At 40.2% G+C, this 288,358-nt stretch overlaps 7 protein-coding genes and 1 long non-coding RNA gene across 10 annotated transcripts; 4 read left to right on the top strand and 4 right to left on the bottom strand.

Moving 5' to 3' along the window:
• Window positions 1-18,771: 18,771 nt before the first annotated feature.
• ZDBF2 (zinc finger DBF-type containing 2) lies at window positions 18,772-42,189 on the bottom strand. Of its 3 annotated transcripts, none has more exons than XM_079923590.1 (6): window positions 41,903-42,189; window positions 36,377-39,211; window positions 35,593-35,671; window positions 33,929-34,033; window positions 29,674-29,801; window positions 18,772-26,187 (listed from the first exon to the last, which is right to left on the bottom strand). In XM_079923590.1, exons 4-6 carry the CDS (start codon window positions 33,986-33,988, stop codon window positions 19,068-19,070), a joined length of 7,308 nt encoding a protein of 2,435 aa, XP_079779716.1. In that variant the 5' UTR covers window positions 33,989-34,033; window positions 35,593-35,671; window positions 36,377-39,211; window positions 41,903-42,189; the 3' UTR covers window positions 18,772-19,067. The 3 variants fall into 3 exon arrangements, with proteins under 3 accessions (XP_079779716.1, XP_079779717.1, XP_079779718.1); XM_079923591.1 differs by having other exon boundaries at window positions 36,377-36,430; XM_079923592.1 differs by lacking the exon at window positions 41,903-42,189 and adding an exon at window positions 41,706-41,763.
• LOC307187479 lies at window positions 42,091-71,588 on the top strand. Its single transcript, XR_013828617.1, has 3 exons — window positions 42,091-42,199; window positions 47,616-48,297; window positions 71,338-71,588. It is a non-coding gene; the product is annotated as an uncharacterized lncRNA (long non-coding RNA).
• A 6,596-nt stretch (window positions 71,589-78,184) lies between these two features.
• CMKLR2 (chemerin chemokine-like receptor 2) lies at window positions 78,185-123,447 on the top strand. The gene is made up of 2 exons (XM_079924680.1): window positions 78,185-78,668; window positions 122,184-123,447. The coding sequence occupies exon 2, from the start codon at window positions 122,212-122,214 to the stop codon at window positions 123,277-123,279; it is 1,068 nt and encodes a 355-aa protein (XP_079780806.1). The 5' UTR covers window positions 78,185-78,668; window positions 122,184-122,211; the 3' UTR covers window positions 123,280-123,447.
• Window positions 123,448-132,127: 8,680 nt separating this feature from the next.
• EEF1B2 (eukaryotic translation elongation factor 1 beta 2) lies at window positions 132,128-136,080 on the bottom strand. Its single transcript, XM_079925412.1, has 6 exons — window positions 135,676-136,080; window positions 135,083-135,205; window positions 133,343-133,469; window positions 132,999-133,065; window positions 132,455-132,580; window positions 132,128-132,342 (listed from the first exon to the last, which is right to left on the bottom strand). The coding sequence occupies exons 1-6, from the start codon at window positions 135,753-135,755 to the stop codon at window positions 132,188-132,190; spliced, it is 678 nt and encodes a 225-aa protein (XP_079781538.1). The 5' UTR covers window positions 135,756-136,080; the 3' UTR covers window positions 132,128-132,187.
• Window positions 136,081-136,186: 106 nt separating this feature from the next.
• Window positions 136,187-163,983, top strand: NDUFS1 (NADH:ubiquinone oxidoreductase core subunit S1). The gene is made up of 19 exons (XM_079925411.1): window positions 136,187-136,389; window positions 139,907-139,971; window positions 140,497-140,588; window positions 142,636-142,743; window positions 143,441-143,517; window positions 144,170-144,251; window positions 144,332-144,462; window positions 144,917-145,102; window positions 147,430-147,564; window positions 148,241-148,355; window positions 149,270-149,415; window positions 149,780-149,908; window positions 153,668-153,797; window positions 156,817-156,977; window positions 158,937-159,091; window positions 160,701-160,876; window positions 161,559-161,693; window positions 161,797-161,869; window positions 163,629-163,983. Exons 2-19 carry the CDS (start codon window positions 139,911-139,913, stop codon window positions 163,718-163,720), a joined length of 2,184 nt encoding a protein of 727 aa, XP_079781537.1. The 5' UTR covers window positions 136,187-136,389; window positions 139,907-139,910; the 3' UTR covers window positions 163,721-163,983.
• Window positions 163,984-165,538: 1,555 nt separating this feature from the next.
• LOC307187829 (uncharacterized protein) lies at window positions 165,539-199,256 on the bottom strand (the record flags this gene model as incomplete). Its single annotated transcript, XM_079924361.1, has 8 exons — window positions 165,539-165,659; window positions 168,112-168,371; window positions 169,480-169,534; window positions 189,748-189,801; window positions 192,147-195,160; window positions 195,248-195,349; window positions 195,505-196,052; window positions 199,252-199,256. The coding sequence occupies 4 exons, from the start codon at window positions 199,254-199,256 to the stop codon at window positions 194,976-194,978; spliced, it is 840 nt and encodes a 279-aa protein (XP_079780487.1). The 3' UTR covers window positions 165,539-165,659; window positions 168,112-168,371; window positions 169,480-169,534; window positions 189,748-189,801; window positions 192,147-194,975.
• A 15,694-nt stretch (window positions 199,257-214,950) lies between these two features.
• INO80D (INO80 complex subunit D) lies at window positions 214,951-256,431 on the top strand (the record flags this gene model as incomplete). The annotated part of the gene is made up of 9 exons (XM_079925410.1): window positions 214,951-215,183; window positions 220,136-220,878; window positions 227,577-227,685; window positions 239,018-239,242; window positions 245,445-245,554; window positions 246,960-247,093; window positions 252,442-252,659; window positions 253,752-253,909; window positions 255,266-256,431. The coding sequence occupies exons 1-9, from the start codon at window positions 214,966-214,968 to the stop codon at window positions 256,429-256,431; spliced, it is 3,081 nt and encodes a 1,026-aa protein (XP_079781536.1). The 5' UTR covers window positions 214,951-214,965.
• Window positions 240,328-241,174, bottom strand: LOC307187751 (large ribosomal subunit protein uL15-like). Its single transcript, XM_079924220.1, has one exon. It carries the CDS (start codon window positions 240,888-240,890, stop codon window positions 240,366-240,368), a length of 525 nt encoding a protein of 174 aa, XP_079780346.1. The 5' UTR covers window positions 240,891-241,174; the 3' UTR covers window positions 240,328-240,365.
• Window positions 256,432-288,358: the final 31,927 nt, after the last annotated feature.

Raw genomic sequence — 288,358 nt, 5'->3', positions numbered from 1 at the left:
ATAGAAAATTTTCTCGTATAGAAATTTGGTTTCAAGAATTTGTACCCAAATGCCCATCACTGGTGAATGGATAGGCAAAATGTGGTATATCCATACAGTGGAATGTTATTTGGCCATAAAAGGAAATGAAGTACTGATGCTTGCTACAACAAGGATGAACCTTGAAAACATTATGCTAAGCGAAAGAAGCCAGATCTAAAGGCCACACGTTGTAAGATTCCATTTATATGAAGGGTTCAGAGCAGGCAAATCTATTAAGAGACGTAAAGTAGATGAGTGATTGCTAAGGACTGGGGTTAAGGGAACTGGGGAGTTGCTGCTAACAGGTATGGGTTTCTTTCAGGGGTGATGAAAATGTTCTGAAATTAGATAGTGGTAAAAGTTGTACAACTTTGTGACTATACTATAAATCAGTCAATTATACATTTTTAAAGGGGAAGTTTTATAGTATGTGAATTATATCTCAATAAAAAATTACATTAAAGGGCTTCCCTGGTGGCGCAGTGGTTGAGAGTCCGCCTGCCGAGGCAGGGGACACGGGTTCGTGCTCCGGTCCGGGAAGATCCCACATGCCGCGGAGCGGCTGGGCCCATGAGCCATGGACGCTGAGCCTGCGCATCCGGAGCTTGTACTCCGCAACGGGAGAGGCTACAGCACTGAGAGGCCCACGTACCGCAAAAAAAAAAAAAAAAAAAAATTACATTAAAAAAGAAATTATAAACCTGGTGCATTAGTTTCCTGAGGCTGCTGTAACAGACAACCACAAACTTGTGGCTTAAAACATCAGAAACTTATTCTCTCACAATTCTAGGAGCCCAAAGTCTGAAATCAAGGTGTCTGTAGGGTTGTAGTCCCTCTGGGAGCTCTGGGGGAGAATTCTTTCCTTGTCTCTTCCATCTTTGATGGCTGCTGGCATTCCTTGGCCACATTAATCTCTGCCTGTCTTCACATCACCTTCCCGTGTGTGTGTGTGTGTGTGTGTGTGTGTGTGTGTGATATTCCTCTCTCTAATAAGGACACTTGTGACGGCATTTAGGATCCACCTGGATAATCTCATCTCAAGATCCTTAACCATATCTGCAAAGACTCTTTTTTTCCAAATCAGGAAATATTCACAAGTCCCTGGGATTAGGAGGTGGACATATCATTGCAAGTCATTATCAACCTACCACGCCTTAGCTTATATATAAATAACTGATGTAGTATGGTAGCCGTAGAGGTGTGCCACTTGGATCTGCCAATCAGCAAAAGGAATGAAGTTAGCGGACAGCCTCCAGCTACAACATCTTCAGGATCTGCCACACTCTGCCTGGCAGCCCCAGGCCAATGACTGAGCATGGCATGTGTGCAAGGGGCTGGTCATCTCCCAACATGGGACCCCTCTACCAGCAGTCCTTATGCCAGAGCCTTCCATTGAGCTGAGATTTAGCTCTTCCTATTTAATTCATCTCTCTTCTCCCTCTTTTTACCTGCCTTTTCCTGTTGCCTCTCCCTTTATAATTCACAGAGTCACTCTCATGAATCTCTTTCATTGCCAACTTGAACTTGACATCTTCTTCCCGGAGGATCCAAACTCAGTCAGTTGATCCTCAGAGTGGTCCATCCATGACAGCAGATAGCAAAATGGACTTTCAGGACTAGGTTACTCATTGCCCAGCTGCACATGAGGACCCCCATGCCCCAGTGGCATGGGTAGTCCCCAGCACAGTGACAGCTTATTCACTAAACTTTTACCAGGGCTGACACAGGAGAGTGTTCTGATGGAGCAGACTTCTCTGGCCAGTGCAATCATTCAGGCATTTGAGAGTGAACAACGCATACAAGGACAATGGAATTGGCCGGTTATTAAGGGATACAAAGGGCTAATGAGAAACCGAAGGCAGTTAACACTTAAAAACTAAGTGTATGAGTCAGAGGACATCTTTGACAGCTTATAAAGAGATGTTATCTCCTGCAGTTAAAGAACAGACACAGCTGTGGAGCAAATTCAGCATAGCCAAATTTCAAAGACTATTGAACACACAGCCAAGGCAAGTCTGTTGTGCTAAGACCAGGGCTCTGGCTAGAAAATACAGGACACTAAAATATGGCATAAGAATGGATTTCCCCAAAAGACTTTGGCTCTGTTGACTACCCTGAACCCTCAGAGACTGCAGAGGCTACCTACCCCTCCCTATGAAGACTTACCATTTCCTGCATGAGGCTCTATTCTGAGTTAGCACTTCCCCTATGAGAAAGACACTGCAGAGACCTCTCCCCTGCCAGCCAACCAGCGCCCCACCTCAGAATCTGTCCCCATCTCCTCACTTGGCTGATCAATAACTAGGGTGAAATCCCAACCTAGTACAACTGGACACATGTTGGAAATAATAAGGGAAGAAGAGGTCATACCCTAAAGGACCTGCAAGGATTAGCTAGGATATACTAGTAGAAGCCAAAGGACTGGATTTTTGAGTGTGTTTGATCAACTCCTGTACAAGCAAGAGTTTACTGACTTAGGGACACTATATCAGAATACATGATTTAACACCCTGGCAAGGACCCAAAGGGATGAGAGAAACTCACTGGTAGGGTGGCTTTAAAAACCTGGAGAAAGCATTGACCCACGCTAAGTGAATTTGAAATGCATGAGTTGCCCTGGCAGGCAGTGGAAAAAATCATTTAAAGCCTCAGGGAACTGGACAGGTTGGGATGCAAAGATATATGTGGGACCGGAAGATCAATCAGAGAATAATATTCCACAGGAAAACCTAGAGGACACACCATTCACAAAGGCCATTAGAAATGCAGTGGGGAGAGGGGCACCAATGTCACTAAGAAATTCAGTGCGGTCCTCCTCTGCAGATTAAGGCTGATCGTCGGAGAGGCAGTCACAGAGAGTGGCTCAGAAATAGCAATGGTGATAATGGGTCCCTGAAATAGTAGAGACCAGACACATAACCGCCCAGCAGAAGCCCCTTATAAGATGGAAAAGATACGCCTGGGATCAAGCTCATGCAAGACAAGAGAGCATGTGTAAGTTGCATGGGGAAGTAGTTCAGACTCCTATTTGCCTTTCTTGGTTGCATCAATGTTCCTCCTTTAGCTTACACCTCATGGTCATATGGAGGGTCCCACATGAACAGCTGAACCAAGAGGAAAAAACCTGAGCTTGGTTCACAAGTGGATTGGCTCTGAATGTGCAGGAAAGCTGAAAATAGATGGAGGCTTCATTACAGTCCCATTCAGGGTTGACTTTGAAAGACAGTGGTGAGAGAAAATCTTTACAACGGCAGGAGCCTCACCTGGCACACCTGATCATTCACTTGTGTGGAAGGAGAAATGGTCCAAGGTGAAAATATACACAAAATCATGGACAGTAAAGAATGGCCTGATAGGCTGGTCAAGGGGTTAGGAGGAAAATTCTGAGTGACTGGAGAAAAGAGGTCTGGAGTAGAGGCAAGTGGATGGGCAGAAGGGAATGGGTCCAAAGTATAAGAATTTTTATATCAAATGCTAACCTCCGCCAGAAAGCATCCACCACAATGGAAGCAATAAACAACCGAGTAGATAAAATGGTTCAGCCAGTTGACATTAGCCAGCCTTCATCAACAATCACTTGAGAACTGGAAAGATGGACATACAAATAGAGTAATCACCATGTCAGAGATGGAGGCCCAACAGCATGGACTTTTACTTACCGAGGTCCATCGAGGTACTGCTATCTCTGAATGTCTAACCCACCAACAACAGAGACCAATGTTGAACCCATGATTTGGCACTATTTCTTGAGGAAACCAACTAGCCACCTGGTGGCAAGTTGACTACTTTGGACCCCTTATGTCCTGGAAAAGCCAGTGATTCTTCTCTCAAGAATACTTATTTCAAGTAAAGGGTATATCTTTTCTGCCTCCACCTTTCCTGCCAACATCCATGACCTGGGGGCTTAGAGTGACTAGTCTGCAACCATAAAATCACATACAGGGACTTCCCTGGTGGCACAGTGGTTAAGAATCCGCCTGCCAATGCAGAGGACACGGATTCAATCCCTGGTCCGGGAAGATCCCACATGCCGTGGAGCAACTAAGCCTGTGCGCCACAACTAATGAGCTTGTGCTCTAGAGCCCACAAGCCACAACTACTGAGCCCATGCTCTGCAACTACTGAAGCCCACGCGCCTAGAGCCCACGCTCCACAACAAGAGAAGCCACCGCAATGAGAAGCCCGCGCACCGCCACAAAGAGTAGCCCCCGCTCGCCGCAACTAGAGAAAGCCCGCGCAGCAACGAAGACCCAACACAGCCAAAAATAAATAAAATAAAAATAAATAAATTCATTTTTTTTTTAAATCACATACAGCTTAGCATCCAACCTACCTCACAGCAAAGGAGGTACAGTAATGAGCTTATGACCATGGGATTCACTGGTCATATTACACACAATACCATGCAAAGAGCAACCAGTCTGAAAGAGCAGTGACATGGTTTGTTAAAGTGTAAGTTTAAAGGCAATACTCTCCTCCAAATGTGATTGGAGAAGAGGATTTGCACAGCTCAAGGCGAGGACTATGGTAACCATGGAGATGCATCTCTCGGATCTCCCTTTAAGAGGAACTCACTGGTCAGCAACCAGGAATGCAGTTAACTGACAGCCTCTAGCTGCAGCATCTTCAGAATCCACTAAGTGTTTGAGCCGAGCCCATAAGCCTCCTGGACAGCCCCCAGCCAATGACTGAGCCATTGCTACCCAATGTGGAACTCTTCTATGGGTCATCTTTACCTTGGAGCTCCATTTTGGACTGGTCAAGACTTTATCAGGCTGTACCACAGTGGCTCTTCCCACCCAACCCTCTTTCTTTCTCCCGCTCCTTTCCTAGGTGTCAGATATACACTACATTTCCTAAGTGTCAGACATACACTACATTTGAAGACTTTCTCTGCCTACTCTTACTCCCTCCCTCTTTATATTTCACAGGCATTTTTACTTGACAAGCATGTTTCACAACAAGTCTCTAGTTGCACTTCTAACTCTATCCCAGTGTTTCTTCCTGGAACACATGCAATAATTAAATTTGTCTTATCAATCAATAAAGCTAAATTAACTTACATTTCCTGCCTCACCACTACCCTACCAATGGGCCTCTACTTAACACCATGCAATTCAAGCATTTGCTAATGACTTCGATATGTATTGTTAGCTACAGCACCTATAAAAAGCCCAGAGTCATTAATTTATTTATTCCAAAATTATGTATTGGGCTTCCCTGGTGGCGCAGTGGTTGAGAGTCCGCCTGCCAATGCAGGGGACGCGGGTTCGTGCCCCGGTCCGGGAAGATCCCACATGCTGCGGAGCGGCTGCGCCTGTGAGCCATGGCCGCTGAGCCTGCGCGTCCGGAGCCTGTGCTCCGCGACGGGAGAGGCCACAGCGGTGAGAGGTCCGCGTACCGCAAAAAAAAAAAAAAAAAAAAAAATTATGTATTGAGTACCTACTCCGTGCTAGATACAGGCATTGGAAATACAGTGTTAAACAAACCAGAAAAAAGTCCCTCTCTTCATGGAGCTTACATCCTATGGGGACAGAGAAACAATACGAAAGACAGACTACCAGAAGTATGCCTATCTGTATTATATCGCTTTTTTTCCTCAATGGAATTTCCTTTCACAATATGACAGCACAAAAACTAGCCTCAGCTTTTTATTATGGACCAATTTAAGAAAGAGCCATATGTTAAATCTCTGCTGCACTTTTTTGGTAGAGCAACTAATTATAAAACCAGTTTAGTCTACATTCGAAAAAGCACTTGAAAATGCACATAGGCTGTGTTGCAACAATTTTACTTCTAGGAATTTATCCCAAGAAAATAATCATGAATATTCAAAAAGCTTTATCCACAGGAATAGTAGTTGCAGAGTTTTTATACTTGGAAAAAATAAACTGAAAACCATCTAGTATAGACAATCTAGAATTATTTAAATAAACATTTGGCCGTCCATGCAATGGGATACTGCACGGCCGTTAAAAAGTATGTTAGTCAAAAATATGGCAAGGAAAGATGATCACAATGTGTTTAATGGAGGGAAAACTAGTCACAAAACAATACTCCATACACTATTTACAGGGTCATCCCATTAAAATGAATCTGGAAGAATATAAACCAAAATACCAAAACTGTGTTATTTCTGGATGATGAGATTATGGATAATTTTAATTTTCTCAGTTTGCTTGTCCATAGCTTCAAAGTTTTCTACAACAAACAGGGAAATTTATTTTATCTGCTACCTTAAACTTATTAAAATTGTGCTTTCATTTTTGTTTTTGGTAAAGAAAAGTCACTCAACATCTCTGACATGAACATCAATAAGTAAATTCGTCACATGACTTCCAGATAGTTAAGAAAAAACACACATGCGAACACACACACATGCACGCACAAACATACTCACAGGATCCTGCAATAGCAAGTCATTAGAAAGGACTTTGTAATGAAATTCAAGGAAGGGAGAAAAAAACCCTCTTCTGCATAATAACGAGTCAAAAACTGCATGGCAATTGACAAGAGGTTAACTCTTCCAGAAACCCAATGTTTGAATTTTAATATATAATTTACATGTATTTTTATATATGTATAATTTTTTCCAAGGCCAATCATAAAGAAAGAAAAAAGCATGCTGCCACTCCAAGTGCACACCCCTCAGTGAATTTTCCCCTCTCCATCCTCAGGATCTTCTACTTCAACTTCCAAAACTGGAAATAAAAACAAAAAAGATTCATACACCACACCAAAGTTTCAAAAATTAAAAGGTATCTACGAGAAATAACCAAGATGTGGACTTCAAAGCATGTGGGCGGAGTCCTGCAGAGGAAGGGACGCACGGCCAGGCGAGGGGGAAGCGCGCCACACATTTGGGCTGAGAGGACTCCCACTCTGGGCTCAGGGCCCTGTAAAGGACACAGCAGCAAGAAAGGCCAACGCTGGCTACCAGATTCAACTGGTAAAGACACATTCGCTCTTTTTAGAGTTAGACAGTTCATTGTTTACGCTGGAAGCAAAAGAGTAGCCAAGACTCCAGCTCCTTGTCATGCTTGTTCCACACAACAGAAAGGAGGACCCACTACAAAAACAGAGGCCAGAAGATTGTGACACAAGCTGTGAGACATTCCATTGGTGCGGACCCAATTCTGAACTGCAGCTGAGGGAATTTCCTGGTGGTCCAGTGGTTAAGACTCTGCGCTTCCACTGCAGGGGGCACAGATGCATTCCCTGGTCGGGGAACTAAGATCCCGCATGCCACACGGGGCGGCTGTAGATATAGATAGATAGATAGATGATAAAATAAACTGCAGCTGAGTGGTTTTGGAGTCTGCAGCTCTATTCTGAAGTGGCAAGGCAGAAAACTTTATACATCGTTAGTACCCCGAGGCAATGAAAAACTCAAGAGTGATGGCCTTGGGCCAGCTCATCACAGACCTTCCTTCCACTCGTGTTCTGGGAGAGTAATAAAGTGTTCGGCCAAGACTCAGATTAGCTGTGGCTCAGGTCTTTGCCTGCATGACCTATGTAGATACGTGTAAGGTTGCTAGGGTGCCATGTGGAGTTGTTCCCCTACAATCTCCACGTACGTTCTATCATGGTGAATTTTATGTAAAGACTCAAATAAACTTTTGGAGCTCTGTGAATACTCATTTGTATAAGACAGGAAGAAACCAATCACTTGACCAACCATACTCAGTAGGGTGAACCAGGGAGGCCCAGAATTTCCTGGCCTAGAGATCATCTGATTGTTAACCTGCGTAGTCTGCTAACCAAACCAATTTTTCTAATGGTCTTTCCTACCTCCAAGATAAGGAAATTAGTGACTGGATTATAGGGATAATGATAGGCATCCTAGACTAATTAAGATAATATATATAAATATAGTACAGCGCATGATATAGAGCAGATGCTCATCAAATGATTGTTCCTTTCATTCATTAATTTGTTCATAATTTATTCATTCAACATATATTTTTAAAAAGTTACTATCAGCCAGATATTAAGTCAGATGCTGGATAGATATTGCTGAATAAAGTAGACAAGACTCAATTCTCTTGAAGTCTCCAAGCTAGTGAGGAAGACAGGCACACAATAAATATACATTCACAAATTATGTATGCTGTGTGCTAAACAGGAAAACTAGGTATTACACTAGACACATTGAAAGACACAAAAATGTAATTGACATGATAACTACTACATGCTTAAGAAGCCTACATAACCTACTAAGGAGGACAAGATCAATAAGCTTTTAAAGAAAAATGTGTGAAAAACTTTTCAACTCTAGAATTTCTCTTTGGTTCTTTTTTCCAATTTCTCTTTATTAATATTGCCTATCTGGTAAAACATTGTTTTCATACTTTAATTCTTTAGACATGGTTTCCTTTGGTTCTTTATATTTATAAATACTAATTTCTATACTTATATTATAGATTGCATATCTATACTATATATAATGACTGACTTAAAGTCTCCAGTAAGTGCAACATTTGGGTCCCCTCAGGGACAGTTTCTATACACTTTTTTTTTCCTGGGTATGGGTCATACTTTCCTCTTTTTAAAAAATATTTTAAAAAATTTTACTGAAAACTGAACATTTTTTCTTTTTACTTAAGCCATAGAAGTTTATTTTCTCATACATCTGGAGGCTGGAGAGGCAAGAATGAAGGTGCTGGCAGGACTGGCTTCTGGTGAGATCACTCTCCCTGGCTCGCAGACACCTGCTTTCTCTGTCCTCCCATGACCTTTTCCTTTGTGAGAACACATTCCAGGTGTCTCTTCTGCTTTTGATAACAACATCCATCTTATTGGATTAGGGCTACACTGTTATAACCTTATTTAGCCTTAATTACCTCCTTAACAGCCCTATCTCCAAACAAAGTCACATTCAGGGGTAGGGTTTTAACATATGGATATTGGGGGAACAAAATTCAGCCCATTTATATTAACCTCCCAATTTGAAAACTGGACATTTTAGATATATACTGTGACGACTCTGGAAATCAGATTTCCCCCACCCCCAAGGGTCTGTTATTATTGCTCTTTTATTGTTATTGCTGCAACTCTTTGTTAGTTTAGTGGCCTTCCTGGACTAATTTTATAAATTCCATATTCTCTATAGTTGTGTAGCCACTGAGTTCTCTGATTGATTAGCTTAGTGGTCAGCTAAAGATGGGTCATATATGTCCTTAAATGCCTTGAACCAATAAGCGTTCCAGCCTTTGCTGAGAAGCTCTGTGTGTAGGTATGTTGGTACATGCCCTTGACACACAGGCAGTTTACATCTCTGTCTTAGCTGTCACTTCCTGCTTGCACAGGGTCTCTAATCAGCCAGAGGTGAGAGACTGGGGCCCTCTTGAGTCTTTCCCAGGCATGCACACAGCCTTTCACATTTGTAGAGACTTTTAGACCCCCAAGAATATATCAGAGTTTTTCAAAACCCCTGTGGACACCTCATTCCCCAGATCTGCCTTTTAAGTTTTGACCAAGCTCTTGTTTGCCCCCAACTGGTACCATAGCTTTGTGATGTTACACAATTGTACTGGTTGTTTTTGACAAATGCCCTGAGTATGGGCATTTTCCACAGATTAAACTCAAAGTCAGGACAAAAAAAAATAACTGAAACAAGCAGTTCTAAGAGGGAGGTTTATAGCAATAAAGCCTACCTCAGGAAACAAGAAGAATCTCAAACAACTTACATTTACACCTAAAAGAACTAGAAAAAGAAGAATAAACAAAACTCAAAGTTAGTAGAAGGAAAGAAATCATAACTATCAGAGGAGAAATAAGTGAAATAGAGCCTAAAACATTATTAGAAAAGTTCAATGAAACTAAGAGCTAGTTCTTTGAAAAGATAAACAAAATTGATAAAACTTTAGCCAGCCTCATCAAGAAGAAAAGAGAGAAGGTCCAAATCAATAAAATCAGAAATAAAAAAAAAGAGAAGTTACAACTGACACCACATAAATACAAAAGATCATAAGAGATTACTACAAACAACTATATGCCCATAAAATTGACAACCAAGAAGAAATGGACAAATTCCTAGAAATGTACAATCTCCCAAGACTGAACCAGAAAGAAATAGAAAATATGAATAGATCAATTACCAGTAATGAAATTGAATCAGTAATTTAAAAACTCCCAACAAACAGAAGTCCAAACTAGACAGCTTCACAGGTAAATTCTACCAAACATTTAGAGAACAGTTAACACCTATCCTTCTCACATTACTCCAAAAAATTGCAGAGGAAGGAATATTTCTAAACACATTCTATGAGATCAGTATCACTCTGATACCAAAGTCAAACAAAGATATTACAAAAAAAAGAAAATGACAGGCCAATATCACTGATGAACATAGACACAAAAGTCCTCAACAAAATATTAGCAAATTGAATCCAACAATGCACTAAAAGGATCATACACCATGATAAAGTGGGATTTATCCCAGGGATGCAAGGATGGTTCAATATTCTCAAATCAATGTGATACACCACATTAACAAACTGAAGAATAAAAACCATATGATCATCTCAGTAGATGCAGAAAAAGCTTTTGACAAAATTCAACATTCATTTATGCTAAACACTCTCCACAACGTGGGTATAGCAGGAATATACCTCAACATATTAAAGGCCATATGTGACAAGCCCACAGCTAATATCATACTCAATGGTGAAAAGCTGAAAGCATTTCCTCTAAGATGAGGAACAAGACAAGGATGCCCATTCTCACCACTTTTATTCAACATAGTAGTGGAAGTCCTAGCCACAGCAATCAGAGAATAAAAAGAAATAAAAGGAATCCAAAATGGAAAGGAAGAAGTAAAACCGTCACTGTTTGCAGATGACATGATACTATACATAGAAAATTCTAAAGATGCAATCAAAAAACTACTGAAGCTCATCTGTGAATTAGTAAAGTTGCAGGATACAAGATTAACGTATAGAAATCTGTTGCAGTTCTATACACTAACAACAAACTATCAGAAAGAGAAATTAAGGAAACAACCCCATTTACAACTGCATCGAAAAGAATAAAATACCTAGGAATAAACCTACCAAAGGAGGTAAAAGACCTCTACTCTGAAAAAAAAAAAACAGATGGAAAAATATACTGTGTTCTTGGATTGGAAGAGATAATGTTATTAAAATGATCATAACACCCAAGGCAATCTACAGATTCAATGCAATCCATATCCAAAGACCAATGGCATTCTCACAGAACTAGAACAAATAACATTAGTATAGAAACACAAAAGACCCCAAATAGCCAGAACAGTCTTGAGAAAGAAGAACAGAGCTGGAGGTATAACCTTCCCAGACTTCACTATACTACAAAGCTACAGTAATCAAAACAGCATGGTATTGGCACAAAAACAGATGCAATAGATGAATGGAACAGAATAGGGAGCCAGAAATAACCCCATGTACCTATGGCCAATCAATCTACAACAAAGGAAGCAAGAATATACAATGGAGAAAAGAGGGTATCTTCAACAAGTGGTGCTGGGAAAACTGAGCAGCCACATGTAAAACAGTGAGATTAGAACACTCTCTCAAACCACATATAAAAATAAACTCAAAATGGTTTAAAGACCTAAATATACGACTTGAAAACATAAAATTCTTAGAAGAGAACACAGGTGGGAAACTCTGTGGCAAAATTGTAGCAATATTTTCTTGATTCTGTCTCCTAAGGCAAAAAAAAAAAAAAAAAAAAAAGCAAAAATAAACAAATGGGACCTAATTAAACTTAAAAGCTGGGACTTCCCTGGTGGTTCAGTGGTTAAGAATCCACCTGCCAATGTAGGGGACATGGGTTCAATCCCTGGTCCGGGAAGATCCCACACGCTGCAGAGTAACTAAGCCCATGCACCACAACTACTGAGCCCATGTGCCACAACTACTGAAACCCGCGCGCCTAGAGCCCATGCTCCACAACAAGAGAAGCCACCACAATGAGAAACCTGTGCACCACAACGAAGAGTAGCCCCCACTCTCCACAACTGGAGAAAGCCCGTTTGCAGCAACAAAAACCCAATGCAGGCAAAAAATAAATAAATACATTAAAAAAAAAAACTTAAAAGCTTTTGCACAGCAAAGGAAACCATTAACAAAATGAAAAGACAACCTCCTGAATGGGAGAAAATATTTGCAAATGCAACCGATAAGGGGTTGACACCCAAAATATATAAATAGCTCATACAACTCAATATCAAAAAAGCAAGCAACCCAATCAGAAAATGGGCAGATGGCATGAATAGATACTTCTCCAAAGAAGACATATAATGCACATGAAAAGATGCTCAACATCACTAATTATTAGAGATGTGCAAATCAAAACCACAATGAGAATTACCTCACACCTGTCAAAATGGCTATCGCCAAAACATCTACAATTAATAAATGCTGGAGAAGATGTGGAGAAAAGGGAACCCTTGTACACTGTTGGTGGCAATATAAATTGGTGCAGCCACTATGGAAAACAGTACAGAGTTCCCTCAAAAAACTAAAAACAGAACTATCATATGATATAGCAATTCCAATCATGGGCATATATCTGAAGAAAATGAAAACACTAATTCGAAGAGGTATATGCACCTCAATCTTCATAGCAGCACTATTTACAACAGCCAAGACAGAGAAGCAACCTAAACGTCCATCAACAGATGAATGGATAAATAAGATGTGGTATAGGGCTTCCCTGGTGGCGCAGCGGTTAAGAATCCGCCTGCCAATGCAGGGGCCATGGGTTCCAGCCCTGGTCCGGGAAGATCCCACACGCCATGGAACAACTAAGCCCGTGCACCACAACTATTGAGCCCACGCACCTAGAGCCCATGCTCCACAACAAGAGAAGCCACCACAATTAGAAGAGTACTGCGCACCGCAACGAAGAGTAGCCCCCACTCACCACAACTAAAGAAAGACCATGCGCAGCAATAAAGACCCAATGCAGCCAAAAAAAGAATTTTTTTAAGTGGTATATATATACAATGGAATATTACTCAACCATTAAAAAGAATGAAATACTGTCATTTGCAGCAACACAGATGAACCTAGAGAACATTATGTTTAGTGAAATAAGTCAGACAGAGAAAGACAAATACTGTATGATATCACATATGTGGAATCTAAAAAATAATACAGATATATGTATCCAAAGAGAAACAGACTCACAGATATAAAAAACAAGCTTGTGGTTACCAAAGGGGAGAGGGAAGGGGGGAGGGATAAATTAGAGGTATAGGATTAACAAATACAAACTGCTATATATAAAATAGATAGGGGCTTCCCTGGCGGCGCAGTGGTTGAGAGTCCGCCTGCCGATGCAGGGGATGCGGGTTCGTGCCCCGGTCCGGGAAGATCCCGCATGCCGCAGAGCAGCTAGGCCCGTGAGCCATGGCCGCTGAGCCTGCGCGTCCGGAGCCTGTGCTCCGCAACGGGAGAGGCCACACAACAGTGAGAGGCCTGCGTACCACAAAAAAAAAAAAAAAAAGATAGGCCACAGGGATGTACTATATAACACAGGGAATTATACCCATTATCTTGTATGACCTATAATGGAATGTAATCTGCAAAAATACTAAATCACTATGCTGTATATTAACATAATATTATAAACCACCTATACTTCAATTAACTTTTTAAAAATTTTTTTAAAATAAGCATCTGATGAAGATATCAACTTTTCCTTAGGAAGTCATTTTTGTGCTGTGATTAAGATGGGTAACTGAGTCTATATAACACTTCATCCTGGTGCGTCAAACCAACACAGGACAGACTGTTCATAATAATGCAAACACAGGAAAGCAATCTTTCCAGGTAATCATGAGAAATGCCTTGCAATGGGCCTCAACGTAGAAAGTTGAGGAATTTTTCAATGCCAAACAGCAGTATCTTGTGTTATCTATACAGGTTTTTTAATGATCTTTTGAAAGCCTAAGAATTATGTTGTAATTCCAGACTTACCACTATTGAAATTGTCTTTCACTCATATCAGTAATGAAAGTTAGCAACTAGAGACCTGTTTGATTGATGTTTGGATCCTTGGCACCCAGCATAGGGCAAGGCACATAGTAGGGGTCTAAGTAATATTTGTTAAGCGTATGAATAAGTAACTGTCTTATCTATGATCGGGTAGATGATAAACATAACAGATAAAATATTCACAGTTACAATTGCCTCAAAGCTCGGTTGTGAAAAAATGTAACTATTTGTTGATAACTCATCTTACCCTCTATAAGAGCCCCCATTTCAGATTATTAAAAGCTTTTAGTCTAAAGCATGAACAAAAACTGGATATCTTCAATCACCACATTTATTCAAATTGACATCACATGGCTTCTGTTATGATACACTGAGAAGTCCACAGAATTTCTGCCCTGCCCCCACAAAGAAAAGCATTATGAAGAAACATCACACAAACTCAAAATGAGGGACATTCCACAAAGAAACTTGTTTGTACACTTCAAAATGTCAAGTTATAAAAAATAAAGGCTGAGGAACGGCTCCATACTGAAGGAAACTAGAATCACGACAGTATGTGACCCTGAATTTAATCCTGGACCTATAGAGAATATTTTGGAACAATCTGTAAAATCCGAACAAGGCCTGTGGAGTAGAGGGTTGTATTGTATCAATATTGATTTCCTGATTTTGATGATGTACACTGTGGTTATGTAGTACAGTAATTTTAAACCAGAACTTTCACTATGACCTGTACATCATCAACAATTCCTGGCTTTACTGCTCATGTAGGTTAGAATAAAGGGCAACTTGAATATGAATCTCAGTTTGGTCACTTGCAAGCAATTCATAATGAAAGGATTGGGAACACAGAGTAATGTGTTGACACTGAAAATGAAAATTCACAAAGCACAGTGAAAAGAATGCCAAGATGGTCAGTAAAGGAAATAAGAGTCAAAGACAGAGGAAGCATAAAGCATTCAAGTATGCAATAAGAGCACTCACAAAGGCAGATATGCAGGTGGTCGTGGATTTGGGGTAGTGATCGAGGATAACAGGTGTGAGAGGCATAAAGGAACATCTAGCCTCAAACCTAACAGTTTTTATCATATTTGTCATCAGAAGACCAGTGTTCTGTCACCAGCTTCATTAAAAACTAATTATAAGTATTATTCAGCAATTTAAAAAAGAAGAAAATACTGATACATGCTACATGAATGACCCTCTAAAACATTTTGGGAAATGAAAAAAGTCAGACACAAAAGACAACATATTGTATGATGCCATTTATATGAAATGTCCAGAAAAAGCTAAACTATAAAGACAGACAGTAGATTAGGGGCAGCCTGGGACTGGGGATGGGAATGGGGATTATCTGTAATCCCCATTTGATTACAGTCAACATTCATTTGTAATCCCAAAATTGAGGCTCTATGCCTTAATTTTCTCATCCGCTATTTAGTCACAACTATAGTACCTAACTCAAAAGGGCTCTTTGAAAATCAAATGAGATAATACAGGTTAAAAGTCTAGAACAATGCCTGGTACTTAGTGAAGGCTCAACATGTACACATACATGTCCAGTTTAAAAATTCAGAAAATAAAATGCATGAAAAAAGCAACATCCATGTAATAAATTATAAACATAGAGAAAAGTAAAAGTTCATACTTCAAAGATTCAGCAACAAACTATAGTTCATCCTAGACAACTCCTTAGCCAAGGTAAATAATTTAAAATACTTTGGGAGAAATTTTAAAATATGTATTGTACAATCAAGTATAAGAAGAACAAAGGAAACATTAAATATACTGTTACTTCCCTACTATTTACGGTCTCAATGAAGTATAAGGAAATGTTGAGACTCTTCCTCAGCCTGTAATCTTCTTACGTTGACATTTTGATGTGTAATTTCCTAATTACATGATTTTTCACATATTTCCACATTTTTTTCTATACATAAAAGTCCTTTATTGAAAATGAGCTTCCATCTTACATTTTTACTCTATTAACTTTTTTATATAAAGAGAAGTCTGTTGTTCATCTTAACAATATAATCCTGGACCAAAAACTCTAGAAGTCAATACTGCTGAGGCCAAAGGCACTGACCTCACTGACACAGATACACTCTTCCATGTTTTCTCGTTCTTTAAAACATACGCTATGGTATTGGAGGCACCAAAGTTCTCTCTTCCAGTAGGTGTCAAATAATGATATAGATACTGCCTCCTGAACTCAGTCCTGTTCACTGACTCTTCCAATACAGGTATACAAAGTAAAAAGTTGCTAACCCACCACTCCACCAAAGAAACAGTTGTTTAATTTTAATCCTTTGAAATAACTACTTCATTGAACATAACCTGCTTATCTTTGGTTAAACTATTTTCTCACCAGCATCAACATTTATATTCCTCTATTTATTATCTCTAGGACCATTTATAAAATGAACTTCTGTTTTCATTAATCTATGATTCCTTAAGTATTCCCAGATAAAGTTCCTAACATGAAGAGAAAGTAGAGGCAAATTTCAATTATTTGATCAATTTTATCTTGATAACTTTGAAAACAAACTTACTCTTTAAATTGCATTATAAAAAATACATTACTCTTCACATTAGTTTTACATGGAAATATATAATTATTTGAATATTTAAATATAGTTTCTCTTTAGCAAAAAAACCTGTCACTCAGAGCCCTAGTTACACAAAAAAGTTAAATGCACAAATCCAAAACACACTTCACACAACGTTGTCTACATACTGCACAATTTGGAACAATTATAGTAAACATCTATGCAAGATACTGAACAAGGACAAGATTAATAAAAATATTCACTATGGTTATAATTCGATTTTTTACTATTAAAAGAATTTAATGCATACTTGAATACACAAAAAACATCTAATTTTTACCTAATTCGCAAATTAAGCCAAAACAAATTTTGACAAAGGGGCACTCTTGTATCCTACCAAATTCTGAAAGTTATTCACTATTTATTTAATTTCAATTATAACTTTTACAATTTCAAGTTTTCAAGCCTGTCTAAAATAATAATGATTATAGGAACTTAGTAAACATTTCCAAAATGTTTTAAAAAAATCATCAGGACTATTTTATACTTTAATATAATTCAGATATAAACCTTTTCCTCTAAAAAAAAAATGGTACTTAGAAGTTTCCAATGTGAAAAAGGTGGTATTTTTTTTCAACTTCAAGTTTTTATCACTTGAATTATAAGAACTATTCTCTGTGCACGATGTAATCACAATAGATATGATACATCATAATTACATGGTACATTTTTTCCGTATGATCTCTTGCTTTTAAACTGACACTAAAAGATGGCAGAATGCCTACCAACAATACTCAAGGGAATTATGTGTCTACTTCACAAGGAAAAAAAAAACAATACCCACAAATAGAATATTTTTATGAATTAGCTGCTTGTTTACTTCCTAATCAGTAGGACAGTTTTCTTTCTAAATTCAGATTGGAGGATTAAACTAGTGGTTTACAGATATTTTAAGAAAGGAAATTAAAATATTTGTAGATGAGGCAAAGTTGAAGTTGCTTTGGAACTAAAAATATAAACATTTGTCCATTTTTTTCAATATCATTACTGTTTTAAATTTACAAGTACAGAAATTACAACGTGACACCATAACATACCCACAGGTTCAATAATGGCCCCTGAAATAAAACTACATTTAGAAACCAACTGTTACACTATACTTAATTCTAAGATAACAAATTTTTATCTCTGAAATCATGGTACACTGATCTAGTTTCAATAAAATATGGTTTATACAATGTAGTAGCTGAAATTCATGTTTCTCTTTAACATCAGTGATAGAAAAGGATCCAGGATCCTTGACTTAACAGGATAATTATCTGTACCAGCTCAACCAGTATCCCTGAATAAAGGATCTAAAGACTTTCTGAGTACCTCAGACCTAAACTGCATATCTTGACATTTTTATGTGAACTACCAAAATCAGTTAGCAAATTGAAGGAAAGCCAAACCAATGCACAAATACAGTTTTTCACTTGCAAAATGGGCCACCACTTAAGTTATCAGTTTTTATTAGATCTTTTGAATTATTAAGATTATAACTTATTAGTAACAACAATTAATGATCTGCCCAAATTACCAAACCAGTCATTTCAGTTCAAGCTATTAAAAAGGATATGGAAACATCTAAAATATTTTTAAGAGATAAGGCCATAAGATAACTGGATTCTCACATTAAACCACCAACCCTTCAGGTGGAGGGGAGAAAAGGTGGTAGAAAAGCATAATCACACTGGCAAGATCATTTTCCCCTTAAGGTCTAATAATGCTAAAGAAAAACCTGCAGAGATTGCATGTACGCATGTGTCCAAATGAGGAAAGTTAGATACCTGCAGATTCAGTTTAAATGAAGGAGGAAGAGTTTGTGTTATGTTTGTAAAATCACCGGGCAGTTTTTTAAACTGGATTAAAGTTTATGAAATCTCATTCTCTGGAATGCTTTTAAAAGAAAGATAAATTATATTTTGTGCGTGATTATTTAGGTTAATCCCACTCAAAAGCTGAGATAATCTATTAGAGTTTCTTCTTTTTAATTATCTAGTTAGAATATGATATTGACAATGCCACTCTAAAACACACAGAAAATAACTACATATTCATTTGTTCCAATTTTTAAAAAGTAAAAGCATTTTATGTTTGCCACATCCATTTTTGCAATAATATAACCTGCTGACATGAGAGACACAATCATAAAAAATAAATAAGAGGGACATGATTTGAGGGAGAAAGTTGTATATACTGTGCTAAATTATGTGATATAAATTAAGATGAAGCTCTTCCACAGCAAATGGACAAAGGAAGTTTTTTAATTTGAAAAAAAAGGACCCTAAACACTAACTTTAAATTAATATAAAAGTTCTGAAAAATAAGTCTATAGCAAAATAGTTGAAGGTGCATTTTTTTCACCAAAGTTAGGAAAGCTATGTACACTAGGTACCAAATATATTTTCAATTGAAGTACTGAATCTTCAACTAGCCCTTAATAGAAACACCTCTAGTTTACCTCATTACCTCACAATTTGTTAGAGAGCCGTGTCCTCATTCTATCAGAATATGGTACACCAGAATACATACTTCTCAAAGCATATGTTCTAACAGGTCTAGAAGGTTTTCTTTGTTGTCTTCTAGGGCGTTTTTTATTACCATTCTTCTTACTTCCTGCAACGACAGAAGAGCCCCGCACAGGTTGCTTGGGAGAAGAGCTTGCTATAGCTCTTGACTGCTCTTCAGCTCCAGCTGATGGAATCGAGGCATTTGAAAGAATTTTAGCTGGTCTCTTTGCCTTCTTTAACCTACTGACATCAGAGTTTTTCTTCTTAAGATGCATCCTAACAAAAGTGCTCCTGGACCGATATTTGTGACGCAAAAACACAGAGTATTTTGGAATATACTTTTTAATTATATCACTTAGTTTGGTCTGAATCCAAATTGACCGTTTTTCTGAAGCAATTCTGGATTTTTGCTGGGGAATAACTGGTCTACAGTCTTCTTTGGGAAAACCTGGCTTATTATTAGTTGTCAACTTCCTTCTCTGAATTTTCCTTTTATTTTCCAAAAACTTATTTCTAATTGATTTCAGAGAAATTTTGGCAACATCATGATTTAAAAGAGTTGACTGGAAATTACTTTCTTTGGAAACCTCACTAGAATTCAAAATCTTGGATTTTTCCAGAAACACAGATTCACTGGCCTCCTGATGTGCCATTAATTCATGTCCTACTGACACTGTCATAAAAGGTGCCGAAGCAGAGCTTTGTACATAAGTATCATCATCTCCTGCATTAGAATTTAGGTGGCTAAAATGAATTTCCATACAGTTATTCCTGTCAGGCCCCGGTACTTCTATGTTCAAAGAAGGATCAATTACAATCTGTTTATTCAATGGGTCATAACAATTAAAGGAACTCTGGTTAAATTTGTACTGTATGCTAAGATCCCAATTATTTCTACTACCGTGCCTCCTTTTAGAGAAGTCGTTGGATTCACCTTTCTTCAGCTTAATATTTGAAGAAAGAACATAAATTAAGGCATTTGGTTGCAAAGGCTTCAAAACTGTAATACAGGACTCAGGAAATTCAACTTTTCCAATTTTTACTTTCTTTCTTGTTTTTCTGTCATTCTGTAAAAGTAAACGCTTCCTTACTGGAGAGTCTTTCTCTTGTCCAGTTATTCTTCTTTTTGTCCCTGGGTGACTTGCAAGATTGGTTTGAGTTCCATGGCTGACTTTTATAGCCTGGCATGGAGAAGCCACTCGGCATGTTTGTTCAAAATGCTTCTTTGCTGAAGGATAATGGCTAGGTTTATCTAAGGCCACTGAAAAGTCATCAATATCTGAAATACCACCTGCATTATCATCACAATCCGAAAGAACTTGAATTGATGTAGTGTCCTGATTGAGGTCACTCCAGGTAACCTTTTTTCCTTCATTCGATTTTTTTTTTTTAATTTTCCTGGTCTCACAGTCATCATCAAAGTAACAGTGGAAACGACCTTTCTTAAATTCCTTCACGACAGCATTAATTTTCACGTCACCTTCTCTCATTATCTGAGACCATGTTTTCCCCACAAATGAAGGAGGGACATGAGGCAAGCCTTCAAGAACTGGTTCATCAGGATCATCTTCCGTGACTTCCTTTGCTTTTTCCAGGTTCCGTATAGAATCAACCATGGGAACAGAGCCTGAATGGGAATTATGGTTTGTTTCTTTCAGGTCAAAAGACGTCTTCTCAAATAGGTCTATTTTATTAACAGCTTCTTGAGGCTGGTCATTGTCAGACTGAAGAGAGGGATCACATTGAAAATTCTTCCCAGAACCACAAGGTTCACAGCTCATACTTTTTAGATTGGTATGTTTTAACTTCAAAAGGTTTTCTTTATCAGGCATTTGATGAATCACCAACTCAGGAGACTCATTACAATCCACTGCAGAAACACTCGATTCACAGTTCTTATCTTTTAGGCCAATATTTTCGACATCTTTCCAAAGGTTGACTCCTTTGTTAGCCTTCTGGCGTTGCTGAGTCACTGGCTGAGAAGTCTCCTCCCGTTCAAAATTTCTTTTAGGACGATTAGATTGACAGCTCTTATCTTTGGGGTCAATATATTTGGCCTTTTTTTTCCCAGGCTCTTGTGACTGGGAAGTCATGGACTGATGAGAGGCATCAATTTGAAAATTTAGTTCAGAAATATAAGGCTCACAGCTTGTCTCTTCCAGAATAATATAGTCTTGCTTCTGGTTTACTACTTTAAAGGCCTTTTTGGAATGGTTTGTCACTGATTGAGGATATTCTAGTTCAGAATCACAAGAGTCACAGTTCTCATCTTCTGGAACAAAACTTTCTTCATTTATACAGCTGATTTCATTGACAGTCATCTGAGGTGAGTCAATCACCGGCTGAAAATGGACATCAGAATCTGAAATCATTTCACAATCGTTATCACTGGTCATCAGGTCCACAATTAGCATCTTCTGAAGATCTGTTTCTTTGTCTGACACTTGTTCGTTTATCACTATTTGAAGAGGAACATCAGAATCACACACTATTTCAGAATCACTAGGTTCACTGACTCTTTCTTCCATGCCAAGATGCTTTTCCATCTGAAGGTTTACTTCTTTGCAAACCACTTGAGGTTGGTCAACTTCTAACTGAAGATGAACACCAGAATCACATTTTATTTCAGAAACACTAAATTCACAGTTCTTATGAAGGTCATGATCCTTCTCTTGCAAATTTATTTCTTTGACAGCCACAGGAGAATGCCCAGCTATGAAGTCAACATCAGAATCATAACTTACTTCAAAATCACCTAGTTTATATCTCTTATTTTCCAGGTAAATATGGCCTTCCTCCCAAAGACCTATTTCTTCAACAGCTTTTTGAAGCGGTCTAGTCACTAACTGAAGGGGATCATCAGAAACAAAACTTATTTCAGGACCACAAGGATCATTGCTCTTATCTTCCAAACTGGCTTGTTGCTCTTCCAGTATGTGTGGTTGCTCAACCACTGATTGGAGATGGGCATTTGAAACATAAATGACTTCAGAATCATTGGGTTCATAGCTCTTGGTACACAGACAAACATGTCCCTCCCTCAGAAGATTTATTTCTGGAATAGCCTCTTGAATTTCATTAGCCACAGACTGAAGAGGTTCATCAGAAACAAAATCTATTTTTGAATCACTAGGTTTGACCACCTTATCTTCCAAGTCAACATCCTCCTCCCAAAGGTTGATCTCCTTAACAACTTTAGTTTGGCCAGCCGCTGACTGAAAAAGGACATCAGAATCATACACAATTTCAAAACACTTAGATTCATCTCTTTTATCTTCCATGTCAACTTCATCCTTCCAAAGGCTTACTTCTTTAACAGTTTCTCTAAGCTGGTTGGCCACTGGCTGAAGGGGGTCAACAGAATCAAAACTTATTTTAGAGCCACAAGATTGATTGTGCTTATCCTCTAGCTCAGTATGCTCCTGCTCCAAAATAGTTATCTGAGCATGATCAACTACTGACTGAACCAAGAGATCAGAATTCAAACTCATTTCAGAACCACTATATTGGCTGTTCTTATCTTCCAAGTACACATGACCTTCGTTCTTGAGGTTTATTCGTTTAACAGCTACTTCAGGTTGATCAGACACAGACAGAAGAGGAATATCAGAATTATGTATTAATTTAGAAGCATTAGGTTCATCAACCTTATTCTTCTGGCCCATACCCTCTTCTTTCCACAGGTTTGTTTTTTCAACCACTTCCTGAAATTGTTCAGTCAATGGCTGAAGAGGGTCATCAGAATGAAAAGCTATTTTACCATCACTAGATTCATTGTTTGTATCTTCCAGATCCACATGTTTTTCCTTCAAAAGGGCTAGTCGAGGTTGGTCAATGACTGAATGAAGAGGGGTATCAGTACCCAAATTTTTTTCAAAACCTCTATGTACAGTACTTTCATCTTCTGGGTCAACATGGTCCTCCTTTAAAATGGTTATTTGAGGTTTTTCATTCATTGACTGAAGAGGGACATCAGAGTCCAAAGTTATTTCAGAACCACTATATTTATCACTCCTGTTCTCTAGAACAACACGTTTTTCTTTCTGAACATCTATTTCTTTAACAGCTATTTGAGTTTCAGTCATTGAATAATCAGAATCTAAGTTTATTTCAGAACCACTAAATTTAGCACTTTTACCTTTTAACTTAGCTTGCTTTTCTTTTTGAAGCCATAGTTCTTTAACAACCACTTCAGGTTTGTGAATCACTGACTGAAGAGGGATATTGGAATCCAAATTTGTTTCAAAAACACTTAACTCATTACCTTTATCTGCTAAATTTACATATTCTTCTTTTTGGTTTACTTCTTTAATAGCTATGCCAGGATGATCAGTCACTAAATGAAAAGAAACATCAGACTTCATACTGCTTTCAGAAACAACAGATACATTACCCTTACTTTCTAAGTGTATAATCTCCTCTTTCAGAAGGTTTCTTTCTTTAATGGGATCTTCAGAACATCCAGTCACTGAACGAAAAACATCATAATCAAAACTTAATTCAGAACCACAAGGTTCATTTTCCTTATTTTCTAAGGGTGCCCACTCTTCTTTTTGAGGATTTAGCTTTTTAACAGCTTCTTCTGGATGGTTAACCACTGAGTGAAAAGGGATATAAGAATCCAAACTTATTTCAGAATCGGTGGGTTCATCATCCTTCCCTCCTAAGTGTATATACTCTTCTTTCTGAATGAATGTTTCTTTAGCAGCTACTTCAGGTTGATAAATCCCTGAATGAAGAGGTATATCAGAATCAAAAGTTATTTCAGAAACACAAGATTCATTACTCTTATTTCCCAGATCAATAGACTCCTCCTCATAAATGGCTACTTGAGATTGGTCAACTACTGAGTGAAGAGGAATATCAGAATCAAAAGTTATTTTGGAGCTAATTGACTCAAAGCTCTCATCTTCCAGGTTAATGTGCTTCTTTCTTATTTCTTCAACATCCAGCTCAGTATACTCAGTAACTGACATAAGAGGAGGATCGGAATCAAAACTCAACTCAGAACTGGAGCACCCATAGCTCTTAATTTCCATATCAACATTTAACGCTTTCAGATTTATTTCACCACAATCCCCCTGAGGTTGATCATTAGCTGATCGATAAAGAGAAGCATGAGAATCAAAACTTAGATCAGAAATGCTAGATTTAACACTCTTATTCTCCAGGTCAAGAGCTACTTCCTGAGCGTTTACTTCTTTAACTGCCACTTGGGATTGGTCAGGCACTAACTTAGCATCTGTTTTCATCAGATGAAAATTCATCTCAGGACCATGAGACCCACAGTTCATATCCACAATGTCATTCTTCTCTTTCAGAAGATAGATTTCTTCAACAGCCCTCTGAGGTTCATCAGTCATGGTCTGAAGAGAGACATCACAATCAAGATGTGCTTTAGCACTACTAGGCTTACGATTCTTATCTTTCAGATAGACAAGCCTATCCTCCAGGTTTCTTTCTCTGACAGCCAGTTGAGGATGGTCAACTACTGACTGAAGAGAAACATCACAATCGAAACTTGTTTCAGAACAACTCGATCCATAGTTCTTATCAACCAAGCTAATGTGAACCTTCTTCCAGAGTTTTGTTTCTGTGACAGCCACTGGGAATTGGTCAACCACTGACTGACGTGAGAAAACAGAATCAGCACTTATTTCAGAGCTACCAGATCCATAGTTCATATCAACCAAGCCAACGTGTGCCCCCTTGGGAAGGTTTACTTCTTTTTCAGGCTGTTGGGGGTAGTTATCAGTTGACTGAAGTGAGGCATCACAATCAAACTTCATCTCAGAATCACTAGATTCATAGCTTTCATCAACCAGCCTAATATGCATTGCCTTCTGAACACTTACATCTTTAACAATTACTTGAGTTTGGTTGGAAGTCAACTGAAGGGAGCCATCATAATCAGAGCTTATTTCAGAAACACAAGATTTATTGTTCTTATACTGCAAGTCAGCATGTACTTCCTTTAAGAGGTTTATTTCTTTGGCAGTCACTTTAGATTGGTCCGTCAGTGAATAAGAAGAGGAACTGCCATCAGAACTCATTTCAGAACCTCTTGATTCACAGTTCTTATCTTCTTGGTCAATTTGTTCCTCCTTCCAAAGGTCTGGCACAGCCTCTTCATGGTGATCAGATGCTGACTGAAGATAGCCACCAGCAAACTTCATTTCAGAACTCACTGAGATCTTCTGTTCCAAGAAGGCTGACTTGTTAAAGACCAAATGCTTTCCTTCTTGGGTATGATCCATATTAGGAAAGAATTTCTCATGATGCTTTGGAATGCCATCTTCAAAGATTCCTTTATTAGAAGGCATGTCAGTTTTATTCAGGTTGACTGTTGGGTTTACTGTAAATCTGGAAAGAGATTCCAATTTTAAGAAGCCTTCAGCACCCACAAATTCACGGACTTTAGAGCCAGTTGACAAAGTTTTACCCTGAGATTTTACATCTTCCTGTATAACCAATTTATCTGAATTTATACATAAAGATTTCCTGTTTGATTCTTTAGGTTTCTGATAAGTTATTGAAGAAGTTTCTGGATGGGATGATAGCATAGGGTTTTTAGAGCCCCTGTCTAGCTGTTTAAAGTATTTGTCAACTTTGTCTGGGTCACATTTGTTAACTGAATCCAAATGGGATCCTAGTGGTAACCCAGTAGTAGCATTAGTTGTAATTGGTCTTTCATGAGAACTTTCAGGTAAACAACTAACAGAAGCATTAGAAACCACTGATGAATATATTACGTTTTGTCTACTATTTGTAGCATGACCAATACCAACTGGGTTAAATTCTTTCATATGGCTCCCAATTTTATGAATGAACTCCAAGGGCTGCTGCTGTCCTTTCTCCAGTTTTTGAATAACTGATGGCCGAATTGAAACACTCTGTATATATTCCTGAGATTTACTAGGTTTAGAATACAGCTCTTCAACAGGTTCAGAAGCCTTGGAAGACATCTCTTCTCTGACTCCAGTAGCATCCTCAGTCATTATTTCAGGAACAAAATCGTCATTCGGAACCACTCCAGAAGGTGACACAGTAGTCATATGAAGTCTCTCATTTTGCATTGATCTAAAAAGCAAGGGGGAAAAAATCCATAAAAATACTCTAACATCTGTTTAAGATTTTTATTAAATGCATAATAAATGTTATTTTCTTCCTACCCTGGGCAAGATTCCTAGAGGACACAGTCTCAAATTAAAATTAATTTTGTAATATTTGGCTAAGAAAAGAAAGGAAGGCAGAATCATAAAATCAAACAAGTTGGAAATCCCAAAACATTTTCATCTGTATTCATGTGTGTTTAAAATTAACAACTAAATAAATAAATAAAATTAACAACTAAATCACAATCCGTATTTCTACTCATTTTAAACTAACTTTACAACAAAAAAAGGCCTCCAAAAATGTAACCATTAAAGGTTAAAAACCACTCTTTTATATAACTCTTATGCTAAAAAGGAAAACTTTTTAAACTATCTACAAACAAAATAAATAACTATATATTAAATTTATGAGATGTGATCAAAATGAAAACTTCACACTTTTAAATTTCCCATTAAAATAGGAATTAGTAAACAGAAATTAACTAAATGAGCATCTAATTCAAAAAGACAGAAAAATAACCAAATCCCCCTACCTCAGGAAACTTGAAGATATAAATTAAGAAAAAGACCAATAAATAGGAAACAAAAGTAAAGCAAGAGCTGACTTTCAAGAAGACTAAAATAATAGAAAAACCAACAATGTCTAGACAAGGGGGGAAAGAGAGATGAAATTTTTTAAAGATGAACTATATAATTCAGAAAGCTTATAAACATAAGTAATGTGGTACTGGCATGGGATTAAAACCATTCAATGAAAGAAAATGGTATTCAAAATCGAATATATAGATATAGAAGTAGATGTAGATACACACACACAAATACAGGAATTTTATGTTACAGGTGATGTTTTATATCAGTGGAGGTAATTAGTATATTTAAAAAGTAAGTACTGCTATATACCACTTATAAAAATAAATTCCAAGAAGATTAAAAATATTTAAAAGAAGAGAAAAATGGAATTAAGAAAAAGACATGAAAGAAGCCATAAAGAAAAATTCTCCTTAGATTGTGTCAAAATGTTTCTTTCTATATGGTAAAAAATAACATATAGTTGATAAACACATGATAACAGAGTTGATAAACACATGACAGATTCTGATATTTAAAATACAAATAACATTTAAAATACAAAGAACTATTATTCATAAATATTGCATACAAACCCAAAATATACAAACAATTCAATGGAAAAATAAGCAAAGTATATGAAAAAACAATCCATAGGATAAATATATTTCTAATAACTATATAGCAAGAGAAATTCTACTTTACTCATAAATAAATAAAGGTTAATTAAGAGACACTTTTTGGCCTATTATTTTAGGGAGAAAGAAAGAGGTTGATAATCGCAATGTTGGCAAAAGTGACAGGAAATGAGCACTGTCATATACTACCGGTGTATATACATATATATACAATTTATGCAATAAATTATATATAAATTGGTATAGCCTTCCAGGAAATGTCTACCAAGAATTAAAATTTTCTTCTCTAAATGTCTGGTAGAATTCACCTGTGAAACTGTCTGGTCCTGGACTTTTGTCTCTTGAGAGTTTTTAAATTACTGATTCAGGGCTTCCCTGGTGGCACAGTGGTTGAGAGTCCGCCTGCCGATGCAGGGGACACGGGTTTGTGCCGTGTCCGTGTTGAATTTGACAAAATTCAACATCCATTTATGATAAAATCTCTCCAGAAAGTGGGCATAAAGGGAACATACCCCAACTTAATAAAAGCTATATGTGACAAACCAAAGCTAACAACATGCTTAACAGGGAAAAGTTGAAAGCATTTCCTCCAAGATCAGGAACAAGACGAGAATGCCCACTCTCACCATTTTTATTCAACATAGTTTTAGAAGTCTTGGCCACAGCAACAAGAGAAGAAAAAGAAATAAAAGAAATCCAAAATGGAAAGGAAGAAGTAAAACTGTCACTGTTTGCAGATGACATGATACTATACATAGAAAATACTAAAGATGCCACCAAAAAAAACTACGAGAGCTCATCAAAGAATTTGATAAAGTTGCAGGATAGAAACTTAATAAACAGAAATCTGTTGCATTTCTATACACTAACAATGAACTACCAGAAAGAGAAATTAAGGAAACAATCCCATTTGCAGCTAAATTTTTGTAAGCCTGTAATTATTCCAAAATGAAAAGTTAAAAAATAAAAAATATTTTTAATGTCCATAAACTTTAGCCCCAAAGTTCAAATTCTAGGAATCTACTCCACAGAAAAAGTTGCATGTACAAATATGTTTGTTGAAGCATTGTTTATATACACTATAAACTGGTAATTTATACTGACCCCAAGATAGGCTAATTCCATCTTTCCACCAGCTAAGAAACCACATAATTTTTTTTAACATCTTTATTGGAGTATAATTGCTTTACAGTGTTGTGTTAGTTTCTGCTGTATAATGAAGTGAATCAGCTATATGTATACATATATCCCCATATCCCCTCCCTCTTGCGTCTCCCTCTCACCCTCCCTATCCCACCCCTCTAGGTGGTCACAAAGCACCGAGCTGATCTCCCTGTGCTATGCAGCTGCTTCCCATTAGCTATCTATTTTACATTTGGTAGTGTATATATGTCCATGCTACTCTCTCACTTCGTCCCAGCTTCCCCTTCTCCCTCCCCATGTCCTCAAGTTCATTCTCTACGAAAACCACATATTTTTTCCTGACTTTTTCCCATTAAAACTTTTTCGCCATTTACTAAGTTCTAGGTTGGTGACTTGCAAAGCGTTCAAGAAGTTTATCCTTTTTTCTGCTGCTAGTGCTGAACTCAAATAATTCTGCACAGATGTGCTAATGATCTATTTTGCCTTATCTTGTATAGCTGTAGTTGCAAACTCACCACAGTACATAATCTGATTTTCTACCAAAGTTCTTCTTTAACATAGGACATTAACTTTTTTAAATGTTATCAAAATATTTATTTTTATTAAAACCAAAATAAATTAATACAAGAGTAAGCTATCAAGATACTGACAAATTATAAAAAGAGCCAATTCTATTTGACAAAATAGCAAATAGTTCCATTAATGTGGAATTAACTTAGTTTTTACCTTAACCACCCTTACTTGGCTACTGTCACCAACTTTCTGGTTACTAATCTCGTAAAAGTTATGTTTGCTCCCACCTTTTTACCGTGTTTAATCCTGTGACATCCTTACAAAACACCTTAATGATATATAATTATTTATTGGCCTAAGACTTTTCTTTAGAAAAAGCACAGTGTAGTCCATAACTTTTAGAGTGAAATTTCTTACCTAAGCTAGGAAAAATTTTTAAATAATTGCAAAGGTAAGTTACTAGATAAAATTTCACGTTATATTCCTTGATTCAAAGGTTCATTTTAGGAAGTATTAGAACAATTAACACAAACATTTACTGTAACATATAACTAACTTTGTGCTAATATTATTCCACTCAGTTACTTTACCTGCTTTCTTGATAATGATGTGGGTGGTGCCTCAGAACATCCTGCAAGAAACGATCCATCAAACTAGTGGTAGCCATCAATTGTCTACTCTGTGTGGTCAAGTATCTGTGCTGATCACTGGATATATGCTATAAAGTAAAAAGAAAATGAATATTTTTAAATGGGTAATACTCATTAGTAGTGAGAGTGTCACAATATAAATTCATTATACACCTAGTAGAAGTATAAATTAATATACCCTTTCTATAAAGCAATTCTAAAATATGCATCTAAAAACCATAAGGGGGGCTTCCCTGGTGGCGCAGTGGTTGAGAGTCTGCCTGCCGATGCAGGGGACACGGGTTCGTTCCCCGGTCTGGGAAGATCTCACGTGCCGCGGAGCGCCTGGGCCCGTGAGCCATGGCCGCTGAGCCTGCGCGTCCGGACCCTGTGCTCCGCAACGGGAGAGGCCACAACAGTGGGAGGCCCGCGTACCGCAAAACAAACAAACAAACAAACAAAACATTCTGTTTTTCACTTTCTGTACAGTATTCAATAAATTACATGAGCTACTCAATTATTATAAAATAGGCTTTGCATAAATGATTTTGCCCAATTGTAGGCTGATGAAGTGTTCTGAGTAATTTTAGGGTAGGCTAGGTAAGCTATGATATTCAATAGGTTAGGTGTGTTAAATGCATTTTCAACCTAAGATATTTTCAAATTACAATCAGGATGTAATCCCATCATAAGTTGAGGAAGATCTGTATCATCTTCCTCTCTGTGGCTTGCCTTTTCACTTTCTTTTGTGTATGTGTGTGCATTTAATTTTTAAATTTTTCTTAAATTTCTCTCAATGTTTATAGTTTTCTGTACAAAAATCTTATACATATTTTTTATACATATTCCTTAAAAGTTGATGATTTTTGATGCTGTTGTAAATATCTTCTTCAAATCTCATCTTCTATGTGGTGTTTATATATAGAAAGACAATTTTTTATTCTTTTTTTCTAACTATTTTTTATTGAAGTATAGTTAACTTACAATGTTATGTCAGTTTTATGTGTACAGCAAAGTGATTGCTATACATATATATATTTACTCTAAGAAGACAATTTATTTTTATGTTGGCCCAAAGGTTTTTAAAAATCACTTATCAATTCTAATAGTTCATCTAAATATCTTTAGGATTTTCTTTGTGCACAATCACACTGTATACAAATAGTAACAGTTTTATTTCTTCTTCTCTAATCTTTATCATTTTCTTTTCTTTTTCTTTCTTTATTTCCCTGACTAGGACCTCTGATAAAATATTGAATATAGTTTAATTCAAGCATCGTCTATTTTCACGTAATTTATTACTGATACATTTGTAGTTAATTCTTGTTTTTATTTTTAAATCTGTTTTATTATTCTATTCTTGCCTACACAGTGTCCCTATTTCTCTGCTTTCTTATTTTCTTGTGGACTACTTTTTATTATTCCAATTTTATATAGACTACAAAGATCTATATTTTATATAGACTTTTTCCTAGTCTATTAGTGGTAACAGACTATAACATGCAACCCTGACTGATCAAAAGTACTTGTTACTTTTACTCTCTCTCTCTCTTTTTTTAATTTGGCCATGCCTCATGGCATGTGGGATCTTGTGGGATCTTTGTTCTACTGACCAGGGATCAAACCTGCACCCACTGCCTTGGAAGCACTGGAAGTGCCAAGTCTTAACCACTGGACCACCAGGGAAGTCCCCACTCTCTTCTTGAACAATGCAAGGTCCTTAGGTATTAGCTCAATTTACTCCCCTTCCAATTTATATGCCACTGTTGTTAATCTCACAAGATATTATTCATTTACATTGCCCATCTATTTACCTTTCCATTGCTCTTCGTTCCTTCCTGTATCTCTGAGCTTCCAACTGGAATCATTTTCCCTCTACCTGAAAAACTCGTTTTAGTACTTCCTTTAATAAGTGTCTGCTGGTGATAAATTCCCTTAATTTTTGTTTCCTGAAAATATTTTATTTCACCTTATTTACTGAGTATAGAATTCTAAGTTGGCAGTTGTTTTCTTTCCTTTGGCTTCCATTATTTCTGTTGAATATTCTGATCAATATTCAGCTAGATCTGGGCCCCATATGTCTTCACTGCCTTAGTAGTTCACCAAAGCTTTGAATCATATATATACATATATATGTGTGTGTGTGTATTTTTTCAAGCTTTTATAGTTAGTACAAATTACCTCAGCTACCATCAACAGAATCTTTTTAAATGTCAGTTTAGTACAGGAGTATCCAAATGTCTAAAAATTATTATTCTAAACCTTAAGCAAAAAAATTATACTGAATGCTTATTGACTAGAACTTGTAGTTAAAGCATAAACATGTTTTATCACTAGCAAAAGTTCAACAAATAATTTTCCATTCAAGTGATGATATAATTTCTCAATCATGAGAGAAATATTGAAGAGAACTTGAGATTTATTATCTGCCTCCTCATGTTTATAACCAGCATTAAAAATTATTTCTTTTTTAAAAAGGCAGAGATGTAGAAATCACAATAATAAAAACTCTTCCTAGTATGAATTTAGGTGTTTACTATTAGATCATTAAACAAAACAAATGCTACTAAACAGCATAATTTTTATATATTATAAACTTGTCTTAGATATCATCAAAGATCAAACAGTTTAGCACTAGCAGAAGCTTCATTATATGATTGCTTCACCTATGAGACAATTCCACAGCTGAAGAAAAACTTGAGAATCTTCTAAGTTAACAATCCTGGTCAGAAAGCTGCAGCTACTATGACCATGAATACTTATTTCAAAATCTCCATACTTGATGTTTCACAAACTCTTCCAACAAAAGGAAGAGAAAGGAATACTACTCAACTCATTCTATGAAGCCAGTACTACCCTGATACCAAAACCAAACACATCACAAGGAAAAAAAGCTACAGATGAGGACTTCCCTGGTGGCACAGTGGTTAAGAATCCGCCTGCCAATGCAGGTGGCACAGGTTCAATCCCTGGTCCAGGAAGATCCCATATGCTGCAGAGGAACTAAGCCCTCACACCACAGCTACTGAGCCCGCGTGCCACAACTACTGAGCCCACATGTCACAACTACTGAAGCCCAAGCACCTAGAGCCCGTGCTCTGCAACAAGAGAAGCCACCACAATGAGAAGCCCGTGCACCGCAAGGAAGAGTATCTCCCGCTCGCCACAACTAGAGAAAGCCCGCACGCAGCAATGAAAACCCAACACAGCCAAAAAAAAAAAAAAAAAAGCTACAGACAATATATCTTATGGATATATATGCAAAAATCTGCAACAAAATACTAGCAAGCCAAATCCAGCAACATATAAAAAGAATTATACACCATGACCAAGTGGAATTTATCCCAGGAATGAAAAATTGGTTTAACATCCAAAACTCAAACAGTGTAAATGCTATAGACTGCACTGCGTCCACCCCTCCCACCTCCGCCAAATTCTTATGTTGAAGTTCTAACCACTAATGTGGCCGTATTTTTAAAAGACAGGGCATCAATCTTCATGAACTTGGATTAGGCAATTTTTTTTTTAGGCAATTTTTATGACACCAAAAACACAAGTAACAAAAGAAGATAAGACAAATTCAACTATAGCAAAAATTTAAACTTTTGTGCATCAAAGCATAAAATTCAAAGTCCTTACCTTGTCTTACAATGACTTACAAAATCTAATGCTCTGAATTCCTCACCTGTCACTTAACTTCCACCCCCCACCTGACCTCCACTGCAGCCACATTGGCCTCCTGGCTTTTAGTTAGCATGCTAACCACTCTTCTGCCTCAGGGTCTCTATCCTTGCTCTCCTGTCCCTCTACCCAGAAATTCTTCCCCCAGATATAAGCAAGCCTGGCCCCTGCATTTCATTCAAATCTCAACTCAAATGTCACTTCCTTAACCTTACCTGGCCACTCTACCTAAAATTGCACACTCTTCCCTATTTTATTTTCCTCATAACATTTATCACAATCTGACATACTATGTACTAAACTTATATGACTACTTACTTTCTGTCTTACTGCACTAAAGTATAAGCTTCATGAATAAAGGAAACTGATTTTGTTCATGGCCATATCCCTAGAAACTTAAACAGTATCTGCCCATTAGTAGAGTCTCAATATAGTCTGTTCAATGAAGGAATAAATGAATTTAATTAAACGTAAAAGAAGGGAAAGTTACGACTAGGTCCTTTGTGGTATAACCATAGTAATAGGATCTTCTCACCTGTTCCAGGTTATTATAGTGCACACAGCAATAGCTGCAATATCCTGGTCTGTTCTGCATATTGAATAACCAAAGTCAGATGGCTATTGTCCTTGAACACTCAAACTGGAAAAAAACAAAAATGGCAAAAGCACAGTAATTCCTTATTACCATAAGGAAAATAGCTATGATAATATCAGAGACCAGAAATTCATTCTTGGGTCCTACCCACTCATATTTCTAATAATTGCGAAAACAGACAAGGCTACCATGAGCTACTGAACCAATCAATGAGCCTGGAATAAAATGAGACCTCTGAATCTTCTTTTCTTTTTTAATTGAGGAATAGTTGAGGCACAATGTAAGTTTCAGGTGTTCAACACAGTACAATTCACAATTTTTAAAGGGTATATTCCATTTATAGTTATTATAAAATATTGGCCATATTTCCTGTGTTGTACCATATATCCACGTAGCTTATCTATTTTATACATAGCAGTTTGTACCTCTTAATTCCCTACCCTTATCTTGCCCCTCTTCTCTTCCCTCTCCCCACTGGTAACCACTAGTTTGTTCTCTTTATCTATGAGTCTGTTTCTTTTCTGTTATATTCACTAGTTTATTTTTTAGATTCCACATATACGTGGATATATATGATATCATACAGTATCTGTCTTTCTCTGAGACCTATGCATCTTCTAAAAGAGTAGTGTGTTGCCAGTATTTGAAGCCTAGATGACTACATTTTTTATTGATTTTCTAAGTTGTTAAGAGTTATCAGAAAGTGATTCAGTATTGAATACAGTACTCAATTTATAAAGACAAATTACTATTTCTAAGTTGTTACTATAGTATATTTACTATACTTTAACAAAGCTTATTAATTTTCCCATTATGTTTCTACACAAAATCCCAGATTATGTGAACTCTCAGTGTCATATATAACATCTTATTCTCTAGCATGAGAGTAAAGATACTACATTTATTTTCTGCTTAATCCACAGAGGCAGATTTTAAAGTAATTTATCCAACAAAGTTGCTAAAAAACAAAATAGCAACTAATACAGCCTCTGAAACAAAAGACATTTCTCTTCTGACAATTACATAAACCAAACGAATATGAAGAATTTTTTTCCAATTAGTGCAATAAGATTTCTCTACAAATAAAGAATAGTTTCCAAGTTTCTACCCTCCTCCCCAAAACTATAATCCTTCATCATTACATACTGCATTACATACTGGTTTCCAAACCAGGCTGAATATAAAAATCATACCCCAAAATTCTGATTTAGTAAATCTGAGAATAGAGCCTAGAATTCAGAATTTTTTAAATTTCCCAAGTAATTATGATACACACACAATTTATTCACATACACAAAATATAACAAATTTAAGTAATAAATTAAATACAATGAGTTTTTTTTGCTGTTTTGTGAAAGTGAAAATAGGATTTTAAGAGAAAATTTCATCAAGGTTTTAATTCTAATTATTTTAAACACTCTTATCTGTCGAAAAAAATAAAGAGAATGATCCTATAACGTTATGAGTGTTTCTGATAAGATTATCCTGCAACAGAAAAAGTTTATTCATTAAAATCAATGTTCAAAAATTGAAACCACAGCCTTAAAACCAATAAGAATAGAAAAGCTTCATTAAATCAAAATGCTATCGTAACATTCACTTACCCATTACTTTTTATTATGAGAAACTTTGACAGTTTCTGACTTCTCACTTATAGGGAAAATAAATCAATTAAACCAGCTTCTGAAATAAAGAATATATAAGAAATTATTTACTTAAAATTTCGTCTTTTTTCCATTAACTTACGTCACTTATTAACCTGAAGCAACAAAATGAAAGAAAGTTTAAGTTGTATTCATAGATGTGGCAATTTTCAGGCTGAGAGAACTCTAGAGTTTAAACCTGAACTCTGAAAAATCATTAAATAAACTTTTTAGTGCTTTATTTAAAATATAATTAAAACATTCATTGAATAAAAGGCAAAATGAAAGCATGAGTCTAACATCACACACACACACACACAAAATTTAAAAACTTTAAATATTTTTTGATCTTTAACCCTTATGGACTTTAACTCCCATGGCATTATTACCTGCCATTTCATCATCTCTAGTGCCATGCCACAATGAAACAGAGCTACAGTAAACCAAAAGCACCTGTTGGCATTTGGAAAAATTCACATGCTAAAACCCCAAAAACTTATGGAATCAAAATCCCCTGGTGGGAAGCCAGGCACATGCATATTACACATATTTAAAATGTTCCAAGGTGATTCTGATATAGGTTGAACCAATAATACGTAATTTTTCATGTACTAACAAAATTCTTAAAGAGATCATTTCTTTGGGGCCCGGGATTACATTACTTTACAAGACCAAATGGGTCTTTTTATACAAACTCTGAATTCTATTGGTACCTGGTATTTTTATAAAGTAACAAATCATTTACCTTGAGCAGAAAAGGTCAGATATTTCATCAGCTATATTTAGTCCTGGCAAACATCTATAAATTAAAATAAAACTGTTTAACAAAAAATGATAAGCCCTATGAGTGTCTACCATTAACCAAATTAAATAAATACCCTCGTCACAATTTAAGTTTGAAGACTGACACGATTATGTTTCCAGTAATAGGAGAAAAACTACTAACTTTTGAACACAAAGCACTTTACATACTATGACGCACTGAATCCCACATGACCTCTTAAGATGTTCTGGAACAGAGTAACTCTGAGGGTGCATATAACCCACCGTCAAATACTTCAGATCTCTGGGTTCTGGGAACAGTAGCTGTAAGAACGCGAGGCACACCTGTGCCTCTGGGAGGGTTAAGAACAGAGGCCATCAAACCCAAAATGAGCTTCATGAGAGACTTTTCAAAGAAATATTTATGTGAAACTTAAGTTTGAGTCCTGAACTAACTACACAACTCTTAGCTTTTGTGTTAGTTTTAATAAAAACTACTGTCAATTCCTTATCACCTATCTATATCAATTGACAATTAAGCCAAATTATCCTTTTTTTATTCGTCCACATTGTCGTGGGCAAAGTGTTAACCCCCCTACCGAGGATCACTGGTTAACAAGAAATTCCAGCACTTGAACTCAACACTTGACACCACCGTACGATCAAGGAATAAACATTTAGCACCTACCCTGTGCAGGGTTCTATGCTAGGAGCGTCAAGGGATAGAGAGAAATATAATACAAGCTTTCTTGCTCTCAAGAAGTTTAGATGGAATTGGGAAATAAATGCAAAAATATCAGGTGGTATCTGAGAAATGCCTAGGCACAAATAATAAGTGCAAATAGGTTTAGCTGCAAAATTCAGTTTTAGCTGGAGGAACCAGGGATGTCACGGTGGATATGTTTTTTTTAACTGGACATTGGAAACTGGGTAGAATTTGTTTACACAACTGTCAGGAAAAGCTATTCCAAGTAACAAAGAAGCAAAGTATAAAAGCAAGAAAGCACAAGATACTTTTGGAGATAGTGAGTTGACAAATTCATCTGGAGCTAAGTTTTCATTTAAGAATTTAAGGGGCAATAAAGCAAGAAAAGTAGACTGAGTTTTGACATGATAGGATTTAAAAGCAGACGAAAGATTTAGACCATATCTTCAGGCAGTGTATAAATTTTTTGGAAAGCAGTGTACTCAAGGAGGGCTTTAAGAAAATTCTGGAACAACAGTTCTTTCCTACTCAAAGATGCTTTTCATAGGATAAGGAATATAACTGTTAAACTATTCAGCACTATTTCCTAGAATATTGGAGAATTAGTTAATACCCAAAACATCCAAGTTCAAAGAGTCAGTATCCCTTAGAGCAAAGACTTAGTCTCATTTATACTTATAAATTAGGAAAACACACATTAATTTTTTCTTTAAGAAATGACTTTTATTAATTTTATGATATTTATTAATTTATTAATTTTTATTATGAAAGTAAAACAAAATGATAGTACAATTATAAAAATTAAGAAATAAAGAGCATAAAATCAGCCGTAATTCCACTACCCACCATTTACATTTGCCATATATTCTTCTTTGTTCTAAACATGTTTTTACAAAAATGGAATGGTACTACCCATTCTATTCTATAGTCTCCTCTCTCATTTAACCATATATGATGAGCACCTCTATATGAGATTATATATAATTCAAAACAGTATGTTTAAAGATTGCATACTATTGCATACTATTTCATTTTATCAGTGTAAGATAAAAGCCCTCTTATCTGATAAGACCCAGTAGTTGGTGAGTTAACTTTTTAAAAATTGGTCAATAAGATGATTTTTAAAATACATACACACATAACCTTAATATTTTATCTAACTTAAAACATACAAATGAATACATGTTTGATTTAAGGTCAAGATAGACTTTTTTGTTCATTGAGGGCTTTTTGTGGATAGGACAGCTAGACTTCCAAGTCTTATTTTTTTCATATTTTCATAAACACATCATGATTTACCCTCAAGGAGTTTCTGAAACCAAGTCCCCCTAAGACCAAGTTCCCCTGACGAGTTTATGATTAACCTCTCTATCCAAAACTTTACTCCCTTTCTTGTCCCACCCCTGCTCCCTTTAGGATTGAGAAGTATCAACGAAAAGGGGGGACTGAGACCAAGCAGGACCCTGTGGGGCCCTCCCAGTTACAAAAGCCCCTCCATGTCCCCCATTTCTTGTTTGTAGAAAAAGGCTTTAGTCTCCTAGGCCTTCCCTGGTTCCAAAAAGCAGACTCAAACAGTTACAAATTAGGGAAGTGAGGGAATGCAGAAACAAAGGAAAAGCAGTTAGGCAAGAAAAGTAATGATAGCTTAAACAATATTTCAGCAGTAAAACAGAGTACTAGTTCCTCTTCAAGGGATATACATAACAATCTGAAGCATATCTTTGAGTTTTTCTGCAGAAACTAAGACCCCCCCACCCAGTGGAGGATGGTGACTACATGCTAACAGGAAGGCAGACCCCAGACTGGTTGGAACCAGAAGGTTAATGATTAAGAATCCCAAAAAATCACCCTGTTACCTCACCACCAACCAATCAGAAGAAAGTCCACGAGCTGCAACCCTTGCCCCAAATGTTGGCCTTAAAAAACCCTTCCCTGAAAGCCATCGGGGAGTTCGGGTCTTTTGAACACGAGCTGCCTGTTTTCCTTGCTTGGCACCCTGCAAATAAACGCTGTACTTTCCTTCACCACAACCCGGTGTCAGTAGATTGGCTTTGCTGTGCAGCGGGCGAGCAGACCCAAGTTCGGTTCGGTAACATTTCCATTTTGGTTCCTCTAAAACAGAATAAGAACTTAAAGACATTTTCAAAACTGAGAGAAGTATTACAATTAATGTTTAAGATTTCCCCCAACCTTTTACAGTTGTGATACCCAATTAAGTGCTTTTGCAACAGCCTTTTTTTGAGGCCAAAGCATTTGATTTATTTTTCATAAAAATAAAGTGCTATGAAAAATGACAATGCTTACACTCTTATTTCATTGGTTTATGTAACATTTAAAACTGCAAAACCAATCTGGGGCAGTGAAGAGAGATCTTTGAAATGCCTGAGATAACTTCAGCAGAAGTGTCACAAAATAGAAATAAAGTGCTTTTTTTTTTTAGTATTATTTCTTGCATACCTGAGATCTTTACCTACTGCAGAGATAAACAAACACATTTTTGAAGCGCCTTGAATTATAAGCGTGTGAGTTTCTCAAGCTGACAGTGGTACTGAATAAGAGCTAACAAAACCCAGAATCCCTGTGGCAAATATTTTTCAGTTGCTTGACAATAGAGACATCAGTTCAATAATAAATAAGTAAGGACAATAGAAGGGCATTTGGTCTACTGAATAAGATAATCTAAATTACTTTTCTAGCAATAGAAAAACAATTGGGGAGCAGTCACAAAACAATGGCTAAATGATATAAAAAGACCATCTTAATTCAGTGTCCCTTTCCTTATAACATTATTAACCGATTTTCAATTTCCCCCTCTTTTGGATTATCCACCTTCTATGGGTTTACCTCTGGCGACAAGAATTATCCTGGATACCTCCGTTCAGTCTTAATAGCTAACCTGTAGTGAGTACTTAATCTGTGCAGGCACTAAATCAACAGTTTCACATGCATTATCTCATCTGAATATCAAACAGCCTTATATAGCTGGTGTTCCGGTAACTCCCACTTTACAAATCAGGAGAGAAGCACTATCTTGTTCCAGGTCACACACAAATGACCAGCGTAGCTGGGATTTGACCCTAGGTCAATCTGAGCAGTTTATGCTCTTAACCTCTGAACTTCTTTAAAAGGCTTTCTCTCTGTATTTTCAGGAATGCTAATTGATTGTTTTAATATTAGGTGAAAACAAATAATTAAGATGTAATTCGCTACAATAAACACTGTCACATGTTCCAAAGAAAAAAGTAGAACTATTGTTAAACTTAATTGCATCATCACTCCCATTCTTTTTTTTTTTTTCCCTCCCTTTCTGAGATGAGCGCTGACAGTACCTTAGTGACTGTGACTTTCAAATTTGATTAGCATGGCACACGGGAAGCAGTACATTTTATATCACAACCCAGCATATGTAGACACACATGCACACACCACACACACATGCACACTTTATAAGTTTCACAAAACAGTATCTTCATTACAGGTAATGCATTCTGGTATTTTCTATGTTATCTTATTTCGGCTTATGAAACCAGTGGTTATGACCCACTACATTAATCTCACAATTCACTAATGGTTTGAAAACTGCCATTTAAAAAAACACATTGCCTCAAATTATTAAGCGAGCAAACAATACTTCACAGAAAATGATTGTTACCCTGAATTCAGCTTATTTCTATCCAACATCTTGGCCACTGCAGTGATATTTTATTAAATCTTTTAGGAGTTTCTTTGCTAAGGTTGGCCACTTGGTCAAGGTTCAGGGAGAAGAAAATTCTTGCTTTACAGGCTTTGGGTCCAAATCAGTGCAAGTTGAGAAGGCAGTGGAAAGATGTTTATGCATTGATATAGAAAAAGTCCTTCATGTATTAAACAGTAGATCACATTAGCACCCCATTTATGTAACACGAATATCTGTTTATGTATCCCAAATTGTTAATAGTGACTCTCTCTTGACGATGAGATTGCTATAGCTTTTTCAGCGATTTTTCCCCCCCGATAGTACATAATTGCTGTAAAAAACAAAAACAAAGGTAAACAAAATTCAATTTGAAGGGGTAAAAAGCGTTTTAGTTCCGTGAGAGTCAGTATCTCTCCCACGCGCTGCCAGATTCATCGCGCCGGAAAATGTTAGGAACTGGAAAGGGCCTTAGGAGCACGTGATAACAACGGCGTAATTTGACCAGATTTGCACAACTGTTGCACGACAATAGTAAAATGATTGTTAACACAAAAATCTAACGTCTCCAAAATAAATTCTGATCGCCAGAGGCCGGTAAAGGCTAGATTTGGGGACAGCTGGACACAACGCAGGGCACTGGGAGAAAGGGATTTGTGGACAGGTGGCTCCGGATCTCGGCCCCATAGGTGCCCCTGCACTTCCCGCGGGCACAAAGCCCTAAATCCGACCTCCGCAGGCCGCCTCCTCCCCTGCCCCTGCCCAAGGCCTAGTCCGCGAGCCCCTCCGACCTGGGGCCCCCGACAGACGGGCAAGGCAGCCTGCGCGCCACCTCCACCCACGCCCCAGCCACCTCGATCCCGGCCCGGGGACGCCGGCCCCGCTCACGTAAGAGGGGCAGAAAGGGACTCGGGGTGAGGGGAAGCCAAGGACCTGCGAAGCGGGCGCTGGAGCCGGGCGAGCAGTCTACGCGTCCGTCTGGAGGAAGAAGTCTCCCCGCGAAAGAGGCGAGCAGGCCCCACCCCCGGCCGCGCGCTCGGGGCCCGAGATCTTCTCCTCTGCTGCGCGCCTCCCGGCCCCGCCCCTCCCGCGCTCGCCCCGCCCCCACTCCGCCCTGCGGCCGTTCTCACCTCGGTGGAGGCCGCCGTGATTCCTTCCCGGCCCGGGTGGAGGCCAAGGACCCAGGGAGTACGCTCCCTTCCTATTCCGGATCCACCACGACGCCCAGACCCCCGGGCTGTCCGGAGAGCCGCCCGCCGCCCGCGGAGCCAGAAATTGGAGCCACCGTCTCTCCCGCCAGTGCGGGAGGATAAGCAGAGCGAGAGCGTCACTCGCAGGACCCGGGTCCCGAATCACGACTCAGCCCACGTAGACGTCCACGGGGAATGTAGCGTTGCAGCCCTCATTAAGGTTTGACGTCAACGAAGGTGCGAAAACAGGGGCCCCTCTGACGCAGGAGCCACGGGACCGCCCCCTGCCCACCCCCGCCCCTGGTGGTTGGAGTACCCTTCCTCCCGCCGCGCTGTCCCGTCCCCACATCTTGAAAGGGAACACTTCCTCCAGGGTCAGGGCCCCAGTCCGGAGCTTGTGAAATCAAACGTGTTCCAACCCAAAAGACTAGGCTTATAACGCAGGATAGACATCAAGGTTTTAGCATTTGAGGGACCAAATAGAAATTGCTTGCCAATTCAAAGCCACGTAGGAACTGTAGAAAATGGAACTAAGAGAGCTAGTCTTTCGCGCTGTTTTCGTGTGTTTCCCGCGTGAGGTGCACCTAACAAAAGCTGCTGTTTAATGAGCGCTTACTTTGTGCTAGGCATCGTGTTTAAGGTTTACGTGTGTATTCTTGCAATTCATACTCAGGGCAAACCTTTATAGGACCTTAGAACGAATGCTATTATGACCCCCTTGGACAAATGAGAAAAGTGAGGTTTAAAGAAGTTAGGTATTCAGAGACCGGCATTGCATACGAAAGGGTGCCGAATATTGACCAGAATCTACTCAGTCATTTAATTATATTCTGTACCACTCACTACAAGTATAGTGGTGTGCAAAAACAGTTTTGTGTATAATGGATACAAACCTAAATCAATCACAGTACTGAATATATCATAATAATCTGTGATAAGGAAAATTATCATACCTAAAATGAGAGGGCCTCCAGTTGGAGAGCTTATGTCTTACGTAAAAATAATCTTAACATGAGCTACTTTGCTCTTTGGCTCTTGCTGTAACTATCATTATGCTTTTTTGGAGAGCTTGTGACATTGTCCCCCTCCCCTTTTTTAAACCTATGCATTGCTTTGGCATCCGTAGTTTCCATTCTTTATGTAATTCTCAGCTCCTGCCTCCCCCACTATATCTTTCCCCCTGTTACAGCTTTCTCCTCCGCTTTAAATGAGGGCTATTGCAACTGTTCGTTCGTCAACCCCTTTAGATTTTTTAAACACACCAAGAAGTACTGATTTCTTTTAAGTTAAGCCCTTTCCAAATCCCAACCTTGGAACGGATCAAAGAAAACCCATCACCCATTAACCCAGCCACCATGACATGATGTATTTCACAGATGCTAAGACACACATTTTTCACTCTTTAACATTTCTGAAATCGGGGTGCATTTTACAAACTGGCCTCAATATTGGCCAGGTGGCTATTATATTAACCTAGTTGTCCTTCCCTCCACACATAGGAACTTGAATGTAGCTGTTCACATTGTCCTTATTTCAACTGAATTAAGTGCATTTTTTAATATAATAAAGCCCACAGCCCTCAGAGGAGGAAATTAACAGGAGGAGAAATTAAGGGGAGGGAGAGACACAGGAGTCTCTCAAACTTAAAGGGAATTTTTCTTAGAAAAAGAGGGAAGATTTTCTTAGAAAAAAGCTGTTCACATTGTCCTTATTTCAACTGAATTAAGTGCATTTTTTAATATAATAAAGCCCACAGCCCTCAGAGGAGGGAATTAACAGGAGGAGGAATTAAGGGGAGGGAGAGACACAGGAGTCTTTCAGACTTAAAGGGAGTTTTCCTTAGAAAAAGAGGGAAGATTTTTCCAAGACCAAAAAGAGATTTCTCCAGCACTTACAAAAGAGAGAGATGGCACTCGCTACAAGCTATTAAACCGTGGGAGCCCTGAATTACTCACCAAGTACATTAGTTCTTAATGCACTTTGGAAACCTATATCTGAACAGTTAAATAGTAAGCCTAACATCCCCCCCCAAAAAAAGTGAAATTACATAGTTATTATTCCTGATGGTATGGTTAGTCAGTTACAACTGCTCTTAAGTTTTAGTCCAAACAAATCATTGAAGAAGGAAAATGAGTCTGGATGTTACCTGAAAACCATCCATTGAACTCTTCAGGATAGATCAAGAAAGTGCTGGCATCAAAACTTGAGGAATAGGATCTGCAGCTTGGAAAAAATCCTGGATTTGGTAATGGAGCACTTTTTGAAGGCTTGGTGCACCACCAACACTTTTGGTGGCACAAAAGACAGTACTGTATGGTAAACCACAGCCATTAACAATTGATTCAAAAAGTGATTTAGAAAAGTTGGAAAGTGAAGAAATTTGGGGAACACCATAACCAATTTTACTTATATTTCCTTTTTTATGCATGCACAAGATTGATACATAGCAGTCTGTATCTGAGTCTGAAACTGTTCTTTCACTAAGTATGAAATAAAAATACTAAGTTACAGGAAACCATTGCATGTTAGTTTGGTTGGCTGCATTTTTTTCCAACGTGACACTATCATGTAAAATTAGAGGAAGTGCTATCCTGCATCAGATTAGCAGTCCTTCCAGACCAGATTTCTGTCAAGTGGCAATGGGTGCATTTTCGACAGAGTTTAATTATCTTTAAGATGAAGCTCTAAAACTTGTAATTTCCCCCCAATCCTTTATTAATCCACTACAGATCTAAACCCATACATTCAGCAAATATTTATTTAAAGGACCCTAGGAATCAAGGTTGGGATTATATGTATTCCATTCCCTCCTCAGGGAGAAAAATGATCCTATGTGTATGTTATTTCATATTCTTTCTTCAAAGGAAGAATAAGAGCTTCTCTTTTATGTCCAGAAATCATTCCAATAATACCTGTATTTTGTGAACTGTGTAAGCTAACATTAGGCTAATGTCTTAAGGGAGAAGGCTATAGGGAAAACCTAGATCTCATTCCTGAGTCATAAAAGAGTTTAGATTCCATAGGTTTAGTGTTTGGATTATATTTCCCCCAAGTTCTGTTATTGTGCCTATCTACCTATTCACAAGTCAGATCATTATGAAGGTCTTATCCATTAGCTTGGCATTTTACCTCTTTAAAGGGTATAATGTCATCTTTAAGGGAAAAGAATTCACGCATATGCCCCATTCAACTCACAATTTAAAAATTAATGAGAATGGTCACAAAATACATCCATTCATTTTATCTTGTTCTTGATTCTTTCCTGTAAGATATTTCCCATCCTTGACAAAAATTTCATCTAAAAGAAGAAGGAAGGGGCTTCCCTGGTGGTGCAGTGGTTAAGAACCTGCCTGCCAATGCAGGGGACACAGGTTCGAGCCCTGGTCCAGGAAGATCCCACATGCCGTGGAGCAACTAAGCCCGTGTGCCACAACTACGGAGCCTACAAGCCACAACTACTGAACCCATGTGCCACAACTACTGAAGCCCACGCTCCTAGAGCCCATGCTCCGCAACAAGAGAAGCCACCGCAATGAGAAGCCCATGCACCGCAACAAAGAGTAGCCCCTGCTCGCCACAACCAGAGAAAGCCCGTGTGCAGCAACCAAGACTCAATGCAACCAAAAATAAATAATAAAAAAAAAAGAAGAAGAAGAAGGAAGGATGAGGAAAAGATAGTAGTGCTAATGTGTTCATCTTTCTGATTGTTGGAACAAGAGGTTCGTGAAAGGGAATGAAAGTTAAAGTATATAGCTTAAAGTTGCAGAGGTATATGGCGGACCGAGGTGAATGGCAGGGTAAATACGGGGAGGAGAGCACAGGGGGAGACAGTGCCCCAACCCCAGCCTTGTTCGAGTCAACTGCATAATGTCTAAAGTTGGCAAATCACTAAATAGCAATATAAGCCTATTTCTAACTAAGCGTACAGACGATCCACCAGAACTAAAGACCAAAAACATTTTTGCTAGTTGCTTCTGCTTGTCAGGAGTGGATGTAGACAAAGGCATGGCACCAGGGCAAGCGGCTACACTTTTAATATCATAACATTTTCCCCCAGATCAATTTAAAATTATGCACAGTGAGATTTAACATCTCTGTTCTAGTCTTCCCACCCTATTCTTCTTTCAGTCTAATCAGATCAACTCTATTCCACTTTTACAGTCTGTGGAAACACCTGTAATACACCTTCATACAAAGACAAAGCTGGGACATGTTTGGCATAGTTCGCAATAATTCTTGACCAGTTTTTACCATACTCTACTCCTTTCTCTTTTTTCTTTCTCTCCTTCCCCTCTTTTGCTTCCGCCTGCACATTTTTTCTTTTCCTTCCTTTTTTCTTGCTAGCAGAAACATAGGTTGTAGCCTTCAAAAACAGTGCTTTCAACTTCTGGTAATGATCAGGACCAAAAATGTCATTAACCTAACACTTGTTCCTTTCTTTTTTTTTAAATAAATTTATTTATTTTGGCTATTCATTGCTGCATGTTGGGTATTCATTGCTGCATGCGGGCTGTGTCTAGTTGTGGCGAGCAGGGACTATTCTTCACCGCGGTGCGTGGGCTTCTCTTTGCAGTGGCTTCTCTTGTTGCAGAGCACGGGTTCTAGGCATGCGGGCTTCAGTAGTTGCGGCACTTGGGCTCAGTAGTTGTGGCTCGACGGCTGTAGAACGCGGGCTTAGTAGTTGTGGTGCATGGGCTTAGCTGCTCTGTGGCGTGTGGGATTTTCCCGGACCAGGGATCAAACTCGTGTCTCCTGCACTGGCAGGCGGATTCTTAACCACTGCAGCACCAGGGAAGTCCCCTTGTTCCTTTCTTTAGCTCAAAAATCATGGCAAAACTTATGTTCTCTGGAGTTTTAACTTTAAAAAACACAATAATTCCTATTGGCTTTCTGTATGATGAAGTCATCAATATGAGAACTATATTCTTGAGCCTTTTCCTCTAAGCTCCCAGATGTTTTCACTGGTTGACTTGCAACAATATTAGAAGTATTCCATTGGAATACAGTTGCTATAAGGAAGAATTTAGAGGCTGATGTGAATTCCATAGACCCTATTTTTTAAAAATTCACTGGTGACATTTGATTATTTGGAAAGAGCTCCAGAATATATTAAGAGAAAAAAGCAAAGTATAATAATTTTGTGTTAGAGAAGGAGAACTAGGAATATAAATATATACAGTAATTGTATTTTCACAAAGAAACTCAAATGAAACTCAGGAAATTAATAAAATCATTTATGACAGAGCTGAGGTTGTGAGAAATGGGAAAGATGACAGTGAAGAGAGTGAAATTTTTCTCTGGTGCTTATTATGTTATAGTTTATGAGTTATCTGAATTTTTTTCTATGTGAAATATTAGCTAAATTAAAATTTAAACTAAAGTAAATTAGACAATGGAGAAATAGAGTTCTGATGTTGGACTCTGGAACAGGAGCCCGACTCAAGAGACTTTTGGAGAAGAGGGTGTAGGGATGAAAACTTTGGCATCCTTGGAAACACCATTTATGAGTATTTGCTCCTAAATGGACCTCAGAATCCCTTGTACATGACCATACAGTGAATAACAAACTGGAGTCAGAACTGGAGTCATTTTGGTGGTGGTGGTGGTGGTGGTGGTGGTGGTGGTCATTGTTGTCATTGCTGTTGTTTTTCAGAAACTGAGGTGCTGCTTCCCCACCTGAACCTGAGACTGCCAGAACAACTTGTCCAGACCACCAGGGACCTGAGAGCAGAGAGAATATCTGCTGCCTGGCAGCCCTGCGTGGGGCTTTCCAGCATCAAAATAGACGAACCAGGGCTTCCCTGGTGGCGCAGTGGTTGAGAGTCCGCCTGCCGATGCAGGGGACACGGGTTCGTGCCCCGGTCCAGGAAGATCCCACGTGCCGCGGAGCGGCTGGGCCCGTGAGCCATGGCCGCTGAGCCTGCGCGTCCGGAGCCTGTGCTCCGCAACGGGACAGACCACAACAGTGAGAGGCCCACGTACCGCAAAAAAAAAAAAAAAAAAAAAAAATAGATGAACCAGGGTACAGAGGACTTTCCACCTTTCAGAAAGGATTTTGGCTCACTGTTGGAAAGGACCTTGCCGCGGATAGCATCACCCCAGCCCAGGAGTTCACTGCTAAAGAGGACTTCGCGTCCTCCTCAAGCTCTTACGCAGAATTACCCCTTGGACTCAACCCAGCTGTGTCGCTCCACACTTACAGCAGCCTCTCCTACTCCTCCCCTAAGCGTCTCTGGGACCATTTACAGCAATATCACCCATGGGGTGTCTACCTTCCAGAGCTAGCAGCTTACTTCCCCCGGGATCCTGCTATAGTCTACCCTGCCTGGTAAGCTGTAAGTAACAAACCTTTCAAACTTTTGCTAATTTTACTGATAGGTATGTTAGTGATCCATTGCCTGCTTGTTTGCCTCGTAAAATACTGTAATAATGTAGTTCCCTACTGTTATATTTATTTTATTATACTTCATTTTATTGTGGTAAGAACATTTAATGAGATCCACCCTCTTAACCGAGAGTCAGGTACACAATACTGCATTTTTATGTGTACGCAGTGTTGCACAGCAGGTTTCTAGAACGTGTTCATTTTTCGTATCTACTATGACTAAGGTATCATCCTTACCGCCAAGCCTCTGAGAAATGCTTGAGTGCCACAGGGTCAGTTGTATTACTGTACTGTCTTATTTAATGTACTCCTAATTCCCTGGCATTTGGAGCCTGTGGACACTGGGAACCAGCTCTCCAGGATTAACTACATCCAAGAGATAACAAGCAACTTGCCCGCCAGCAAAACTTTGATATGCAAGCAAACCAATTCAGAGTCCATACCCCCTTGCCCAGGCGGATCCTTTTATCAGACCTCTGCAGTCCAGGACTCTATCCCCTGCCCTAATCACTGCAGGGCCAGGTGTGAGACTACTGGAGACCAACCTTATGGTCCAGGGTTCCTAGTAACTGTTCCAACTCTCCAATCATAGTTCCTGCTCTTGTTTATCTTGCCCATCCCCTCTGGAGAAAACCTCCAGAAAGGACCCTGCCCCCCGTTCACCTCTCTCTTCCCGCTGATCCTGCAGACTGTCTTCCCTGGTGGCCCTCCTGTTTCTAGGGGACTGTGAAATTAGTACAGGACTTCTTCCTCATCACAATTATTTTCGCTGCGCGAGTGTCTTACTATTTATGCTCAAAACAAATCCAGAGGGCTTCCCTGGTGGCGCAGTGGTTGGGAGTCCGCCTGCCGATGCAGGGGACGCGGGTTCGTGCCCCGGTCCGGGAGGATCCCACATGCCGCGGAGCGGCTGGGCCCGTGAGCCATGGTCGCTGAGCCTGCATGTCCGGAGCCTACGCTCCGCAACGGGAGAGGCCGCAACAGTGAGAGGCCCGCGTACCGAAAAAAAAAAAACAAACAAAAAAAACAAATCCAGGGTAGGTTTTTAGAACAACTGGCACTGCATGGCAGAGTGGTTTCACCAGACGGAGATGGTAGGTCCTCGGACTGCTTGGCGCATCAGTGGGACCCAACGGCAGCAACCACTGCCTAAAGGGCACCGCTGGCGCTTGGCTGGCTTGCTGCTTGATGGCTACTGCATCGTGTTGCTTTTTGTCGGGTGTTAGTAGTGTGATTTCCCAGCCTCAAATTGTTTAAGTGGCAAGACATGTCTTACTCAGGAACATAGCAGTAGTACGGGGACTTCTCTAATGGGAAGTGGAGAAGTCCTTAAACCCTTCAAAAAAAAATTGAGTGTGAGGGGCTTCCCTGGTGGCGCAGTGGTTGGGGGTCCGCCTGCCGATGCAGGGGACGTGGGTTCGTGCCCCGGTCCGGGAGGATCCCGCGTGCCGCAGAGCGGCTGGGCCCGTGGGCCATGGCCGCTGGGCCTGCACGTCCGGAGCCTGTGCTCCGCGGCGGGAGAGGCCACAGCAGTGAGAGGCCCACGTATGCAAAAAAAAAAAAAAAAAATTGAGGGTGAGTAGGTACACCATTCTAGAAAACACAATGCAGTTTCCATAAAAAATAAAAAACAGAACTACCATATGATCCAGCAATCCCACTTCTGGGTGTATATCCAGAGGAAATGATATCTCACAAAGTCATGGCAGCATTATTTACAGTAGCCAAGACATGGAAACAACCTAAGTGTCCATCGATGGATGAATGGATAAGCAAAATGTGGTGTATAGATATATACAATAGAATATTATTCAGGGTTTAAAAAAAAGTAAGTACTGGGGCTTCCCTGATGGCGCAGTGGTTGAGAGTCCACCTGTCGATGCAGGGGACACGGGTTTGTGCCCTGGTCTGGGAAGATCCCACATGCCGCGGAGCGGCTGGGCCCGTGAGCCATGGCCGCTGAGCCTGCGCGTCCGGAGCCTGTGCTCCGCAACGGGAGAGGCCACAACAGTGAGAGGCCCACGTACCGCAAAAAAAAAAAGTAAGTACTGTTATTTGCTGCAACGTGGATGAACCTGAAGGACATTATGCTACGGAAATAAGCCAGACACAGAAAGGCAAACACTGTGTGATCTTACTTTTCCGTGGAATCTAAAAAAGTCTAGTTCATAGGAGCAGAGAGTAAAACAGTGGTTGCCAGAGGCTGAGGGTGGGAGAAATGGGGAGATGCTGGTCAAAGAGTACAACTCTGTCTCCTTGCATGGCCCTGGAATAAACCTTTCTCTGCTTCAAACTCTGACATTTCGGTTTGTTGGCCTCACTGTGCATCCGTCACACAAACTTGCACTAATAGTGAGTCACGGGGAGGTGTGTGTAGAGAAGCAAAGAAAGGCTGGGGGGCTTCCCTGGTGGCGCAGTGGTTGGGAGTCCGCCTGCCGATTCAGGGGACGCGGGTTCGTGCCCCGGTCCGGGGGGATCCCGCGTGCCGCGGAGCGGCTGAGCCCGTGGGCCATGGCCTCTGGGCCTGCGCGTCCAGAGCCTGTGCTCCGCAGCGGGAGAGGCCGCAGCAGTGAGAGGCCCGCGTACTGCAAAAAAACAAAAAAAAAGAAGGGCTGGGAAGCTAAGGGGATGAGGGCAGATTCAGCGTGGCAACTACAATGCTGCAGGATGACAGTTCAGCAGGCCTCAAGCAATTAGTGGACCGTGGGCAGGGCACCTCGTGGACCGTGGGCATCTTGTGGGCTGTGGGCATCTGGTGGACCGTGGGCAGGGTACCTCGTGGACCGTGGGCAAGGCACCTTGTGGACTGTGGGCATCTGGTGGATCGTGGGCAGGGCACCTCGTGGACCGTGGGCACCTCGTGGACCGTGGGCATCTCGTGGACCGTGGGCAGGGCACCTCGTGGACCATGGGCATCTGGTGGACCGTGGGCAGGGCACCTCATGGACCGCGGGCACCTGGTGGACCGCGGGCACCTGGCGAACCACGGGGAATTGGCAGGACTCTGGCAACTGGCACACCGTAGTTCAACAGCAGGCTGTACTCTTTTTACCCAAAGGGGTAGCTAATGATTTTTGGGTGAGTCTGCAGGTGCCAGACCCCCCCTCCCCCGACAGAGACCCCAAACTCAATTTCTTAGACCCCCAGGACTCAAAGCGGAGAAGGATACAGCCAGTCACAGGCAGACCCACCTCGGGCTAAGAGAGCCATTTGCAAAACAGTAAGGGGCATTTGAGCCTCCTTTGGAATTCAGTTGGCTTTTGAGTTTTTTCTTCTTAAAGAAACAGGGTGTCCCCAACAGGCTTTAAGGAGCTTCCCTAGGGATGAAATTTACCAAGGCCATCTTGGAGAGGCTTTGCAGATGTTACTACTCTTGCCCCTTTGCTCCAGGTGGGAAATGAAGAGCGTACCCAGACCTTTAGGTCCCTGAGACCCGGAGAGTAGTCACACGCCATTTCAAGCATCAGAGATCTGAGCAAATGCTGGGAAACCTGGGAAATCATGGTGAAATGTGGTCACAAATCATGGTCTGGCAGGCGTGGAGCAGGGAGGCCAGAGGAACCTCAGAGAACCTCAGCATCTGAGCAGGATTGCGGTGCTGGGTACTGCCGGACCGCGGGCTACTGGCGAACCACCGCCCGAAGGAAGTTGCTGCTCAGAGTCCAGCAAATTCTGCAATCCATATTTAGAGCCAGCAGCATACAATTCCTCTTCACTTCCTAGCTACAGGCAGCCCAATCCTGTACTTGGGCTCAGGGCTTTTGGTGGTCTTGGGGGAACCCTAAAGGGACCAAACTTTATCAGGAATCCCAAAGCTTAATTCCAGGGTTGAAAAAAGGCGAGTTGTGCTCTCTTTGACCAAGGAGTGAGTCCATTCTCATTCTTTGGGGGGCTATGTCCGTCCTAGTGCTCTGGCCTCTGGTAGACAGAGTCATCACGAAGCAGCAGGAGGGCAGTAGGTAAAAAAGGAATATGGTAATTCTTTTGGCTCTTTGGTCTTTTCCTACCCCGTGGGTCTTCTCTTAAAGGGGCAGAAGATCTCCAGCCAGGCTTAAAGGGCAGTTTAAGTTTGAAACACCGAGTTCAGCCTGGGAGAAGTGGAGGGCAGCGGGGTGTGTGTGTGTGCGTATGTGAGTGTGTGCACACGCGCGCGTACGCACGCACGCAGGTATTCATTCTACTCTCTCTCTGATGGGGACCCACCCAGTGGGAGCCACAGACTTTTGGAGTGACACTTAAGGCGTTCTGAAACTGAGCAGGACCCTGTGGGGCCCTCCAGGGTACAAAAGCCTTTCCATGTCCCCCGTTCCCTGTTTGTAGAGAAAGGCTGGAGTCTCCTAGACTTTCCCTGATTTTCAAAGTGTATAGATTCAAGGAGTTACTAATTAGGGAAGTGAAGGAATGCAAAAACAAAGGAAAAGCAGTCCAGAAACAAGTGTAGCAATAAAACAGAGTCCTAATTCCTCCTCGAGGGGCAGACATAGCAATCTGACACTTATCTTTGAGTTGTTCTGCAGGAACTAAGCCCCCCACCCAGGTGGAGGATGGTTATTGTATGCTGAGACCCCAGACTGGTCGGAACCAGAAGGCTGATGCTTGAGATTCCTGGAACACCACTGTTACCTCACCACCAACAAGTCAGTCACGCACCCTGCAGCCATCACCCCAAATTTTGCCCTTAAAAACTTCCCTGAAAACCATTGGAGAGTTCGGGTCTTTTTTTTTTTTTTTTTTTTTTTTTGCGGTACACGGGCCTCTCACCGCTGTGGCCTCTCCTGTTGCGGAGCACAGACTCCGGACGCGCAGGCCCAGCGGCCGTGGCTCACGGGCCCAGCCGCTCCGCGGCATGCGGGATCCCCCCAGACCGGGGCACGAACCCGCGTCCCCTGCATCGGCAGGCGGACTCCCAACCACTGCGCCACCAGGGAAGCCCGAGAGTTTGCGTCTTTTGATTACGAGCTGCCTGTCTCTTTGCTTCACCCTGCAATAAACCATTGTCTGCTCAAAAAAAAAAAAAAAAAAAAAAAAAAGATGAGTATGTTCTGAGGGTCTAAAGTACAACATGGTGACTATAGTTAATACCGTATTTTGTTCTTTTTTTAAATTTATTTATTTTATTTATTTATTTTTGGCTGCATTGGGTCTTTGTTGCTGCGTGCAGGCTTTCTCTAGTTGCGGCGAATGGGGGCTGCTCTTCGTTGCGGTGCACAGGCTTCTCATTGCGGTGGCTTCTCTTGTTGCGGAGCACAGACTCTAGGTGCGCGGCCTTCAGTAGTTGTGGCACGTGGGCTCAGTAGTTGTGGCACATGGGCTCTAGAGCGCAGGCTCAGTAGTTGTGGCACACGGGCTTTTTTGCTCCGTGGCATGTGGGATCTTCCCAGACCAGGAATTGAACCGTGTCCCCTGCATTGGCAGGTGGATTCTTAACCACTGTGCCACCAGAGAAGTCCCTGTATTTTGTTCTTGAAATTTACTAAAAGAGTAGATTGTAAGTGTTGTCAGCACACATACACAAACACAAGTAACTATGCGAGGGGATGATCGTGTTAATTAGCTTGGTTGGGTAATCATTTCACAATGTATGTGTATATCAAATTATAGAGCTGTACACTTTAAGTATTTTCAATTTCTATTTGTCAGTGATACCTGTACAAAGCTGGGGTCAAGGGTAAGTGTCTGGGACTCATTGCCCGGGGGAACTCTACATACGTGTCCCGGTTGGTGAGCACCCAGTGTCCAGGATAGAGCACCTGGGGGTATATAGGGAATTGAACTCATCAGTTTCTGGAAAAGGTGGTCTGAGGGGATGAGGAGTGACTCCCGTCCTAGTGAGAGTTGAGTCTGATAGGCAATGGGGCCATCTGAGTCATTTAGATGAAAGTGCCTGTGTCCAGAACGTTCTGTGCTTCTGGGGCACCCAGTAAACCACGTCCCATTTTTCTCTGCGCTTTGCTGTATCCACATCCGGCCTGTTTCACGGAGTACGGAGAGAGTGCACCACCGGATGCCATCTCAAGGGTCTCAGACCATTCCTGGGGTCCAGGTGTGGGTCTCCTTCTCAGGAAATCGTGGCCCACTGAACATGGCTATTCAGGTCTAAAACATCACCACTGTGGGAATTCCCTGGCGGTCCAGTGGTTAGGTTTTCACGCTTCCACTGCAGGGGGCACCAGTTCGATCCCTGGTCGGGGAACTAAGCTCCCACGTGCCGCAAGGCTTGGCCAAAAGAATAGAATAGAATAGATCGCCACTGTTGTCTGCCTTGCTACTATCGTGACTTGTCCCCCAAACCAATGGGATTTCGGGGGTCACATCATTGGAGACCAACAGCTCAATGGTTAATGAAAAGGGGGGAAGGAGCAACTGGTTCCAGTTATCCCCAAAAGTCCCCAAGAGGTGGACCAATTCATAAAAGATTATATGAAAAAAAGGACTATAATCTGTAAAAATACTAAATCACTATTCGACACACCTGAAACTAACCTACAATAATATTGTAAATCCTCTATACTTCAATTTTAAAAATACTGTTAAACAGTAACCATCTGTATTCAGTTGAACCAAATGTTAAATACTGAGGTGATATATGGTATTCAAGAGAAATAGGACACCACTTTTTGGCAAAAAGATAAATATGTGCATAAAATTGAATATTACATTCTATCAGTTCACGTTCTTTGCAGTCATCAATTGACCTTTTGTCAAAACTAATGAATTATGAACCAAAAAAAAAAAAACAGAGAGATTACACAGCACCTAATCAATGTATGTGTGCTATCAAGTGCTGACACTTTTTTTTTCTTTATTTGTCTGTGCTGCGAGGCTTGCAGGATCTTCGTTCCCCGACCAGAGATTGAACTGGGCCCACAGCAGCGAAAGCTGAGACCTAGCCAGCACCGCCAGGGAGTTCCCAGTGCTGCCATTTATTAGCATGCAAAAGCATCGGAAAGATAAAACTGATGCTACTAGGGGAGTTCCCTGGTGACTTAGTGGTTGGGATTCGGGGCTCTCACTACCATGGCCCAGTCCCTGCAAGGCTGCTGCTCAGAGCAGGCAGAGGGACTCACTGACTGTGTGTGTGGTGAACACCCGATGGAGGGAAATGGTGGGGGAGAGGAGGAGATAGAGACTGAGGAACTTTCCTAGATTAGAGAGAATTCAAACTATCCTTAAGGATTTATATCAAAGACAGAAAATAAGGGGGTGACAAATGCCATTTGCAGCAACATGGGTGGACCTAGAGATTGTCATACTGAGTGAAGTAAGTCACACGGAGAAGGATAAGAATAAGGATAAGGGTATTGCTTATATGTGGAATCTAAAAAAATGGTACAAATGAACTTATTTACAAAACAGAAATAGACGCAGAAAACAATCTTATGGTTACCAGGGGGGAAAGGAAGGGAGGGATAAATTGGGAAATTGGGACTGACATATACACACTATTATATATAAAATAGATAACTAATAAGGACCTACTGTGTAGCACAGGGAACTCTACTCAAAACTCTGTAATGACTTATATGGGAAAAGAATCTAAAAAATAGTGGATATATGTATAACATTCGCTTTGCCGTACAGCAGCAGCTAACACAACATTGTAAATCAGTTATAGTCCAATAAAAAAAATTTTATTTATTTATTTGGCTGTGTCAGGTCTCAGTTGCAGCACGCGGGATCTCTGTCACACGGGATCTTCGTTGGGGCACGCAGGATCTTTGTCACGTGGGATCTTTCCTTGCCGCACGCAGGATCTTCCTTGCAGCACGCGGGCTTCTCTCTAGTGTGGTGCACGGGCTTAGTTGCCCCGCGGCATATGGGATCTTGCCAGGGATCGAACCGATTCCCTGTATTGGAAGGCGGATTCTTTACCACTGGACCACCAGGGAGGTCCCCAATAAAAATTTTTTTTAAGTAAAAGAAAATAAAAGAGCGACTAATGTCAAGGGGTCTCTAACATGGTCTCCGAGCTGCGGCTCACTGCCTGGGAGAAGCCGGCATGGCCTGCATCCCAAGGTTCAGGAGGTACTAAGATCCTCAGACTCTCCACGATCACGTTTTACACAGCTGGGAAACAACCCTAAAGCTAAAGAGCTATTCAGACTCTCCAGTGATAGGTTGTTTGTTGTTGTCGTTTTTATGAGAGAGCTGTCATCCTCCGATCGTTCACTTTAGTTTGACTAATATCGTCTCCATTCATTTTTACATTTTCCAGTGTATCTTTTCTTTACTTTTGAAATTGGTGTTTTCAATGCTCAGTTTGATGTGGCCATCCTCTGACACCAAGGATTACAGTAGAATATATAAAAAATATATATACACTTTATTCAGTGAACCTTTCCAGGTCCTAAAGACCGAAGGCACCGCCAGCAGGCACGACGCACGGGGCCCGTGTGGAAAATCGCTGACCTCGTCAGAAGACAGAAGACAGGAGCTCAGGGGGAGTTTAGGTCCCAGCTTTTATTGGGTTTTTTTTTTTTTTTTTTGCAGCAGGTTACCCTTGCTTACATTGTGTATGATCAGGTCTCATAAGATGGCTGCTCTCTTGCTCTCTGTATATCCCCTGCTGGACCTGGCCCTGCCTCACCCTTACCTAGGTGTATGATTGCCTCCCCATCCTAAGCTGAAAGTTTTTTTCCCCCTGTTTTAAGGTGATTTTATTAAATTGGCTTGGACATACTGAAGATCAAATAATATTTTCCGAAGATAAAAACTATAGACTTTAGGGGCTTCCGTGGTGGCACAGTGGTTAAGAATCTGCTTGCCAGTGCAGCGGGCCACGGATTCAAGCCCTGGCCCGGGAAGATCCCACATGCCGCGGAGCGGCTAAGCCCGTGCGCCAAAACTGCTGAGCCTGCGCTCTAGAGCCCACGAGCCACAACTACTGAAACCTGGGCGCCTAGAGCCCACGCTCTGCAACAAGAGAAGCCACGACAATGAGAAGCCCACGCACCGCAGCGAAGAGTAATCCCCGCTCGCCGCAACTGGAGAAAGCCTCCGCACAGCAGTGAAGACCCAACACAGCCAAAAATAAATAAATAAATAAATTTATTTATTTTTTTAAAAAACTATAGACTTTAAAGCTTGACGTAAAATTAGTAGCTTCTAAAGTGTTAGTCACAGCATGATAGTTAAGCAACAGTATGATAAAACAACTATGTAGAAACAGAACTCTGGGACTAGCTGGAAACTCGGAAATCATTTAGCCTATTAGCCTCATTTTGTAAGTGAGAAAACTAGGCTCAAAGATTAAATGATTTGCTCAAGTTCACCTAATAATATTAAAGCTAAAGTAATCAAGCTAAAAATCAAACCAATTTTTCCTAAAACTAAATCCTATCATTGATATTCCAACTGGCTCTCTATCAACTAAAAGTCTAGATTTTCCTCCAATATTCCACACTACTGTGGCATGAAAAAGCGTTAAGACACTACAGTAAATCTTAGCCAACGAATTCAGGCCCGAAAGGGGCTTTATCAAATAACTGAGCCAGCCCTTTCTTTGTAAAAAGGAGGAAATGTGTGGGAAATGACTTCCCAATGGCTTGTTAACAGAGATGTCTGGATTAAAATTCAGATAGTAGCAAATTTACCCCCAAATCCCATCTCTAGTTTCATGGCTCACCCGCTAAGTTATGTGCTCCTTTTACATCTCCTTTATACGTTGAGGTTTAGTTATAACCTCACTCAGTATTATCCCTATTCTTAGTATTCTTATTATTCTTATTACTATTATTTTTGGCCGCACTGCGCGGCTTTCGGAATATTAGTTCCTGACCAGGGATCGAACCCATGCCCCCTGCAGTGGAAGCGGGGAGTCCTAACCACTGGACCACTAATATTATTATTGATTATAAACTGACATTTCCTTCCACGTGAACAGTGTAACTCATCAACACAGAACTTTCTTTTAGATCCTGAGCTGTCAACGTTCCAAGGGGCTCCCAAGGTGCAAACCTTTGCGTTTTTAAGCCTCTGGAATCTTCCGCTTGCAGAATAATGTCGTACTTCTCACTTGTAAAAAGACGACTACACGGTGTAGCAGAGGGTGAGATACTGCATGATGGTCTCGGTCCCCTGGAGCACCCCCCTTGCTGAGTCACTATGACATTCTGTCTGCTGCACATAAGACAGGAGCCCCCCACAGGAAGCAAGCCCCTTGGGTCCAGGTATGGCCGTCCTTCCTTGCGAGGATTCCCTACACAGGTATTCCTCCAGTCTCTTTTTTTTATCTTGAGGATGGAGCTCTTATCTTCCAGAGAGATGTGTCTCTTGATTTGCAGATCTGGGTGAGAATCCAGCCCTTGTTATGGTCAGACAATGGAGACGCCCAGCAGCTCTGCACTGGGTGTGCGAAGCGGTCCTCATGCTTGAGTAGGATGCTTGTCCGGCTCTGCTGGGACATTAGGTGCCTCCAGGTAAGGAGCTAAAGTGCCCCAGGCTGTGGACTCGCACACCCACCCTCCCTCTCCTCACGGGACACCCTGTAGGTGCGCTTCCCAGCCTCGTGCCTCTAGGCATCTCTCTAAGCTAAAAGGTTGTTTGTTAGTTTTTTTTACCTTAATCAGCAGAACTTTATCCCCTCACAGTTCTGGAGGCTGGAAGGCCCAAATGAAGGTATTGAGAGTGTTCGTTTCTTCTGAGTCCTCTTTCCTTGGTTCAGAGACAGAAGCCTTCTCACCGCGTCCTTACATAGTCTTCCCTCTGTTTATGTTGACCGTTTCCCTGTTTCCTCTTTTTATAAGGACACCAGTCATATTGGGTTAAGGCCCATCCATATGCCTTCGTTTTAACCTAATTACCCCTTTAAAGGTCCTGTCTCCAAACGCAGTCACGTTCTGATGAATTTGGGGGATTCGATTCAGTCCATAACAAGGACTAACTGAATTTGTTCCTTTACATTATCTTTGGGGAGTTTGTTTGTTTCACTGCGTTAATTTTTTTTATTGAAGTGTAATTGATTCACAATGTTGTGTTAGCTAAGCTGAAAATTTCATCAATAACTGCCCACGTGATTGGCCCAATCCCCAGCTAACGATTGTTGTAGCCCTCGGACCAGAATGGCTCCAATCTGTTCGGTCATCAGCAGGAAACAGCGGCCCTCTCAACAGTTGCTAACCCAAAATGCTGTGGGGGAATGCGTTCCATCAGTCCCCTCGCAACCAAGGAGCCCCTCTGACGTCATGCCCCCCATAAGTGATCACCTCCTCCTCCCGTGTGTAGCAAAGCCTGCTGTGCTTTCCTACCTGCCGGGCTCAGTGGAGCGTCCCTCCAGGACCTTTGCCTCTGACTTGTAAGATTCCCTGTCGGATAAATCGTTGATATCTCTGACTCTGACCCTGAATTCTTTCTTCAATCTCAAGACTGGGAAGTTGCAAGTATTGCGGGACTGCGGGTCGAAGCTTCACACGTTGCTTTTCCCATTCTTTCCCAAGAAAACCTCCCTAAAGGCTCCAACCCGCTCGATGTCCCCCTGCCTCTGCACCCGGTCCCCGCCTGCTGACCTTGCCTGCTACCTCCCCAGGTGGTCCTGCATGACCAGCTGTGGGAGACTATGGTGTCATAAATATATTCTTCCTTCATGGAAATCATTTTCATATCTGTGTGTCTTTCTACCTCGGTTCAAAATAAGTCCAGGGTAGGTTTTTGAACTATTGGTATTTCGTCTTACCACCCGGGGCGCTGGACTCTAGCCTCCTTCAGAGTGATAAGAACCTCTCCAAGAAGGTGTCTTTCCCTCTGTTGTCCTGTGCAGTGTAATGTACAAAATAACTTGTGGTGCTGATCAGGGGTCTTGGCCCCTTGACATATACACTGTAAAATGGGGTTGTATGTACCTGTGTCTCACGTGAACCTATCAGCGAGTATAGCTGCCACTTTTGAATTCTCTCCAAGATTGTCCTGAATTTTGCCACTTTGAAATGATGTGCTGAATAATCTCAGCAACCAAAAATCATTATCTGGGAGGATCTCTTGTGACTGAGCTGATTTATTCTGATTCATTGTATCATTTTTAGCAGATCTTATACCCAGCTAGAAAATGAAATAGAAAGAGAAATAGCATTTCCTTTAAAAATGCTGGAGTGGGGCCATTCCTCGTAGAAGAGGCAGGATGATCAGACCTTGAGCATTTGAGGAAGTATTGTCCTATGCTTCATTTCTGGTACGTTTTGGTTTCCAGTTTTACATTGAGCTCCAGGTTTTCTACATTTGGAAAGCAGAGCTTTGGACCCTCTGAGTGACTCCTTTTTTTAAAAATATATATTTATTTATTTTTGGCTGCACTGGGTCTTCATTGCTGCGCACAGGCTTTCTCTAGTTGTGGCAAGCGAGGGCTACTCTTTTTTTTTTATTTTTTTTGCGGTACGCGGGCCTCTCACTGTTGTGGCCTCTCCCGCTGCGGAGCACAGGCTCCGGATGCGCAGGCTCAGCGGCCATGGCTCACGGGCCCAGCCGCTCCGTGGCATGTGGGATCTTCACAGACCGGGGCACGAACCCGCGTCCCCTGCATTGGCAGGTGGACTCTCAACCACTGCGCCACCAGGGAAGCCCAGCGAGGGCTACTCTTCGTCGCGGTGCGTGGACTTCTCATTGCGGTGGCTTCTCTTGTTGCAGAGCACGGGCTCTAGGCTTGCGGGCTTCCGTAGTTGTGGCACGCAGCTCAGTAGTTGTGGCTCACGGATTCTAGAGCACAGGCTCAGTAGTTGTGGCGCACGGGCTTAGGTGCTCCACAGCATGTGGGATCTTCCCAGACCAGGGCTTGAACGCGTGTCCCCTGCATTGGCAGGTGGATTCTTAACCACTGCGCCACCAGGGAAGCCCCTCTGAGTGACTCCTTTGTAAGTGAAGAGAAAGGCTGGTTTTGCTGTTCTTGTTATTTGTTCCTAGTTATGTTGTTCTTGTTATTCCAAAAGCCCTGGTTTGGAGACTGTGTTCACATGCAGCGTTTACATGCAATACTCAGCCTGTTCAGATGCAGTGTTCTTGAGAGGTGGGGACCTAATTATTACCAAAGTAGCAGCCAAGAGAGGAAAAGGTGTCAATAAAAAGGAAAACATGGTTTTTACCTGAAAAAAAAAAAATTTAGGGAGCTCGAAAAGAACGTTGAGCTCCCTCCTCTCGCTCTTCCTGACAATGCCGTGCAAAGTGCTGCGAAAGGAGCGGCTTGCAATACCTACGGACTGGGCTAAGTACGAGACATGTGCGATGCCATAGATGCCTGTTGCCAGCAATGCAGTTTACAGTGTGGTATGCGGTGTCACTCTAAAACAAAAGTTCAATGACAGTTGTTAAGGTGGTAAAACAGGCTTCATTCAGGACCGCAGCCCTAGGGATAGGGGCCTCTACGATTGGGAGTACACTGCAATCAGCTCCGGATACAGCATGGGCAAGTGGGAACTTCCAGCCAAGAGCAGGGTCGGGGGCAGTGGATGTAAAATTATGAGGAGGAAACATCATGAAAAGATGTGTTCTGACTAAACCAATCCAACCGAATTCTTCTAAACACTCAACAGGCTGGTCAGACTCATCCTGGGGGCTGGAGAATGACAAACCTGATCAGATATCTAATGTGATCAGTTATGGAGGGTGGAAAGTTCTAGTGAAACTGATTAGCAGGGTTCTTGCCAGAACAGGATTCTAGAGGAATTGCACAGATGAGTCTAGAAGCTTCAGGGATCTGACTAAAATTAGGCAAAGCAAAGACTCACCAAAGAGTGCCCGGGGAAGGCCCCTCGTACCGAGCAGAGGTACAGGGCGATCCAGTAGGGAGGAAGTATTCAGCAGGGAGAAGTGATAGGAAGTATCACTTAGGGAGCCAAGGTGCAGAGTTCCATGTGACTCCGAGATCTGCACTCGCTCCAGGTGCTGAGGTCCGTGCGACACTGCAGTTTGGCCGCAAGGTGTCGCGGTGTCCCTTACGGTGCTGCCGTGAAGAATGATATTCAGTGATGCTTTGTGAAATAAAATTCATATTTTATGGCAAGACAAGAAAAATTTAAACAAAAGAATTCTTGGGAGTTCCCTGGTGGTCCAGGGGTTAGGACTCAGTGCTTTCACTGCCATGAGCCCGAGTTCAATCCCTCAGGTCGGGGAACTGAGATCCCGCATGTCCCGGGGAGTGACAAAAAAAAAAAAAAAAAAAATCTTCTTCTTTGCCCTTTGGTCTCCTCTCTCCGCACTGTCCACTGTATAGACATCGTGCATCGACCAAACCTGCTCAACCAAAAAGAGCAACCTTCTCCTAGCATCGAGACAACTCCTCCAAAGATAACATTCCTCCTTGATCTTGTAAGGATCAACGACCCACCATTGATGATGCTTAGATCTGGATCATATAAACTGTCGATAAACGTCATTTGATGTACAGCCCTTTGTCTCAAAAACTTATGTAACTGTGCCTTGACTTCTAATGGACGGAATAGTTCTCAGAGCTTTTTGATATGCTCTTCCCGGGTTATAATCCTCAAATTTGGCTTGAATACAATTTTCCACTTCTTTCTTAGATTGACTGATTAATTTGTCATTTACAGCTTGTTAAAATGGGAAGACAAGCATTATTCAGGGCAGTAGCAAAGGTATGGGAACCTCTCCAGCTGGGACTTCACAGTGAAGGAGAGACTGCACTTAACTCTCAATACAGCATGGACAAGGGGAAATTGACAGCTATGGAGCAGGAGGGGGGACAGTGAAGGGAAAATTACTAAGAGGAAACATCAGGAATAAGGAAGGTTATGGCAAAACCCACCTAACACGATTTGCTGAAGACAGGCCAGGGTGGTGAATCACCTGAGGGTGAATTCAGAATGAGGGTTCTGATCAGATATCCAGGGTGGTCAAATACGGAGGGCGGGAGGTTTTGGTGAAATTACTTAGCAGGATTCTTGCTAAAACTGGACTTTACAAAGAAGTGCACAGATGAGCCTAGGAGAACATTCAACAGCCTGATGAAAGTTATCAGGATCCTTTAATGAAGGTCAGTACCATGGCCCTCTAATGAGGGTCAGTCCTAGGAGTGTCTCTGAGAATGATTAATCCTTTCAGTTCCTTTCTCCCTCACCAGTGGGTTCTCCCCCCAAACCAGGACCGCCTAAGGAGGGTCAAAACCAGGAAGAGAAAACAGGATTCAGACTCATGTACAGAGATACTCACACACACACCCAAGGTAAAAGCCAAACCAATTCCAAAAGGCTCACTTTGATATTATAGCACAAAAAGCCTATGCATAAGGAATTTCATCCCATTTGCTTTCCCTTTTACAAGACAGTTCTAGTTGAAAGATGCTGTTATAATTTAGAGAGCCATTAGGGGCTGTTGTTCTCCACATCCCAAGGAGTACTGAAGCTAAGCAGTGTTATGATAAAATACCATTTTTTTTATTTCATGGGAACCTAGCTGAAGATCCCCCAGCTTTGCAAAATACATGCTAGGGGACTACAAGATGGAATAGAACACTTGTTTCTATTCATGGCCGATATTACTAGAGGCAGAAAAACTGGCAGATCCGCATCCAGCAGCTTCTCAGGGTGGCAAGTTCCCTAGCACTAGAATGGAAAGTTTCCTACCTGCCATTCCAGACAGAAGTGCAAACAAGCCTTGGTCTAACAGGCTTGGTTTCCCAATTACCACTCAAGCGGTGCCCAATGGCCAAGGGACTCCTCAACCCGGAAGGGAAACTCCAGTTAAAGTGGTGAAACCATGCAACTCAGACTGGGAGTTGAACCCACAGTCTTTTAATTGAGATTACACACCTGGTCTAGGACTTAACGAAGCTCAGGTTCTTGATGTCTCCTCACAGAAAGAATTCAGTGAGAAACAAAGTGATGGGTAAGAAGTGGATTTATTTAGAGAGAAACACACTCCACAGACAGAGTGTGGGCCATCTCAGAAGGTGAGAGTGGCCCCAGGTTATGGAGGTGTCAGTTTTTAATAGGGGTGGGTAATTTCATAGGCTAGTGAGTGGGAGGAGTAGTCCAACTACTTTGGGGAAGGGGTGGAGATTTCCAGGAATTGGGCCCCTGCCCACTTTTTGACCCTTATGGTCAGCCTTGGAACTGTCATGGCACCTGTGAGTGTGTCATTTAGCTTGCTGATGTGTTACAATGAGCGTAGACTGAGGCTCAAGGTCTAGTGGAAGTCGACTGGTCCGCCATCTTGGACCTATATGGTTCTAATCAGTTTATGTCATGTTCTCGGGCTATGTCATTCTTTTAAAGATTGTGCCCTGCCCACTTCCCTCCTGTTTCAGAAATAGTTGCAGAAGAAGAGACCTCTGCCCCAATTCCAACAAGTATCTTGAGAATGAAGTCTCTCAGGGGGGAATTGTTAGGGGTGTAACTGCTCGCCTGGCCAGGAACAGTAGTAACCACTTGCATGAGTTATCTTAAAACAGGAGGTCTTGGTAAGGAACGAGGAACTAACAAGCTACCACCAACCGGAAGAATTCGGGAAAGGTCAAAAGGAGAGAGGAGATGCCAGTCCATATGTCCTACCAACCTCTCAGAATCCTTCTCGCTGGAATCCATCTTGGCTGAGAGATGTGCATACCACCAGGAAGGACCTTGAGTCAGAGTGATTAGCCAGAGACAACCTGGAAACTAACCCCATTACCGTACAACTCAAGACTGCAAGCCACGTGGCAGAGCAGTTCTCCTGAGTTCCCTTACCTTCCTGCTTTCCGCCCGGGTGCCCCTTCTTAATAGAGTCTCTTGCTTTGTCACCACGTGTGTCTCCTCAGACAATTTATTTCCAAGTGTTAGACAAGAACCCACTCTTGGTCCCCCTTCCTGCAACAGCAGCACTCCACTCAAAATCAGATGACCAAGTCTTTTGCCTTTCTTCCCACCCCCAACCCCCAAAAAAGGAAAATCCAATCAAGGCCACCCAGTAGGGAAAAATACATTGGTATCTTCCCACATGAGCTTCCACCATGCATTAGAAATGTTTCCTTCATCATGGAATCGAAAGTGCCGTGGGCCAGTGATGGTCTGCTGCAAGCACAATGGTGGTGTGCAGCAAGTGCTCAGGACTGTCTGTGAGGCAAAGTTGTTGCGGCAGTGCTGGAGAGGATCTGAGTGACACCACCAGCCAGGAGCCTATGTGCCAAGGGTAAGATACTCAGGATAGCTGTCCCCTAGTAATCACCAAAATTTTTTTGGAACTGAACTTGGGTCCTCTTGCATGCTGCTCAGCAAAGCCAACCTACCTACACCAGACTGTGGCAAAGGAAAATACAGGTTTATTGCAAGGCCAAACAAGAAGAAAGGGCAGCTCTTTCTCAAAAGACCCAAATTCCTCAGTAGCTTTCAGGGCATCATTTGTGGTGAGGGTTGCAGCTCGTGGAATTTCTTCTGATTGGTTGGTGGTGAGGTAACAGGGTGATGTTTAGGGAATTTTAATCATCAGGTTCCACCCTGTGGTCAGCATGTAGTCACCATCGTGCAGCCGGTAGGGGTCTTAGTTCCTGCAGAACACTCAAAGATATACATCAGATTGTTATGTAAATCCCTTGAGGAGGAACCAGCACTCTGTTTTATCGCTGAACATTGTTTCAACTATCATTACTTTTCTTGTTTAACTGCTTTTCCTTCGTTTCTGCATTCCCTCATTTCTCAAATTAGTAACTGCTTGAGTCTGCTTTTTGGAACTGGGGAAAGGCCTAAGAGACTAACGCCTTTTTTCTATAAACAAGACATGGGAGATGTGGAGGGGCTTTTGTACCTGAGAAGGCCCCGCACAGTTCTGCTTGGTTTCACACCCCAACCCCCCCACTCCCACCCCCACCCCCCCACCCACCTCCCCCCCCACCCCCACCCCCCCACCCCCGCCCCCTGCCGCCATTTCTTTGATACTTCTCAATTCTGAGGGGAATACATGGGTGGAACAAGAAAGGGAACAAAGTTTTGGATAAAGTGATTAGTCATAGACTCAGCAGGGGGAGTCAGTCTCACCCTCATAGCAGCTGCCTAATACCGCCTCACTGAAATAAACTTCTGCATCAGCAGTTCCACGGACACTCTCAGGGACAGAGCCTGCAGTGAGCTATAAAACAGGAAGAGCTGTTTTTCTATCCACTGGAAAATATTTCTAAGACAAAGCCTGGTCCTCTGAAGCATTAGCTAGGATTTTATGCCATGGGCAAATTAATGGCATTCCTGTACAGTGGGGCTCCGCAGAGGGAAAACTGGGAGAGCCAGTACTTTACCACCGCAGTTCCTGAATTATGACATCAAGATTAAGTCAGAGGGCTTCCCTGGTGGCGCAGCGGTTGAGAATCTGCCTGCCAATGCAGGGGACATAGGTTCGAGCCCTGGTCTGGGAAGATCCCACATGCCGCGGAGCAACTAGGCCCGTGAGCCACAGTTACTGTGCCTGCACGTCTGGAGCCTGTGCTCCACAACAAGAGAGGCCACGATAGTGAGAGACCCGTGCACCACGATGAAGAGTGGCCCCCACTTGCTGCAACTAGAGAAAGCCCTCACACAGAAACGAAGACCCAACACAGCCATAAATAAATAAATAAATAAAATTTTTTTAAAAAAAGGTTAAGTCAGATAACAAATTCAAGATCCTGTATGAAGATGGGGAAGGAATTCCTAATATTCCATTATGATTGTTTCAGAGTTTCCAGGCCTGGACTGCGTCAAATTTCCCAACCATTTTATTTGCCTTAAACATGTTCTTTGGAACTTCCCTGGTGGTTCAGTGGTTAAGAATCCGCCTTCCAATGCAGGGGATGCGGGTTCAATCCCTGGTCAGGGAACTAAGATCCCACCTGCCTTGGGGCAACTAAGCCTGCAGACCACAACTGCTGAGTCCACTCACGGCAATGAAGATCTTGCATACCACAACTAAAGACCAAATGCAGCCAAAAAAATAAATAAATAATATATTTTAAAATGTTCTTTGTTTCTTGTTTTTGCTTTTTTAATTAATTTATTTATTTTTTGGCCACACCACATGGCATGCAGGATGCAGGATCTTAGTTCCCCAACCAGGGATCAAACCCATGCCCCCTGCAGTGGAAGTGCAGAGTCCTAACCACTGGATCTCCAGGGAATTCCCTTAAACATGTTCTTTGAATGCTTACCAAGTCCTCTACACACTTCCTAAAGTTTGGAGTGTCTCATCCTGCTTCCTGTGACAAGATATGTAAAAACCTTCTCTGTAAACACAGAAAAAATGTGTTTGTCAAATACATCCCACAATTTGTCCTTTCCATGTTGAGTCAAGTGTATGTAAACCATATAGAGTGAGTCAAGAGACAGACTTAGGAGCAACCAAACAACCATCTTGGTGTTTCCAAAGTCCATCTAAATGGATCAAACATCCAGCTATCTCCCATCCAATTCTTTCTGAGTCTGAAGTTGCTATTTGAGCTATGTAGATCTCTTTTATGATTTCCTTAGGAGTCATCCTAAAGAAGTACTCTTCCTCATGTGGTACATATATACAATGGAATACTACTCAGCCATTAAAAAGGATGAAATAATGCCATTTGCAGCAACATGGATGCAACTAGAGATTATCATACTAAGTGAAGAAAGTCAGAAAGAGACAAATACCATATGATATCACTTATATGTGGAATCTAAAATATGACACAAATGAACCTATCTACGAAACAGAAATAGACTCACGGACATAGAGAACAAACTTGTGGTTGCCAAGGGGGACAGCGTTGGGGGAGGGATGGAGTGGGAAGTTGGGGTTAGCAGATGTAAGCTATTATATATGGAATTGATAAACAAAAATGTCCTATTGTATAGCACAAAGCACTATATCAGTATCCTATGATAAACCATAATGGAAAAAAGTATTTTAAAAAAGAATGTATATATATGTATAACTGAATCACTTTGCTGTATAGCAGAGATTAACGCAACATTGTTAGTCAACTATACTTCAATTAAAAAAATAAATGTGAAAGAAGTTTTCTTCCTCAGGGGAGGACGAAAATCCCACCAAAGGTCGAGAGCTTCAAAATGAAACCTAGGGGCATATTCCAGAAGCTTGGAAACTACTTAAATTTTGGGGGTGGTTGAGAAAGAGGCTGCTAATTTAGCATATATATCAGGCATCTGTGGGGAGTTCTCCTAAACTGACTTAGCAGGATTCTTGCTAAAACTAGATTTTGCAAGAAAGAATCCTTGGTGAAGAGAGGGTTCAGGGGAGATGGAGTAAAGTTTGGTCAAGCAAAGAATCTTTGTCAATATATACATATACATACACACACGTAGATACATACATACACATACACTCTATCTTACTGTATGGTCAGACCACTCAGGATGGCTATTCTCTTGCTCTCTGTACATCCTCTGCCCTACCAGTGTCTGCTTCATCTATACCTTACTCACATGACTGACATTCCTGTGCACTTGCCCCAGGCCCCAGCTAGAGATTATTGTTGTTGTTTTTTTAATTGGGGTATAGTTGTTTTACATAGAGATTGTTCTTACCAAAGGGACAGTGAGGGGCATGCCCCTCTGCTGGTTTCCCTGGTAACTAATGAACCAACCTAATGTCAATTCCCCCCATACCTGGCAATCTTCCCTTCCCCTGGGTGTGAAGACCGCCACCATGTGCTGCCCATAGGCTGCAGCACATAGTGGGATGTCACTCCAGGACCTTGCTTCAGACGTGTAGGATCCCCCATCCATTAAACCATTGATGTCTCTGTTGCTGACTCCAGGCTCTTTCTTTGGTCTTGAAGCTGAGCAAGTGCAGGCCTTGTAGGCCTTCAGAGTATAGCCCAACACTTACTCCAAAAGTAGCATACTGTAATACAGTTCTGGACCCATCTTTTTTTTTTTTTTTTTTTTTTTTACTGAAACTATCTTGCTGAACACTCTACATCAGTATGTAGAGATATTCCTTTTTTTAAAAAAATACATTTATTTATTTATTTTTGGCTGCACTGGGTCTTCGTTGCTGCACGCGGGCTTTCTCTAGTTACGGCAAGCGGGGGCTACGCTTCGTTGCGGTGCACGGGCTTCTCATCGCGGTGGCTTCTCTTGTTGCGGAGCACGGGCTCTAGGTGTGCGGGCTTCAGTAGTTGTGGCACCCGGTCTTCAGTAGTTGTGGCTTGTGGGCTCTAGAGCACAGGCTCAGTAGTTGTGGCACACGGGCTTAGTTACTTCCACAGCATGTGGGATCTTCCCAGACCAGGGCTCAAACCCGTGTCCCCTGCATTGGCAGGCAGATTCTTAACCACTGTGCCACCAGCGAAGCCCTAGAGATATTCTTTATTCCTTTGTCACCTGCAGAAGACTCCATTGTATGAAGGTGGCATAATCTTTTTGATTTAGGTGTGTCTCCTATATATACCATAGAATTGAGTTAGCTTGTTTTTTAATGTCATAAAACAATTTATAACATTAGAATGTGATTACCAATTCTACACTATCTATGTATGAACTATCTATGAATGGCTGCCATAGAAAATGTTTCCTTCCACTTAAATTAGGCCATTGTTTGGATAAGCAGGACAAAATGCTGGGAAAGCAGTAGTCTTATGTGCTTTGCACATCATCTTGGACACTGTGGCTTCACAAAAGACGTCTCATGACATGGCCAACAATTTTCAGAGAGGCCCGTTTCCTAAGTCCGGTGAGAATAAACTTAAGATGAGATAAATATACATCGACTGGGCGCTGTCTCTGACATTTTATTTCTCTTTTATAGCTTAACTGAAAAGAGTATGATGCTGAAACAGACTGAGCCAATTAAAAAAATTCTCCTCAGCATGTGAATTGTGACTTAACTGAGGGTTTTTGGCAATGACCATCTGTCTGAAAGTTTCAAAGTCACCCATTAATCACACTGACCACCACAGGTTAGGGAGACAATCTTTGTAGATGTTTCCACTGTTCAGAAACACACAGAGCCACTGAGTTCATTCCTGTTCTGTGTTGTGATATGCTGGTTGTATGACCAGCAAATAGGACTAAAGCATCAGGCAGTGATGAGCCAAGCTCTCTGGACCAGGCACAGCTGTGCTTTTCTGAATACACATCCTACCTAGACATTAAACTGTGACATGATCAGTTCAGAGCTTAGATACAGGGTACAAGGATACGTTTTCTCTCATAGACCAGAAACCCAGTCTCCCATCAGGAGATTACAAATTGTGGCCTGGCATCATCTTTGACTAGAAAGTCACTCCTTTTGTGCTTCCAGACTCAGGAAGTCTATTGACCCTCCTTTATGACTTATCTTCTCAATCACTCTTGAAATGAAATCCTCTTGAATAATGAATTTATCAGACAAAAAAGATAATGGTACATACTGTCAACTGATGAGCTCTTAACATAATTGTCCCTGCTTTCTACTCCAAGGACAAGGCAAAGTCTTCTCAAGCTTGATTCCCTTTGGGATAGCCCTATCATGTTAGCCACTACAAACCAAATAATCACTACATGCCAGGGACTGTATCAGGCAAGTCAATTCATGTGCTTGCTTCCTTTTTATTCCATCTTTACAACAACACTGTGAGGTATATTCCCAAAGTTCTTTGTTTGTTTCAAGACAAACTTACCCGGGTTACCTCACACAATGAGACTTTAATATAATTATGATGATTCCTTTTTTTTTTTTTTTTTTGGCTGTGCCACATGGCTTGTGGGATTATACTACCCCCACCAGAGATGGAACCCAGGCCCTTGGCAATGAGAGCGTGGAGTCCTAACCACCGGACCGCCAAGGAATTCCCTATAATGATATCTCGAATGATGAAGTTATTATTATTTTTTAAGAATTTTAGCATGGTGTTGTGTATGTGAGTTACAATTTGGTTTGGCAAAATATAATAAAATATAATAACAACAAACTCAAAGTAGTAGTGACCCAAACACATAAAGGCTTATATTTCTAATGAACAATAAGTTTGGAGGTGGGAGATTGTAATACAGCCTCAAGAATTTCCAGGCTGAGGTCTCGAGGAGTCTAGGCTTTTTGTAACATCTCTCCTGCACTTTTCCTTTCCTTGTAGTTCCTAAAGAGCTGCTGAATCTTCAGTCATCTGGTCGACCTTCCAAAGCATCCCTCCAAAGCAGAGCCAGCTTTTCTTCAAGCCCCAGCCCATGTTTTCTACGTAAATCCTAGTGGTCATTCTCAGCATCCGTGGAAGCTGGGAAATGTAGCGTTTTATCTGGATACAACAACAATATTTATTTCCTAAATAAAATTGTGGTTCTGAAGGTAAGAAAGAAGAAAGGAATGGATTTTGAGGAGGCAGTTATGGTCCCTGCCACAAAGTGGATAGGTAATAATAGCCCTTCATCAACAGATTGTATAAGTGAAAAGCACCTTGGGCAATTCATAGCAAGTAATGATAATGTAAACGTTTATTGAGACCTTACTCTTTATGTGCTTTACTATACTGTCTTATAGAAATCTCACAACACTCTGATGTAGATAATATCATGATCCCCATTCTCCAGATAAGCCTGTGGCACACAGGCTTCGTTGCTTCCACAGCATGTGGGGTCCTCCTGGACCAGAGCTTGAACCTGTGTCCCCTGCACTGGCAGGTGGATTCTTAACCACTGCGCCACCAGGGAAGTCCCAAAAAATAAAATTTACTTAATTATGTATATGTAATTAAAAGTCAGAATAATCGTTGCAGGAAGGGGGGCCAATTCCAGGGCCTGAGATGGGGCTCTTGTCTAACACTTGGAAATAAGTTGTACAAGGAGACACACTTGGTGACAAAGCAAGAGACTTTATTGGGAAGGGGCACCTGGGCGGAGAGCAGGAGGGTAAGAGAGCCCAGGAAAACCGCTCTGCCATGTGGCCTGCAGTCTCAAGTTGTACGGTTATGGGCTTAGTTTCCAGGTTGTCTCTGGCCAGTCATTCTGACTCAGGGTCCATCCTGATGGCACATGCATTGCTCAGCCAAGATGGACTCCAGCGAGAAGGATTCTAGGAGGTTGGTAGGACATATCGACTGGCATTTCCTCTGTCCTTTTGACCTTTCCCGAATTCTTCTGGTGGGTGGTAGCTTGTTAGTTCCTCGTTCCTTACCAGGGACTCCTGTTGTAAGATAACTCATGCAAGTGGTTACTATCATGCCTGGCCACGGCAGGCAGTTTCAGTCAGTGGTTCCCTTAACATAATCACAGCAATATTTTTTAGAACTTAAAGATTTTAAAGAACTTAAAGATTTTTTTTCAGTTGTTTAGAATTGCTGGCACACAGTGATCACAAAAAGCAGAAGGGCTTTAGTTGGTTTTATTACTGGTTTAAAATTCACTAAAGACAGAGCTCTCTATTATTGTCTGCACGGGGCAGATCTCTTCCATTGCTCTTCCTTTTCACCCACCAGTGTTCCATAGTTAAGCTAGTTGAAGCCGGTTTTGTTGATTTAATCATACTTTATAATGCAGTCAGGTTTTAGAAGGGAAGCCCTGGGAATTCATATTTTTTAAATGACCAAACCTAAAATTCCTTATGCAATAAAAATGATTGCCCAATGACTTACCTTTCTGTGTACGCAATTGTCCTAAACTGAAGAAACTCAAGAGGAGAAGAATCGGAAAGGGACATGAGGGTTGCAAGTGCAAACTCCCAGAAGATCCAGATGAATGTGGTCCATGAGTGAGTGAGTGAGTGAGGCAGGGGAGAAAAGTGTCGACATGGAAAGAAATGCCCTGCCGGAAGTGGCCAGGTGGCATGAGGCGCGGCCCCTACTCAGCCTCATCTAAATGTATCCTCGTGGGATGCAGGCCCATGGTTACCCTGATCTGGTAATTTTTTTCATGAGGAGCCAACAATCTGATGTCTGTGTAAGATCCCTTGATTTTTAAATGATGGAAATTAATTCAAACTCTAGAAAACACTGTGCACTGCAAACAAAACACATCTGCAGCTGCAGTACGCTCGCAGGCTACCAATTTCCTAATGAAAAACGCAAGCAGTGATTGAACCAGTTACAGAAGCCAAGAAAATATGCTTTATTCTTCGATCCTTTTCCTTTCCCCAAATGTGACATTTTAGAAAAATCCGGATACACTTACATCATATCCATAATCTGCAGCTTAACAAGAAAAGCAGCATAATTAAAGAGTCTGAACGTCCAGAGCCCTCCTTTCTCTCGAGTCAGAGCCAAGGATGGTGTCACCCAGATGCCTGTTAACTAAGAGACATACACCAGATTTATTTAACCACTGGCAAACCGCATTTCTTTTTTCCCTAGGGCAATAAGTTAAAAGATTATTTACCTCCCTTGGTTACAAAAAGAGGAAATACTTCTTCCAAGACTCGGAGTAGCTGCGGCCAGTTCTCCCGGAGAAATTATTTTACCACAAAGATTCAGAGCACAGAGCCCGGAAGCCTTTGCCCACCAGCCTCCCTGCCGCTGCACTGCATGGACACCTTCTGAGAAGTGAGTGTTTTATTAGCCTCCAAAAGTTTCAGGCCCTGAGCATCTGATAGTTAAGAACATCATTCTAAATCCCTGTATGTAGATTTCATTTGATTTGGCATTTGGCATATTAAAAGAGAAGGTTTTTTTCCAATGAAAGACAATAGAAGCTGTTTTCCACAGGGAATTAAAGCTTTGTGTATCTTAATTAAAAAGCTATTTGCTAAATCCTTTAACAGAATTTCTAAGTATCCTCAAGGTTGGGTTCCTGCAGGGGCCAAACAGAATTTAAAGCAAGAATTTGATGAAGCCTTTGTCCTCTGTGCCCATTAAGAATTCTCTGGTTTAAGTTGCATGGAAGCTGCCCCGTATGGCCAGGTGGGCATGGCTTCTCTATGTGACCTCCCAGAAACACAGAGTCTGCAACTGTGAGTCCCGAGGAAAAGCTTTGCATGGTCCCAAGCCTTACTGTTAACCCAGTAAAGACTCCAAAGTCTAATCTCTGACTCTGTCTACCACAAAGAAACAGGCCTAAGAAGGGCATTTACATGTGAAGGCAGTCATCTCCCTGTATAAGAGGAAAAAAACTCAAAAGAAGTGAAGTCTTTCCCTTTTTCACAAATTAGTTTCTTTTAAAAGAAAATGTCCATCTGTATCATATTCTCTCTTTTCTAGTGGTTATGTTCTGGGTCAATTTTTTTTCTTTTTTTCTTTTTTTTTTGCAAACAACAACAAAAAGGCTAGAAATGACCATTAACAAAAACCAATGTGACCTGATTATATTCTCCCAAATGTCTATTTCTGAAATTTCTATCATCAGAGTATTCAGGTGTTTGGGGCAAGTGTGCTATTTTAACATCAAACAAGAAAAGAAAAGAATAAAGATATTCTTGATCATATCGTAAGATGGGAGGCCAAGTTGCTGACCCCAATTTTTTCTGGAGGGGTTGGGGTAGGGAGAGGAGATGATCATCTTAAAATTACCCAGTCCATTCTAACTACTAGAGCTTCACTTGATTAATAGAAAGCCTGTCTTTTAAAGTGGAACCTCGGGACTTCCCTGGTGGTGCAGTGGTTAAGAACCCGCCTGCCAATGCAGGGGACATGGGTTTGATCCCTGGTCCGGGAAGATCCCACATGCTGCGGAGCAACTAAGCCCCTGTGCCACAACTACTGAGCCTGCGCTCTAGAGCCCGCGAGCCACAACTACTGAAGCCTGCGCACCTGGAGCCTGTGCTCTGCAACAAGAGAAACCACCGCCATGAGAATCCCATGCACTGCAGCAAAGAGTAGCCCCTGCTTGCCACAACTAGAGAAAGCCTACATGCAGCAACGAAGACCCAACGCAGCCAAAAATTAAATCAATAATAAAATAAAATGGAATTTCTTCAAAAGAACAATTTTCTAACAGTGAAATTTCTAGCATCAGTGGAGAAAAGCCATTTTTAGAGAAAGATCCCAATCCCCAAAACAATATGATAGAGGCACTGTGTATCTTCCCCTCTGAGCCCAGCTGGCCCTATAGACCTGCTTATACACATGTGCCCCTCTGGAAAGACCCCTTGAAACCCTGACCACACGAGGCTTCAGAGAACTTGCAGTGATTTAGAACGTGCGGGAACCGTCCTGAAAGCCTTTCATTTGGCAGAAGTCATTCCTGCCCCTTCCTCCTAGTCTCTCAATTCTGGAAACATCTCCTCTCATAGAGAGCTGCACAGTCTAATAGTTACGTGTCTTAAGAGCATGGTGTTTGGAGTCAGAATGCTCAGGACTGAACTCCAACTCTGCAATTTACAGGAGAGGTTCCCTTAACAGACCTCCAATGAATGGACTCACCAGCTTAACCAATGCAAGTAAGTTATGTCTAGCACACCTGAGCACTTCAGCTTTAACTACTTTTGAATAAAGGATCAACTATAAGGCAAACCTTAGGATGTCAGAGGGAGCTCCTCAGACACATAGCAGACTATAGACTATAGGGCTGATTAGGAGAGAGATTTTATTTAATGTCCTTGATTTGGGGGGACCAATTTCAAAGCTAAGTAAACTTCTGTTACGACTCGGTTGTTTTAGGTGGTAGGTAAAACGTAAAAATAAAAAGGCTGACATATTTTCCTGGGTTTCAGGGTGGGCTGTGTTTAAACTATGCTTGGCACACAGTAAATGCTTGTGAAATGTCATTTCTTTTGTCTTCTTTCTCTGTCCTTTGCTGCTCAATGCTTCTCACTCCACTACCAGAAAATAAACCCCAAACCATATAAAGTAACCAAAACTTCCTGAAATTCTCCTCAAAAATGTCTTTTATGGATGAAATTGTGCTTTTGTGTGATTACAGAAGATAGCATATAACTCAGTAAATACTAATATAGCTGATGCCAAGGGGTGGGAACTGGTGACTGGATATCACCTCCAGCAGATGGTTTACTATGACCTCCTTCACCAACTCAGATAACACTGACAAAAGATACGCCCTGTTTATTAATAGTGATTATTTCTGTGGAATCAAGGGACTAGGGGCAAACGTGGGCGAGTGTACATCCTTCTGGTGCCGAGGGATATTTGTAATTTGAAGAAGCGTACCCACTCCCTCCCCCAGGGTTATTCCAATCTGCTCCCACCCCACCCTCAGTGGAGACTGCTGCTTTCGATTTTCTAGACTTTGTCTTTTAGAGGAGGAAAAATAATGTTCCTTCTACCTTTCATTGTTCCTGGCTAAGTACCCCACTCCCACCCCGTAAAAAGACAGAATAATAGAGGAAAAAAATTTTTTTAATTAATTAATTTATTTCTGGCTGTGTTGGGTCTTCGTTGCTGCGCGGGGGCTTTCTCTAGTTGTGGCAAGCAAGGGCTACTCTTCGTTTTGTTGCACGGGCTTCTCATTGCAGTGGCTTCTCTTGTTGCGGAGCACGTGCTCTAGGCATGCGGGCTTCAGTAGCTGTGGCACGCAGCCCAGTAGTTGTGGCTTGAGGGCTCTAGAGCGCAGGCTCAGTAGTTGTGGTGCACGGGCTTAGTTGCTCTGCGGCATGTGGGATCTTCCCGAACCAGGGCTCGAACCCGTGTCCCCTGCATTGGCAGGTGGATTCTTAACCACTGCACCACCAGGGAAGCCCTAGAGGAAAAATTTTTTAAATTATATACATACAGGAGCCCCACTTAAAAGGTGGCCAGAAGATTGAGGATTATATTCCATCCTGAGCTAAGGAAAGGGATGGGGTCTGGGGCTTAAAGGTCCAGGAAGGCAATTCACCAGAAGGTGAAAAGAGGAAATGTTCGGTAAACAAAGGCGGCTGGGTCAAGCAGATAAGTCTCTCAGATGAAGAAGTATAATAGCTGTCTTCCTGATACAGACCCCTTTTCTCATGTAAATTTTCTTTACAAATGTAAAATTTCCCTTACAAATGGGTAACTTCTATTCTGTTTTCAGAGCTTCTTCTATGCCTGCAGTTCATTAAAATAAACAGCTCAAAATAATTCTTATTCTCCGAAGAGGCATATTTCGCAGTGGCACATTCTGCTAAGCCCTCAGCATTCACAGCAGACAAATGCAAATTGTGTGTTCTTCTGGCTGCTCAGCTAACAGTGTTCAATTAGCTTGCCTAACAACGTTTTATGACCCAATAATGTTCAGTTTCTCAAGCTGACGTTAGGCGTTATGAAAATCACATTAGCTTTGCAGACGGACAAGTCAGCCGCATCAAGGCTGGCTTCCTGTCAGCCTCCACACATCTCACCCCGTGAGTTTCTGAATTCTGAGTCCTGCTTCAGGTACACAGACATGCCCTCATCTGCCAGGGCCACAGATAAGATGAGAGATAAGAATCAGACCTTTAATTTCCTCAAAGCCTGGAAAATTCTCAACCCACCTAAGTAAAGAAATAAAAATTAAAATACATATTTAACTGGGATGAATTGGGTGATTGGGATTAACATATATACACTAATATGTATAAAATAGGTAACTAATAAGAACCTGCTGTCTAAAAAAATAAAATTAAATTAAAAAAAAAAACATACCTAACTAAGGTGTGATTCTGATTCTTCCCTATCAGAAATACACTGAAACCCAGGAAATAAAATCTCTCTCCTAATGAGCCCTGGTGCATTTGAAGAGCTCTCCTTTGACATTCTAAGGTTCTTTTCATTCCATTGTTGGAATTAAATTTTTTAAAATAAATTTATTTTATTTATTTACTTTTGGCTGCATTGGGTCTTCGTTGCTGCGCACGGGCTTTCTCTAGTTGCGGCGAGTGGGGGCTACCCTTCTTTGCGGTGCGCGGGCTTCTCATTGCGGTGGTTTCTCTTGTTGTGGAGCATGGGCTCTAGGCACGTGGGCTTCAGTAGTTGTGGCACGTGGGCTCAGTAGTTGTGGCTCGTGGGCTCTAGAGCGCAGGCTCAGTAGTTGTGGTGCACGGGCTTAGTTGCTCCACGGCATGTGGGATCTTCCCAGACCAGGGCTCGAACCTGTGTCCTCTGCATTGGCAGGCGGATTCTTAACCACTCTGCCACCAGGGAAGTCTGGAATGAAATTTAAATTGACTTTTCATAAGCAAAAGTCCACCCAAACAAAGGAGGGATTGGTGCCTCCCCCATCACTGGTTTTCAGCCTGCGGCACTGCAGCCAACAGTAATGATTTCTATTCAAAAAACAAACCTCAGTTACACACGTGTACACGCTGAGTAAAAGAATTTGTGCAGTGTGTTCATTGCTTACTTTTCTCCTGGAATACATGATGAATTTTTATGGAGGGTAGGATAGGAAGGGAAGAACCACATTCAAGTGAAACCCAACATCATTCTCCTCTACAGTGTCATTTCAAAAGCCAGGTAAAAGCCAAACGAGGAGGCTGGGAGAAGAGTGTCCAACGTAGCTGTTCTGAAAACCACCCTCCATTTCATTCTGGAGCAGGGAGGTTACACCACACATCACAAAAGCTTCTCTCCTCGCAGAAAATTAACTGGTAAGTGCTTTCTTGTTTTCTTTGAACTGCCGCGTTTGGAACTGACCTGATGAGGATGCCTGCAGATGATTTATTTATAAAGCAGTATTTGGACTAACTACCAGCTGGCAAAAAAGGAAAAGGACTCCTGATAGTTTATGAAAAGCTCTCTGTGCAGATTCATATCTTTGGTCCTGTCAGAAGTGTTTAGGAAGAGTGTAACAGGGTTTACAACAGCTGTGATTAAATCTAAAACCCTGAGAGAACAGGAGGAGGTTGGTAGGGTAGGGGTTGGGAGGGCACAATGAACTTTCAGTCATTTCCTCAGCTTTTACCTAGCAGATTACAACTCATAAATGTAGCCTTGACTCAGAAATGTCAAACGTCATTAGTGGAAAGCCCACTGTAGTGAAATCGAGTAGGAGGAAATGGTACTCAAGATGAAAATTGACTTTGCCCTCCTTCAATTACAAGGCAGGAAAAAAGTTCTAAATTGAGTTGTAATGTGGCTTGGTTTTCTCCTGTCTTTTTAAAATGAATAGCTTGTGGCTCTTCAAAACAAACATTTCTTTGTTGTTGCTGCATTTTTTGAAATCTCCTAATCAATTGCCTGTTAGAATAATTGGTATCTGGGCTCATCTAATGAAGGACAAATGGCTAATTGAAGGCAAGTACTTGGAAGAAAAGGTTCAGCTAACTTGACTCTTCTTTTGGTAGTCAGATAACTGGGAGTACCAATTGTTTTTTGTCTGATTGTTTATCCTTCCCTCCAAATGAAAGCTAGTGAAAACCAAATGAAAATTTGATAACGGAACTTTCACCAGCAATTATTCTCTTAAATTGGCCCTTCTCACTTAAAAAAAAACTCGTTCACCCAAGCTTCCACAAACTTGTTGCTAAATTAATCCACTAGTATGTTTTGTTTTGTTTCGTGAAAAATTCAAGGGACTGCTCTTGAATCTCAAATTACCTAGTTCAAATAATTCCTCTTTCTAAATAATTCTCATCATGTTTGCACTTCTTCCAAACACTAAATGATTTTTAAGTTTTTTCACGGCCTTTATTTATGATTTTACCCAAGACTTAAGTCCTTTAGTTTATAAAAGAATGTCATACATTTTCTGTGTTACTTTACCACTGTCATCTCCCCGAGAGATAGCTATTTAACCCAACATTCCCCTTTCAAAGGCTACAGCAGTTGAAGCTAACTCATGGAAGTAATTTTAAAAGAAGAAAAAGTTTTATGCTAAAAGACTTTTTTCCAAATTGCTTATAATTTTAAAAAGTCAGAAGCTATCTAAATATCCAACAAATATGCAACAAATAGCTTTCTAGTGCAACCCAAATCTATGGTTGCACTAGAAAGCTAGTTAAGAAACATCTTGTATATTATCTCAATGGAAATATTTAGTAGTCATTAAGTTATAACTTGGAGGGATATATAGCATCATGGATGAGTACTCATAATACTAACAATAATTATAATTATGTAAAAAAGTAAATGGAGTTGAAAAAATTGAAGAAAAATATGCAAAATTGAAAATGGTTGTGTTAAACTGATAGTGAACTGATGGTATATCAGGGAGGAAAAACTTTTACTCTGTCCTCTTAAGTTCTGGTTCTGAAGGCCTGTGAATTAAACTAACGAATGACAGATTAGCAAGAGATAACACAACAAAATTTAATCATGTATTTTTATTAACATACACAGGGGAGTTCACAGAAAATTGTGACTCAAAGGGAAGGCTAGAATTTGGAGCTTATATACCATCTTAAGGGGAAGGGGAGAGAGAGAAAGATACAGCAAAACAAGTGACTTCTTAATAAGGGAAGAGGAGAGGGAGAAAGGGGACTTATGGGAAAACAAATGACTTCTTAGAAATATAAATGGGCTTTAGGAGAATAGATAGACGATACGATAGTTTTTGTGAGACTTCTCATCTATGGCGATGAGTCAGCCTTTCCTTGTTGCTCCTGGGGAGGGGATTTATGACAATTGAGTTCTTTTGGGACCTCAAATGCCTTCTGCTCAAAATAATTTTTATGCCACAGTAGCATATGCTGGACCCCTTCAGATGATATCGCTCTTCTTTTTTCCCCAAATTTTCTCTAATAGTTCATTACTTGTATAATTTTAAAACTTCAAAATTTTGAAAAGTCCCATCTACTTTTTTCTTCAGGTCTCAATTTTCATATAAACCACAAAAAGTTAAACCCTCAATCTGGTGGGGGGTCTTCAGTTCTAATTCACCTGGTTTCTTTGGTGGCATTAACTTTAGTAAAGGTTCCTGCCTCATAAAACTTCCTTTTTAAAAAGAAGATTTATTGAAGTATAGCTGTCTTACAATGTTGTGTTTAATTTCTTTTTTTTTTTTCTTTTTTTTTTAAGTTCATTTATTTATTTATTTTTGGCTGTGTTGCTGCACGCGGGCTTTCTCTAGTTGTGGCGAGCAGGGGCTACTCTTTGTTGTGGTGCGTGGGCTTCTTATTGCAGTGGCTTTTCTTGTTGTGGAGCACGTGCTCTAGGTGTGCAGGCTTCAGTAGTTGTGGCATGCGGGCTCAGTAGTTGTGCCTTGAGGGCTCTAGAGCACAGGCTCAGTAGTCGGTGGTTCACAGGCTTAGCTGCTCCTTGGGATATGGGATCTTCCCAGACCAGGGATCGAACCCATGTCCCCTGCATTGGCAGACAGATTCTCAACCACTGTACCACCAGGGAAGTCCCCTTGTGTTTAATTTCTACTGTACAGCAAAGTGACTCAGTTATACATGTATATATTCTTTTTCATATTCTTTTCCATTACGGTTTATCACAAGCTATTGAATATAGTTCCCTGTGCTCTACAGTAGGACCTTGTTGTTTATCCATCCTACATGTAATAGTTTGCATCTGCTAATCCCAAACTCCCAATCCATCCCTCCCCCACCCCCACTGCCTCATTAAACTTCTAATGAAAGTAGTAAAAGCCAAGACCACAATAAAAACTGATAGTATAAAAATTTTAAAGATAGAAAAAACAGAACTAGCTAAATGAAGGTTAGTAATGCAGCATCATCTTAAATTGGACAATTTCCAAACATGCCCCCAATCTGTGGTCCCACAATATCTTTATATTTGCTGTTTTGCTTCTGTCTGTCACCCCAGAGCTTAATCCCAACTATGGCTCTAACTTGTTTCATGGCTTGAGGCAGAGCAAGCTTCATGGGCCTCAGTTTCCTTTCCTCTTAAATAAACCTGACGGGCAAGGTTCCTTCCAGTACTCCAATCTCACCCCCTTCCCCTTTTTTCAACCTCTGCTTACTAAGTCATTGCTCAATGTGCTATATATAATGGGTTCCTAGCACATACAGTGGGTACCTGATAAGTATTTGGTGAGACAAATCTTTTATTCAGATTCTATGTTTTCATATTCTTCAGTTGTCATAGCATGTTCTGATTATTCCAAGATACCCAAATAAGATGAAAAATGCTCTTCATTGTTAAAGAAACTGGTGTCGGTAGGAACAAAGTAAATATAAGTCAGGCACAAACTTTTTGCTAGAAATTATTTGCAAGTCCTTCCTTCAGCCTAATGAATATAATGGGCAAGATGATTCATTAGAAGGTAGAAGGGCAGGGGTTAAATAGACCCTGGCTTTGCCTCTGGAAGAGTTTCTCTCTGTGTGAAGCATACTGACCCAGGCAAGAGCCAACCATCCAACCTTAGTCTCATTGGCCCCTTGTTCAGCAAACGCAATCAACCAGCCCATGTGAACTCGAGTGTGTGAAACACTGCACACAGCGAGTCTTTGCAGGATGAGTACAAATAAAGAATTTGCTTGTGATAAAGGAATTTATCACATCAAATAAAGAAGGTATGTTAGGGCTTTCTGAATGATTTAAATTTTGTTTTGTTTTGTTTTGGAAGTTTGCTATTTTCCATTTTGGGGGTGGTGAAGGAGGTTGTTTGTTTATCATTAACTAAGAGAAACCATCTGACATATCACATTCAGTCAAGCAAATATTGAACCATCAGCTGATTTGCTAGGAGAGGACACAAGGATTTTAATGGAAAGTTCTTGCCCTCAGTAAGCTTAGAGTTGTGCTGCCTGGGAGACATAATTAAGTTATTAAACTAAAAAGTTTTAAAACTGGGCTTCCCTGGTGGCGCAGTGGTTGAGAGTCCGCCTGCCAATGCAGGGCACACGGGTTCGTGCCCCGGTCTGGGAAGATCCCACGTGCCGCGGAGTGGCTGGGCCCGTGAGCCATGGCCGCTGAGCCCGCGCGTCCGGAGGCCGTACTCCGCAATGGGAGAGGCCAGAGCGGTGAGAGGCCCGCGTACCGCAAAAAAAAAAACAAAAAAAAAAACCTATGTAATACTTACAGGATATAGAGTTTAGAAAAGGGAGGGATGGAGGTGGATGCGAGTATGCAAGTTAACAGTTTATGCAAGAGGTGACACAGTGAGAGAGGTGGGTACTGGTGTCCCATCATGAGTCAAAGTGAGATGACAAGATTTGGACTTGACTGAGCAACTGATGGAGTGTACCCACCAGAAGTCCTTCTTGGCCTGAGGAAGCTTGTGGAAGAACTTGCTGGAGGGGGATCCCAGAACAGCCTATGACCTCTGAGAGGAGAGGGGGTGTAAGAGCAGCATGCAATTAAAAGTGCAGAGTTGGGCTTCCCTGGTGGCGCAGTGGTTGAGAGTCCGCCTGCCGATGCAGGGGACGCGGGTTCGTGCCCCGGTCCGGGAGGATCCCACGTGCCGCAGAGTGGCTGGGCCCGTGAGCCATGGCCACTGAGCTTGCGCGTCCGGAGCCTGTGCTCCGTGACGGGAGAGGCCACAGCAGTGAGAGGCCCTTGTACCGCAAAAAAAAAAAAAAAAGAAAAAAATGCGGAGTTGTTTCCACTAAAACATCAGGGCACAAGCAGGCCTATTTTGGGTCTCCTCTAACAAAAAAAAAGATCTATATAATGGAAGCGAATTGAGCCCACTGCCCTCACTTCATCCCCAGTCTCTAGCCAGCTCTGACAAGGCGAGTAGCCAGCACTCTGGCAGCGCACCTGATGGAGTCGTGGTACCCAAGAGGAGCAAACGTGTCTACAGACACATGTGATGCATCTTCTGGAGGCCCTGGAAATACTTTTCAGTGAACTCTTCTCAAGTATGATCTCTTTATTGGGCAAACATAGTGGATATTACATCAGCCAATGGGGACACCTTAATGAATCCTGAATTAAAATTCTAACTACTACCCCATTTGTGCCCACTGTCAACAGGGGAAATTTTCAGGTTACAATAAAAATATACTTACATAGCACTTTACAGTTTTCACTGTGTTATTTCTGTTCTCTAGGAAATCCATGCCTAATTAAATTCTGCATTGAAGGTTCTCATTATGTCCCGAAAACCTGTAATACCAGTGTTGCTGATATACATACAGTATTTCAGGATTTAACCAAGCCAGATCATATAGGTGCAACTCAAAGCCAGGCTAACCCAACGAGGACCAAGAAATTCTCAAGTGGACTCTGCTTGGGGTGTATTTTTTATTTTTTTAATTGTATTTTTTAATTAAAAAAATTATTTATTTATTTGGCTGTGCCAGGTCTTTAGTTGCGGCACACGGGATCTTTGTTGAGGCATGCGGGATCTAGTTCCCTGACCAGGGATTGACCCTGGGCCCCCCTCACTGGGGGCCCCTGCATTGGGAGCTCGGAGTCTTTATTTATTTATTTATTTTTATTTATTTATTTTTGGCTGCACTGGGTCTTCGTTGCTGCGCGCAGGCTTTCTCTAGTTGCGGCAAGCCGGGGCTACTCTTCGCTGTGCTGTGCAGGCTTCTCATTGTGGTGGCTTCTCTTGTTGCGGAGCACGGGCTCTAGGTGTGCAGGCTTCAGTAGTTGTGGCACACGGGCTCACTAGTTGTGGCTCGCAGGCTCTAGAGCGCAGGCTCCGTAGTTGTGGTGCACGGGCTTAGTTGCTCCGCGGCATGTGGGATCTTCGCAGACCAGGGCTCGAACCAGTGTCCCCTGCGTTGGCAGGTGGATTCTTAACCACTGCGCCGCCAGGGAAGTCCCAGGGTGTAGCTTTTAAATTGAATACTGAAGTAGAGTAGAAAAAGAATTCAGGCCCACCAGGGGGTTAGATGGACTAAGTTAGAACACCAAAAACATGAGACCTCGTTGGTACTGCTGACAAAAATGCAATCACTAGATGGCAAAGTTCAAAGCATGGTGAAACCAAGAAAGTAATTTATTTCATAGAATTTAGCATATGAAGAATTCAGTAAGGAGAGGTCATAGTCTTCGCTCAGGAATCATGCAGAAGCAAAGGTTACGCTGTGTGCTTTGGAAGCCCTCAAGGGTTACTCTCTGAAGTTCTAATTTTGTGTTTCTTTTTATGCAAGAAACAAAAAAGTTATTTAAGAACAGTCCATGGTCAACCAGCCAGTCACTTAGTATAATAACCAAATCAGTTGGGTATTGTAGGGGTGGAAAACTTTTCCCTTCTAAGTTCTTTGGCTGGTGTAATAATTAAATTAGCATCAAACTGATTAACAGGAGAAAAATTTAATGTCATGTGTACGGGAGTCCATATAATAAAAGAGTCAAAGAAGTAACCAAGGCAGGCAAATTTTATACCTTTTAGACAAAGAAACAATAAATTTGTGAAGAATTGACAGTACAAAGAAGTTTGGGTTTGGGGTAGTAAATTAGTGAAGAAGTAACAAGTTTTGTTTATACAGCCTTCTTGGCCCTAAATTCCCTATTTCTGGTGATAAGGATATCTTCTACCCTCCTGATACTGGGAGGGTACCTTTCACATAGGAAATTTATTTTCTGCTTTCAGGAGGACAAAGGAGGGTCAGAGTGTCCTTGTACCAGCTGTTTCTCAAGTAATTTTAATTCAAAATATTAACATGCCAAAGTGGCATATTTGGGGGTGGCATATTCTGCTCCCTTTCAGTATAGTTCCTCCATTATAAATGCTTTACACATCGTGTATAACAGACCCCAGCATTCAACAAAAAGTGATCATTATACACAGATATAATAATTATAGAAGTGTTCGAGGAACACTAGGGGGTGCATCAGGGCTTGGGATAAAGGCAGAGTTAATACCAAAAAGGGAGAACTTCATGAAGAAGGACTTCTGCAAGGAGGTATGCAACCTGGCAGCTTAGAAAAGAGAGAATCAAAGCCAAGTGTAATAATATGAGCTGGGTTAATTTTCATTAGGACCTAAGGGCATGAAAAATAATTTGTATATGAAATTAGATCATTAGACCTAGAAGAAAGTGCTTATAGATATGACACCCTTAATTTTTCATAAAACTTTCTCTTGGGCAGTTTATAATGATAAACCTCTGTTTCAGTGGAAAACATCTGGTAATGGAGCATTCTGCTTAATTATGTAGCTAAGAGTTGACATAGGTTTTTTTTTTTAATGAAGTTATACCATATAAAAGTGCTGTTATTTGACCTTGACAATGTCGTATGCTTCAACATAAAATATGGATTACTAATTTAACAAAAACAGTAAGATATATTCATATATGATTTGTTTTATTACATAAGTATTTGTTTGATTTGTGTATTTTATTTATGCACATTATATAGTTAACTATGTTTAACACTAAAACTATACTAAACATACTATAGTTTTGAGGATGAGAAAGTACTTCCTGGGGCTTCCCTGGTGGCGCAGTGGTTGAGAGTCCGCCTGCTGATGCAGGGGACACGGGTTTGTGACCCGGTCCGGGAGGATCCCACATGCCACGGAGCGGCTGGGCCTGTGAGCCATGACCACTGAGTCTGCGCGTCTGGAGCCTGTGCTCCGCAACGGGAGAGGCCACAACAGTGAGAGGCCTGCGTACCACAAAAAAAAAAAAAAAAAAAAGTACTTCCTCTTTTATTCACTAAACTTTTATTGAGCACCTATTATGTTTCCTGCACTCTGTTCTGTACTTGAGATACAAGGATGAGTAAAACTTAGACCTTGGCCTTAAGGCTCTCACGTTAAGCAAGGGAGATGAACACCTTAACAGATGATTACTACAGAGACGTTGTGTACAAGGATTAAGAAGGAAGTCCCTGAAGTCAGACAGACCCAGAAGTCTTGCCTGGGCTTCACCACTTTTGCTAATTGCTCAGCCTCTCTTAGCCTTATAGAAATAATAATAGTACCTCACAGGGTTGTTGTGAAAATGAAATGTGAAAATGCATGTAAAGTTGCTTAGCATTGTAGCGTACTTAACAAGTACTCAGGAGGTGTTACCGTATTACTGTAATGTGTTAAAAGGTATTATATACTTAGGTGTGCTTGGTATTTGCTTCCTCATTTTGCATGTATTAGGTAAACTGGTCTTAATTATAAGTAATACATTATTAGACAACTGGTTTATAGTGAAGTAATTTGCTCCTGATAATAGTTTAGAGAAAAACCTCATCATCTTTCCCTGTAAGTGGGACCTGTTGTCATTTAAAAGTCCTGGTCTAATTAAGTGGCCAGACAGATTTAATACATCTCTAAGGAGTGAGATGCAACATTCTTTTAACACCTTTAATAAGACGAGGAACTGAGAACAAGACCTAATGGATTTGATGGTAATTAAGAGCTTAAATTTCCTTCTCAAACTCACCTTTGCCTTCTCAGACAAATATAAATAAATGTTAGTTGCTGCGATGCCCGTGAGCATGAATGCCTTTTATCAAAACCCACTGAATAGCTGTTCTTCTAGTCAATAAATATTATTGAGCTCTATTCTCTGCCTGGCACTGTGCTAGGTTCTGGGAGTATAAGGTAAGCAAAACTACATGCTGGTGGAGGAGAGACATTCATCAGATAAGCATTCAAATATATAACTAAAAATTCTGTGTGAAGAGTGTAGAGCAGGGACCCTGAAATAAGTTGGGGGATAGGCTTGTAGAGATCAGGCAAGAATTCATTAGGAAAGTAATATCTAAAAACACAGCTTACCCTTTAGGAGAAATGGTGGTTCTCTCCTTAATACCAAACCATCAGCAAGTTCAGGAAATAAGAGCTTAGTCAAATCAATCGTTTGGTTACTTTACGGGAAATACTAAGTATAAACAAATTGTTTATTCTATTACCCAACTGTATAGATAATACTAAACATGACTCTTCTGTTTGATTGTCATTCTGCCCCATATGGGCTTTCATTTCATTAACTCTATTCAAAATAAAACCATTCATCTCTGGGGTGATTTTATCATTATCAACACACTCACACTCACAACGTATTTAATTCAGTTCTTTACATGCACCAACCAAGAAGATGGAAAAACTTAGAAGATAGTAAAATGACTAAATTCTTCCTTCCTTGTGTGGGAGAGATGCCTTTGCTCTGGAATGATATTTCATGTATAAGCATAGCGTTTCTCCTTGGTTTGCCTTTTGGTTTTTGAGAGATTGAATAAGGAAGGGGGAACTTCAGCACACACCTAAAACTGTGTATCTCTTAAGAGGAATTATAATATACCAAACACAATATAAAAGTGGTATTCTCAGATTTCCTCAGAAATGTATTCTATCCCCCAGAACACGGGCAGGCGTGGAGATGACTGTGGAGAGTGTCTCTTCATTTTAACGTTTTATTAGATTATTTACAAGAATATTCACTCATTTTATTTCAGTCTTAATTAAACAAAAGCTTGATTTGTTAAAAACTACATCTATTTTCAAGCCACGTCAAATGCAATCTGCTCAAATTCACTGAGTGCACTTCAATAATTTTCTTGAAAATGACCATTTCAGGACTTCCCTGGTGGCGCAGTGTTTAAGAATCCACCTGCCAATGTAGGGGACATAGGTTCGAGCCCTAGTCCAGGAAGATCCCACATGCCGCAGAGCAACTAAGCCCATGTGCCACAACTACTGAGCCTGCGCTCTAGAGCCCGTGAGCCACAACTACTGAAGCCCATGTGCCACAACTACTGAAGCCTGCATGCCTAGAGCCCGTGCTCCACAACAAGAGAAGCCACTGCAATGAGAAGCCTGTGCACCACAACAAAGAGTAGGCCCCACTCGCTGCAACTAAAGAAAGCCCGCGCGCAGCAATGAATACCCAAAGCAGCCAAAAATAAATAAATTTCTTTTAAAAGGCCATTTCTTCCTTTTTACACTTTCTCAAGCTCAGTAAACAATTCATTCATCAAACTGAAGAGAATGCCCAAACAGAATTTCTTTGGGAAAGCTCGTTTTTTGTTTTATTTTTTTTTTTCTGAGCCAGACAATTGTTGTATTTTCTAGCCAGTTGGATTACAGCAAGTCAGTGAGATTACAGCAAGAAGCTCAGCTACTTCGTTTCCATCTTCATCACAAGAAATGAACTCATCTACATGAATCATTTGATGTAAAATAAAATAAACTCCTTTAAGTAAAACATTATCACAGGGTCAAAATGTCCCCCTTTGGAAAGGAAGGAATGAGCATAATGTAGCTTTACTGTAACAGTAGGAAACCATTATTTTGTTGCTCAGAGTGGTATCTTTCAGCTAATGTTTTCTTTTAGGATGAAACGTAAGTCCAAAATGATATCTAAACTAATTACAAATAATATCATCAAACAAGCTCTCTGATTAGAACCAGTGATCATTAAACTAGCTGCAAGCCCAAGAATTCCCTACTTTTCAACAAAGCGATATGTTAGTTATGTGAATTATTTCATAATACACCCTAATGAAAGGATTAATAAAGTGAGATACAACACAATTCCTGAGCTCTTACTAGGAGCCAGGCACTGTGCTAGGCACTTATATACATTATCTTGTTTAATTCTTACAACAGCCTTACAATGGTTTACTGATGGTGTTTCTCCCCAGATCACAGATGAAGAAACTGAAATTGCTTGTAATCAAAAAATATGGTACATGTGACCACTGTCATTGATTTGCTAATGTAGGGGAGGAAAAAAATATCATTTCTTCCTCTTCTAAAGTCTCAGCTGGGGCACTTATAACAAAAGACAGGTTAACAGGGGGAAGGCATACACATTTTTAAATAAAAGTTTTACATGACATAGGAGCTTTCATAAGAAAATGAAGACCCGAGAAATAGTTTAACCTGAGTATTTTTTTTTTTTTGCGGTTCGCGGCCCTCTCACTGCCGTGGCCTCTCCCGTCGTGGAGCACAGGCTCCGGACGCGCAGGCCCAGCGGCCGTGGCCCACGGGCCCAGCCGCTCCGTGGCATGTGGGATCCCCCCGGACCGGGGCACGAACCCGCGTCCCCTGTATCGGCAGGCGGACTCAACCACTGTGCCACCAGGGAAGCCCAAACCTGAGTATTTTTATGTGTACTAGGTTGCATGAAAAGTGGTCATGGAGAAATGTGATAGGACCAAAGGGGTATGTGCTAAGGGTGGTAAATTGGGGGAAACTTAGCAAGGCCTGTTCATTCAGATTCCTCTCAGCATCCCTCCTTCTTTGGAGATAAAGATGCTCCTTTCCTAAGGGTGTGGAGAGGGCACCTCTCACATGAGGATCTCACGTCCTGACTCAGGGGAAGGTCAGAAATCCTTCCTGTACCTGTTGTTTCTCATATTTCTTCAGTTTAAACTATTCCAGGGCTTCCCTGGTGGCACAGTGGTTAAGAATCCGTCTGCCAATACAGGGGACACGAGTTCGAGCCCTGGTCCTGGAAGATCCCACATGCCTCGGTGCAACTAAGCCCGTGCGCCACAATTACTGAGCCCATGAGCCACACTACTGAAGCCCACACACCTAGAGCCCGTGCTCTGCAACAAGAGAAGTCACCACAATGAGAGGCCCGTGCACGCAAAGAAGAGTAGCCCCTGCTCGCCGCAACTAGAGAAAAACCCGTGCGCAGCAACGAAAACCCAGTGCAGGCAAAAATAAATAAAATAAAATAAATATTAAAAAAAAAAACTATTCCATATGCCAAGGTGTCATATTTGGGGCTAGCATGTCTTGAACCTCATCAGTATCTATGTTGGACTGAGGGGAAAAATGTGAAGTAGTACCTACAAATAAGAAAATAGGAAATTGGGCTTCCCTGGTGGCATAGTGGTTGGGAGTCTGCCTGCTGATGCAGGGGGCACGGGTTCGTGCCCTGGTCTGGGGGGATCCCACATGCCCCGGAGCGGCTGGGCCCGTGGGCCATGGCCGCTGAGCCTATGCGTCCGGAGCCAAGGCCCGCGTACCGCAGAAAAAAAAAAAAAAAAAGAAAATAGGAAATAGAAGTACACTAGAAACAGAGGGAAAATAGGAAATAGGAGACTGTAAACTGAGAAGAAGGTTATAGTCATAACAGATGACTGTGTCGAACACTGAGCTTCACTCCATTGCCTCATTTCCTCCTCACAGCTGCCCGATAAAGTAGATATTATTGTCCCTGTTATCATTTTTACAGATGGAAAAACTGATGGTTAGAGCTTTTGACTGACTTCCCAAGGCCACACAGGTAGGTGGTAAGTGGCACTGCAGTTAGAAGCTGAGGCCTGTCTGACCCCAGGGCTCTCATTCTTAACCACCATAAAATACTACCCAGAAAGGATGGTAATTGTTTCTGGATTACGTCGAAGCACGTGGTCAGGAGGGACTGGTAGGGAAGAGGAAATTTTAACCAAGGGGACAGAAGAGAAAGAAGACGGACCGGGAGGACTGGAGAAGGGAATGTAGAAATAAAAGTCCACTCTGCATAAACACCCTGATGGGTTTAGTTATCCCAAGGGAGAGCTGAGGCAAGGGCAGGAGCTGATCAGATAGTACTGGGACTTCTCTTCATCCCTCTTCGGTGAGGCAGACAGTGTATCCATCCTCAGGCCGAGGAAGGCATTCTGTGTTCTCCAGCTGCAGCGCTGATCAGGCAAAGTGCCATGTCTAACCAATTATTTTGGAGTTTGGTGTGGCTAGAACACTGGCTTGACTCCCTTCCTCTGAGTAGCAGCTGAAGGGATTAAGAGGCCTCAGTCTGACTGCAAAAAAAATAAAAGAGAGAGAGAGAGAAAAGGAAAGCTGCACATATTTGAATGCTGTGCTAATATCCTGGCTGTGTCAAACAAGTGTATTAATCTTCCAGCAGTCATATCAAGGGCCTGGCTTTAACATATGGCCTTAAAGAGAGCAGATAGGAATGAAGGATGCAGGGAAAAGAGGCTGGGATCCCTAAAGAAAGAATTTGCTCAGCAATACAAATGTGTGTGTGGGGGGGGGTATCAGAATTCTCTCTCCTTCAGCCCTTCCCTGCTTGCCTGGTATTGCACTTAAACCAAGCCCCCCAGCCCTACCCCACCCCTTTCCCCTAAATGAGTGCTTCCCCCTATCCCGATGCTCAGTTCCATCATCATCCTAGGAGTGGAAGGTAAATTTAGGTTTTGGAAATTGAATGGGCCAGAAAAAAACTTCATGTACACTTTTTAAAAAACCACCTCTCCCTACTCATTTGTCCTCCTAAGGTCAGACTAATACTTTTAGACTAAAGGCCTATTAAAAGACCATTTTTTAAAAAACAGGTAAATCATGACTCACAAATATAAAGTTAACCTGTTTCAAAGGTTTTATTTAACTCTATTAATGATAGAATCAGTTAAGATGTTACAATGGGGGGCTTCCCTGGTGGCGCAGTGGTTGAGAGTCCGCCTGCCGATGCAGGGGACGCAGGTTCGTGCCCCCGTCCGGGAGGATCCCGCGTGCCGCGGAGCGGCTGGGCCCGTGAGCCATGGCCGCTGAGCCTGCGCGTCCTGTGCTCTGCAACGGGAGGGGCCACAGCAGTGAGAGGCCCGTGTAACCGCAAAAAAAAAAAAAAAGGAAAGAAAGAAGATGTTACAATGGGTAAAAAGAATTCACAGTCTCACAAATGTGTAGACCATCAGGAATGCTGAGATGGATTTATAAACAGTTACAAAACTGGCAGAACTCGTCGGTATTTACAGGGCAATAACTGATTGCGTTCCATCAGACACAATTCATTTGTATTTCTCTGGAGGAGACTATTGCACGATTGCAAAATAGACGAAGACAATGACAAGCAGAGAGAACCTGAAATAAAACCCAGCCATAAACCGTATTTTTCAGGATGCCTAAATATCATAAGTCATGTCTGACGGCGTACCTCTCTGTATTAAGACCACTGTACTGATTTTACTTCCAGTGTTCCACCTCAATGTGTCAAGACATGGAGGAGTGTGGTCCTTTTTAAGCAGTATGATAAGACGTCACTGTGAAAACATTTCAGATAATTTGCTGATCTGTTCGTTTAAAAGATAATTTTAAATTATTCAATGCAAAATAATTATAAATTTAAACACATTATTTTGAATAAAAGTTGCCTAGGGAGAAAACAGCTTTCTAGATTTGCAAATGAGAAGGTGGGCTCTGGATGGGAGGATAAAGATGAAAAATTGCAGGCTCTTGGTGATACTTTGCTCTACTTTCTCTGATTCTGAGCTGGAAGTAGAAACAGTAAGGATAGTAAAGCAGAAGATAAAGGGTGCCCTGAAACAACAGCAGTGTGTGCCTCAGAGGGACACTTTAGCCCCAGTTAGCCACAAGCACCGTCAGCCCCAGTGGTTTGTCAGGAGGTCATGATCACGGGAAGGCTTTTGCTTCATGGTTAACACTTCTGCCCAGGCCCATGTGGGGAAACATCCAAACAGGACAAAACTGCTGCCTCCAGCCGCTGTGCCCTATTTCCACATCGGTTTAGTTTCCTCTTGGTTCCTGCTCCAGTCCTAATCTCTGCATTCTGATTCCTGGCTACTCTGTCTCCTGCAGCTTTATTCATTTCCAGTCTCACTGAGTGAGTACTGACAATTTGCTAATAAATGGGCTATATTCTCTGACGTGCGGCTTCATAGAGCCTCCTGACTTCAATCCTCCACATGTAGTGGAGCATTGGTTCTCCTGTTTCAAGTCAGCTCAATCCTGTGTGGTGGGTCCTCTCCTCCTAAGCCCTTAGCTACCATTGCACCTCTTTCCTCAAGGTCACCCTGCACCTGAGCACCCTAATGGGTTTGCATTCAAAAGACTCTCTGCTGCTTCCCCCAGGAACCCAGAAGCACTACTTCAAGCTACTTCCCGGCTCAGCTTCACCCTGATTAACTACTTGTTTGCTGAAATAATGACAAAATTCTGATTCTCCCAACTTGTAGTAAGAAAGAGAAAGTAAGCAAAAACAGTAAAACCAAATTTAATTTTGACCATAATGATAGGAGTTGATTTGGTAGGTAAAAGAGTTGATTTGATAGGAGTTTGGTAGGTAAAATTATTCATCTATACCAAAATCATAGTTATTTTAGATCTTCCTCACTTGTTCCTTTAACAGGTATTTACAGAGCATATTCCATGTTCTAGGAATTTATCTAGCAACTAAGGACATAGTAGAGAATAAAAAAAGCCAAAGTTTTGGTACTCAGAGTTTATACTGTATATCTAACAGGGTTTCTTAGAGTGAGGAGGTAGTTAATGATCTACAGAGTTCTACTTTATAGAGGGGGAAATTTTAAGAGTCTAATTGGTATGCTAATCTGTGTTCTCTAAGTTAATCACAAATAGAGTGACCAAAAGCTCGTGGCAGCAACCTGAAATAAAGGCATAATCTTTTATTTTATTTTATTTTTGGCTGTGTTGGTTCTTCGTTGTTGCCCATGGGCTTTCTCTAGTTGCGGCGCGCGGGGGGCTACTCTTTGTTGAGGTGCACGGACTTCTCATTGTGGTGGCCTCTCTTGTTGCAGAGCACGGGCTCTAGGCGCTTGGGCTTCAGTAGTTGCAGAGCGCAGGCTCAGTAGTTGTGGTACACAGGCTTAGTTGCTCCGCGGCATGTGGGATCTTCCCGGACAAGGGCTTGAACCCGTGTCCCCTGCATTGGCAGGTGGATTCTTAACCACACCACCAGGGAAGCCCTAAAGGCATAATCTTGCAAGCCTTAAAGAGGTAAGCCACAGCAAACATCCTGGCCTGTATTTTCTTTCCAAATTATCATTATGAAAAATTTTTAACATTCAGAGAAGTTCAAAGAATAGGACAGAGAGCAACTATATACTTATAACATAAATCAATTGTTAACATTTTGCTACAGCTGGTTGATCTGTTATTATTTATATTTATATATACATATATATGTACATATATTTAATTTTTTATTTGAAAATAATTTCAGGCCTACAGAAAAGTTGCAAGAAAAGTAAGAAGAATCCTCTCACACCCCCTTTACCTAGCTTCACCAACTTTTAGACTCTTGCCTCATTTGCTTTTTTTTTTGGCCAACCTATGATTGAACCTGGGCCCTGGGCAGTGAGAGTGCAGAGTCCTAACCACTGGACCACCAGGGAATTCCCTACCCCATTTTCTTTTACTATATTCTATGTATGTGTGTATGTACGTTTTCTGAACCGTTCAAGAGGAAGTTGCATGCAATGTGCCCCCTTTCCCCTATATTTTTCAGTGTCTATTTCCTAAGAACAAGGACATTTTCCTACATAACCACTGTATATTTACCAATTACAGGAAATTTAAAATTGATGCTGTACTTTTTCTTAATTGAAGTATAGTTGATTTACAAGGTTGTGTTCATTTCTGCTGTAGAGCAAAGTGATTCAGTTATACATATATACACATTTTTAGAAAAATATTTATTTGGTTGTGCTGGGTCTTAGTTGAGGCAGGCAGGCTCCTTAGTTGTGGCATGTGAACTCTTAGTTGCGGCATATACGTGGGATCTAGTTCCCTGGCCAGGGATCAAACCCAGGCCCCCTGCATTGGGAGCATGGAGTCTTAACCACTGTGCCACCAGGGAAGTCCCTATACATTCTTTTTTTAAATATTCTTTTCCATTATAGTTTATCACAGGATATTGAATATAGTTTCCTGTGCTATACAGTAGGAACTTGCTGTTTATCCATTCTATATGTAATAGTTTTGATGCAATACTTTTTAAAATCTCATCTGTAATCCACATTCTAGTTTGTCAATTGATCCAGCAGTGTTCTTTTTGGTCTTTTATTTTCCTCTAGTACAGGATGCAGTCCAACATCACATATCTCATTTAGTTGTCATGCGTTTCTCTAGTCTCTTTTATTTTATTTTATAAATTTATTTATTTTACTTATTTATTTTTGGCTGCATTGGGTCTTCATTGCTGCGCGCGGGCTTTCTCTAGTTGGCGCGAGCGGGGGCTGCTTCTTCGATGTGGTGCACGGGCTTCTCATTGCGGTGGCTTCTCGTCGCAGAGCACGGGCTCTAGGCTCATGGGCTTCAGTAGTTGTGGTTCGAGGGCTCTAGAGCACAGGCCCAGTAGTTGTTGGTGCACGGACTTAGTTGCTCCGCAGCATGTGGGATGCTCCCAGACTAGGGATCGCACCCCTGTCCCCCCGACCGGGGACAGGCGGATTCCTAACCACTGCGCCACCAGGGAAGCCCTCTAGCCTCTTTTAATTCAGAACATTTCCACAGCTTTTCTTTGTTTTTGATGACACTGCTATTTTTTAAGAAAACAGAACTTTAAAAAAAAATGTTCATCATTTAGAGGTTGTCTGATATCCATCTTGTGTCGCAGATTCAGTTCTCCTAGAAGACGACTTTGAGACAGAATTTAAGGGTCAGATATTTACTAGGTTGTGCCCTTAGGATCGATACCTGCATGTGGAATGGGGCGGGGCATTGGGGGAACAACACAACCGGGCAGAGGGAGAAGTTGAGCTGTAAGGTAGGACTGACAGACAGAGCCGACTCCAAATGGACCTCTGAAGCTAAAATGGACCCATCAGGATTATCCCCCATTGGTCCAAAGTGACCAGGCCTTTCTACTTCCACCTCAGTCATCGCTGACAGTTGGCTAACCTAGAAGGGCATGACCTTGGGCAAAGGGGCTCTGTGTAGTAGCAGCAGTCTCTGAAGGGCTATTAGTTGGATGTGGCCTCTTGACAGCTCTCCCAGGAGTTAGTTTGTCCTTGTAGGGGGATCTGGACAATGCATTTCCACTTACCACATTTCATGATTGAAATCAGATTTTACATTCCCAGCTGGACAACTACCATGTGTGTGTACATATATATATATATATATTTCTTTTCTTGTCTTTTGATTTACAATGTTGATTTACAATGCTGTGTTAATTTCTGCTGTACAGCAAAGTGACTCAATTATACATATATATACATTCTTTTTTTTACATTATTTTCCATTATGGTTTATCCCAGGACTATATATATATATATATATATATATATATATATATATATATATCTTTCTGAATCTTTTGAAAGTTAAGTTGTAGACTTCAGCCCTAAAAACTTCAGCATGCACCTATAATAAAGAAGATTCTCCTACAAAACAATATTATTAACATACCTAAGAAAATGAAAAGATATCTTAATGATATTCAATTCATATTCAAATTCTCCCTATTATCCTCAAAATATGTTTTATAGTGTTTTAAAATCAGTATCTACTCAATAGTCATGTTAAATTCCTTTTTTTTTTTTTTTTTTTTGGTCTTTTCTCTTTTAAACTGGAACAATCCCTCTGTTTTTCCATATCAAAGACTTTCTAAGGAGACTGGGTGTGATGTCTTGAAGAACCTTCCTATTTTTCAGAGTGTTTTTTGTTTGTTTTTTTTTTCAAATTTGAAAGACATAATGTCACAAGAACTGAGGAAAATACCATTTGCTTTTTCTTAGATGATTTTAAGTATTAATACAGATGAAAGAATTTTTAAAGATGTGGACTATCTTTGTTAGAATAATAATTAAAGGTCTGCTTTTATATCCATTATTAATTAAGGAGAGTCAAAGAGAAGTAAAGAGATACAACGTTTTGGTTTTTTTTTATAAAACGGTTTTTATACCGTTTTCATTACATTTTTATAAAACTGAGTTGTCATTATTTGTGCACGTATGTGTTTGTGTGGGAAAACATAGCCAGATTCTACTTAACGTTCACATCTTCTCTAACAAAATAAAGCAAAATGAAAAGCCACTTAGTTGTTTTTGTAATGTGTTAGTGAGAACAGGAAATGAAAGAATCATATTATCTTATCCCATCATATTATGTTATATCGTAATCATATTATATTATATTGTTAGTCCTTTAAATGTAGCACTCTCATTATAAGCAGCTCTAATCCTCTTAATATATTATGACTCATTCATTATAACAAATTAAGAAAGACATGAGACACAAGAATCTTTTCAGATGATTTCCAAACAGGCTTCTTTACCTAATATCCTTCAGTTAGTTATGAGTTTTCTGATGGAAAATAAGCCTATTTCTGCTAGGTGTTTGTCAAAATACTTGCAAAATTTGTCAGTGGCCACCACCTTGACAACTGACAAGAATATCTTCCTGTCTCCTCCCTCCTTTCTCCTTTCTTCTTTTTTTTAATGGAAAGAATTTACTGTTAAAACTATATTATAGGCTCTTGGTCGTGTTGACTGGCTGTGTGTAACCGCGGGTCACGGGCGCTCGCCTCCCACCACAGCTCAGCCCAGCGCCACTGAGGCCGTCGGCCCCGAGCCTCCGCCGTGGACTTCGAGGACGATTACACACACTTTGCTTGCAGAAATACTTATCAGAGCTTTAATGGAATGGATCGTGACTATGGCCATGGATCCTGGGGGGGTCCAAGATCCATGGACTCCTACCTAAACCAGTCATATGGCATGGACAGTCACAGTGGTGGTGGTGGGGGTAGCAGGTAAATTGCTTCATCACTTGGCCAAATAATTAGATGACTGTAAGATTCTGGATATTCTGATTTCCTATTCCTTAGGCATGTGATGCTACTTGAACTTTGCTATTAAGAACCACCTTAAATGTTGAAAGGTGTTAGTGGTTCTAAAAATTATCTCAGCATCACTGGCAGACATTAGGAAAATCTCAGGAAAACCTTTATCATTTCATTATAATAGAGTAAGATTTTCTGTCTTTAGCGGTGAGCATTTTTTTTTCCTTCTTTTACCTTTAACTGCTTATCAATCAGAATGTCCTGAACAAATGATATAAAAATGTTATTGGAAATATTATTTGTGAAGCTTTTTGTTATGAATCTCCAAAAATCTTACTACTGTGGGGTACTCTATAAAGCAGCAAAGCAGTCTTTGACTAGAATGGGTTTAACTGAACCAGTCTAGCAACATTCAATTTCTAAGAAACATTTAAAATAGTTATTCTTTTAATTTTAAAGTAAGTTACAAGAGCATATTGTAATAATAAAAGTGTTCTTTAAATCATGTCTAGATTATTTATTGGCAGGTACTGCTTATACCAGAAACACTTGTGCTCTAGACTAGGAACATTATATTAAAGCCATGAGTATGATACCTTTGCTTATTTTAATGCAGTAGAATTTAGATTGTACTTATGTTTCACTGTCAATGCTGTGTAAAGCTTAAACCTAGTTGAACTCCTACAGGCTTTGGGTTGACCACATTTCAGGTCAAGGGGGGTCTACTGTTGGAGGCACAAAGATTCCTACTAGATATAAGTAAAACTAGTTAGGAAACATTTGAAAGTGTTGTCCTTCTTCATAAATTGAAGGATCTGGATTCCTTAAGGATGGACCGAATGATGCTTACTTTTCTTTTTTCTGCTTCAAGTGTGCCCTTATGGTTTATAGTAGAGAAAAATCAAGAAGATAGATACAACAATTTTGTTTACGTGATAGATGTTTTGAAAAATGTAGTTGAAAAGAGGAATAATTTTTGTATGGTTACTAGGATTCAGAAGTAAATAGTACCTTCTATTTAGTGATCTGTAAATAATTGAAGTAATGTAACACATTTAAATGTTTTACCATATCTCTTCCTGCCCTATTACATTGTAAATGTAACGTGCGTAAACTGTGTAGATGTTATCATTTATCTCGTGTAATTGTGGGCCTTTATAAAACTATGTTGTAAGTTAAAAAAAAAAAAATCTATATTATAGGACTTATTTTTTACCCAAACTAAGATATATATATCCCATAAAAACTAAAGGAAGTGGGAAATCTTCAATATAAAAAGTATACAATTTTATGTGGGATAAATATAAATCCAAATATTTAATGTTATGAATAGGATAAGATATAATAGAGAACAGGTCAATTTTGCCTATTTTGAGCCAATCCATTTTGGCTCAGCACTATTCCTTGAGTGTCCGTTATGTTTAAGTCCCTGTACTAGACGCTTTGATGAGTCACGAATTTAACTGATTAATTCATTTATTTATTCATTCACTTTTATAGTCTCTAGGGCTAAATCAAGCTTAAGAAGGAGAAGGAAATGGTGGGAAAATATACATTTTTCCATAGGAATTTAACTATTAAGTAGTCTACATTCCTCCTAGATTTCATAAGCCTAATTTTTAAAAGAACACCATGCTATTTGGGCCAAGTGGTTTCCAGACACACAGAGTATGCCAGTTCAAACTCCCTATCGAGGTGACATCAGTAAAAATAGTGGAGTAAGGACCTCAGAAAATTCTCTCTTCCACAGAAGCAACAAGAAACTGGCTAATGGTCAGAATCAAATGTTGCAGAACTCTGGAAATTTCCCAAAGGCTTGCAACAATCCGGGGAGTGTTTAAAAAGAAGGAGGAGGAGGAGAAGGAGGGGAAAAAACTGTTCAATCTCAGTAAAAGCAATGAGCTCTGTGGCATTTTTCACTTGCCCTAGTCCCATCTCGGACTCTCCTCCTTTGTGATATCCTTGAAAACCAACAGCCTGCATTCATGGTGAAGACCAGCAGCCCGACAGCCACTGGAAGGAACAGAAAGGGGCTGGAGCTCCTTCAAAGCTTCATCCCCAGAGACTTACTATATGACCTGTTTGTTCCCTGGAAAATCCCACTTGCAAGACTGACTTAACTCAGAGCTCATTAAGTGTGAAAAACTTTTTCCCCATAAACATTTGTCGAAAACAATTACAGGCAATTACTTAACCTTGCAGCTGTCTGAGGTGATGGATACCAGTTGGGGGAAAACATTAGACTAACAAAAAATTAAAAACAGAATGAGACATACAGAGGGGCTTTGGGAAGCTTCTGAATCAAGAAGGCCACATGCATGTATAGGGTGGTGCACATGCCCAGGGCTCTGTGCATTGACAAGAAAGACCCGAAAAGGCCCTAAGCTCTCACCTCTGGATGACCTTGAGATTCTGTGCAAGGAAAGTGGAAGCTAAGGCAGAGTTGAAAATGCACCCCCAATATGCACACAGAGCCTCTCACCAAAAACTGGGTTGCTTATTGGTTCTAGGCATTTAAGGAAATTTCCAGGTCCTACCTTATACCTTCTGAGCTTTGCATGGAGGTAAGAACAAAGGAAAGATCACATGGGTGATAAGACAGCCAAAAACTACGATGTCTCTCTAGATTCCTGTTCCCATTTCAGTTCAGGCCACTAAGGATTTTCCTTACTTTATTGCTAGCTCAGCCATACATTTAAAAAGATGATTTTTACATTTAGTACAGTGGCTTTTAGAGATTTTGTAGTGAAAAGATTTAAAAGAATATCTATAATACCATATTGCCGGAAACACAACTCCACCTAGCTTTTGAGATATTATTGTTGTCCTTAGGAAGGTTCTACCTACACTGTCATTTCTTATCTGACTATAGTAAGGAGGAAAAACTTATTATGTTGACTGCAGTGATACATTGTTGGGGAATCCTGCTTGTGTTTCTCTACTGTTCAACCTCAGAGCCAGGCTTGAACCAGCTGCCGGTTTTCTCTTCTTATCCTTGAGGAGCCCCAGAAACTCCGCACTTTCCTCTCTCTCAGTAGCTGACTCTACCTACTTCTCTTGTCACAAATCTCTCCAACTTCCAGATTCTTTGCTCCGCAAAAATTTATATTTGTCTTAAGGACTTTCCTATTACTCACTAGAGGAGAATAATTAGATAGCAAAAACATGATCAATATGAGAAATTTACAGGCATTTCATAATTTTACAAATCACGGTTCTCATTTCCTTTTAGGATGATTTTTGTCTTCCAATTTTATTCTCTTAAAGAGTTGTTCTGTAGTTAGATGAAGACCACAGGAATCCTTCCTCCTAAACCACAGATGTAAGGATTTGTGGATGCTCTCAAGACAATGGGGGACCCTCTCCTCTCCAGAGAATATCTGGCACCTCTGAGAACCACCAGATTGAGTGGTACCCAAATCAGTCATCCTCTGTCCTGGACATTATTTTATAATCCTTTATTATTGAATGATCAAAACATCTGAATATAAACTAGATTCTGATTGTGGATACACTTTTTCTTTTGTCTTTATTTTTAAAATTTTTTTAAAGATTCTTGGCTTTTACTTTCTTTCTTTTTTGTTTATTTATTTAGGTTGCGCCATGCCTTAGTTGCAGCACGTGAGATCTTCCTTGCGGATGCAGACTCTTAGTTGTGGCATGCATGTGGGATCTAGTTCCCTGACTAGGGATTGAACCCAGGGCCCCTCCGTGGGGAGCACGGAGTCTTACCCACTGGCCCACCAGGGAAGTCCCTGTGCATCCACTTTTAACCACCTGGTTAACACAAGGCTTTATCCCCTTCTGAAACTCTGAGTTGATATATGTTAGATCTTCTTACTCTTTGCTCCTCATTTTTTAGCCTTCCTTTCATACCTTTCATATCATTGTCTCTCTGTGTTACATTTTGGATAACTTCTTCAGATATGTCTTCTAGTTTACATTCTCCCTTCAACTGGGTCTAAGCTACATCTTATGCATCCATTAAATTAAATTTCAAGATTAACTTTGTAATTTCTAGAAGTTCTATTTGATTCTGTTTTTGGCCGTGCCATGCGGTATGTGGGATCTTAGTTCACCAGCCAGGGATTGAACCCGTGCCCCCTCCACTGGGACGGCAGAGTCTTAACCACTGGACCACCAGGGAAGTCCCTCTGTTTGATTCTTCATAAAACTTTCTTTGCCCAAAGTCGATATTCTGCCTAAAATTCTAGTGGTTATTGGTGCTTCTGTCTTTCTATTCAGGTCTTTTAAAGTGTTCTGCTAAATTTCTGTTTACTTGTGTGACCAGAGTAGATTATCTCTACTATCTCATCTTACTTTAAGGACTATGATTCTGTGGTTTTTAGCCACCTGACTCCTTCCTCCTTCAAAGAGATTAAAGAATTGAAACTGGTCTGTAAAGGAAGAGCTCCCATTCCCCAAGCAATAATGGCAAGTTGAAAAAGAATAAAAGTAATAGAAATGACAACCAGATCTTTGGGGGTGAATATGGGACATAAGAAAATTGTTTCCCTTCACTGTACGTCACATATGAAAGAACTTTTATAGTGTTTTCTCTCCATGCCACCCCATCCCTCTTAGCACAAAATAAAATAAAATAAAATGAAGCTACACTTAGCAGAGGCAGCACTGCATATACGCATTGACTGATAGAAGACCATGGCTAAGCCACAGAATCAGAGCCATACATCCTGACCCATGGCCAGGAGAGCCATCAAACTGCATCAAGTGTAACATGAGAGTAAACAAAACATAGAGTTTCAGGGTTGGCAGAATTTTAGACATTAAGTCCAGTCACATTCGATGCCAGAAAAACCTTCAATTTATGGTTGTCTCATTAAACATCTCTAAGTGTGAGAAATGGGCCGTTATCTGACAAAGCTTTGTGCTAGGCTGAAAGCTCCATGGCTTCAGCTCATCGCTATTCGCTTCTGTTTCACTGGGGCCTAGAACACGTAGGAGATGCTCAGGAAATACGTATTAAATGAAGAAATGCCAATTTTTAACAACTATAATCTCTAGAAAGTTTTGCTTCATACTGAGCTAAAATTTCTCTTTCCCTCATATTCTTAGCTTTACTCTCTGGCCAGATAAAACAATTCCCTTCTCTGCATGAAAAACGTTATCCTGCTCTTTCATTTCCAGGATAAATAGCTTCCACCAGTTCATTCAGCACTCCTCCCATGATGTCATTTTAAGCTTTCTCTTCAACCTATTCCCTCTCTTCTGGACACGCTCCAGTTTATCCTTGTTCTTCATAAATTTAGTTCCAAGGAAAGAACACAGCACCCCCGGGTGCATTCTGACCAGCTCAGGCAGAGTTGGACAAATCCTCCCCCAATTCTATGAAAACAGCCAAGGGCAAATTCACTCCCCCTCTTTTTATTTTAGGCTGCCACATCCCTTTCTTGACTTACTTGAGCTCACGGTCAAGGAGAAAGCTTGTGCTGAGCAGAAATTTAGCATGCCCAAAGGTCAGAAGAGGTCACCAAAGGGCACCAATCTCAGTACCTGGGTGAACGGTGCCCATTCCGTGGAAATGCAGGTGAAAGTGGTTGATTGGGATACCTTCTGGGTACATCACATCGACTCCCTTCTCATGGTTGTTGAAAAGGCACTGAATAAGCCATGAGTTCATATTATCTATCTCTTCAATGCAGGCTTACCAAACCCATTTTAGGGTAATAATTCAGGGCCTGTAACTGCTGCCTCAGCACATAACAGCTGGGAGAACCTGTTTGAGAAGATGATTTGCTTTGCACTGTAACTGGCATAAAGTTCAACGCAGGTGTTGCTTAACAAGCTAGTTCCGAAGTGAAAGACAGGTAAATTCTAAAGAACATTCTGGACACTGCCTTTCAGTCAATTTTCCAGGTCGGTATGGTGGAATTAGACTTTTTGGGTTTTTTTGTTTGTTTGTGTGTTTGTTTGTTTGTTTGACATGGGCCTCGCACTGTCGTGGCCTCTCCCGTTGCGGAGCACAGGCTCCGGACGCGCAGGCTCAGCGGCCCTGGCTCACGGGCCTAGCCGCTCCGCGGCATGTGGGATCTTCCCGGACCGGGTCACGAACCTGTGTCCCCTGCATCGGCAGGCGGACGCTCAACCGCTGCACCACCAGGGAATCCCGGAATTAGACTTCTTTAGAAGTAACAGAATGACCATTCTGAATATCTCTTTCCGGAACCTTCAAAACTTTATCTTGAATGCAAGCAAAACTAAAGTGTTTTTGACTCAAGATATCTATGGTTACTATTAACATGACTATTCTTAAGTGGCTTTAAAGTTGAGCTTAGAATTGCCAAGATTTTTCTTTTAATAACTAGTCACATGAGTTATTAAACATAGTTTCAGGGAATCAGACTTTAGGCTTGAAGTGGTTTGTCTGACTTTGTCTTATTAGAGAAAATCTGTGATGGACAGAAAAGATAGAGGAATGTGTTCTAAAAGTAGAATTTTTAAAAAGAAATTTTATTGTATCAAGTGATTTGCTACTCAGTTTCTTCCAAGCTCCTTGTCAGGAAATAAACTGCTTGCATTATGTTTCAGTGATGATACATTGTGTTACTTGTATAGGTGCCAGGACATTTTCTGACTGCTTTCTTAGGCTTGAGTGCTTGGAGAAATACTTGGCTTTTGAATTATCCAAAGTACAGACCGTCCCCGACTTATGATGATTCAAGTTATTTTTTGACTTTATGATTGTGCAAAAGCAAAGCACATTCAGTAGAAACTGTACTTGGAATTCTGGATTTTGACCTTTTCCCAGCTAGCAATATGCAGTATATGATATAGCGATACACTCTCTCCTGATGCTGGGGAGCAGCGGCAGACACAGCTCCCAGGCAGCCACGTGATCACGAGGGCAAACAACCAGTCCACTTACAACCATTCAACTGTAGCCCCCTGCAGTGGAAGCGGGGGCTTTTGCTTCCACTGACGTCAATGGGCTCAGGTGTCATGGCAGGGCTGGAACTAGGGTGAGGTAATTAAGGCAAAATTTAACAGGCACCAAAAATCTCAGTAAACAAAATGTATGTAAAAGATCCATGCTGAACAAACTATCAAAATTTTAAGTGAAGTCAGGATCTGGCTCTGTACTTGCATGACGCAACCTCACTTGCCTCACCCTAATCTTGACCCTATGTCATGCAATCTGAATTTGTGGGTGGACCAATGGGGAAAACCAACAAGAAACTATTCTGGAACCGGGACACCAGGGATAATTGTGAAGGAATCCTGGAATGGATAGAGTAAGATGTCCAGATGTTCAGAGATGGGTCACGAGTATCCACAGTAGTGTACTGAGATAAAATAGCTCTCGTTTGTTTTAATAAGAAACATATCTAAGGTAAGAGGAAAATCTCGAGATGTGACCATGGGTCATGCTAACCTCTAGGGGGCACTGCTCCCATGAAGAACCTGGTTCCTGTTGAGGGCTCTGCTAGGTGAAGACAAAATGGAGTCCTCAGAGCCTCACAGTGGGGTTTGGTTGGAGGGCTTTGATCAAAAATAGAAACTGGGGGGCTTCCCTAGTGGCGCAGTGGTTAAGAATCCGCCTGCCAATGCAGGGACACGGGTTTGAGCTCTGGTCCGGGAAGATCCCACATGCCGCGGAGCGACTAAGTCCGTGCACCGCAACTACTGAGCCTGCGCTCTAGAGCCTGCGAGCCACAACTACTGAAGCCCACGTGCCACAACTACTGAAGCCCGCGTGCCTAGAGCCCGTGCTCCACAGCAAGAGAAGCCACCGCAATGAGAAGCCCGCGCACCACAACGAAGAGTAGCCCCTGCTCGCTGCAACTAGAGAAAGCCCGCGCACAGCAACAAAGACCCAATGCAGCCACAAATAAAAAAATAAAGAAAGAATAAATTAATTAAAAAAAAAAAACTAGAAACTGGATTAAATTTTTCTTCCTCTTTCTGATTTTCTTCTCTCTCACCTATGTCCTGTGCCTGAAGTATTAAGCCATGATGTGGATATGCACCCTTTGAAAGTACCCTTGCCCATTGTAGAACAAGAAGAAATCACAGTGGGGTCCCGGCAGAAAGAAGAGGCTCTTGGGCAAATGCAGTCCATATATGGCCCAGGTCACCATAAGAGACCACGAGGGGACTTGAGACTTAACCTGCTATGGAGCAGTAAAGAATATGTGTTTGCCTAATGTCCTCAGAATCCAGCTGCCATGGCCGGATAGGAGTCCAGCCATGGTCTGGTAATTTGGTTCCTGGTCTGGTAATTTGGTTCTTCACTTTTCCACATTTGCAGTAACTTTAACAGCAGAGTTAGAACCAGGCCCAGGAATAGAATAGATTCTGGGTAGGTGTGGGCCTCTGGCACAGCACTACTGTGTAGCCACAACACAAGCTCAAAGATAAAAACCGGTCTCACAAGCTGGGTCCACTGGGCCTTGGGGGGGGGGGGGCGCGGTGAGGAGTGGTGAGAAAGGGTCTAATTAAAAAACAAAGAGGATTTCTTTATCTTATATCATTCTGAGCTTCCTCCTACGTAGTCTTCCTCATTTGCAGGGGAGAGTGGTTTATTTTTGTTTTGCTTTTTTATTCAGCCACAGGTATAGTTCTAGAAAAGGAAAGTAGAATTATTCTCTAAATTCAGTGTCATTCTCAAAAACTATTTCCTTAAACACTCTTGAGGAAGGATTCTTGTACTTTGGGTGCCCAGAGGGTAAGAACTTGGGCACTTACACATTTCGATAAGAATCTAACCATGGCAACTTGCCAACTGAATGGTTTTTGCAGTTTCCTCACCTTCAGTTTCCTAAGCAGTAAATAGAGAATAAGGGCTCAAAAGTAATGTCTATTATCATAGACTCTTGTCCTTAATGGATGATGTTAAAGACCCCCTGAGTGCAGATGTCAGTGCCATCTACAGTGTCCCCACCAGCAGCCATTCAAGTGCAATGTATACATATCTCTTTGGTTTGTTGGTTGGTTTTCTCTTTTTTTTTTTGGCCTCGTCTCACAGCGTGCGGGATCTTAATTCCCTGATCAGAGATCAAACCCAGGCCCCCTGCAGTGGAAGCATGGAGCCCTAACCACTGGGCATCCAGGGCATTCCAGTTGGTAGGTTTTGAACAGCTGTAAGTTCTTGGTTCCACTAAGCCAAACGTTTTTTTAAATATTTATTTTATTTATTTCTTTTCTTTTTTTTTTGGCTGCATTGGGTCTTAGGTGTAGCACTTGGGATCTTCGTTGAGGCATGCGGGATCTTTTGCTTCAGCGCAGGCTCTTTTGCGGCACGCAGGCTTCTCTCTAGTTGTGGCATGAGGGTTTTCTCTCTCTAGTTGTGGTGCGCAGGCTCCAGGGTGCATGGGCTCCGTAGTTGTGGCGCACGGGCTCCAGAGTGCATGGGTTCTGTAGTTTGTGGCACTCAGGCTTTCTCGTTGAGGCGCGCGAGCTCAGTAGTTGTGGCGCGTGGGCTTAGTTGCCCCGCGGCACGTGGGATCTTAGTTCCCTGACCAGGGATCGAACCTGTGTCCCCTGCGTTGGAAGGCGGAGTCTTTACCACTGGACCACCAGGGAAATCCCATCCACTAAGTCAAACTTTTCCTAGCTATTATGCCAACTAATTTTTTGCCCTAGCTCCAACTTTGGAATCAACATAAATATCTTACTATTTATGACCTTAAGACAGCATAAATGTCTTACTTTTTCCTCATCTTCAAGTATCTGAAAACAGCTCTCAGACTCCTTTATTTTCTAATTAATTAGTTTATTTATTTATTTTTATTTTATATTGGAACATAGTTGATTAACAGTGTTGTGTTTCAGGTGTACAGTAAAGTGATTCAATTATACATATACATGTATCTATTCTTTTTCAAATTCTTTTCCCATTTAGGTTATTGCAGAATATTGAGCAGTATTCCCTGTGCTATACAGTAGGTCCTTGCTGGTTGTCCATTTTAAATATAGCAGTGTGTACATGTCAATCCCAAACTCCCGATCTATCCCTCCTCCCCTACCCTTCCCCCTCCATAACCATAATTTCATCCTCTAAGTCTGTGAGTCTGTTTCTGTTTTGTAAATAAGTTCATTTTATCATTTTTTTTAAAGATTCAGCATATAAGTGATATCATATGATATTTGTCTTTCTCTGTCTGATGTACTTCACTTAGTACGATAATCTCCAGGTCCATCCATGTTGCTGCAAATGGCATTATCTCATTCTTTTTAATGGCTGAGTAGTATTCCATTGCATATATGTACCACATCTTTTTTTTAATCCATTCATGTGTCAATGGACATTTAAGTTGCTTCCATATCTTGGCTACTATAAACAGCGCTGCAATCTCAGACTCCTTTAGTCTTCCTTTCTCACTGATTCCTTCAACCATTCCAACAGATATAATTCAGTCTCTGGAGTCCTTTCTTCTGCACTGCTTTTTCCAGTGGTCTCCTCAACATCTGTTTTTGCAGACCTCTACAAACTACACCTAATATAGACTGACCATGATAAAGTTGAATGCTGAGCCTGCTAGCTTTACTTTCACTACTGTCAAATAATTAAAAGTGTTCATGAAGGATGTCTCTAAACCATCGCAATAATGATTGTGGAACTCAACTGTTTGTTTACTGTCAATGGGCAAATCTTTCAAATGGTGCTTTATTTTATCTTCCACTACTACATTTGATCCTATACTCCCTCCTATATCTCTTTCTAAGTGAAAAAAAGGCAGAAATATTTTCAGGCGTAATCTTGTATGAATGGGAGGAAGTTCTAGAATTGTTGTCCCTCCCACCTCCCCCCACTTTTCTGCTTCTGTCTTGAAAAACATTACCGTTGCTACCAAAACAAGTTTCCCTTCCACCTGCTTTACCAAGTTCACTAACTACCTCTCTGGATGATGAATAGTTTTGTGAAGTGTCTGCAACTTCAATACATTTTGCAAATTACTTGAGTGTTGTTCCTTCTTTTTTTTTAGAAAGGAAATATCTTGATACAAATTGAATAAGCATATAATAGCTGCTAATTCAGTTTCTATCCTCAACTGGGAATTCTTCCTAGATTTCTGTCAACTTTATTGACAATACGTGATTAAGGCCAAAACATTTTTAGTGCCAAGTAATGATGAAACAGAAAACAGAGGTATATTACAGTAGCAGCACAAACTTCCACTCGGTGTCCCTGAGTTTTCTGAAGCATATCTTTGCAGAGATTTCAGGTCATGGTTAACGATTTTAGACGCAGACCAACATAGTCATGTACAACCTTTTTTTACTGTCTAAACCATGGTATCAATTTTTGAGCAGTTTAATAATCTGGTAGGTATTCTGTTGTGGCTGCTGCTTCCAAGATCAGTTCTTCAGTAGACATAACATTGCCCAGAAGACCCTAAAAAGGATTAAAGCTCTAATTTTGACTGCTTATGTGGATGAAAATATCCACGACATAAATTGAACAATTCAGATCTCCAGTAGCTATCTAGTCATATGCCCTACAAAAATAGAGTTACAGAAGTCCTATGGTATCAAGGTTTCCAAATTAAGTGCCTACTTCTTCTTGCCAAAAAAATTATTTGCATACATAGAAATCACTTTTTAAGGAAATTTAGGGATTTCTGCTCTGACCAAGGCTTTGAAACATTACATTGCTAATGGTGGTGATTCTTTCCCAGACTCTAGATAAAATTTGGAGAAAAGTGAGGTAAAGACCTAGACCTTTAACAAAAGATGAAAATAGCTTTTTTAAAAAGGAAGAGAAATATAATGCTTTACAGTGTCTATTTTCTCACCACTCTTGGTCAGATTTGGGGATAATAGTGGCCTTTGGGGGCTCGACATAGGGGTGCCCCAACTGCCTTCAGAAGGCAGGCATCTAACAAGGTGTGATCTCAATACAGATCAATATTTTTCAAAATATAAAACACGCAAAACAAGTTTTAAAATCTGTACTTATATCTTCTCATTTTTCTCCTGAAGTGATACAAAGAAATCCCGTTACCTTTCTACTTTCCCTCTACCCCCCTCCATTGTGTACTGCTTTTAGTCTTCAACTGGTAGTAATCAATAGCTATAATTATTGAGCATGCTCTCTGTGCCGGGCACTGACCTAGTCACTTTCTGAGGATTTCCTTTTGTGATCATCATTAGCAACCCTATGAGTTAGAACTATTACTACTCTCATTTTACAAATGAGGAAACTGAGGCTTCAGGGTAGTAGGTGATTTGTCTAAGATTCCACAGCCAGGAAGAAATAGACTGGGATTTGAAAGCAGGCATTCTGATTCCAGAGGCGATAGACCACGTTATGGCCTGATATTTAAATTTTACCCATGTGTTCATTATCTTAAAGTCTTGCAAAGAAATTAAGCCTGAAAGTTTCTCCCTGACCCAAGGTTAATCATTCACTCTGTTTTCCTCCCCACAATCAACAGAGCCATACAGATTGTACAAATCGGGACACAAACTTCTGGGTGGAGCATTAAATCAACTGTTATGTAAGTAGGCGTTGACCTTTCAAATATGTGCTGCGTTCTCTTAAACTGTCCTAGTGAAGCCTGGGGGTAGGATATGCAAATCAGCCTGCAAGTGCCTTTTATGAAAAGACCTTGATCTCAACAGAGTGAAAATAGGTATCATTTCATGTGCACTTGATTCAACTGTATTTTTTTCATAAAGAAAAAATTTTCTCTTCCCCCACCCCATTGCCTTTAAAATGGAATAAAATATTTGTATGCCTGAAATTAGCTATAGTTTTTCTATCCAGGGTTGATTTTCAATGACAACTCAATAAAAAAAGTTATGGTGAAGGTTATCCTAGCTTAGCTAAGCTTCCTGAAAGCTTCTATTAATTTCCTAAATGAATGTCTTTCAAATAAGTCTCCCTCATCTCCATTCTAACTCTCACTGCCTAAGGCCCTTCCATCTTTGACTTCAATTGCGGCAATATCTCCCAAACTGCTACCAGATGATCTTTACAAAAACAAAAATTCAGCAATGCCACTCCCTGCTACAAACATTTTTATTTGCTCCCAGCTGACAATGCAATAAAATCCAAATGCCTAAGTATGACCTTCAAAGGCCTTCATTACCAAAACACTCCCTTTTTTTGTTGTGTCTTTTCCAGCCAAACCAAAACACTTACATTTATCCTAATAAGCCAAAGAATATTGTCATTTGTCTTAAAGTATGGCATTAAGCAATAAATGACATGGGAGCTACAGATAGGCAAGACGCTTCTCTTATTCAAGGTGAGGCTGTGCCAGGCCTTGGGGTGGAAAGGTGCAATCCAACAATTACCTTTCTACCACCTCCCAACCCCAGGAACCATCAATATCACACTCAACCTTCAATTTCCATTTAAAACTCCCTTGTTTCTCTTGGGTGAATAAACAGGGAATCTTTATAAAATACTACTGTGCCCCAACACCTTCCAAGCAGAGATCGTTTTTCCAAAGGGTAGCAAAATATTCTGCTGGTGCCAAACATCTTGAGCACAAACTAGGGTGTGGTATACAGTTTATATTTGATAGTCAGTGGAAAATATTGAGCAATGACCTCAAATAACTCCCCCCACCCTCACACACACACACGCACGCACACACACACACACACACACACACACACACACACACATGCTTTTCAACAAAATCTCTCTTCCCTAAGTAGATGGCTCTTGAAAAGTAAAGTTTGCTGACGATGTATGTTTGCCGGTTAATGGATCTGTGGTTTTCACCAAAGAGTTTCTCTCTCATGTCCATTGATTCTTTCTACTCATTCCTGTCATTCAATCAGAAGCAGAGTACAGGTTCCCTCAAGCGCCCCTGTTCTTTTCACGGGAGATGCATTTTACAGGAGATACATTCTTTTCTTTTTTTCTTTTTTTTTTTTTTTTTTTTGCGGTAGGCGGGCCTCTCACTGTTGTGGCCTCTCCCGTTGCGGAGCACAGGCTCCGGACGCGCAGGCTCAGTGGCCACGGCTCACGGGCCCAGCTGCTCCGCGGCATGTGGGATCTTCCCGGACCGGGGCACGAACCTGCGTCCCCTGCATCGGCAAGCGGACTCTCAACCACTGCACCACCAGGGAAGCCCAGAAGATACATTCTTGAGTTCTTTTTTATCAGGGTGTATGGGGAACTCTACAAAGGCAATCCACGTAGACAACTGTCAGCAACACCAAATCCTTCTCTCTGATCAAAGCAGATAAGAGCCTAAATTTTCTTAAGGTTCTGTTAGGTATACATTTCTGCAATGGTCCATGAAAACCCATCTAACTCAACGATATGGAACTAAATTGAACCCCTCTGCATTCACCAAATGTTCTGCCAGAAAGAATCTGTGTTTTGTCAAGGTGGATAAACAAAATGTTTCCCTCTACAGCCAAGCCTCATTTAAAACCACACTTAAAAGTTTAATGATACACATTTCTACCAGACGTCCTTTCCCCAAATCATCTGGATTTTATAGACTATTTATCACTATTCTTTCTGCCAGAACTCTTTGTAGTGAAATCTATTTACTCAGAAAAGAGTTTCAGCTCTACCATCTATTAAATCTGCATAGATAAGAAACCAGTTTGTTTAATTCAACAAACAGTTCTGTGCTCCAGAACTAGATATTTGTCACTTGAGTATCGAAGTAAATGTAACCCAGGAATGTGATAACTTGGTTCCTCACAGCAGCTGAATCCCTGTAGTAAATATGCCTCTTCGCATTCTTTGGAAACCAAACCACAAACTTGAGGGATGCTTCTCTGAACTTTGCTCCACACCAAGCATTTTTCACACATTTCTAATGGACTTGGGTGGACCTGTTTATATTCATGTCCACAATGCAGCTTGGCACTCACTTCAGTGGCTACTCAAAAGATTTAAGATCATATAGATCTTTATTAGTCTTTATTTCAGTCAGAATTACTTATTTGCCTTTCAGCAACACATATGGTTTAAGACAAATACAGTAGCTATTTCCTCTTTTCAGTCAAGTCTAAAGCCTCATCCTGGCATTGTTATTGTGCTCTTCTAAACTGAGAAAAATATATGACATCTCAATGGAAAGTCACTGCCAGCCAAGACAGTTTGACTCTTCCTATTTAATAAATGACAGTTTCCTTTAAACCTGGATTTAAAGACCTAAGTCTGCCTGCTACCCATCTTCGTTTCTGGTTACTGCCTAGCAAGGCTTTTTTCTATTGCCCAGATATCCCTCTAGTTTCACCTCTGCATCTCTGGGAAATTGTGATTGACATATATACACTAATATGTATAAAATGGATAACTAATAAGAACCTGCTGTATAAAAAAACAAATAAGGGGCTTCCCTGGTGGCGCAGTGGTTGAGAGTCCGCCTGCCGATGCAGGGGACACGGGTTCGTGCCCCGGTCCGGGAAGATCCCACATGCTGCAGAGCGGCTGGGCCCGTGAGCCATGGCCGCTGAGCCTGCACGTCCGGAGCCTGTGCTCCGCAACGGGAGAGGCCACAACGGTGAGAGGCCCGCATACCGCAAAAAATAAATAAATAAATAAAAATATAAAATAAAATATGAAAAAAAAGTAATGTGTGTGTGTCTGTGTGTGTATATATATAGCCACATGGTTTAACTGAGGGCAAATTTCCCCATATTTTCTTTCTGCACCTCTTTTTGCTCTTTCTCTCTTATCTCATTAAGAATAAACAGATCAGTATAACACATCAGGATGGATGATAAGCAGAACATCAGTTTTTAAAAGTTTAAAAATACATGTTCTTAAAAAAAAAAAAAATACATGTTCTTAAATGTAGGTCCTTAAATTTAAATTGGCAGAAATGCCCAAGGCAGTAACCTTTCTTTGCAGACCACATTTTTACTTTGAGATTGCACATATTATCTTGAGATTGCATTATCACACACTTCATTTGCACCCTCATATGTGTATAGTTTTATTTTTTTCAATAATTTTATTTCTTTTTTTCTTTAAATTTATTTAGTTTTGGCTGTGTTGGGTCTTCGTTGCTGCGCGCGGGCTTTCTCTAGTTGGGACAAGTGGGGGCTACTCTTCTTTGCAGTGCGCAGGCCTCTCATTGCAGTGGCTTCTCTTGTTGCGAAGCACAGGCTCTAGGCATGCGGGCTTCAGTAGTTGTGGCTTGTGGGCTCTAGAGCACAGGCTCAGTAGTTGTGGCGCACGGGCTTAGTTGCTCTGCAGCATGTGGGATCTTCCCGGATCAGGGCTTGAACCCTCATCCCCTGCATTGGCAGGTGGATTCTTAACCACTGCGCCACCAGGGAAGCCCAGTAATTTTATTTCTTACTATATACAAGGCATAGTGTTAGCAAAGACTTCAAATTCAAGTACTGACAGCATCCTGGAAAGTGTCATAAATGAGTGATTTGGAAGTGGTGGTGACCATGGCAAGTCAGAGTACATACCTTGTCTGGAGAGGAATGCAAATGCTGCTACAGAAAATACAGGCCCATTATTACCAGATGATACAAATTATCAAAAGAAGCTAAAAATTGCAATATTTTTGTGAAGTCTATTAATGTTTTGTTTTTGTTTGTTTTGTTTTTGCGGTACGTGGGTCTCTCACTGTTGTGGCCTCTCCCGTTGCGGAGCACAGGCTCCGGACGCGCAGGTTCAGCAGCCATGGCCCACGGGCCTAGCAGCTCTGTGGCATGTGGGATCTTCCCGGACCGGGGCACGAACCCATGTCCCCTGCATCGGCAGGCGGACTCTCAACCACTGCTCCACCAGGGAAGCCCTCTATTAATGTTTAATATTAGCATCTACACCAAACATCTTTAACACTTTTTCAACCACAGACACACAGACCAACACACAGACTAACAGTTTGCACCCTCTATAAAACACAGTTGGTTGGTAGCGGGATAGAGCAGACCAGGCCAAGCCAGGACTCCCAAGATGAAGGTGCCCACGGGAAAACAGCAGATTCAGCAGCAAGAGATAGAAGAAAGGAGTTCAGACTGAGCTCAATGTGTGTAGATCAGGGTTTCTTAACTTTGGCATCCTTGACTTTTGGGGCAAGATAATTCTTTGTTGTGGGGAGCTGTCTATTACAGGGTGCCTAGCAGCATCCCTGGCCTCTACTCACTAGGTACCAGTAGCATTTCCCCCCTCATCCTCCATCCCCTGTTGTGACAATCAACAGTGTCTCTAGACATTGTCAAATATCCCCTGGGAGGCAAAATTGTCCCTGGTTGAGTACCGCTGGTACAGATGTTGGTGGTGGTAATAAGGGATGAGAATTAGTGTCAGAGCAATGCCTCCTGGGGTGGTAAGTCAGTAGTCTAACCAATGTAGGAGAGAAGCATGGATCCTCCCAGAGAGCAAAGGAGCAGAGTCACGGAAATGTGGTAACAGAGGTCAGTGTTCTCCAGGGGACCTAAGGTATGGCAATCCAAAACTGGAACCTGGGAGCAAGGACGAGGGACAAGGCAATAACCCAGTTACCCAAATCAGAGAATGAAGTAGAAAGAGAACCATGGATCAGCATGACTGCCAAGTTACACTTTGAACAAGGAACATATTTGAGTTCAAGTTTGGGGCACAGCAGAGCTTACAGGTAGGAGTTGAAAGGCCCAAGTTGTGGGACTTAGAGCAATGATGAGGCGGGGACATAGGGATCTAATGAGAGGTGGCAGAAGACAGGGTGAGGGTCATTTAGCAGGGAGTTTACTCACCATTCCTCTTGAGAACCAGCTTTGTTACCGCTCCAAGGGATAGCTCTGGTTCTAGGTTATGATCCATTTCTTTGCCTTTCTTATCATGGTCCTCTGTAGTAACTCTAACAGAAACCCAGTAAGGTTAGGAACTTGTACGTAGCATCTTTTTTCCTGGAGAAAAAAAAGAGTTGTCTCAACTCTTATAGTCAATCTCTTATATCAAATTGGAGAAGGTTAAAATGAGCATCTATGGAGAGGCCCCGAGTAGCATAAAATCTTATGGTTGCCTTGCTGGGACAAAGAGGCAAGTCATTCTCAGAGGCCAACTCAGAGTTTCTATTTCCATTTTATTTTTATTTATTTGTTTGTTTTTTGAGATTATGGAAGTCAATTTTTATTTTCTCCTTTTATACTTTATACTTTTCTAACTTTCCTACAATGAACATTTACTCTGTTTAGACACAGAAGATAAAAACTATATATGTGTGTGTTGTTTATTCAATTCTTTAATTATAAGACAAGCAGAGATCACTTCTTCCAGAAAGTCTCTGAATTTCTTTCTTTCTTTTCTTTTTTTATTGTGGGAAAATATATGTAACATAAAATTTACCATTTTAACCATTTTAAGTGTACGCTTCTGTAGCATTAAATACGTTCACATCGTTGTACAACCATCACCATTATCATCTCCAGAACTTTTTCACTTTCTCCAACTGAAACTCTGTACCCATTAAACAATAAAGCCCCATTTCCAGTCTTCCCCTAGTCCCTAGCAACAACCATTCTACTTTTTGTGTCTATGAACCTGAATAGTTATGCATACAAGAACAAGCATACGTTTGTCCTTTTGTTCCTGTCTTATTTAATGTATAGCCTCCTCCTATGCTTTTGAAAAGCTCAGAGTCTTCAAAGAGTTTGCCTTCCCCAGAGGTCACAAATTTATAGCTGGGCTGAATACAGCCCACAACTATTTCATTTTAAAACAGTAGTTTAGGAGTTGGAAACTTTTCACATTAAAAATATAGATATTCAGCCATTTGTCAAAACCTCTGGCAACACTAAGCCCTCATTTCCCACGTGGAAGCCGTTGGCTGGAACTGAGTAGCTGCTCTCCACTGAAAGCAAGTCCACTGCTCTTTGGTTTACCCAAATCCCATTGTCTCCCCAACTTGGACTGTTGCATCCATTAAAGTTCCCTGCCCTTGGGACATTTAAATTATGAAATAAAGGGCAGAGGTTGTTTAACTCTGCCCAAATAACATAGGTCTATTACAACTCTAGATCTGCCCCTCATTTCCTTACAAAGCAGGAGTCTTACCAGCTCACTGTAATCAATTGAATCAATTGCAAAAACTCTCTCACATTCTCTTTTGATGGCTAAAAAGGATGTTCGTTAAATGGCTCCCTGACCATTGCTGGGGTAAAAGAGATCCTCCTTACAAAGTCAGCTTTTTCCTCTTTGTGCTCTCCCTAAGGGAAGCTCCCCTCTCTTTCTTCCGGAAGCCATGACAATTGTTAGGAACAGTTCCCACCTCAAGGGTTTCTTATAACATCTTTCAGAGGAGGTGAGCACTGACAAGTCTCCACCACAGTGCTTAAAGTCAAGGCCTAGAGAAGCTATGAGTTAGGATACAGGTTCAGCTGCTTTAAAAGAATAGTGGGGGAAATATTTTCTCACTTAGTAATCCAGAAGGAGGTGGTTCAGAGAAGTAGGGCAGCTCTGCTCCATGAGGTCATCCAGGGACCCAAGCTTCTACCTTGTGAACAATCATGTTTTCCTTATCCACCTGGTACATGATGGCTCATCACTGCATCCTCATTCAGCCAATGAGAAGAAGAGAAAGAGGGTAGGGGAAGGCCCGAGACTCTGGCATAGAACGACGAGGTCAAAACATCTTGTTGCATGTACAAGCCAAGAACTGCCAAAGTTTGCCAACAAACCACTGGAATCTAGACAAGAAGCATGGAACAAATTCTCACTGATAGCCCTCAGAAGGAAACAACCCTGCCTACACCTTGATTTCAGTTTTCTCCAGACTTTGAAACAATAACTTTGTTATTTTAAGCTATCCAGTTTAGAGTATTTTGTTACGGTAGCCCTGGGAAACTAATACAGTTAGCTAGGCTCTAGATATTTGGGTAGGTCTAAGTAAGGTTTGGAAATTCTATCTGGAGGTGCCTATAAACTATAAAGCAATATACAAACAAGGTACAATAATTAAGCAAGAATATGCCCTCAAGGGTTAACTGTCTCTAGCCAAGGACTTGGTAGGATAGTTGCTGAATTCTGTCTTACTTCTCCATCCCACCCCTCCCTCTCACCATCACCAGCACACAAAAACATCTACTCAAGTCCGAGGGGAATTCCTAGCTTATATTTGTTGTGAAGGATTCAGCTGGGCAGTATTCAGCTCCTCTTTTTATTTTTTTTGTATAATGCTGTAAAAAGCTGCATTTATTGCAATTTTTTTCTTTTTTTTTTGAATTTTCTTTTATTTTTTTTATACAGCAGGTTCTCATTAGTTATCCATTTTATACACATCAGTGTATACATGTCAATCCCAATCTCCCAATTCATCCCACCCCCACCCCCACCACCCGCTGCTTTCCCCCTTGGTGTCCATATGTTTGTTCTCTACTTCCGTGTCTCTATTTCTGCCCTGCAAACCAGTTCATCTATACTATTTTTCTAGATTCCACATATATGTATTAATACACGATATTTGTTTTTCTCTTTCTAACTTACTTCACTCTGTATGACAGTCTCTAAGTCCATCCATGTCTCTACAAATGACCCAACTTCGTTCCTTTTATGGCTGAGTAATATTCCATTGTATATATGTACCACATCTTCTTTATCCATTCTTCTGTCGATGGGCATTTAGGTTGCTTCCATGACCTGGCTATTGTAAATAGTGCTGCAGTGAACATTGGGGTGCATGTGTCTTTTTGAACTGTGGTTTTCTCTGGGTATATGCCCAGTAGTGGGATTGCTGTGTCATATGGTAGTTCTCTTTTTAGTTTTTTAAGGAACCTCCTTACTGTTCTTCATAGTGGCTGCATCAATTTACATTCCCACCAACAGTGCAGGAGGGTTCCCTTTTCTCCACACAGTATTCAGCTCCTCTTGAAGATCTTTCTCCAGCCTGAACTGTTCATTGCATCTAACCTACTCATCTGCTTTCTGGAAGATTAGGAATTTCTCTGGAACAAGGGTTTCTGTTTGAAGGGATTCTGTTCAGAAAAATCACTCATCGTCAAGGTACCTCCCCCTGCCCCAAGAGAAACGGGATGAGGGGCGGTTGGAATCCTTCAGCAGGCCCTGCGACCATTCCGGCTCAGCACAGTCAGCAATGACTTTGTAAGCTCCTGACTTGCTGAGGATAGTGGTTTTGTGTAATTAGAAGTCCTCCACTGGCTTTTCTATATTTGGGGAATCAAGTTCCATCTACTCACCGCTTAGGGTTTTGTAAGGTGATTTAGGGCCATTTGACCTCAGAATTGCTCATAGTCTAAAAGAATAGGTCATAGGCACCAGGAAGGTAAGTGTGTCTTAGTATACAGGCAGAAAACCAAGACAGGGAGTTGGAGATTAGGCTGGAAAGGATTTGACATGGAGGGGGTTCAGCTACCAGAAGGAGTGAAGAGGGCAGAGTAAGGTCCCAGACCTGAAAGGAAAGGGTAGCGGGAAAGAAGCCAGTCTTGGACACATGAAGGAAAGGACTCAGTGACATGGAACAAGTCTAGATCTTGAGGATAGAACTGTGGGTCAAGGCCAGAGAGATTCTGGCAATGAGAGTGACTTAGGGGTGAACTCACAAACTCTCACCTGAGGCTTTAAAATTACATTTGGTTCTGAACAGGCTTTCTAGCGGAGCCAGTTATTTACTGAGCACATGTTGAGCACCTGTGAGATGTTAAGACCTGTACTAGGCACTGTGGGTTACAGAGATGACAGTCATTCTCAAGGAGTTCACAGTTTGGTAGGGCAGGAATCAAAGAGAAATCAGTGACAGTATAGTGTATTAAGTACAATAAGAGAAGTATGGCAGAAGAGGGGAATGTCGTAGTGGTTAAGAGCCCAGGATCTGGCTTCAACAGATTTGAATTTAATCTTGACTCTCCAATTATAGGTTGCGTGAAACTGGGAAAGTCACTAAGCCTCTTGAAGCTTCAGTATTTTTTCTTGGAGATGGAAATAACAATAGTACTTGTCCACTTTATATGATTCTTTCAAGGGTCAAATTAGATCATACATGCCTGGCATCTAGTAAATTCCCAATAGCATTGACTATTGTGTGTAATAATAGTTGTTATTATGTATTATAATTATATGGGGGAAGGTAATGTCAGAAAATGTTTCCAAGAAAAGGTGGCATTTGAGCTGAATGTTGAAAGATAAAGAGAAGTTAGCTGGGTCTGGGGTTGGGAGAATGCTAATGAAGTGCTTTTGTTTTTAACTATGCCCTGCTAGATTCCTCAAATGATTTTAGGTAGGATGATGAATTTAGTGTTAGTCAAATTGAGTCTGAGCTGGCTGTGAGCAACGCAAGATGTTTTGACCTCTTTGTTCTAACCCTACTATAATCTCAAATCTTACATATTTGCCCCATTAATGATTAGAGCTCCATGAAATGAATATAACTATTAGTCTTTTTTCTACTTGATTTTGAATACTACAGATAGAAATAACACAAAATAAATTGATGAAGCTATATTTACACCCAGTAAACAATTTGGTTGAAAAATTGACATTCAAGTCTTCTTAATGCAGGAAACTGGACTGGATAGCAGGGGAAAAAAAAAAAAAAAAGGCCACAAAAGAAAACTTACTTTGCATAAAATTATAATAGATAACATTTGGTATGGATAAAAATAAACAAAATAGGGGTGAGATAGGGAGTGTGGGAGGGAGATGCAAGAGGGAGAAGATATGGGGATATATATATATGTATAGCTGATTCACTTTGTTATACAGCAGAAACTAACACACCATTGTAAAGCAATTATACTCCAATAAAGATGTTAAAAAAATAAAGGGGTTCCCTGGTGGCGCAGTGGTTGAGAGTCCGCCTGCCGATGTAGGGGACACGGGTTTATGCCCCGGTCCGGGAAGATCCCACATGCCGCGGAGCGGCTGGGCCCGTGAGCCATGACCGCTGAGCCTGCGCGTCGCGTCCGGAGCCTGTGCTCCGCAACGGGAGAGGCCACAACAGTGAGAGGCCCGCATACCTCAAAAAATAAAACTGATTAATAAATCAAATCTTTGTTGTAATGTAGAAAAGAATTACTTTGAATTAATTCAAAACAAAGTAATTTCAGGAAAATAAAAAATTTAAATAAAGCTTAACTGCACTCTATAAGAAATTAATATAGAAATTAAGTGGTCATAGTCAAGTTCATTCCAAAATATATCTTGTAGTTGAAAAGCCTTCCATATTGATATAATTCTGGTGAACATATTTGAATTTATAAACCTAGAATCAAAACATCCATGGGTGCAAAACAGTGGGTCAAAATCTCCAGTGCTTGCCCGTGACATCCATGTGGGTGAGCCAAAGAAGCAATTGGAACTCTGTCTAGATCTTAAGAAGTCAGGGTACAAATAAGGATTTTGAAGTCATCACCACATAAGTATTCATCTGTTTTCTTTTGCATCTTCCATAAAATAATAATGCCTGGTAAGAACTTAATAAATATTTGTTGAATGTTAGATTCTCTCTAGTCAGCCCTACAAGCATTATGAACACAGGAATTGTACCTATAGAGTCAATCATTTTAATTTAGCATTTACTGAATACTTTACAAAAATAAACTCTCACAGCTTTGAGAATAATTATAGCAACACTTAGGTCCACTGAGACTTGGACACCTGGAGTGTCCAACAGAAATATACTATTTCTAGTTCATAAGATGAAAAACATTTTTTTAACATATGATATTTCTTTAATGGTTGTAAGTCTATTCAGGTTTTGTTTCTGCTTGTGTCCATTTAGGAAGAGTACATTTTTTTCTAGGAAACATTTTGCCAAATATTTCAAATAAGTATTTTTTTCATAGCTTCCTCTCATTTAAAAAATCTCTACTTCTGTGGTTACGTCCCCCTTTTGGTCCTAAATTGTTATTAGTGTCTATTAAGATAAAATATTTTTATCCTTATGTTCTGTATCATTCACTAAACATTTGTTCTTTTAAAAATTGTTTTCTTTCTTTTTAAATTTGCTTCCATAGATTTCTTCATTCTGCATTTAGCAAGGTCATGGAAGATCTAGAGGAAACATTATTTGAAGACTTTGAGAACTACTCCTATGCCCTGGAATATTACTCCCCAGAGACTGATTTGGAGGAGAAAGCACACCTAGGAGTCGTTCACTGGGTCTCCCTCGTGTTATACTGTTTGGCATTTGTTCTGGGCATTCCAGGAAATGCCCTTGTCATTTGGTTTACGGGATTCAAGTGGAAGAAGACAGTCACCACTCTCTGGTTCCTCAATCTAGCCATCGCAGATTTCATTTTTCTTCTCTTCTTGCCCCTGTACATCTCCTATGTGGCCATGAATTTCCACTGGCCCTTTGGCATCTGGTTGTGCAAGGCCAATTCCTTCATTGCCCAGTTGAACATGTTTGCCAGTGTTTTCTTCCTGACGGTGATAAGCCTGGACCGCTATATCTACTTGATCCACCCTGTCTTATCTCATCGGTACCGGACCCTAAGGAACTCTCTGATTGTTATTATAGTTGTTTGGCTTTTGGCTTCACTAATGGGTGGTCCCGCCCTGTTTTTCCGGGACACTCTGGAGTTCAATAACCACACTCTTTGCTATAACAACTTCCACGAGCATGATCCTGACCTCACGTTGATGAGGCATCATATTCTGACCTGGGTAAAAGTTATTGTTGGGTACCTCTTCCCTCTTCTAACAATGAGCATTTGCTACTTGTGCCTCATCTTCAAGGTGAAGAAGCGAAGCATCCTGATCTCCAGTAAGCACTTCTGGACCATCCTGGCTGTGGTCACTGCCTTTTTGATTTGCTGGACTCCGTATCACCTGTTTAGCATTTGGGAGCTCACGATTCACCACAATAGCTATTTCCACCAGGTGCTGCAGGCCGGAATCCCCCTCTCCACTGGCTTGGCATTCCTCAATAGTTGCTTGAACCCCATTCTTTATGTCTTAATTAGTAAGAAGTTCCAAGCACGCTTTCGGGCCTCAGTTGCTGAGATACTAAAATATACGCTGTGGGAAGTGAGCTGTTCTGGCACAGTAAGTGAACAGCTCAGGAACTCTGAAACCAAGAATCCGTGTCTCCTGGAAACAGCCCAGTGAATTCTTACTCTTGCACAGATCATATGGCTTTTGTGTGGGTCCCCTGACAGATGCTTTCGGATTGTTTGGGTCCAAGACATAGAGCTGACTGTATCTTTTTATTGTTTTTGGTCATTTTATTGGCATCATATTTTTCTACTGATATAAAACATAAGAAGGATCTTCATTTTTTTCCAACAACTTAAATTATCTGTGTTATTCTTGCTAATTATACTGTAGTGGATTAACACTATTTTTTCAATTTTAATGACTTTTTAAAAGTTCTAAATCTTAATATTAAATATATGACTAATTTCAAAAATATAAAAATATGTGTGCTTAAGCTCACTTTAATTTTGCACAAGTAACCTATTAGACCTAGTCTTAAAATACAACATATGTACTTAATTTCTTTATTTCATGTAATCTGTATTTGCATTTATGAATTAAAGTAATAGTTGGTTAGAGTAGGTTAAAACTGTCCCAAAATCTAGTCGCTTAAAATAGCAATTTATTATTATTATTATATCTCACAAGTCTGAGGATCAGCAATTTAAACAAGGCACAGAAGGGAGGTTTGCCTCTCTGCTTCACAATATCCGGAGCCTCAGCTGGACCAGGATGACCCAGCTGCCTGAGGTTTAGAACAGCTGGGGACTGGCTGAGCGGCTCTCCTCCCTTCTCCCCATCCCCTTCCCTTCCTTCTCCTTCCCCTCTCTCTCCTCCCCTTCCCTCCTCCCTTCTTCTCCTCTCCTTTCTTCACACGGGTATTCCAGCATAGCACCTCAGGGTTAGCCGGACTTATATGGCAGTGTAGGGCTCTAGAGACCAGGGTAGAAATTTCTACTCCTCTTAAAGGCTATGCCAGACACTGGCACAGTATCACTTCCACTGTACTCTACTGACCAAAGCAGTCACTGGCCAGCTCAGATTCAAAGGGAGGGGACATATACCCTACCTCTCAATGGGGATATATGCCCATCTTTAATTCCCCATGATATCATTATAAACATTAATGTTGGGCTTCCCTGGTGGCGCAGTGGTTGAGAGTCCGCCTGCCGTTGCAGGGGACATGGGCTCGGCCCTGGTCTGGGAGGATCCCACATGCCGCGAAGCGGCTGGGCCCATGAGCCATGGCCGCTGAGCCTGCGCCTCCGGAGCCTGTGCTCCGCAACAGGAGAGGCCACAACAGTGAGAGGCCCGCGTACCGCCAAAAAAAAAAAAAATTAATGTTTTTGGAAAATTCTGAGTATGTATATACGCAAATAAGTATAAGATTGCTATAAACATGAAACACTGACATCCAGATAGTAGATAGGCCAGCTCAATATCAGAATGATTTCAGGAAAATAAAGCATGTATGACGTATTGATATATTTCTACCTTCTATTCCTATATTTATAAGACCAATAAAGTATACCTTTAAGTCAGTGACCTCTTCATGGTGCAAATCTTTTGCACTTAAGACTAATAGTATTTTGACTTCTATTCATTTATGCCTTTAGCAAATAGATGAATAAGAGTTATACAGAACCATGGTAGACAGATACTGTGAGGGATGCCAAGATGCATAAGGTACTTACAGGGGGTGAGATTAAACTTGCATAAAAACAATCCTAAAACAAGGTAGACAGTAGTAAGTGCCATAAGAGAGCCAAGACAAATGTAGACTGTTCAGAGGAAAGAGATGGCCTCCAGTGTGCAGGTCAAGAAACACTGGAAATCTATGTCCTTGCAGTTGGGGTTTCCTAAAGATCCTGCTCCTTTTTCACGTCTCTGTTTGTACCCTGTCTTTTATGAATACAAACTCTGCTATTTACTGCAATTTTAAAAACATTTAATTTTCTATAATTTCTCGGTTTTATTTTGAAAGTTGTGAGGGGAGCTATGTTATTCCTTGAATCGGTATCCTTTTTTATTTCATCTCATAGTTTTTAAAAATGCTAAGATCAGATCATTTATTGGCTCTGTTCTTTACTGTTAGCCCCATGCAACAATCAGATCTGGTTTGGAAATCATTCCAAGAAAAAAAATGTGTGGCATAGCTCAGCCTATCCCAAATTTCTGTCGTTCCCAAGATTCCTGGCTTCTGCCATACTCAGTATGGGTTAAGGGAAGACAAGGAGAGAAAGGCTCATTGTGAGTTTCCAGCCCTTTGTGCACCCTTGAACCCCGCCCCTGCACCACCAGGGCTTGCGATATTCCACTCTGGTGTCCCCCTCAACCCTCAATGGACAGGCTCTCAGGATCAGGAGAAAAGCTGGAGGATCCAAGAAAGAAAAGAGAATTCTGTAGGTTCATCCCTAGTTTGGGCAAAGGGAGACACTGACTCTGAAGGCTGGGGGAGAAAGAGGAAGGCTGAGGAGCAGGAAGGAAGGGGATTAAGCAACCAGGGGCAAGAGTACTTACAGAGCTGGTGGTGGTCGGGAAGTTACATTTCAGGGCGGTGCTTCCTAAGCTTTGTGAGTTAGGAACCCGGGCGGAGCTGTTCGTTTTTCCCACGCTACGGGCTACAGGCACAGTATCTAGGGCCTGTGAGCTTTCCAGAGGCCTATGAAAATATTTGAGATCCTGAAAAGTATCATTGGCTCTAGAATAGAAAAAGAAAACTTGAGGGAATTCCCTGGTGGTCCAGTGGCTAGGACTCCGAGCTTTCCGTGCCAGGGGCCTGGGTTCGATCCCTGGTCGGGGAACTAAGATGCAGCAAGGCTCGCAGCATGGCCAATAAATAAATAATAAATAACTTGAAAAGTCAGAATTAATAAATACTCTGAATTCATTTGAAAATCGATTGAAAGTTATGGGTCCTTTCCCCAGAAAAATGCTTTTAAATAAAATTTCAGGGGATCCTTGTACCCTAGGCTAAGAACTCCAGTTTTAGTGGCTTTTTAAATAGCTGAGAGTGGGGCTGTGACTTACAGGAATCTACTAGTAGAAAGTAGCAACCAGGGCAGGAACTTTCCAGCAGAAACAGGAGTTAATTTTTTATTCTCAGCTTGAGGGAAGATCTAAAGTGTAGCATAGGACCCAAGCTTGGACCCCAGCATTGGAGACTCCCCAGCCAGCTTCCTCCCCTGGCAGCTGGAATCTGGATAGTGGGGCTCTCCAGGGGTCTAATGACCCCTAATGGGCAGGATGAGTGACCGAAAGGACAGAGGGGCTGGAGGAGAGGAGGGCACTGGGGCAATTTGAGGAGGAAGCAAGGAAGCTCAATGCCTAGTTGGCAGGAGAATAAAGAATCTCAGGGCTCCCAGGGACTGGGGCATAAACCCAACAAGACAGACCTGGCTCCCTCTCGATGGAAGGAAGCTCTTCGAAACAGTGGGCAAGTTTCAGGGACTCCAGAGGCAGGATATCTGGCTTTGCATTATGGCTCCAATATATCCTAGCTCTATGACCTTGGCTAAATTAATCCAAATTTCTAGACCTCAGTTTCCCCCATCTGCAAAATGGGATCACAATAGTAGTAACTGCCACATAGGGTTATTATGAAAATTAAATGAATTGACACAGGTAAAGCACTAAAAGTGGTGCTTAGCCCTATAAATACCTATTATTAATATAATATTACCTGGTATTATACATATTCAGTGAAACTCTTGGCACCTTCTGACATAGTAATTACCTAGTAAATGTTAGATCCCTTCTTCCTCTTGAATGAATGTAAAAATCTCATAGGAAGAATAAGGGAACTTACACAAAGAACTTCAAAATTTATACATTTTATTAAAAAATTCATAAAGCTTATTGGGAATTCCCTGGTGGTCCAGTGGTTAAGCCTCCGTGCTCTCACTGCCTGGGGCCTGGGTTCAATGCCTGGTCAGGGAACTAAGATCCCACAAGCCGCGAGGTGTGGCCAAATAAATAAATTAATTAAATGTTTTCTAAATTTTTTTTAATTTACACAGTTTATAAATACTATAAAAGGATATGGGCTGAGAGGCTGCAAGGGGCAGGAAAAAGTAGACTGAAAGACTTCTTGAAAGAGGTAATTTAAGTGCATCTTGAAGAATGACTATAATTTTAACAAGTGCAGGTGAAAAAAGGCTATTTCAGGTAGGTGGCATAGGAAGAGCAAATGTTCAGAGGCTGGAAAACAGGCTACGTTCAGAAAAGAGAGACTAGTCCCATTTTATAGGGACAAAGTGAGGATAGAAGATTCCCAGGTTGGAATCAGGCTTGAATAGTAATTCATAGTTCTTTAATATTTCCGCACTACGCGGGCCTCTCACTGTTGTGGCCTCCTGAGCAGTAGTTCTTTAGGTGATGCATACTTAGAAGTCTACGGACAGTTTCCTTTGATTTTTACTTTACTAAAAGCTATTCAGGCCAATAACATTCCAAATGACAGACTTCCATTTGGGACATTTTCTAAATGCAACTAATATCATCTATACAGGGCATGTATTGAGAGAATATCTGTTTAACTGCCTCAATTTTCATTTTAGGTTTACACTTATGTGATTTTAACGTTCTTACTTTTCCTAATTGAGGGTATGAAGAAAGGGTTACGTGAAACAGAATCAAATTTCTAAAAGCAGGGATGAAGAACTTTCCCCATTATTGCCAATACATTATCTGGCCCATGAAGACCTGGTTTTGAGTCCCTCCTCTCTCACTTACTAGGTGGATAACTGGGGAATCATCTTTCAGAGTTGTCCCCTCACCTGTAAGTGCTGATAACAGTGTTTGCCTTTATCTCACAGGCTTATAATGGGGTTCATATTAGACAATGTATGTGAGGCATGCATTTTTTTTCCTTTTTTGTTCTAAGGACACATAACTGCCATTGCCAAATGTATTTGTTTGGGAAAAAATGACACATACATCCCCCAACACTAATGCAACTCTTTTGGTATCTGTGTCTTTGTCCATAAGTTTATCTTTTCATAGTTACAGTCAATGAAAAATCAAGCATTTTTCAATGCTGCTATAATCTCCATTACTTTCTAAAGTAAATATATTAAATTTATAAAATGTTTCACATATGCCATAATTTAGCCCTTTCTGTTTATTAAAACAGTCCTCTTATTTCCCTGATTCTATCCACATCATCTCCAGATTGGAGCTCTGCCTTTTTTTTTTTTTACTGAAATACAGTTGACATTCAATATTATATTAGTTTCAGGCGTACAACATAGTGGCTTGACATCTATAAACATTAAAATTGATCACTACAGGAAGTCTGGTAATCACTTGTCACCATACAAAGTTATTACAATTTTACTGACTATATTCCCTATGCTGTACATCATATCCCCGGGACTTATTGTATAATCGGAAGTTTGTCCCTCTTAATTCCTCTCATCTATTTCACCACCCTCCACCCCTCCCACCCATTCCCACCTCCACCTCTGCTCTGCTTTTGTCATTCTCTGGCTTGGAAACCAGGCTTCCCATTGCGCTCACAGAATGAGCCAGCCTATAATTCAGATGCCTCTAAAACCTGGCCCTATCTAATCCCAAACTGACGCTGCAAAATCCAGCCAAACTGGTCTAATTGCCTCCCAAACCTCTGTTCTCATTCTTGCCTTTATCATTCTGCCTTTCACAGCATCCTGGATTTTTTTTTTTTTTTAAACGGATTACTAAGGTCTCTCCAGCTCAAGTCCTAACTCCTCTAAAAAAACTTTTATTTAATTCTAGCCTTCCCTGACCCTCTGGACTTTTGGATTATTGTCAGCCCTCCTTATCTGCAGGTTCTACACCCACAGATTCAACCAATCACGAATCAAAAATATCTGAAAAAGTCCAGGAAGTTGCAAAACAACAAAACTTGAATTTGTCGCCTGCTGGCAACTACTTACATAGCATTTACATTGTACTAGATATTATGAGTAGTCTAGAGATGATTTAATGAGGAGGGTGTTAGCAGGTTAAGGTTATATGCAGATACTACACCATTTTATATAAGGAACTTGAGCATCTGAGGATTTTGGTACCTGAGGGTTGGGGGGTGGTTCCTGGAACCAATCCCCCCTCAGATACTGAGGAATGACTGTACTTGTTTAATCACAAAATTACTTTTATTCTTAACAGTTTTAAGTATGTTTGAACCACCTCCCTTATGGTTTCTTAATCCTTTTGTATTTTTATAGCATCTAACATAGTGACATTAAATGAATCAGTTTTGAATTCCCACACTGTGCCCAGTCCTTGTACTAGCTATGGCTGAATGTGAAAAAGAAACAAGGTTTCAGGGTCATGTAATCACTTATGGAGCATGCAAAAAAACGTGGGTTCTTATTCCAAAGCCAGAAACAATTTAAAAAAAAAAATCTCTTTATGTATACCTGTGCCTTCTGAACCCACTGGTTCAAAAACAGTTCATTCAGTATCCTGGCTCACATGAATATGTAAGCACTGCTCGTAAGAGCAAAACACTGAAAGCAAACTAAGGATCCAATAACTAGACTGGTTCAGTAAGATATGAGACAATGGATTCTGTAACTGTTAAAATATGAGGAAATCTTTTATGTACCGATACAAAATATCCAAGATATAATCTCCAAGATATCCAAGTCTATTTCTAGGGACAAAACTTAAGATGCAGAAGTTTGTGTCATATGCTACAATTAGCCTACATATATGCTTAGACTAGCTCTGGAAAGACCTAAAAAACTGGTGACATTGGTTGCTTTTATGGAAGTGAATGGGAGACCTGGGGGACAGGGGAGGTGTAACTGTATAACCTCTAGAATTTTGAATGATGTTAATGTATTATCTACCTTTTAAAATGACATTAAAAGATACCATTAAACATTTTTTATTCAAGGCCATAGAGTCAAGATCTTAAAAGTCACATGCTTCATCATTCATTATTTTAAGATTCACAAGACAGCTGTGGTTTGTTGACTATTTAAATTTTTTAACCACATTTTTAATCATTTATCAATAATTTTTTTTGTTTTGTTTTGTTTTTTGCGGTACGCAGGCCTCTCACTGTTGTGGCCTCTCCCGTTGCGGAGCACTGGCTCCGGACGCGCAGGCTCATCGGCCATGGCTCACGGGCCCAGCCACTCTGTGGCATGTGGGATCTTCCCAGACCGGGGCACGAACCCGTGTCCCCTGCATCGGCAGGCGGACTCTCAAATCATTAATAATTTTTAATACTTAATGTTTTGGCCAAACTATTTGGTACTCAATCAAGCTGTTACTCATCTCACTGGTTGTGAATTATTTTTGGCTATTCACTACTACACCTCTACTTTTCCACAGCATTTCCAGAATCCCCGGGCTCTCCTGTTCTCCAGAAAATGAAGTGCTGCCCTCTGCTGGCTCTCACGATACTGAAAACCTGAAAATTTCCCCAGTGATTTTAGACTGAGTCTGTTGGACTAAATGTTGAAGGTGATTTTATTCATCAGTACATATATGTCCGATTGAGTACATTTTCTTTAGAATTTAAACAATTTCCCACATTCAAGTTGGTTGGCCACATACAAAGAAAATCAGATTGGGAGGGAAGAAAACAGCATCGTCTGGTTCAGCTAGGAAAACCTGGACCTCATTCAATTTCCTTGGCCTACAGAGACTACAAAATGATTTTTAGAGGTCTACAATTCCCAAGCCCTACTTTTGTGAACACTACTACTGTAAAAAATATATACTCAAATATTCGATACATCCCAAATTTAACTGTTAAGATGCAGTGGTTTCCAATACTGGAGTCTCACCTGACTACAGTAACACCATCCTCTGAGTACACTCACCTGCAGCACCACCGTAGTACTGAAGTCTCCACACCCCAACAGGCTCAATCAGACTTACAAACCCAGGTAAGATGTCCCACCTCCACACCCAAGCCAGGCTTATGAACTGCACCCAAGGGATCAGTCACCCATGTAGCCTCCCTCCCAGGACACACTACTACTCAAAGTCACATGCTCAACACAACTTCTCCCTGAACAGTACAGGAGGCATCCCTTAAATTTGCAACATCTGCCTCCACAAACTCTGGGAATCCTCCCCTCCCCTGGGTTAGGCGTCCTTTAGTAAACCGCACGTGCCAACTCATAACATTAATTTTAGGTGGGATTTGTAAACGTGTGATTTTTTTTTTTTAGTCACAAGTAACCCCTAACTTGAAGATGCTAGGTCACAACAAATTACTTTGTCAGCCACTGTAAAGTCACTGGTTACTAACTATAAATTAGTCCTGGCATTTAATTCCTTTATCTCCAAATGTTTCATGACCTGGCAAATGACATTATTTGTTGTGTATTGACCTGAGCACTTCCCTGTTTTTGACTCATTTCTCGATTCTTTAAGGTACTCCCAACATTCACATCGAGGAAAGCCAGCTCAGATATTAAGGAACTTTGTAACCCCTTGCAAAGGGCAAGGTCTTGAACCATTATATATGGGACTAATTATCTAAAATCAAAACTCTTGGGAGTTCCCTGGTGGTCCAGTGGTTAGGACTGGCTGCTTTCACTGCCTTGGGCCCAGGTTCAATCCCTGGTCCGAGAACTAAGGTCCCGCAAGCCGCGTGATGTGGTCAAAAAACAAACAAAAAAACCTCTTACTACAAAATTTTCAGTCAAGTTTACCTCCGCGATTTCTTTTAAAAAACAAGGCAAATATAAACACTTGAAATACTGTAGTAAAAGTTGTATCATCGCATACTGAGGACATCACTAATGGGTAAAGTTGTTGTACTGAGTCCACTTCTGTTCATTTGTTTATAAAGTCTACTCTACATCTATGCATAGTCACAGTATTTACACCAGGTAGTTCCCTCCTTCTTTGGGCTAAATGTCGAACGACAATGCGGACCCAAATTTATATTATTTATGAATTATCTATCCATTAAATTTCTTCCTTCAAAATGGAAGGAATATAAATAAATACCATCCTCTTATTTAGGAGTCAAGAGCCAAGAGTGTCTTTCAAGCTTTTATTTAAGAGCACTGATCCACGATGGATTTTAGATCTTGTTGAACGCAGCCACGTCCATAGACTGCACATACTCGTCAAAAGCAGTGATCTGCTCCTCCAGCATATCCGTTCCAACTTTATCGTCTTCAACTACACACTGTATTTGAAGTTTTTTAATTCCATACCCCACCGGAACTAGTTTAGCTGAAAAGAGCATCAAGAAAAATCTTAGTTAGATAAGTCCTGTTGATTGACAAAGGTTTAAACTGTATGCAAACTCCAGATGCCAGTGTCAAAAGGCAAAGACTAAACTCACAAGAGCCCCAGACTAAGCCGTCTGCTTGAATGCTTCTGACGCACTCCTCTAGTTTTGCCATATCTGTCTCATCATCCCAAGGTTTCACATCTAATAAGATGGAAGACTTGGCAACAAGTGCTGGTTCTAAAAAAGAGTACAAGGAACAGCATTATTCAAATAATTATTTTTGCCCTACTTCAAGACACTTAACAAATCTTAATTTGTTTCTAAATGGATCATCTCCTTAGCCACATAAAACTATAGAAAATACACCTTGTGTTCGTCACACATATGCCCACTTTCTATTTTGCTGAGAAAGAGGTGTTTAGTTGTGTAACAGTTTCTTTCCCACAGAGGAATGCCACAACTGCTACCATAAAAACAGCTGCAGACCAGTAGCTGTGGAAGTTTTGAAGCTCCACTTCAACAGAAGGTTTTGAAATACTGACATATTCAATGAATGGGGAGGAAAGGAAATTACTTTGGGGATCAGTCTTTGAAAAAGATTATTCAAATTATTATGAAAACAATTAAGTTAAACACAAATTATAAAATGACCTACTTTTGGCTTTCTTTGACTCATACTGTGCAAGGCGTTCTTCTCTTAGCCTCTTGGCTTCTTCACTTTCCTGTAAAGAAAAAATTTAATATACTTCACAAAGCTGGTTGTTCCTCAGCTTAAGGCTGGTGGGTCCTCAGCTTAAAGCAGACCAGCTTTATCAGAAAAAAGCAAATCCATCATGAGCTCAGCCGAAAGATGGCGATTTAATTTTATTCATCATGTAGCCAGTGAGAATTTTTAAAAGGCAGGTAATAAAGTGAAGCCAGGATTCAAACCCAGGCACTTTGGCTACAGAGCCTGTGCTTAAGCACAATGATACGCACAAATGTCAACTTATGCCATACCTCCTCATCATCAGATCCAAAGAGATCAATGTCATCATCATCTTTACTATCTGTAGCTCCACTTTCTGTGGTGTCTTCCACATTAGCAGGGCCATACTTGCCCAAAGCTTTCTTCACTCCTGGCAGGCTTGAAAAAAATTTAATCAGCTAGCTACTATTAGGTCGGTATGATGTCTCTTTTCAAACAATACATGAGAACTTGTTTTCACTACAAGTTATCAATAGACCCCTTTTGTACCAAGAATTTACCCTTCAACATTCCCAGGTAAATGTTTAGCTCCTCACCCAACAAACATTAGTAGCATGTGAAACACTATATTCAATAAACACAAAGATTTACTTTCAGAATGAGTATTTCTGTTTGAGATTTCATTAAGTACGCTCAGTTCCATTCTTAGTGAACTGGAGTCCACCTGCCCAAACTTCCATCCTTGTTAGCAGTTTCAGAAGAATGGCAAAGGACTGAAAGAATGAGCCACCCCTCACCCCTGAGGTGGGTCCCCCAGGCCAGGGTCAGGCACACTGGCAGGCCAGTGTGGGGAAAAGCTGAATTGCTGTTGTTGATGAACTAAAATTCATAATTTGTGGCAAGACAAGAAAAATTTAAACATAAAAATTTTTTTGCCTGTTTGGACCACCTCCCTCCTCTATACAGTGTATCGTGCATCTGCATTAACCAGCCCTCCTGAGGAGATAACATTCCTTCTGAATCTTGAATCTTGGGCCATGATGACCCATGACCCACTACTCGCTTTGCACCTGTAGATCTGGATTGCATCAACTGTCAATAATACGTTATTTAATGCGCAACCTTGTCTCAAAAACTTATACGCGAAGTGAGAGAGTGGCATGGACATGTATACACTACCAAATGTAAAACAGATAGCTAGTGGGAAGCAGCCGCATAGCACATAGCACAGGGAAATCAGGTCTGGGCTTTGTGTCCACCTAGAGGGGTGGGAGGGAGGGAGACGCAAGAGGGAAGAGATATGGGGATATATGTATATGTATAGCTGATTCACTTTGTTATACAGCAGAAACTAACACACCATTGTAAAGCAATTATACTCCAATAAAGATGTTAAAAAAAACAAAACACAACACAAAAACTCAAAACAAAACAAAAACAAAACAAGAACTTATATGGATGGAGACTTCCCTGGTGGTGCAGTGGTTAAGAATCTGCCTGTAAATGCAGGAGACACGGGTTCGAGCCCTGGTCTGGGAAGATCCCACATGCCGCGGAGCAACTAAGCCCATGTGCCACAACTACTGAAGCCACACAGGCCACAACTACTGAGCCCACGCGCCTAGAGCCTGTGCTCCGCAACAAGAGAAGCCACGACGATGAGAAGGCTGCGCACTGCAACAAAGACCCCAACACAGCCACAAGTAAATAAATAAATTAAAAAAAAAAAACCACTTATATGCACAGAACGATTTTCAGAGGTTTCTGATGGGCTTTTCACAGGTTATAATCCTCAATGTGGCTTGAATAAAATTTTCTCTTTCTTAGATTGACTGATTTTTTCTTCAAAATTGTCATGTTCTACCTGTTACATGTTCTACATGAAAAAACGGAGGATTTCAGCCTCTTGGCCTTCTAAAGTCACAGAGAAATTTAGCTTACAATATCCCCACAAAACTAAAGTAGCCTGAACCCTAACTTGTCACGTGAAAACCCTGAGTTTAAGCTTAGAAAGCATTCTATTCTTCAGATAAACACAAAGATACTTTTACCTGGCCTTTTCCTTTTCGTAAGATTTGATGTGATTATACCAACGTAGGGCATGACACAAGTCGGCAGGTGGCGGGCCGGAGACTGCTTCAAATACTGCCACATCTGCTTGTGATGGAACATACCTGCCAACGATGCAAAAGTAACTGCACACACCTTTAAAAGAAAAACCACAAACACCAGCCAACGAACGACAAACGCTAGCTACAACCGTCAAATTAGTGGCAATTCGCCCTCTTGTTACCGGGCTACCTAAGCAGCTTTAGTTTTCTGTAAAAAATAAATTCCTTAGAATCAGGGATCATTTATTTGGTTCTCCGAGCTACCTTGAGACACAACTGCCACTTAGACCTCAGAAATTGCAATCGCTAACGTGGACCTACAGGTTTACATTTGTTAACTGAGCAAAGACGCGTAAACACCTGGTGGAGTCAAGTAAGCCGAAACAAAGCACATTTTTAACCCTTCTCCCCTCGCAGTCCCCTCCCGCGGGAGAGCCCTGGGGTCGGGCTTCCTTTCCTCCAGCCGCAGCCGAGGCCGCGCCACGTGGCACCACTGCTCCCGGCCCTGCCCAGACCCCGGCCCGTCAGCTCACCCTTCGATGTAGCTCTTGTCCGCCAAGTAGTCGTTGAGCACCTGGAGGCCGGCGGGGCTTTTCAGGTCTCCAAAACCCATGGCGACGGCTGACAGGGAACTGGGAGGCAGCGGAGTTAAAGAGGAGCGCAGACAGTCACTGCCGAGCGCTAACAGGAAAAAAGGCCCGCAACGAGGCCGGAAATGCCTTATATAGAGACGGAGGCGTTTCTCTCCGATGCCCCCAGCCGCAGGTTAAAAGTAAATTACGTTAAGATTTCTCAACGTAAAAATCAAGGGCTCTTAATTAACGGCCCACAAATTATCCGCCGAGCTTTCTTTGTGTTTGCAAATCAACTAATAAAATCGGCATTGCTTAAATCACAACCTCCAAGGTTTGCAAAGACTACCGGAACCGCCCGTTGAAGCGCCGGAAATGACGGAAGACGCTCGGCCTCGGCCCCAGGTTACTTCCGGCGGAACTTCCCGCCCCCGCTTCCTCCCGGCTGCTACGTCCTCCACCCCGCCCTCTGTCAAGCTGACGGAAGTTGCCGAGCTCAATCTAAACGGGAAATTGTCGAATTGTGGTTTCTAGGCCCTCCCGACTTTCCGTTCTTCCAGGCCCGGCTGACTGAGATACCCGAGGCCGCCATATTGAATAAGAAACCCGGCCTCTGAAGGAGTTGGCAGGTTGTAGACAATTCTGCAGGGCAGCCTCGGCGGCTCCAGGGAGAAGGTGAGGTTGTGTTTGGGGGAGAAGGCTGAGGTGCCTTGGTCCCCGGAGTGTGTTTATTGACGAGACTGTTTTCTTTGGCCCAACCGACTCATTCTCCTCTTGTCCTTGAATGGGCGCCGCGTCCCACCCCGCCTCCTCGGGAACCCCCGAGAGCTGGCAGGTGAGGACTGTTAGCCAACGTCTGTGCTCTGACGGAGCAGAGAGGAGGAGGAAATCACGAGGCCCTGGGGAGCACTGGCCCGAGTGCAGCCTTGTGGGTGACCTTCCCTCTGCAGGGGAATGCAGGACAGTCCCCTTCCTGGAGAGGAGGCCGTTTTGTTTCCCGGGAGAGGACCTGTCAAGTGACTTAGGCCTAAAGACTGAGCTTTTCCCCCCAATTACTACATAGCTGGTATAGTGCATCCTTGTTTGGCTGCTGTTGCCTTAGCAACCGTCCATGCCTCTGTTGTTTTGTGTTTTGGTTTTGTCCATAGATTGCGTTGGCTAATACTTCTTATTCTTTTCACTGGTGGGGCAACTGAGGAAAAAAGACATTTGAAAAGTTGGCTCAAGGTCGCACTGCAAATAACAAAGCTACGTTGTTTAAAAATTTTGGGAATCCAGTGCATGTACATGTACTGTAAAAACGTGGATCAGGTACAGCTCTGCTCAAAAACGAATTGAGGGTATAGAAAATGTAACGTGAACTGTTTCTGATGAATAAACATCAAGTTGGTTTTTTGCGGAACGTCCTTTTTTCCCACTGAATTGTGTGTGCATCTTTAAGCAGGGTGTTGTAAGGCTGCCGGAGCACCTGCACTCTTTAATACCAGGAAAGTGGAAGTGATGGCCAGAGAGTAGAGATAGAATTCATTTAACAAATAGTTGTTGAATACCTATTATAAGCTAGAAGTGAGTCCACAAGGAAGAATTAAATGGGTGATGTGACTGGGGAGTAGTTAGGATATTTTAGTTAGGCTGGTCAAGGAAAGTCTCCCTGAGAAATGCCTTTTAAGCCAACATTTGGAGGATGAGGAGGGGCCAGAAAGATCTGAGGGAAGAGCATTTCCATCTGAGGTCACAGCCCCTGGGAAGATGGGAGAGGCTGTGGGAGCAGTGTGGAAGCCAGGCGACCTGTTAGGGGGCTACTGTAACAGTCCAAGCAAGAGATGATGGTGGCTTGGAATAGGACAGTACCTAGAGAGAGAAGTGGATGGATGTGGGATGCCTGGTGGAGAATGTGGAGTAGTATTGTCCCTGCACCAAAAAGTGTCCAGTCTAGTTTTAGAAATGATTATTCATTAGCATTTTCCCATCTTAGAGATGATTATTTCTGTTCTTACATGGTAGCCAAATAAGTGTAAAGTGCTTATCAAAGTTTTGCAAATCTGTATTTCTTACGTTGGGGCTATGCAGTCTTCCACTTGATGCTGGGTTTTCAACAGACAGCCTAGTCCTGGTGGATTTCCTAGCTAAAGTGGGCACCACTTTCATGTTGTATTGGAGACAAATGTAATATTAAAGTTTTTACATTGTTGTATGAAATATTGTTGATTTTGATCTGTCTTTAACTTAGCAAGTTCAGTTTTACCTTTATATGAATAGATTTTAATGGGACAGATGCTACTCATTCTGGAACTTGGTGGTAAGACTACAGTTGACCCTTGAGCAATGAGAGGATTAAGGGTTCCAACCATTTGTGCAGTCGAAAATCTGTATATAACTTACAGTTGGCCTTCTATATCCATGATTCTGCATCTGAGGATTCATCTCAGGATTCAACCAATCTCACATCTTGTAGTACTGTAGTATTTACTATTGAAAAAAAATCGCCTGTAAGTGGACCTGTGCAGTTTAAACCCATATTGTTTAAGGATCAACTCTGTTTGATGGTTCATTTTCTTAGGGGCACTGTGCGAGGTCTTCAGAAAAGGGAAATGACCAAAGTGCACCATTCCTTGTCAAGGAGCTTACAGACTAGAGATACTGAAATTGATTGCTAACTTACAGTTTAGTAGGTGGAATAATAAAGATATATATATATATATATATATATATACACACACACACATATACACAGTGTGTGCTGGTAGTAAAGAGAAGGAGCACAAAGGAAGAGCCCTTTAAAACTGATTTTCAGTGGCTAGTACCGTCTAAATTGAATTCAGATGTAACTGACATTTATTGAGCTCCTACTGGTAACACATAGCCTAAGAGGTATTGTTTTCTTTTATAGATAAAGAGACAGAAACTGTGATTTACCAAAAAGTCACTCACTAGTAGGTGACAGATGTCTGCAGATTCAGTATCACAAATTCTGAATTAATGAATTGTTTGAGTTATTGACGTCTGAATTAATGAAATTTCTGTGAAACATGCTTAAAACTTATGTATATATACAGTTTTCTACTATAAACTTTGAAATTCTTTATGCGATACATTCTGATCACATAATTTGTTGTATTTTTAAGAGTTCCAAATGAAAAATTAGATGCTTAGCCCATATAATCAAGTGAGTAGACAGAAAGTTCAGTGCTTCGCCGATATGATCAAGTGGATGGACAAAAAACTCTAAAAGATCAGATAACTTTTCTCTCTTTTTTGCTTATGTATACCTTTAATTGGTGTTAATTTATATAATCCACTTCCATTTATTTCAGTAATTCAGCAAATCCTTTAGAGAGGGCTCCTCAACTGCTGATCTGTTGACACTTTAGGTAATTCTTTATTATGGGAGATTGTCCTGAGCCTTGTAGGATCTTTAGTAGCACGCTGACCTCAACCACTTGATGCCAATAGCTTTCCCCTAGTCACGACAACAGTTTGTCCAGACATTGCTAAATGTTCCCTGGGAAGCAAAATTATCTCTTATAGAGAACCACTGTTTTAGAGCTTACTGTGTGGCAGCCTTGTGGGTAGGTACTGAGGATAGAAAGATTAAAGAAGTTCATAATACGGGGGTGTAGAACAGGCACATAAACAGATAATTGCAAATCTGTAAGATAAATGTATTACTGGACACAGAAAATAGCACTCCAGAGTTTTTAAAGGCTTGGGCTTGTGAGCCAGCTCAGAATATCTCAGAAGCATTTAGTAGATAACTGCTCAGAACGTAGAATGTTAGAATGCATTTTAGCAGGAAATGAAGGCAGAAATGTAGGCTTTATTTTACATAGCAATTAATGATAAACTCACTGTTAATTCTTCAAATTTATTTTACTATATAGTAATATATTAAGTTTGATCATTTGTTTATAATTAAAAACAACAAATCTGCCCTTTATATAGAATTAGAAGATTCAGATTTATGTGCTAGCTGCTCCTTTGTAGCTTCTTAATGTTGTACAAGTCAGTTAATCTATCTGAGATGGAGTATTCTCATCTCTAGAATTTCAGGAAAAATATCAGGACTTGTGAAATGTTCAATGAAATAATGTATATATATGAAGTGCTTTAAAACCATAAAATATTACCCAAAAGTTTGTGATTGGCATTGTTTTTCCTATGATAATATAACTCTTCTTTGTTTTATTCTTAGCAATATGTTAAGGATACCTGTAAGAAGGGCCTTAGTGAGCCTTTCTAAGTCTCCTAAAGGATGTGGTGAGTGTCTTTTTTTTGAACTTGCGTTTGTGGGTACTAGACTTTCTGTCTTTGTAAATTCATAGGTTTATGGAATGTTTCTTGAAAGACCCATAATATATTTTAAATAAAAATGGAAACAGTGACCCAAGTTGAATAGAATAATTTTCAAAATACAACTTTAAACATTTTATAGAAATTATCGTGGAATAGAAAGTAGTAGGAATTGCCCATCAGTGCCAAAATGTAAAAAGCAGTCATTTTGCTTTTGAGAAGTGGTCTTCCCAGGAACATATTTTCAGTGGTATTAAAAGTTACAACTTAAACTGCTCTTAAAAGTAGACAGCCATTTTCTGTTTGGTATTCAGGACTGGAAAAGCTTTCCTCTAAGTCAGTAATTTAGAAGTTTGCATCTAGAGAAATAGAAGGGAATAGTACAAAATGAGGAAAAAATTTAGATGTGAAGGTTAATTAATCCATTATCCTCTGTTGTAATAACTTGAACTCTGTTAATTTCATTTTCACCTCAATATTTTTGATGGTCAGTTCGAACAACTGCCACAGCAGCAAGCAACTTGATTGAAGTATTTGTTGATGGTCAGTCTGTCATGGTGGAACCAGGAACTACCGTCCTCCAAGTAGGCATTCATTTTAATTCTTTATTTTTGCGTTTGTTCTGATTTAAAAAAACAAAAATAATTTATTTTCTTTATACTGTTCATTTGCTTCTAAAATTTTCAAGATTCCTTGACAAATGCTCATTAAAGAACTATATATAGATAGTAAACTTATATGAAAATAAGTTTGATTTGAAATCTTGGCATTTCAGAGTGAGTGAGCTATCATTTATCAGTTTCTGACTTTCTAAGTGAACTGTGGCCGTTCTTTTGTTTCACTTCTGCCTTCAAATAAATTCCCGTTTAGAAGTTTTAAGTTACCTAAAATAAAATTTTAGTTAGTATAGGTAAGTTTGGGGAAAAGGTGACCTTTGTTGTGAGCCTGCTTGATGCTTTTCACTTTTATGTAACCTTTCTATCTTTAATAATATTTCTAGGAATGTGTCCTACAAAGCAGATAAATGGAGGGTAGTAGGTTCTCGAATTTATGCCCTAAGTATTTAATTTCTCCAAATTCCTCCAGAACTAACAGAGTTGGTCATGGAGAAGAAGTGCTTCATTCCATCGTAAATTATTGCAGAGCTAAATGCTCTTTATTCATTTTAACAGTAATTTCTAGACTGTCAGGCATACACATGTAAACATAAATATATAACAAAATTATGTACAATGTACAGTGGAGAGTATTTTGGCATGTATAGGTAGAAAGAGATGTCAGGAATATCTCAGGTGACCTCTGAGAAGATTTTAAAGGATGAGTAGGTTTTTATATGTGGACAAGGAAGCTTCAGGTAGTTTGGTATTGATGGAACATAAGGTATGTGTAGAAGAGGAGATAACAGGAAAGCAGATTATTCTGGTAGAGAAGGTCTGGTCATTAAAGACAATCTATGCAATGTTGAAGAGCTTATAGTTTGGACCATCAAGAATATTCATGGCTACTAAGCAGTATGACAGTGACTGTAGAGGATGGTGGTTTGGAGAATAATAAGACTGGAATGAGACACAGAAAGAGTATATCTTGCATTAGTGGAGCAGGAAGTGAAAAGGCCTAAAATAGTGGCAATGGGAATGAAAACAAGGGTATATTCAGGGGAGAGTGAGATGTAGATAGACAGGCCTTTAGGAATGATGAAGAGCAGAGGAGTTTTTATGATTTCTGCCTTTGTTAGCTTATTTGGGGATGTATAGTAGGGGACAGAAATAGATTGAATTTTAACTGTCTGTAGAGTGTACACATGTGAATGCCTACTTACATCTAAAGAAGTGGAGGACTATGAGGGCTGCAGACCCTCAGGGCCACAGATGAAGTTTTGAATGTAATCATACGTAAATGAGCTAGTGTGAAGGCTGGGACAGTTGACCCACTGCATCTAGCACACAGGAAGACTCCATACGTTTTTGCTAAGTAGTTAAAATATTGAAAATCGATGAGATTGCTTTAGAGTGAGGGCTAAGGATGGAAGAACTAATTCTAGAGGAAGTTTGAGTACGTTTGTAGGCTCAGAGAAGGAGCAGGGATAATTGGTAGAGGGAACTAATATCCTTCACTAAGCAAATGGGAACTGGGAAGGGAGTGAGAGTCCTGGCTGGGGTATTTGGAGCCAAAGATAGAACCAGATTGTAGTCAGCTAGAAGGTGTAAAGTGGAGTCTAATCTAAAGGAGGAGGGCTAGTCAATGAGGAAGTCAAGGTATGAAACCACTGGGACAGAGTTTGAAGGAGGAGTCTTTGTAGACAATGGTTCAGAGTAGAAATGGGGAGTCAAGCCTTTAGCACAGTCTGAATATGCTTCCTTATCCAGTTTCTTCCACGTAAGGTATAGGCATGGTGAGGATCTTTAAAGAGGTAGCTTCAGAGCAGACAGGGGTTGGAATCAAGAGGAAAGAAAAGGAGGGAAATCTCTCTGAGGATCAAGTTACAGATATTTGTAGGTAGGAGTAATAAGATACGTAGGGGATGGCCTCATGTTTTTTTGTTTGTTTTTTGTTTGTTTTTACTGTGTTTTAGACAAGACAAGGATGAGGTCAGGTTATTCTAGTGCAAACGGTTTTTACTTTGTCTTCTAGGCTTGTGAGAAGGTTGGCATGCAGATCCCTCGATTCTGTTATCATGAAAGGTTGTCTGTTGCTGGAAACTGCAGGATGTGCCTTGTTGAAATTGAGAAAGCTCCTAAGGTACTTGATACCTAAAATTCCACACCATGCTGTAGAAGGTAGAAAACTTTAAATCTTGCAGCAGACTTTATTTAGAATCAGTATTGTTGTAGTGGAGAATCTGGTCCTGTTTACTTCTATCTATAAGTTTATTTTTTGTGTGATTGATTCTCTTCATTTCAAAACTGGAAACACATTGAAGAAAGTGCTTTATATAAATGCAAGTGGCATATAATGGTAACATTTAGAAATTAAATGGGTCTTTTTAGAGCACTCACTATTTCCAAATGGTGTGTGACACACAAGTAGGATGTGGAGCTGCCAAGCAGCACATTAGAAGTGCTTATGCTGTGCCATTTTCACTAGAGAAAAGGGTTGCAGTGAAGAGGTTCACTTTCAGTTTAATTTCGTTTTGGCTTGTGCAATTTTAATTCAGTACTGCCTGCTAATCAAAACACAGTTATTTGATGTTCTATTTCAGAGCCTCTTATAAAAAATCTTATTAATTATTAGAATAAAATTAAGATGTCTAGTTTCTAAGAGAACTGTATCGTGCCAGATTATCATATTATAAATATGAAAACTAAAAAACTCAGTCTTCAAAAATACTCTGTTCTTTCCTGGTTTTCTAATGTTAATTTAATATTTTTGTATATTGGGTTAACTTATAATTACAAATAAATACAAATACTTAGAGATTTTTGCATTGAAATTCCAGGTTGTAGCTGCTTGTGCCATGCCAGTAATGAAAGGTTGGAATATCCTGACAAACTCAGAGAAAACTAAGAAAGCCAGGTACTTTATTGTTAACTTGGCATAGTGACTTTTATTAGAGCAGAAAATTGCACATTTCAGTATGTAGACCTTCCATAGAAGAGAAATTCAGTATCAAGCTCTGAAGAAGTTGGCGTGCTTGGCTTCTAGGAGCAGTTGGAAGTGAGTACACATAGAGGAGGTGAAGTCAGGTGTTTATGGTTTTGAGCCTGCAGCAGAATCAGCATTAAAATCCCTTGTTTAGAACCTTGCTCATCTTGTGGTAACAGTGAGTTTGTTTGGGGCTTATTGAACTGAGATTATTGCAGTGATATTGTACTGTACTGTACTGGCACTGATTGTGTTTGTTTTTGCTTTACATTCATGTTTTTTTGAATTAATGCCAGTGTTTTCTGAAGACCATTCAGCAACTTTTGGTATTTCTGTATTGTTAAAACTCAATTTTCTAGGTTCTCTAATGATGTTTTATTCTGGACTCCTGTAAACATTTTTTAGATTATGTATTTAATACTACTCTTACGATAGTTACATTGGCGTTTCTTATAGTAAATGTAAAATCCATGTTAACTATATGAGAGTATACATCTGTGACAGTTATTTAAATAGGCTATATGTAAACCATTCTGAATGTCAGCAATTTATGTAATTATATATATTACAATTTTCTTTACAGGGAAGGTGTGATGGAGTTCCTACTAGCAAATCACCCACTGGATTGTCCTATTTGTGACCAGGGAGGTGAATGTGATCTGCAGGTATGTAGTCTAATTCCTTAAATCTTTTTGTTTTAATTTTGTTAGCAAAATTTGGTTAACTCTTTCATAATCTACTTAAGGACCAGTCCATGATGTTTGGAAGTGATAGGAGCCGGTTTTTAGAGGGGAAACGTGCTGTGGAGGACAAGAACATTGGGCCATTGGTAAAAACCATTATGACTAGATGTATACAGTGTACTCGGTGCATCAGGTAATCTTTTTCTCCTTCTCTCTTCTGCAATATCATTTGTATACTTATTTAATATTCACAAAATTTGGTGGAATAACACCACTGGAACGGATATCAACTTTTATTTGGTGAAAGAAGAGGGATGTTGTATTCAGTGTTTTTTACATAAGCCAGTAAAATGAATAAGTTTTCACTTTTAGTTAATATCAACTTCACTTGGATTTAAAAATCAAAATCTACAAGCATTAACTTTGTGATAACTTGCTGAGCTGTGCACATGATTTGTGCAATTTTCTGTACGTGTGTTACACCTCAAATTAAATGGAAACATTTATTATTTTTATTCAGGGACTACATTTTCCATTGAAAATCTATCTTTCTAGTGTTTGGAAAATCATTACCTTTGTGATAATGAATAGGAAATGAGGTAAGTTTGCTGCGTTTGACCATTTGATGGTACATTTTTATCTTGCAGATTTGCAAGTGAGATTGCAGGAGTAGATGATCTGGGAACAACAGGCAGAGGAAATGATATGCAAGTTGGCACATACATTGAAAAGATGTTCATGTCTGAACTTTCTGGGAATATCATTGACATCTGCCCTGTAGGTGCCCTGACCTCTAAGCCCTATGCCTTTACTGCTCGGCCTTGGGAAACAAGGTATTCATCGTGGTATTTTTTGTCCTTTAATTCAGTACTATTCAAAAAATTTTAAGATTCATTTTCTTCATGAGTTCTAATTGTTCTGGTCCAAGTTTTTATTTATTTGCTTTAAGTAAAACCCTTTTAATAGAAGATAAGTTGTTAAATTGAAGGATAGAATGAAACTGTGCAAATTAATTGTAATTTTCTTGGAAATTAATTCCAAAGTACTTAATCACAAAATTATTTTATTCACTTGTTCTTCCAAGGAATAAGATTGTCTTGATTTTTAAAAATTTATAGTTTCCTCTCATTGTACATTAAATTTTCAACCACGTATACATATTATACTTTAATTAGTTCTTATTAGTTCTTTATAATTACAAATCTATTTTTTAAAATCTATCTATCTATCTAACTATTTATTTATGGCTGTGTTGGGTCTTCGTTGCTGTGCATGGGCTTTCTCTAGTTGCTGCAAGTGGGGTCTACTCTTCATTGCGGTGCGCAAACTCCTCATTGCGGTGGCTTTTTCTTGTTGCAGAGCACAGGCTCTAGGCGTGCGGGCTTCAGTATTTGTGGCACATGGGCTTAGTTGCTCTGTGGCATGTGGGATCTTCCTGGATCAGAGCTCGAACCAGTGTCCCTTACATTGGCAGGTGGATTCTTAACCACTGCACCACCAGGGAAGTCCTACAAATCTAAAACGAACATATTTATAACTTTTCTTATATATCTCTGATTCTTCTGATTAAATTAGGAAATGAAATAGATCGTTGCAATAAACTTGTATACTTTTAAGGTTCTAGAAATATATCATCAAATTGCCTTCTGGTTTTAAACTCCTACCAGAGTACCAGAGTATATGGGAGTATCTTAAAATTCCAGGCTTTAAAAAAAAAAAAAAAAATTCCAGACTTTAAACCATGTATTTGTGTATACAAAAGGTTTAGGGAGCTGGGGGCAGGGAGGAGACAGTACATAATTGAAATGTCTAAATAGAGAGTGTTTTCTCCTCTCCATAATACATACAAATGCTACACTTAATGTTGTGTCACAGGTCTTTGAGACACTATTCATTTTTCTTAAAAGTATTTTTTTCTTTATTCTTCAGATTGGATGAATTCTGTTGATCTGTTGTCAAGTTCATTCATTCATTCTTTTGTCATCTCAAATCTGCTGTTCAACCCCTATAGTGATTTGTTTCTATTTCGTTCTGTTTTGTAATTTCTGTATCCTCACTGGGAATCTTTGTTGATTCAATGCTTCATACTTCCCTTTAATCTTCAAACATGATTTTCCTTATTTCTTTGAACATATTTTAATATTCTTGTTTTTATTTTTAAGCAAGGCTTCTTAGGAGTTGCTCCTGTGTCTGCATAGCTTAGTAGTCAGATAATGACTGTGCTTAAATTCTTTGAGCCAATAAAGCTTTCATCCTCTGCCATTGGATCTGTGTGTGAATAGAAGAGCATATTCAGAGATAAGGCTGTTTTCAAGTCTACCCAGCTTGTACTTTACACCAGGTCTTTTGGGTCTCTGTGTTGTCCAGGAGAGTGTGAATAGCCTGGGCTCTCTCTGGTCTCAGCTGCACATATGTGCAGCCTCCGCTAGGAATGCTTGCCCTGACTGTGACTACAGCCTCAGGCTAGTACTCTTGACTTTCCTCGGCTCAATGGCCTCCAAGATACCACTTCCACAGACAACTTTTGCCATTTCTCCAAAACGAGTGAGCCTTGTCTGTAGGAAAGAAAGAAGCTCCTGTCTTCATAGCTTGCCCCATCTTGGCAGAACCTCCAGTTCAAGGTGGTAGGAAAGGGGATAAGAAGAGTCCCAAGCCAGAACACCACTGATTTCCACTGTTCTTTCTTGAAGTTCAGGAGTTTTTCCCACACATGAAAGCTTTTCATGATATTGTGTGCTTTTGTTAGCTCTCCAAAGAGCTGAATTGGTTGCTTTTGTCGGTTTTTGTCTAGCTTTATTTTTGTTTTTGGGGGGAGGATTTGTCAAGCTCCTTAATCAGCCATACCCCAAAATCTTGCCCCTCTTATTATTTATTTTGATACTCTAATTGTCCATATTTTGCTATTTGTAGCTGTTCCAGTTGGTTTCTGTTTTAGATAACAGTTTTAAAGGCTTCATTTTTGCATTACGGTCTGTTCAAATATGAGGGTATATTTATTTTATTTATTTAATTTTTTAAATCACAGTTCCTCTGAGTTCCATTAGTTTTAGAAATTCAGAAAGGAAATTTGTAAAATTTTTTGTTTTTGGTAAACCCGGTAACAGAAACTTTTTCCTTATTTTCAAAATCAACTAGTAAATATATGTGTTTATTTTCTTAGAAAGACAGAATCCATTGATGTAATGGATGCAGTTGGAAGTAATATTGTGGTCAGCACAAGAACTGGAGAGGTAATGAGAATTTTGCCAAGGATGCATGAGGACATCAATGAAGAGTGGATCTCTGATAAAACCAGGTATGTGCTATATTGTTTCCTTTAACTTTTGGACTTGATTTAAAGGAAATTTTATAATAATTTTAATATTAAGGAACAGTCTTTTATATTTGCAAATTAATGTATATAGACTATTGAAATCTGGACTGTTTATATAGAGAATTAGACAAAACTGACTTTAATAGTCCTAGGTATATCACTGGCTTTCATATTAACTGGCTTTCATATTGAGAAATATGTTTTTTCCTCCCAGATAGAGAAATTGAAGTAAATTAAGATACTTTATCTATTTCAGTTTGCCTCTGTTTCATTGGAGAATAGAAGCTAAATATAAGTTAGATTTGCACAATATAATTTTGATGAAATATCTAAAGATACTCAAGTTTTATAAATGGTTTGGCTTTTTCAGCTACCAGATTTCTTGTGTATTGTAATTTTAAGATTATTCAGGTAGCTGAAAATAAATTATAAGAACTCAAACATTTTAGGTGGTATTTTAGTTTTAGATGATGTTTGTAGAATATTTATTAGTTCATCTCCAAAGAAACCTGGAATAATTCTTTTATCCAAGTGTTTATTCTATTTGACCTTTAACCAGTACTGTATTTTAATATCATTTCTTTTAGATTTTAAACTTGAAAATTGTAGTTGCCTTTTTTAGCAAGATTCCACAAATGGTATAATTTCTGTTATCTAGATTTGCCTATGATGGGCTAAAACGTCAAAGACTTACCGAGCCGATGGTCAGAAATGAAAAGGGGCTTTTAACATACACCACCTGGGAGGACGCACTCTCTCGCGTAGCTGGAATGGTAAAAAATTGAAGTATAGAATAACTATATTTGTGATTTCCAAGGCACATCTTTCTAATGAAGAGGGGATATGTTTCTCTTCACTTCTTTCATCTTGCCAAGATTATCTTCCATTTAACAAACATTTATTGAGGAAAAAAGAAAACATGTATTGAGAACTGTACAACATGTCATGCTAGATGTAGGGATATAAAGACCACTAGCACATAGTTCTTAACCTCCCACAGTCTTTTAGGAAAAGATGCATAATTAAGCAATTATCATATGCTGCTTTGGGTAGTTGTGCAGAAAATGATATATGAGCGAGCACATTGGAGGGATGCCCAACCAGGTATCGTGTCACATAGGTAAGGTGACTCCTTAGGCAAAGTCTAAGCATGAATAGAAGCTTGCCAGAGCAAAAACGGGGAATGGCCTTCTGGTCAGAGAAAAGCAACATACATAAAGGGCTTGAAGGAATGACAGATCCTTCAGATGAAGTTGTATTTAAATATAATTCCACAGTCTTCATCTTCCAGACCTCATTTTGAGACCCTTTGTTCCTAATTTGAAAACAAACAGGAACTTCCCTGGCTGTCCAGTGGTTAAGACTCCACACCTCCACTGCAGGGAACACAGGTTCGATCCCTGGTCAGGGAATCAGATCCCATATGCCACACAGCGCAACCATAAATAAATAAATACATGCATACATACATACATCTTTATTTCAGGCTGATGTTATTAACCTTGGCCCCATGTACGCTTCTGCTTCTCACTTTCAGATTAATAATTAGTGTGAGAACATTTTAGTTAGAAGTTTGTTCCTTTTATTGTACTTGAAAATGACATTATTGTTTTGTTTTCTGAACATTTCATTGTGATCCTTTGCTGAATGAAGGTTTCTTGGTGATAGCCTTTCCATCCATTTTTAGTTGCAGAGTTTTCAAGGCAACGATGTGGCAGCAATTGCAGGTGGCTTGGTGGATGCTGAAGCCCTGGTATCTCTCAAAGATTTACTTAATAGAGTGGACTCTGACACCCTATGCACTGAAGAGGTCTTCCCTACCACAGGAGCTGGGTGAGAAGTTTGAAGCTAGAATCTAGGCTTTCTTTTTTTTTTCTTTCTTTTTTTTTTTTTTTCTGGTTACAAGATGTGTTTAAACCAACACATCTGTGGCATCAATGACTTTTATGTGACAGCTTGGATACGCCAACATACCAACCAGCTTATTATCACATATAGACCAAAGTCAGACCAGGAGCTATTAGAGAATCCAGTTATTAATAAGTATCTGAACCTTTGATGTAATTTAAGAATGCTTCATAGATTCTTTTTTTGTCTGGGAGTGCCATGGGTTTGATGACAGGAGAGTATTTCATGGATTGTCAGTGTGTGTGTTAGTTTTAAAGTAAAACTTGCATTTTATATTTCATGTTTCTAGCACAGATCTACGTTCCAATTATCTTCTTAATACTACAATTGCTGGTGTGGAAGAGACAGATGTTGTCCTCCTGGTTGGTACAAATCCACGTTTTGAGGCACCACTATTTAATGCTAGAATTCGAAAGAGGTTAGTAATAATATTCAGGGTTTTAAAAACATTTATATGATAATTTGTTTTATATATGTAGAAAAGACTATTTTAGCTGATTCTTAATAGTGTTAGTGGGAGTGAGACTCCAAAAGATAATTGGAGGGCAATTTCTAACTTCTCCATTCCCCGCTTCTCCCCCTGCTGATCTTTTTATCCTTTTAGTTTGAAATAATTCAAGATACTTGAAATGTTCTTTGTATACCCATTTTTGTGTAATGTTCACCCGATTAGTCAATGTTCATGTTTCATATATTTTTTTATTCTCTCTCCATGTATATATTTGTTTGAATATAACCATCTGAAAGTAGGTTGTAGACATAATGCTCTTTTTATCCCACACTGAGTACTTCTGTGTGGATTTCCTAAGAACAAGGGATATTCTCCATTTAAGAATTTGATTATTTAATCAAGAATTTACTATTGATACAGTGTTCGTATCTAATCTATAGTTTGTGTTCAGATTTCACTGATTCTTCCATAATTTCTTTTATAATTTTTTTTTTTCCTGCCCAGGATCCAGTCTGGAGTTACACATTGCAGTTAGTGTCATGACTCTTCAGTCTCCTTTTCTGACATTTTTTTTGAAGAGTACAGGCCAGTTATTTTGTAGAATGACTCTCCATCTTTTTATATCTTAGAGACTTAATAGATCGACCATATAATTGATTGTCTAAACTGGGACACTGGTGAGAGTAGAAAGGGGAGTTGTTAATTACTCCAGGATGACAGGTTACAACCACCACTGTCTCTGACAAACCAGAGTTATATGGTCACCACATTTATAACTATTTTTGGAGGAGCTGAATCCATACTTCCTTGTCATAGAGAATAAATATGAATGATGTAGTTTGTTTTTTATGAAATTTATTTAAATGGCCTGAATGGATAATTAGGAGGTAACTGACTCTGCTGTGTACGTATGACAAAATAAAAACTACAGATCATTTATTCTAAAATTAAAGTCTTTGTTTATAGCTAGCTTAGAGTTAGCATTCTAACACAGCAAATTAATTCATTGAATTTCTTTGGTGTGTACGGGCTTACCTCATTTTGTTGCACTTTGCTGTATTGTACTTGCAGATATGGTGTTTTTTGCAAATTTAAAGTTTATGGCAGCCCTCATTCAAGTAAGTCTTTTGGTGCCATTTTCCAACAGCATCGGCTCACTTTGTCTCTCTGTCATATTTTGATAATTTTCAAAATATTTCAAACTTTTTCAGTATTATTACATTTTATCATGGTGATCAGCGATCTTTGATGTTAGTGTTGTAATTGTTTTGGGACACCACAAACCATACCCATATAATATGGTGAATTTAATAAATGTTGGTGTGTTTTAATAACCTACAATGGCTTCCAAGTGTCAAAGTGAAAGAAAGAGTTGCACATCTTTTACTTTAAATCAAAAGCTAGAAATGATTAAACTTACTGAAGAAGGCTTGTTGAAAGCCGAGACAGGCCAAAAGATAGACCTCTTGTGCCAGTTAGCCAAGTTGTGAATGCAAAGGAAAGGTTCTTGAGGGAAATTAAAAGTACTACTCCAATGAGCACATGAATGATAAGAAAGCAAAATAGCCTTATTGCTGATAATGGATAAAGTTTGAGTGGTCTGGATAGAAGATCAAACCAGCCATGACATTCCCTTAAGCCAAACCTAATCCAGAGCAAGGCCCTAACTCTCTTCAATTCTGAAGGCTGAAAGAGGTGAGGAAGCTGCAGAAGAAGAGTTGAAGCTAGCAGAGGTTGTTTCATGAGATTTATGGAAAGAAGCTGTCTCCATAACATAAAAGTGCAAGGTGAAGCAGCAAGTGCTGATGTAGAAGCTGCAGCAAGTTATCCAGGAGATCTAGCTACGATAATTAATGAAGGTGGCTACACTAAACCACAGATTTTTCAGTGTAGACGAAACAGCCTTATATTGGAAAAAGATGCCATTGCTGGAGAAGGACTTTCATAGTTAGAGAAGAAAAGTCAGTGCTTGGCTTCAGAGCTTCAAAGGACAGACTCTGTTAGGGGCTAATGTACCTGGTGACTTGAAGTTGAAGCCAGTGCTCAACTTAACCATTCCAAAAATCCTAGGGCCCTTAAGAATTTTGCTAAATCTATTCTGCCTGTACTCAGTAAATGGAGCAGCAAAGCCTGGATAATAGCACATCTGTTTGCAACATGGTTTACTGAATATTTTAAGCCCATTGTTGAGACCTACTGCTCAGAAAAAAAGATTCCTTTCAAAATATTACTGCTAATTGATAATTGCACCTGATCACCCAAAAGCTCTGATGGAGATACACAATGAGATTAATGTTGTTTTGTGCCTGCTAACACAACGTCCATTCTGCAGCTCATGGATCAAGGAGTAAGATTTTTGGGTCTTATTATTGAGAAATACATTCATAAGGCTGTAGCTGCCATAGCTAGTGATTCTACTGATGGAAAGTAAATTGAAAACCTGGAAAGGATTCACCATTGTAGATGCCATTAAGAACATTCTTGAGGGCTTCCCTGGTGGCGCAGCGGTTGAGAGTCCACCTGCCGATGCAGGGGACGCGGGTTCGTGCCCAGGTCCCGGAAGATCCCACATGCCGCGGAGCGGCTGGGCCCGTGAGCCATGGCCGCTGAGCCTGCGCGTCCGGAGCCTGTGGTCCACAGCGGGAGAGGCCACAACAGTGAGAGACCTGCGTACCGCAAAAAAAAAAAAAAAAAAAAAAAAAAAAGAACATTCTTGAGTCATGGGAAGAGGTCAAGATATCAGTGTTAAAAAGGAGTTTGGAAGAAGTTGATTCCAGACCTCCTGGATTACTTTGAGGGGCTCAGGACTTCAGCTGAGGAGGTAACTGCAGATGTGGTGGAAATAGAGAACTAGAATTAGAAGTAGAGTCTGAGGATGTGACTGCATTGCTGCAATCTCATGATAAAACTTTAATGGATGAAGAGTTGCTTCTTATGGATGAGCAAAAAAAGTTGTTTCTTGATATAGGATCTATTCCTGGTGAATTCTGTGAAGAAATTGTTGAAATGACAACAGTGGATTTAGAATATTACATAAATTTAAGTTGATAAAGCAGCAGCCAGATTTGAAAGGATTGACTCCCAATTGTGAAAGAATTTCTACCGTGGGTAAAATGCCATCAAACAGCACTGCACGCTACAGAGAAATTGTTCATGAAAGGAAGAGATCATCGAAGCGGCACACTTCATTACTGTCTTATTCTAAGAAACTGCCACAGCCAGCCCAGCCTTCAGCAACCACCACCCTGATCAAAGTCAGCAGCCATCAGCACGAGGCAAGATTCTCCACCAGCAAAAAGATTTCCATTCACTCAAGGTTCATACGATGTTTAGCATGTTTTTAGCAATAAAGTATTTTTTAATTAAGGTGTGTATATTGTTTTTCTGACATAATGATTTTGTACACTTAATAGACTGCAGTGTAGTGTAAATATAACTTTTATATGCACCAGGAAACCAAAAGATTTGTGTGACTTGCTTTATTGTGACTCACTTTATTTTGTGGTCTGGGAAGGAACCAACAATATCTCCAAGGTATGCCTGTATTTTTTACAACACTTTATTTTTGAAAGGTACACAATAATATCTGTTAAATTTAAATGTTCTGGGAGGGCTTTAGTGCTTTTAACATTTTCTAATTTAAATAGATGTAGCACATAGCATTGAAGAGACCAGTAACTGCTAACTTAGTGATTTAGCTCTAAAAACTCTGTTGTTTTCTTTCAGTTGGCTCCACAATGACTTAAAAGTGGCCCTTATAGGCAGCCCTGTTGATCTCACTTACAGCTACGACCATCTGGGAGATTCTCCCAAAATTCTTCAAGACATTGCTTCGGGCAGCCATCCTTTCAGCCAGGTGCTCTTGAGTTATATGTATCTACTCTTGTTGATTTTTAAGTATTATTTTTAAATTTTATTATTTTTGGAATAATATGTGATTGCTGTTAAAAACTACATATATATAGCAACATAGAAAATAATATATAAGAAAGTAAACATTATCCAAAATCCCACTACCCCAAACAAGCATTGATGAAACATCATACAGTCATTTCTCTATTCATATATAGAGCAAGATGGATGGATAGGTAAACAAAAATGAAATCATACTGTACATTTTTTATTTATCAGAGTTTAATTTTACTTGAAGTTATCATTAAAAAATGAAGTAAAACTGAAAGAATTAAACTTTAAACTTCAGTGAAATCTTTCTTTACAGCAAGGGTTATTATTCCTAAAGAAATTTCACCAGTTTTTGTTTGTTTTTTATTTATTTATTTTTTTGTCCACACCACGCGGCATGTGGGATCTTACTTCCCGGACCAGGGATCGAACCCATGCCCCTTGCAGTGGAAGTGTGGGGTCTTAACCACTGGACCACCAGGGAAGTCCCTCACCAGTTTTTTTTACATGACTTTTTCATTACTAAGTTCTTTATTTACATTCATTTAATTGCCATCTGGAGTTTAGAGCTTTTGGGTTTGTTTTTGTTTGTTTTTGTTTTCTAGAGGAGATGTAAGTGCACCATTCCTTGAGTTCTTTCTTGCTTGAGAATGTTTATTTTATTCCTGAAGAGAGCCTTGACAGGATATAAAGATCTAGGGTTATACTTTTTTTTCCCTCTGAACTTTATAGATACTGCCTTTTGTAACTGTGGAAAAGAAGCCCAGTGTCAGCCATATTCTCTTCCAATCCTGTCCTATTTTTTGTTGTTGTTGTCTAGATACTTTTTTATTGATATTTCATGCTTGATTTTTTATCTTTGAAATTTAGTAACTTCACTAGAATATGTCTTACTGATGGTGGTTCTCTACCATTTTTTTTTTAATGGGACATACAGCTTTCAGTCTGAAGATTCAAGATTCTCTTTATTTTAGGAGTAGTGTGTGTGTGTGTGTGTGTGTGTGTGTGTGTGTGTGTGTATGTGATGTGTGGGATGGTGATTGTTAAAAAAATGTAAAAGGTTTCTGTTTCTCACATAACAGTGGTTCTGAAGGTAAGCAGTTTGACAGATGGTGCAGTTGTCCAAGGATGTCATCAAGGCAGGAGCCTACCTTCCTGCTTTGCTATCCTCAGTGCATTTACTCACTCACGTGTGTTTGTGTGTGAGCCTCTCCTCATGGTTCCAGGATGGTTGCTTTACTGACAGCTTCAGGTGTAGGCAAGAAGAAAATCAAGTGTGAGGGGACAAAGCAGCCAAACCCAACTTCTTTGTCTGTCGGCTTTGAATAACATCATTATTGTTACTGTGATCAAAAGTATTTTTTTTTAATGTATTGAGAAGAATCCTTCTCTTCTCTCTAGCTCACATCCCCATGCCCCAGAAGGTGATGAGTGTTCATCAGGAAAGTTTTCTTCTCTAATATATTTAAATGTATTTTCCATTAATTAGTTCTTTTTGTTAAGAACTCTTAACAGTGCAGATATTGGATCTCCTCTTTTATCTTTTCTGTCATTTTTTTCTTTATTCTTTTGTTCTTTTTTGGTTTATTTTATATAATTTCATATAAACTATCTTTCTTGTCCCGGTATTTATAGTCATGTTTAATTCTGTTTTTTATTGTTTCTGGAATGATTTTCATTTCTGCTTTGTTTCTCTTCTATTTCTTTCTTGAATTCTCTGATGAAAGTCTTCCATAATACTCTCTATTATGTAACTTCTCTGAGCTCTTTTTTTAAGTGAGGGATTGTTTTTCATTTTCTTTGAGGCTATTGAAAACTGTTCCTTATTTTTTTGAGCCTACTGAAAGCACTTCACATTTCCTTGGGAAATTCCTCTTGTGAATATCCTCCTTTTTATAGTATCTAGGCATAATTCTCATGCTGATTCATTGATTGGGTCCAGCTATTTATTGAAGAATGACACAGAAGATGGGCAGGAGAGTGAACTGTTATAGTCTACAGCTTTACTTCTAATTTTTCCATCCTCTACTGTATGTGTAGTTTCTTTTGCACTTGGGATGCATTTCCTCTCAGTTTTTGGTATTCAGGTAGTTACTATGGCTTAAAGCAAAGCCCTTAACTTTAAGGTATTCTGCATTGTGATCTAGTGATCATTGCTTTCCCTACCTTCTCCTCCCTGTCTGGGGCATAGAGAGTAGATGGACTATAGTAGACATGGTACTTCAGCATGGTTTCTCCTGTTACAAAGTATCACCTGAACCTCTGTATGGACATTCCACAATTTTTTCTGGGACCTATCCATCGTCATTCTGACCAAAGGATGTTTGGCTAGAGTTTTAATTCCCAATTATTCCTTTTTGAAAATCTGTTTTATTTGATACTAGTTTAGCTGTTTCACAGTAGCATTGGCAAGAGGTTTTTGAGTAAATCTGGTTGTATGTATATCCATATGTCGACTAGCAAATTAAGACATTCACGTTAGAACTAAAACTTGGGACAGCATATTATAGATGCAAATTTGGTTAGATTTAGTTACTTCTAATGTTTGTTTATTTTATTTTATTTTTTAAAGCTAATTCTTTTTTTTTCTTTTTTTTTCTTTTTTTTTGCGGTACGCGGGCCTCTCACTGTCGTGGCCTCTCCCGTTGCGGAGCACAGGCTCTGGACACGCAGGCTCAGCGGCCATGGCTCACGGGCCCAGCCGCTCCGCGGCATGTGGGATCTTCCCGGACCAGGGCACAAACCCGTGTCCCCTGCATCGGCAGGCAGACTCTCAACCACTGCGCGACCAGGGAAGCCCTTTATTTTATTTTTTAATTAATTTTTATTGGAGTTTAGTTGCTTTACAATGTTATGTTAGTTTCTGCTGTACAGCAAAGTGAATCAGTTATACATACACATTTATTCCCTCTTTTTTAGATTTCCTTCCCACTTCTAATGTTTTTTTAAATGAAAATTCTTTTTTCTTAAAGGTCCTAAAGGAAGCTAAAAAACCAATGGTGGTTTTAGGCAGTTCTGCACTCCAAAGAAATGATGGGGCAGCAATTCTTGCAGCTGTTTCCAACATTGCTCAAAAGATTCGGATGAGTAGTGGTGTTACTGGTGATTGGAAAGTTATGAATATCCTTCATAGGTAAGTTGAGTAGTTGGTTTTTTTGTTTTTTTTGTTTTTTTGCGGTACGCGGGCCTCTCACTGTTGTGGCCTCTCCCGTTGTGGAGCACAGGCTCCACAGCACTGACATTGTAATTTTTAATTGATTAACCTTATTTTTTTATTTCATTTCATTCTTACCTAAGTTTTCCTTTTCATGAAAATTCAATGTACTTTATTAGGACATACCTTTTAATGCTTGTTGAGAACATGAAACAGATATTTTAAAACCTTTTCTTTCCTTTTTTTTTTTTTGGATATTTATTTATCTATCTATCTATCTATTTATTTATTTATTTTGGCTCTGCCGGGTCTTAGTTGCAGCACGCGGTATCTTCATTGCGGCATGCAGGGTCTTCTAGTTGCAGCATGCGGGATCTTTAGTTGTAGCATGCGAACTCTTAGTTGTGGCATGTGGGATCAATTTCCCTGACCAACAGTCGAACCCAGGCCCACTGCATTGGGAGCTCGGAGTCTTAGCCACTAGACCACCAGGGAAGTCCCTTGTCTTTATTTCTTATAGTAAGTTTATTTCAGAGTAAAGCATATTTTCTAATTCTTGGAGAATCTTTTAATCGTTTTTTTGTTTACTGATCGTTCTCGCAGAGGCAAACTTAGGTTACTTAGTTTGTTTTCCAAGATGAGGTGGGCTCTGTCATAAGTTAGTGTGTGAGTCTCTGCTCAGATCTTTGAGAGACATCCAGGCTTAGAAGGAGAGACATTTAAAAAATATATTGTGTAGGTGGGGCGGCAGGGGGAGCTAAGTTTTGAAATTGAACTTGGAAAGTGTGAGTTCTCTAACTTTGTTCATTTTTAAGATAGATTTGATTGGGAACTCCCTGGCAGTCCAGTGGTTGGGACTCCACACATTCACTGACGTGGGCCCAGGTTCAATCCCCGGTCAGGGAACTAGGATCCTGCCAGCCATGCAGAGTGACAAAAAAAAAAAAAAGATAGATTTTGTTAGTTTTGGTCCCTTGCATTCCATGTGAATTTTAGGATCAACTTGTCAGTTTTTGCAAGGGATTCAGCTGTGATTTTTTGATAGGGATTGCCTTAAATCTGTAGGTCAATTGGGAAGTGTTGCCATCTTAACAATATTGTCTTCCAATCCATGAACATAGATGTCTTTCCATTTGTTACGGTCTTTAATTTCCTTTGGAGTTGTTTTGTAATTTTCATTATACAAATCTTGCACTTCTTTTGTTAAATTTTTCAAACTATTTTATTCTTTTGATGTCCCATTAGAGAGTTTGACAGAGCAGCAGCATCTATTGGGAGTTCGTTTGACCTGCCCTCCTCCCTTACCAAATATGTAAAACCCAACTAGCTTTATTCACAGTAGGTCCTCAAAATGGCTACTATCTCTTGTAAGAAAATTAACAACAGCAAACTAGACCAAAGACTCCCAAATGTTCAAAGTATAGCTCTTTGAAACCTTTTCTTTAAAAGATTATTATCTGCTTCTAATAGTAATATATGTTCATTGAAAAAATTCCATAAGAACATACAACAGTATACTAATTATAGTTTTCTCTGAATTAGTTTTATGAGTGGTATTTAAATTTTTCCCTTTTGGTTTTCAAAATCATCTAATTTTTCTCTTAATGACTGTGCTTGACTTATCAAGTCTTACTGTATTGAATAAAAATCAACTTAAGACAATTACAGTTGGCATAAAGTTTCCAGAATTAGTCCATTAAGTATTACTTCATGAAGAAACAGTGTCCTAAGCATCTTATTTACTTTTTTGCCATTCTTAAAACAGTAAAAGACAGCTGCTTCTGGTTTTGACATCTATTTCAAATGGGTAAAAATGATGAGGGAAGATCTTTGACAGCATTGAATAGAAAAGAGACTAGGTATCATTTCAAGAATCACATTTAAATTTTTATAATGAAAACACAACAAGTATGCTAAAAACTCATACTTGTTTTACAGGATTGCAAGCCAAGTAGCTGCTTTGGACCTTGGCTATAAACCTGGGGTGGAAGCAATTCGGAAGAACCCTCCCAAAGTGCTGTTTCTTCTGGGAGCAGATGGAGGTTGTATTACTCGACAGGATTTGCCAAAGGATTGTTTCATTATTTATCAAGGTTAGTAGCATCTATGGCACTAGAAACAGAAGAGAATAGTACATTGTGTATATTAGGAACTGTATGGCAATATATTTAGTGGATTGAATATTTTCCATTTGAGAATTTCCCTACATACACACCAATTTTAAAAACGTATTTGTTAATATGTATTTTTATAGATATTTAAATGTTTTAGATTTTATATTTAAAAAAATACCTTTATAAAAAATAGGTTTATTAGTTACATAGTTGCTATTGCTATTAAGAATTATCACCTCATGTTTTTTGTTTGTTTGTTTGTTTTTGCGGTACGCGGGCCTCTCACTGTTGTGACCTCTCCTGTTGCGGAGCACAGGCTCTGGACGCGCAGGCTCAGTGGCCATGGCTTATGGGCCCAGCCGCTCCGCGGCATGTGGGATCTTCCCGGACCGGGGCACGAACCCGTGTCCCCTGCATTGGCAGGCAGACTGTCAACCACTGCGCCACCAGGGAAGCCCCACCTCATGTTTTTTAATAACAAATAATTAGAAGAAACCTAAATGCCCCCAATAATAGTAATTTAAATTATGAAATATTATGTAACATTAAATTCAGTTTTTCAAAGAATATTTAATGTTATATAATCAAGGGGAAGCTTTTTTATATATATAAACAGTGTAAAAGTTAGAAAATCACGAGTCCTGTGTCATAAGACACTTAATGAATTATATTTAATAGCACTCCTTTGGTTTTTTGTGTTTGACTCATTTTCTTGATCTCTAACTCATTGCAAATGTAATCAAGCCTCTTTGGAATAAAAGAAGTCGAGTATTCCTGGATATTTTATAGAGAAAAGTATTATATAACTTTTCACTTCATTTAACACAAACACCATACACTTACACTAGGCTTTTTATTGCCATACCACATAAAAAGCATTATGTAATATTTCCTATCTTTAGTTTAATAAAGTTAAACCAAAATGCATAAACTGAAATCCTATCCTAGTTCTATCCAGAGATAATCATTGATGATGGTTTAGATAGATGCACAGTTCATATGTACTTCTATGCATATGCAAACATGTACATATGCAAACATGTACATTGGCTTTTCTTTCAATTAATTAAAGTTTCTTTTTTCTTCCAACACCTTCTGTTAAACTTTTAATGAGTGATAGTCTTTCAGCATACTATTTTCTGTAATCTTCTGTTTATGCTCTTAATCATACTCCTGTATGTCATACTCCTGACACTTTTTGTTCCTCCACCATTTCAGTTTACTTTACCAAATTTCACTAACATACATCTGAGCGTTTTCACTTTGTAATGATCAAGAGAAATGATACACCTAGTTGCCCGTAATATGTGTGTTTATGCTGTTATACGTATTTGTGTATTTGCAAAAATTAATCTGGGAAGACACATACCAAATGCTTTCACAATAGTTTTCTTTGGGAAGGGAGTTTAACTGTGGGCAAAGTGGGCTTTAATTTTTATTCCAAATACTTCAATACTATATTGTTTTAATTTTTAAAATACTTATAATTATAAAAATGTAATTTTAAAAGGATATATACTGTGTTCATGTATAATACCTAATCAGCTTTGTGCTAAAATGTGGTTTGCCATTTTCCGTCTTTTCACAGGACATCATGGTGATGTTGGAGCTCCTATAGCGGATGTTATTCTCCCCGGCGCTGCTTACACAGAGAAGTCTGCTACTTATGTCAATACTGAGGGCCGAGCTCAGCAGACTAAAGTAGCAGTGACACCTCCTGGCTTGGCAAGAGAAGACTGGAAAATTATAAGAGCCCTTTCTGAGGTATTTGTCCTTAGTGATGCTGCTAATGGAATGTTTGACATGTTAGCTTGTCAGAATGATTTTCGAAGTCAAGGAAGATGCACGTCTGAAATGCAGAGATGACTTGAATAATCTCTGTAGGAGAAACGTGTTCAGAAAACGGGGATTTGGGGAATTCCCTGGAGGTCCAGTGGTTAGGATGCCACACTTTCACTGCCAAGGGTGCGGGTCTGATCCCTGGTGGGGGAACTACGATCCCACAGGCCACGTGGCGTGGCCGAAAAAAAAAAAACATGGGGATTTGAAATAGGTGTTTTTACTTTTGACTTGTGTTTTTAACTCTTTAACTATAAAAAGAAGCATCATGAGATTTAAAATAATAATATACAGTTGTCTATCAACTTTATATATGAGCAATAGCAGGTTAGCCAAAGCATTCAAATTTAGCAAAGCATTTCTTTATTTCATAATCAGTGTATTTTCTAAAACAAATTACTAATGTATTGACAGCTGTTTATGAATTAGAAGAATTATTTACAGTAGTATTCCCCACTTAACCACCTGCTTAATATACATACAAATGGACACCAATATATTTTTCATAGTAGTACTGCATTATTTTAGCATAGTTGCAATGATGTATTATTTGAAATATTTAAGTATTAATGCTTTATGTCAATTTTTGGAACCTGTTATGTTATAGATTGCAGGTATGACTCTTCCATATGATACTCTGGATCAAGTAAGGAACAGATTGGAAGAAGTCTCTCCTAATCTTGTTCGATATGATGATGTCGAAGGAGCTAATTATTTCCAGCAAGCAAATGAGCTTTCCAAGGTAAAAACACGCCTATACGCAGTTTTCATCATAATGTATCCTCTGGTGTAACAGTACTAATTTTCAATACTATTATTATTGATCTCTTACTCTTTTTTTGCAGCTTGTGAACCAGCACCTTCTTGCTGATCCACTTGTTCCACCTCAGCTAACAATAAAAGACTTCTACATGACAGGTACGCAGTTGTCAGCATGACTGCCAAACATGAAAGGTAGAGAGGAGTAAAATCACCTAATTTAGCATTATGATTCCAACGTGCTAGCGGTAGTATTTGATGTTTTTAATCTCAGAAGATTTTTCAAATATCAGAACTAATGTAACTTTATATTTTCTGATTTTACTCTAATTTTTCTTTCTGAAATGTAAGTAGTGTTTGAAAATCCAAGAATTAACAGATTTTAAATATAAAATTTTACTACTGTATGAAGAATTACTGTATAGCAATTTAGGGAGAATTTTCTAACTGACAAACATCTGTGAAGGTTTTTCTGAGAATTACAGTAGAAGAATCAGAACACTAAAATGTGAAACATGCCAAATGGTGCTTCTGATGTAAATTGTTAAGAATGTGCTTAAGGAATGCAGACTAACAAACTTGTTTACTACAGATTTTACAACACTTGATATAACATCTAGGTTATGAGATAGTTGATAGACAATTTATAATATTTTCTGTCTAAAAGCAGATAGGAGTATATTTTTCAAGTTCTTGGTGCAGTTTGTATCTAAGATTTTTTTTTTTTTAATTTTTATTTATTTATTTTTGATTGTATTGAGTCTTTGTTGCTGCATGCAGGCTTCCTCTAGTTGCGACGAGCGGGGGCTACTCTTCTTTGAGGTGTGCGGGCTTCTCATTGTGGTGGCTTCTCTTGTTGCAAAGCATGGACTCTAGGCACACAGGCTTCAGCAGTTGTGTCACGCAGGCTCAGTATTTGCAGCTTATGGGCTCTAGAGCACAGGCTCAGTAGTTGTGGCACACAGGCTTAGTTGTTCCACGGCATGTGGGATCTTCCCGGACCAGGGCTTGAACCCGTGTCCCCTGCATTGGCAAGCGGATTCTTAACCACTGCGCCACCAGGGAAGCCCTAAGATTATTATTATTATTATTATTTTTTTTTTGCTGTACACGGGCCTCTCACTGTTGTGGCCTCTCCCATTGCGGAGCACAGGCTCTGGACACACAGGCTCAGTGGCCATGGCTCACGCGCCCAGCCGCTCCGCAGCATGTGGGATCCTCCTGGACTGGGGCACGAACCCGTGTCCCCTAGCATCGGCAGGCGGACTCTCAACCACTGCACCACCAGGGAAGCCCTCAGATTATTTTTAATAGGTTTTTTTCAGTTGTATTATCAAAGTTATGTTCATTGTAGAATACATACCTAAGCCCACAAGAGCAAGGAAAAATCACTATGATCCCACTACCCAGAAATAACTATGTTTAACATTTTGGCCAGTCATCCAGGGATATACACATATATTAATTTATTTAAACTAAAAATGAGATTACTTATTTACTCTGGGAGAGAGGGTTTGGACAGCTTTTTTGAAATATTCACATACATAACATTCACCCATAAAGTGAATTCATGGATTTTAGTACACTGTTCTGTAACCTTTTTTCAGTAATGGTATATTGCACATTCTTTTCCTGTCTTTAATACTTTTCTATAATATTTTTAATGGTTGCATACTGGCCCTTTGTATGGCTGTATATAATTATTTAATCATTCCTAGGAGTACTTATTAAAAGCATTTAGCTATTAAGGGGCTTATCTTCTGAACTTATTGATTTTACAATGTTTATGTATAGTTACATAGACTCTTCCAGTCTTTTTTATTGTTGTTGTTCCTGAATATGTGCAACAGGAAAGTTTTACTGTGTGCTTCTTTTGAAGTTGTGTTATCAAAACGCACATTTTCTTGGTATCTTTCAGATTCAATTAGCAGAGCCTCACAGACAATGGCTAAATGTGTCAAAGCTGTCACAGAGGGTGCCCATGCAGTAGAGGAACCATCCATATGCTGAAACATCTACTAGCACCCAGTTAGTTAAAGCACAGTTACGTTGGCATGATCTCTTAGAGGTGTATCTCTCTAAAAAATAATCTAAATGATGTAATATTTAAGGTTCTACCATGCTTTATTTGAAAACGATATTGCAATTGTCAAAGAACTTTGAGGTTTCCAAACATTTATGTATTGCGTGTAAATGTTAAATAGTTTAATAAACATGTATAGATGCCCTTTCATGTAAAAGCACTGATAATCTTTGTGACATAAAAAAGAAAATCCTTAAAATACGAATTTTTGTTTATCTTCATTGATCACTTATGTTTGTAAAATGGATGAAATAATAGCTCCGTTAGGACCTATTTTTTTCTAGTGCTAAAGAAAAGATTTAAGTATTCTGTGAAGCTGGGTAAATAGAAAATATATATAATATAATCATACATCAGATGTATATCTTGGACAGCGCTAATAATAATCATAATAATGAAGGCTAATGATTAGTCAGGATTTTCTACATACTAAGCACTCTGGCTTTACATACATTATATTGTTTTGTCCTTTTACATCCCTGTCAGCCAGTATTATCTCATTTTACAGGTGAAGAAGCTAAAGCCCATGGATAATGGGTAGCTTGCCCAAGGCCACAGCAAAAGAGTCATAGAATCAAGCCTGGTTCTCTGACTTCAAAGCCCATTGTTCTTAACTGCTGCACATAATTTCCTCCCATTAGTACAGATTCCATAGGTTGTTACATCTAAGAATCAGTATTGAGAAGCTTAATGGATAACACATTTTTCTGTTTTCTCTTGAATCTGTTTATATAATGCCATGGTGATTTATGGGATATTTTTCTTTGTATAATAGATTGCACACACATACACCCTTGGAATGAGGGAGGTTTCAAGAGACATAATTTAGGTCCTCATTGATGTTCCATATTTATTATATTAACACCATCTGTAGTATTAAGTCAACTAAACTATTCCAGTAATAAAAGACAAAACTAACAGCTCTCATAATTTTCAATTGTCAAAAAAAATTAAAAATTTACAATTAATCTAGGAGATAATCTAATGCTATATTAATTTGTTTTCAAAATCTATGTTCAGAATCCTTTGTTTTGTAATCCTTATTCCTTTTTGCTTTCATCAGACTTAGCCCAACTATAGGTTGCGATTTTACTGATACAACAGAGGATAAAAATTTTAGACTATAGTATGTCACCAGTACTTTATCTTCAAAAATTATACAAAATTTGTCACCTGTAACAGTTTTTTCAGAACTATTTTATTCACTTCAGTCATGAAATTGTATACTTTGCTTAAAGTACTTTGCTTAAAATTCTCAGTTGCCTGAAATTGTATAAATTGTATAAATTCTTGGTGAAAGTCTTTGAATTTAATACAAACTTCTTATCTCTCTCTACCTTCTTTATCCCTTAGCACTGTTGCTGACCTCAAGGGGGCAAACACTTTCAGTTTTGTGTTTTGCACAGTACTCTTCAATGAATGAGTGTAGACTTCATAGGATTCTTGGTGAGGGAATATTGCATTCAAATGGAGAAAAGGTGATATATAACTAAGATGGTCCAGGATCCTAGGACTGCCATCTAGGCAGCATGTGTTGAACTTGGAATTCTGTAAAGAATACCTTGTTTGGGCTAAGTAGTACTCAATAAAATTTGTTGGTTTTTACATAAAGTAAACATGAAAGTCTGTCCCATGGGTGCCTATTAGTCACTTAATGCTAAATATTAAGGTTATTGTGACCATAAACATTGAAGATGGTTGCAAGACTTTCTGAAGAAGAGACCCAGATAGAAGAAAAATACATATAGATGAGAAGAATAACAGCTGATGCAATTTTGACTGTAAGCAACAAGGGAGTCAACAATGAGAAATCTACAAAGGATCAAGGCCAAGTCCTTTTAGGTGAAGACGGCAATCTGGAAGACCCTGGAATAATAAATAATACCATTTAGAAAAGATATTCTAATACGTGCCATTAAAGCTTTAAGTACATTGTGTCTAATTTTCACAAAACCCTGCTAACAATCGGTATTAAGACCCAAGAAGTATCAAATAACTTGCCCATTGTTACCCAGTTAAAGACTAAAGGCAAGAATGTTTAATTAGAGATATTTTTTACTGTCCCATTTTGCCTCAAAAAACCTTGTGGACCACTATAAGAATTGAATAGATATACAGGAAAAATTTTTAAGCCTAAACTTCATACAGAATGCCCCCCAAATTTATTGTGAATTGTATTATAATGAATACATCAATAAAAAGTATTATACCTTGTTAACAATACTCAGTATACAATAATTTATTGTTTGGTGCTGAGTTGTTTAAACACTGTTTCTTGCCAGGTCAGACAGATCTTGTTCAACTTTGGAAATATTACTTGGAAAAATTTAACTATTTCTTCATCTGTAAAATGAGGATAAATGTTCTAATAATTGTACCTACCGCCAACCTTAGAGGGTTGTTATGAGGAGCAAGTCAGAAAGCCTCTAAAACTTGCTTGGCCTATTTCCTGACACAGTGAATGCTCAATGTGCTTAGGGACTGAGAACCATCATTATAGGAAAATGTGTGTTCAGAACTTTGCGGGATGTTTCAGGAGGTTGCAACTAACCATCCATGGGAGCCCTTGAAGTCCCCCTTCTAAGTGAATTGAGTACAAAACTCAATTCCATTGATTGTGAGGGAAAGTCATGCCTAATATAACCTCTAGCTTCTGTTTTCCTAAAGAAATGTATTTCTTTCCTAAGACTTGAGAATTAAATGACTTGTCCAAGGTCAACCTAAGTAACAGAATACTGCTACTACAAACTGTCCACCAGGATTGTGAAGATTAATTTATTATTGCAGAGCTCTGCATATTTTGATGGAATTTCTACTAGTCACAGTAAGATTTACTGAGTCTGTTGGATTCTAACCCTTAAAAGAGACTACTTCTGAAAGCAAAACCAAAAAGCAATGCAATCAGAAGAGGGAAAACTATATGCTGGTGATAGAAAGGGTACTGAAGGAGGGTAAGAGCTATTGATGTGCATAAAAGGGGACAGGTGAATTCTTTTGCCAACATGAAGCTTTAGCTAATATAAACTGTCAGCTTTATTATTGCCGGAACAAATTACCCCACCACGATTCAAGCTCCCACAGGGAGAAGAACTAAAGCAGCTTAGCAACAAAAGCAGTGGTAAGAGGTGGGTTTTTTTTTTAATGTTAACAATGTCATTCATGACCACTGTTAAAATGTCACTAGCAAAGTGATTACAAACCCCTGTTACCAAAGGCCCAGTGTGGCTGGGGAATAGTTCAAGCAGAAATAAATGACACGCATGAGTATGACAATTTTTTAGACATTTTGTAAGGTTAATCCTACCTTAGCATAGCTAGACCTTAGGTTTGTGATTGACCCAACTTTTGGAAACAAGTACATGTGAAAAAAATGAACCTTGATAAAGACATTTTGGAACCAAAAAAGTATGTGTGTATACATAATGGGCACCTTTTATAAAAAGATAAAACAGTAATCCCCAAATAATTTTCTAATAACCAGTATTTTAAAATGTCTTAACAGTTGCACAGTATGTTGCTTATTTCATTTAGCCCAAGAGACAAGAATGTTAATGAGAAATTTGATTAGACCTCAGATCTAGATTGTAAGAGAACAAAGATCTCAGAGCCAAATACCCTTTTGCTTAAAGTGTTTTATGGTTTTTATTACTGAAAAATTTTAAAGAGTAAAGACTTACCTATGACTGATATTCAAACTTTGATTGATTTTCAAAATCATTGACATCTTAATTTTTTTAAAGTAACTTACACTGAAAAGCATATGTTGATATTGAAAAACAGGGTAAAATGTACAGTCTAGAACTAGTAATTAGTTTACAATATTTAATTTGAATTGGTATATAAAGAGATCATAAGATGAATAACAATTTCCTTCTTATTTCTTTTTGGCCATGCTGCACGGCATGCAGGATCTCAGTTCCCCAACCAGGGATGGAACCCATGCCCCCTACAGTGGAAGCACGGAGTCTTAACCACTGGACCACCAGGGAAGTCCCTAATTTCCTTCTTAGACGCATATAATTTCGGATCTGAAAAGGACTGTAGAAAAAAATCTAGTATCACACGTACATTTGGTAATTATGGAAATGGAGGCCAAGGAGAATAAGGAGTAAATGAAGGGACAGATCCTGTGATTTGAACCAGCCCTTCCGACTCCCGATTCAGTGACATCTCAAAGCCTGAAACTCAGCTCCATCATTTATTAAAGATTTGCAGAGTATCTGCTGTGTGTGAATACAATATTAAGTATTAGGACTACAAAGAGAAATACATATATGAAAAGTATCTCAGCAGATGCAAAAAAACCAATTGTGTTTACCTCTAGGTAGTTCAACTAGTCTGAGGAATAGCATAAAGAAAAGGATTGTATGCCTCTATCATTTGAGCATTTGGGGCTTCCCTGGTGGCGCAGTGGTTGAGAGTTCGCCTGCCGATGCCGGGGACATGGGTTCGTGCCCCGGTCCAGGAAGATCCCACGTGCCGCGGAGCGGCTGGGCCCGTGAGCCATGGCCGCTGAGGCTGCGCGTTCGGAACCTGTGCTCCGCAACGGGAGAGGCCACAGCAGTGAGAGGCCGCGTACTGCAAAAAAAAAAAAACACAACATTTGAGCATTTGAAGGCTTTTACGATAAGAATATATTGCTTCTGTAATTTTTAAAAACATTGTTTAAATGAAAAATAGCAAAACAAAACATTTAAGTTGATGAAAACTAAAAATAGGATGCAAAATTGTATGCATACTACATGTGGTTGGCAGCCTCTAACGTGGCCCCAATGATCCCTGCCTCCTGGGATTCACACTCTTTTGTCATCTTCGCTCCTTGCGTGTGGGCTAGACTTCCTGATTCACTTCTAATGAATAGGGATGCCTCTGCTGAGATGAAGTTTTAAACAGTCTGTGGTTTCTGTCTTGGGCTCTCTGGTTCTCTCCGTCTCAGATCACTGCCTGCCATGTTGTGAGGATACTTAAGGCAGCCTGTGGAGAGGCCTCATGTGGTAAGGAAGAGGCCTTCCAGTAACGGTATCAGTGAGCTGAATCCTGGCTGCCAGTTGAGTGGAGGTGACTGTAGCCCCAGCCAACAGCCTAATTGCAACCCCGTACATTTCTGGATTCCTAACACACAGAAATTATGAGCTAATAAATATTTGTTGTTTTTAACCACGAAATTTTGGGTTATTTTGTTATGCAGTAATAGATAATACACTATGATTACAACCAGGCAAAGGCATACACCAGGGTACCCACATCCAATGACTGACTCACGTGGGAGTATAAAGCCCTGGCCATCTAGACCCAATGGAGGACACTTCTCAAAGGCTGTTTAGCTCTCAAGCGTTCTGTGGGGCTGGCTGAGGCTGTCATTGGACCTGCATTGCAGCTCAACTTTTCCCTCTGCCCACTCCTGCCTTCTTCCTCTCCCTTACAGGTGTTGACCCCCATGGAACTCCTTCATAAATATTTTGCACATTGAATTCTGCTCAGAGTGTGCTACCTGGGGAATCCAAACCGTGACAGCCATGTAGAATATCTATGGATCCTACGTAGCTGCTCCAATTATCACTATGTCTCAGCCAACAAGAAGAGTGAGCGAGAAGTGGAGGACAAGCACTGATGTTTTATTGACATGACTTGGAAATTGCATCACTTCCATTCACATACCATAGGCAAGACTTATAGCCACACTCACCTGCATGAGAGGATGCTGGGAAATGCAGCTTCCAGCTGGACAGCCATCTACTCAACTAAAACAGAAATTCTAAGATGTGTTCTAGTTGATCTTTTGCTATGTAACAAACCACCCCAAAACTTAGTGGTGTAAAACAACAACCATTTTATTATGCTCATGAGATTCCGTGGATCCAAAATATAGAAAGGGCACAGGGAGATGGAGTCACAGCTGGATGACTAGAATATTTGGGGATGACTATAATAGCTGGGAACTGGAGCAGCTGTGGCTGGAGGACCTTCAGTCCCCAGATGGCATTTTCACTTACATGTTTGGCTCCTGGGCGGGAATGGTGGAAGGACAGGGTCAGATGGGATTGTCTTACAGAGCATCTACCTGTGGCCTATTCAGCATAACAGTCTCAGGACAGTTGTACTCACAGGGTGGTTCAGGGCTCCAAGAGCAAGAGGGTTCCTAGAGACCAAGGAGGAAGCTGCAAGGCTTTATATGACAACCTCAGAAGTTACATAGCATCACTTCACTGTACTTTATTGGTCAAGCCAGTCTCAAGAGCCCACCCAGATTCAAGGGGAGGAAGCATACATCCCACCTCTTGATGGGAGGAGGGTCAAATAATTAAAACCACCACAAAGGGAGAATAGGTATTGGGGGACAATTAGTTCCTGCCATCGGCCCTGTGATACATACTGCAGTAATGAAGAGGGAGATACACAGGAAAAAATGACTATAATCAACTATAAAGTGAAGTTTCTATAATATACCAATTAATCTATAGCTATTTTCTCATTACTTACCACAACTCGACTGCTTTTGTATTTAGTATAAAGTTGGTAAGTCCCCTCTCATATATAGGATAGAGTTCAGGCCCTTCTCTTTGGCTCTAATTCTTTAAGCTTTTAAATATAACTCAAGAACCTTGGCACCTATAACTGAAATGCTTTTGGGGGGATTAAGGCTATTTAGAGGAGGAAATGAGCCTTTGTTAGGTTGCCTACAGATTGTCCACCCTGGGTTACTGCAGATTGGGTAAGTACTAGGCCAAATGGAGTAATGTTCCTCAAGTAATATATTTAGTATCACAGTTTGAGTACAGTAGTGGAACCCAAAGTGTACTTTTTCAGTATCTCCTATTCCATTTCCACTTCACAGGATTTACTATATTCTTCAGCAGGGTAAGCAACCCCCCTGCCAGACAATGTACTGTATGTTATTAATGTAAATTATTTTCTGAATTAAAAAAAGGTGGCAAGTCATGGGCAAACTAGGACAGGAACTGAGTCTGTTGAGGTCTTTAAACTCTTCCAAGACTTGGGGATTTTCCTTATGTGCCTAGGGTTAGGGTGACCTTGTCCCATTGTTCTAGAATAGAAGCATATACCTTGCTGCTGGAAAGCCCTGGGATAATGTTGGAAATCTAAAAGGAGCAGTAAAGCATGACTAAATTTCATTAATCTCAATTTCCCCTGCCAAGAAAAATAAAGGCCAAAATTTTTTTGCCTGTTTCTGCTTTTTTTCTTTGACGACTGAAAGTAACCTGGTCTTGATCTGAGATGTGTTGTTATGTGGATAAAGTTAAATCATAATAGAGCCTTCAGATAGCTCCTCAAACCCCAAACTACAATTCCCATAAAGCATAAAGTGGAAATTTATGGTTTGCTTAGTAGCCGCAACTAAACAGCTGCACCCCGTCATGAGATGGAGCTTGTTTTGTATCTGCAAACGCAGAGGGAATGAGGAGTGAGGGGCAGCAGCATTCCCTTGGGAATTTGGGGTTGTTCCTCAGTAACTTGCGTATGTCTTTACTCTGTGACCGGTGCCCTCCCCTATGTTTACCCTTCACTTTCTAGTCAAATGCAGCTGTCCATCTCTCTTAAAACCTCTTGTTCCATAAGAGGTAGGATTTGCTCCTCACTTCTTTCACTCTTTATATCTCTAGTGGTTTGTCTCTCATGTTCTTAGCTAATACTTTTCCTCTCACGTCGTTCCCAGTCATATATGAGGCTCATTTTCTACAGGTTCACATTTGTCACTGTCATCTCATGTAATCTGTACCTTTCCTTCATTGTGACTCAGCATACAAAATATATTGCCCTTTGGTTAAACCAGAACGATTCTCAGATTCTCATCCAAAACTGGAATATTAGGATAAATATTTTGTAAGGGAGTGGCTTCAGGAAAATGTGGTACCCTGTATAAATCTATTGATTGCCAGAAAAGAGATACCTAATCTTTTTAAATAACTTGTTTGATTCTTTGAGAGTCCACATCTTATTCCACTAAGATCTTTTTGATTGGAATTGTTTCTTCCATTTCATGTTTTGTGAGTTAATTCATTAAGTCCCTGTGCAAGAAAAGCAGTTTTCAGAAGGAAAACAGAAACCACCCTAAAAGGGGTCAGAGACATTTCTGCTAGGCAAACTACCAAAGAGATTAATAGGAGCTTCTATGCTACGAATACACCAACCTGCTATTATCTTTAATAGCTTTACAACTAAGGCTACTAGGCAAGGACTGTGCCTGCTCAGTTTTTAAATTTGAACATTGTGATGTTAACTCAAATTATAATGCCTAATCCTCAAGCTTGAGTGGAGCAAGTCAACGGCTCACCCCTGGGAATAAGTTAATTTTTCCCAGGCACCAAGGTACTGATTAGGGCGCTGGGCAAGGAATTTTCCTAAATCGGCCCTGCAGCCCAGGAAGTCATTCCTTTTCCCTGGCAAGCACCTCCCAGAGAGCAGTGTTGACTCACTTCTGACTTAGCATGCTTACCACACAATAAACGGTTGAGAAATTATTGTCTCTGCTAGAGTTCTTGTTGCAGTAGAACATATGTATGCATTTAATGGCCAAAAAGACCACCAGATCTCAGTTTCCTATGGGGCCCATAATTCTTTCCCTGGTCCCTTTTCTCCCCTGAACCCACCCACCAAACTAATACATCAAAAGCGTTAGCTGGTCATTTGCAGCAACATGGATGGACCTAGAGATTATCATACTAAGTGAAGTAAGCGAGACAGAGAAAGACAAATATCATATGATATCACTGATATGTGGAATCTAAAAAATAGTACAAATGAGCTTATTTACAAAACAGAAACAGACTCACAGACAAAGAAAACAAACTTATAGTTACCAAAGGGGAGTGAGGAGGGAACGGATAAATTGGGAGTAGGGGATTAACAGATGAAGACTACCATATATACAACAAATAAACAGCAAAGACTTACTGTGTAGCACAAGGAACTATATTCAATATCTTGTAACAAACTATAATGGAAAAGAATAAAAAAAGAATATAGATATATACATAATATATATGTATAACCAAATCACTTTGTTTTACACCTGAAACTAGCAGAATATTGTAAATCAACTATACTTCAAAAAAAAAAAAAAAAAAGCTCAAGAAGAGTGATAACTAGGGATAATATCCATCCCCAGTTCCTGTATGTTAATTGAGCAACTATTATGGGTTGAGGACTGTACAGGTGCTGGAGATAGACCCGGTCATCAGTGGCAAAGACAGACAAGTCACTGATGATTGCATCTATGTGCAAGTGCTGTGACAGAACAAGAACAAGGTGCTCTGGGAATAGCAGAGAAGGCACCTTCCTGACAGCCCTGACAGGGAGGGTGTCAAGAGCTATCAGGGAAGGCTTCCAAGAGGAAGTGCTTACTGTGAGGAGTCTTGCGGGTTGAGTAGGAGTACGCCAAGTGGACAGAAGGAGCACAGCAAGCAAGGACGCAGAGATCTGAGAAAGCATGCCCTTTTGGGAAAACAGCGGCTCTGACAAAATGGTGCCGTAAAGGTTTGTAGATGCCAGACAATGTGGTTTGCTTCATGAAGGAACTTATGCTTTATCTGGAGGCACTGATGGATGTGCCTCCTCACCTAGAGAGGACATTTAAGTGAAGAGAATCGAGCTGAGAAAAGTATCTCGAAGTCATGAACTAATACAGGTTTGGAGTTTCACAGATCCTGGTCAAGCCCCATGTGTGACTTAACCAGCCCACTTCACCTCTATGATTTTGTGGTCAACCAGCAAGAACACCCACCCCTTAGGGTTACTCTGAGGACTAAATGGAATTATTTACTCATGTCAAATTGGCAGCAAAGTGTGTGTCACCTAACAAACATTTTAATAAACATAAGTTTTCTTTGCTTTAAAAAAAAGAAAAGTTGGCTGGTCTTTTCTCTCCTCACCCTCCATGTTGCCCCAAAGCCTCTCACCTTCCTTCCCCCGCAAACCCTCGAAATTTACTCTTTTCCACCAGAGCCCCCCCAAATTTACTCTCTGTTCTTCAACATATACGCACCAAATTTAGCCCCTCTCTAGCTACATATTTTGGGGGGCATTGGAGGGAGGGAGATAGAATGAGTCAGCAACAGACTGCCTTCTGGTTAAGTAGTGCATAAAGCTGTCTTTTTTAAAAAGCTGCCTAGCATTCCATCGTGTGCCTCTACAAAAATGGATCCCAATTCCCTATCAATAATGATAACTAAAATGTATTGAGCATATACTATGGATTAGGCACTGTTCTAAACACTGTCACAACCCAGTGGAGTAAATTTTGTGACTAGCTTCACTTTACAGATGGGTAAGATAGCAGCACAGTGAGATAATTTGTCCACGATCACATAGTAAATTATGGAGATGGGATTTGAATCCAGGTGATTCTTAACCACTATGCTATACTGCTTCCCTATTGATGGGATATTTAGGGCTTTCCTAGATTTTTTTTTCTATTACAGATAATGTAGTAATAAATATCCTTAGACGTAAACATTTGCATACTTTTCTAAATACATCTGTTAGGACACATTCCTTGAAATGACATCATGGGATCAAAGAGCAGCACAATTTTATTTGAAGAGAAAACGTTTCTCCTCCAAATGTATCATTTGTTTGGAGGAGGGAGCATTTTACTAGAGCAGTAAGCCATCCTCTTATACATTTAAAATTTTGCTTGCGAAAGTGCTAGAAAGTCATCTTAGTGCTTTACCATCTAGGTGGTTCTTTGCTCACATCATTTCTGTTATTTAACTAGGAGTAGAGACAGGGAAACTAAAGCAAATAGGCCCTGGGTCATAGCAGTTGTTATTGATTTAAATGACTGGGTCTTCCCTATCAAACTACCACTGGCATTTTTCACAGAACTAGAACAAAAAAAATCTCACAATTTGTATGGAAACACAAAAGACCCCGAATAGCCAAAGCAGTCTTGAGAACGAAAAACGGAGCTGGAGGAATCAGGCTTCCTGACTTCAGACTATACTACAAAGCTACAGTAATCAAGACAGTATGGTACTGGCACAAAAACAGAAATATAGATCAATGGAACAGCATAGAAAGCCCAGAGATAAACCCACGCACATATGGCCACCTTATCTTTGACAAAGGAGGCAGGAATGTACAGTGGAGAAAGGACAGCCTCTTCAATAAGTGGTGCTGGGAAAACTGGACAGCTACATGTAAAAGTATGAGATTAGATCACTCCCTAACATCATACACAAAAATAAGCTCAAAATGGATTAAAGACCTAAATGTAAGGCCAGAAACTATCAAACTCTTAGAGGAAAACATAGGCAGGACACTCTATGACATAAATCACAGCAAGGTCCTTTTTGACCCACCTCCTAGAGAAATGGAAATAAAAACAAAAGTAAACAAATGGGACCTAATGAAACTTAAAAGCTTTTGCGCAGCAAAGGAAACCATAAAGAAGACCAAAAGACAACCCTCAGAATGGGAGAAAATATTTGCAAATGAAGCAACTGACAAAGGATTAATCTCCAAAATTTATAAGCAGCTCATGCAGCTTAATAACAAAAAAACAAACAACCCAATCCAAAAATGGGCAGAAGACCTAAATAGACATTTCTCCAAAGAAGATATAAAGACTGCCAACAAACACATGAAAGAATGCTCAACTTCATTAATCATTAGAGAAATGCAAACCAAAACTACAACGAGATATCATCTCACACCAGTCAGAATGGCCATCATCAAAAAATCTAGAAACAATAAATGCTGGTGTGGAGAAAAGGGAACCCTCTTACACTGTTGGTGGGAATGTAAATTGATACAGCCACTGTGGAGAACAGTATGGAGTTTCCTTAAAAAACTACAAATAGAACTACCATATGACCCAGCAATCCCACTACTGGGCATATACCCTGAGAAAACCATAATTCAAAAAGAGTCATGTACCAAAATGTTCATTGCAGCTCTCTTTACAATAGCCCAGAGATGGAAACAACCTAAGTGTCCATCATCGGATGAATGGATAAAGAAGATGTGGCACATATATACAATGGAATATTACTCAGCCATAAAAAGAAACAAAATTGAGCTATTTGTAATGAGGTGGATAGACCTAGAGTCTGTCATACAGAGTGAAGTAAGTCAGAAAGAGAGAGACAAGTACCGTATGCTAACACATATATATGGAATTTAAGAAAAAAAAATGTCATGAAAAACCTAGGGGTGAAACAGGAATAAAGACACAGACTTACTACTAGAGAATGGACTTGAGGCTATGGGGAGGGGGAAGGGTAAACGGTGACAAAGCGAGAGAGAGGCATGGACATATATACACTACCAAACGCAAGGTAGATAGCTAGTGGGAAGCAGCCGCATAGCACAGGGAGATCAGCTCGGTGCTTTGTGACCGCCTGGAGGGGTGGGATAGGGAGGGTGGGAGGGAGGGAGACGCAAGCGGGAAGAGATATGGGAACATATGTATATGTATAACTGATTCACTTTGTTGTGAAGCTGAAACTAACATACCATTGTAAAGCAATTATACTCCAATAAAGATGTTAAAATAAAATAAAAATAAAAAAATAATAAATGACTGCGTCTTTGATATATATTTTTTCATCTGTAAAATGGGGATATTAGGTACCACCTACTTTATCTACCACCTATGGATTTAGAGGCACAAATATGAATGTATACATTTTTCATATGTATCACTGAAAACACATAATGGAGGGTTACCCATCCAGGGACCAGGGAAAGAACTATGGGCCCAATAGGAAATTGAGATCTGGTATCTTTCTGGTCACTAAAAGCATACATGTGCTTTATTGCACCAGAAACTATCAGAGACAATAATTTCTCAACCCCTTATAGTATGTGACCATCTGTATAAGTCCTAGTACAGTTTCCTTAAGTAGGCTCACTGTAAATATTTTATGAATAAATTAATAAAGTTTTCAAGGCCATGCATAAATTTTCCAAAGCTAAAACTAAGGTCCTCTCTTAAAAAAACACAACTTTGTCTTACCCCTAAATAATAAATATCTGTATCTTCTTTAGGAGAACCCTGTTCATAATATAGTTTAAGGGTGTTGCAATTTGATCTCAGGCAAACTAATAAATCAAAAGATCCAGAGAAAAAGTCTGAAATTAGCTAGTTTGTCAAATGTTGAGTAACTGCCTCTCTATACATTTGGAAAATACAGAAATGTAGAAAAATAATCCATTTATTGACTAGTAGCCCTTCATGCTGTGTAATTTTTATTGGTCTTTTAGGACACTATCTTCTATTTCTTTAAAGTTATTGATAGACAATAACTAATAATAAAATAATAATAATAACCAGGGTTCGAGCCCTGGTCTGGTAAGATCCCACATGCCGCGGGGCAACTAGGCCCGTGAGCCACAACTACTGAGCCTGTGCGTCTGGAGCCTGTGCCCCGCAACAAGAGAGGCCGTGACGGTGAGAGGCCCGCGCACCGCGATGAAGAGTGGCCCCTGCTTGCCGCAACTAGAGAAAGCCCTCGCCCAGAAACAAAGACCCAACACAGCCAAAAATAAATAAATTAATTAATTAAAAAAAAATAACTAGGTTGGGAAATATCTACAAACTTCAACATGAAAATATTTTTGATTCAGGTGTTCTGGAATGGAAAAATTTACACATTTCTATGAATGAAATACGTAAGTACTCAAATGTATAAAGTAAACATGAAAATCATTCTTTCTGACTAGATGTGAACAGAATATATTGTTAAGAATCCATCACAAGGGCTTCCCTGGTAGCACAGTGGTTAAGAGTCCGCCTGCCAATGCAGGGGACACGGGTTTGAGCCCTGGTCCGTGAAGATCCCACATGCCCCAAAGCAACTAAGCCCGTGTGCCGAAAAAAAAAAAAAAAATCTATCATGAGGCAGCAAAAATTTAAGTTTCCATCCAGGATTTTTCCAAGAACTGGAGAAATAATACTGTTTTAATCTGTTTGGGCTGCTATAACAAAATACAACAGACTAGGTAGCTTATAAACAACAGAAATTTATTTCTCACAGTTCTGGAGGCTGGGGTCAAGTTCTGGTGAAAACCCTCTTCCAGGGTCTGCAACAGATGGTAGCAGACTACCATCTCTCACTGTGTCCTCAAAATGGAAGGGACTAATCCCATTCATGAAAGTTCCATCCTCATGACTTCAGCACCTCCAAAAGGCGCCACCTCCTAATATCATCACCTTAGGCATTTAGGATTTCAACATATGAATTCTAAAGAGACACAAACATTCAAATCATAGCAAATACCTAAATTGATAGCAGTCCAACTTAAATATGGGAAAGTAACGGCCAATGGCAAAAGATACAAGTGTATAGTTCTACCTTATTCTGAATAACTGTGCTGGGAGCTACATTCTCCCTGAGTAACGCCCTCAAATTAAAGAGATGATTTCAACAGCGGTAATGATGAACTTGAGTCTGAAATGTCCTGGGCTCTAGTTATTGTATGTGCATTCAATAGGACTTAGATTTACTAAGTTTGTGCAGCATTTAGGCTGTTTCTAAAGTTTCTGTTCGTATGTATCACAGTCTATTGAGATTACAGTTTTTCAGCTATATGCCAAAGTTGGGGAAAATGATCCAGTTACGAGCAGGATTTGGAACAATCATTATATCCAAATTTTTTTTTTTTAACTGGTGGCAACACTATGTGATACTGTACACACCGATCTGTGTGTTAGAGGAGAAAGCTCTGGAATTGGTTCCCTAGATTTAAGTCCTGGTTCTACTGCTTAGCAGCCATGTCATCTCTATTACTGTTACCTATTGATATGGGGGTGATGATGATAGTAACACCTGCCTCATAGAGTTGACCAAATAACATATTATGTGTAAAGCACTGGGCAGGAATAAGTGTTTAATAAGTTGTTGATATTTCATCCTTTAAAAAGAAAGAATGAAAAAGTATACTTAGAAGCCTGTGATTTAGTATGCAACCAATCTATAATTTAGTACTAGAATAGAAAGCATTAAATGGCTTTCCTTTTATTTGTTGTTTTTTTAAAAATTAATTAATTAATTAGTTTTTATTTTTGGCTGCGTTGGGTCTTTGTTGCTGCGCGGGCTTTCTCTAGTTGCGGCGAGCGGGGACTACTCTTTGTTGCGGTGCGCGGGCTTCTCACTGCGGTGGCTTCTCTTGTTGCGGAGCACGGGCTCTAGGCGCGTGGGCTTCAGTAGTTATGGCGCATGGGCTCAGCAGTTGTGGTGCATGGGTTTAGTTGCTCGCGGCATGTGGGATCTTCCCGGGTCAGGGCTCGAACTCGTGTCCCTTGCGTTGGCAGGCAGATTCTTAACCACTGTGCCACCAGGGAAGCCCCTAAATGGCTTTTCACACATAATACTTGACATCAAAATTGTATTTCTAGTTTGTTGAAAGTAGTAAGAATGGGAAAACCTTGGTTTTAGAAACGAACTCCCAGACAGAAAATAAGTATATAAGAATTAGATATTTGAATTATTCCCTGAGATTAAGCTTCTAAAAGCAATATCCCCATATTTTGAACCATGATTTATTACATCTTACTGGTCATCACTAATATCTATCTAGTGTCTTGCACAGTCAGAAATGAATAAAAAGTAAATGCACAGTTATAGGCAGGAGTATGAAGAGAACATTTTTTGTTTGTTTGTTTGCGGTACGCGGGCCTCTCACTGCTGTGGCCTCTCCCGTTGCGGAGCACAGGCTCCGGACGCTCAGGGTCAGTGGCCACGGCTCACGGGCCCAGCCGCTCCGCGGCATGTGGGATCTTCCCGGGCTGGGGCACGAAGCCGTGTCCCCTGCATTGGCAGACGGTCTCTCAACCACTGCGCCACCAGGGAAGCCCAGAACATTTAATTTTTTTCATTTATCTCTGGCAATGTAATTTCCAACCAATAATGTACACACAGATTATAGAAACCGAGCTCTTTGGACAGCAGAGTAATGCATCATGGTAAACTATAATAATTGCTTTTACAACTGGGTGTGGTCCTGTAAAATCTGTGCTGTTGGTGACAGTGAAGGAGGAGGAGAGGCAAATGAACAGGAGTTCTTCACTGCTTCTGGAGGACAAATCAAAACCAATGTCCTGGGCTTTCCTGGTGGCCCAGTGGTTGAGAGTCTGCCTGCCGATGCAGGGGACGCGGGTTCGTGCCCCAGTCCGGGAAGATCCCACATGCCGCGGAGCGGCTGGGCCCGTGAGCCATGGCCGATGAGCCTGTGCGTCCGGAGCCTGTGCTCCGCAACGGGAGAGGCCCCAACAGTGAGAGGCCCGCGTACAGCAAAAAAAAAAAAAAAAAAAAAATCCAATGTCCTACCAATGGAGGATTAATGACATTACTTTTACAAAGGATTTAGACAAATGTGCAAATATATTGCAATTTTTAAAAAAGGGACCTACTGGGCTAAGAAGTAAAAAGGGACCTGTTATTAAAGGGATATTTTCCTTTTGCCTGATTTATGTGGACTGATAGTCCCATTAGTCCAAATATATTTATGTGGTTGGCAGAATAATGGCCCCCAAATATGTCCATGTTCTAATCCCCTAAACTGTGAATGTTACCTTACATGCAGAAGGGATTTTGTAGATGTGACTGAATTAAGGGTCTTGAGATAGGGAGATTATTCTGGATTGTCTGGGTGGGCACAATGTAAGCAGAAAGATCCTAATAAGAGCAAGGCAGGACAAGAGTCAGAGGAGGTTGAAAGACACTATGTTGCTGGCCTTAAAGACATAGGAAGGGGAATTCCCTGGCGGTCCAGTGGTTAGGGCTCCACACTCTTGCTGCCTAGGGCCTGGGTTCAGTCCCTGATAGGGGAGCTAAGATCCCAGAAGCCATGAGGTGCAGCCAAAAAATAAATAAATAAAGACGTAAGAAGGAAGCAGGAGTCAACGAAAGCAGGTAGAAGCTTCTAGAAGCTGGAAAAGGCAAGGAAACAGATTCTCCCCTAGAGCCTCCAGAAGGAACGTAGCCCTGCTGACACCTTGATATTAGCCCAGTAAAACCATTTCGGATTTCTGACCTGCAGGACTGTAAGATAATAAACCTATGTTGTTTTAAGCCACTAAATTTGTGGTACTTTGTTAGGACAGCGAATCGAAACGAATACATTCATTAATCTGCACCTAACCTGTGGAGACACCAATTTGTAGCCAGTACAAACTGAAACGTACTTCTAGTTCTCTTGGATTAAAACTGGAGTTATCCGTGGAAAAGTGATTTATTCTGGGGCTGGAGCAGGAAGAAATACAAGGTGAATCTAGAGTGTCTCATGGTGTTAGAAAGTAAAGAAGTGCTGAAAAAGGATGAGAGCACGTGGAAAGGGCACAGGAGCTAACCTGAAAGAGCTCCCAATGGCCAAAGCTGGAACAATTAGAACAACAAAATAATGATAGTGTTGGATTCTAATTCCCCAAATAAAATATATATCCATGCATCCACAATGAAATAAATAAATAAATAAATGGAGGAGAATGGACAGTTCCACTGATGAATGTTAAAATTAGTGTAGGAAGGTTTGAGGAGAAATAAAATATTCACATAGTTCAAAGTATCTCCCCCAAGGTATCTTTTAATTACAAATGGCAAAATAGTAACGTTACAACGGAGAAACCAGAAGACACCAGCCAAACCAAGTAATTGGGCTAATAGCACTAGTGTGGTAGGCATAATTCTAAGATGTCCACTCCCTCCCCTTCCTCCCCACCTTCGACATGCCTTTCATAACCATCCAGGCTGTGAATACGATGGATTTTAATCCGTGACTAGGTTATGTGACACAGTTGACTTTAAAAAAGGGACTATGGGTTTGGGCCTGACCTAATCATATGAGCCTTTTAAATCAGGGTCTAGAAGTCAGAGATTCAAAGCGTGAGAGGGACTGTAGGGGAGGGAAATTCTCCTGCTGCCCTTGTAAATGGAGAAGCCACCAGTGAGAATTTGAGAATGGCTTCTAGGAACTGAGAGTGATTCCTGCTGCCAACCCGCAAGAAAACAGTCCATCCTGAATTCTGCCAACAACGTGAATGAGCTGGAGGACCACAAGCTCCAGCTGAGGACACAGCCCAGCTGACACCTCGATGTTGGCCTTGGAAGACCCTGAGCGGGGAGCTCAGCCGCACTCAGCTTGGCCCTCTAAGCTGCAGAAACTGTGAGATAAGAAGCTGGGTGTCGGGCTTCCCTGGTGGCGCAGTGGTTGAGAGTCCACCTGCCGATGCAGGGGACGCGGGTTCGTGCCCCGGTGTGGGAAGATCCCACATGCCGCGGAGCGGCTGGGCCCGTGAGCCATGGCCGCTGAGCCTGCGCGTCTGGAGCCTGTGCTCCGCAATGGGAGAGGCCACAACAGTGAGAGGCCCGCGTACCACACACACACAAAAAAAGCTGGGTGTTGTTCTACGGTGCCAGGTCTGCGGGGACGTGTCACAGCAGCAGCACAAAACCATACAACCAGTCGTAACACAGGTCAACATCATGTGCTCCCTGATAGGATGCTCTGAAAAGGACATATGATGTCTGAGATTTTCTTGCCAAAAATACATTCCCTCATCTAATCATGAGGAAATATCAGAGAAACCCAGACTGAGAGACATTCTACAAAATAACTGACTGCCACACCATTGGAAAGCAGTTATACTCTAATAAAGATGTTTTTAAAAAAATAATAACTGACTGGTACTGTTCAAAAGGGTGGAGGTCATGAAAGACAAGAACAGACTGAGCACCTGAAGCAGAAAAAGGACATTAGTGGTAGACCTGCAAAATCAGAATAAAGTCTGTAATTTAGTTAACAACAACAAAAATTACAACAGAACATACCCAAAGTTATTCCTCTAAAGAATCAGGCGACTCTATGTAATCTTAAGCAATTCACTTCTAGAATGTTTTTCCAGTTATTAGGTAACACGAAAAGCATTTGTAGTGTGCTTTAGGATTCTTAGCTGAAATAGTAACTGTTGTGTTGCTTACTGTTTGTCTTTGCTATTTTCCTTTAAGATGGCTACATGTTGGAAGAGTTACTGTGTTTTGGAAGACTCAGTATGCTTCAACATTGTAATGGCTTTGGTGCAACAGTACAGATCAATGAAAACAAATACTATTAATGGATGCAATCCAAAAATGAAAAATTAGACAACTTAGTATATTGTGGAGGCTTCTGTGGTTGTTGCTTTGATGTTTGCTTTTTACTATTATTTCAAATTAAGGAGTTGGCATGTAGAACTATAAATACACAAAATCCTTTCAACAGCTTAAAAAAATCAGCATTTCAGAAGTTGCCTGAATTCAAGTCAAGACAGAGGGAGGGAAGCAAAAAACACTGTTTGAACAGTTTGATTCAGACAAGATAGAAATGCCCTTCCAGTAGAGAAAAAAAAGGGCAAATGATCTGCATGGAGTATTTACATCAGTTTTCTAAGAATGGTATCATGCGTCTCCTTTCCCTATAATCTTTTTCTTAGCTTCATTTCAGAGAACTGGACATATCCTGTAGAGACTGAGTGATAATTTATCACTGCATCAGTGATTATTGCATGAAGTACTCTGACTTTGCTGCTCATACATTTTAGGTAACGTAATTCTTCCCTCCTTCCTCCATAGAGAGAAACATAGTGCCTAACATCTAGCTCAAGGCTGGCTTAACGGCCTCCTCTGAGGTTAATGTTAACATCATTCTGGACGGAGCAACAGGAAGCATCTGTGTATCTTACCACAAACCGAGATGATCCACTCTTTCCCCATTTGAAGTATAAATTTTGTTGGTATTAAATTACTTAACCGCTCTTGCTGTGCACACCTAAAACATTTAGCTATATAAAACATCATGGTAATAAGCTCTGAGAAAACTGAAATGATTTATGACTATGTAAATATTTATTTAATTCTTCCCAGTTGGTCAATATTGATTTTTTTTTTCTCGTCTATAATTTAAAGGAAACTTGTAGTATGAAAGCTATTCTGACAAATCTTTGGTTCTTATGTTCTGGAACCATCTATGGTGACAGCAAAACTCAGGGAACAATGTTAGTTAATTAACAGCTGCCAAGTTACCTGGAGGAGCAGATGGTATAGTTGATTACGTCCTACAAAATGGGGGAAGGGAACACTCCAAGATATTTGCTCAAATATGCTTGAGCGTTTCCACACAAAAGGCTTTAATTGAAAGCCATACTTTTTCCCTCTTGTATGTTTGCCTTTTACTTCGGGTGATTCTCTTATATTGTATTTATTAGCCTGTCAAGTGTTCAATATTAAGTGACATTAGTCATTTAAAAGTAGAGTATACAGAAAATAAATACATAAACAAAAATAGAGCATACATTTTAAGTGTTTTTACCAATGAAGAATGTACAACAATTGGGGAATTCCCTGGCGGTCCAGTGGTTAGGACTCTGAGCTTTCACTGCCAAGGGCGTGGGTTCGATCCCTGGTCAGGGAACTAAGATCCCACAAGCTGCACAGTGTGGTCAAAAAAAAAAAAGAATGTACAACGGAAATACGCCAAGAATACTTAACACCAATCCCGGATATTTTTAACTGGACTATAACATGGTCAAATGGAATATAATGCTCAAAGGTTATTGACATAATTAAAATTGTACAGATATTTTACTAATCGTCTTGGACCTGTATTGAGATTGACAACAGAAATTCCATACTTGCTTCCTTAGAACCTTTCTCATTTAACCTATCCAGAAGCCATATCTTGATTATCTAACAATCTCAAAGAGATTGTACTGCTTAAAAATTCAAAATCTCAAATATTCATTAATTCAAATATTTATGGTGCATAGTTTGTGCTTGGCACTCTTCTAGATGCTAAGTCAACAAAATAGCTCAAGAGGAAAAAAAAAAAAAGGACAAAACCCCTAGCCTTGGGACTTCTCTGGCTGTCCAGTGGTTAAGACTCCACACTCCCAACAAAGGGGGCCTGGGTTCGATCCCTGGTCAAGGAACTAGATACTGCATGCCGCAACTAAGACCCACACAGCCAAATAAATAAATAAAAACAAAACAAAAACCCCCTAGCCTTCACAGTTTTTATATATATATATATATATATATATATATATATTTTTTTTTTTTTTTTTTTTTTTTTTTGCGGTACACGGGCCTCTCACTGTTGTGGCCTCTCCCTTTGCGGAGCACAGGCTCCGGATGCACAGGTTCGGCGGCCATGGTTCATGGGCCTAGCCTTTCCGCGGCATGTGGGATCCTCCCAGACCAGGGCACGAACCCGTGTCCCCTGCATCAGCAGGCGGAGTCTCAACCACTGCGCCACCAGGGAAGCCCCACAGTTTATATTTTGAAAAGTAGGATCTGTATAAAAATAAAACATCCCCCAAACAATAATTCTTTCCTTTCTTGCCAGACGTAAGACACTTGAGGGCAGGGACTGCTGTTTCCCTAATATCCTAACCACTGTGCCTAGCACAGTATAAATGATTCACAGGTACTCCTTGAATAATTAAATAGCAGATCTTTTTTTAAAAAACTTTTATTTATTTGTTTGGCTGTGCTGGGTCTTAGTTGCGACATGCGCGATCTTTTTCAGTTGCAGCATGCGGGATCTTTAGTTGTGGCACTCAGGAAATTAGTTGCAGCATGTGGGATCTAGTTCCCTGACCAGGGATCAAACCCAGGCCCCCTGCATTGGGAGCATGGAGTCTTAACTATTGGACCACCAGGGAAGTCCAGAAGATCTTGCCTGTTACATCTGTTTGAACTTTTCAGCTTGGCTCTCAAAGTCCTCTTAACTGGGCCCTACCCTACTGCTGTCTTTTCCTCCATTTTCCCACACACACCTTCTGTTGAGACATGCTCACTCCTGCTTTACCAAATGCCTTTTTCTCTGTCCAGGTAAATAAAAATTCTCTCCATTTAAATTCAACAAACACTGATCTAGTATCTCCTATGTGCCAGGACTGTGCTAGAGACGTCCACAGATCTTCTTGAATCTATACACGTACTCTCATTGGTTTTAAGAGTGGGAGAGGCTCACAGTTCTGAGAGCAGCCAGGGGTCCCTCGGCTACTGAGTCAGGGCCGGATCTCCCACAATAACCCAAGGCAGGCTTCTCTTACTCTGCCCCTTTTCTTCCCTACTGAGCCCTTGATTGTTCTCCAAGGGCTTCCCAGATGTCATTTACCTTGCAAGTAGGTCATAAACTCCCTGTGCACAACTGTGCACATATGTGCAACTGTGCACATATTTTCTTTTACTTCCCTGCAGAGCCTAACCAAGTACCATGCCCATTGAGCACTCAATAAATACCCTGCTAACTGAGAAGGTTAACCAACTCGGGAGTTAACCTTTGCAACAAATACTTTTCTTTTCTTTTTTTTTTTTTTTTTGCGGTATGTGGGCCTCTCACTGTTGTGGCCTCTCCCGTTGCGGAGCACAGGCTCCGGATGCTCAGGCTCAACGGCCATGGCTCACGGGCCCAGCCGCTCCGCGGCACGTGGGATCTTCCCAGACCGGGGCACGAACCCGTGTCCCCTGCATCGGCAGGCAGACTCTCAACCACTGCTCTCAACCACTGGAGATGCAAGTTATCTTTGACTTGTAGGTAAACAATTTAATGTTCAGCTGATCTACTTCCTTCATTGACTTGAATTACAAGCCTGTTCAGTTTATTTTTACCAGCAACGAAGACCTAGTGTTTCCAGGTTCTCTCTGACCATACAACCACTCCTTCGTGTCTTTGAGGTACAGCCAGCTAAACTGCATGGACAAGCTGTATTTTGATGAGATAACCTATCCAGGCTCAAAGGTTCTCATCAGCCAGCACATTTACCACAGATGCGTCCAGCTTGGCCGGGAGTCGGAAAAAAAAAAAAAACTTAAAATATTTTTAAGCGCAGTGGTCTCCAAGTTCCTCTCAGGCCTCACCTTCCTTATAGTGTTCAACCAGGGCAATTCAGACCCTTATCCTGTACCTAGACTGTAAAGCCAATGAGGACAGGGACCGCCTGTCTTGCTCACCACTTCACCACTGCAGGATGCTATGAACGTCAGCCTCATAAGATATAGCAGTATCTCTTCAACTTTTTGTCCTTAACCCACCATAAAAATATACATATATGTATCTATAGCTGAAATTTTTTGTGAAATAATACTTCGACTGCAATGACTTTGGGTATTTTCTATTCTATATCACTCTACTCTTTTTAGTAGGTCATAAGCTGCGAAACTGATTTAAGTTCCCTCTTGTAAAGACTCTATGCCAGAGCTGAGATGAGGTCTCTCACCACTGCATCACCCAGGACCCTGAATAAGACCCCACAATCATTTTCTGTTAGAGCCAAGTGCCAGGGAACTGCATAGCTGTCTGGCACAAGGCTGAGTGAATAAACGCTTGTGGTTTTGTGTTGGCTGAGCCTGTTCTTACTGTGAAAATATACAGTTTGATCATATGTTTTAAAAATAATTAATCATTTTCTCAAGAGCACTAGTAACTAACCAAACAGAGAAATCTCACACAAATCATGCAAAAAAGTAGTAAATATGTAAATAGGGTTCTAATTAATTTGATATTTGTTCTTCAGTACTTGAGAAATTGCTTCTAGAGCATGACCGCTTTTTATACTTTTCTAATTAAAGTCCTGCCTTAATTCTAGGCACTTTCTATGAATTCAGCAACAAAAAATGGAAATGGACAGTTGTGGAGTGGCTGTTATATGTCATATAGTATACTACATATGGTTCTATAAATCATCTTATTCAAGCAATTGTGTTGAGAATGAGGGCACTGAGGTTTGAGGGTCTAGGGAAACTGCCTTAGTTTGTACAGTTAGTAAATAAATATTAGCTCCGGAATTCACACATGGTTTTCTGATCTAAACCCCACACTTTGTCTACTACTTAACACTGCATTTTAAAACAATAAACTCTTACCTGCCCTATCAAACAGTTCATTGGAAACACTAAATGTGTCAAACACCTACTATTCCCTTTGTGGGATGACTCTTTAAAAATTTTTATTTATTTATTTATTTATGGCTGCATTGGGTCTTGATGCACATGGGCTTTCTCTAGTTGTGGTGACAGGGGCTACTCTTTGTTGCGGTGTGGGCTTCTCCTTGCGGTGGCTTTTCTTTGTTGCGGCGCACAGCTCTAGACGTGTGGGCTTCAGTAGTTGTGGCACATGGGCTCAGCAGTTGTGGCTCACGGGCTCTAGAGTGCAGGCTCAGGAGTTGTGGTGCACAGGCTTAGTTGATCTGTGGCATGTGGGATCTTCCCGGACCAGGGCTCGAACTCGTGTCCCCTGCATTGGCAGGCGGATTCTTAACCACTGCACCACCAGGGAAGTCCCAGGATGACTTGCTTTGAAGATACTTTGTAAACCTTTTTATGCCTTATTGTCAGAAAAGTCTTCTCCAATATCTCATATTGAAATTTAAATGCATCTCTCTCTTTAGAACGGCTAATGAAAAGGCATTAACTGGTAACAATATTTCTCTTGCTATATGTTCTATATGTACTCTTCCTGTATCTCATTATATATATATATATATATATATATAAAATATATATATACATATATAATTTATTTATTTATTTACATTTTATTTTTGGCTGCGTTGGGTCTTCGTTGTTGCACACACGCTTTTCTCTAGTTGCTCTGAGCAGGGGCTACTCTTCCTTGCAGTGCGCAGGCTTCTCATTGCAGTGGCTTCTCGTTGTGGAGCACTGGCTCTAGGCTTGTGGGCTTCTGTAGTTGTGGCACACGGTTCAGTAGTTGTGCGTTGCAGGCTCTAGAGCACAAGCTCAGTAGCTGTGGCGCACGGGCTTAGTTGCTCCTTGGCATGTGGTATCTTCCTGGACCAGGGCTCGAACCCGTGTCCCCTGCATTGGCAGGCAGATTCTTAACCACTGCGCCACTAGGGAAGTCCTCATTTTATATTCTTTAAGACCTTGATTGAGTCTGAAGGACACCCAAATCTCAGCTAAACTTAAAAATCTTTGCTACTGACTGTCAACTATTTGGGTGTTCAAAAATATCTGGGGGGAAAAATGGATTGTTTTTGTAGGTATTTGGTATGTCATAATCATAGTCTTCTATCTTTTTCTGTATTGAATTAATTCAACTTGTGACTAGTGCTGCTAAGTCCACTGTCTTGGTGGTGTTTAAAAACAAAACACAACACAAACAAAGCAGTACTCCCTGACCTTGGGATGTGCTGCCTGTAAGGTGTTTACTGGCAAGCAACCAGAGAGAGCAGCTGAGCTTTACACGGCACTAAGACCCGCCTTGTGCCTTACATGCACTATGACCTGTAATCCTCAAACAATGCAATGAGGTAGGTACTGTTCTTATTCCTTAGAGGTTAAGTAGCTTGCCCAGGGTCATACTACCAAGGAAAATGGTGGAGCCAAGTTTCTAAACCAGATGGCCTGGACTGGAGATTAAACTCTTAAACCATTACAGCTCCTCCTGCACAAAAGGAACGCATGTGGGGAAAAAAAAAATCCTAGAAAACAACTCAAGGCATTAAAGTAAGAATAAGGTCACTGTACACTCAGGTTGGCACCAGAAGGCTTCAGGAACAAGATTTTGAAGAAGTCCTCAGAGCAGAGCAGGATTGACCTGGCAGAGCTGAGAAGAAAAGAGGCATCACAAGAATGGCTGTGGCTTGCTCTGTGGGGCAAAAACAGCCTCAGCCTAACAGGAGGAGGCTAGGTTGGGTAATTTTTAGTAGAATCTTATCTACTTCTGTGCCCTCATTTCTTTCTCCTGGTTTTCCTTAAGAATAAAACAAAATGCAAATACCTACTGTAAGACCATACAGCACCCAGGTATGTATGAAACAGAAACACCAGTGTATACGGTTAAGGTAAACAGTACAATTTTTATTTTTGACTGAGGTCTTTTCCTCTTCCTGGTGTACTACAACTGGCCTCACCATATTGTATCTTTGATAATCTTCCTTACATGAATTTAAATCAAGCTGTTTAAATTGTGTTAAATAGTTATTCCTTACCTTAACTGAATGAGAGGATTTCCCCCTTTTCCCTTACGATTGAATTCTGGCAGCCTGTAACAAATATATGGCAAAGTTATTATACAACAGGAAGTCCAAACTTATTCAAGGGCTGTGTTCCAGAATATCGCTGTGAACTAGTTATTTGGAACCTGGGGTTTATTTTCCCATGGAAATAGTGGTTAAGTTCCCAGCGGGTCTACAAAGCTTGCTTAACCAGGAACGTAGCAGAAATGAACAGTCACCTTTGTGTTGATCTCTGCCTATCATTCCGAGGACTCTATGGATTTCTCTTCTTACTACAATGTTTTAGCTAACCACCACCTCTGGGACACAGTTTTCTCATTATGAATTATAGAAAAAGTTGGCTAACACTTATAATTCTGCCCAAATCCAATCTTTAATACTGCTTTGGGGTGTTTTTACTAACCATTACTTTAAAAACGACTTCAGTTGGAGAGGTGTTTTCCCCAGTGTAAGGTAAGGAGTCAATACAACGGCCCAAGAATGCTATGGCCAAGGCGATGGCGCATCCTCTGCCTGCAGCGTGACGAGAAGGCAGGGAAATGGCACCAGGGATGTGTCTTGCACCTGCTGCTGCCAGTGACCATCTGGTTTTTGGAGGGTATCTTTTGCCCCTTATGGGGATTTAAAAAAAAAAAAAAAAAGACTTTCTTGGTTTCTGGCTTGGCATTAGGTAGTAGTCCCCAGGTCTCAGTGCCCCTGGGTAGGTGTCAGAACTTGGAGATTACCTGATCATGTGTGTTTTGACTATAGTTGCATCTATATTATAGAAATTTCATATTCGAATAACCTAAAGCTATGATGTGGATGTCTCCCAAATACAATGCTTGTCTCAGAAACATTTTCTTCAGGGCACAGTAACCACAATAAAACTAAAATCTTTGTTTTAGATAGAAACATTACCAACAAATGTTTCCAAAACAGAAATGCTTGAAGTGAAAAAAAATTACATTTATGGCCATCATAATAGTATGATTTTTGAAAACTTTTAGGCTCTGTACACACACTTCCTTGGAAGTTTTCAAACTACTAGGGACCTCCTGGTATCACTTCAGAGTTTGCCTTTAGAAATGTTAGAAAAAACCATTTCTGTGATTAGGGAAGGTTTATAATCACACCCCTACTCTCCCAAACCCCCCCCACTAAATTTGTATAATCACGTCTGCTGTCAGTGTCTTTTTAAACACTTGGTGATTCTGTCAGCAAAACATTCGCCAATAAAGGCATGGCTTTATTGCTTAAAAACATCTAATATATTAAACAGGCATAAATCTTTCACTTTAAATCCACACAATCTGTGAATGAGCTCTTTTAAGAATATAGGTTGTATTTTCTTTTCTTTTCTTTTGGCCACACCCTGTGGCTTGTGGGATCTTAGTTCCCGGAGCAGGGATTGAACCTGGGCCCTTGCCAGTGAGAGTGTGGAGTCCTAACCATTGGACCACCAGGGAATTCCCTAGGTGGTATTTTCTTCACCATAGTGTTCACAATAAGGTGGTCAATTTTTACAAAATTAAAATCATTAATACCAAAAGGCAGATCAATGAAAGTTTATAATAGTAAAAATATTAAGGCAAGTGTCTCCTATTTCAACTAAAGGCCAAAACAAGCTACTGGTGAAATTAAGGCATAATAACAGAATAAATAAAAGACACTACTGCTCTAAGTATCACATAGGTAAAACTTTGGCATTCATGGCTCCAGGTCACTTCATCCACTGACTAGAGCTTTTAGAAAATACCATAACTTTACAACATAGGTAACATTTCTAATTATGCTAGTGCATTACATGTACTGTTCCCTTTCAGGATCAGGAAGGAAATCTCTCTTAAACACAGTGCATTTCAACTGACAAATATATATTTGTCTGAAAACAATGGATAGACTTAGGTACTAGACTTCATGAAGGTGAAATAAGCCGCTGGTTGCCACTAGTGAATGAAGGGGCTCCAGCTGCCGGCTACTCAGTTTGTTTTTGGCAAAGAGTAAATGGCAGAAACTTAGCATTTCCAGATATAGCATACAGAGTTGTGGAAGGCACCTCAGAAACTATAGAGCTAAAGGATTTGGAATCTTATTGAAAGCCTTAGGGCCCAGAACGTCTACATTCCTTGAAATTGAAGACGATTATCCCAACTGTATTTAAAAGAAGAAAGAAGTGGAAGGGAGGAGAAGGAGGGGAGAAGGGAAAGAAAAATAATGCTTTTTGGAGCCCTTGGGGGAATTAAACCAGAGCACATACATAAAAGTGTCCAGCAAGGTTACCAAGATGTATTAGGGGCTCAATGTTAGCCAAATTTGAGTACAGCATTGGGAATTTTATTGGGCAAAATACGTTTATTTTAGGTTAATTATGTCAGTACTTTTGTCAGCACCTGTAGTTTCTAGGAATTAGAGATAACACCGGGGGCTTCCCTGGTGGCGCAGTGGTTGAGAGTCCTCCTGCCGATGCAGGGGACACCGGTTCGTGCCCCGGTCCGGGAAGATCCCACATGCCGCGGAGCGGCTGGGCCCGTGAGCCATGGCCGCTGGGCCTGCGCGTCCGGAGCCTGTGCTCTGCAGCGGGAGAGGCCACAACAGTGAGAGGCCCGCGTACAGCAAAAAAAAAAAAAAAAAAAAAGAGATAACACCGGAAATGAGTTCAATTATCAAGTGAAATAAACACTGACCAATCAAATTCACCAATGTTACAAACCTAGCAGGATTTCTTCTTGTTGGGGCTGTAATTCCCCAAGTCTGGGCTATTTAGCTCAGCTGGTGGATAAACATCATGGATCACAGCCCTGTACAAGTCAAGCTTTATAAAGAGAAAGACATTGAAATGCTAAGATTATGCACCATATCCCTATCCCCTGATGGACATCACACAAACAAGCTTGTTGGTCACAAGAGGGATTGCATAAAAGGGTACAGTCAGCTTAAGGCAAACACATCTTAGTTTCTTGAAAAATTCAAAGCATATCTACAAAGTCATGTCATGTCACATATAAGAAACAAGTTGCTCAAAAACACGTTTTTCAAGTCTAGATTTCTTCATTAAGGGAACGGATTTCCTTGTTGTGACCGCAGTGTTTGATTTCCAAACGTTAAAAAAATAACTAAATAGAACACAACTTCATAACTGAGGTTTCTGAGACAATAAGAATCAGTTAATTTTACTTTAATTACTTTAGATTTTTCTAGCAAAGAGTAAGGGAAAAAAACTGCAAAAGAAAACCAAGACTATTCAGGTACTGTATTCAAATATAGATGATAAAGATGGGGGTCAGCATGAAAATAATAAATATCTGTTACATGCATTATCTGAACTCATTTTAACATTATGGGAATTTCTAAATTTGGAAGCTCAAAAAACATTTTAAACTGAGTCATCAGTTATTTCTAAATGCTTTGTAATAAATTTTAAATGAAAGAAATTAAATATTCTACTGAGTCCATCGACAGATGAATGGATAAAGAAGATGTGGTACATACATACAATGGAATATTACTCAGCCATAAAAGGGAACTAAATTGGGTCATTTGTAGAGTCCTGGATGGACCTAGAGACTGTCATACAGAGTGAAGTAAGTCGAAAGAGGAAAACAAATATCGTATATTAACGCATACATGTGGAATCTACAAAAATGGTACAGACGAACCTGTTTGCAAGGCAGAAATAGACACAGACATAGAGAACAAACGTATGGACACCAAAGGGGTAAGGGGGGTGGGGTGGGATGAACTGGGAGACTGGGATTGACATTTATACACTAATATGTATAAAACAGATAACTAATGAGAACTCTACACAGGGAACTCTACTCAATGCTCTGTGGTGACCTAAATGGGAAGGAAAGCCAAAAAAGAGGGGATATAGGTATACACATAGCTGATTCACTTCACTGTACAGCAGAAACACAACATTGTAAAGTAACTATACCCCAATTAAAAATAAATATTCTACTGATGCAACGCACTACTATCACAAATTCATTCCCACTATGTCAGCCAACCTGCGTCAGAAAAATAACTCTTTGTACAAGATTCATCATTCCCTGCAGAACATACAAAAAGACTTTTTGTTCATTTTCTAGTATTCTTCTCTTTCTTCATAAAAACAGCAAAATTTCTCTGCAATTTGTTCTTCTCCAGTAAGAGTTCTATGGGAATTGCTGCAAGCGGGCAGCACCCTTCTCTCCCTCACCTGTGTTAGCTCTGCACTGTGTGACTTTGTTCCCATCTATCTGCTAAGCTTTGCTTATTGGAAAAAAGTAGATTCATGACATCCATTGCAATATATTAAAAGCACTTCACACAGTTTGGCAGCACATTAGAAATTCTGAGCATTTCAACTCTAACAAGAATAGACACATTTCTCAATTCTGTGACACAGAAAGTGGACAGCAACATGTGTAATGCACCAAAGATCTAAACCTTAAAGGATCTAAATTAAAATAAAAATTAAATGCCTGTACATAATTCTAAATAAGCAATTGTACTTAGAGAAAATCTAAAGCTGTCTTTAAAATCTGTTTTCAGTTTTACAGTAATATTTCTTCATGGGCAGATCATAACAGCATTAGGATTATTTCTATAAAGGTGGTCAGTTATACTTAAGTTGTATTTATGCCCCCAGTGATCTCTGCCTTAATTTGCACTGTGAAAAATAAACAGCTGTATCTTGCCCTTTTGGACAGTCAATAGGTTTTATTTACATTGCTTTGAGAAAAGGAGACAAAAGACATCCCTTTACAACTGTCTTCCAGCAATCTCAGTTTGGAGGGGAATATGTAACACAAATTTTTATACATGAGGAAACATATAAATCTCTCTGTATATCAATACAAAAACGTATAAATAAGTAGACAAATAAAGTGGCTAGGAAGTCTCTTGAAGTCCAAATTTATAAACTGACCACCAGACCCAGAACTTAGATCTGTAACGGAAAAAAAAAAAATCATTATTAGCCTGAAAAAAAATTCAAACACCACTCTCACGAACATGGAAAAAATTAAACAGAAAATAGAAAACAATAATCACCGGAAAACCTGTGTCTTGTAAAGATTTCTTGCCATCAGAAGATGCAGAAACATTTTTCCCCCTGGTGCAAATGCAAACGTTTCTCAAGCACCCCCAGTTTCTTCCCCGCTTTTTCCCCCAGGCGCCGGTGTAGACGGCCGGTGTGGACTTTTTTCCAGAGATGAGAATTCGAAATTTGTACTTTACCGGGAGCGGGTGCACTTTTCCCCCCGGCCCCCCTTTCCTCTGCCTCCAAGATGGTAGGAAAGTTGTCGTTTCGGAGGGCAGAGGAGCTGCTCTCTGGTGTTATGTCCTCGCAGTGCCTGTAGTGGTGCTGTAGGAGGCTGCTGCCTCTTCTTGTGCAGCTCCGGCAGCCCTGCCTTCTTGGCTGGAGAGTATATTCAGGGATTTCCCCTTAATAATCACCGACCCTGGGAGCACTTTTTAGTTTCCAAAATAAAAATATGATCCTCACCCCTCTTGCTTGACAGGGAAAGGCTCTTGCCGGAGCCCAGGGGGGAGCAGTAGCAGCGGCGGCCGAGCTTCCTAGTCCATTGCCAGCGCCTCTCACTCTGATCTGTCAGACCAGCCGAGGGAAAAGGGGGGAAGGAGAAAAAAAAAAAAGCAGCTGAAAGGTAAGCAGAGGCGGCCCCAGGCCCGGCCCACATCCCCGGGCTCCCGTAGGGCGGCGGGCTGGGCCGCGCAGGCAGGGCGGGCGGCGAGCGCGCTTACGTGAGGCCGGGGATTCGCCGGCCCGCGCCAGGCCCCGGGCAGAGAATGAAAGGGTGAGAGGGGCCGGCGCCGGGGTGGCGGGGGCTGGGGACTCGGGGGCCTGGGGGGCGCCCACGGTTGACGACGGCAGGCCGCCGGGCGGGGGTGCAGCCGGGGCCGGAGCGGGGCGAGCGGCGCGGCCTGCGCGGGCCGGGGTGGGGGTGGGGGCGCCGGTTAGGCCTCGGGCCGGCGAGCGCCGCAGCGGCCGCGCCCTGCCCCCGCACCCCGAGCCTCCCCGTGCCCCTTCGGGTCTCCCGGGGCCTCCGGGCGGGACGGCGGCGCTGCTGGGCCGAATCTTGCGCGGGGCCCCGGAAGGCTCCCCCGCGGGGCGGCAGGCCCGGGCGGCCGGGACCGGGGCGTCAGGGCCTAGGAGCGGGGAATGGGCGCCCAGCCGCCCCCCTCCCCCGCTCTCTCGCCGACGCCCCCCACCCCCGATTCCGGTAATAGTTGAATTTATTTCTCCCCCTCCTCTGCGCTCCGGGCGGTCAGGCCGGGGCGGGGCGGGCGGCCTGGCGGGCGTGGGGTGGGGTGAAGGGGTGGTGAAGAGTCAGGTGCAGCCGCGGCCCGGAAAGTTTCCTTTTAGGCCCGAATTGGGGGCTGGTCTCCTTTCGGGGAGCCCCGGTCCTAGCGCTCGCGACCCCCGAGGGCGTGGGGGAGAGCACTCGGCTATTTTGAAACTCTTTGCCAGTTCCTGTCCGTGGAAGGTACTCCGCCCCTGCACCCCTCGCCCGCTCCCCGGCGAGCCCTTCCAGGGCTGCAGACTCCAGCCCCTTCCCCGGGAGCCCCCCGGCTGGGGAGAGGGCCCGCTCGGCCCGTTTGCAAAAGTTTTCCAGGGATTTGTCTTAGCTTATTAGTTAGTGACTGGGCTTGTTGCAGTGGGAAGGGAGGAGGTAAATTCAGGTGGTATTTCTACGGGGCAGGCTTTCCTAATCGCTTTTTTAGCCCTCACCCCGGAAACCGGGGGTGTTATGTTCAGATTGAGCACCCACCCTCCTCCCATCCCTGGCTCCTTTGGGTCTCGAGTCCCCTTTTCTGGACAGCCTTGCTGAGGGAAAGAGGTAGGGAGCGGTGAGGAGCCTGTCAGTGAGAGGGGGCTGGATGTCTCGAGCAGCCCCCAGATGGAGGAGTTTCCTGTCCTATTTGGTCAATGTCCGGGAAAACAAGCGCGGGGACGGGACCCAAGAGGGAGACCCAGGTTCTCAGGACGGACCCTGCTGGGAAGCATTAAGAATGAGGAGGGAGTGGAGGTGGGCAGGGCAGCTCCTGAAACAAAGTCTGCAGTTTAAGGATCAGTCGTTTATTTATTCTGATAACAGCTATTTGGATTTCTGTGATACTCTTAGGTTCGACCCTAGAAATAGAAAAATGGGCATTTTAAGGAAACTTGTTATTGCCACAACTCAGAAGGGTCTGTGGAAGAGTCCTCGGGGGACAGAACATAGCTGACACGGTGTGGTTTGAGTATGGGTTTTTTTTTTTCTCTCTCTCTCTATGTTTAAACGGATCCAATTTTAGCTATATTTTGGTGCCGTGAGTTTTGAAAGTTAAAAAAAAAAAAAAAGAAAAAGAAATCGAAAACTTAAATTTCCAAATCTAGATTTCCTGGTTTTCGGGGATGGGATGTTTCCTGTGGCTACACTTAACCTCCTGGTGTTCTTTAGTGTGGAAGTCGAAATGTTAATGTGCCCTGCCCCCCACTCCCAGCCCCCAGCGTGGGCATGTTTGGAGAGGTGATTTTTCCTCTTTCATTCCCCCTTTTCTTCCCAGCTTTTTTTTTAGCAGACCTAGGACAGGAGGTTGTGTGTAGGTATGTGTGTCCTGCCTGGTAGCAGGCTGGAGTTGGCTGGCAGAGGTGTTCCACATTCTGACTGCTCATCCCTCCTCCCCCACCCACCCAGAACACTGTTACCCAGGGACAAGGTGGTACTTGCAGAGGGCAAGGGGTAACCCAGGACTTGGTCAGTGCTGACTTCTGTTAGGCGTGGAAGTGAGATTCCTTCTGTGATTCTTAGTAAGTGTGGCTTCTTTTCCTTTTGTCTGCCTAAAATAAAACTCCTTCTGTTTCTCCACAATGACAGCCATCCAGCCATTTAGTATTTTACTTAAGAAAGGCTTGATATTTGAGATTGTATGGATTTCTTACAAAAATGCAAATTACATTTAATGGTTGTTTAACTTTATTGATTAATTGAAATTGCTTATTGATTTTGATGTTTTCATATACTGTGTACCCAAAATTATTACTTCTGTTATAGCTTGTCCTTATTTTTGGAGCATATTGGATGGAAGAAATCAGTCTATGAGCCTCTTAGGACATTTTAAGGTTTAAAAAAATCTCTTTGCCTCATAATTTGATATTTTTAAGGTATATTGTTGGCATCATATTCCCAGACTTTCAAAATCTGTATATGAACAAATCCCAAAAGTTTTGAACTCCCCGGCCTACACATCTTTTCTGATCTAATCACCCCATGGGCTACTTTATTTTTGAAGGAATGGTGGTTTTCAAATACATTGTATGTGAAACTAAGAAAAGACTTTCAAGGCAAAATTAAATGAATTTTAAGTTGCTAAGGTAATATACTTTCTCACTGTTAAATATTTAGTTTCAAAAACAGATGTTTAATTTTCATTTATAAGTCTGAAGTAATCGTTTTCTTTCCTCCAAAAGATTGTGTAAGGAAATTTGTATACCCTACCCCAACCATTTTTCTCAGTGAGTAATGTTAGTACTATTTTTAGAGAAATGAAATTATAGTTTAGATGGATTTAAAAATTTCCAAGTCAGAGCACCCAAAATTAAACATGTCATTTCAAAAAAAAATGCTGATCCATTCATTCTTACCTGAAATGTTTCCCCAGGGTTAGTAGCTCTCACTATCCAGCTTTGGAACAGTAGTTATTGATAATGAGAGGTATTTGTATGTGAATACAGTTAACAGCAATATTCCGAGACAGGTAGCACTCCGTGTCTCCCCACACACACCTGGTAACTTGTAAACAATGGATGAAATGGTGAGACTGGGGTGGAGGCAGCAAATTGTCCCCAGTGGAGCTACTCCACTGCCTATACAATGGTGTCCCATCCAAGTCCATTTAACTTATGCTAATGCGACTCTGTGCTTTGCAAAACAAACAGCAGCGGAGTCTCCTCCCCACTTCCTTTAGGTATGAGTTTATTCCAGAACCCTGACTGTAATGGCTGGTCCTGGCTTTTTGGGGGACCCTTGCAGAGTTACTTTTGATCAGCTTAAAATGAAAACCTTAGGTCTCCCTTTTTTCCCCTCCTTGCACTTAGATGCCAGGCTATTTGGTTCTGATTCTTTCCCAGAATGTGACTTGGTTTTAAGACAGCTTTTTGGTTGCATTTTATTTGTAGCATAGTATCCTGCCGTCAGCCGTATTTGGGCTGGGCCTTGGGTTCTGATCCCAGTTCTTCCACTGGGCAGGTTCTCAGCCTTTATCTATAGAACAGAAATAACTTCTTTTTGTTGTAAAGATTAGATGAGATAGCCCATGTGCTTGGCTCCTAATTCCCCTAACCCACTCTACTTTTCTATTAGCACGGTCTATACTATTTCTCGTTTGTTTGGTTTTTTTCTGACTAAAGGTAATATTTGCTCATATTCATCCCATTCAGGAGATAACCATTGTTAACATTTTGTGTGTGTGTGTGTTTTTCCCTATTTTGTGATTGTATGTGCATACCGCATAATTTCAGGATCTTCCATTTAACAGTGTTGTATAGTTTTGTATTGCTTAAAAGCTTGGGCTGTGGAGACAAATTGGCTTTGAATTCTACCTATGTAACTTGGGTAAATTACTCTCATTAAGTCTCAGTTTATTCATCTGTGAAAGGGGGTGATAATAACACCTTTTCCATAGGGTTGCTGTGATGATTAAATGAGGAATTGCACATAAAGCCTTTAGAGTGGTGCCTGGCGTGTGACCTTTATATAATATTTTCCTTTAAAGATTTTTTAATATTCTCGATGTGAATTTTTCACTGTGAATGAGTGCTTGACTCAGCATATATTAATACTAATACGTATTTGAGTACAGATACAATATAATAATTACTTTCATGGGGCAAATAAATATTTTTGTGCCAGTAAAAATCAGCAGTATATTCATAGAAAGTTTCAGTAGCTTGATGTTAGCCTCATCTCTGTCGTTGAACTCTGAGTTGGTTAATGTAAAGGAGTGGTAAGTACACCAGTGGGCAGAGAAGGTGGGTTTACTTCTAGCTCCTTTTAAACTCTAGAAGTTAGCTGCCTGCAGCTGTGTGTGTTGCATGGCTTTGAAGGGCTGAGTAGTCTGTGGCTTATGGTAGGCTCACCTTGGGAGGGTAGGATGTTTATCTGAGGTGACCGGTAGGATTTGCTGAAGCCAGTGGTGTTTCATTCATTTAACAGATTAGCTTCTATAGTGGTAGCCCTGGGCCTTGTAATAAAAAGACACATTGTCTGCCCTTGAGGAGTTTTTAGTCTAGTGGAGAAGAAAAATAAAGCTGACATTTACATCTTTGAATGGTGAGGGATAGTTTAGCCTGGAGGAAGGAAACCTACTTATTCTGGCCTAGGGGCAAGCAGTTAGCATTTTCCAGGGGGGGATTTCTGCCCTGAGCGAATGGGAGGAGTTAGAAAGGCATTCCAGGAGGTGGGACCTGCAAGTACTAATAAATGCCTAAGGACAAAGGAGTATTCTGTATTGCAAATTGTAGGAATTGGGGGAGTAGGAATCTGTAATGGGAGAGGGAGTGGTCAGCCTGACCAGGTCCTAAGGAGTTTGTACTTAGGCCAAGGGATTTGGATTCATTTTACATTTATATAGGCCTTTGGCCAAATAAATTATTTGCATTTTAGAAGATTTGAATTGTACAAAAAGTGGAACGAAGGAGGGCAAGTGAGACAGCTGCTGAGAAGAGATTGAAGGTTTGGACTAACGAGGTGGCAGTGGAGATGGAGAGAAGTCAGTGCAGAGGCTGTTACGGAGGTAAAAAGCAGTCTTCATAGGTTGACGGGATGTAGATTTGGGAACCATCCTCGTATAGGTAACAGCTGAAGTTGTAGAATTAGAAAAATTTGGTTTAGTCAGTGGTTCTTAGTCTTTTTTGGGAATCTGATGATCTTTCTGGCCCCTTCTCCAGTAAAATGCATTTATGCCTATTCACAGTTTTATACATTTGCTTGAAACTTGGAATAATCTAATCTTGGGGTAGATGTAGAGCAGACATTAAAATGAAAGCCTGTAAAAATGTTTTGTCTGACATTCATTCTTTGTGTGTGAGTTTATCATTGACACGTTATAGATGAGGAAACAGATTTGTAAAATAACTTGCTCAAGGTCACACATCTTGTATTTCAACAGTTTAAATGAGCTGCTGACATGGAAAAGATTTTGTGGGAAAATTTGGATTTTTGTCTTTGAAAAATTGGAAGATCTGGAACCCTTGGGTCCAGGCGCGCCTGTGTGTTTTAATCGTGACAACTTGTTGGAACTGGTTTGAGTCTGCTGCCTTTAGATAAGCAAAGTTTGCCGAAGTCCGGCCATGGCCCACCCCTGTGGCCCATGTAGGCATTTCATCTTGGATCCCTATAAAACAAGATTAAGAGCATCTTGGGGAACATTGACATTTAAGCCTGGGGTCAAGAGAAGCCATGACTGAGCGGCCAGAAAGAGAGTTTTCGAGAAAGAGAAAGTGTCAGGTGCCGCAGAGAGGTCAAGTGAGATAAGGATGGAAAGGTGGACCTGGAATTTAGCAACAAAGAGGCCATTGGTTTCAGATTTCTTAGAACAAAAGAACTTTGAGGACTGTAACTACAACTTAATTTTTCTTTCTTCTTGTCCTGCAATATAGGGTTTCTGTAACAATTGAGAGTGACTGTGGCATGGATAGAAACTCAGAAAGCATTTGTTGTAAAGGATTGTTAACTGGAGCTAATAAATGCTGTAACCCAATCAAACACTGCTCATTCTGCTAGTATTGTCATCCTAAGAACACCAGAACACCAGGAATATAGATGTTCTGTAGAATGTAGAAGATATTTTAATATTAGATTTTTAATATGGATTATAGAAAACAGGTCTCAGTGGATTCTGTTACCCTAGCCTCAAGAAGGTGGGAGGACCTGACTTAACCAAGAATTATGTTGTACCATTCAGAAAACCAGCAGCAGCTGGAGACTGCATTTCAGCCCTGCAGGTCTTTGATTAAAATAATACCAATAAACTACTACTTACTGCTTCTAATAGTACTTAACATTAAGTGATTAGTATGTGCTAGGTACCATGCACATGAAATACCTAATTTAATTCTCCTAAGTGACTCAATGAGGTACATACTATTGTAAATCCTTTCTTTACAACCGAGAAAACTGAAACCTAAATAACTTGCCCAAGGTCAGACACCCAGTAATTAGCAGAGCCAGATTGAAGCACCATCTCTGATGCCCACTAAAGCCAGTAAGTGCTCTCAACTGCTGCATGAGCTATCCTTACCTTTCTAGTAAATTAGGTAAAGAATTCGACTAGCATAAAGGCCATTTTAATTAAAATTCACAGTGCAAACTTATTTGTACAATGCTGTTTGAACACAGTGTTTGGCACATAATAGACATTCAATAAGCAATTTATTTTTAAATATTCTAGTTTGAACTTCATGTTGAATATTGTTTATATTTTGGGGTGATAGGCAGTTTTTCTCACTGAACTTTCTCTTTGAATCACATCAGTTGATAGATTTTTATCATTTCTGTTTGAACTTCATGTTGAAGTTTGAACTTCATGTTGAATATTGTTTATATTTTGGGGTGATAGACAGTTTTTCTCACTGATCTTTCTCTTTGAATCACATCAGTTCATAGATTTTTATCATTTCTGAGTCTAATTTTACTACTTTTCACATTGATATGTGGGATATTGCTGGTTTTTTAAAAAATCAATAATAATAATAATCTGTTTAGTATCGCATTTTTATGCTCCATGAAGTTGAATTAAAATTCATTTCAAAAAAAGCTTAAAGTAGGGGGGACATGCTTTTTAAGACTTTATATGATCTGGAATAAGTAAAAATTCTTTTTGTTTGTATTAAATATATTAGAAAACTAACATTCTGAGAATTTAGGTTCATGTTGGATTAGAAAAAATTGTAAGGTATGTTGTAGGTCCAGGCTCTTAAAAGGGGGTAGAATATAAAATTACAGATGGCAATTAGGGGAAAATGCTGTGGCAGTGAAATGAACGTGCTTCTGAAACTTGAGACTCAAAAGAACAGTAATGACACGCAGAGATTCCACATGGAGGTGATACAGTGGCAGTCCCAAAGAGAATAATGTTCAAATTTTTGCAAATTGGTTTATGGTTGCTGTTGGAAGACCGAAAGGGCTGTAGGTTGCTTTTGTTAAAAGCTTATCTTTGGAGAAATGTCTATTTAGGTCTTCTGCCCATTTTTGGATTGGGTTGTTTGTTTTTTTGTTATTGAGCTGCATGAGCTGCTTGTAAATTTTGGAGATTAATCCTTTGTCAGTTGCTTCATTTGCAAATATTTTCTCCCATTCTGAGGGTTGTCTTTTGGTCTTGTTTATGGTTTCCTTTGCTGTGCAAAAGCTTTAAGTTTCACTAGGTCCCATTTGTTTGTTTTTATTTCCATTTCTCTAGGAGGTGGGTCAGAAAGGATCTTGCTGTGATTTATGTCATAGAGTGTTCTGCCTATGTTTTCTTCTAAGAGTATTATAGTGTCTGGCCTTACATTTAGGTCTTTAATCCATTTTGAGTTTATTTTTGTGTATGGTGTTAGGGAGTGTACTAATTTCATACTTTTACATGTACCTGTCCAGTTTTTCCCAGCACCACTTATTGAAGAGGCTCTTTTCTCCACTGTATATTCTTGCCTCCTTTATCAAAGATAAGGTGACCATATGTGCGTGGGTTTATCTCTGGGCTTTCTATGCTGTTCCATTGATCTATATTTCTGTTTTTGTGCCAGTACCATACTGTCTTGATTACTGTAGCTTTGTAGTATAGTCTGAAGTCAGGGAGCCTGATTCCTCCAACTCCATTTTTCATTCTCAAGATTGCTTTGGTTATTCGGAGTCTTGTGTTTCCATACAAATTGTGAATTTTTTTGTTCTAGTTCTGTAAAAAATGCCAGTGGTAGTTTGATAGGGATTGTATTGGATCTGTAGATTGCTTTGGGTAGTAGAGTCTTTTTCACAATGTTGATTTTTCCAATCCAAGAACATGGTATATCTCTCCATCTATTTGTATCATCTTTAATTTCTTTCATCAGTGTCTTATAATTTTCTGCATACAGGTCTTTTGTCTCCACAAGAGGGAAGAGATATGGGAACATATGTATATGTATAACTGATTCACTTTGTTATAAAGCAGAAACTAACACACCACTGTAAAGCAATTATACTCCAATAAAGATGTTAAAAAAAAAAAAGAAATATAAACAGGGACTTCAGGGGAAAAAAAAAAGCTTATCTTTCTTACTTTTCTCCCTGCTAATGTCTTTTTTTTTTTTTTTGCGGTACGCGGGCCTCTCACTGTTGTGGCCTCTCGCATTGCAGAGCACAGGCTCTGGACACGCAAGCTCAGCGGCCGTGGCTCATGGGCCCAGCCACTCCGCGGCATGTGGGATCTTCCAGGACCGGGGCACGAACCCGTGTCCCCTGCATTGGCAGGCGGACTCTCAACCACTGCGCCACCAGGGAAGCCCCCTGCTAATGTCTTATTCCTCCGTTTTTGCAGAAGAAAGAAACTGGAAAGGAATTTATTTTTCATTAAACTCAGCATGTAATATCAAGAAGGATTTTTTTGTTTTGTTTTACACCGACCCATATTTCCTTCTCTTGAATTTCAGTATATGGATATGTTTGCTGTGAAAGTATTCTTTCTGTGGGTCTATTCTCAGTAATAAGTTATTTTTGCTTTTTTGGTAATAATAAGAGTGTATATTCTACTGCTGCTCTTAAGTGCTTAATTACCTTAATTCTCTTATTTAAGGGAGCATAGATCTGTTTGTATTCTAATTCTAAACAAGTTATTTCCACAGCGGAATATAGTATGTACTATAGCTGTGATAAATTTAGTCTGGTTAGGATTTTTTTTTTTAGTGATATTCATCGTGTATTAAAAGGTAGAGCTTAGGTATAGTTCTAAGTGGATTAGTCAGTGGGATTGTATTTAAATATTAGGGTCTGTAAGCCATTTGATTAAGATCATGTGGACTTTATAAATTATATGTTTCATCTCTTATTTTATCTTACAATGAATGTCAATGAGTGAAGGCCATGTGAACTTCATCTTTGGTGGAGTAGGGGTGAGGAACTTAAGTGGTGGGAGGCTAGACGTAAAAAATGAAAAATATATAGTTTTTTTTTTCTTCCCCTGAGATCTACCTTAGCGCTTTTGTGATGATTTCTTCTTTAATTTAAAAGGAAAAACCTGTTAATGTAGAGAAGACCAGATGAATAGTTGTTTCCAGTTTACAGACAAAGTGATTTTTTTTTGGCCATGCCATGCGGCATGCAGGATCTTAGTTCTCCAACCGGGGGTCGAACCAGTGCCCCCTGCATTGGAAGTGCAGTCTTAACCACTGGACTGCCAGGGAAGTCCCTATAGACAAAGTGGTTTTGATATTAAATAATACTCATTAAGAAGGAAGTTAGATTTCAAAGCAGAGGGCCATTGTCCCCCAACATTCTTTCCTTTTATGGTATATAAAGTGAGTTTGAATACATTAAGGAATTGAAAATATAAGTATAAAGATTAAATTGGGCTTAAAAATTTTTTTTATTAGTTTAATTTATTTTTGGCTGCATTGGGTCTTTGTTGCTACGTGCAAGTTTCCCTAGTTGCGACGAGCAGCGATACTCTTCTTCGTTGTGGTGCACAGGCTTCTCACTGTGGTGGCTTCCCTTGTTGCTGAGCATGGGCTCTAGGCATTCGGGCTCTAGAGCGCAGGCTCAGTAGTTGTGGCGCGGTGGCTGAGTTGCTCCGCGACATGTGGGATCTTCCTGGACCAGGGATCGAACCTGTGTCCCCTGCATTGGCAGGTGGATTCTTAACCACTGCGCCACCAGGGAAGTCCCTGAATTGGGCTTTTAAAAGAGGGATTTGAAAATGGAGAACAGGTAGGTGATTGTTCAAAAAGGAGATGGAAAGTTGGCTTTTAGTAGGACTTTAATACGTTAAAAATCAAAGAAATATTAATAGAAAAAAAATAACAGGTAGATGTAAAAAAAACTAAGGTTGAAGAGAAGTTGTTTATAAGATATTGCAATTAAACACCCATTTGTAATGGCATAGAGGTCATTAGCAAGAGCTTTGGCACCTTGTGGCAAACGCTGAAAGAGGGCAGTTGGATAGATTAATGAATTCTTAGTGTTAGGAGGAAGTTGAATAGGTAGATTTTAATTCAGAAGATGTTGGGGGTAGGAGTTTATTAATTAATTAATTTATTTTTGCTGTGTTGGGTCTTCGTTTCTGTGCGAGGGCTTTCTCTAGTTGTGGCAAGCGGGGCCACTCTTCATCGTGGCGCGTGGGCCTCTCGCTATCGCGGCCTCTCTTGTTGCGGAGCACAGGCTCCAGACGCGCAGGCTCAGTAGCTGTGGCTCACGGGCCCAGTTGCTCCGCGGCATGTGGGATCCTCCCAGACCAGGGCTTGAACCCGTGTCCCCTGCATTAGCAGGCAAATTCTCAAACACTGTGCCACCAGGGAAAACCCCTTACATTGTTTTTTGTTTTGTTTTGTTTTTTTGCGGTATGCGGGCCTCTCACTGTTGTGGCTTCTCCCGTTGCGGAGCACAGGCTCCATACACGCAGGTTCAGTGGCCATGGGTCATGGGCCTAGCCGCTCCGTGGCATGTGGGATCTTCCCGGACCGGGGCACGAACCCGTGTCCCCTGCATCGGCAGGCGGACTCTCAACCACTGCGCCACCAGAGAAGCCCCTTACATTGTTTTAAAAAACATTATTTGCCAGATAGACATTGGGTAGCAAATTATGTGAATCTATTTGATGAAACGTTTGGTGTTACCTCAGATGTACTGCAATATTCAAAAAATTTAAAGCTTCTAAATTATACTTTCTCTTGGTATATGGCTATGGCTATTAGAAATTATTGTGTAGACTGTCTGAAGTACCAATTTAGTAATTTTTAAAAATTAATGATTGGTGGGTGAATCTAGTAATCTGTTTTGGGTAGACAACCTAGAATTGAGGTACTACACAAGCTATTATGTAGGCAGCATGTACTTATTGAGCAGCTATTAACTTCTGGGCACTATGCTGAGCTCTGGGATATAATGATGAGCAGAAAGCTGTTTATCCCTCTAGGAGCTTATTTCCAAAGGCGGAAGACAACGGAAGAACAGGCAATTAAAGTAGAATGTGATAAGGGTTAAAACAGGGAAATGCACAGAGTACCTCAGAGGAGCATGTAACTAACTCAGCCTTAGGGAATCTGCATGTGGTGACAACTGAGCTGTGTTCTGAGGCTAGGGCTGGCTGGAGGAGGGGGCACAAAGAGGAAGACATCCGTTGCTCTGGACAGAGGGCCTATCCTTGGGCTTAGGGAGACCAGAGGCGCCTGGGTGCTCAGAGCTCTGGGTGAAGTCCTCCAATTATTCACTTCCTTTCTATTGAGTGCCTCTCATTGCATAGATTATAATCTTTTCAGGGAAAAAATTATGTCTTTTACTATTAATATCCTCTATAGCTTCTCCGAAAATGATGGACTTGCCATCAGTGTTTAATAAATAAATACTTGTCATTAAAGCTAGAATCACATGGATTTGACGTAGTGAAAATGAATCAAGTTTAGTAACTTCTTTAATAACATGTTGATTCTTTAAAATAAACAGAAAATAACGTAAGGAATATGTTTGTTGTAAAACTTAGATAATTTGTTTTATGATTTTGATTTTATTTTGGTACATTTTACTATACAGAATTTTAAAAGATACTTCTGGTTAATGATGTCAGAATACTGACATCTCTGTTCTCTAAACCAACTAAAAAGAATAAGGAGAATGAGAAACAGAAGAAAAACTCAATCATTGATAACTAAAAAAACCCTTGTAATCAGAATATATGAATTAGTGCTATTTAAGTGCAGTGGGAATGGAACCAGGGCAAGAGAGGATGCAAGGAGAGGATGATTTCCTCTGTAGAACTCAAGCAAAGTGGGGGGAGCAGCTTCCTCCCAAGTAGGTGACACACCATGTGGACGAAACTAGTGATCCCCTTACTAGGAATGTCAAAGTTAGTATATACATTGTGCTCCCTGAGTGGCAGGAGAGGTGGGGTTGAATAACAAACCGTAGAGTCCTACTATTTTTGCAAGAAGTTGAGAGTAGAGGAGAAACTGGCAGCATGCAGCCATATAGCTGCTGATCTGGTCAACTGAACAGAAATAAAGCCTAAATTATCATCCCCTAATCTATGCCATGTGGGCCCCTGCGAGTTGGGGAGACTAATCCAACATTGAGTCAAGCCTTAAGGGAGGAGTGTTGGAGATGATCATTTTCAGAAAGAACAGAGAAAGTGAAAACTATGAATAAATAGTTCCTTATGCTGGGAGGTGGTGTGCAGAGTTGGGGGCGAGACATGGCTCCTCTGAAACAGGAGTTTAAAGATGAGATACAAAAGCTCAAGAAATAAATAAGATATAAGAGTGAGCTCAGGGAACCAGGGTATGAAATAAAAGAGGAAAATATAGTCATTGTAGAAATGAAGGTCACTTTCAAAGCAGCACATATACACTATAGCTGATGATAATGGAGGTGAGCTTGAGAAATTTGAACAATCCAAAATGGAAAAAGTAAAAATAAAGACTAGAGGGCTTCCCTGGTGGCTCAGTGGTTGAGAGTCCACCTGCTGATGCAGGGGACACGGGTTCGTGCCCCGGTCCGGGAAGATCCCACATGCCGCGGAGCAGCTGGGCCCGTGCGCCATGGCCGTCCGGAGCCTGTGCTTCGCAACGGGAGAGGCCACAACAGAGAGAGACCCGCGTACCGCAAATAAATAAATAAACGAAAAATAAAGACTAGAGACAGACAGATATGGAAGACAGTAAATCTAGCATACCAATAATTGGTACCCCTGAAGGATACAATAGAATAAATGAAGTAGAAAAAAAAATTCAAGATACTAAGGAAGAGTTTCCCACAATAAAAGACGAAATTCTAGAATGGCTTCTAGTATTTAAATATAGAGACTTAAAAAATTTTTTTTTTAAATTTTTGGCCACACCACGTGGCTTACGGGATCTTAATACCCTGACCAGGGATTGAACCCTGGCCCCGGCAGTGAGAGTGCTGAGTCCTAACCACTGGATCGCCAGGGAATTCCCATAAAGACTTTTATTGTTAGGTTAAAGTGGGGGGGAAAACAATCAAACCTCCGATAAAAGAGGCTGGCCTCAGGCTTTTTCATTCTAGGAGACATGGAAAAAAATTATACAAAGTCAATAGACAGAAAAGAAAAAAATATGATCCAAGACTTATGTCCAGACAAGCTATAGTTTAAGTATAATTTCAGTTGACTTATATTTTTAAACAAAAACCATGGCTTATTTTCCATAAATCAGTCCTTGGTGGGGAATGTGGAAAAGGGAGGTAAATATTTTATAAACTATTGAATCAAGAGATGAATTGAAAACGAAGTTAAAAGAGTAGTGATTAGCATCGAATAATTTTAAATGTAGGACAAACATTAATCTAAGGAAGAAACACTGAGTTGGAATGGGTAGGTAGTTAACAAAAACGGAAATTTTTCTCATTCATAACATGAGATTAATCACAATAATGCTAAATATACTAATTTTCTTAGTTTGGAGTAAAGAAATGTTATTTAAAGGACACAGACTATACATCTTCCAAGAAAATAGACTGTATAGTGAAATATGTAATAAAAAGATAGAATTGAAAGCTAAAAACAATACAAAAAATAAGGTAATAAAATTAAGATGAAACATTTGTCATGTAAGTAAATACAAAATTATTAATTGGATGAACTCATTTATTAAAAGAAAATGACTCAGATTGGAGCAAAAAAGTCAAACCTGTTAAGAGGTGCGTCTAAAAATGGGACCAACAAATAATAATTTAGTAAATATTTTAGGCTTTGTGGTACAACTACTAGTTCTACTGTTACAGCATGAAAGCAGTCATATACAACATGTAAATGAATGAACAGGACAGCCTTCCAATAAAACTTTATTTACAAAAACAGGCAGTGGGCCAAATTTGTCTTATAAGCCAGTGTTTGCTAACCTGTGATCTAAAACAGTGCCTCAGAAAACCTGAGAGTAAAATGATGGGTAAAGACTTAACCAGCAAGTTCACATCCAAAAAAATGGAGTCCAGGTATTAGTGTCAGACAAGGTTGAATTCAAGACAAAAAGCATCAATTGAGTTATATTTCCTAATGATAAAGAGTGACAGTCTAGTGATCATGAATCTCTGTATCAAATAATACAGCTTTAAAATTTATAAAATAAATACAAGGAGAAACAAATAAGATGATAGTAGGAGATTTTGATTCATCTCTTCCAGCTCTTGGTAGATAGAGAAAGCAAACGAAATAAGTAATAACATAGTGAATGTTAATAGCATGATATATGATACAACTAACAACATACCCTGGAAACAACGAATACTCTTTCCCAGGAATATCTGTTAGTCCCCAAATAAAAACTCAGTCAAATCCAAAATCAGAAATATATGCAGATTATGCTCCTTCTTTTTCTTTTTTCCTTGTGAATTTGTTTTTATTAGGATATAGGGGATGGGTTGAGAAATATCTCCGTGGGTTATGCCCCACCAGGGAAGTGTCCATTCTGATCTTCCTGGGATAACTTTTAGAACTTTTCCTTAGAGCTGCTATTCTTGCTGCCAGCAGACTCTAAAGGTCCACTGCTGAGTGGCTGCTCCTTGGAAGAGAATTTCCTCTTTTTCTTGGGGGCACTCTTGTTTCTGACTTCAGGGTCACTAACTGGTTCCTCCTTGGGGAACGATTTCTTCCTCTTGGGAAGACTTCCACTGCTAGCTGTCTCTTCAAGGTCACTGCTAACCAGCTTCTTGATTTCTTTTTCTTGGGTTTGGAGAAAGAGATGGGTCTTCCATTCCATTCTCCTGAGGAGCCTACTGGGGCTTTTGCTTTTCTTCATTTGGGGTCTTACACTCCTGGGAGGCAGCGGAGGACTTGCCCAGGGCATGAGTGTGTGCTGCAGTCAGCTCTCTGGGCTCTCAGCAAGGTCTCAGCACCTTTGTCCTTCCTCACACTCCTCTACACTGCTGCTGTTTTCTCAAGATGTGAGGGCAGTTGCAGCCAGCTGTTTCTCTTTTCCTTCTTCAAGTGTTTCTTCTGTTTCTCCAGCTTCCTTATAATCTCAGCATCTATTCTCTGCCTGAACCATTGCCTCCTTCATGACATCCATTCTTTTGTGGAATCTCTCCAGTCTTATAAGACAGCCATTCCTCGACTTACTCATGAAGCTTCTCCCCAGATACGCTTGTGGGCACCTCAGAGAAGCAATCAGTTCATGAAGCAGTACTGCGTTTGTTTACTAGGTATCTGGAGATGCAGCCTTTGTTCTTGGTAGCTGCTAGGCCAATGAAGGTGGAATGGAAAATAAGTCCATATTTTGGGGTGTTACCCCTTGTCATCAGAGCTCTGGAAACTTGGTTCCTTTGTTGGGCCCAGAGAATCACTCAGACACACCAGTATGCTCCTTATTCTTCTTCTTTTTTTTTTTTTTTGGTGGGATCTTAATTCCCTGACCAGGGATTGGACCTGGGCCCCCGGCAGTGGAAGCACGGAGTCCTAACCACTGGACCGCCAGGGAATTCCCAATGCTCCTTATTCTTAACTAGCACTAAAACAAAGGGAAGCATAAAACTCTACCATCTGAAAAAATTAAATAACTCTTGGGTCAAAGGAGAAATAAAAAAATAAAATCCAAATCAACTAGAAAGTATTGATAATCAGAATTCTGTGTATTAGTACCTATGGGATATGATTAAAACAGTACTCAGGAAAATTCGTAGATGTAAACAAATTACTAAGCAAGAAAAGAATGAAAATAAAAGAATTCAGCCCAAGAAGTTAACAAAATAATAAAATAAATGGAAAGAAAGCAGAAAGAATGAACAAATATAAAAGCAGAAATTGATGAATTAGAAAATACATGGAGGTGCTGATAAATCCAAGAGGTTTTTGTTTTGTTTTGTTTTGCTTTTGTTTTTTGGGGGAGGATATTGGTAAAAATATTAAACAGATAAACTCCTGTTGAACCCAATCATGAACAAAAGGAGGAAGCACAAATATCACGTATATGTGTGGACATACACAGAATATGAGAATGAGTCACAGATATTTAGAAATTTAAACGTAAGAGGTCACATTGCTAAATTGTGTGCAGATAAACTTGAAAACCTGATCTGCAGTAAACACTAGCAGGCCCAGGCAACTTTCTAAGTAACATTATAACTACAATGCTTTTTAACTGTTCAGGAACATAGATTTTATAAATTGTTTTTTAAAATATTATATTAACACCTAATTCTGCCAAAGCACAAAAAAAACCTCTAGACATTCTCAAAAATACAAAAATCAGAAATCCTCAATATTAGCAACTGTAACTCAGCCATACATTAGAAGGATAATGCATGATGACCAAGTTGCTTTCATCCCAGGAGTGTAAGAAGAGTACAGTATCAGGAAATACTAAATAGTAAATTTTTTTTTTGTGGTACACGGGCCCTCCACTGCTGCGGCCTCTCCCATTGTGGAGCACGCAGGCCCAGCGGCCACGGCTCACGGGATCCTCCCGGACCGGGGCACGAACCCGCGTGCCCTGCATCGGCAGGCGGACTCCCAACCACTGCGCCACCAGGGAAGCCCAATACTAAATATTTTTAGTACATATTTTTAAAAGTACAAAAGAGAAAAATGATCATTTCCCTAGAAGCTGGGAAAGAATTCAGTAAAAATTAACCATCAATTCTGAGTTTTTTTTAAAAAAGAAACAACTTTTAATAAAGTAGGAATTTCTTTATACTTCTTTAACATAACACAGAAGTCAGCATTATTGCTGCCATTACTCAAAACAGTTCTCATTTAAAGTTAGGAGTACCAGTGGTTGCTATTATTAACATTGTTCCAGTAGTTCTAGCCAATGCAAATAGGAAAAAAGAAGATGCATAAACATTGGAAAGAAAGGGGGAATCATCAATCTTGATAGATATGATGCCACCTAGATATAATATGTCAGTAAAAAGTGAACATTAACCCTTCATATGATTTATAAAATATTCTCATACATATATAGGCTACTTTTTTCATACTGGCAGTTACTTTTTTCAGTCACTTATTTCCAGCCTATTTATTTCCTGAAGTTCATGTAGATTTACTTGGACTAATTCATGAAAGATTTATGTTTGCCAGGTGGATGAGCAGGCCAAAGAGGGTGTAAAAATGAAACAGCATGGGTTTGCTTTGAAATAATTTCCTGTCCTGAACATCCAGACCTTCGGGGCAGCTAAATTTAAATTTTTAGTCCAACTTTTCTTCCTTGCCTCCTGATAAAGTGAAAAGGGAAAGCTCTTATTTTTGTTTTACATTGATGTATGATTAGGTTTGCTCAGTAATAAATGTGATTTTTATTAACCAGGCTAATGTTTCAGGTTTTTTTTTTTTTTTGCTAAAGTAAGTGTAATGCTTCTCAAAGGTAGTACAAATTCTCTACCTTTATCATCAGCAGGTAAAATGTAGTAATAATAAGAACATTTATGAGTAATAACTTCTATTTCTTCAGTGCTTAACTTATACAAGGCATGGTACTTCGCGTGTTGCGTGCTTTGTATCATCGGATCCTTAGAGCAACCTGATAACATAGCTACTAATATTATCCCTATTTTACAGATGAGAAAACTGAGGTTAAATCATTTGTTCAAGGTGGATACTGTAGTTACCTTGGCAGATAATCAGACTTGAGCAGACTTATCTTCTGACTCTTCAAGGATTTATGTATCTTGTCATTCACTGGTATAAGGAGTTTCATATTTAGTTTTGGAAGTGACAGAGTGTTTCTTGAGTTTCTCTGTAGCTGGTATCTAAGCTGTTCATCAGCTGTCTGGGGGACTTCTGGAATGTGGAGAAGGTGGGTTAGACCAGTGGTCCCCACCCTTTTTGGCACCCGGGACCAGTTTCATGGAAGACAGTTTTTCTACGGACCGGTGGGGTGGTGGGGGTGATAGTTCAGGTGATCATGTGGGCGATGGGGAGTGATGGGGAGTGGCAGATGCAGCATCGCTCACTCCCCGGCTGCCCACCTGGTGGGCCGCGGGTTCCGTCACGGGTCCACGGCCTGGGGGTTGGGGATCCCTGGGTTAGACCACAGCAGCCCCCTATGTCCTGATGTGACAGGTTAGTTGTTTCAGTTTCATTGCAGACTATATGGTGTTATGGTACATAAATGTTACTGCTGGACCTTTTGTGTGTAGAGAGATAGTGACTATTGTGTGATTGCTTCCTTCTGTTTTCTTAAACCTCCAAAGACTCATAAGCCATGATAATTATACTATAGCACAGTGTGCTGCAGAGCACTCAACTGAATGGTGGAAATGTGGTGAATAGTCTTTGGACTCAAGAAATTTACAGTCTGGATGGGATAGGTAGGGGGGAATATTAGAGGGAAAATGACTTTTTAAAACAGGAATTTGTTCTTTTTTTTGTAGTTTATAGAAACATTTGTTATAAGCTGCTAAATATTTTGCCAACATATCAAAAAATGTAGAAGTTCTGGGGGAAGTTTTGGGTCTATGAGTTCATTCCATTGTCATTTTAAAGAGACCTGGGTTCTGAAAATAGGCATAGCATGCAACCATCAGTAGTGAAAAAAGTGACTTGCCACCTTATGACATTAGTTTGGTGGAAGAGCCCTGCTGCTTTGAGTTATTTACAAAACTTAACCAAAGCAAAAATTATTTAGTTCAATTTGGAGTGGAAGGGCAACTTAATATTTTATAATGTGTCTTATTATTTGAATTCAATATTGGGATGTTGGATTACAATGAAGAATCCATCCTGTTAGGAAGGGTGATATCCTAGTATTTTACTTCCCAGATGAGCAAGCTTTGCTTATTTCTCTTTGTTAACTAGGCCTTTTGATATTTTTGTAGACAATCTGCTTCATCTTGATTCTGCAGCATTCCAAACTGTGGTATCCTTGGGGTTCTCTTAACATTGCTATGGTGCAGAAGATTTAAAATCAGGTATGGCTGTGGGGCAGAAGTCCCTCAGTGAAATTCTCAACTTAAATCTGCATTATACTCTCTGATTTATCATTTGGGTTTCTTTTTTTGTGGTGGTCTTTTAGCTGATGTTCACAAGGAATAGAGTCACGTGATGTATGAAGGGAAACATATACACTTCTCTGAGGTTGACAATAAGCCCTTGTGCTCATATAGCCCCAAACTGTGCAAGCAGCGGCGACTCAACGGCTACGCTTTCTGTATCAGACACGTTCTGGAGGACAAGACTGCCCCCTTCAAGCAATGTGAATATGTGGCCAAGTATAATAGCCAGCGCTGCACCAACCCCATCCCTAAATCAGAGGACCGCAGGTAAGCGCTGACAGTGGAAAGCAATCTTTGATTATTAATTAGTAGGCTTGGGAGTTGGGTTTTTTTGTTTGTTTGTGTTTTGATATGATGAACTTAAATGTTGAGTTCTGGGGGTAATCTAAGTAAACTTTAGAATGGTTCTAAAGATGAGTGATGGCAATATTTAAGAAATGGAGTAGTAACTTTGGGGAATTATTTGAAAATGTATATTTGTTTTCTTCTTTTTTACTTAATAGACTTTCTAGGATTATTTTTTTAAAAAAATTTTTTTGCTTGAAGTCTTGGCACTGATGTGTTTGGTTTGTAGCCTTAGAAAGTATTTCCTGATTTCTCTACTTAGAATTTCATCAGCCAAAGTGAGAGAAATTATAGGAACTACTTAGGTGTTATAATTAATGATAATAATTTTAGAGTTTTTAAATCTTTGTTTGAAAGGTAGCAAATGGTATGTACTTATTGAAAAAGAGTTATTCAAAAGAATGATTACTTGAATCATTCAGATTTACTTCCTCTCAGACTTCTTTTGGTTAAAAAGGGTTCCATATAGACTATATTTACTATAATTTAGAAACTGTATTTTCATAGTAAAGTAGGCTTTTTGACTAGGATTATGAATTTATATTTTTCTGAGTTAAATAAAATGTGGAGGTGTTTTTAAAGGAGTCTTATGCTGATTATTCATCTTTCATATTCTTAGGAAAATTTATATGATTTCACATGTAATCTCTTTTTTTATGTCTCTTTATTCTCAGTTCTCCAGAAACCATGCTGATCATTGTAGGATATTACAGAGAGATGCATGCTTATTTTCCTAAAAGTTTCAAATACTTGTTATCTTTAGGTAGAAATTTGAACTTTTTACTTCTGTCTTTAAAAAATACATATACAACCTTTATTTTTGTTCCTATATATAAGCGAATGTCACCTACGTAAATTGGTTGAAAAGGAATCATGTATTTTATATGTCATGGTGAGCAACTTTTAAACTTTTAGGGTGAAATAAATAATTTGTGTTGATAAATATCCCACGAAAATGAGTATAGTATAATGTGGTGATTTGGGAATACTCTCGTAGAATTTCTAATGAGCACTTTAGGCTTCAGATTACAATACCTGAAAGTTAGAAACAGCTGTTTAGTGAGGAAAGGAATAAAATTTTAATCTCAGGTGAGAAAGGTACCAAGGTATTAGGCTAAGCATGTCTGTCCAGTTGGTTTTAGCTGACTGAAAATAATTTCTTACTGCTGCCCTTTTCTAACTTGAAGAATGGATGGACTTAGATTAACTTTTTTACTTCAAGATCCATTATAATCACATTTCTATAATTTTGTCTTAAATTTAGTTTATCACACACAGTTGCAATTTTTGTCAACCTTGGATTTTTTTTATTTCAGTCGACGTGTTATCTTAATAGCTAAAAGCAAGAAGTAAAGTGAGAGTCACTCTGAATTTCTCCAAAATATTAATTCTCTGAAGCATACGTCTTCACCTTTATATTTGAAGTAATTTTCTTTTTTTAGAACAAGAAGGGAAAGGACTTTTGTGTTGCTGTGTCAAGAGAAACTAGGCTTAATAAATGCTAAGTTATACATTTTTTCAGAATTGGTCCAAAATCACATCACAAATGCTATGAATACTTTTCTTGTTGTAGGGTTGATTGAAAACAGATTAAAGTAGACATTAGTAGGAGGTAATATATTACCTCAAGAAACCCAGATTGAATTCATGTAATAATATGTTTAAATCTGTGTATAAATATAATAGTTATAACTGTACTATATGATACAGTGAAGAAAAGATTAATATTCTTTTGAAAATAAGCTTTTATCATTGTTAAGGCAGTTACTCCTTGGACACTTACGGATTTGACATGGTTTTATGTATAGTTTTAGAAAACAAATTCCCAAGGACTTTTAATTGACAGAATTATCTGGTTGGTAGTCAGCTAGAGGAAGCTTCTTAATATCTGGTGTGTAACTTAACCTGGTGTGTATTATAAGTGCTAACTTACGGGATTCTGTCTTTTCGATAGAATAGTGTTATGTTCGGTAGAAGTACTGGTATAATTGAAAAGTCCATTTTCTAATATACAGTGGGAAGCTAAGGCCCATTACTGTAGCCTTGATAGCTTAGAGATAAATGGGTATATTAAGTTGGTTACTTTATATAGTATTTTAAATTTAAGTTTGATATAATTTTATATATATATTTATTTAATGGTATGTATTTACCAAGAAATTTTCTTGTTTCCTATATTTATTCTTTTCTAAAACAACTTAAGATATAATTCACATACCGTACAAGTCACGCATTTGAAGTGTACAATTCAGTATTTGTTAGTTTATTTACAGGAGTGTGCAACTATCAACACAGTCTAATTTTACATTTTCATCCCCTCAAAACAACCCATTTGCAGTCAGTTCCCTGTATTCTTTTAGACTGGAAATTCATATTTGCATTACTTTAAATGCTGTTCATAACGAAGCTGTTCTAATTCTAGTTATGAAGAATTTTCCCTTTTAGAAGAGGCAGAGTTTTTAAGAGTTCAGGCTAAATGTTGTGATAGTGTGACAGTGGCTGGAGTGGGAGTTGAGGGTGGGGTTGAAGGAGGACTGTACATGCGGATTTGCCTCTGCTGGATTAGGTAATGTAGTACATAGTAGCCTCATTTACCAGTCCAGGCTGCCCATGTAAATGAGCAGAAGAGTTTGATTTCTAAATTTAAAAAACCCACTTCATTTCTCCCCACTAATAGTACTAATCCTTTTGTTAATTTGAAAATGAGTAGAAAATAACAAAAACCATTAACTCTTTGTTGGGAAGCTTAGTACAGTTATCCCAGAAACCCTTTTCCCTGTTGGCTGCAGCTTTATGACTCTGTTCTGTTTAAGGTGTGTAAGGGACCTAGCTCAAACCTGCTAGGCACACGCGTGTGCGTGCACGCACACACACACACACACACACACACAGTGTAACGTCTCTTTACTGTCCAGAAAGCTTTTTCTTAATAGTTCTATTTAAAATTAAAGAGTGCCTCTGATAGATTTATTTTTAAGACAAACCAACAAAACCGTGTGTCCTGATTTTTGGTGAATCTGTGTTTTTAACAATCATTAAAACAGTTTTTTGTTGCAGCCCATTGAGTTTGGGGATTGGCATTATTTACTTTATTGCCTTTTTCCCCAAACTGTGTTCTATGGAGATGTCATAAATATGCTGCAATAAAATAGGTGCCGTTTTAAATGTGTTTGGGAAGCAATGCTATATGGGTAGATTTCTACCCTTGGTGTATAATGCACAGTATCATACAGAATGCTTTGAGAGGTTGTTTAGCAGAAACAAATGATGAAATCATTATATAATTCTGTTTAAGCCAGCATTTTCCAAATTTATTTAAGCATGGAATACTGTTTTTATGACATACTTGTTAACATACCTTGGAACTGCATGAGGTATACCAGTTTAGGAAATACTACTTTTCTACTGGTTAGAAGCCTTCACAGGATTTCAGTGAAATTTATTGGAATAACATGCATTCTACTTTCTCATTATGTAGAAGGATTCTGTCTTTTCATAGTATTTTTAAAATATTATTTATATTACAGAAGTAACCTGCTCATTGTTGAAGACTTATTGAGTCTTTGTGAGCTTTGACTTTTATTTTTTTCTATTTTTTTAATTGAAGTATAGTTGATTTACAATGTTGTGTTAATTTCTGCTGTATAGCACAGTGATTCAGTTATACATATATATACATTCTTCTTCATAGTCTTTTCCATTATAGTTTATCACAGGATATTAAATATTGTTTCCTGTGCTATACAAGCTTTGATTTTTAGTTTGTCTCAGCTCTGTCACTTTCCAGATAGGTGGCTTTGGGCAAGTTATTTAATTTGTATAAAATTTAGTTTCCTCATCTGTATAAAGGGCATTATTTTAGTACCTACTGCAGGTAGAAACTAGCTAGAGGAGATAATCCATGTACTTAACACGTGGCTGGCTATTGAGAAACTCATTTAATCGATTATCGCACTAACTAGTTTTATTATTTCATTTTCTCCTTCTCCCTCTCTCTCTTTGTGTGTGTATGTGTGTGTGTGTGTAGAACACACACAGTAGACATTTGACATTCTTTTTTTTTTTTAAACTTTTTATTTTATATTGGAGCATAGCCGATTAACAATGTTGTGATAGTTTCAGGTGCACAGCAAAGTGACTCAGCCATACATATACAGGTATCCATTCTCCCCCAGACTCCCCTCTCATCCAGGCTGCCGCATAACACTGAGCAGAGTGCCCTGTGCTATACAGTAGGTCCTTGTTGGTTATCCTTTTTAAATACAGCAGTGCGTACATGTGGATCCCGCACGCCCTGACTATCCCTTCCCTCCATCCTTCCCCCCTCCCCCCATAACCATAAGTTCATTCTCTAAGTCTGTGAGCCGGTTTCTGTTTTGTAAATACGTTCATTTGTATCATTTCTTTGACATTTAACATTCTGAAGTGTTATGTCATAAGATCTTTGTGAATCTCCAATACTTGAATGGCATTGGGACATGTATTTTTTTCTCCATAAGAGAATTTTAAGTGATCCTTTAGACTCCTGATGAGCTACTTTGTATGCTATGAATAGAGAATAACAAAGCAGTGTGAGAAGCAATAGCTGCGTGGTTGGTTATCCAGGGCCACTCACTATTTGAATGACTTGCTTCTGTCTGGCAGCCTCTTCACATGTGCAATTCATATATTTGCTTTAGCAAAATTGCACAGACTTTGAGGATTGCTTGAGGGTAGTGGAAGTTGTATAAATCACATCCATGAATGCCAAAGAGTTATTATAGTCATGCATTTTGAACATATTAGGATTCACATTTTATGATACGTAGTTTTATATTCTCCTTTTCTTAATATGTATCATGAACATTTTCCTGTATATGTGTGTATTTTTAAAGGTACTGCAACAGCCACTTGCAGGTACTTGGCTTTATCCCGAAAAAAGAGAGGAAGAAAAAGAATGATCCTATAGATGAGGTAAAGGTCAGGCACCAGATGGATACCATGGCCTTTAGCCTGACGGTGCCCACGTTGGCCTTGAAGATGCCCAATGGACTGGATGGAATGTCCCTCTCTCCACCGGGGGCAAGGGTCCCTCTCCACTACCTGGAAACTGAGTTGGAAGACCCATTTGCTTTCAACGAGGAAGATGATGACCTAAAGAAAGGGGCAACTGTGAGAAAGAAGTTGCAGAGCAAGTTGGCCCAGAATCGGCAGCGCCAGAGAGAGACAGAGATTTTAAAAGTTCGACAAGAGCACTTTAGTCCCCCTCCTGCACCTTCTCAGCAGCAGCCTCCGCAGCAGCACTCCCACCTGTCACCTTTATCCACTTTAAAACCTCCAGCGCCACCGCAGGGTCTAGTCTGCAAGTCACCTCAACCTCAGAACACCAGCCTACCAATGCAGGGAGTGGCCCCCACTCCACACACTATAGCACAAGCCAGGCAGTTGTCTCACAAGAGGCCTCTGCCCCTCCTGCCATCTAGTAGGGCTCCCGTCGTGGACCCGCCCAGGACTGACCGGGTCCTTATGAAAGCCACAGCCTTCTCTCCACACTTCTCTTGTATAAGTCGACTGCAGAGACTGGTGAAACTGTGCACCCAAAAACATCAGCTGGACACTGATCTGTTTCCCCATTTAGGTGAGTTACCGTCTATTTTACCATATCATGTGTGTGTAATGTGACAAGACGTGCCTATTGCACAAGGTTTTATTTTCATAACCTTCTCATGTAATAGGAGTAAAAGAATACTTGGACAGAGTGGTCAATTAAAGATTCGTATTTAGGTAGACCGCTTTAAAGTAAATATGCTACTGGACAGGACAGTGACTGGTGAACAGGTTACAGAAGAAATAGGAGCTGGGAATTTAGAATTCCAGTTATAGCTTCTAGCAGTAGTAGTAGCAGTATTAAAAGCAGTTGTGTTTGGTTTTGTGCCTCTGAGCTCAGTCCCTGTGTGTCTAATGAAGTTCTCCACATGTCTTATCACAGGACTTTGGAATAAGATAGCATTGTAAATATCTGCTGACAGTTTTCTGAAAAAAAAAAATCTTAAAGTAATACCTGTTCACAATTGGAAAGCAAAAAATTACAGATAAAACTTTAATGTAGTCAAATGTCTGTCTTTCCTTTGCTTCTGAGTTTTATCTTACTCAAGAAAATCTCTCTGATAGCGAGTTTATACAGTTATTCTGTATTTTCTATTAATAGTTTGTTTATTTTTGATCATTTAAGCCTTTGATTCACTTGGAATTTATTCTTGAATGTGTTGTGAGTTGTGATTCTAACTTTAGGAAAAATTATTTGCATGACATATGACAGCAATAGAAAAATGGGAAAAGGATGGGAATAGAGGAAGAAGAAATATAAATGGTCAATAAACAAATGAAAACCTCAATCCTCGTAACAGACGAGGAAACGCAAATTAAAGTAACAATGAGTTACCATCATATTGGCAAAAAGTATATCTGTTGTTGATGAGGATATGGGATCTCATACTTTGCTGGTGAGTAATGCAACAATATATACTAATTAAAAGTATATGTATAGCCAGCAAGCTCACTTTTGGGACTCTATCTATGGATAAAAAAAAATCAGAATGTAAAGATATGTGTTCCAGGATGTTTACTACAGCATTGCTTACAGTATTGCTTGCAGTATTAAAAATCTGAAAACAACCTTTATAACCTATAGGAAATTCAGAATTGAGTAAATTCTGGTACATATACATTTTATGAAGTATGCAGCTATTAAAAAGAATGAATGAAATCTCCATCTTTTACCTGGATGTGCTCATGATACATTAACAAGTAGAAAAATACCAAGAGGTATTGTACTGTCCCATGTTTGTAAAAATAAGCAAAGTGAACAAACAAGGGACATCAGTATATCTATTGATCAATCATATGGATAGATGTATGCCTCTCTGGTATGAGCACAGTTAAAGTGTGAATGGATGTACACTATCAGTCTGTTAACATTGGCTACCATGGCGGGGGATGGAATTGGACAGGATGTGTTTTGGGGAGATGGGAGTGATATTTCTTCTTCTATAGCTTCATATTATTTCATTTGTTATTAAACCATGTATGACTTTTGGTAATTAAAAAAACTAATAAAACTTAAAGAAAAAATATAGATAAGCAAAGTAATAAATTAAAACACCCCAAGCCTTATTAATACCTATTTGTTAATATCTTGGCATATTCTTTTAGATATATAAAAGTAAGTTCCTGTTGTATGTACAGTATTGTAACCTGTTTAAAAATGTTTTGCAATGTATTATCACGTTAGTAATTTTTCATACACAGTTTGTCACAGCTGAATTCTTTCTTGAATTTAAATCATTTCTAATTTATTAAAGTGTAAAGTGTTGTAACTATATAGCCCTCTCAGTAAAATAATTACCGTCACGTCTTTAATTTTTCCTTCAAATAGATTCCTGGAAGCAGAATTGCTGATCCCAAGCTTTTACACTTTTTAAAAAGGTTTTTGATGTATATTGCCAAATTTTCCTTCAGAATTATTTTGTCAGTTTACTTTTCTTTCAGCAGTGTATGAGAATGACAGTTTCTCTACATCTTTATAGCCCTGGATATTAGATATTATTATTATTATTTAGCCTTTGCAAATTTGATAGAAAGTTTGCTTTAATTTGCATACCTTAGATCAGTGTTTCTCAAGTGTTTGGCCTTAGAATCACTTTTTTTGCACTCAAAAATTATCGAGGACGTGGTAGAGATTTTGTATATGTGAGTTATATTTACTGTTATTTACTGAATTAGAAGTTAAAACTGAGAAATTAAAAAAAAACTAATTCATTTTAAAATAACAATAAAGTTACTGCATGTTAACATGTTCTTTTTATGAAAAATAACTTTTCTAAAACAAAAACAAATATAATGGGGAGAGCAGCATTGTTTGGCGTTGTTTAGCAAATCTTAATGTCTGATGTGCTAGATATGTGCTTCTGCATTCAATGTGTCCTGATATGTGGGTTTTTTTTTTCTGGTTAGGAGATAAAAATATGGCCTTACACATTTGTAGCTGGAAAATGGAGGGATATTTTAATAGTTTTTTCCAAATAATTGTAGATATTTGTAATTGGTTCTACACCAAAACTTGACAAGTGGTAGTTTCTTAAAAATTAGTTTCAACATGGAATCTGAAACCATATCTAGGAATTTTGCATACTGTTACATTAAAATCCATTGATTTTCTTTTTTTTTTTTTTTGCGGTACGCGGGCCTCTCACTTGTTGTGGCCTCTCCCGTTGCGGAGCACAGGCTCCGGACGCGCAGGCTCAGCGGCCATGGCTCACGGGCCCAGCCACTCCACGGCATGTGGGATCTTCCCGGACCGGGGCACGAACCCGTGTCCCCTGCATCGGCAGGCGGACTCTCAACCACTGCGCCACCAGGGAAGCCCTCCACTGATTTTATTTTTTAATTAATTAATTAATTAATTTTTGGCAGTGTTGGGTCTTCGTTTCTACACGGGGGCTTTCACTACTTGCGGCAAGTGGGGGCCACTCTTCATCGCGATGCGCGGGCCTCTCACTATCGCGGCCTCTCTTGTTGCGGAGCACAGGCTCCAGATGCGCAGGCTCAGTAGTTGCTCCTCGGCATGTGGGATCTTCCCAGACCGGGGCTCGAACCCGTGTCCCCTGCATTGGCAGGCAGATTCTCAACCACTGCGCCACCAGGGAAGCCCCCCTCCATTGACGTTTGAATGAATATTTTACCCATGCGTGATGTTGTAACATCGTATGTTGGTCATTTGGAAGATATTGCTCTACTGAGTTACACAGATGTCCGAAATGTTGACACATTTCATTATACAAAAATTTTAGATTGCATTCATTAATATTAACACCAGTCTTATCGGAGAAGTCCAACTCTTAGGTATTTGTCATACTTTCAGTGATAAATTCAAGTTTTCCCCCAAAACTGAGCTTTCAAGTGAACATTTGAATGTTACCATTGGCAATAAATACTGTTCATTGTTTTCCTTGGGGTGATGGTTTCACTATGTTCATTTTAGAAAAAATGACTGCAAGATAGCCAATAGTTTGTCAGTCACTCTTTCAAATAAAATTGGTATTGAATGAGGGAAAAGCAGCTAGTTCAGGTCACAACTAAGAGTCCTACAAAGTGCTTTTCCTCAAGACAGCTGCTGTACTTTCTTCGGATGCAGTAGAGTTGTTTTATATATACCTCACATTTCATCACACACAGCATCATAAAGACAGATACACAAGAATCAAGATACAATCAAATAAAGTCTTTAATAAATGAGTGCTTTATCAAGGATGGTCTTAAATTGTTTTTTGTGTACTTGTTTTCATTTAATTGCAAGTCATGGTATGGAATATATATTGACAACTGGTACAGTTTTGTGCCCCTGCCTTGGTTCACGCTAAGGCATCAGCAGTTTCACCCACCATGGGTTTTTTGTTGTTGTTTTTACCATCAGTGCAAATGTCAACACAGTAAAAAAGGCAAATAACATTTTAGTATTGTTTTGAAGATAGCGTTGACCTAAGCATCTCCCTAAAAAGGGTTTCAGGGACCCCTGGGGATCTGTGGGCCATACTTTTGAGTAAGGACTGCTCTTTTAGATTAATAATGTAGTTTTGAATATTGGTTCATACTACTTTTTTTGGACATATGTATTTCCTATTTTATCTTGTCAGTTTTTTCATCCATTTTTATTTAAGCATTTCTCTTTTTTTATTGATAGGTGTAAGAGCTTTTTATACATATTTAATGTTTGTTGCAAAACCTCTTCTCCCATTTGTTACTTGCTTTTAGTATCTACTATAAAGGTTTTGGAATTTAGAGGTTAAATTTTTTTATGTATTCTCTCTCTCTTTTTAAAGATTTCTTCCTTTTGAATCAGGTTTTTTTCTCCTCTTGTTTAGGCTCTCTTCATTCCAAGAGTATATAAATATGTTCACCTATATTTTCTTTTAGCCCTTTTATTATTTTAGTCATCTGTTTGGAACTCATTAGGCATTAGTTTTGAGGCAGAGATCTAACTTTTCTTCCAAATGTTTGCCTTTTATTCTACCTTTTACCCATATCATCTGCTAAATTTTTATTTATATTTCTGTTTATTTCTAGATGCTGATAATATTTTAGCTTTTGAAACTATGAAATTTTATGTTGTGTTGAGGGCTGACTTTCAATCATTTTGAACAGAACTAAAACTCATAGAAAAGTATTGTCTTTTTATTTTTTAAAAATTCAAGCATATGAGGGACCCAAATTTTTAAAACAGTTTATTTTGGAGAAACCAGAAATTACAGTGCACTATTATAACCAAGTGTACTCTGCATTCATGTCAGCAAAGAATACTTAAAGAAAAACGCAGTATTTAATTGGCTTCTACAGTCCTGTTTGGGCTGGTTATCTCAATTAGTTACGTTGAAACTAGTGATAATGAAGCCAAGATCAAAGGTTTGCTTTATTGGACAGTTAATTTTACAACAGGAGAAACACTTCCATCTTACTTCTTATGACTTAGATCTTGACTTTTTCAGAGAAAGCATGGGTATCTTAGTAGACATTATTATGACTTCTACAGAAAATATAAAAAATAACAACTCATGTTCTAATTTTTAAAGGTGCCTTGAGTGTCACTTTGTGTTTGAAGGATCTCACCTTTCAACGTCCTGAAGGTGATGATGTGGTCACTTATTTGTTTTTTATTTTTTTGATTTACTCTTTAATAAACTACTAATTATTTTAGTTAGAGAAAGTAACTTAGTTTTTAAGATGACCTGACATTTTGAATAGTCATCTTGGAACTAGATTTGGCGTTTCTTTATGCCAATGGCAATATTTAATTTTAAGCATTTATAATTTGCATTTCAATTAACCTTTTCTTAATTTCCCAATTTGGCACATGTAAACTCATTTAAATTATGGAAGAAATCTGTGAGGTCCTTTTTAACTAACTGTGCCTAATGAAGATGGTCTTTTGATTTTTGAGGGTCTCGAGAAGGAAGACATAGAATACTAGTCATCAAGGTATCTAATTAAAGTTTCATAGTGGTATGAGTTTATTAAGGTTATGTAGTCCACACACTGTTGTATTTTAGGCTATGCAACATCAGTATTTAAGACCTCTTCAATAGGGGCTTCCCTGGTGGCGCAATGGTTGAGAGTCCGCCTGCCGAGGCAGGGGACACGGGTTCGTGCCCCGGTCCAGGAAGATCCCACAGGCCGCGGAACGGCTGGGCCCGTGAGCCATGGCCGCTGAGCCTGCGTGTCCAGAGCCTGTGCTCCGCAACTGGAGAGGCCACAACAGTGAGAGGCCCGCGTACCGCAAAAAAAAAAAAAAAAAAAAAAAAACAAACAAGACCTCTTCGAGATACAAAATTAAAAAGGCAAAACCTTTGGGACTTCCTTAGCAGTCAGGTGGTTAAGATGCTGTGCTTCCACTGCAGGGGGCACAGGTTCGATCCCTGGTTGGGGAACTAGGATCACGCATACTCTGCTGTGTGGCCAAAAAAAAAAGAAAAAAAGAAAAGGCAAAACCTGTATGTTGGAAGCTAACAATTATCCAGTCATTAAAAATAATAGGATTTAACAAAATAAATAAGCATTATTATACTGTATTTCTCCACTTTTCCCTCTAACCTTGTTTTCCAAATGGAACTCAAAATGTGACAGCTCTTGTTTAAAAGAACTGAAAGAAACCCCAAGCGATACTAGAAATAGAACATTGCCATCCTGCCCTTCCCTCTTCCCGTAGGGGACAAGAGCCTGGGAATGACCCTGCCTAGTGGATGGTGTCCTTTCCTCCAGAGATGTTGTTGGGAAAAGGGGATGGAATGTGCCTGCCTTTCACAATATATTCTAGGCCCCTTCTTTGTTGACGTATAGCATGAGTCCACTGGCACCTTTTGACTTTTTCTTGCCTGAACATGAATTAGGCTTCTTCTCCTGTCATTTTGAACATGTTTTATGTTTTTTGACATTATTTTAGTGTATAACATTTTGATACTTAAGAAATTTTACCCCTTTTTTTGACTTGAACTCTCTCTTTGCTTTGTGTTGTTTCTACTCCATTTGTGAAGCATCTGACGAAAGAAGTTCATCCGTGGAATATAGCCTTTGTTGTAATGTCATTATTTTAAATGCGAGTGCGTGTCATACATTCATTATTGATACCTTTGCCAGAACAGGGCTGAAACTCATCAGGAGGGATTTATTCACACTATGAGAGTACTTGTTATAGGTGTCGGGTTATGTATTTCAGGTAGCTTTTTATCTAAATTTTAAATAAATGTTCATTTTTTCTAACTTGCAACATCCTCTCCTCCGTCCTAGGGTTGGACTGGTCTGAAGAGAGTGGAGAAGAACTGGAGGACTCAGAGCAGGCCTCGCCATACCAGGTTGCCTGGTCCATCCGAGAGACCCTCAGATACGAAAGACACACGTGAGTCTTCCTTTTTCTTTTTATTCTTTTTTTTTTTTTTCGGTACATGGGCCTCTCACTGTTGTGGCCTCTCCCGTTGCGGAGCACAGGCTCTGGACGCGCAGGCTCAGCGGCCATGGCTCACGGGCCAGCCACTCCATGGCATGTGGGATCTTCCCGGACCAGGGCACGAACCCGTGTCCCCTGCATCGGCAGGCGGACTCTCAACCACTGCGCCACCAGGAAAGCCCTCTTTTTATTCTTAAATTTCCACTGTAGTAGATTGATTTTTCCTATATATGCTAATTTCATTTTATTTTATTATTTTTTAAATAAATTTATTTATTTATTTTTGGCTGCGTTGGGTCTCTGTTGCTGTGTGTGGGCTTTCTCTAGTTGCAGCGAGTGGGGCCTAGTCTTCATTCTGGTGGGCGGGCTTCTTACTGCAGTGGCTTCTCTTGTTGCGGAGCATGGGCTCTAGGCATGCGGGCTCAGTAGTTGTGGCTCATGGGCTCTAGAGCACAGGCTCAGTAGTTGCGGCACACGGGCTTAGTTGCTCCACAGCATGTGGGATCTTCCCAGACCAGGGCTCGAACCCGTGTCCCCTGCATTGGCAGGCGGATTCTTAACCACTGCGCCACCAGGGAAGCCCTCATTTTATTTTTTAAAGATAAATTTATTTATTTATGGCTGCGTTGGGTCTTTGCTGCGCGAGGACTTACTCTAGTTGTGACGAGTGAGGGCTACTCTTCGTTGCAGTGCGTGGGCTTCTCATTGCAGTGGCTTCTCTTGTTGCAGATCACGGACTTCAGTAGTTGTGGTGCGAGGGCTTCAGTAGTTGTGGCTCGTGGGCTCAAGAGCACAGGCTCAGTATTTGTGACACATGGGCTTAGTTCCTCCACGGCATGTGGGATCTTCCCGGACCAGGGCTCGAACCTGTGTCCCCTGCATTGGCAGGCAGACTCTTAACCACTGTGCCACCAGGGATATCCCTATCCATTCTCTGATATCTCTAATGCGCTGAATGTTTCTGTGTTAAAATATTTTTTTGAAATAATCTCGTTAGAGGTTCTCGATATCTACCTTATCAGAAAGCTGTAGGTTAATGCCCAGCCCCTTCAGTGGTAAGAAGACGACTAGTTCTCTTTCAGGGGACTGCCTCAGCATAATAGGTATATGCTTGGTGCGGTGTGACAGGACTGAGACAGATCCTTCTCTGTGGGGCTAAAAGATGACTCACAGACTCAGCTAATTATTATTTTCGTTTAAGTACTGTGGTTTGAATAGGTGTTCAGCAAGACAGAGGGGAGACTATCTGCACCCAGGCCGACTCCTAGAATTTCACAGTATCATAGTATGCATATACATTCTAAGGTCCGGTTTCTGAATTTATAGGCTTAAAAATGTGATTTGTTAGTACACCCAGAAATGATTAGGCTTAGGGAGCTGATTCACTAGAGGCTAATGTATAAGCCAAAATGACAGTTTTTAGTAGGAAGTATCATCATTAAGTAGTACAGATGTTCACTAAGCAAAACTATATGGGAAGCAAATTATAGTCAGAAGCTTATTTGGACATGGATTAGAGCAAGGAGAGTTAGCTGGATTTATTAATGGTCAGTGTCATTAAACTATAACAGCCTGATGCCTCCATTTCCACTCTTGGGCTTTATATCCCGTATAGTTGTCCCTGTCTCCTCTGTCTCCTAGTTACTATTGGAAAATGCTATATATTTTTTTTCTCTCTCTGAGATTCCATTTTATATGCCATTTAAGACTGTTTTCTCACCATTAGCATTTCTTGTTTTCAGACAGAAGTACAATTGAGCTTAAGCTTTCTAAGTTATAGATAATATCAACTGTGCTTCCTAAGGTTAATATTCACATCAGCTTAGCCTGACTTGGGATATTTTGGGTTAATTTTCCAAATGCTGTGAATAGATAACATAACTAAATGCTCGGCACAATACCTGGTTCATGGGAAATGATGAATGATAGCTAAGAATCCTATTTTAATTCTGAAAATTACCTGAACATTAGTATTGGGAGTATTTGCCCTCGATTAGGAGCCATGTATATTCCATTTCTGCCTTCTAGTGCAGTTCTCAGAATATTTCTTTTGCTGTTACAGACTTGTGACCATCAGCTTTGTCTTCATCTCTGTAGCATTTTACTTTCTTGGCCAGTTTGGCTAACTTGCTTCTTCTTTGACTGGCTCTTCTTTTCCTTCAGTATATATTTCTCCTTTTTACAAGCAATTTTCCTTACTTCCTGCCCAGCTGTCCCTTTAATCTTTTCCTCTTCACTCATTTGTTTATTCACTTGTTCAGCATATTCTTGTTGAACTAGTATTATGCCTCAGGCATGGGGCACTACGTTCTTTTCCTTGGGGGAAACTGGGATTGCGTTGGTTTACCATCCCTTCTGTGTCTGCAGCTGCACATCTGCATCTGCCACTGTGTTCTCTCACAGGAACCTCTGTCCTCTTTTTTTAGCCTACCTATAGAACTACCTTATTCCAGCTTCTTGTTGTGCTTCAGTGTAATAGAAAATGGAGAGCTGTAGAAAATTGGCCCTACCTCGCCTGTCCATTATATCTTCAAGAAGTTTTGGCCATGTGAAATTTCTCAAGATTTTGCCATTTAAAATTGCTCAGTGAGTTCATTGTGTTTGGGGGAAAAAAAGGCACAGTGGCGTGATCGCTACATTCCCCCCGAAGAACCTTTTCATGGGCTTTCTTCCAAAACCAAAATTGTACTTAAAGAAATTTGGGGAGAAAATTTGGCCTCGTTTTGGCAGAGGTACCTTGGTTACTTAGTTTAGTTGTAGATGCCTATGCCAAAGTGGAGCTCTTAAGATTTTACTTACGTCTCTCAGTAGCAGAAATAAGTTGGTATCTTAAATGTACTATTAAGGAACAGTAAGTACTGCCAGTAACTGCTTCCCTTTTCACATTCCTAAAGATGTCTTTGATAGTTCTTAATTTCTTAATTTCAATGGGTACAGTTTATTAGTTTTTTCCTGTATGGTTAATTTGTGACCTGTTTATAAGAAATCACTGCTTACCCCAGGGTCATGAAGCTATTTTCTCATATTATCTTCTAGAAGCTTTATTGTTTCACTGACAATCTTTCTGGAATTTATTTTTGTATATTTTATATATGATGTGAGTTAGGGCCAAGGATCTTTTTTTTTTTTTCCATATGGCTTCTCTATTTAAGCAGCACTATTTATTGAACACTTATTTTTCATTGCATTGGAAGCCTTGACATAAATGTGTGTGTCTGTTTCTGCATTTTCTAATCTCTTCCATTGGCCTATTTGTCCTTGTGCAAATAACTTCAAAGTTTTAATTAAAATAGCTTCAAATAGGGATTTCCCTGGTGGCGCAGTGGTTAAGAATCCGCCTGCCAATGCAGGGGACACGGGTTCGAACCCTGGTCTGCGAATATCCCATATGCCACGGAGCAACTAAGCCCGTGCACCATAACTACTGAGCCTGTGCTCTAGAGCCCGCTGAGCCACAACTACTGAAGCCAAGCGCCTAGAGCCTGTGCTCCGCAACAAGAGAAGCCACAGCAATGAGAAGCCCGCGCACTGCAACGAAGAGTAGCCCCCACTCGCCACAGCTAGAGAAAACCCACGCACAGCAACAAAGACCCAACACAGCCAAAAAATAAATTAATAAATATAAAAAAATAGCTTCAAATAGATTTTAATCTTTTTTTTTTTTTATGGTACCCGGGCCTCTCACTGTTGTGGCCTCTCCCGTTGCGGAGCACAGGCTCTGGACGCGCAGGCTCAGCGGCCATGGCTCACGGGCCCAGCCACTCCGCGGCATGTGAGATCTTCCCAGACCGGGGCACGAACCCGTGTCCCCTGCATTGGCAGGCAGACTCAACCACTGCACTACCAGGGAAGCCCAGATTTTAATCTTTTTGAAGAAAGCTTTTGGTTTCATTGATTTTTTTTTTTTATTTTAATTTCTTGTTTTTTATTTCATTGCTTTCTGCTCTTTGTTTCCTTTTGTTTGGCTTTAATTTTTTTTGACGTTTTTAAGGTAATAGCTTAAATCAGTTAAATCTGAGATATTTCTTGTTTTTTTTTTTAATTTTATTTTTGGCTGCGTTGGGTCTTGGTTGCTGTGCGAGGGTTTTCTCTAGTTGTGGCGAGTGGGGGCTACTCTTCGTTGCGGTGCGTGGACTTCTCATTATAGTAGCTTCTCTTGTTGCGGAGCATGGGCTTCAGTAGTTGCAGCGTGCGGGCTTCAGTAGTTGCGGCACGTGGGCTTAGTTGTGGCTCATTGGCTTAGTTGCTCCACGGCATGTGGGATCTTCCCAGACCGGGGATCGAACCCATGTCCCCTGCATTGGCAGGCAGATTCTTAACCACTGCATCACCAGGGAAGTCCTTCTTGTTTTCTAACATAGGTGCTTGGTGCTATACATTTCCCTCCAAACACTGGTTTTAGCTGTATCCCACAAATTTTGATACGACGTGTTTTCATTTTTATTCAATTCAAAATATTTTCTAATTCCCCCCCCCCCGCCCCCGCCTTTTTCTGTTTTGGCCATGCTGCGTGGCTTGTGGGATCTTAGTTCCCTGAATAGGGATTGAACCCAGGCCCTTGGCAGTGAGAGAGTAGAGTCCTAACCACTGGACCACCGGAGAATTCCCTCTAATACCCCTTTTGATGTCTTCTTTGATCTATGGGTTATTTAGAAGTGATATTTAGTTTCCACATATGTGGGGATTTATCAGGAATTGGTTTTTAATTTAATTGTACTGTGTTCAGAGACCACATTTAGATTACAGTGTTCTGTAAATGTCAATTAAGTCAACTTGGTTGATAGTGTTGTTCAGGTCTTCTTTAATTTTCTTTCTTTTCATCTTTGGTGATTTTCTTTCATTTTGTTCTGTCAGTTACTGGAAAGGGATGTTGAAATCTCTACTTGTGGATTTGATTATTTCTCCTTTTAGTTCTCTCACTTTTTTTTTTTTTGAAAATTACATTCTTTATTTGTAAACCATCCCTTAATATTATCACATTTGCTTTGTAGCCAATAAAAACAACATATGTATGCTTGGGTGTGGAAGATGGGGTGAGGCAATGTTGATGGAGAGCAGGACGACCTTCAGCCCCTGAATAAGACTCTTGGTATCATTGTTCACAAAGTTTCTTTTGCTGTCTTATTTCTACCATGAGAGACTAAACAGGATCGTTTTTTATTATTCAGTTTATTGAAACTGAGCTTCCCTGGTGGTGCAGTGGTTAAGAATCTGCCTGCCAATGCAGGGAACGTGGGTTCAAGCCCTGGTCTGGGAAGATCCCACGTGCCACAGAGCAACTAAGCCCGTGCGCCACAACTACTGAGCCTGCGTGCCACAACCACTGAAGCCCGTGCACCTAGAGCCCGTGTTCCGTAACAAGAGAAGCCACCTCAATGAGAAGGCTGTGCACTGCAACAAAGAGTAGCCTCCGTTCTCCACAACTAGAGAAAGCCCATGCACAGCAATGAAGACCCAATGCAGCCAAAAATAAATAAATTAAAATAAATAAAATTTTAAAAATTTAGGGAAACTAAAAAACAAATAAAACAAAATCCCCCAAAACACAGTTCACCTATTATTCTTACTCATTACCCCTGTCTCTGGCAACCACCAATTAAGTCTCTGTATCTATGAGCTTGATGGGGGTTTTTGTTTGTTTTGTTTTCTTTGTGTATTTTGGCTGCACTGGGTCTTAGTTGTGGCATGCAGGATCTTAGTTACAGCATGCGGGCTTCTTAGGTGCACCATGAATGCGGAATCTAGTTCCCCGACCAGGGATCGAACCTGGGCCCCCTGCATTGGGAGCGCAGAGTCTTAGCCACTGGACCACCAGGGAAGTCCCTGTTTTGTTTTGTTTTGTTAAAGATTCCACATATAAGAAAGAACATATGGTATTTGTTTCTACTTCTGACTTATTTCATTTAGCATAATGCCCTTGATGTCCGTCCATGATGTCATGAATGGCAACATTTCATTTTTTATGGCTGAATAATATTCCATTGTATACATATCATACAATTTCTTTATCCATTCATCTGTGTGTGGGCACTTATGTTGCTTCCACATCTTAGCTATTGTGAATAATGATACAGTGATGCTGATATCTCTTTGAGACAGTGATTTCACTTTGAGACAGTGATTTCATTTCCTTTGGTTATGTTTACCCAGAAGTGAGATTGCTGGATCATATGGTAATTCTGTTCTATTTTTAATTTTTTGAGGACCCTCCATACTGTTTCCCATTGTGACTGCTCCAATTTACATTCCCACCAGCAGTGTACAAGGATTCCCTTTTCTCCGCATCCTCACCAACACTTATTTCTTTTTGGTAGTAGCCATTCCAACAGGTGTGAGGTGATATCTTATTGTGGTTTTGATTTGCGTTTTAATGATGATTAACTATGGTGAGCATCTTTTTATATACCTATTAGCCATCTGTATGTTTTCTTTTGCAAAATTGGATTTTTTGCCTTTTTGCTGTTGATTTGTATGAGTTCTTTCGCTTTTTACTTCACCCATTTTGTAGTTCTGTTATTTGATACATAAACATTTAAGATTGTTCTGTTCTCTTGATGAAGTGATCCTTTTATTTTTATAAAATGACGCTCTTTATCCCAGTCATAGTGTTTGCTCTGAGATCTTACTTTATGTGATATTAGTATAACCACTCCAGCTTTCTTTTGGTTACTGCTAACTTGGTATCTTTTTCAGTCCTTTTACTTTTAACCTATATTAGTCTTTATATTTGAAGTGGGTTTCTTGTTGGCCGCATATAGTTAGGTCTTACTTTTTTATGTACTCTGACAATCTCTGCTTTTTATTTGGGGTATTTAGACCATTTAAATTTAATGTGATTATTGATACTATTGGATTTAAGTCTAAAATCTTCTGTTTGTTTTCTATTCGTCCTATTTGTTCTTGTCCTTTTTCCCATTTTTCTTTTTTGATTATGATGATTTCATCTTATCTCCTTTCTTGGCTTATTAGCTGCATTCCTCTGTTTTATTTTTATAGTGGTTGCTTGAGGGTTTGCAGTATACATACTTAATTGCCTTAGTGTATCTTTAAGTGTTATACCCCTTCATGTATAAGAACCGTATGACAGTGTACTTCCATTTCTCCTTTCCCATCCTTTGTGCTATAGTTGTCGTACATTTTACTTCTACCCATGTTATAATCCCCCACGTTTTTACAATTTCTAGAGAGCTCTTCATTCTTTGAGTAGTTCCAGGTTGCCATCTGATGTCATTTTCTTCTGTATGAGAGATTTCCTTTAATATATCTTGTAGTGCAGGTGTTCCAGTGATAAATTCTTTCAGCTTTTGAAAGTCTGAAAAAGTTTTTATTTTGCTGTCACTTAAAAAAATTTATTTTTTATTGAGGTGTAACTGTCTATGCCTTATTTTTTTCCCTCAGCTCTGACTATGCCTTCTTTTCTTAATATTTATTTATCTATACGTGTGGCATGCGGGATCTTAGCTCCCCGACCAGGGATTGAACCCATGCCCCCTGCAGTGGAAGCTCAGAGTCTTAACCACTGGACCACCAGGGAAGTCCCCTAATTCTTTAAACATTTTGTGTAAGTCACCAGTGAAGCCATCTGGTCATGAATCTTTTCTTTGTGGGAAGTTTTCGCTCTTTTGTTGTTTTAATAAAATAAGATAAAGTGACTTTTATTTGGAAAATTTCACGTCATGCCTTGAGATTACAGACAAGCCTGAAGTTTTACGAAATCAGGTTTGGAATTTACTGCTCTGTATTTATTTGGAGCTATTAGTAGCATCTTAATAATAATACCTGTACTTATATTGTGATTTCACATGTATCATTTCTTTCTCTTGACCATGGGAGTTGGGTGAGCCAGCTGTGTCTCCATTTCACCCAGATGAGAAAAGTTAAAGAAAGAAGGAAACTTAACACACATCGAGAAATGCTGTAGGTACCAGCCCTTGTCACTGCTGGTATATTATGGGAACTGGCCTTTCTCTTCCTAATTTGCTACTCTTCCTCAGCAACCAGATTTGAAATATTAATGTCTAGCATCTTAGAAGTGGGAGGCATCTTGAAGATTTTCTAGTTTAGGACAGTGCCGAGGATGGTCTGTGGATCTGTGCTAGTCTGCAAACTGCTTGTTACTGGACCACAGCAAGATAATTTTGGAAGTTATGAATAAGCTTTGAAAACTTTTATCATGATGTAACATGCAGCATCCAGGTGCATCTTCCCATGGTTAACTTGAGAAACACTCATCTAGTCCATTTTCTCTGCAGTAATAAGAGTCTTTTTAAATAACAACGTTGGCAGTTGATTTTCCACCCTAGCTTTATTTTCCCTTTAAGACTTACTGCTTCTCTTTCATCTTTCTGTTATGGCGCTTCCATTCTCTTAGTTATACAGATTCAAAGTCATTATTGCCTTTCTTATCCTTCATACCCAGTCACCAAGTTCTTCTGTGATAATGGCCCTTATGTGTTGTGTTCTTTCTATTATCTCTGTGGCCTTTTACTTTTAGTCCCTCCCAGTTGTTAGCCGTTGACTCTGAAATCTGTATCTCTTCTCTAAACGTGCCCAAGTTTATAATTTCCAACTGTTTCTCCACCACTCCCTATGTTGCCTCATCTGTACTTTTTTTAAAACATAAATTTACTTATTTATTTATGGCTGCGTTGAGTCTTCGTTGCTCTGCTGGGGCTTTCTCTAGTTGCAGCAAGTGGGGGCTACTCTTCGTTGCGGTGCGCGGGTTTCTCATTGCGGTGGCTTCTCTTGTTGTGGAGCACGGTCTCTAGGCGTGTGAGCTAAGTAGTTGTGGCACGCGGGGCGTAGTAGTTGTGGCTTGCGGGCTCTAGAGTGCAGGCTCAGTAGTTGTGGTGCACGGGCTTAGCTGCTCTGCGGCATGTGGGATCTTCCCGGACCAGGGCTCGAACACGTGTCCCCTGCATTGGCAGGCGGATTCTTAACCTCTGCGCCACCAGGGAAGCCCCTCGTCTGTACTTTAAATTACCTAGGTCTAAAATGGAATTTATTTCCTACCCCAGATCTGCTCTTGCTCCTGTTTCCTGCTCTTTGCCAATGGAAACAGCTGGGAGATTATTGTCCCTTCCATCTTCTTTGCCCAGTTGACAAAGTCTGTCTCTCTCTTTTTTCTTTTTTTAATTATTTGGTTGCTTCGGGTCTTCATTGTGGCACATGGGATCTTCGTTGCAGCAAATGGAATCTTTTGTTGTAGCGCGTGGGCTTCTCTAGTTGCACCGTGCAGGGTCCAGAACATGCGGGGTCCAGAACACGCTGGCTCAGTAGTTGGGGCGCACGGGCTTAGTTGCCCCACAGCATCTGAGATCTTAGTTCCCCGACCAGGGATCGAACCCGCATCCCCTGCATTGGAAGGCAGATTCTTAACCACCGGACCACCAGGGAAGTCCCCAGAGTCTCTCATACATGCAGATTACCTCTGATATTCTCTAGTCCTGCTGCTGCCCCCCTGGTGTAGTGTTCTTGTTATTTCTTACCTGGAGTTTTATCATAATTTCCTCACTGTTCTCTTCTTCTGTCTCTTCTTCCATTTATATCTGCTGACAGTGTAATCTTTCTCATGCATAGCTCTGTTATTGTTAGCTATTTTCTTAATAATCTACAAGGTTCTTCATTGCCTATGGAATAAAGGTTGAACTCTTTAATCTGGCCTTTAGCTTTAGAAAGGCTACCTAACCCACCAGCACTCCCCTGCATTCCCCACGCCTTAGCCAAACCAAGCTACTCAGTCCTTGCTGTTTCCCATCCTGTCCATCTCTGTATCTTGGCTTATATTGCTTTATCCTTGTGAGGTACCTTTCTGTGCTCATCTTCAAATTCTACCCTTTTTTCAAGGTTCAGTTCTGTTGTCATCTCCTCTACAAAAAGCCTTTCATCCAGCAGTCTTTCTAGGGAACTTTAAAAGCATTTTATCTGTACCTCTCCTATGTTTATTGTTCTCTACCTCACATTAAAGATACTAACAGCATGTACTGGCTCTACTACAATTCCCGAATGGAGACCTGCTGTGGGACTTCGGGGAACAATTAAAATAGAGATTGCTGCATCCCATCCCATGGAAATTCTGGTTCAGTAGATGTAGGGTAGGTCTTGGGAAACTGCAATTTTAAAAAGCTCCTAGCTTTTTCACAAAGCATGATAGACATAGAGTAAATGTTGAATGTCTAATAGGTGAAAAGGTTGAAGTGAGATCCTTCAATTGGTATATCTGTAGTAGAAACTATACTGAAGAGAACATGACTCTTAAGACATATACCAAACAGAAGTTTACAGAGTAGCCTGTTATGGGCTATTCTGAAGAAAAAACAGGTACTATCACTCAAGAAGAGAAACCAGGAAAGGATTTACAGAATATTAGTAAGATAATAAATATGTCATCTGTAGTGTCATATGTGTGCTGTTTGTTTATGTTATAAGAGAAGGAAGGTAAAATAACACAGGTCAGTTTTCAAGTCTTGTGTGCATTATTCCTAACAGTAAAAAAAAATGAGGTCACATTTATTCTATAGAAAGGTGACCTTTTTAACCTCCCTGGTGGTAGACATTGCTAACTAACCACAGCTCTCTTTCTTGTTGAGCTTGAATGTGCCCTCAGCATCCTTTTCAGTGGAGTGCTCCAGCAGGGGCCACCAATCAATCAACATTAGCGTTAATGATAGAAAAGCCTCTATGTAATTCCCTGTTACATGAAATGTTGTTTAGTATATCTCCTGTAGTTTAAAAAAATACTGTAGAATGATTGTGATCCCTAGAATCAAAATTCTTTTAAGTGCTTAGCAAAAGAAGGGTAGTTAAAAACCAGTACATCTGAAAGAGCAGCTCTTAGATAGTATTCATGGTCCATTGGAATTCACTGCTCTATTTCTGGTATGACCTATCGTTTATGAAATTATGCTGTTTCCTCATAACCGTCGTGTCATTTACTCAGACTTTTTAGTAAGTAGAGGTAAAGAAATTATTTTCTTCCCCAAAATCCCTAGTCACTTAAAACTTGGAAGACACTGATGCATTGAGTGTCTAATCATGACACGCTAAGAAGGTTAAGCTTCTTAGAGCATTGGATTGTCTCTACTGCTCACTTATTGTAAAAACACTGTACTTATTTTCAGCGGCTCTACTGAAATTCTCTTCCTCTAATTTTGTTAAATGTGTGCTCACATGCCTCAAGTTTCAGGCCTGTGCATCCAGCCCCCCTTCTTCATCTGCTTTTCCCCTTTTTAAAATGAGCCTAACGTGTAATCAGGTTTTCTGCTTCTCTCCCTGCACTCTCTAGGTCGGATGATGATGATACAGAGAGTAGGAGCTCCAGGGTGACCCAACTTTGCACTTACTTTCAGCAGAAATATAAGCACCTCTGCCGCCTGGAGCGGGCAGAATCTCGTCAAAAGAAATGCCGGCACACGTTTAGGAAAGCTTTGCTGCAGGCGGCCAGTAGAGAGCCAGAATGTACTGGCCAGTTGATCCAGGAGCTACAGAGAGCTGCATGCAGTCGGACCAGGTCAGAGCCTCACACTACCACCTCTTTCTAAGAACTCACCTCAGTCTGTTTTCTCTAATTTTTGAGAGGATAGTCGAGACACAATGAGTGGTGGGCATATTATCTTGAAATATTTAAGCATTGTATTTTGGTTTTGTTGCTCAAAGTTCTATGATGGCAGAATAATCCTGCCATGAGGTGACAGTAAAATTAAAGTATTACTGTAATTTTGCTGGAGTTTGATTAGAATTTATTCAGTAGAGGATTCAAGAATGTTACCTGTCTTTAAAAAAATACAATGCTTAGAAATTTTGTGTTATTTAAAAGTAATATTTAGTTCTTTTTAAGCCACAAAAGTGGTATTGTATGTTTTTTACTTATATTATTTTAAAATTTTCTTTCCATTGTATTTTCTGTTAATATCTACATAATCCCATATATCATGTATTCAAAATGTTTTATTACATTGGATTTCTTTGGGGGGGGAATCCCTTCTGTTTATAATGAAGGTACTTGCTTATTGTGAAAATTTGAAAAATATAGAAAAAGGCAGAAAATCACCATAATGTCAACATTCACAAAACAGACCAAGCACTGTGAACATCTTGATCCTGTCTCCTTCTAGTCTTTTTCTGTGTGCGCGCACGTGCGCACATGCGCAAATAAACGTTATATAGATAAAACATTTCGGCGTTTATATACCTAAATATTACCAGTGTTTATCTCTAGATGGTGGGATTATTGATAAAGTTAAAAAAAATTTGTAGTCTGTGTATTTCAATTTCTCTGTAGTGATCATGGCATGAGTCATTTGAGGAAAAAAGCAGAAAACTAAAAATTAACCTTTGCTTTGTAGCTATTGATCATATTCCTTACACAGCTATATAATTTTTGAAATTTCATTTTGTGTAATTTGGTTTTCATTATATTTGCTCTAAAAAAATAACCTTTTTTTCCGTTGGGTATCTCAAAAAATACTATGCCCTTAAGATTTTTCTGCTTCTTGGCATATTTAAGTTGTTTGAAACTGTGTATGTATATCTACTATACCTCCACAGTGGTTGCAGCCTGCAGTATTTCCCCTCACTGTTTTTTTTTTGGAAAAGCACTTGTTATCATTTAATGAATCTCCCGCCATGTGGCTTCAAGCTACCAGGACACAAGCCCCACCGACACCCTTAATCTTCTCCTCAGCTCTTCTGCTGCAGAATTTGGCCTTCACGATGACGGGCTGCTTTGGGAGCTTTCCCTTCCCCAGAACTTTGTAGTAACCCGATCGCACCACGTCAATGACAGGAGCAGCTCCATTCCTGCTCTTGGCGGCATTTACCCGTGTCTGCTCACTGACCAAGGTCCACAATTTATCAAGGTTGACAGTTGGGCAGAAGCTCTGGTTCCCCTTTAAGTGGTAATGCCTCATACCAACTTCCCCAAAGTATCCTGGGTGATGTTTGTCGAGGTTGATCCTGTGGTGATGCGTGCCACCAGCATTACCGCGGCCTCCCGGGTACTTCCGGTGTTTGCCGATGCGGCCATGGCCGCGGCTCACGTGGCCCCTAAGTTTCCGGGTCTTCCTTAGTCGGGATGGCATGTCGGCGGCCGAGACGAAAAAAGCTCCCCTCACTCTTAAGAGCTCCCAGTCCCCCGTAGTGGAGGTAGTGTCTGTCATAGAACATCTTAGCTTACATCATAGAACATCTTAGATCATCTTAGAACATCTTAGCTTACTTCTTACTCAGAGACTTGCCTTTCTCAGAGAAGCATTCCCAGATTCCACTGACTGTGTTGGGTCCCCCTGATATATATGCTGTTGTGCTCTGTACTCTGCTTCACTGTAGAATTTATACTTACATTAATGTCTGTCTGTCATGCTAGACAGTGGTTTCTATGAGGGCAGGAACAATGTATATTTTGTTTTTAATCTCCAGTGTTGGTGAATGAATGAATAGAATTGAACAAGTGAAGGTCTATTTTCTGTTTATTGAAAGAACTCCCTCAGTTTGACATAGGTTTTAAAATAATGGTATCTAACATTTATATTATATAATGCTTTCAAGAGTATAATTTCAGTAGAAATTTGAGTTTTGTCCAACATAAAAAAATCTAGATGTAGACCATTTTATGTATCGGGTCTCGTATATTATAATGACCCTGTCAGAGATGAAAGAGACTATACTGTGAGCTTGGGACAATTTGCTGTTTGTGTGGAAACTGTATTTGCCTATGATTTTTAACTGGCAGAATCGACTGCTTCCTTTTCAGAACATCTCCCAAACCACCCTTAGTGATGTTTTTAAGAAAATTTCATGATAACTAAGTATTACAAAACAAACACCAAGATGAACTTGATTATAGTTCTCAGATTTATGTGATGTCATTTGGTTATGTCTCCCATGATTAGTAAAAAGTTTATTGCTCAGTGCATCACTGATAATCATATGACAGTGTGCCATAATCATTCCTTGGTGATTAGTAACTAACTGCTTTACATTACATATATTTTAGGTTTGCAGAAATCAGCTGTCAGTTGAATAATGTCCTCTGTGTTTAATATTTTTTGTTCTCAAAGACCTAGTTCCACAAAAGACATTTAAAAGATTGCTGTTAAATATTTTATTTTATTTTTAAATTTTTAAAATTTTATTTCTTTAAAAATTTTTTGGCTGTGCTGCACGGCATGCAGGATCTTAGTTCCCTGGTATCGAACCCACGCCCTCTGCAGTGGAAGCACGGAGTCTTTAACCACTGGACTGCCAAGGAAGTCCCGCTGTTAAATATTTCATTTATTTATTTACTTATAAATTTATTGATTTTTGGCTCTGTTGCTGTGCGCGGGCTTTCTCTAGTTGCAGGGAGCGGGGGCTACTCTTCGTTGTGGTGTGTGGGCTTCTTATTGCTGTGGCTTCTCTTGTTGCGGAGCATGGGCTCTAGGCATGCAGGCTTCAGTAGTTGCAGCACGCCGGCTCAGTAGTTGTGGCTGTGGGCTCTAGAGCACAGGCACAGTAGTTGTGGCGCACGGGCTTAGTTGTTCTGCAGCATGTGGGATCTTCCCAGACCAGGGATCGGACCCAAGTCCCCTTCATTGGCAGGCAGATTCTTAACCACTGTGCCACCAGGGAAGTCACTAAATATTTTAGAAATTAAAACTATAGTGACTACCTTCTAATAGGTATTCTTTAAATATAGTTTAGATATAAACTGAACAACATTAAAAGGTTCTTTATATAATAACTTTGTCATATTTATTGGTGAATATGTGGAACAAGTCATTGAAATAGCTTAAAGTATGTAAACCCAAATCTCAGTATCTTGTAACCCACAATCCTGCAGAGAGATAGTGTTGGTTGTGTGAAAACTTCCTTTTTAATGGGGTATCCAGTAGAGCATACAAATGGGAAGCCCGTCGTAGATATTTTCGTATTAACAACATCAAAACCTTTGTTTTGTTGGGATTATTTGGATAATAAAATATATCTAACATCACAGCAGGCATTTTTACCTTAATTATCCATGGGGATATTGAAATTCTGACTTTGGGTGTATTTTCAGAGAAAGATTGGTGAGTTGGAACATAATGGTGATTTTAAAAAAAATGAAACTAATGGTTTACTTTGACGTTTAGGGTAAAGAAAGTGAGGGTCGTGTTGTAACACTAGGCCTGATAGCTGGCTGAGCAAATTATTAAACTGTTCAATGAAAATTATCCATTCAAAATAGCGAGGTACCTTCTATTTAAATCTAGACCAAGAGAAATTAGGCTTAACTGCCAAATTAGTAAAGCTTCGTTTTTTTTGAAAGTGTGTATTCTTTTTACAGGGCTTAATGACCTAGTTCCTCACTCTTGTGATCTGACAAATCTTGCAGAACTCTTTTTTTTTTTTTTGCGGTACACGGGCCTCTCACTGCTGTGGCCTCTCCCGTTGCGGAGCACAGGCTCCGGACGTGCAGGCTTAGCGGCCATGGCTCACGGGCCCAGCCGCTCCGCGGCATGTGGGATCTTCCTGGACCGGGGCACGAACCCGCGTCCTCTGCATGGGCAGGCGGACTCTCAACCACTGCGCCACCAGGGAAGCCCTTGCAGAATTCTTAATTGAAGCAACTTCTATGGCAGCACCTGGAAGCATCTATTTGCATTTACTGTTTATATGAAAGTTACAATTATAATGAAAATATTCTTTTATTTAGATTTTATGTAATAAGTTCATATGTAACTTATTCTATATGACCTTCTCTAATTAGTGTAAATCATTCCACTTAAATCCTTAGAAAGATATTAGAAACAAACAATTCAAAATATTTCTTTATTTTTGATGCCTGACTTGTGACTCAGTGCATTAAGTAGATTCTTTTCCATGCTCAGGCATGTGTAAAGGCCTAATAGTTTGTGACGCTTTATAGAATTACATAGATAGCATAGTTTTTATATTGATACTTTCAAGAATTTAAATATTGTTTATTTTTAAATTTTTTTTATGTTTGTATAAAACTATGGAAGGATCACAAACTAATAAAATGAATACTGGGTTTCCCTGGTGGCGTAGTGGTTGAGAATCTGCTGCCAATGCAGGGGACACGGGTTCGAGCCCTGGTCTGGGAGGATCCCACATGCCGCAGAGCAACTAGGCCCGTGAGCCACAATTACTGAGCCTGCGCGTCTGGAGCCTGTGCTCCACAACAAGAGTGGCCGTGATAGTGAGAGGCGCGCGCACCGCGATGAAGAGTGGCCCCCGCTCGCCGCAACTAGAGAAAGCCCTCGCACAGAAACGAAGACCCAACACAGCCAAAAATAAATAAGTAAATAAATAAAGGAGTTCCTTTAAAAAAAGAATACTTATTATAGAGCGAGTGGGAACTAGCAAATCAAGACGAGGGTGGAAAGGAGATTCTTCACTGCGTAGCTTTCTGTTCTGTATCCCATTCCTCATGCATTAGGTTAAGTTTTCTGTAGCTGTATTGTTTAGCAGCTTGACGAGGCAGGACAGGAATAAAGACGCAGACGTAAAGAATGGACTTGAGGACACGGGGAGGGGGAAGGGTAAACTGGGATGAAGTGAGAGAGTAGCGTTGACATATATACACTACCAAATGTAAAATAGGTAGCTAGTGGAAAGCAGGTGCATAGCACAGGGAGATCAGCTCAGTGCTTTGTGACCACCTAGAGGGGTGGGAATGGGAGGGTGGGAGGGAGACGCAAGAGGGAGGGGATATGGAGATATATATACATATAGCTGATTCACTTTGTTATACAGCAGAAACTAACACACCATTATAAAGCAATTATACTCCAATAAAGATGTTAAAAAAAATAAACTGAAAAAATGATGATGATGATGATAGTGGTGGCTAACAACCATTGACTCTTTATTATCTATTTACCATACTATATACTGTATGTGGTAAGTGTTTTAGGTGTGTTATGTCTTTTGGTGCTTGCCTGTCGACTAGAAGTACTCTTATCTCCACTTGACATGTGAGGAAATTGAGGCTTAAGCAAGGCTAAGTAACTTGCCCAAGGTCACAGAGCTAATAAGAGGTAGAGCGGAGATTCAGAACCAGGTCTTTCTGATCTAGTCTATGGTCTTCATCACTATTCTCTACTGCCTCTTTGTAAAGTAAAAGGAACCAAAATATCACTTAAAAAAGCAAAAAAACAAAAACAGATAGACATAGCTGAGACCAATTATAATGTAATATTTGTTTTGTCAGTAGGTTGGAAAAGTATTGGAACTGGTCATTGTAATTCATATTTGCATTTTAAAAAAATAAATTTATTTATTTATTTATGGCTGTGTTGGGTCTTCGTTGCTGCATGTGGGCTCACTCTAGTTGCGTCAAGTGGGGGCTACTCTTTGTTGCGGTGCGCGGGCTTCTCACTGCGGTGGCTTCTCTTGTTGTGGAGCACGGGCTCTAGGCGCACGGGCTTCAGTAGTTGTGGCACAGGGGCTCAGTAGTGTGGCTCACAGGCTCAGTAGTTGTGGTGCACGGGCTTAGTTGCTCTGCGGCACGTGGGATCTTCCCAGTCCAGGGCTCGAACCCGTGTCCCCTGCATTGGCAGGCGGATTCTTAACCACTGCGCCACCAGGGGAGCCCCCATATTTGCATTTAAATAATGAATGTAGGTAGTTAAAAATGTGGGTGTTACAGAGTAGTAACATTATTTAAATAATTGCCCTGGATTTTTAAACCATTTTTAAAAATCAGTTTTGTGGCTTTTGTTCCTTAGCATAAGCCGGACCAAGTTGAAGGAGGTGGAGCCAGCAGCATGCAGTGGGACCGTGAAGGGTGAACAGTGCACCAACAAAGCCCTTCCATTCACCAGACATTGTTTCCAACGTATCCTCTTAACTAAATCAAGTGTGCATTGAAAAGTACTAATTCATTGGGATGATATATTTCATTCTCAGGCCAAGTGATGAATGGCTTTTGAAATCATAACTGTAATAATTGAAAATAATTTTTATATTACTTCTGATTTTCTTGGTGTCCTATTAATAGTTTTTTTCTGCTTATATCATTGTGACTCTGTATTCAAGAATCATATCAAATGAGCAAAGCTGACAGCAAGTAGTAGGTTTTTCCAGTGGCTGTCACTTAAATAAATTTTGTTAATAGGATTCTGGTCCTTCCAGTGGTTCTAGGTAGTTTGTATGAGGCAACCATGACACTCATTGATGGGAAAGTCAAATCCCATTATTCAAAAACTGTTTTTAGTCTTCCAAGAAAGTTATGCAGTTTTACAGTACACTTTTTGGTATGGGATTAATTTGCTATTTTTATAGAATATGGTGCTGATTTGAGATGAAAGATAACAAACATCACTGACTAGGAAAGAATATATCTTAAGACAGGATATGCTTGAGGAAAACCTATGTTAAGGAGCTTCAGACTGGTTATGAAATCTTATTACTTTCACTTTTATTAAACATTTGAAGTTGAGTGGCATTTTAAAAATTTATATAGTTGCAATTACTCTTCTTTGCTATCTATCTGATTTTTGCTTTCCTTTCTGTTCTTGGTGTTGTATTTTCACAGCTTTTTCAGCAGTAGTTTCTATGCAGTAAAGGCTTTATAAATAACCTTAACCGTAAAAGCATAAAGGAAAAATGAAAGGTATTTCCTTAATAGATAAAAAGTAAATCTATGGAAATGTAGTTAGTGGCTGGCTAAAAGTATAGATGCTTAAAAATGATGATGATAAAAAGCTGATGTTCCAATTTTAACAGTACAATTTTGATTTAAAAGTAATTTTTCATAAGTTATAAGTTTGAGTTTGGTGTTGGAAGTGTGAAATGAAAAATTCAAATTGGGTAGTCAAGTTTTTTGTAATTATATCTTTAAATATTTATTCTTGATGAGTATCTTAGGCAGAAATTTTCCTTAAAAGAAAGTTTTTTGTTTGTTTGTTTTTAATCATCATAGTGGAACTTTTAGGAGTCAGTGTGTTAGGAAGGAAATGACCCTGCTTGTCTAAATAACAGAAATCACAATGGCCATAAATCACAATGGGAGACTCATGTTAGAAGCTCATTAGCAAAATAGACTCCTTCAGAAGTATATTCTGAGAAATAAAGATGATAACTATTATCATTTTTCTATTATTAGTAGTTGGGTTGGTTCTTTAGCTTTTATAGATAATAAAATTTATACTTACTAAGCACAAGTTAGGGAAGAAACAAATTTTATGTAGAAAAATTAAATGGTTTGAGTGTATTTTATTCCTAACTTAAAAAAAACCCAGATATCCTCTTGAACCGCTCTCAGCAACTCTTCTCAAGTTGCACGGCCAAGTTTGCAGATGGACAGCAGTGCTCTGTGCCCGTTTTTGACATTACACACCAGACACCTCTGTGTGAAGAACATGCCAAAAAAATGGTAAGTTCAAATTTTATTTTCTGCAACAGAGGATTTCAAAGTTCATATATATATTTTTTAAATTGTATTGAAGTATAGTTGATTTACTATGTTGTGTTAATTTCTTCTGTAGAGCTAAGTGACTCAGTTATATATATATGTATATACTCTTTTTCATATTCTTTTTCATTATGGTTTTCACAGGATATTGAATGCAGTTCCCTGTGCTGTACAGTAGGAACTTGTTTATCCATCCTATATATAATAGCTTGAGGCTTTCAAAGTTTTGATAGCTGTCCAGAGTAGGAAATATTTTATGACTTAGTACAAACTATATGTGTATGTAAATCACTGAAACGAGTTTTGTGAAACAATACTCTTTTAGTACCTCATATTTTGTAGTCTCTTCTATTTCACTAAAAAAAAGAAAAAGAAATGCTGGTCAAAACTGATTGAATTAATTTTATACCCTCACTGAAAGAAAACACTGTTCTAGAAAGTATTTAGTAGTTAGTTAGATGTGGTCATTTTGTTTATTATCTATAGCTAGTCTATACTTCTCAAGATACATTTTTTTATACATAGGCAGATTTCCCAAGATCTTTCTTTGCTCCATTTCTCTAGGATTTTGCTTTTCTTATATATAATTCTGCAAATGTCTTGGATATTTGATGAAATTTCAGCCAAAAGCCAACCCTTATTATAATTCCATTGGACTTAATTATTGCTTTAGTTAATGCTGGTAGCGTAAGCCCTAATTAATTCAGAATAATTTGGAGAGAAAAGTCTGAATTAGTGAACTACCTGAATTATATAATCACTTAAAATAAATGCATTTCACCCATCAGACACTTACTGAGTTGTTCTGCTATTTGCAAGGTATTGTGCTAGGTACCTATGTATTAAAAAATTGAATAAGACAACTCTTACCTGCTATGAGCATATTTTAGTTTGCAGGGATGCATCAGGGTAACCAAGTGGCCATTGCACAGGACTTAGTAGTGTAACACTGTGGTCCTGGCTTTGCCACTAGCTATATGTATAACATGGACTAATGAGTCATCCTTTCTGGACCTCAGTAGCCGTGTATGAAGTTTACCGGCTTCTTCTCTAAGAACCTGTTTCGTTTTCTAGATTTCCTTTATGGACCATATATTTTGAAAAGTTGTATACTGAACTATGTATACAAATATTGAATAATTACTTTCCCATTTTAATTTTAAAACATTTAAAACATAGACATTTTTGTTAGCTTATCGAGGTGTTATCACGGTTAAAGAATGACTTCCATATTTTTTTTTTGTTATTGTTGTTGGTTTTTTTTTGCGGTACGCGGGCCTCTCACTGTTGTGGCCTCTCCCGTTCCGGAGCACAGGCTCCGGATGCGCAGGCTCAGCGGCCATGGCTCACGGGCCTAGCCACTCCGCTGCATGTGGGATCTTCCCGGACCGGGACACGAACCTGTGTCCCCTGCATCGGCAGGCGGACTCCCAACCACTGTGCCACCAGGGAAGCCCTAGTTTGAGCTATTTTTAAGTTTAAAATTACATAAGAGTACAGCAAACACTTGTATTCCATCCGTCCCCCAGTGAGAGACTAACACTGGGTGATAAAAACTGTGCAAATCTCATGGCTCTACTTTCAGACTAGTATCTTGAATTCACACACATTTTACCAACTTCGCTGCTACCATTTTAGCCTTGGCTACCATCATCTTTGCCTGCATTATTGTAATAGCCTCCTAATTAGTCTCCCTTCTTCCTGCCACGCCTCCTGTGCCCGGATGTGTTGCTCACAGATCAGCCAGGGTAGACTATGCATGTGGGTCCCACTGTCTTTGAATTTACATATAGTAAAGTTCACTCTTTTTAGTGTACAGTACTATGAATTTTGACATGCATACAGATACATAATCAAGATACAGAATCATTCCATCACCCCCCAAAAGTCTCTAGTGTTGCCCTTTGTAGTCAGCCCTTTTCTATCCCCACTGATCTGTTTCTGTCCGTATAATTTTACATTTTCCAGAATGTCTTCTAAATGGAATCATTCAGTATGTAGCCTTTAGAGCAGGCCTTTTAGAATATACATCTGATCATTTTAGTTCCCTGATCAAAACTTTCCAGTGGCTTCCCATCGCATCTAGAATCCAATCTGAAATTCTTACCATGCCTATGAGGCACTTCCTGATCTGGCCCTGGCAACCGCTCCAGCTTCGTCTTATACCCTCTCCTCACTTCCACAGCTCCAGCAACATTGGCCTTCTTGCTCTTTCTTAAACACTCTAAGTATGCTCCCACCTCAGGGACTTTCTGCTTGTTTTTCTCTTTTCCTGGAGTGTTCTTTCCCCAGATTCTCCATTTCTCACTCCTTCATTTCATTCAGGTTTCTGATCAAGTGTCAGTTCATTTCTGCCTCCCCTCTACCCTGCTACTTTTTATCCTTGTACTCTACCTTATTTTTCTTCCTAACATTTATATTTGCCTAACGTTATGTATTCATTAGTTTGTTTATTGTCTGAATCCCCCTACTAGAATGTAAACTTCACAAAGGCAGGAACATTTTTTTGTTCAATGCTACTATATCCCCAGTGCTTGGAACAAAGATGCTCCGTAAGTAATGGTTGAATAAATTATCGGTTAGGCACATGGCTTGTGGGGGATAGGGGTGAGATTCTGAACTAGACTCAGCCACTTGATAGGACAGCCATTGGTAGAAGAGGCTAGAGCTGCGCGAGGTCCAGGCTGGCAGACAGAACATGGTATTCAGCAGGTATGAGACCATACAACAGATGGTAAGTTACTAAATGGGTTGTCCTGCGTAGAAGTAGAATGGGACAGTGAGAATGCTGGGAGTGAACAGTGTTTGTAAGTAGTGTAGGTACATGAACAGTTGGCTTTAGGAAAGCCTCTAGGACACAGGTGTTCTTTGGAGGAGCCAAGTAAGGGAACACCAAGGGCCAGGCAGGGTCTCAGTCATGGGCACTTCTGTGTGGAGGAGCTGGCACCTTACCAAACACGTTGCGTGGCTACACAGCATAAGCCTGAGAGGAAGACAGAAGCCCAGAAGCAGAGCCAGTAGGATTAGTATATTCTTGGCTAGAGCTCTCTTCCTCCCTCCTGCTCAAGATTCACACTGGTCCTAGAGGGAAATCCTGGAATGGATGCCAGCACCTGGTGGGTACTGGTAGCTGCTTATTCACTATTTATTCAGTTACATAGTGGGCATAAAAAAAGTAGACGTCACGTGTTGAACCAAAAGGAATTACAGAGGCTGGGAAGCAGCCTCTTTTTTGTTGTTTTCTAAATTTGTGAATTTTGAGTCTGTAATTGTGTTTGGATTCAAGTATTTGTCTGGGATTAAACATCTTTTAGATTTCCTGAATTTATGCTTAATTTTATTCTTGCTTTGAATTTGTTTGATGTTAGTGATAATTATTAGTCTTCAGGTCTTTTTATGTATTTGATTATAAGAGTTATTACTGAGTTCATCAACTCAAAGGTGACATCAATCGTAAAAACCACGCTTGTTTTATATACCACCAAGAAGGAAAAAATGTTGCACAGTGCATTTCTTATCACTTAAAATTTTTATTTTATACTTACCAAAATAGCTTTTTTAGTCTTAGATAGATAGACGTAGATATTTTTATCTTCTATAGCACTCCTGGTTTCAGCTAATTCTTGGTGTGTGAAAGGCAGTATTTTCTACATACATCTACTATAACACAGCTTTGTCCACTTTGTGGATTATTTTCCTTTTTCCTTTGGTTGTGGCTTTGCAATAAAAAGGTGGGTGGGGGGTATTGTGGTCAGTTCTTCAATAGTGAATATTTGCTTCACCAGTAACAGTTTTACACACTGCCACTTTTTGTGCCTTTCTGCATACTCAGCAGTTTTTCCTCTGCATGTAAAACCAACAATGCATATACCTTCATTCAAACAGTGACAGGACAAAGAGCTATGACCAACTTTGAACATGTAGGCAGCACCAACTGTAATGACCATCACCTGGCTGACGGCAGGAATAATATGCCGTCATTGTAAAATGCTTTCCGATTGTAGAGAGAGTAGAATGTGCATCTGGGTCTTCAGATTTAAGGGTACTTAGCTGAAGAAAGCTAGTTGTAGTGCAGGTTTCTATTCCTTCCTGGTTCTTCTTCCTTTGCCTCCTCACTTAACTGCAACAGTTTTATAAAGCTGTGTGCCCATTGTCTTCTCTCTTTACCATGTCTCCCTGGTCCCTATAAATTATTTGAAGGACTTTTACTGTGTCAAGATTTCCAGGTCTCCATCTCCATCCCTGTCTTCCTTCCTGTGCACCAGATATGGTTTTCTCCTGCCTCCCTGGACGTCTTCACGTCTCAAACTCTATCTGGGGCCAACTGAATTCCTTAACTTTTTTCCTGATTCTCCTGTGTTCTGTATCCCAACTAATGGCATTATCCCCTAACAATCACCTCAGCTAGAAATCCTGGACACATTTGAGAATTTTATATTCCCCACATCCTCACCACATCCAAGGATCTGTCACATCTTGAGAATTCTCTCTCAACAGGCCGTCGCTTTTCCATTCCTGCTCACTTGGCCCTCAGCTATTTATCAGTCTCGTAATACTTGTTGAAATAGCCCTCTGATTGGAACTTCTTCCTCCACTCACTTGCCTCTTCTCTTTATCCCTTTACGTTACTAGCAGGATAGTTAATCCTTTTAAAACATGTACTCCTGTCATCAAAACTCATTCCCCATTGCCTATAAAATAAAGTTTAAAATCCTTAACAGAGTATTCAAAGTCGTATAGGATCTGGTTCCAGACTTCTTTACAGGTTACTTTTATATTTTGTCCTCCATTATACCCCGAGCAATAGTCATACCCAATTATTTGCTGTCCTTTTTGTCTGTTTGTGCCATTTCCTTTAGCCTAGAATGATCTTCCCCCTTATCCCAACAACTTAAAATCCTGTTTGTCCTTTAATCTCACATTAACTACAAATACAGGATTTTCCTTTTGTGTACCCTTAGAAGGTGTTTATATCATTATTGCCCAATTTTTCTACTGTATTTATGTATCCTTGTAGTCATGTTTTTCCCATGGGAGACTAAGTTCTTTGAGAGCACAAATCAAATTTTATTCAATTTTTTATACTACAGCACCTATGACAATGCCTGTAAATGTGGGATGAGCTATATGTATATATTGAATTGATTTGAATTAAATTTTAAAATGAATTTCTTATTCATTTAATTATCGTTATACATAGTTTTAGGCACTATATAGAATTTTAAGAGATATAAGTATTTTTTTCAGATAGCTGTTTGGTTTTTCCCAAATAATCTCAGTTTAAAAATACCCATTTATTCATTCCAAAGGATAATTTCTTGAGAGGAGATAGCTCCCGTAAAGTTCAGCACCAGCAGCAGAGGAAACCCAGGAAAAAAACCAAGCCTCCTGCACTTACCAAAAAACACAAGAAGAAGAGAAGGCGTGGACCTCGTCGACCCCAAAAGCCCATTCCCCCTGCAGTTCCTCAGGGGAACCTCAGCATGCCCACCAGCGTCTCACTGCCAGTGGAGGCCTCTCACATCCGGTCAGTGGTGGCGCCAGAGTTTACGTCTGCTTTACGTGTTCTGATTGTTCTCAGAACATCTGGCTTCATTTACTTTTCTAGTGTTGGAAGTAGGCTAAAGGAACCATTTGGTATATAAGCCTAGACCTTGTAGTTTTCAATATGCTTTTTTACAAAATATCTGATGGGGTTAGATCTGAAGTAAAGCTTTTGATAACCAAGAGAGCAAATGCTGATATTGGGAATTTAATTGACTACTCTCAGATTTTTCTGTTTCAACAGAAATTCCATATATGTTCCAACAGAAATATTCCATCAGAAATCTGATGCATTATTAATTTTGTCAGGGGTAATAAGCATTTTGACCAGATGAATGAGGCTTCTGTTTCAGCTAAACATCCCAGTTTTATCTGTTTCATTTTTAAAAATTTATTTATTTATTCATTCATTCATTCATTCATTCATCATTTATTTATTTTGGCTGTGTTGGGTCTTCGTTGCTTCACGCGGGCTTTCTCTAGTTGCGGCGAGCGGGGGCTACTCTTTGTCGCGGTGCGTGAGCTGCTCATTGCGGTGGCTTCTCTTGTCGCGAAGCACGGGCTCTAGAGCGCAGGCTCAGTAGCTGTGGCGCCCAGGCTTAGTTGCCTCGTGGCATGTGGCATCTTCCCGGACCAGGGCTCGAACGCGTGTTCCCTGCATTGGCACAGGCGGGTTCTTAACCAGCGCGCCACCAGGGAAGCCCTGTTTCTTTTTTTTTTTTTTAATTATTATTTTGACCAGATTTTAAATTCTACTATAAAGTACTAAGACACACTTGATATACCAAATTGTAATTCATTTTACTAGTGCACCAAATTGTCATTCATTCTAATTTGCAGTAAAAATAGTATCTCCAAATGGTTGTCTTCTCTTAATACATGGGTAAGCGTTGCAGAAGTGTGTAACTGCATATGGCGAGTTCTGTCGTTTTGGTTTCCGAATTTCTTCTCTTAGAGTAGGAAGGGAGACATTTTGAGTTAGGATTTTCCGTTTTTGCATCGACAGACTTGTCTTGGGGACACTGATGTGGAGGTCAAGTGGGGGGGGCGGGGCCAATCGTGTCGTCTTCCCCAGGAGCCCGTCCACGCCAGAGCTGAGTGCTGATGAGCTGCCGGATGACATTGCCAATGAGATCACTGACATTCCACATGACTTGGAATTGAACCAGGAGGACTTTTCAGACGTCCTGCCGCGGCTACCTGATGACTTACAAGATTTTGATTTTTTTGAAGGTATGGTCAATGTTTTGATTGGAGAAAACTGGTTTTTAAAATGAGTTTTTTAAAGGGGGAGGTAGCTTTCTTGAGATATGTTTGGAGTATCCCTCCTCACGTGTAACGTCTTTCACCAGAGACAGGAAAGGTAAAGCACTGAAGCTGTTTTACTCTTTTTAGAAGGTGAGGCATGTACAGTTTTTAGACTGATATCCTAGCCTTAGTGGATCGGTAGGTTTGAGAGCTACGTTTATAACTTTGTTCCTTTACTTATTTATTATCTTTGGCCTCACCACGCAGCACGCGGGACCTTAGTTCCCCGACCAGGGATTGAATGTGGGCCCGTGGCAGTGAAAGCCCTAAGTCCTAACCACTGGACCGCCAGGGAAGGCACCTACCTTCGTTTATTTTATTTTATTTTATTTTTTTTACATCTTTATTGGAGTATAATTGCTTCACAATGGTGTGTTAGTTTCTGCTTTATAACAAAGTGAATCAGTTATACATATACACCCTTCGTTTATTTTTGAACAAAGACATTTTAAATTTGAGTTTATTGAAACCTTTCAGAACTTGTCCTCATTTTAATACCCCACCATGTACTTCAATTGAAGTGCACTTTTCCAGAACAAAGTTGACTTAATACTGCCAATTCTCTAGTGCTTTCAGGGGAAATCTTTTCTACTCTTAGAAGGTTTCTTTCACCATTAAAAACTGGATATTTTGGGGGTGATTAGTCAAGTTTCTAACAATGGGTTTTTTATATTGGAAATGAAATCAGTGAGGCCTGTGACTTCCATTTTGTGAAAATCACTTAGAAATGGGAGAAGGATGAGAGGGGAAGGGTAGAGAGTAACGCAAAAGCATTTCAAAAGGTAACCTATGAAGTGAGCTGAGTGCTTGGTGTTGCGCTGAGATATGCACGTGAGTTCTGTATCGTAGGCTTCACAGCTGCCCTTCCAGCTGGAAGAGCCCAAGAGTAGAGGAGCAAAGGCGGCTCCTCCCACACAGCCTTTTGTCTCAGATCTGAACTGACTGACATGTTTTCCGTTTTAATGACGTTAATATAGCTTCGGGTAAAAACATACGTGAAATCAGATAGTCACCACGTGTTTTAAATTGGTAGTGCTTAGACTCCTAAGCGCTGAACACTTGGCTCAGACGGATTTTGATAGTGCTGTAAACGAACTGAAGATGTGATTCAGGTTCCGGGACAGCTTGACCCCTCACACCTGTCCTGCAGCTGAATGTTTCACTTTTTTCCTTTCCATCCGATCCTTAATAGAATATTGTTACACATAATTCCGCTGTATGATTTTTGTGGTCTGGGGCGGTGAAAGCTCTGCTGACTGTTGATGGCTCTCGTTTACTCAGGCAAGAACGGGGACCTCCTCCCCACCACCGAAGAGGCCGAGGAGCTTGAACGGGCCTTGCAGGCCGTGACGTCTCTTGAGTGCCTGAGTACCATTGGGGTGCTCACCCAGTCAGATGGTGTGCCCGTCCAGGAGTTGTCAGACAGAGGAATAGGGGTGTTCTCCACAGGGACTGGAGCTTCAGGAATTCAGTCCTTGAGCCGAGAGGTAAACACGGACCTGGGGGAGCTGCTGAATGGGCGTATAGTCCACGACAACTTTTCTAGTCTAGAGCTGGATGAGAGCCTGCTCCGTTCTGCTACCTTGTCTAACCCACCTACACCCCTGGCAGGGCAGATCCAGGGGCAGTTCTCTGCCCCAGCCAACGTTGGCCTTACTTCTGCCACTCTGATCAGCCAGAGTGCCCTTGGGGAGAGAGCCTTCCCAGGACAGTTTCATGGACTTCACGATGGCAGCCATGCCTCGCAGAGGCCGCATCCTGCCCAGCTGCTGAGCAAGGCAGATGACCTAATCACCTCACGACAGCAATACAGCAGTGACCATTCACACTCCTCGCCCCACGGAAGCCATTATGACAGTGAGCACGTGCCGTCTCCCTACAGCGACCATATCACCTCTCCCCACACAACATCTTACTCTGGTGATAACATGGCAGCTACCTTTTCAGCAGAGATGCCCATCATGGCGCAGCACTTGCTCCCAGCCCAACTTGAGGTGCCACTTGGAGGAGTCGTAAACCCCAGAACTCACTGGGGCAATCTCCCTGTCAGCCTCGGAGATCCCTCTCCATTTAGCAACCTTCTCGGCGCAGATGGACATCTTCTTTCCACTTCCCTATCCACACCACCCACCACTTCGAACTCAGAGACCACACAGCCTGCCTTCGCCACCGTGACCCCCAGCAGCTCCAGTGTGCTTCCGGGGTTACCGCAGACCAGCTTCAGTGGCATGGGGCCTTCTGCTGAACTGCTGGCCTCCACCTCTCCCAAGCAGCAACTCCCTCAGTTCAGCGCAGCCTTCGGCCACCAGCTGAGTTCTCACAGTGGCATCCCCAAGGACCTGCAGCCCAGCCACAGCTCAATAGCGCCTCCCACAGGCTTCACAGTGACAGGTGCCACAGCTACAAGTACCAATAATGCGTCTTCTCCCTTTACCTCCCCTAACTGAGCGTATCTGTGTGCTTGCAGGCAGATGGGGAACCTGGTGTTTTCTATCTTGTTTTCCTCTTTATCACCCCTCTCCCCTTTTCCTAAAGAAGATTTTAAAAATAACAGATGGGGACTAGAGGAGAACTCCCTTTTCCAGTTAAGCAGGTTACCCCACAGTGGACCTCGCTTCAGTGTTCACATGTGCTCCTTCGCACTGGTGCTCATTCCCTCCTGGCAGGTCCACTCTCCCCCAGTGGTTTCCTTAGTGGCTCAGCACAGTGACTGGATAGAATCGACTTTTAGCAGCAAGTCCTAGAAGTGAAAGATACCTCAGATTACCAGTGCCCTTTACTATTTCCTAGTATTCAGATCAATGCTTTCCATTCTAATACCAGGTCTTTACATAGGTGGTTCTAAATGGAATGAGCCTATTCATTGAGTTCCTGTGTAAGAGATGGCAAGTGGTGTGTAGAGGCAGATCAAGGCTCTGACTTAGCACCGACTGCTAAACATCACATGAGGCCAGGATTCCCTTCCTAATTGTGATCATGTTTAATTAAAAAGAAAAAAATTAGTCTTTTAACTGCCTGTGTGTATGTGTGCACCCACGCGTGTGTTTTTGTGCAGGGCAGGAAGCAGCTGTCCCATTGTTTTGTTTTTTTTTTTCTTTCCTAATGAGTAGAAGGCTCTTCTCCTTTCCCACATCTCACAGCCCTGATAAGGTTGGTCATTCTTTCCCACTGAGTTAACTGACTTTCCTGAATGGAGAAGGGTGGCGGTCTGGTGGCGTGAATAGCACAACCCTTTTCTGCTAAGTTAGCCCAGAACACAAAAAGCTGAATTCATGTCAGTGCCCTGCAGATGTCGTGAAAAGCTTGCCTGGAGGGACTGCAGGGTTGCTGCGATTCTGAGGTCTGGTGGTTGGTTATCTTGCCTTTTTAGACATGCATTTGTTTCTAAATCCCTCTTCCATGGAATATATTCGCAAGATGTAATTAAAATATTTTGATGTGAAAAGCAGGATAGGTCAGATAGGTTTGGAAAGATGGGATCTGTGAACTCCTTGATCCATCTTTTGCTTTTGAATTTTTCATGTTTACAGTAGTGATTCTTTGGTAAGATTTGTAAAATGTTGAAGACACTTGTAGAATCGATGTACCAGTTGTGAAGTGATGTGTAATATCTGAAGGATACACATTTTAAAGTTTCTTTCAAAGCGGAATATGGAAATTAGACAAATTTTACCCACCCTTTGGTACTTTTAAAATAATTTAAGTATTTAGGTTTAAGTTTGGGGAAATTTTTTTTTTTTTAAGTACCAGAACTTTAGGGTTAAAAATCCCATTGGATAGTTTAGTAAGTTGGTGACTATGAAATGAATATGTGAGGTTTCTTTTTACCTGCCTTCTCCCCGACCCCCGATCCCCCCGCCCAAGGGTGGAACTAGATTTTAAAGGCATCTGTACTCTGCTTTTGCTGAGAGGTTTCACTGTCCCTTGAGATACCATTGGCTATTTATACCTGAGTCTAGTCTAATTTACATATATATATTTTAAGATGAGTAGAGAGAACATATCTATTAATGATGGGATATAATAATTCATTTGTCAGGGAATATTTGATCTTAATTCCTTTTCAATAGGTAAAGATTTGGATGTATTTTCCTACTTCCTATATGTGTGCTCTTTATGCCGTGCTAATTCTAACCAGTCCCTTCTTTTGAAAGCTTTCCTTTCTCTGCTTTTTAAAGGAATGATGGTAATCAGCAGGCATTATGCAGATAAAACGTGCCTGAGATTATGGAGGGGAAATGTCACATGACTGTATGAAATCATTATATGCCCTATTTTGTATTTATTGAAGTTTCTTTTTGTGGGCCAAAAATATGTTTGTAATATATTTAGTTTTTTTTTTAATCATGATAATTGATTGGAAGATTTATTTTTTAATAGCTTTGCCTTTTTTGCAGATTGAGAAATGTCTAAATTATAAAATTATGTCACAAAGCAAAATTATATTTGGTAGCACCGTAAATTTCTATTCTGAAGGGTGAGAAGAGATCATCTGAATATTTTTCACCTGTGAACCTATGTTAGTAAGCTTTTTTATTTTAATGTACTGTAATGAAATGATGATGAGTAGTTATCTCTGCTCAAAAGTGTCATTTAGTTTGCTAAACTCTTCACATCCCGTTATAATCATCACGAGATAACTGTCCATTCCCAGTGATTTGATTCCGTCTCCATTGTGTACTAATTAAAGGTTGTAGCAGAGCAGCCCATTGACTTTCTTTTTTATGGAGGTAAAAGTGGTACATACACATTGACTTTCTCATCAGCCTTTCTTTGACAGTGAAGGGCAAGTCATGGGACGTTGATCTGAATTTTTCTGGCTATTTGTCCCTTGTGGTAGCTGCTTAAAATTCTTCAGTTATCAAAACTGAGTTTGCAGTAAGTTGCACATTTTATTGTTTGCAATTTTCTGTTTTCTGTGCATTTTTAAGCCCTTTTCTGCTTTCTGCTAAGGAGGCATGAAATGATCAGGAATGTTGCCAGTTACAGCTTCACACCAAAAACTTTGAGTAAATTCATTTTTGTGTAGATGCCCACGATGATAGCTGAAGGAAGGGCACCTGTAGAAAGTACCAGTGTAGGTTTGAGGAGTTAGCAAAAAAACAAATTTTTCTTCTCGTTTCGTCTACTTCAAAACAAATATCCGAGCTTGCGATTTGTTTGTTCTTGCTGTTTCTTGTGAGTCCCTTTTTGGAAGAGAGAAGAACATCTGTGAACCGAGAGATATCTGTTATGTTGTTCTTTCAGCTAATGGAGCAATTCTAGTCTATTAGTAGTAGGTTGGCTATTAATATGTAAAGAAAGGAATGAAGTGTCTTTTACTCCAGAAATATGAAAATCAGTGTCTTTTAAAATAGCACTTATTCTATAATAAGGCAATACTGGAATCAAAAACAAATTTTATATAAGGTTCTATCTAATTAGGTGGATACTAGCTTTCACTCTAGTGTTAAACTCATGAGAAATAGTGGCAAAGAAGGTTCACTCTGTTTCTGCAGTACTTTGGGACCATTTATAAAGGCCAGTTAGATTGTGTTAATGTGATTTAATTTACAAAATTGCTGCAGTTAATGGATACATTCTGTGCTCTGAGAATCTGAATTCCATTCTAACGTATAATATTCACTGGCTGTGATCTGTAGCATCCGAAGGAAAGATGTGTTTTTCTCCTTTGCACCCTCTGCATAATTGTTAGTATTATTTTAATTAAAGTACTTAAGACATTGTTTTTCTTCTGTACAAATGGCTTAGCAATTTGCACATCTGGGTAGGTTATGTAGTTAGTTAACAATTCGCAATAGTAAATAGCAATTACATTTAACCCACCAAGTGACAGACTATGCAATGGAAAAATTTTCTAATTATCGTCGCATAGCTTATATGGCAAAGGATTATTTTCTCTAGTAACCTACCATGTGAGATAGAACTGCTTCATAAATGACTTCCTGAGCAATTTCATGTTGGCAGGCAGTACGGCGTGTCTAGTGTCCTTCCATGAAAAGAGTATAATTTAATGAGAAGCAAATAGTAGGTATGGAGATAAAGTTGGAAAAAAAATTTTTTCTTTTCCTTAAAATTGTAGTTTATTGTCTTGAGCGGTTTAAGGCTAACGAAAGCTAATACTTTATCTTTGCCAAATAGTTATTTATAAGATTTATTTCTTAAATAAGCCCAACCTCTCAACCGCAAGTTAAGAATCATCACTTTCTGCGACTAACACTGAAGCTTTTCCTTATCAGAGCTCGTTCTCAGTCGGTGATCATGATCCACAGAGGCAAAGACAGTTCTTTGATTTGGAAGGAAACAGTGTCCGTGATACATGCAGATGCCCTAGCTGTACAATTTGCTTCTTACATGAAGAAATTTATATTTCTGTTGACCTTTACCGTTGGGCTTTTATCATTGGGCACTAGAATTTGAGCCTATGTAGGTCACACCCATCCTGTGAGTTCACTGATACCTGCCTGCAGTCCTTCCTGTGCCCCTGCATGGTGGGAGTGGTGGTGACGGGTGGTAGCTTCGTCGGCAGTGCTTGTGTGGGGCACGTTGCCTTTTCCTCCCGTTAGTTCAAAAGATTGCTGTGGATGGTATCGCAAGGAGACGAGGATGTTAACACCACCAGGTGAACCAGTTCAAGTTTTATAGGGTTAGAAATTCCTTTAAATTTTGTTTAGGTGTCTCGTTTCCAGTTTCTTCATCCTTTTTCTTTTTAGCCTTCTTTTAACATTCTGTTAAATTCTGTTTTTAATCTGGTATATATAGAATAATACAGTGGTCTTTTAAATGGTCAACAGAACTCTGCAGTTTAATGAGGCAATTTAAAGGATTCCCTGGAAGAAAATGTAGTCATACCAGATCTTTCATCACAGACACCTACATCGCTCCAAGGATTTTTTCCTGACAAGAAATATATTTCTTGAGGATGGGGTGGAGGGGGGTGGTGGGAATATATATGTGATAGAACGTAGATTTTTTTTTTTCCTCTCAATACATTGAAAACAACTGAATTTTCATGGGCATTCTATAGAAAAGTAAAACAATGTAATGACTTCTTAATATTCTGAACTTTATAAAGCTTTCCAATATCATATTCTGGAGGGACCCGAAATCCATGTTCAATAGAATAAAGTAGCATTTTTTACATGCCACCTTTCAAAAGATGTGTACTAAGATATCAGTGAAGGACATAGTTGGATATCCGTTAAGCATTTTCTTCTTTCCTAACCAGTGAGTTAGGAAAGAAAACATAAAACATAAATGAATAATTATGTCTCTCCTAATGACCGGTGTCATTAATGCGAAAATTGTGGGTCAAACTTAGCCTTATTTCTAAATAGCAAAAATTCTCTTTTCACTCCAGCTCTTATTTTTTGTTAGCTTTCCTCTCTGCACTGTGATACAGAGCAAATAAAAAGAAACATGGCATTTCAGAGAGAAAAAAAGAGAGCAAACTTGGAATGACTTTTTTTACCCCAGGTTCCCAAATCTTGGGGCTGTTTGGCTACTTTTGAGTGGCAGGGTTTTGGTGATCTGAAGTTCAGTCCAAAAACAGTCTTATTAGAGCCCCGGCACTGAAGTGTACACACACACACACACACACACACACACACACACACACACACACACACAATCTGTACTGCTCCTGGCCTAAGAGTAATAGAATCTTCTTCTTTCACTTGGTTTTTGTTTGTTTTTTTAAGCTGGGGACCACTGAAGTAAGCTCTATATGCACCCAAAGTTACCCTTGGAAAAAATTTCAACATGCCGTGCAGAAGGCTCTAATGCAGCTAAATGCCACCCTTGCTTTTACTTGGGGAATAGACTGATTTGCCCTGAAAGGACTCCACCCTGCGTTGTTGAGGTACAGTTGGCTCCAGCCGAGGAGTGTGGAAGGGATGGGAGGTTTGGTGCTTGTGACGGTGTCTTCATCTGCTCTGAAGGGTTGAATCAGTTCCTCTCAACAGTGATAGTTCTTTTCACTGTATAGTGTTGAGTATGTCTCAGGGATTCCTTGTGGAAATTAGGGCAGTTTTTAAAATAAGAAAATAGTTTTAAAAGAAGCTAAAGGTGACTCATCATTGAAGAGAGCGCAAGAAAGAGAAAACATTTGGTTTCGTAGCCCACGGTGTCTTGCATGGGACGCTTTTCCTTCTCCTTCAGGCTCTCATCTCAGCCTCAGCATACAGAATCCTTTCCCACCACGCACAGCTTTAAAACTTTTATTTAAAAAATTTCCTTCCCCAATGAGCTTTCAGAATACTTATTGTAGATTTTAAGAGAAAAGGTATATTAATTTATACTATTAACATCACCTCATAAATTATAAGTTTTATACTAAAGCTGTATTGAGTGTAATGAATTATGTTGCCTATGTGTTTAATAGCTAAAAAATTATATATGAGCTTTTTTTTTTTTTTTTTTTTTTTTACAAAACAAACTAGTGAAGCACCTTTTTACACTGGATCTCTGCCGTGTCAAGGTGTATAGCTATCCTTTGCTACCTTGCAGATATATAAAATAAAAGGATATCCTGGGGCCTCAAAACATAGAACACCTTTAGACCATTTATTACTGCTCATAGAACTGTTGAGAATGATGTCTCTTTAGTAAATGATCTGTGGTTTACACTTACGATGGCTAGAAGCTTAGTTACAGGGTAAATAGAAATACATAGATCAAGTAAAGCTCCCAACTACTGTAGCTGGAATTTGTAAACTAAGTTTTTAAAACCTCTTTTATTTCCTATGGATTTATTCTTTAATTACAGTGAAGTTGGGAAGTAAAATAGAGAAAATAATAAATCTAGATGTTCTCAGTGTCTTATTCAGGAACTTTTTATCCCTCCTCACTAAGGAATTCCCACTGTGACTTAAAAATAGAATTAAAGTACTTGTGTGCATGTATATGTCTGTGCTTTCACACACATGCAAAAATATACATTGGGGGCACGTGTGTGAGAGAGATGAATGTGTGCTTAGGTCAAAAGAGAAAAAGGTAACAATGTATAGTAGAAATATGATTTATTTAGTTGAGGGTATTGGAGTTACTTTCTCATCGTCTCTGTTGTATAAATACACCAAATTCTTGATTATGTTATGTTAAAAGGCTAGCTCTGATATCATGTGCATTTTATTTTAACCTTCTGATTAACTTATGCTGTGTTTTTAAAATGACTCAAGAAACAGCAGGTTCTAAAGACCAGCCTCTCACTTTTGAGAGTAAAAATAAGAGAAACAGACCTGGACATGAGCTGTGTTTATCTATTGGGGTGATGGGACCAGAGATCAGCTGAACCTTTTTTATGTTAATAATAGATTTCTTCATCTTCTGAGTTATAAGATATTATTGATCACCTTTTCTTGGTGAAATTTTAAGAAAAGTATAGGCCTTTTATAAAGAATGCCATTTTTTAAGGGGCTGCTTTGTTTAAAGAGTTGGTGGGATCATTTCACCATGAACATTTCAAAGCTGGGTTGATTTCAGTTATTTCCAAAATTTAAAAAAAAAAAAAAGTTACTCAGTTGTGTTGTTATTTATGAAGTTAGCATGCCCCCCAGCCCCCATATTTTGGCTATACGAAAAGTTATGCTACCCTTGACTATTTACCTGATTTATCTGGAATTTAAAAAAAAATACATTCCTATATTTTGAGTTTTGTCTTTTTGCTATACATTCATTACTGAAGTATCTGGTGGTCTAAAATAGTCAAAGCTAGAGTTGTTATTAAATGCTCCAATCACATTTATTTTTAATATTAAAAAATCATATACTTTGAAACATGTCAAAACAACTTCTAATAATCCATCTGAGTTTGTAGTTACCTTTGAAGCCTCATTCATCTTAGATAACTCAAGACCTGGGAAAGCTTTGTACGTTGTTCTTTTTACAGTTGTATTTTTTGCAGCATCTCCCAGTTTCATTCACTCTTCGCTTTATAGGTTTTTAAAATCTGCGTATTTCTTGTACATATGCATGCAAATGAAAGAAGGGAGGTTGTATTGGTGCCATTTCTCCCTTCAGTTACTATGGGATTTGCTAGAATAAATTCCCCCTGATTGAAGGGTGAAAATAGACCCTTTTGTGTATATCTGTACAGAGATGTGTATATGGGATGTGGTGGCACTTTGCTGAATGTGAACTTGCCTTGTCAGTGGAAAGATTGAGAAGTATTATGTTTATTTATACATTTGTATAAATCTATATATACACGTATGTATATGTGTGTGTATAGATAAATATATATATACATATATTTCCCTAAAAAAAGTGTGTGTATAATAGATAAACAGCCTTTGTTAAGCAAGATTATACGTCTATGGAAAATTCTGGATTATTCTATAAACAAGAAGAGGTGACAGTCTAGGGTAATCGTCAGAGCATACAAAGATGGAAGTCCTTAGGATTATAGTCTTGTTTATGAGTTCCTCTTAGAACTGTACTTACTTGCCAGTCTCACTATTCTTCATCTTCATTACCTTCTAAGTCAATCTCTCAACGTTTAAAAATCACACTTCGTTGTGTTTTTTCCCTTTATTATGTCCTTTCTCGCCAGAATCATTTGGCTTAGCCATATTTCATTAATATTTCACTCATTTCTTTTAAATATCTTTGTCTCTGAAATTTCCCAGAAGATACAAATTTTGTATATAATACTTTTTTTTTTTTTTTTCTTTTTTGCGGTATGCGGGCCTCTCACTGCTGTGGCCTCTCCCGTTGCGGAGCACAGGCTCCGGACGCGCGGGCTCAGCGGCCATGGCTCACGGGCCCAGCCGCTCCACGGCATGTGGGATCTTCCCGGACCGGGGCACGAACCCGCGTCCCCTGCATCGGCAGGCGACTCTCAACCACTGCGCCACCAGGGAAGCCCTATAATACTTTTTATAGTAATTTTGAGAATTGGGCATCATCTTTGTCTCAAAACAAACAACCAATAAACCCAAAAAACCACGTTCAAACAAGACTGCTTCGAAAGTTTTACCTAGATAATTTTGGGACGTTTTACTTAAATTGAAAAAGAACATAATTATGATTTTATGATTGACATTAGTGTTAGGTTTATTTTGTCATTTATTGTCATTAATTTGTCCTTTCAAAAGTTTGGTTTGCTTTGTGATTTAATCATAAATTTACCATTTTCATTTTAATGGAAAGCCTCTTGACTTCTATAACCTAAGCCTCTTAAATTCTATAATTCATTTTATTCATGATGAAACTGCTTTAGTGAATTCGTGTGTAATGAGTTCTGCTATATTTCCTTTTGACTTTTCTCACATTGGTGACATCCTGTCTTACCTTTGCTGCAGCTCTCTAGAAAACTTGCATCCCTATATATTGTGCCTTTAAAGCTTTTATGCACACACAGACAAAAGTGTATATATACATGTCGGAGCATGTGTACATATACTTTCATATATACTCACACAGTATGTCTCTAGTATATATTGTGGGAGTGGATATATAGATGTTCAAAGGCAATGAAATGTTGCTCTCTAGATATATATGTATATAAATAGTGTTGATATACTGTATATACATATGTATATGTATGAGTTTTAAATGGCAATCTTTTACATTTAGCAAAATGCTGCCCCTACTGGAATATTGTCACTGCAATGGCAGTTGTATGTAATGATTTAAAATACACTATCAAAAGTTATTTAAAGAACATTTAAAAATCTCATCTAAAGACGTCCACACATTATTTATTTATCTTCCTTTTCCTTTTATTGTTATTTTTATTTTTTTTAACTGAAAGGGAGACTGTCATTTTAAAAATGCCATCTGTCCCGTGAGAGGAAGAGAGCTGGAGACTCACTTGGGGAACCTTGTGCATTTTCCTCTCTCTGAAATGGAGATGTACCACAAACTAACCTGTTTATTTCAGTTATAAAGCAATCCTAACATTTCCATTACTGTATGTCATCCACCATCTCCTAGACCAACTTAATTCACCAACTTGCCTCTTCCTTTCATTAATAAATAATGATCATTAAGATCATTTTGCCTGGGGGAAGTTAACTACTCTCTAGCTGCAGGGAAATATATCACCTAATTGTTATTCAGCCTTGTTCAAAATTCAGCTTTGAGAGAAGGCAGCTCTCTCACGCAGTTGTCTTAAGTAGGTTTTGCATTTGTTTAGTTAGAGGTCTTCCCAGACTTTTTTTTTTTTTTAAGAACTCCAAGTCTGCACGCACTTGACCTAGATTTAATTCTTACTCCCCACAGCTTCAGGTATTTTTCATTAGTATATCAATTTGATACACTGAATGAAAGAATATTATGAGAAAACTGTTACATATTTTATTTTGTGATGAGCTGGCAGCAGATTCCATTTCAAGACCTTATGGAGAGAGGAGTGTGTAAATGGACAATCCTGAATCTTAAGATGTTAACAGAAAACAGGTGGAGTAAGAGTACCCCTGAAGACTCTAGAGGTTGGGGTTTGAGGGATTTCACACAGTAGCTTAGCTGAAACTTGATATCAGAAGCAGCCTTTAACAAGCCTCTTGGCAATTGTGTGGTACTAACCAGAGTACTGAAGTACAGATTGAAACCAAGTTGCAGTGGGAAATCAAAGGTGAGGTAGCTTATTGGAAACCAGTAAAATGACAGGTTGCACAGTTTCGAAATCTCTTCTAACGAAGTAACTGCACGGTAGCAAGGACTAGCCGTTCTCAAAGCCCTTCTTTTTCAGTGTTCTCCTTCACCTTGGCACACAAGTATGTTTTAAGGCCATACATGAAAAATATATACAAAAAAAAAAAGCTGCTTAAAGGGAACTTACAAACTGAGAATCTTCTCTGTATTTGTGTAAAGAGTGGCTGGAAGCTTAGTTATATGCACAAAAGCTAGGAGCCACTTGTTTCTGCACAGACTGTAGGAGCTAGATGAGGAGACTGGCAGATTTTGGGAAGAGGCCCCAGTTCTGAGGAAAGGCATATCTATAGCATTGGGTGTGCAGTTGCTGGGGGAGACCACATTTTGGGAGATGATGGGCTTTCGGTTTGTAATTTCCCTTTAAACAAGAAGAGATGGCTCACGTTTTCCATATATATCTCAATGAATGTACTGTATCACCGTTTTAAAAATTTGATGAAATAATAATGGATTGGTCTCCTTTTGTTATCTGGTCCTTGTTTAATTTGTTTAAGGGTTTTTGTATACAAAGGTTTACATTTTTATGTATATTTTTCTTGTGTAAAAACTGATGTAATATGTGTATAAAACACTGTATGTATTATCTGTATATAGTGTGACAAAATGATTTTTCTTTCTTTCTTTTGGATGTATTAATAAATCTTGCTGTGAAGTAGCCTTGCTTTTGGTTTAATTTCTTTTGCCTGGATATTGATGGAAGCTGCTAATCCAGGGTAGGTATTTTTTTTCCCTTTGTTATTTAAATAGAGTATGTGTGTGTGTGTGTGTGTGTGTGTGTGTGTGTGTGTGTGTGTGTATATATATATATATTTATACCTTATATTTTGTCAAGAACCCCAGGATGCTATATTCATGGTACTTTATGGTTAGACTAACAACGATTAATATTTGTGTAATAACCGTGGATCAATTAAATGCTACTCAAGATGACTTTAATGTGGTATCCAACCTTGAAATCCAACTGGAAGTTGCATTGGAAATTGTTATATGCTATAATGGAGGTCTTACAAGTCAATTTCTATTTCATTTAATCAGGAGCCCTTTCTCTATTCATTTTCATAGTTTCATAAGTATAAGAACAAACAAAAAACTGGAAGAAACACTCTTCCTTTAAGGCAAGGGTCCCCAACCCCTGGGCCACAGATGGGTACCGGTCCCCGGTGCCAAAAAGGTTGGGGACCGCTGCTTTAAGGCATTTCCAGGTGCCTTGTATCTCCTTGGAATTGAATTTTTTTTTTTTAATATGTGGATTGGAACTTTTCATTTCCTGTACTGAGGGATTTTGTGGTACAAATAGAGGCTAGGAAAAAATTCACAAAGAAAAATTAGTAATCTTCTAATCACACATTCCTCGTGTAGAGATTTATGATTTTTAATTTTTGTGGGACATTTGTACTTTTTCCTTGATTTCTGTCTAATCCAGGCATGTTTAAGATACATTCCAAAATTGTACATTGCTTCTCTAAAAGAAATTAACGTTCTGCAGCTAGAAGCAGATGACTACAGTGCTAGTGAAATGGCCAGCACTGACAGCTTCATTCATCCGTTTCTCTGCATTTGAAATTGACAGGGTATGAAGAATAATGCTTGAAGTTGATCTGTCCATTTCTTCAGTTATATAGTAGTTGATTTTAAACTCCTTTTCTACTTAAGGTTAATTTTCTAGATATCTGTGTAAATGCAGAAACTTTTGAGATTGTGCTGAGTTCTTGATTTGATTTTTTTTAAATAGCCTTAAGGAGATAAGCTTATTAGTGAAATGTTTGAGTTAGGCAGTGTTTAATGGGGTGGTGTTTAATGGGGTGAGAGCCTGTGGATTGCCAGGTACAAGCAAAAATTCAAGTTTAGAAGAGAATATGTTTTCTTAACTCCTTCATTAGCGTATCTCTAGCTCCTTGCTCTTTCATCTCCCTTATTAACTACAATGAGGTATCACTTCACACCAGTCAGAATGGCCATCATCAAAAAATCTACAAACAGTCTATGTGGGAGAGGGTGTGGAGAAAAGGGAACCCTCCTGCACTGTTGGTGGGAATGTAAATTGATACAGCCACTGTGGAGAACAGTATGGAGGTTCCTTAAAAAACTAAAAATAGAACTACCATATGACCCAGCAATCCCACTGCTGGGCATATACCTGGAGAAAACCATAATTCAAAAAGATACATGCACCTCTATGTTCATTGCAGCACTATTTACAATAGCCAGGACATGGAAGCAAGCTAAATGTCCATCAACAGAGGAATGGGTAAAGAAGATGAACATATATACAATGGAATATTACTCAGCCATAAAAAGGAACGAAATTGTGCCATCTGCAGAGATGTGGATGGACCTAAAGACTGTCATAGAGTGAAGTAAGTCAGAAAAACAAATATCGTATAATATTGCTTATATGTGGAATCTAGAAAAACGATACAGATGAACTTATTTGCAAAGCAGAAATAGATACACAGACGTAGAGAACAAACAAGGATACCAAGGGGGGGAGGAGGGGGTGGGATGAATTGGGAGATTGGGATTGACATATATACACTAATATGTATAAAATAGATAACTAATGAGAACCTACTGTATAGCACGGGGTACTCAGTGCTCTTTGGTGACCTAATGGGAAGGAAATCCAAAAAAGAGGGGATACATGTATAAGTATAGCTGATTTACTTTGCTGTACAGCAGAAACTAACACAACATTGTAAAGCAACTCTACTCCAATAAAAATTAATTTTAAAAAACCCTCCAAAACAACAATTCTTAAAAAAAAAACCTGTATTGTTTAAAAGCCTACTTATTTGCATTAATTTCTAGCTTTCAGCAATGTGTGCATCTGAACATTAAGGTGGTACTACTTTGTTTCTTTCACATAACTGGCTTCTTGGAAAATTCTTCTCTAACATGTCACTATAGTCAGTTATTTTTCCTACTTTAAATCCCTGTGATGGAAAGATGCCTCCTGCTTAGAATTCTGCAATGTCATTCTAGCCCATGGTAATATGCTGTATTACTGTCTCTATTCTTCCATCTTTCCAATCTTCTGCCATTCCATCTTTTGTCTTTTTTGCCCTTCCATTCTTTTTATTCACTTGTTTATATTTTTGAGCACTTTGTGTTAAGGACAGTATCTATTCATATAAGAATGGATCACAACGGGATTGTGCACTCCAAGACGGCCACGTAGAAGAGAGAAGATGCACGACTACACAAACAAGGTATAAGTCAAGTGCTTAGAAGTGCAATAGAATGCTGTGTAAGTTCATGTCAGAAAGAGATCATTTCCAACCAAGGGGGAGAGAAAATTTTGCATCTGATCAGAGCATTCAAGGATGAGCAGTATTTGGACATCCAAAAATAAAGTATTCCAGATGCAGGAAGCTGCATACACAGGATGCCTCATGGTTGGTTTGAAAATAGGGAGCGGTTTAACTTGACATGTATAAGATGTATGAAGGAGAGTGGTGAGGAGACGTTAATGGGGGTGAGAGCATAAGGAGCATGGAAGGATAGACTAGGCAGTGGGACAGGGAGAGATGGTCAGCTGTGATTCAGGAAGACTAATCTGGCCTCATTTAAGAGACGGGGTTCATGGCAGAGAGGTGAGTTAGGATGCTGCTACTGCAATGGTTAGGCTTGCTAAGGAAGTTGAAACTGGTGTGGCAGTAAAAAAAAAATGGAAAGGAAGGAGGAATTTTAAAAAAACTGGGAAACATACTGACTAGATGTCAGGACCAAGGGAGGAGAAGGAAGAATAAAAAGAGGCTTCTTCCCTGGATTTCTGGAAGAATGGAGGTGCTGGTGGCAGGTGTGGACAGCACCACTCTCTACACACAACGGTTTCAGAGAGTCAGTGGGTTGGTTTGGTTTGGTTCTCAATGGGTTTTAAATACTTAAGGTTTGAGTTGGAAGCAGGGGCATCCCATTGGCATGGACAACTGATTGTAGTTAGGGCTCAGAAGAGAGGACCAAGCTGACGTTGCAGATGCAGAAGCTATGGACATACAGTTGATTGTTGAAGCCAGCTATAAGTGATGGAGAAGAAAGATAAGGACAGATTTTGGAGAACACTACATAATCTGTTATATTTTACTTACAGACCTGAAAAGAGCTTCAATAATTTCTCCAGTCTCTTATCTAGTAAAGGCTAGCAGGCTGACTTGCCTAGGGGTGATGGTGTTGAGGAAAGTCAGCCCCTCCCCTGCCGCTGGCCTGTGAGGGCCTGTGAACGTGCATTCACCCCTCACACTCCATTCTAATGACTTCTTGTTCACCTCACCTGGACAGGGCGCTCCAGTGTCCATACTCTTAGCGCCTGAACCCCCAGCCCCCTGGCACGATGTGGGTTGCCCATAATCACAGGAAAATATTACTGAATGAAGTTAGTACTCTGAAGAAGTTCATGACTGGAAGGAATGCAGATTTGAAGAGACTTACAGGATCTGGTGAGAGGCAATGTAGCAATTGGTTAAGGCTATGGACTTTGGAGTAAGACTTCCTTTGTTTTCTAATCTTGGCTTCATTGTTTTTACAAACTATGTGATCTTGGGTAAGTCATTTAACCTCTCCCTGCTTCAGTTTCGTCATCCATAAAATGCATTGGGAGGATTACATGATACAACCCATGGAGAGCATGTACAGTAGTCCCTGGCACATACTAAGTAAGCACTTTGTTATTTTAGTTATGCTCATTTTATGACTAGAGGAAAAGACTGAAGATACAAACAACATAGGTGTCTAGGGGAAAGTGGAAAGAAAATGAGCAAAAGAACAAAAGTTAGCTGTGGAGAAGGAGGATGAGGATAGGCACGAAGATTGGGTAAGAAGTGTCTGAAGATAAAGGGTCTGATAAAGGAGTGCTGATTTTTGTAATACAAGAAGACATGGGTAACCAACAAATAGGGTTACTCTTACTCAAGTTCCAAAATATTCTAGGAGGTATTCAGTTACTGAAACCCTGTAAACTAAAATATATTTGTCTTTTGCTTTATAACTTTTATAAATTCTACATTTAACCTTATATAGTACAAAGCATCATGTAATGGAACAAAATATATCATTGTATCCTTACTTGTAGAATATACATTGGGTTAAAAAGTATTTAAGAAAATAAAATACAAGTATAAAGAATTAGTAGAGGGTCCTTTATCAAAAGATGTGCATGTCAACTGCTAAACTAAAAAGTAGAAATCAAATTTAAAGAGTCAAACCATATATCACCTCCACAGTCCATAGAGGTCAAGCATGGTGCCCTGCAGTACTTACGCTCTGTACCACAGATATTTCTTTAAGATCTTTCCCTTACTTTCTTTTCCCTTCAACTGCTGTCATTTCTTTCTACTGCTAAGCATTACACTTGCTTTTGCCACCTTTACTCCTTAATCCATTGCAGTTTAGCTTTCACCTTGTTATTTTCCTGAAGCCATTCTTTCCAAGGCTATCTATGATCTTTGCTGTCATTCTCCTGAACCGCTCTGATCCAGTCAGCACTGACGACGTTTCATTGTCCTGTTTCTCCATTTAATTCTCAGATTATGTCTTTTCTGGGTTCTTTGTTAGTTCCAACTCCTCTTTCTTCTCCCTAAGTTTGAACATGTCTCAACCTCATTCTTCAGCCTTCTCTGTTGTTCTTCTCTGTACATGAGCTCCCAGTGTAGGATCCTTCTACTGCCATGACTTAAACGTTGACCTCCCTGGGGATTAATTCCAAACATATGTCTACAGCTCTGACTGCTCTGATTAGTCTCACATCTCCTGCTGCTTCCTGAGGACCTCCACCTCCGTATTCAGTCATCACAATAAATTTGGTTTGTCTAAATCCAAACTTACCATCTATCCCTTTTAAACCAGCTTTCACTCTGAATTTCTGCCCTTGCTCCCTTGTTCAATCATTCATTCAGCAAGTATAAAGACTCCTAGTCACCCACACTAGAATCTTCAGTCATCTTGATCTCTCCCAGCCTCCCAGCTTTTCATCACTTGGTGACTGAACCAGCACATTAGTTTTCTGACTGGTATCCCTGCTTCTAATCTCTCCTTCCTCAAACCCATCCTTTACATATGTTCCTGCCAGACTGACCTTCCCACGACACTCCCAAATTGGCCAAGAGCAATTTATGATTTCCAGTGGGAACGTCCTTCATTCAATCTCCTTCCATTCCCCTGTTGGAAGTCCCCAACATAGTTTGGTTTTCAAGGCTCCACATGTTGTCTCTTCTAACCTGTATGAACCACATTTCACTGCACGAGCATCAACAACAAATGTGCTTCCCTTCACAGCTCCTCTCTTCCAGCCAAACTTATCTATACACACTTGAGTGCATATACCCATAGTCCTGTCTAGACCTGTGATAGTGCATACTGTGAAGACCTTCCCTTTCCTTATCTAAGAGCTACCTTCCTTCAAGCCATCCTACCCTCAGAAGACTTCCTCCTCCAGAGAAATCCTTAGTTACTTTCCCTCGGCAACACTCATTACCTGTAGTGATAATTTGATGCAAAATATGTTTCCTTGACTTATATATTTATCTTTCTATGTCCTATGTCTGCTCAAGAAGAACAAGCTACATTAGGATAGCTGTCTTTTAAAAATCCTTGTTTTGGGATGGTGGCCCAGTGCCTACAGCAGATCCTCAATAGACTGTTGTTCATTGTGATGCTTAGCAGAAGCCAAATAATACATCTGGTTTCTTTGGGTAGGGAGAAGACGAGGAATCTTCAAATATATCTTGATATTCAATGTTGCTGATCTTGTCTATGACACTCATTTGTCACAGCATATGCTAGATTGTCAGCATTCATTTATTCATGTCTCGCTCAAAATATGTGTGGAATATTAATCATTAAGAATGTGTGCCAGGGGCTTCCCTGGTGGTGCAGTGGTTAAGAATCCTCCTGCCAATGCAGGGGACACTGGTTCGAGCCCTGGTCCAGGAAGATCCCACATGCTGTGGAGCAACTAAGCCCATGCACCACAATCAGGGATATCTGAGCCTGTGTGCCACAACTACTGAAGCCTGTGTGCCTAGAGCCCGTGCTCCACAACGAAGAGTAGCCCCTGCTCGCCGCAATTTGAGAAAGCCCGTGTGCAGCGACAAAGACCCAATGCAGCCAAAAATAAATAAATAAGATAAACAAATTAAAAAAAACAAGAATGTGTTCCAGTTTCTTTTTAATTTATTTAATTTTCATATACTGATGGAGCAGCTATGCCAAAATTATTTTTGAATTTTGGTATTGAAAGTATAACATGTTATCCTGTTCATGGCTATTACCTACAACATTTCTCTCTGAAAATAACAAGAAACTTGGGGCTATAATTTATTTGTATTATTATCATTTATCTTATCATACTCCTATTTAATTAATAAGCTACTTAACAAAATAAATTTATTCATGAAAAGTTGGCAGTAAATCTGATTTATATTAATTCATCATATTTTCTTGTTGACATAAATTACCAGATTGGAGATGCTCTCCTTTGGAAAGTGTTTTGGGTCTAAGACTAAATTAAAATATTGGTAGATAATGCAATGAAACATTAAAGTCACATATTCTTAAAGTTCTGATAAAATAATGCTTAAATTACTAAGAATGGAAGCTTTTTTTTTTTTTTTTTTTTTTTTTGCGGTACGCGGGCCTCTCACTGCTGTGGCCTCTCCCTCTGCGGAGCACAGGCACCGGACGCCCAGGCCCAGCGGCCATGGCTCACGGGCCCAGCTGCTCCGCGGCACGTGGGATCCTCCCGGACCGGGCCACGAACCTGCATCCCCTGCATCAGCAGGCAGACTCCCAACCACTGCACCACCAGGGAAGCCCTGGAAGCTATTTTTGATGCCATGGAACTAGTCCAGTAGGGGAACAAAAGTGATTTTTTTTTTAAAGGTAATTTTATTTTATTTTTTTTAAAATTTATTTAATTTATTTATTTTTGGCTGCACTGGTTCTTTGTTGCTGCACGTGGACTTTCTCTAGTTGCGGCGGGCGGGGGCTACTCTTTCTCATTGCGGTGGCTTCTCTTGTGGAGCATGGGCTCTAGGCACGTGGGTTTCAGTAGTTGTGGCATGTGGGATCAGTAGTTGTGGCTCACGGACTCTAGAGCGCAGGCTCAGTAGTTGTGGTGCATGGGCTTAGTTGCTCTGCGGCATGTGGGATCTTCCCGGACCAGGGCTCGAACCCACGTCCCCTGCATTGGCAGGCGGACTCTCAACTACTGCGCCACCAGGGAAGCTCTCTCTCTCTTTTTAAATTATACTTTTCCCTGCTTATTCCACCAGGTTGTAGCTGTGTAGGGTCTGAAGGATTAGGAAGATCCAGATTCTAACAAAGTCTGCTGACAATAATGAGGGAGCACCATCTATGACAGAAACTCTTCAATTGCATATTTATATGACATAACATAATATGTTTCTCAGAACAGTTCATTAGCCTTTAAAAATTCTTTGTTCTGGGCTTCCCTGGTGGCGCAGTGGTTGGGAGTCTGCCTGCAGATGCAGGGGACACGGGTTCGTGCCCCGGTCTGGGAAGATCCCACATGCCGCGAAGCGGCTGGGCCCGTGAGCCATGGCCGCTGAGCCTGCGCGTCCAGAGCCTGTGCTCCGCAACGGGAGAGGCCACAGCAGTGAGAGGCCTGCGTACGGCAAAAAAGAAAAGAAAAGAAAAAAAATTCTTTGTTCTGAATAGCTTTTGATTTTGTTGATGTGAAGTAGTGTTTTCAGATCCATGTGCTGGGGATGCCCTGGACTCTCCCGTTATGTTGTGTCCAATGGGCTATTTGTCAGCTCCTTGCCCCTAGTGGGTCCCCCCTCAATGAGCCAATGCTGCCTGTAGGTCCTCTTTCTCTTGCCGACTAGTCAGTGACTCAGCTTCCTAATCAGAGCTCTTTTGATTATTTTTACTGATTTCTGCATGTCATTCCTCCCTCTCTTTCACCATCCTTCCCAAGAGACTCTAAGCCCACCATGGTATAGGGGACGGCTCCGCCCTGGCGCCGTGGCGATCTGTGCATGTCTCCACTCAGGCCCTGTGATTGTCTCAGAACATGAGAGACTTGTGAGAAGATGCTATCAGGCATTTCCCACTTGCCTCCCAGTCTCCCTAGGAAGCCAACATGAGACAGTTCCTCACTGCTTCCCAGCCTCTGATGAGGTTTGAGGCCTTGTCCCTACTCTGAGCGCACAACTGCAGGCTTTAAACTCTTTAGCTGAGCTTGGTGATAGCTCCTCTGCAATAGAGCTTCCTATCGTCCATGTTGTTGTCACCTGGCCCCCTCTGTGGGACAGAGGACACAGGAGCTGGCACCTTTGCTCCTTGCTCTTTTGCTATGTAAATAATAAACTGAATCTAACAGGGCTCTGGCCGAATCTGCCAGCCCTGCTTGACACACGGCAATTATCAGTGGACATGTTATATCTGTCCTTATCATTCCCCCAATTCTTTTCCAATATGCTGTAGAAAAATTTAAAAACTACGAACATGCTATGAAACAAACTAGATTGAAGGAAACTTCCCCAGATTTTGTTTAAAGGCAACGTCTCTCCTGTGGCAATTCCTATTTATTAGAATAGCAACATAATCATCATTTCTGTGCACTTCCTTTGGAGCAAACTTGTGGTCCATTCATTGACTGGCACTGGGAAATCTTTGGATTAGTTTAAGCACCGTTAGGAATGCTTGTCAGAATAATAGCCTGGGAGCCTAAGTGCATCAATTATTCAAGGACTAATTATCTGTCCTGCTAATATTCGAGCATCTTAAGTCTCCTACCTCTTCCTCTGGCTACTTGTTTTATAGACATTTCCTGCTGGATAAGCACAGGTACCGTAGCACAGGCAGGGGAAATAAGGAACTTCAGTCAGTTCTGCCATTTCAAAAGTTGTAGTTGAAGACTTTAGGGGAGGAGGTTTGTTGAGTGATCTGTGGGCCTTAGTTACCCTAGTAGTCCTAACGCTGCCCTGGTACGCTTTTTCTCATGCGCAGTATTCTCGAACATTTCATCTGAAAGGTAGAACATTGGAATTGGAAGGGTAATTTAGACTAACTCTGTAATGCATGAGCCATCCTTCACAACACTTAAAAGATGTCTTTTAACCTTCACTCCCTCTCAGGTAGCCCATGCCATTATTGTACATCTCTAGCAAGGAAGTGTTATATACATTCCAGCTATTAATGTATAGTCTGTATCTGGGGGACACACCACTCAATTATTTATTCTCTTCCCCTCCATAAGGATCTGAGTTCTGCCACTAACTTGTTTAGGGACCTCGTTTAGTAAACATCTTAACTTCCCTGGTCTCCTATGTTTTTCTCTTTGAAAGAAAGAAGCTGAATGATAGTATTTAAAATATCCTCCAATTCAAAAAGTCTAGGGCTCTGTGATTTTAGTAATGAAGTCAATATTTCCATTGACTGATTCCTAGTTATTCTTTAAAAAGGAATTGTAGGGGCTTCCCTGGTGGCGCAGTGGTAGAGAGTCCGCCTGCCGATGCAGGGGACACGGGTTCGTGCCCCGGTCTGGGAAGATCCCACATGCCGCAGAGCGGCTGCGCCCGTGAGCCATGGCCACTGAGCCTGCGCATCCAGAGCCTGTGCTCCGCAACGGGAAAGGCCACAACAGTGAGAGGCCCGCGTACCGCAAAAAAAAAAAAAAAAAAAAAAAAGGAATTATAAATCGGAGGCCTCAAACATGATGTTATGGTCACTGAATTCAAGCGTGCCTACCTTTAACGCTGCCTAGCAAACAAGTACCGTAATCCCTTTACTCTTCTCCCTCTCCTAGATGATAGGTTCACACTTTCTCCTCTTTCCTCCAACCTCATCTCACACCTCATCCTCACCTTGAGCAGATATCCTTTGCCTCCTGTTTCACTAAGAAAATTAAAGCAATCGGAGACCAACCCTACACACTCCTACAATATATCTACTTATTGGTAGATGCATCTGTTCCCATTTCCTCCTTTTGTCTTGGTACCGTGGAGGATGAGCCTGTGCCTCTAGCAAGGGCTTCGCTTCCCACTGGTGCTTGGATCCCATACCTATTCATCTACCCAAAACACTGCGCCGGTAATTTTCCCTTCTCTTCCCTATTGTTTCTACTGGATCATTTCCACTTACAGACAAACATGCTGTTATGTTTCACATCTCAGAAAAAACAAAACAAAAAACCCTCTCTGGATTCCTCCTCTCTAGTTACGATTCTATTTTTCTTCACTTTAGAGCAAAGCTCCCAGAAAGCTGTCTCCAGTTTCTCTCCTCCCAGCCTCTCTTGATCCTACCCCTAGGAGATTTTCACCACTGCTTCCAGCCCTGACTGCCCCACCAGAACTGCTCTGGCCAAGGTCACTCACAACTCTGTGTCGCTGAATCCCAAGGTCACCCTCGTTCCTCCCTTCACTTATCCTAGCAGCAGCCCTTGACACAGTTGACCACTCCCTCCGTCTTCAATCTCTTTTTTCAGTTAGGTTTTAGGATGCTAGAGTTTCTCCGTCTTTTTTCCTTCTCCACTCAGCTGCTTCTCAGTCTCCCTCTGGATCTTCCTCTTCTCCCTGAACTTATAACGTCGGGTGCACCAGGGCTCAGACCTGCAGCTCTTCTCCCTACACCGACAGTCTTGTCATCTCCTGCAGTCTCATACCTTTAAGTCCCATCTGTTGACAGCTCCTGATTTATGTCTATTACGAACAACAGACCCCAAAAGGAGTTGCTTATGCGAAGCCCCATGTCACCAAAACCGAGATTTAGCTTAATTAAGGTTTTGATTTTCCCAGAAATGGAACCTTGAACCAGTCAGTCGGGAATCCCCTGATCAACACCAGTTAGATAATCTACCTGATAGGCCCCTGCCAAAAGGGAAAGTAACCTTGTGAAAATCGATCCGATTTTTACCTAACTTTCTTGTTCTTGCACCCTTCTGCCTATAAAAGTTTTTCATTTTGTACAGCTCCTTGGGGTTCCTTTCTATCTGCTAGACTAGATGCTGCCTGATTCATGAATCAGTGCCTGAAGCCAGTAAGATCTTTCAAATGTCCTCAGTTGAATGTTTTTTGTCTCTCAGTTGAATTTTGTTTCGTTAACATATCTCTATCCAGTGTCCTTCCTTTTGTCTCCAGAAACATTTATCTTCTTGATACCTCCACTTGGTGAAAACCACCAAGAGGTTTTCAGATTGAATGTTCAAAGCTGAGCTCCTGACTTCTAACCCTGTCTGCCCCTTCCCCAGTCTTCCCCATCTCGAATACCAATCACTTCAATCGTTCCTCCTCAAAACCTCCGTGCTCCTTTCTGTCTTTTATACCCCACGTCTAGACCGTCAGCTAATCCTGAGGCTTCTACTCTCAAAATATACTCTGGTCACTAACAATTGGTTAATCTGGTTAACCACCCGGTTACCATGGTGGTCCAAGCCACTGTCATCTCTTGCTTGGATGATTCCAGAGGCCACCTGGTCACCCTGCTTTTGGTCTTACCCACTTCAGTCTATTCTCAACAGCAGCAGCCAGAGTGATTCTGTTAAAACACAAGTCAGATCACGTGAGCCCTCTGCCCAGAAACCTCCGTGGGCTGCCCATCTTAGAGTGATGCGAAGCCCCGCTGATCTGGCCTTTGTTTCCTCTCTGACCTTGTCTCCTTCTCCCCAGCTCCCTCCACTCCAGCCCTGCTGGGCTCTTTGATAGTTTCTGAATGTGGGCCATGCTCCTGCCTCAGGGTCTTTGTACTTACTCTCCCTTGACTCTCTTTCCACACACACCTAAACTGTGGCACATCCTTGTACCTACTTCTGGTCTTCACTCAATTAGCACCTTCTCTGTCAGGTTTTCCCTGACAATCTTATCTAAAATTTCAACCTCCCGTACACTTGCCACCCTTTGCCTGTTTTATTTTTATTCCAGATCACTTGTTACTACTAATATGCTATATATTTTTCTTATTTCTTTTTTGATATCTGTCTTCTTCATTAGAATGTAGGTTCCAGAAGTGCAGGGATTTCTGACTGTCTTGTTCACTGTTGTCTCCCAGCACCTAGAACAGTGTCTGACATATAGTAGACATTCATTCATTGAATGAATAAATGAATGATGAATGATTTGTCACCGATCCTTATCTGCTGTGAAGACTGGTTACAATTTATTTACAGAAAACATTATTTAACTACTATACAAGTACCACATGTTCCTGTAAAAGAATGAGAAAATGCTGTTAAGCAAAAAGATGAAAATATCTATAACGCCTTCACCCATAAATAACCTCTGTGATAATTTAGTGTGTATTCTCCTAGACTTTTCTCTCTGTTTATCTATACTTATATATGTATTTTTAAAATGGGATCCTACGATACATATGGTTTTCTAGCCCGCCTTTTAATCATTTAACATATGGTAAAAATCTTTCAATGTCAATAAATCTCCGTCTCCATCATCATTTTTAAATGGCTGCATAGTAATCCATTGTATGGAAGGACTACAATTTACTTAACTAATTCTCTTTCTGGACAATTAGAATATTATATATATTGGTCTCAGATTGATATAAAAGTGTTGGCAGACTTGAACAGGAAGAGATCTAGGACAAGCCCGCCAGAACATCTGTCTTCAATTATTTAAAGGATAAGGATGACATATATTTTGCGTAGTTCCAGAAAATAGGACTTGGATGAGTGGATGAACATTAAATGGAGGTAAATTTCCACTTGATAGAAACAATTTTGTAACATTTCTTAAAAATGGAAAAGGATGTCTTATGGAGGTAGTGAACTCTTTCTGGAAGTTCTCATGGAAGGGCTGGCTGGCTGTCCTTGTTTCTGAAAGAATTCCTGCCTTGAAGGGAGTTTGAAGTCGATGGTCCTCCAGTTCTATGACTTCCAGAAGCCAATTCTGTAGAAGAGTCATGAGGGATACTCTCATGCTGGTTTTGTAAAAGCTAAATGCTGTAGCTTCAAGCCTCCTCCTGTTTCTAGGCTAAGGCAGGAAAAAAAGTCTCCAAAATTTATCTTTTTGTGTGTAGTCTGGGAACTAAGAGTGAGGAAGTGAGAAAGTAAATAGAAGTTAAGTGTTTAGAGGAGTTTTTCTTTTCCTTGGGATTCTTTTATCTCCCACTTTTCTCACTTTCCTTTTTCTCTTTATTTTATACTTCTTTAATTTCTTTCTTGCCCTCTTTGATTTTGGCACTAAATTCAAGTCATAGGGTTGGTGAGTTTGGCCGTGACCTCAGAGTCTGGGGCAGGGACCCAAGCAGCACCAGGTCAGTGATGGGTGGCGAAGAGTCAGGGACCGGAGAGCAGCTCAGGAGCTCTGGGGCCTCTTCCTTGCCTCTCACCCACCACACTTGGCCACCCTGAACTTCCTATGTCCTTGCTAGGCTCCCAAATGCAAATGCCCTCCTTCCTCTCTTGGAATCATGCCCCTCCCTAAAAGACAAGACAATTCTTGTCTCCTTTTCTGAGTCTCCGGGAACTCTTAGCAGACCTCTCACCAGGAAAGAATAGAGTAGAATGGGAATAATTCCCCTTAGCATTTGCTGCTTGTGGGGTGCCTGGCCAGGCATTACAGGGCCGTGTAAGGAGGTCCCTACAGCTGTCCTGTAACAGTGGCCACTGGTCATATGGGGCTACCGAGCCCTTAAAACAGCTTGTTGGAATTGAGATGTGCTGTAAGTGTAGAATACATACCAGATTTCAAATACTTAATATGAAAAAAAGAATGTAAAACACCTCAAAAATAAATTCTTACATTAGTTATGATGACATTCTGAACTATTGGGTTAAATAAAAAGGTAGTATTAAATTTTTTTTAAACTTTTTATTTTATATTGGAGTACAGTTGATTAACAATGTTGTGTTAGTTTCAGGTGTACAGCAAAGTGATTCAGTTATACATATTCATGTACCTATTCTTTTTCAAATTCTTTTCCCATTTAGGTTGTTTCCCATTTAGGTTGTTTCAGTGGGAAACCTAAATGTTGCCCATTTAGGTCGTTTCGCTGAGCAGAGATCCCTGTGCTATGCAGTAGGTCCTTGTCGGTTATCCATTTTAAATACAGCAGTGTGTACATGTCGATCCCACACTCCCTAACTATCCCCCCAACCCTTCCCCCAGTAACCATAAGTTCGTTCTCTAAGTCTGTTTCTGTTTTGTAAATAAGTTCATTTTTATTAAATGTATTAAAAATGTAGTATTAAATTTAATTTCATCTGCTTCTTTTTACTTATTTTTCTTTTGGTCGCACCGCGCTGGCATGTGAGATCTTAGTTCCCCAACCAGGGATCGAACCCGGGTCCCCTGCAGTGGAAGCATGGAGTCTTAACCACTGGACTGCCAGGGAAGTCCCTCTTTTTACTTTTTTAATGTAGCTACCAGAAAATTTAAAATTGTCTGCGGGGCTCACGTTTTTGCCTTGCCTTACGTTTCTTCTGAAGAGTGCTGTTCAAAACCTCACTGCTTAGTGTGGTACCTGCTCAAGCAGCATCAGCATTTCCCGAGATCTTGGGAGAAATACAGACTCTCAGAGCTCAGCCCAGACCCAAAGAATCAGAATCTGCGTTTTAGATCCGCTGCGGATTCAAGTTTGAGAAGCACCTCTCAGAGGGCTTCCTGTAGGTTTAGTGGGTCCATCTGCTACCAGGAAAGCATGCTAGCGTGGTGGCACGCGGAACAGCACCCAGGAGACTTTCAGAGTGTTACTGCCAATTCTGTTTTTTTTCCTGTCTCCCAGCATGGACCCTTTGGGTTGAGGTGAACTTCCACAGGGAGGCTGTTGTCTGATAACACTTTCCAGGATGGGCTAGGAGGTGGGGTAGGGAGAAGCAGGTGTGTCACAGTAGAAGAGGGAAGCCTCAGAGAAAAAGACGAAGTCCCTGTTTGGTCTCAAGTTAATGGTTAACTTACCATGGAGAAAGAAGCAGTTGAGACGGTGGACTTTAGTTTCTGGTTCTTTTTCTACAAACTTCTGTGGCCTTGGCTTAATTATCCTCCTGTCCTGGAGAGCTGCAAATGCTGGCAATAGATTGGGCCCTTTTACACTCAAGTCTTGTGAGGTAGGGGACTGAGCCAAGAGGAGCAAGGTCTGGGCTTTTCATTGTGGCTTGTTTTTCTCCCCTTCTCTGGATAAGTTAGATAACTCATAGAGCTTCATGGACCCTCAGTAGATCTCCTACCTATAAATAATGGGTTAGTGCTTTGCAAATAGTTATGAATAAATAACTCAATAGTATTTGTAACAGCTTTATCGCATGTCTTAGTCCATTTGGGCTGCTATATAACAAAGTATCATAAACTGGATGGCCTGTAAACCATAGAAATTTATTTCTCCCTGGTTGAAAGTCCGAGATCAGGGTGCCAGCATGGTTGAATTCTTCCAGGTTGTGATAGCTACCTTCTTGTATTTTCACATGGCAGGGAGCAGAGAGGGAAGCAAGCTCTCTCCCCACTCTTATTAGGGCACTAATCCCACTCGTGAAGACTTCATCCTCATGGCCTCGTCTAATCCTAATTATCTCCCAAAGGCCACACTGAAGCATAGGGTTTCGACATGAATTTTGGAGGGTACACAAACATTTAATTTACAACATTGAGATATAATTTATATGCCATAAGATTCACCCATTTTAAATGTACAATTCAAGCTGAACTTCTATTGTATTTAAGTAAAAAAATAATGACGCTTTTCTCAGTCCTCTTGTATTCGAATCAGTCATTGAAATTATGGATGTTTAATTGTTTTTGACCTACAATGTGATTCAATCTTACATCTAAAATACTGTTTGTTAAAATTCTTTCAAAGCAGGAAAGTATTTTTCCAGAGAGATTTTCTGTTAGAATGATGTCATCCATATCTCACCTCTCTCTTCAGAGTAAACTGCAGTATAATATATGTTACGCCAATCTAGATTCAATAATTCTATTTTTTCCAAAAAGCTCCTTTCCTACTAATTCATTTTACACTTGGAGAATGGATTTTTTTCACCCAGTAGACAAGTCTAATCAACATTTTTCTGAAAAGAAGATTTTTCAATATTCAGAAAAAAGAATGAGGAGAACTGAGGGAGAACTAAACATGGATATTCTGCTGTACATAGAAACGATGATTTTCATAAAGAAAATAAATATACATGCAATAAATGGATATAAATGGAGAAACGAATAACAAGCCCAATCTAAGTAATGGACTCAGGCCTGCTCAGGCCCAATGAGCTCCTCGGGCTGAAAATGAGAAGTGAATATTAACACTCTGTTTTATCTCCTACTCTCAATTTCTTCACAAAATAGTTGAGAAATATATGTTTGAGGGATACAAATACCCATTTCATACACACACACACACACACACACACACACATCTATGTGTATTCTCCTCTTGGCTAGAAAACATCTTGTTTCACCCCTCAGTTAACCTGTCTGTGCCCCCTGTAGTGGAAGCATGGAGTCCTAACCACTGGACTGCTAGGGAAGTCCCTCGGTTGTTTCTTGACAGGACTTTGAGTGGATCTTCTCTCTCTCTCTCTCTCTCTCTCTCTCTCTCTCTCACACACACACACACACACACACACGCCATTAGCCAGGAAGAAAAGAGAAAATGCTAGTTAGTTACATGGAGCTCCCGTAACTCCAGCTGGATCAGCTTTTGATGCTGAAATGCTTGAGGTAGCAGCTGGCCTCAGACACTCCCGCCTCTCTCTGCCCAGGAGTCAGTGCTTTTCCCTCCCCGGCCCCATCCCTTGCTTGGCCCTTTCTTACTCTGTACTGTTGCAAAGTAAGTTTGGGCAGGTTCGAAGCCCTGGCTCTCAGCGCCTGTGTCAGCTGCTCAGACAGGGGCACCACAGAGGCATTTTGAAAGTGAACTGAGTGAACTTTTATTTTTTTAAGATTTTTTTTTTTGATGTAGACCATTTTTAAAGTGTTCATTGAATTTGTTACAATATGGCTTCTGTTTTATGTTTTGGATTTTTGGCCCCGAGCCATGTGGGATCTCAGCTCCCTGACCGGGGATTGAACCTGCACCCCCTGCATTGGAAGGTGAAATCTCAACCACTGGACCACCAGGGAAGTCCCTGAGTGAACTTTTTGACCTGAGCATGTACACTATAGGGGGAAAAAATCTTTAAAAATAGATGTCAAGTAGAAAAAAAATTTTTTTCCTGAGAGCAAAAGGAGATCTTAGGGGAGCACTTGACACTGTGACCCTGGCTTTGGTGGGGAGAGCTGGAGGGGTGGGGGTGGCAGTGACAGCCCTCCCACCCTGCCCCCTCCCTGGCTTTTGTGTGTCCTCTGGGTCACATGTTCCCATCCTTCTCACCCCTCTGACCTTGCTCCTCCAAGGAGCTACTTTGAATGAAGGGCTGTTGTTTTTTTATTTCTTCCGGCTCGGCCTTCCCAGAGCATCATTCATGGAAAAGGAGGAAACCAGATTGTTGCCTGTGGAGGCTTTGCAGATTTGTAGGCCTTGCCTGTCACAAATACCAAAATTAAGTTATTTTTCCTTTTATTTCCCATGAATCCAGCCGAGGGAACCCCTTCCTACCTGATGTTTTCAGTCTGTGTCCAAGAGATCTGCTTTGTGGCTTTCGTGGATCGTCCCCAGGAGACCCTCAGAGCTTCATTTCTGTTGAAATCTCGAAGGGCGTGTGTAATTAATTACAGCAGAGGCTTGACAGGACAAGGCTGTCATTGGCACATTCATACCCGATAAGGCCTAGCCTGCTGTGCCTTCGGCCTGAATGGCTTGCATCTAAATATGTAGCTTTCCCTATTTTCTTGAAAAGAATCCACATTTTCAATCAAAAAATTCTCTTAAGGTGTTAACCCAAGAATAGCGGCATCATTCGCTAGCTAGACGGCTACTGCAGAAAGAAATGTCACCGAAAGGTTACATTGAGATTAAATATCTCTCCATTTTCCTCTCTCTCAACACTTTTTTTTTTCTCTCCTCCCCACCTTGCTTCACTGCCAGCATCATCAGCCCAACAGATCATAGATATCTGTGTTCACGTGTACACACACACACACATTCACCATACACACACATGCAGGGGGAGTGTACGTGTGTGTGTCATTTCACCGTCTGCTAAAATTCTGCCAATACTTGCAAGGCCCCAGGGTCGTCTCTGGAGAACAGGGAAGGCTGGTGGTAATGCTCTTTACTCTGACATAGGCAAATGTTCACCTGTGGCACCCTGTAGGGCAGAGCTCACTTCTGTGGTCTTTAATATGCCTGGAGGATGCTATTACAATAATTTATTATCATTATTATTTATTTTATTATTTTTTTTGTGGTACCCAGGCCTCTCACTGTTGCGGCCTCTCCCGTTGCGGAGCACAGGCTCCGGACGCCCAGGCTCAGCGGCCATGGCTCACGGGCCCAGCCACTCCGCGGCATGTGGGATCTTCCCGGACCGGGGCACGAACCCGTGTCCCCTGCATCGGCAGGCAGACTCTCAACCACTGCGCCACCAGAGAAGCCCGAGTTGAATCCTTTAGGGAAATTCAATTTTCAAATTTCGGATTAAGGAACTAACACACGAAGAAAAGTATTGTTGAAGGTCGAAGAGCCCCACAAGAGGAGGCGCTGGTTCAATCTCACTTTCTAACTCACTGTTTTCACAACACCTGGCACATCATCGGAGTCCAACAAACAGTGAATAAAGGAGAGAGTGAATGAGGTATTTATAGCAAAGGCTGGACCCCAAGTCCCTTCATCATCCCCTCTCTAAACAATCATGATATACATGAAGGCAAATTGAATTCTGTGTTGGATGTAAATTGGCATTCTCAAGAATGCCCTTGCTGTACTCTCTCCAATTAATTAGGATGCTGTCCCCAAAGAAAAGTTGTTCTGCCCGTCCCCCGTCACAGGAACTTCTTGTGAGATTCAGACACTGTGTTTTTCTACCTTTGACACACCCCACCCTGAGTCGTGGAAGGGAGTGGGAAAATGTCAAATAATGAAATCACTAGATTGCTGTCTTTCCCAGGCGGTTTGATACAGAACATCAGTTCTCTTTGCTTTACTTCTTAGACCTTTGTTCCAAGAAATCTTCACATCCATCTTCTCTGATTCAACCTTGCTCTCCTCAAATGAGCACAGCTTTTATTCAAATGCTGTTCAAAGAGGAGAGGTTCACACAGTGGTTAGTGGCAGGTACCAAAAGACCATTTTCACCTGACTTGCTGCATTCCTACTTTATAATTGGATGGTAGATATACCTGAAAGAGAAGCATTAAAGTTGAAGAAAAAGGTTAGGAAAAAAAGAATTCTCATTATAAAATTCCCTTAAGGTACTCCTCTTTTTTTCCTACTTTTTTTCCTATTTCTAAAGTCTTGGATAAAAGTGGGGCTTCTTATTTAGTGTATACATATGGTGGGTTGGCCCTGCCCAGGGAAGTATTTTTGTTTTGACCGTGCTCTGTGGCTTGTGGGGTCTTAGTTCCCTGACCAGGGATTGAACCCGGGCCCTCGGCAGTGAAAGCACAGAGCCCTAACCACTGGACTGCCAGGGAATTCCCAAAGTATTTTTGATATCTTTAGAATCTAGGCATTTGGAGTTCATACCAGGAAGATTTTTGCTTCCTCTTATGGGTTGAATTATGTCCCCCTCAAATTATATGTTGAAGTCCTAACCCTTAGCACCTCAGAGTATGGCCTTATTTGGAATTTAGGTCATTGCAGGTGTGATGAGGCCCCTAATCCTGTATGAATGTGTCCTTACAAAAAGGGGAAATTTGGAGACAGACACACACATCGTGAGAACATGAAGGCAAAGATGGGGTGATATGTCCATCCACCGAGGAACGCCAAAGATGGCCGGCAAGCCACCAGAAACTAAGCAAGAGGCGTGGACCAGATTCTCCCCTGCAGCCAGCAGAAGGATGGACACCTGCCGGCACCTCTCTCTTGGACTGTCAGCCTCCAGAACTGGGAAACAGTACGTTTCTGTCGTTCAAGGCACTCAGTTTGTGGTACTTCGGCTGGGCATCCCTACCAAATGAATACACTTCCCTTTTCACCTCCTTCTCTCCCGAAAGAGACTAGCTTGCAAAGTTGAGGTGCCTTCCTGAAGGCCTAGCGGGAGGATTCATGAGGGAAAGAAGATTCGAGCATCTCTGTTTCCAGTGTCATTTCTGTTTCCTCTGCCAACAGCAGGGCACAGTGGTTAAGGATGTGGGTCCACTTGATCTGGACCTGAATCTTGGCACTGGCCAGCTGCTTTTCACCCTTGTTCTTGGGTTTCCCTTTCCAACTAAACAGGGGATACAGAGATACGAATAGCACCACCGTTGTGGGCTTGTCCTGTGGTTTAAGTGAGATAAATCATAGAGCACTTAGAGTGTCCTCCCCACATGCTAAGGGCACAATCAATCCATGTTAGCTGCTGTTATTATTCCACTCCTTGTGTTTTTCAGTGGAATCTCTCCCTCTGTTTCTCCCCAGCCAGCTTGTGTGGCGCTGGACCTTTCCTTGTAGACTTGTGTGTGTTTCTTCTCAGGACCCGTCTGCTCAGGTGACCTGAGAAAACAGGTGAGAGAGTTTACCCAGGGCTGGTTCGTAATTTCTGGCTGCGATGGGCAGCAGCTGCATCTGTGTCGTCTGGGGATTGGTAGGCTCCACCCCGGACTTAACGAAGCCATGTGCCTTTCTGTTCCAGGTGATTCTGGTGCTCCCTCAAGTTTGAGACCAGGATGCAGGATGGCTTTCCCGCTTCTGGGTACAGCAGCATCTCCGTGTGTGCCTTCCCCCTTC

This window comes from Stenella coeruleoalba (assembly GCF_951394435.1).
Source record: "Stenella coeruleoalba genome assembly, chromosome: 6".
Lineage (NCBI taxonomy): Eukaryota > Metazoa > Chordata > Mammalia > Artiodactyla > Delphinidae > Stenella > Stenella coeruleoalba.
This window is presented reverse-complemented; position numbering and strand designations above follow the sequence as displayed.

Bases quoted from the DNA above. Each gene is read 5' to 3' on its own strand.
- EEF1B2 (XM_079925412.1), bottom strand. From the start codon at position 135,755: ATGGGTTTTGGAGACCTGAAAAGCCCCGCCGGCCTCCAGGTGCTCAAC. The intron at 133,066-133,342 runs GTATGGCATAAG...TTTTCTTTACAG, and splicing joins TTGGATCTGATGATGAGGAG to GAAAGTGAAGAAGCCAAGAG. The intron at 132,343-132,454 runs GTGAGTTTAGTC...TGCTCTTTTCAG, and splicing joins CGGCTTAGTCTGGGGCTCTT to CTAAACTAGTTCCGGTGGGG.
- CMKLR2 (XM_079924680.1), top strand. From the start codon at position 122,212: ATGGAAGATCTAGAGGAAACATTATTTGAAGACTTTGAGAACTACTCC.
- NDUFS1 (XM_079925411.1), top strand. From the start codon at position 139,911: ATGTTAAGGATACCTGTAAGAAGGGCCTTAGTGAGCCTTTCTAAGTCT. The intron at 143,518-144,169 runs GTACTTTATTGT...TTTTCTTTACAG, and splicing joins GAGAAAACTAAGAAAGCCAG to GGAAGGTGTGATGGAGTTCC. The intron at 145,103-147,429 runs GTATTCATCGTG...TTATTTTCTTAG, and splicing joins GCTCGGCCTTGGGAAACAAG to AAAGACAGAATCCATTGATG.
- ZDBF2 (XM_079923590.1), bottom strand. From the start codon at position 33,988: ATGCAGAACAGACCAGGATATTGCAGCTATTGCTGTGTGCACTATAAT. The intron at 29,802-33,928 runs GTGAGAAGATCC...TTTACTTTATAG, and splicing joins ACTATAATAACCTGGAACAG to CATATATCCAGTGATCAGCA. The intron at 26,188-29,673 runs GTAAAGTAACTG...CTTGCTTTTTAG, and splicing joins CATCATTATCAAGAAAGCAG to ATCAATGCAAAATGAGAGAC.
- LOC307187751 (XM_079924220.1), bottom strand. From the start codon at position 240,890: ATGACAGACACTACCTCCACTACGGGGGACTGGGAGCTCTTAAGAGTG.